Source organism: Vipera berus, assembly GCF_964194415.1.
Source record: "Vipera berus genome assembly, chromosome: 1".
Taxonomy (NCBI): Eukaryota; Metazoa; Chordata; class Lepidosauria; order Squamata; family Viperidae; genus Vipera; species Vipera berus.
The window spans coordinates 350,762,513-351,025,295 of NC_138202.1; the positions used below are offsets into that span (position 1 = coordinate 350,762,513).

At 41.5% G+C, this 262,783-nt stretch overlaps 5 protein-coding genes across 9 annotated transcripts in view; 2 read left to right on the top strand and 3 right to left on the bottom strand.

Moving 5' to 3' along the window:
- Positions 1-138, bottom strand: part of TNFAIP1 (TNF alpha induced protein 1) — a 30,233-nt gene extending 30,095 nt beyond the window's left edge. Inside the window, exon 1 of the mRNA XM_081337701.1 lies at positions 53-138. The gene's annotated coding sequence lies outside the window, so the exon portion shown is untranslated. The remainder of the gene's footprint in view (positions 1-52) is intronic.
- Positions 139-1,746: 1,608 nt separating this feature from the next.
- On the top strand, positions 1,747-11,253 carry IFT20 (intraflagellar transport 20). 3 transcript variants are annotated; one of them, XM_081315279.1, is made up of 5 exons: positions 1,747-2,183; positions 3,294-3,507; positions 4,294-4,379; positions 8,477-8,661; positions 10,673-11,253. In XM_081315279.1, the coding sequence occupies exons 2-4, from the start codon at positions 3,381-3,383 to the stop codon at positions 8,615-8,617; spliced, it is 354 nt and encodes a 117-aa protein (XP_081171405.1). In that variant the 5' UTR covers positions 1,747-2,183; positions 3,294-3,380; the 3' UTR covers positions 8,618-8,661; positions 10,673-11,253. The 3 variants fall into 3 exon arrangements, with proteins under 3 accessions (XP_081171405.1, XP_081171404.1, XP_081171403.1); XM_081315278.1 differs by having other exon boundaries at positions 1,748-2,183; positions 8,477-8,580; positions 10,749-11,253; XM_081315277.1 differs by having other exon boundaries at positions 1,773-2,183; positions 8,477-8,580.
- A 7,564-nt stretch (positions 11,254-18,817) lies between these two features.
- On the bottom strand, positions 18,818-22,619 carry TMEM97 (transmembrane protein 97). The gene is made up of 3 exons (XM_081314895.1): positions 22,485-22,619; positions 20,091-20,235; positions 18,818-19,107 (listed from the first exon to the last, which is right to left on the bottom strand). Exons 1-3 carry the CDS (start codon positions 22,602-22,604, stop codon positions 18,857-18,859), a joined length of 516 nt encoding a protein of 171 aa, XP_081171021.1. The 5' UTR covers positions 22,605-22,619; the 3' UTR covers positions 18,818-18,856.
- Positions 22,620-25,561: 2,942 nt separating this feature from the next.
- On the bottom strand, positions 25,562-164,214 carry NLK (nemo like kinase). Of its 2 annotated transcripts, none has more exons than XM_081346589.1 (11): positions 161,569-164,214; positions 80,324-80,453; positions 70,664-70,719; positions 51,129-51,235; positions 47,703-47,788; positions 45,297-45,506; positions 40,430-40,531; positions 37,677-37,763; positions 31,023-31,221; positions 30,058-30,151; positions 25,562-27,440 (listed from the first exon to the last, which is right to left on the bottom strand). In XM_081346589.1, exons 1-11 carry the CDS (start codon positions 162,024-162,026, stop codon positions 27,386-27,388), a joined length of 1,584 nt encoding a protein of 527 aa, XP_081202715.1. In that variant the 5' UTR covers positions 162,027-164,214; the 3' UTR covers positions 25,562-27,385. The 2 variants fall into 2 exon arrangements, with proteins under 2 accessions (XP_081202715.1, XP_081202716.1); XM_081346590.1 differs by having other exon boundaries at positions 30,052-30,151.
- A 46,812-nt stretch (positions 164,215-211,026) lies between these two features.
- LYRM9 (LYR motif containing 9) lies at positions 211,027-226,374 on the top strand. Of its 2 annotated transcripts, XM_081325985.1 has the most exons (4): positions 211,027-211,050; positions 217,647-217,788; positions 220,309-220,401; positions 225,971-226,374. In XM_081325985.1, the coding sequence occupies exons 2-4, from the start codon at positions 217,660-217,662 to the stop codon at positions 225,986-225,988; spliced, it is 240 nt and encodes a 79-aa protein (XP_081182111.1). In that variant the 5' UTR covers positions 211,027-211,050; positions 217,647-217,659; the 3' UTR covers positions 225,989-226,374. The 2 variants fall into 2 exon arrangements, with proteins under 2 accessions (XP_081182111.1, XP_081182110.1); XM_081325984.1 differs by lacking the exon at positions 225,971-226,374 and having other exon boundaries at positions 220,309-220,753.
- The last annotated feature ends 36,409 nt before the right edge of the window (positions 226,375-262,783 follow it).

Here is a 262,783-nt window from a genome sequence, read left to right on the forward strand (position 1 = left end):
AATGGCTCCGCGGGACCCCCGAGCGACGGCTAGGCGAAGGAGCGGAACTGACCTCAACCGGCTCCGAGCCACACGCCTCGCCTTCAGCGTCTCAATCCCGGCCAAACAGAGAAGCTCCAAGTTGGGGCTGCGGCAACAGGCTTCCCAATCGCGAGAACTCAAGCCTACAACTCCCGGCAAGCCCCGCGCGCCTGCGTCCATTCCCGATATATACGCTGTCGAAGGCCACCAGGACTACATCTCCCGACAAGCCACGGCAACGTCTTTCGCTATCCAGACAGGCACGCGTGCTGAAGCCGGAGCTATCGAGCGCATTCTGGCAGGAAATCATGGCAAAGGTATTAAAAAGAAATCGGTAAAACCCGTATCGCTTGAATTGCGACTCCTGTCATTACCAATCAACACATCTGGATAATATATGGCAATTTTTTTTAGGCCAATCGAGATAATAATGTGTAAGATTTCAACTTCTTTAATCTGGGAAAAAACTTTTTTTTTACCCGTGACTCTGTTTATCTTATTCAAAATTGAGCTGATTGGGGCTTGTTCCTGGGTTAAGAAAATATTCAGTTAGGACTCCAGCCTTATATTCCTTGACTTGTTATCCAAAACTCTACTCGATAGGTTTAAACTACTGATTGAATGAAACCTTTTTTTGGATTAACCCGGTCAGGAAAGAAAGTGGGCTTACATGCTTTAACATGCTAAGCTACAAAAGCTACAAACCAGTTTTATCATGTTGTGCAATTACAGCTGCTAGGTTTTCAATTGACCAGGTTATTTGTGTTGTGTGAATTTTGTGATATGCATGTTTTCCTGTTGTGGCTTGAGAAAATGGCTCCATTGATGGGACTGGCACCCATGCTTACAGGGGCACCTGTATATGTTAAGAGCCCCATTTTTTGGCCTTACTGTTAGTTGGTACTCTATTTTGGCTGCTGTGTGGATTTATTTATTTATTTTTTTGAATGTTTCTGCTCAGTGGGTTAGGACGCTGAGCTTGTCGATCAGATGGTCGGCAGTTTGGCGGGTCGAATCCTGACTGCCGCGTAACAGAGTGAGCGCCTGTTACTTGTCCCAGCTTCTGCCAACCTAGCAGTTCAAAAGCATGTAAAAATGCAAGTAGAAAAATAGGGACCACTCCGGTGGGAAGGTAACAGCGTTCCGTGCGCCTTTGGCGTCTAGTCATGCTGGCCACATGACCACAGAGACATCCTCGGACAAGTGCTGGCTCTTCGGCTTTAAAACGGAGATGAGCACCAGCCCCTACAGTTGGAAACAACTAGCACGCATGTGGGGAACCTTTACCTTTATCTTATTGTTCTACTCTGTTTTAAATTGTTTTAACTGTTTTCTAGTTTTAGCTCCTGGCTGCCACAAGGAAGTGGGGGGGGGGCTAATTTATTTACCAAAGCACCTGTAGGCAGGACAAGAAACAATGGATGGATACTAATCAAGGAGAGAAGCAACCTGGAACTAAGGAGAAACTTCCTAACAGTGAGAACAATTAACCAGTGGAACGGCTAGCCTTCGGAAGTTGTGGGTGCCTCCATCACTGGAGGTTTTTAAAAAGAGACTGCACAGCCACTTGCCTAGGGGTAGGTAACCTTGGCTCTTTTATGACTTGTGGACTTCACTTCCCAGAATTCCTGAGCCAGCATGGCTGGCTCAGAAATTCTGGGAATTGAAGTCCACGAGTCATAAAAGAGCCAAGCTTGCCTATCCCTGGTATAGGGTTTCCTGCTTGAGCAGGGGGTTGGACTAGATGACTTCCAAGCTCCCTTGCAACTCTTGTTACTGTTATACCACTGCTAGCCACCCAGAGTCATTTGGCTGAGATGGGAGGCTGTAGAAATCGAATAGATAAACAAATGAGTTCTGCCTGGGATCTTTGCGGTCATAGATCGAAAGCCCTTCTCCGACATCATCTCTCTCGTGCCCTCTCCGCTTCCTTGCGACCCCTACCGTTTCCTACGCTTTGGATTCTTCCCACCGAACTACGGTTCCCAGAATGCCAAGCGAAGCCGGCCCTCTCCTTCCCCCTACTACGAGCGCATGGGATATGCCGTGTGGGCGGGGCAGAGGCGGCGGTAGCGGCGGCTGTTGCTGTTTCTTCTGTCGCCGTGGCAGCTGAAGGTGGCGGCGAGCTTGGGGCAGCGGGGAAACTTGTGGGGTCCCTGCAGGTAAGTAGGGAGGGCTTCAAGGGGGGGAGAAGGTGGGAAAGAAAAGGAGGAGGGGGTGGAGGAGGCTGCTTACTTGTATGTCCTAGTTATGGAACCTCCCGATGCAGGAGCAGCCATTAGATGCCAGCTGCAAGGGAGCGATAGTAGAGAATGACGTCGGGTGGCTCCTGGAAACAAAGAATTGTTTTGGGCCAGGTGTAATTGGCTAGGAATTGTGGGTCTCACATCTGGAGGGCGTCAGGTTGGTGGGGTGGGGAAGCTGGAAGCACTGGTGTTTCCGGAACGAGAGCCCCGTTTTTCCCCATCTCTCTGATGCAGAGGTCTTCAAACTTGGCCCTTTTATGACTTGTGGACTTCAACTCCCAGAATTCCTCAGCCAGCGTGCCTGGCTGAGGAATTGTGGGAATTGAAGTCCACAAGTCATAAAAGGGCCAAGTTTGAAGACCCCTGCGATGGAATGAAGGAAACTCCGTTTTTAAGAGTTTTCCATATTGTCTTCTCCAGTTTATGAAAAATTGCGGATATGAATAGTGAAACACTGTGGAACACCCACCCACCCCCAGGGAATAGCAATCCCCCTTCATCACAATAAATAAAGATTTAAAAATTTACCAGTTTGGGGTATCCCCTTGCCTCAATCCTCCCAACAAAAGGGGGTTTAAGCCCAGGGGGGAAAAAAAACCTGTCTCGCAATATATTCCTTAGTGGTCCAGCTTGTGGTTTTCTCAGCATTAAACATCTGTCGGACCTGCCACAATTTAGAGGCATAAGGTGATAGATCACAACATCACTTTGTTCGTTGCCGGTTGTGTAGGATCACAATCCTCACAAATCAAGCTGCAGTCTTGAGCACATTTACTCTAGAATAAGCTTTGTGGCCAGACTTATTGAGAAAACCCAGAAAAATGGCACTTGCTAGGTTGCAAAAGAAAAGTATTCTTATGAATAATCATCTACATTAGTAAATATTATGAACAGTTATTTCAAAAAAAAGGGGATTAAAAGGGAGTTGGGAGGTATTGCTTGTTTCTTTATTTCCAGGAAGGTTTCTTACTTATTCTTACAAAATATGGAAGAACTCCTAAAATATCCTCATGTCTTGATTTTCAGAGATCTGCTCTTTCCTTCTCTCTGGAGCCAGGCCTTGATGTTTCTCGAACCTGATTCTTTTCTCCAGCCACTCGCAAAGAGTTCGTAATGGCCAAAGACATCCTAGGGGAGGCGGGTCTCCACTTTGATGAGCTGAACAAACTGAGGGTTTTGGATCCAGAGGTGGCCCAACAAACCACAGAGCTGAAAGAGGAATGCAGACTATTTGTAGACAGTAAGTCGTCTTGGCTGATTGCAGGGAGAGCTGTCTCCCCATAGCAGGATGACGTTGGGAGGCCTGGTACACACAGATGTGGTTAGCAAGGGATAGATGTGGAGTGACTTGTAGCTTAGCCCATCTGGAAGATGCCGTAACTGGCCAAATGTTTTAGTTTTCTTCCTGCCTGATCCATGCAGAAATGACTCATTTAGACCAGGGCAGAGAAGAAGACTTCTGGGACCTGAGAATGTCATAGCCATTTGGATTTGGGACTAGGATCGAATATGTTCCCATTAACTGCTACCAGGCCCTTTCTGTCTTTCAGCTCTCACTTCTGCAGGTCCTAGCAGCCTGCCCATCAGACATTTGTTTCCCAATTTGAGAAGAGGATAATTCTTCTATGGGCAGGGATAGGGGTTCAGATTGTTGTGACCTGTGGGCCCTGCAAAAATGAGAGTTATTTTAATCTTGATCTCCAAAAGCAAGTTAAAGGGTTTCCTCTTAGGCAGAGCGACTGTTTTTGACAACTGTCTATGTTTCTGCTTGGATGTGTAGGCCTGTGTGCAGGAGAATATATTTGCGTCTGCACTGGTGGAGATTTATGTCTTTCTAAAAGTCCTTCTTTGATTGGATGAGCAAATTGTCAGAGGCACTTTTCTCTAAAGTGATTCCAAACAAGAGTGATTATTACTCAGCGCTCTAAAAATTATAATAGAAATTGCCATGTTAACTGTATGCTCCCTTGTCCTATGAGCTTGGATGTAAACATTTATTTATTTTTACTGATTTCTTCCTTTACAGAAATTGCAGAATTTAAAAAAATAGTGGGCAACCTCATTGAACTTGTAGATCAGCTAGCAAAAGCCACAGAAAATGAGAAGATTAAGGTAAAGGAACATTATAAAGGAATATTTCCCTACATCTGATTTGAAGGACATTCTCCCTCAATCTTCAGGAAAAAAGTCTGTCTTTGATTAGAAAGAGGTGAAAATGTTTTGAATGAAAGTGTTCTCATCCGTGGGCAGACATTCTAAATATCTTTGGACTCAACTGAGCCTCTGCCTTGGCCTAACTTTTAAAAATATTATGGGGGAATACAATTAAAAATGAGAACCTGCCGGATTGTAAATCAGAGGGACCAGCTTAGAGCCTGTCTGTCTGATACTTGTGGAATAATGGTAGGCAGTGGTGGCTGGCAGGATTCTATGGGAGGAGGTTGAAGAATACATTTTATGAGCGTGCTTTGAAACCTCCGGGCACCTATCATGGTTTTTCAGGACTTTTGAACAATTACAATTTTGAACAATAACGGTGAGAGGGATCTCGGAGTCCTAGTAGACAGTCACTGAAATATGAGCCAGCAATGTGCTGCAGCTGCCAAAAAAACCAACACAGTGCTAGGCTGCATTAACAGAGGGATAGAATCAAGATCACGTGAAGTGTTAATACCACTTTACAATGCCTTGGTAAGGCCAGACTTGGAATACTACATCCAGTTTTGGTCACCACAATGTAAAAAAAGATGTTTAGAAAGAGTGCAGAGAAGAGCAACAAAGATGATTAGGGGACTGGAGGCTAAAACATATAAGGAACGGTTGCTGGAATTGGGTATGTCTAGTTTAATGAAGAGAAGGACGAGGGGGGACATGATAGCAGTGTTCCAATATTTATCTATCTATCTATCTATTTATTTATTTATTTATTTATTTATTTATTTATTTATTTATTTATTTATTAAACTTATATACCGCCCTTCTCCCGCAGGACCCAGGGCAGTTCACAAGGCAATTAAAACAACATCACAATACAAAAATTAATAACAATTAAAATAGATTAAATTATCCTTAATTAAAATCTAAAACCCCTATAACTCTGATTAAAAACCCAATTACAATAAGTTAAAAAAAATATCTCGGATTGCCACAAAGAAGTGGGAGTCAAGCTATTCTCCAAAGCACCTGAAGGCAGGACAAGAAGCAATGGATGGAAACTAGTCAAGGAGAGAAGCAACCTAGAACTAAGGAGAAATTTCCTAACAGTGAGAACAATTAACCAGTGGAACAACCTGCCTCCAGAAGCGGTGAATGCTCCAACACTGGAAGTTTTTAAGCAGAGACTGGACAGCCATTTGTCTGAAATGGCATAGGGTTTCCTGCCTGAGAGGGGGTTGGACTAGAAGACCTCAAAAGTCCCTTCCAACTCTATTATTGTTACTTTTTCCCATTTTTTAAAATAAGCACTGCTAGCAAGATAGCTGCTTCCAGATGTGGTATAAGAGTTGTAGTTTGACTTAGGACAGGGGTGTCAAACTGCTGACCCACAGGCCGGTTGCATCATGCAGAGGCCGCGCCCACCCCAGCTCCAGCAATGTGAAAAAAGTCGCAATATGTTGTGACACGTCACGTGATGCGGCAAATTTGACACCCATGACTTAGGATAAGAAGGACCTGATTTTGGTCCCTCTCCCCCAGCTCCAGAAGGTCCTGTTGAGTCAGTCTCTCTCTGGCCAGCCTACCTCACAGGGATGCTAGTGTGAGAGATGAAAATTGAAGGAGTGTGTGCTTAGTACACTGTCTTGGGATCCTGGAGAAAAAGCAGATAGAGGTAGTCCTTGATTTACAACTATTTGGTTAGTGATTGTTTAAATTTATAATATAGCATTGGAAAAAGTAACCTTGCAACCCATCCTTACACTTAACAACTGTCACAGTATCCCCATGGTTATATGATCAAAATTCAGGAACATGTATTTACAATGGTTGCAATGATTATTAAGTGAATTGTGCCTAATTTTATGCCAAAGCATGCCGGGGTCATATACCAGTAATTGCCATTCACGACTTCCCAGCCAGCATCTGACAAGCAGTGTCAGTGGGGAGAGCTGGATTTGCTTAATGACTCTTGGATTCACAATTTGCTTAACAACCACATGATTCATTTAACAACTGTATTGATTAACAACTGCGGCAGTATGTAGGCAGGGATTGTTACTATATGACTACTGGTGTGTTGATGCTATAATGGAGATTGCCTAACTTCAGTTTCTCTCAATAAGGCTTGTGATCTGTTGCAGCTAATTTGCCTTAAAACCAGTGTTTACCAACCTTGGGAACTTTAAGATGTGTGGACTTCAATTCCCAGAATTCCCTAGACAGCAGCATGCAGAGTTCTGGGAGTTGAAGTCCAGAGATCTTAAAGTTCCCAAGATTGGACAGTCCTGGTGTAGCCTTCCTGCTTCAGATTTTTGAGTTTAAAAAGGTCTTTAGTTTTTTATTTCCCCTTTAGTCTTATAAGCTGCCTTGATGTCTTGCCTGCATAGAAACAGGAAACATAAATATATTTTAATTAATTACTTTAACACTCCTTTGATGAATTCTATGTTTTAAACTGGTGTATCAGATTTTTAAAAACAAGTTTGATCTCTCTGTTTGTGTAGCCCTCCTTTAGAAGAGCAACATTCTAAAACTAAAAACATTTTTTTTAAAAAAAGGAGCCTGTTTGCTTTAAAAAAATGGTAATTATGATTAAGGACTGGAATTATATGGGTTTTTTATAAGAATAACCCATATTAAAAGATATATTCCAAAGTACAATTATGTTCTCAAATTACAGCATTATCAAGAAGTAACCCCCTTTGTCCCTGCGAACTAAATGGGATTACTTCTCAAAAATAGCTCTGGGAGATTAACTGATGAACAAGGTGTCTGCCGTTTTTTTAAAAAGGGTTTTACTTTTTAATGTAATCAGTTGTAAAAATTAAAGAGGGCAAGAAGTATTCTGTGTCCTTTGCCATTGTGTATAGGTGATCCTCCCTTAATAATTGCCCTGTTTACAATGGTGCTAAAAAAGATAGAATTATCGCTTGTATGTACGAGCAGTATAGCATCTCTCAGTCACTTAATCACCATTACAGTTTGTCCACTGTGTCCTGTACCTAATCTATTGTTTTTCCTTTCTCCCACCCCCTTGCAGAGTGAGTAGATTGGAGAGAAATGGATTAAAAATAGTACATAATAGGGAATATTCTGGGCTGTTTGCATAGCATGCTCACAGTTTCTGGCACCACCATATTGCTTTCAATGTGTATTCCCTATTGTATGCCTGATTACTCTCTTGTAATCCCTTCCTCTTCAATGAATTAAGTACAAAACATTAATTCCCTTCTTTCTAATTACCCCAGTGCCAGAGTGAGCATTCTAAATTACCGGCAAGTGAGAAAAAGGAAAGCACAGTTGCAGTCACATGATTTCCCATTTAGTGGCCATTTCACTTAACGATGGAGTTGCCCATCCTAATTGTGTCACTAAAGGAGGACTACCTGTAATTACAAATTGTCAGTTAAAGGTGGTATTCAGTTGGACCACATCCATAGTACAGTGTCATTGCTTATCAGTGATTGGTAGACATTATTTGACCCATCAGGAGGAAGATGAAGCCCAATAAGGATAAAAACAGCACACTGCCTCCTGGTGGTCACATCATGTGTAACTACCACTCAAATATATGCTAAAATAGTGTCCACCACCTAGAAGGGAGAGAAGAAATCCCCAACATGAAGTTTTCCTTATTTTATTTCGCCTGCTGGCTGAGGAATTCTGGGAATTGAAGCCCACACATCTTAAAGTTGCTAAGATTGAGTAAAACTGGCCTAGACAGGTATTGTCATTGTGTCATGTGGGCATGGCATATCAACTCTTTCTGCTCAGTTCATTTAAAGGAGGTCTATACTGTACTATATATACTGTAGATCAGGGGTCTCAAACTCACAACGTGATGCGTCGCGATGTATCACTACTTTTTTTGTCATTGCCGGCAATGGGGTGGGCCCTGTTTTGCTATGATGCATCTGGCCCACCCCTGCTGTAGATGCTTACCAATGGATGATCCACAGATGTCTTTAGAGGTGAAGCAGCCTTAACTATTTAGCTCTATTTAAAACAAAAATACTTACTTTTTTAAAAAATAAAGACTTTTCCTTTTGCAGGCAATTGGGGCCCGTAACTTACTGAAATCCATAGCAAAGCAAAGAGAGGCCCAACAGCAACAACTCCAGGCATTAATCGCTGAGAAGAAGACGCAGCTGGAAAGGTTAGAATGGACAAAGGAATTTGCAAATAGGTGCTGAGCTGGCCCTCGTTTTTCTGGCCACAAAAGCTGAAGGTTCAAAAGGTCTGCTGTCCTTTAAAACTTCTGATCCTTATTGTCAGGGAGGGATATTTTCTTTCTGTTCCCAACCTTCCCCCCCCCACACACACACACCCAGTGCTCTGAAATCATAACAAGATTTTGGCAGTCTTGCTCCCCTGTTTGGTGCCGTATCACGAGATTTCTTATCCTATATTAGTGTTGATCAACCTTAGCTGAGGAATTCTGGGAGTTGACGTCCACTCTTTTAAAGTTGCTGAGGTTGAGAAAAGCTGTCCTACATTCTCCTCTACTTAATTTTTTTTCCTATTGGAGTGGAGCAGTCACAAAAGATACTTCTGCAAAGGATGGATGCTATGTGTTCCCCTTCTGCTGAGTGGTGTTTGCTTCCAAGTAAACCCCAGGAGGATCAAATGGGCCCTGATGGGAAAGGCTAATATAGAGAAGATGAGGTGACGTTTTAAATCCTTCCCTTGGGCTGACGTTCTCCATTTCAACCACAGCACTGGGAATTCTGGCAGAAGCTGTCCTAACCTGCTAGGGCTCCAAGTTAGAGAAAGTGGCTTGCTTAATTGCATTATTGTGATAGCATCGGTTCCCCTCTTTCACCTGCATTGCGGAAATGGGGGAGAAGAGTTGCTTACATGGATGTGCTCACTATCTGGACTCTTTTGATCTTCTCCCTGTGGACACTTTGCTTGCCAGGTAGGAGAAAGCAGGAGTGCATCATAGATTTGCATTTGGGGAGGAGCAGGTTATTTTAGCACTTGAGTGGGGAGACCACACTGAGGCTAGTTAATCACTATTACAGAATTCTTGGTGCTCTCTGAGCTTGGCTGTTTGCTTGCAGATGTTTCATGACCCAACTAGGTAACGCCAGTGTTAATGAGTGTGGGGTTTGCACCCTGTTCAGCCCTCAGTAGACACCTAGAGATAAGCTACATTTACACACCATTCAAAAGATACAATTAAAAAAAACCTAAAAAGGAAACTAAAAGACCAGAATGCATCCACCCCAGCTGCCAACCTCCAGATAAGCAGGGATTAACACCAGACAAATAAGCAGAAAACAATACTGTAATCAAAAAGCTAACAAGGAAGAAAAAAATCACACTCCCACTTATGCTGGCAGGACAAGCTACCGTAATATATATAAATAGAGTGCACCAAGGGTTCCATAGTTCAACCCTGAGCTACATATATTCGATTAGTATCCCAGTTATCTTTGGAGCTTTCTAAAGTGCTTGAATACAAATGTACACCAAATGCCAAATAGCACAGCCTCCTTTTTTCCCCAAAGGGACAATTAATTGCACGGCCGTCCAAATACTCCTAGTACACTTTTCTTCCTCCCTCCCTCCCTCATCTGCCCAGTGCAGCCTGATTGGCCATCCCCTGCATCCATCAGAGAGGGTTCTCCTCCATGTTCTTGGAGCCGGTTGTCACAAAACAGCTGCCAAAGAATTCAAAAGTATGCTGGAGGAGTTTTTACTCCCTAAAGCAGGGGTAGGCAACCTTGGCTCTTTTATGACTCGTGGACTTCAACTCCCAGAATTCCTGAGCCAGCGTGGCTCAGCTTGAAAACCTCTCCCTTTCCCCTCAGCAATGCTGGCTCAGGAATTCTGGGAGTTGAAGTCCACGAGTCATAAAAGAGCCAAGGTTGCCTACCCCTGCCTTAGAAATATGGACTTCAACTCCCAGAATTCCTGAGCCAGCATGGGGGAACTATGGCCCCTTCATGACTCGTGGCCTTCAACTCCCAGAATTCCTGAGCCAGCATGGCTCATCTTGGAAACCTCTGCCTTTCCCCTCAGCATGGCTGGCTCAGGAATTCTGGGAGTTGAAGTCCAAGAGTCATAAAAGAGCCAAGGTTGCCTACCCCTGCCCTAAAGTGTTCTGATACAAACACATAGAAGCCATCAGCTTTTCTTCCTGTCCTGACTCTTCCTCCCAGCCGAAAAATCTTCCCCAATTGTTCATTCTTCAAGTTGTCTTCAGCCCAGCCAGCTCACGCTTTGCTTTCCTTGATCCTCAGATACCGAGTTGAGTATCAAACACTGTGCAAAATAGAAGCGGACCAGAATGAATTCATTGATCAGTTTATCTTCCAGAAGTAGACCAAGAACTCATGGCAACCAACAGACCAAGAGAACATGACCCATTCCTGTTGTTCCAGAGCAGGCAACTTGAACAGGTTGTGGAAGCGTCAACTGAGGATACACCTTGCAAGATCCCCTGTCCAACCCGGAGAGTTTTCATTGTCCCCAAGCAGCCTGTCCTGTAGTTGGGGACGATGGGAACCGCGGTTTGCAGGGTTCCCAGGGAAGATGTTTTGTAATTGGATACGCTTCCAAAGGAGGAAAAGGAAGGAGCAATTCCTGTATCTGAGTCATTTTTTTAAGCAGCTGTTTTGTAATGAGAGTTTCAATCACTAAACTGTATTTCTCACTGGGCTTGTGCCCCTTCCCCACTTTTTAAGAAAATAAAAAAGAGCATGCTTTCCAGGAACAATTAACTACCCTTGGAAATTCTGCATAACCTATTGCCCTGTATACCGCCCTGAGTCCTTCGGGAGAAGGGCGGTATAGAAATTAAACATTATTATTATTATTATTATTATTATTATTATTATTATTATTATTATTATTATTATTATTATTATTATTATTGTTTCACTACTTCACTTACATCAGACATGCTGGATAGAGAGAAGAACGCACGTCAGAAATTGATGAAACAGAAGCAGTGAGAGAGGAGGAACAGGAGAGGGAGGAGAAAGAGGGAGGCATCTGAATCAACCTTTTAATCTTCCATCCGTGGGGGGTGTGGCCAAAAAGTCAAGATGGCATGTACAGGTGGTCCTCGACTTACAACAGTTCATTTAGCGACCATTCAAAGTTACAACGGCATTGAAAAAAGTGACCTATGACTGTTTTTCACACAGCTGCTGCGGCGTCCCCCTTGGTCACGGGATCAAAATCCGAATGCTTGGCCACTGACTCACATTTATGACACTTTGCACTGTCCAGGGGTCATGCAGTCAGCTTTTGTGACCTGACGAGCAAAGTTATTGGGGAAGGCCCATGTTACTAACTTGTAACTGCAACGATTCACTTAACAAGAAAGGTCATAAAATGGGGCGAAAACTCACTTTAACAAATATTTCAGCAACATAAATTTTGGGCTCAATTGTCATAAGCGAAGGACTACCTGTAACCGAAGCCCTGTTTTTTCTGCATGCACATCTGGGTGGGAGGCCGATTCAGAATTGGGAGGCTGGGACAGGATTGCATACCCTTCAAGTCCATCCTCCCTCCGAGTGTTGCCTGGAGACCCATTTTTTCCCCCCAGAAATGATTGTCCTTTCCTTTTTTGAGAGGGAAGGGCTGACCCAGAAGACCCAGCTGGTTTCATGCCTAAAGGCAGAACTAATTTATCGTCTCTTCTGCTACACTGCAGGGGTGTCAAACTCAATTTCATTGAGGGCCGCATCAGCATTGCGGTTGCCCTCAAGGGGCTGGGTGGGTATGGCCAGGGTGGGCGTGGCCTACTGGGTGGGCGTGGCTAGAGTGTATGGCCTACTGGGTAGGCATGGCCAGCCCTACATCGTTTGCATCAAGGGTGCCTATGGGGGCCTGGGCAGGAGTGGGACAGATCTGAGGGTCTCTGGCAGAAGGAGGGTCTCTGGGCCAGGGCCAAGGCAGTGGGGGCCGTTCCCCTCACTGTTTCCAGGATGGCTTCGCGGGCCACATGAAACCACTTCGCAGGCCGGATCCGGCCCCCGGGCCTTGTGTTTGACATGTCTGTGCTACAGGATTTCCTTAAAACACTATCAGATTCTCATATATTGCACTGAAGGGATTTGTAGGTCCTTTCTCATGCCATATTAAGCTACAGTACAGCTTTGACCTAGTACAGGGGTAGGCAACCTTGGCTCTTTTATGACTCGTGGACTTCAACTCCCAGAATTCCTGAGCCAGCATGGCTAAGCATGGAAACCTCTCCCTTTCCCCTCAGTATGGCTGGCTCAGGAATTCTGGGAGTTGAAGTCCACGAGTCATAAAAGAGCCAAGGTTGCCTACCCCTGACCTAGTAGTTACTGTTTGAAATTGGGCGGGATGGTGGTGGTGGTGGAATTTATATTAGCAAATATAATAACTAGGTTGCGGCATTCCAAATTAAATTGGTTGAAGTGCAAGTAATAAGCTTTTGCATTCAGGTGGGAAAAACTGATTTCCATATGAGTAGAATAGAGCTGTATACTATAGGTCCTCCCGCCTGAGCAGGGGGCTGGACTAGAAGACCTCCAAGGTCCCGTCCAGCTTCTATTCTATTCTATTCTATTCTATTCTATTCTATTCTATTCTATTCTATTCTATTCTATTCTATTCTATTCTATTCTATTCTATTCTATTCTATTCTACTCCTTTCTGCCTCATCCCATATTAAGCTACATTAAAGCTTTGATGAAGTTAAGGTTTGAAATTGGGGTGGGGGTTGTAGAGAAATTTACATTAGCGAATTCCCTTGGAGGAACCTCTAGCTGACCTCTTCTGATTTCCAAAAGCAAAGCTCTGTAGATCTTGATTAGTAATCGGATGTGAGACCACCAGGAGACCTACGAGCAGGAGAGTAGAGCAGGAGAAATATTTCAGGATCAGTAACAATATCACAGAGTTGGAAGGGATCTTGGAGGTCTTCTAGTCCAACCCCCTGCTCAAGCAGGAAAACCTATGCCATTCCAGACATATGGCTGTCCAAACTCTTCTGATGAAGCACCCACAACATCTGGAGATAAGCTGTTCCACTGATTAATTATTCTTCCTGTCAGGAAATTTCTTCTTAATTCTAGTTACTTCTTGTCCTGCCCTCCAGCACAGGACTTTAGATGAATAAGGTTGCACACGGTTTATTGTTGTTCAATACAGTAAAAGAATTCCAGCATTCCCCATTAAATTCTCAAACTAATTCAAAGCCAGCAAGCTAGCTTTGTTATACGTAACATCTTCCCGCTTCTGCTCTTGTTTTATGCTTATTTTAATGGATTTGTAAAATGTTTTAATTCTTGCTTTTATTGTTCATCACCCAGAGTCACTTGCTGGGAGATGGGGAGCCATAAGCATTTGATAACTAAGTAAAAAAATAAAGCCACAGGGTCTCTTCATGGGGTCACTGCCGGTGGATTAACCTTACAGGAGTTTCTTTCCTTTCATGTTGGTTTAAAGGAACCATCCTCAGTTTTAGAGTCCACGTGGCCGGGGAAGCACAAATCATACTCTCAAACCCGTCAGGAGGGAAGTTCCAAAAGTAATGTTGGAAAGTATGACTTCACAGAAAAGGGTCGTGGAAGCTTGGAACCCACCGAACAGAGATAGTCTTCAAGGACTTGGGTTTAAATATGCTTGGGATAAAAATATGTCTTATCATCTGATAAAAATTTAAATAAATAATAAAATATTTAGGAAGGAAGGAAGGAAAAACAGGAAGGCAGGAAAGAAAAAGTCAGAAAGGAAGGAAGAAAAAGAGGGAGAGAGGGATGGAAAGTGGGAGATAAAGAAAAAGAAAGTAAAGAAAAGAAAAAAGTCAAAGAACAGACTTGATGCACCGCTGGGTCTTTTGCGATGGTTCCTATGACTCGTCCCGAGGGCTGTGCTGGGTCCCGCAGCGGAGAGGGAAGTGACCCCGGCGTGAAAACCCTTTCCCCCCCACCCCCACCCCAAAGATCTCTGCTGGAAGAAGTTGGCGGGGGCAGTGGGCCACGGCCCCTCGGGGAAAGGCACCAGGGAAGGAACAAAGCGACCCTTCCTTCCCACGGACGCGACGGCTGTGGGGCACGTTCTCGAGTGGACCTTCGTCTACTACTTCCTCGCTCACATCCCGCTCCTTTTTCAATTCGTCGATCTGCACCCGTTGCTGCCTGGAGCTTATCCGCCCCCCGTAAGTAGAGAGGAAGTGCCAAGCTCCGGTGGCTTGTCCAGCCCAAAGCCTCGGGGATCCGCTTTGTGCCAGAATCCGGACCTGGGAGTCTCGGTCCTGCCTGAAGAGGCCGAAGAACCGGGATTCTTTGGGGAACGAGGAAAGCTGCAGGGGGTCACCGAGCTCTGGATGAGTCTGACTGGGGATGGGAGGATCTAGCACTCCCCTACCTGGGGCCTTCAGGTAGATTCCCGAAGGCAGCGATGGCGAACCTTTTAGAGACCGAGTGCCCAAACTGCAACCCATTGCAGTTGCCCATTGCGTGGCCCATTGGGTGGGCGTGGCTGCAGCGGTAACGGCAGACTGGGTGGACTAAAAAGTTCAATCAATTCCAGCTTTACGAGATCTTTTTATTCCGCGAGAAATTGAAATAGATTGATTGAACCTTTTTTTTATTGCACACGGTGGCAGAGGCCTAAAGTGAAAAGGTTTTATAAAACCCAGCTGAAGGCCTTGGACAGGGGTAGGCAACCTCGACTCTTTTATGACTCGTGGACTTCAACTCCCAGAATTCCTGAGCCAGCTGACTCAGGAATTCTGGGAGTTTATTTATTTATTTAATTAAATTTCTATACTGCCCTATTCCCGAAGGACTCAGGGCGGTTTACAGGGCAGCATAAAATACAATATAAAAATAATATAGAATTAAAATACATTAAATTAATTAAGCCCAATTAAAACAACATTTAAAAAGCTAAAACCCCTTCAGTCCTGGCCTGATAGATCGAAAAACCAGGTTTTCAGGTCCCGGCGAAACAAACGCAGATCGGGGGCGGTCCTAAGTTCCACGGGTAAATCATTCCAGAGGGCAGGCACGCCCACAGAGAACGCTCTTCCCCTAGGAATAACCCGCCGGCATTCCTTAAGCGGCGGTATCCTGAGAAAGCCCTCCCTGTGGGAGCGCACGGGACGAAGGGAGCTTGATGCCGACAGCAGGTGTTCCCTCAGATATCCCGGACCCAAGCTATTGAAGTCCACGAGTCATAAAAGAGCTGAGGTTGCCTACATCTGGCCTAGGCCATGGCACGCATGCCCACAGAGGGCTCTGTGTGCCACCTGTGGCATGCGTGCCATAGGTTCACCACCACAGCCCTACGGTCTCTGGGGAACATGGAGGCCGCTCTCAGAAGGGGCTTTCCCAGCCTCTGGGACTAGGAAGCAAGTGTACTGGAGGCAGCCCGGACTTACGACCACAACTGAATGTCTATGGAGATGCTCAGTCATCCAGATCTGCTTGTCCCACAGGTGCTTTTCCAAAGGCAATTAGACTTTCTTGATTTCTTTCCTTGAAAACGTTTCACTTCTCGTTCAAGAAGCTTCTTCAGTTTTGAACTGAAGAAACCTCTTGGACGAGAAGTGAAAGGTGTTCAAGGAAAAAAACCCAAAGAAAGTCCAGTTGCCTTTTGGAAAATAACTTTTGGGGTAACCAGGATTGAATTTCCGTTGCTAATTGAGTCTGTTAAGTGGGTTTTGCCCCATTTTATGCCCTTTCTTATGTTAATCTGGCTTCCCCATTGACTTTGCTTGTCAGAAGGTCGCAAATAATAATAATAATAAATAATAAAACCTTTATTGTCAAAGTACATGTGTACATTGAGATTAGCTGAGCCTCCCCCCCCGTGCTCTCTCCCCCCAACACACAGTGACAACAAACCCTCCATCCCACCACACTATGTGAACCAACCACACCACACACCGGCCTCCCAAGTCAATTCTGCATAAGATTATGTCCCATTTAAAAGCCTAACAGCCCACGGATAAAAGCTATTTTTCAGCCTGTTGGTACAGCTGGCTATATTCCTGTATCTCCTACCGGATGGTAGGAGAGTAAAGAGATACCGTCCAGGGTGTGAGTCATCCCTGAGAATCTCCCTCACTCTTCCCCCCGGGACGCTGCAACCGTCACAACATCCAGTTGCCATGTGTCTAGATTTTGATCACATGACTGTGGGGATGCTGCAATGGCAGCAAGTGTGAAAAATGGTCATAAGTCCCTTTTTTCAGTGTTTTTCTAACTTTGAACAGTCACTAAATGAATGGTTGTAAGACGAGGGCTACCTGTATACTAAAAGCCAAGTTTTGCAAGTAAGCTGTTGGGCAAAACCTGGGCTTAATTCCAGCAATCTTGAAGCAAGTTGGGTGTATTGCAACGAAACATCTGGATCAAATGCTATGTAAACACCTTCCCTGCATTTTGATCTTTGTTTATTAAGTTCAGGGGGATTAATAAATTTTAATCCTTCTTTTTATTGGATGCTACCCAGTGTCACTGCAAGTGAGATAGGTAGCCATATACATTTGACCCATAGATAAATACCATATGACCAAAGATAAAAATTTATATCCCACCTATCCCTGGAGCCTTAGATGCTAACTCTCTCATCCCTCAACTCGGCTTTTAGAAAAGATCTTTGCACCTTTTTGAATGAAAGTTAAAAGAAGCTGAATTTGATCCTTACATTAACTAGCATTTGAAGATGGATGGATGGATGGACAGACAGGTATAGATGATGATAGGTATTTTTTTTTAATAGAGCTGAAAGTGTGTTCTTCATTTCGCCCCTGGCAGCCTTCTGAAAAAACATGAAGATAGAGGCTGTAACTAAAATTTCATTTTTCAAGTTGTTCCACAGGGTTTTAAAAGTTGAAAAAGACTATGTAGTTCAAGAAGAGGTTGTGCATTACAGAGCGATCACAACTGTCCTCTTCTCACAACATAATGAACTTTGCTATTGAATCAACCCATTTTCAAGCTTCATACAATCCCCTGAATACGGATTGGGTTCAGGCAATCAAAAGCAGGAGTTAGTCCTGCTTATAGGCATGAAACTAGCTGGATCCTTAGGGCCAATCCCTCCCTTTCAACCCCTAGAACAGGGGTAGGCAACCTTGGCTCTTTTATGGCTCGTGGACTTCAGCTCCCAGAATTCCTGAGCCAGCCATGCTGAGGAGAAAGGGAGAGGTTTCCATGCTGAACCATGGTGGCTCAGGAATTCTGGGAGTTGAAGTCCACCAGTCATAAAAGAGCCAAGGTTGCCTACCCCAGCCCTAGAAGAATCACCCTCCATGACATCATCCTGTAGTTGCATGATTGTGTAGCTGCACCCCAGCCCTGACCGCAAGCTTCCAGGTGTTGGAGCTGGTTGTGGTGAGGGCCACTCAGATGAATAGATTCCCAACCCAATCTCCCATGATGTTTGGACATTGTGCAGGACGGTGTTTCTCAAGTTTGGTAACTTTAAGACGTGTGGATTTCAACTCCCAGAAGCCCCCAGGCAGCATGGCAACACATCTTAAAGTTGCCAAAGTTGAGAAACATTGGTATAGAACTTGGCCTTTTGGAAAGGGAATTTAAAGTGAAGGTCAAAATACTCAAGGTGACAGTTGCAACTATCCAGTCAAGTCCCACTCCCTTTTTAACTTGCATCCGGCATCTTTACCCTCTCCCTCCAGGATTATTGGCCAGAGATGCTGGAATACCAACTCTGTACCGCAGAGAAGAAATATTTCCTAACATAAAGGTAAAAGTAAAGGTTCCCCAGCACATGTGTGCTAGTCGTTTCCAACTCTAGGGGCCGGTGCTCATCTCCGTTTCAAAGCTGAAGAGCCAGCGTTTGTCCGAGGACGTCTCCGTGGTCATGTGGCCGGCATGACTAGATGCCAAAGGCGCACGGAACGCTGTTACCTTCCCACCGTAGTGGTCCCTATTTTTCTACTTGCATTTTTACATGCTTTCGAACTGCTAGGTTGGCAGAAGCTGGGACGAGTAACAGGCGCTCACTCTGTTACGCGGCAGTCGAGATTCGACCCGCCAAACTGCCGATCTTCTGATTGGCAAGCTCAGCGTCCTAACCCACTGAGTCCCTATTTCCTAACATAGAAATGGCTATTAAACTTCCCCATGGTCTCTTTTCTGAGAGAAGCATCAGCAAATTTTCATCTGGAATTTTTTCCTGCGGTTTAAGAAAGGTGGTGAGGGTAACCCATCAGCTTTCAATTATTCCCACACCGTCTGATGCTCTCTTCACCTCATATTGGTGAAATGACTCCTTTTACGAGAAAAGCAGGTTTTATGGCATAACGCTGGTTCAGAGGGGTTTTCTAAGATCCCTCCGGAGAATATTTTCCATCTGACAGGGACACTGAGGCCTAGTCCCTACTCTGCTCCCCTAGGAACACAAACACACACTGTCCTTGATCAAATTGGCACATTTCCCTTCCCAAAGGAGAAGGGCCAAAGGTTTTATTTCTTCTTCTTTTTTTCAACTGGCTTATAAGCAGAGCTGAACAGTACAAAAAACAGCATCACAAGGGAGATTGCTAAGAAAGGAGCGTAAAAAGCAGACAAGATCAGGCGTTCCTGCAGGGTCTGTGGACCCGGGACTTTGGCATTGGAGAAATCAGCAAACAGAATGTGAGTCAGGCAGGCAACCACCATTGTGATTACGTGCGTTGTGTAGATAATTACAGGAGTGCGGATCCACTTGCAGTTCCCTGCATTAAAAAAAAACAGGTTTTTTTTAATAACTGCAATCCTAGGTCAAAACTCAAGTGCTCATTTCCTAATTTGCATACATATGTAAATATTAGTAGTCCTCGACTTACAACAATTGGGATGAGAATTTCCCTTGCTAACAAGGTGGTTGTTAACCAAGTCAGGTCAGACGGCATCTCTTTACTCTCCTACCATCAGGTAGGAGATATAGGAGTATAGCCAGCCGTACCAACAGGCTGAAGAACAGCATTTATCCATGGGCTGTTAGGCTTTTGAACGGGAAATAATTTTATAAACTTTATGCATAATTGTCTTGCGAGGCCGGTGTGTTGTGCAATTAGCTCACGTGTTGTAATAAGATGGAGGGTTTGTGTCACTGTAAGTTGGGGGTGGAGGCACAAAGGGAGGCTCAGCCAATCTCAATGTATACATGGTTGTACTTTGACAATAAAGGTTCATTCATTCACAATTTTATGATAATTTTTTTTGCCACGGTTGCTAAGCAAAATCACTGCAGTTAAATAACTTACATGGCTGTTAAGTGAATTCAACTTTCCCTATTGACTTTGCTTGTTGGATGCCAATTGGGAAGGTGCAAATGGTAATCACATGACTGCGGGATGCTGTAACAGTTAATAAATACATATATGCAAAGACTGATTCTAAGTCGCTTTTTGCAATTCCATTGGAACTTAGAACAGTCACTAAACGAAAGGTTGTAAGTCAAGGACTACTTCAAATTGTGCCATAAAAAGTTTTTTGTTTTTTCATTATTTCAGAAAAAATAGATAAGCCTGTCCAGGCTGCCAACAGCCTGTCCAATCCAGCATGAAAGCTTTGGAGTCCGATGGGTCTCATGAATGCTTCTTGACCTCTAAACTCCATTGGGAAATACCTGCATTCTTCTCTCCAAGAACAATTTATCACGGTTCTGTGCCCACCCAATGCCACTCACCTGCTTCACACAAATTTACACACTTACCTTTCCAGAAGGCATAAGCAGCAACGGGAAAGAAAAACAGTTCTAGAAAAGCTTCGAAGTAAAGGAAACTCTTGAACCAGGGTTCTGGGCTTGCCATTAACGAATCCTTGAAAGTAGTTTTGTACCAGGTCAATAAATCGGACAGCTTTAGGAACAGAGAAGATGGATGGTTGGTGAGTAAGGAGGAGGAGGAGGGGGGGGCGGCACCTAAATCTTCCTTTTAATCTTCCATCTATGGTGGGGTGGAGCAATAACATTCAATTGGCATTGCAACTGTGTAATATAAACCGTGCCCGATGCAAAGCATGTAGGTAGAACTTGGCACCAGTTGGTGTGGCCAGTTTTGTTAGCATGGGGGGGGGGAATTTTTCTTATTTCTCAAACTATGTGATAGGTTCTGATTACAACTTTTGCAGGCCAATAGAAGAGGCCATCTGTTGGTGTTCTCTGAGCCTGAGTGCTTGCTTGCAGACATTTTATGACCAGACAAGGTAACAGCATCGTGGAGTTTACCCCGTTTATATACAGTAGCTTGCCCTGACGATGTTTGCTTTTCTCCTTGGTAGTTGTTTGTTTAGGGCAGGGGTAGGCAACCTTGGCTCTTTTATGACTTGTGGCCTTCAACTCCCAGAATTCCTGAGTCGGCATGGATGGCTCAGGAATTCTGGGTATTGAAGTCCACAAGTCATAAAAGAGCCAAGGTTGCCTACCCCTGGTTTAGGGTATCAAGTACCTATACTGAGTGACAAGCAGGGGGCTCCCTCACTAAGGGGCCTAGACACAACTTGGGCTTTTGCCCAGGTTCGCCTGGTGCGCCAGTTGCGGCCCTATCTGGACCGAGATGCCTTGCGCACAGTCACTCATGCGCTCATGACCTCCCGGTTAGACTACCGCAATGCTCTCTACATGGGGCTGCCCTTGAGGACCACTCGGAGGCTTCAACTGGTGCAGAATGCAGCCGCGCGAGTTGTGATGGGGGCTTCCCGATACTCCCATATAACACCTCTGCTCCGCGAGCTGCATTGGCTTCCGGTTGCCCTCCGGGTGAGATTCAAGGTGCTGGTGATGACCTATAAAGCCCTTAAATGGCTTGGGTCCGGGATATCTGAGGGAACACCTGCTGCCGGCATCAAGTTCCCTTCGTCCTGTGCGCTCCCACAGGGAGGGCCTTCTCAGGGTGCCGCCGGCAATGGATTGCCGGCGGGCAACACCCAGGGGGAGGGCCTTCTCTGTGGGCGCGCCTGCCCTCTGGAACTAGTTACCCGTAGAGCTTAGGACTGCCCCTGATTTTCGTTCGTTCCGCCGGGACCTGAAGACCTGGCTCTTTGAGCTTTCCGGCCAGGACTGAGAACTTTTAATTTTTAACCTATTGTAATTGGGTTTTTAATCAGAGTTATAGGGGTTTTAGATTTTAATTAAGGAAAATTTAATCTATTTTAATTGTTATTAATTTTTGTATTGTAATGTTGTTTTAATTGCCTTGTGAACCGCCCTGGGTCCTACGGGAGAAGGGCGGTATATAAGTTTAATAAATAAACTTGAAGGAAACCCTTTTCAGTCTCTATCTCCATTTCCATTTATGGCCCTCCTGGCCTCTCTCCTATTCCCTCCCCAGCTGTATTGTCAAAGCAGCCTTAAATAGGTCAGTTCTTGCCTTAACAACAGTACATATGGTTCACACTACATATGGTTAATCCTGCCTTCTAGTCTGCTGGTGGCTTTAGCAGTTGCCTGAACCCAACCCATACTGAGTGAATTATGTGAAGCTTGAAAATGGGTTGATTCAGCAGCAACGTTCAGTATGTTGGGAGAACGAGACACTTGTAATCTCTTCCTGTTGCACAGCCCCCTGCTTGGACCACATTACTTTTTGTGCCTCTTTCCATCAACTCATTATTTTCAAAATGAAGATAGAGGCTGTGACTACAGTTCAATTCTTCAAGGGGATCCACCACCTTTTAAGCGGGGAACCACTTGAAGAATTCAACTGCTGTCACAGCCTCTATCTTCAGTTTTTCAGCAGGCCTTACTTGCAAATTCTGACCTTTGGTACATTAGTACAACGTATTTCCCAATCCCAGAGTGTTGAAAGCCTGTCTCAGAATAGCCCCCAATGGTAATCCAGTCAAGCCACATGGATATTATCCCAGGTCGGAGACGCGCTGGATCCTCCCATCTCTTGTTAAGACTCATCCAGAGCTAGATGGTCCATGCAGCTCCCCCCACCGCACCCCACCCCGCCATTCCCCAAATAATCCCGGTTCTTCAGCGTCTTCGAGCAAGTTTTCCGCACTAGATACGCAAAGGACCCGGTCCCAGATTCTTAAGCGAAGCCTATCCCCGGCGCTTTAGGTTGGAACAGCCCCACAAGCTCGGCGGTTCCTCTCTACTTACGGCGGAAGGGTAAACTCCAGGCATCAACGCCTGCAAATCGATGAATAAAGTGAGCGGGATGTGAGTGAGGAAGTAGAAGACGAAGGTCCACTCCAGGACGCGCGCCACCGCCATCGCCATCGCCCCTCCGGTGTGAAGTCGAGCTGGCAAGCGCCGGGAACGAACGATCGCTTTCCTCTGCACCCATTGGCTCTCCTTGGAGGGGGTGTGGCCTCTGGCCCAGCTGGCTACGCCCACTTTTCCAGGTTGTCCTTCGGGCCGGTAGGAAAGTCTTCGCCACCTGATTTCGCCCCTGGATCCAACTGGACAATTTCCCACGTTCCGCCGAGTTTTGCTTTTAGAGATCAGCCAAGATTAGATGGGGCGGCTGCCGGAGCGGGGGGTGGGTGGGAGGAAAGCCTCGCGGTCTCTCTTAATCCAAGACTGAAATGGTATAAGGTTTCCTGCCTGAGCAGGGGGTTGGACTAGATGACCTCCAAGGTCCCTTCCAACTTATTATTATTATTATTGTTAAGACGGTTCCCAAGCAGAAATCAGGAAAATAGCGAAGCCTCGAGGGATGGAAGGACATCTAAGCAACATTGGGTGGGTCTGCAGTTATGCTTGGCCGAAATTTAATCGTGCCTTGCTTAATCAAAAGTACTCTTAAATAACCTGCATAGGTTGGGTCCATGCAATCGCGTAGATCCGGGTGGTCCAATCTTGGCAACTTTTAAGACCTTGTGGACTTCAACTGGCAGACTTGGGGCGCCACAGATCTTAAAATTGCCAAAGTTCTGACACTCCGGTGTAGGTTAAAAAAAATGTGGTTTGGCGAGTTTGGGATGTCAGAAATTGACTTGCTCCTCAAAGCTAGTTGTAGATTCCAGAAGGTTGGACAGTGTTTCTCAACCCTAGCAAATGTCTATTTGAGCCAAGGGTCAACCTTGGCAAGTTTAAGAGATATGGACTTCATCTCTTCAGCATGCTGGCTGCAGAATTCTGGGAGTTAAAGTCCACATTTCTTAAACTCGCCAAAACTGGGAAACACTGGGCTTAGATCAGGAGTCTTCAAACTTGGCCCTTTTGACTTGTGGACTTCAAGGCCCAGAATTCCTCAGCCAGGCACACCTGGCTGAGGAATTCTGGGAGTCAAAGTCCACAAGTCATAAAATGTTCAAGTTTGAAGACCCCTGGCTTAGATGATGATGTTTACATTCTAGCCATCAGTTGAATGAATCTTCCTGGTGCAAGAGGCTTAATTGGGTCTCAATACACTACTGTTTTGTTCTTTCGTAGAGGATGCTTTGGAAAAGTCTAGAACATTCTGGATTCTGGAATTCAAACCACATGGAATATAGTGTGCCAAGTGAGCTGTGGCCATGCTGTTGGAGGAGTATCAAATTGGCAAGATTCAGTCTATACGAAAGTGCAATCAGAAAAATAAGATTTTCATCCGCTTTTTAAAATGTGCAAAGTCAACAATTAAGCAGTTGGGACAGCCACATCAGGAAGGTTATGATCAGAGTTCTAGTGCTTCTGTTAAACTCTGAGGCTGCATTATTTTAGAATATTGTAGTTTTGTTTAAATTATGACGGTTGCAGTGTCCTGGGGTCACGTGATTCTGATCTTCTGACATGCAGTCAATGGGAAAGCCAGATTCTCTTAACAAGTATGTTACTAACTTAACAACTGCAGTGATTCACTTAACAACTGTGGCAAGGAAGATAGTAAAATGGGGTGTCTTGCTTAGTAACAGAAATTTTGGGTCCAATTGAGGTCTTTAGCCTTACAAGCCAGTATTAGCATTCTACATGTTGCTACGTTAATAGTTTATCAATTGATGAAAGGTTACTGGCTCTACATTTCATAATTGTCCTCATTATTTAACATGCCACTTGCCTCCAGTGTAGCAAAGGGAAATGCCAATGTACTACTGCAGTATTACCTCTAATATGGTACAAATATATCTCTGTAGCTTATCTCCAGCAAAGTGTTGACAATATGTTAGCAAGGAAATATCACATGCAGCTGAAAAAGTGTGAATATCACCCATCTCTGAGGTTCAGCCAAAATCTCAACAGTGCAGCAATGAGCTGCTGCAATGAAAAGATAAAATATAAGCCAACATAATCTTCTTTTCTCTTCATTTTGAGACTCAAGACCTTTATAGGAAAAATACTCTAAGCCAGGGGTGTCAAACTGCTGGCCCACGGGCCGGAGCGTCACGGAGAAACCGCGCCCATCCCATTTTCGGCAATGGGAAAAAGTTCCAATACGTCACGTGACGTTGCGAGTTTGACATGCCTGCTCTAAGCCATTAATTTTACAGGACTGTTATAAAAGTTTTAAGGAACTACTATTGTTTTGTATGATTATTGCACAAAAATTTTTGAAGACAGCAAAAGATTAGTTTGCTAAATAAATAAAGATGTAAACTGTTGCTCTATGGTAGCCAAAAATCAGAAGGATAAGCTTATGTATTTTAATAAAAATTACTTGGAAAAAGTTTTGAAACTATTATTTTGGGTACAGTGGCAAGAATTCAGCACTTCCTCTCTTAGTTAAAATAAGTATATTTATTGGCTAAACTTTTGCCTCTTTACAAATGAGAGGGCCATGAAGAGGAAAATTTATTCAGGGCTAAACACCCCAGTTCCTTTATTTTCTCTTTGAATTTAGCTTCCTGTTCCTTCATCATTCATGTTTATTTCTATGTCTTCTGCTTTGTCTGAATCCCTCTCAAAAGTGTGACGTCCGGCCCTTGAGGCAAGAACCTACTGCCCACGAGTGAAGAAAGTTCTAGAATTCTCACCCCAATTAATATGGAAAACCCAACCTTAGCCTCACTCCTGCAGTTACATTTAGTTGCCAACCCTGGAATGTCAGTCATAATGTAAGTAATCAGAAGTTCCAGTTTTTCAACCAGCTCTCTGTGACCCCTCAATGGCCTTCTTTAAATGCAGCTTTATGTAACAAATCTCTGGAAGTCCAAATCCCATTATTGAGTTGAATCAGCAAGAAAGTCACACATGCCCCAAATCAGTAGAAGGACAGAAAAACAACAACAAGAAGAACATAGTCATGGAAGTTTGTTTGCTTATTTGTTTCAAATGTCACATTTAATGTTTTCACCACTGTACTTCAAAATCTACATTGTACAAAGTGACCCGCAAGTGTGCCACATTTAACAGACCAACCTCTGAGATTTTACCTTTCATACCAGTGTCTTCATGGGCTCTTTTTACGTTAAAAACACAATTCTCATTCAAGTTCATTGACATGTTGCAGTTGGTTTTGTCTGCTTTAAATTCTCAGGAGCCACACAAAAAAACAAAGATATTTCAGCATCTTTGTTTGAGAAATTCAAAATTTGTCTTCTTTCCCCCAGCAAAATGACTACTTCATTGAAGTTAAAACTTCCAAAAACATAAACTAATAGAATCCAGTTCCAACTCAGATCACCCTTCCTGAAAATACTCTGCTAAATACAGATAACTTACAATAACTTTAACAGTTAATTGTCCATGACAAACACCAAGGTTTCTCTTAATTTTTTAATATCCCAGACCAACATTCAAAAATTCAAGACCATTTGTTATTTCTTTGTACAGTTGGAAAAACAGTCTTCAATTTTTCTTGCCTTTTTTAAATACAAAAGTTGGAAGGGACATTCAAGTTTCAAGTCTCCACACACTGGACTAAAAAAAAAAATCAGGTGGAGGTAAACAAGCCATGTTGTATACTTCCAGGAGGTAGAGGCCTTCAATTTGTGTTCATATATATATATACATATGCACAGAATAATTCAGTGTTTGAACAGAACACACACAAAGAGGAATTAGCCAAAAAGTAATAAAAGTTATTTACTACTGTGACATTTTAAGACTTCCACAGCTTTGCCTAATGACACAAATACAATTAACATAATTCCCTATGTGCTTTCCCCCACTATTTTTTTCATTTCTTTTTCATCCAACTGTCCAGTGCAGGATTTTTTAAAAAAGAAATCACCAAGTTTCACAGATCTAAAAATGTGTAAACTACTTTGTCATGCGCACTCTCTTTCTCTCTCTCTCTCTCTCTCTCTTTCTCTCCATGGCAATGGATATCAAGATTTATTTTTTTTAAATAGCCCCAAAATGGAATGCGTGCTGGGGCAGAGGGAAGGGAAGGGAAAGGGATGGTTCATGTAAGAAAAAGAGCAGAAAAAGCTTCTAATAAAAATAGATTAAATATATATATTTATATATATTTATTTATAACTCGGGAGGGGTTTAAAGGAAAAGACACTTTTCTCTTCTAGTCAAAACTCATTCTCTCTACTCACAAAATCAGACTGGAAAAACAGCACACAGGCATCACCACTTTGCTAGTGAGAAGCTATGGAGATGGATGCGACCACCAGGTGACGTTGCCCACTCACGCTTGGACACTGCCCTCTGATGAGGCTTTATGATTGGTCATGATTAAGCTTTGTATTCCCTGTTTTGTTTTTCAAGCAAAGGTCCCAATTCTTCAGGAATGGCTCAATATCAAAATAGCTTGTCCTTTTATACAATTTCACTTTTAAAACTGAAGAAAAAAAAACCTGGTTCAATCTTCTTCTTTTTGTTCCGAGCCAAGCAAGATTCACAGCTGCACTACAATTCATAAATTTTTTTTTTAAAAAAAGGTGCAACCCTGGATAAAATATATACTTTTTTTTCTAAAAGCACAACCCCACCTTTGACAGGATTTAAAAGCCTAGTTAACATTTTACTAACTCTTATTTGTATAACATACAAGGATAGTGGTTGTTAATTTAAAACTTCATTAGTAAAATTACAGTACAAGCATGATTAAATCTCCAGAATTGCAAATCCCAGAATCCAGTGGAAAGCTACATTATGTCTTCAGTAGTATACTGTATCTTCCACTTTCATTCCCAGACCAGTGGAGATGGTGGCATCTCAGATGGCTGAGCAACAGTGGAACTGAAAAGCAATAAACAGAGAAGATCAACTTTCCCTCTCAAGAGGCTGGTGGGGCACAGAGAATGCTAAGAACTCACAAACACACATTTAATCATAAATCCAATTTAAAAAAAATCACCATAAAACCGGAAGCTCTTCCAACCCAAGAGGATTAGAATTTCTAGCTTGCGAAAGAAAGATACTTTTCGGCTTTGACCACAGGGGAGTGAAAGCAGAAGCTTTGGGGAGAATAAGGCATCTTGGGGCAAAGTTAAGGCTCCTCCCACTTTTCCTCCTAAGATTACTGCAACGTGCAGCAATATTTTAGATTACTGCAATGCGTTCTACATGAGGCTTCCCTTGAACAGCATTTGGAAACCGTGCGGGCAGTAAATGATGCTGGATACATGGCACAAGTAACACCACTTCTATAGGAGCTGCATTGGCTACTAGTATGCTCCTGGGTGAAATTCAAAGTCCTGGTTTTCACCTTTAAAGCCCTAACTGGATTACCTGAAGGACTGTCTTTTTCAAAGTGTCTCTACCTGTCCAGTTGGATTCAACAGACTGGGCACACTGCTGATCCTGTTAGCCAAAGAGGGCTGACTGGCAAAAAAACCCTTCTCTGCTGTAGCCCCTGCTTTGTAGAATCCTCTCCCCTCTGAGATTAGAATAGCTCTAACCCTGTAGGCTTTTTTTGTAAAGCTTTAAAAACTTGGCTATGTATCTGAGCCTGGGGTTTTGGAACGTGTTAAGGTGCCCGTTTGTTGGTTGGTTAACTATCTTGGCTGCTGTATGGGGTTTTTTTTTGGTTGGATGTTTTATTCTTTTATTGTTTTTAATAGTTTTAATGGTTTTATACTTTTAGAATTATAAGTCGCCCAGAGTCACTTAGTTGAGATGCAACTATAGAAACTGAATAAATAGTAAATAATTTTTTAAAAAAAACAACACTAAATTCATGGCTTCGTCATCTCCTGCCAAGATCATGACTAGTTTCTCCCAGGTCTTTTTATTATTTATTTATTTATTATTTATTTTTGGGACTTATATGCCGCCCTATCTCCCGAAGGACTCTGGGCGGCTTACAACAATAAAAACAACAATACAAAAATTAAAAAAGAATTAAATAACAGCCCCAAAATAAATTAACTACAGTTAAAAATTAAAACATATTTAAAAACCCATCTTCAATCCAGGTCAGCCTGATGGAAGAGAAAAATTTTGAGGTCGCGGCGAAAGGACCGGAGGTCCGGGGCCATCCGAAGCTCAAGGGGAAGCTGGTTCCAAAGGGCTGGTGCTCCCACAGAGAAGGCCCTCCCCCTGGGGGTCGCCAGCCGACATTGTCTGGCCGACGGCACCCTGAGGAGGCCTTCTCCGTGTGAGCGCACTGGGCGATGGGAAGTCGTCCCCGGTAGCAGACGGTCCTGCAAGTATCCCGGGCCTAAGCCATGTAGGGCTTTAAAGGTAAGTACCAGCACCTTTTTAATCACAGTTCAGTCCTCTTGTCTCTAATCAAAACTCAGTTTGTCCTCAATTTTTGTGGTTTAGGGCACGTAACGTCATCCATTTTATGTTATTTTCTTCAGTATCTTTCCATATGTTCTATCTTAGGAAAACTCCCTCATGTCTCTGCCTACATTCTTTTGCTTCCCCCTCAGGAGAGAACTCTGATTTAAAGATTCTAAATTGAACCACTTTGGTTCTCGGTTATTTAAATAATTCTTCTCCCATTGGTTTTGTGAAGCTTTGCGCTTAGAGCTCAACAACAATTAATACTAAATATTATAATTAGGACTATGCCCAGTGTCCTCAGCTATTGTGAAAGGACCAACTGCTGACGGGATAGAGTACTTTAGAGTACACTTCTCTTACGTGTAATTTATTATAAGCCATCTAAATTAAACAAACTGTATTGTTACTTTACTTTCCTATGTTGATTTTTGCCTAAGTTTAAATTTCGACTCTAAACTTTAAGGGGATGAGTGTTTTCCCTTTGCTCACATCAAATTACCATATACATTGCACTATTCAACACCAATGCTGCAGAAGCTTGAATGCTCTTCCTCCCACAACTAGACAGGAGGATAATGGCTTGAATACCAGGTTGTGATCTGCTAAGTGATTGCTGGTTCCATGGGACGAAATAGCTACAATGGAGAATTCTTACTTCTTTATTCATCCAAAGGAGATTACAGACAGACAAAAAATTCCAAGGCAGCAACCTAACTGTTTTTAATTCTTTTCGTGCCGCATATTAACTGCTTTTGGTTAACTTAAAAACTAGCAGTACAAGAGAACATTTGCAACTCAGGATTGTGAGTCCTTAGCGCTCTCTGTGCTTGACTGGTAATGAAACATCTGCAAGAAAACAAACTAGGTAACATCATCAGAACCTGTGGTCTAACATTGATGATGTTATCTGGTTTGGTAATGAAACATCTGCAAGAGAACAATCAAGCTCAGAGAGCACCAAGGATCCCACAAAAATCTATCGTTCAAAATGTTAAAGCATTCTTAACAAATCAGGCATGCAGGTAATGTTACTGGAAGGGTCCTTAATTCAAAGAGGATTTTTAAAAAATATTTCACCATTAAGGAAATAAAATGAATATCAGAAGTGATTACATACAGTTACCTAATAAAGCTCTTAAAAGCAGCAGATTGTGGATTGATGCATAAAGGTACTCTATTTCCTTTCTGCTGTTCCAAAATGAACTGATGGATTATTTCTGGGAAAAAAAGGAGGAGAAAAACAAAACAAAATCCAAATTCATGCTTTCCAATGCAAATTGTACAAAACAGGATATTGTTTACTAGTGATTTGTGGCGAGGACACATTTTTATAGATTTATATTTAGCCTTTTGTAAATCACTGGGGATTCATTGTGGAGTACGGCATAAAAATGCTGTAAACAAATTAATACCAACATATATACTGTGCATTTAGGAAATACATCTGCTATAAATTTGCAATAAAATTGTTCACATTCTAACATGTACTAATTCCTCCAGTGGAACAATTTATTGTAATAAAATGCAAAAAGTTTAATTCACTTCAGGTTGAATTTTCCACAAGGATTGCACAAACTGGCTTCCTACTTTCTTTCCTCTCATACCACATGTGTACAAATGATAATTGTCCTATGTTTAACAAAAAACAAAAGTTTTGTTTTGCATATTTATTTATTAGATTCACAACCTGCTTTGTTTTGCAGAATTCATTGTGACATACCTAGTGCTGTGTCCTATTTTCTCCACAGCAACAACCTGGTATGGTTGGTTGGGCTGAAAGAGACTAATCTAAAATATAAACTATTCGCAATCTTCTGTGATTGAAGAATTATGGGGAAAAAATCATTTCATAACTATCTCAAATTTCCCATCTAAAATATTCTTTCCATGCAAATACTGAAGAATGGATGTGCTACCCTTTTCCTGACTTGATGAGATACAAGTGTATTAAGCAAAAAAATATGTATAAATATGTATAATGATAGAAATGTGTGTGTGTGTGTATATATAATATATATATATATCTCCCAAGTGTAAATTTTTGGTAAATAATGCAAAGGATGGTATTTCCTAGTTTAAAATACTGACCTTTAACCTGCCGGACAGAACTGAGGTTCTTTTCAAAAGTATCATCAAATTTAGGATTTGTGATGGGTTCAAAATCACTGGTGTAAACTCTTCCAGTAGAAGTTGAAAAACAACATTTGCACATACAGGTGTGATATCGTAAACGCCCTTCGTCGAGATATGGATGAGCTAAGGCATCCTTAGCGGATATTCTTTTGGACTGAATACAGAAAAATACAAAAAATACAAATGATTGTTGCATATAGATTTTAGTTTGTATGTATGTATATGTGTGTATATATATATATATATATATATGTGTGTGTACACACACACACACACACACACATATATATAGAGAGAGAGGGGGGGAGAATACAAACTCTGTGATAAATTTTTTCTAATTTTCACGTTTGACAAGTGAAACCATTAGGAGGCAGTGTTCACTTGAAAAAGTCAGCATTGTTGTAACTGCAGTATTTTTTACATGGCACGAGTGTATTTATTTATTTACATACCAGCAAACAGCACTAACCCTATTTACAGGATACGGCACTGATAATGTTTTATTTGCTGTCCCTCTCACCAGTACATGACTCCGAGCGTTGTTGCCATTTCCTTCCACCAAAGTCAATGAGAAAGCTGGCAAGGCTCTCTCCACCAACCTCTCTCTCCTTAACAAGGCTGGAGAAAGACAGTCGGGCTTAGCTATCTGTCAAAACTGGCTCGGCTTTGCTGCACGTGCTACACTCCCTCTGGCCTGCTTCACCAAACTACCCCCTTGCTTCCAGTTGTGGTCAACTGCTGTTCAGGCAAATCCAGATCAGCTGAGGTACCTGGCAGATACAGAGGGAGAAGCAGGTATGACAGAAATGGATTCTCCTGTTGCTATTCCAAAAGGGGACTGAACAGTGAGAGAAGAAATAAAGCAGCCTCTTTTTCTACCTGCAGGTGCTGGGCAATTGATATGGAAATGCGATTTGGTGACGCTGCTAGAATTTTTACAGTGTTTTTTCTAACGGAGAGAAAGCTTGAAAGGAAGACATGCATTTTAGGAACGGTGTGAACTGGGTTTCTCAGTCCTAGTTCCTCCCCCTCTCCCCCAATTTAAATCTGATAAACCCATCAGAATAGCAGCTGTATTTCAGAGCAGAACAAAATGTATTATTTTGCCATAGTCTAATGTATTTCAATAAGAAGCTATCCCTGCCTGCCCCAAACCTGTTTTAGATAGAACCAACTATTAAAAAAGAGGGACGCGGTGGCTCAGTGAGTTAGGACGCTGAGCTTGTCGATCAGAAGGTCAGCAGTTTGGCGGGTCGAATCCCGAGTGCCGCGTAACAGAGTGAGCGCCTGTTACTCGTCCCAGCTTCTGCCAACCTAGCAGTTCGAAAGCACGTAAAAATGCAAGTAGAAAAATAGGGACCGCTATGGTGGGAAGGTAACAGCGTTCCGTGCGCCTCTGGCATCTAGCCATGCCGGCCACATGACCACGGAGACGTCCTCGGACAAGCGCTGGCTCTTCGGCCCCTAGAGTTGGAAACGACTAGCACGCATGTGCAGGGGAACCTTTACCTTTAACTATTAAAAAGCCAAAACCTTTGTTGCCATTTTCAGAAATGAAGTTGACAACAGTATTCTTTCGGTCCCTGGCCCCTACAGCACAAATCACCAGCAAAACTACAGCACGCACGCGGGCATGCACGCACACACACACACACACACACACACGTGTCATTAAAGCAGTCTGCCTTTTCACAGGTTTCCATGCAAGCCTGGAAAAAAAAATTGGATCCGTTTTAAGAGTAACTGCATGAGTTGACATTAATGATTAGCAGAGAACTGCTGAATTCATGAGAAGGCCAAAGCGCTCTACTGAAATTATTTCTGAAGCACACATAGGCCTATCATCACTTAGAAAACCTTTTTATATTTAAATACTGCTAACTTAGAGGGTGTGATGGCTCAGTGTTTAAAGAGGATGAGCTTATGGACTGGAAAGCTGATAGCCTGGATTCAAGACCTGAATGCTGGGCAACGGAGTGAGCTCCCGTTACTTGCCCAGCTCTTGCCCACCTAGCAGTTTGAAAGCATGCCACTGCGAGTAGATAAATAGGTACCACTTCGGTGGGAAAAGAACAGCACTCTGTGCATGCTGATCGCATGGCCACAGGAATGACCTCGGGCGACACCGGCCACCCCTGGGCTAAGCAACAGAGATCAGCACCACCCTCTAGAGTCGGTCACAACTGGACAGGGGAAAACTTTCCCTTTAACTTAGTGGCAGTTGGATGGGAGTTGGGTCAGTGGCCTAGGGATCTTGATGGTGCTAAGAGCGAGAGCGAAAGCAAAGCAGCGGCTCAGTTGAACTGGTAGGAGGGTAGCTGAGATATATGAATGGATGGAGGGATCCCTAGCCAGGAGACCCCCAGAGGCTGGATTTGGTGGAAGGAAAGGAATGCACTGGAAGGCTTAGGGCAGGTCAGTACATTCAGATGGTAATAGGCATGGGATGTTTTGATGGGTGGGTGGGTTTTTTAGGGGAAGATGCCACCCCGGTGTCTGGTACCAGTGTTCTGTTCAGTCCCTCTGGGCAGCACAGTTGAGGACCACCTGTATATTGTTATGCCCTTCTCTTTTAAAAAGATGAGGATTGGCATAACAGGAATTAACTTTGCTGCCTCCTGCATACAAAATATATGCTCTACCTCTTAACTACGTTACTTCCTGCTCATTCTTGCAATCACGTATTCATGCTGTATTTGAGAAATCCCATCATGATTATCACTGGAGACACTATGTGGAGTCCAGGGAAAACTGGCTGTTAAGAGAACTTTATAATCGCCTGGCAGATCATCTACCATGAGGACCCAGATTGTTGGGGGCAATAAGCTGACTTTGTAAAAATGCCGCTTGGGGGGTGGGGTGGCGAAAGCCCTAATAAGCAGGCATATACATAGAATGAAGGCTATTGCTAAGCACATTGATTTGTGCTTCTTAGATTGTAAGCCGCCCTGAGTCTTCGGAGAAGGGCGGGATATAAATGGGATTTAAAAAAAACATGTTAGTTGTTGAAATGTAAGCAGCCACAGCTTAAAGATACTCATGGAAAAATCAAGTTGTAGGATCTGGTCTTTGGTGGTCTCCAAAAAAATGCTACTGGCAAAAGACTAAAGCTCTGAAAAGGGATGTTTGTGCAAGACTTCTACCAATATGTAACACTTTGTGCAAAGCCTACGGCTGATGTGAATGTAGAAATGTAGTACAGTCTGCCGCACAAATAAAGGCATGGAATTATTCATTATGCTGAATACTGGGGAAATAGATAAAAAAGTAGAATTCGGCTTTATAATAAGCCCTTTCTGCCCCAAAGATATAGTTCAGTTCTTCACTAGCTTTAAAACAGCCTTTATTCTGAAACATAAACCTAAGAGAGGCAGGAGAGACGAAGAAGATTCCCAATCTCTTTAAAGAGTTCACATCATCTCTTCCTTCCAGGGAAGGGAAACAGACATGACATTTTCTTTTCTAGATCTGCAGATGAAATGAGAGTTTTCAGAGAAGGAAAACAACTCCTCTCCTCTGAACTGCTCGTCCATGAGTATGGCAAAAGTGAAAGGATTCTCTCATGAGGGAAGATTGCTAGTGTAATGAATGTTGATGCTTTTCAGCACGGCTGTTCAGAGCAGAAGTCTAAGGCATCTGAGGACAGCATGTTGGAGAAAGCTTCGCCGACGGAGAAAAAGAGAAGTCCAGTGCAAAGGTTTCAACACCAATAAAGAAGGCCTGGCATTCCCGCAAGAATCACAGGATGGGAAGTGAACTTGCTGCAACTTGGCAAGTGGCCACACCAGCAAACCAATGTGACAACACTGTTACCCTGTCAAAGTGACAAGGCATTCATGAGATGGGAGTCATCAAACCTCTTCAGAAAATAGAAGCCTTCTTCCCTTTGAGGCCAGCTGGCTGGAAACGAGGACCAACCTGTCTTAAAAGAGATGCAGTTTTTGCTCAATCTTTGTGAGTATCTTAAAAGCGCATTCACTGGAGAAGTGCAGATAACATTGGGGAGCTCACGAACAAGACCGTAAGAGGACACTGAAAATACAACGTCTCCAAACTCCAATAATGTAGAAGAGCTGAGTCAATTAAAAATCTTCCTTTTGCTACTAAAATAATAGTTCAGGTGTGACACACGCAAAAAGAGGGCTTCCTGTCTTTACTACAGTAGTCTCTTTTTATTGCCAGAATAATAGGAGGCAAAGTATTGTGAGGCCCACTATATATTCTTACCTATAAACACTTCCTTGTCCCACAGGTCTGGACCTATCTATCATCTGCTGTTGTCTATGCTAGTAAAGGTAAAGGTAAAGGTTCTCCCGCACATGCATGCTAGTCATTTCTGACTCTAGGGGCCGGTGCTCATCTCCGTTTCAAAGCCGAAGAGCCAGCGCTTGTCCGAGGACGTCTCCGTGGTCACGTGGCCGGCATGACTAGACGCCAGAGGCGCACAGAACGCTGTTACCTTCCCACCGGAGTGGTCCCTATTTTTCTACTTGCATTTTTACGTGCTTTCGAACTGCTAGGTTGGCAGAAGCTGGGACGAGTAACAGGCGCTCACTCTGTTACGCGGCACTCGGGATTCGACCCGCCAAACTGCCGACCTTCTGATCGACAAGCTCAGCGTCCTAACCCACTGAGCCACTGGGTCCCTATGCTAGTACACAACTGTAATTTTATCTTTCCAGTTTTCATTCAGTAGAGCTAGATCTTAAATATTGCTGCAGGGAGACTTCTAATGAAGACAGGATCGGCTAGATTCCCTGAAAGAGTGGGGACAGTATTTATGGTGGAGATTGCAGGCTGGACGGACTGTGGCTAGCGAAATCGCTCCAGAGAAAGGTGAGATTGTCAGATTGCCACAAGTACTCCGCGTAGCTGCTCTTTGTGAGAAGGCTGCGGAAACCAAAGTTTTTTCCCCCCAGTCAGTTTATGAGTCGTGCAGCTGGACTCAAGGAATTCCATCTAAGCCCCCATTTGTAACATAGCCTATATGGACACAAAGCTTGACCAAGCCTCATTGCTTGATCATTTTTTAAAAATTGCTTTTCAACTACTAAGAACCTTCAGAATGTCATGCTTTTATCTCATTCAGTGCGTGAGCCTCCTTATTAGTGAAAGACGTTTCAAGTATAAGTTCAACAACTCAGATTTTTTTTAACTTTTTGGAACAGACAGCAGAAAGGTGTTTAGAGTGTTGATTCTGGAAAGTTAAAAACGGGCTAAGAGTCCAGATGGATCTGAAATAAGACTCTGAAATTAATCATAAGAATTAGAATTAATATATAATTGTAAGAATCTTTCCTGTGGGAATTTGCTGTTGGTTAAGATTCTTTAGGAAAAATAATGATTGGATCGTACACTAAAGCGAACTAGAAGAAATGAAAAGATCACAATTAAAGGAGAAGAATACTTAATGAGTCAACATAGAATGGAGCAAAATATTTCAGCGTTGGAATTTTTGAAGAATATTTGTGAACAATGGACACAGAAGTTAATTTTAAGAACGTCTGTCATCATAGATGATGTGTAAGTGATGTTATAGAAAAGGATAATACAGTCCTGAAACTGATTTGAATGTTGATTTAAAAATGACAAGCTACAAGAATGACATGAAAAAAGATAATACACTGCATATACAGATTAAACTGGTTGATAATTTAATAATTAAAGGGAACATAAAATTAACAAACAAGAAGAGTGATTTGGATAACTTTTCTATACTGACTCTACAAAAGAAATTTTTTTAAAGTTTTGAAGTATTTTCTGAGAAGGGGCAAAGAAAAAAATAAATTAAGTTCTAGGACAGGGGTGTCAAACTGCCAGAACACGGGCCGGACGTGTCCTCAGGAAACCGTGCCCACCCCTTTGCCGGCGATGGAGAAAAAGCTCTGATATGTCACATGTCTGTTCTAGGACATTATTTGACATACCTATCAATGAGTTCAATATTCCCTTTCAAATTGTATCAAAATACAACTTCTCTGCCAACATGTGTCACTTTGCACATTCACTCAACTGCATTTGCCATTCCGAAGCCTATCAATCATATGTGGACACAATTCCTTTTTTTAAATTTGTTCCCCTATCAGTTTGATAGTATCAGGAAATACCAAATAAGGCCAATTCCTTATTCACCCCTAACGTCTGATACTTAAAAAAACACTGGTCCTGATGTGAATTCTTAGGAACACCATTGCACATGTCATCATTTATTCCTCTTCTTTATTTCATATACAGTATGGAGCTCAGGGTTGAATCTAGAGTCTTTGATACTCTCTGAGCCTGGTTGTTTGCTTGCAGCCACAATGATCTTACCTAGTTGAGCAATGACACATACGCAAGCAAATAACCAAGCTCAGACAGCACCAAAGGCTCGACTAGTATTTGTCTTATACCCTCAGCATTGACGACAGAACCAAGAATTCATTAACTTATTCTGCTTTTCTTCTATTTTCTATCTTCCTCTGACACATCTTTGGATATTTTTTTTGCCGTTATTTGCCATGTTCTTAGCCACGTGCTTCTCAAGTCCGTGATATATATTTTGCTATATTTATCAGCAGGCCTCCCCTTTTTCTATTTTTAAATATATAACACAAAGCATCAACTCACTGGATCGAAGACCAACATCCTACAAAGGAGATGAACGGCTTCATGTGTAGCTTGGCTGGATAATGTATACAGGACAGGAAGGGATGGCTGTGAAAAGAAAAAAGCACTGAGCCTCATACGCATAACTGAGATGCCAAAATGCAACGCTGTCTTTTTCTGAACCACAGCTAAAACTGCTGAATACATTCTGTTCAGGGTGGGGTTTTTTGTTTGTTTTTTAAATGATTTTTTTTAAAAAACAACTGTTTTGGAAATAAATGAAGAGGACAAGTTAGTCTAGCAAGCTCTTCCAGCAAAACAGGTTAGCTTAAGTCCAGCAAGCATTTCCAGGCGAGCAGATGAAAAATAAAATTTAACTGTTCTAATTTTTGTAAATGTAATCCCATTTTATATTTATAACTGTTATATGTTGTTTTATCTTGATAAAAGCCAGTCAGAGTCACCTGAACCATGAAACGGGCAGCAAATAAATTTCATAAATAAAAATTAATATATATATATATATCCTAGAATTCTTAAGAGCCTTGGTGGAGCAGTGGGCTAATGCCTCCTTAAGTAACACCAGCTGCCTGCAATTAGTGCAGGTTCGCATCCCACCAGGCTCAAGGTTGACTCAGCCTTCCATCCTTCCGAGGTAGGTAAAATGAGGACCCAGATTGTTGGGGGCAATTAAGCTGACTTTGTAATAATGCTACTTGGGGGGCGGCCGAAAGCCCTAATAAGCAGGCATATACATAGAATGAAGGCTATTGCTAAGCACATTGATTTGTGCTTCTTAGATTGTAAGCCGCCCTGATTCTTCGGAGAAGGGCAGGATATAAATGGGATTAAAAAAAAAACATAGAGGAGGAACCTGAACCAAAGATAATGAATAGTGGACAGGGGGCCTCTCTCCTTTTCTAGCTGTTTGACCCCATGACACTCCTGGGGAGTAAGTGCATAGACAGATTAAGGCCTTACAGGGCTTGATGAACTTTACATTAGAACAAGAAGAGAGAAAAACATGACCTCCAAAATTCAAAAGGAATGTTCGTAACTAAAAACAGAGCTGACCTCCGTATGCAAATGTAAAATTTGTCTTGCTTCTTTTTGTTAGGAAAAAAAGTAAGCAAATTAAAATATATTGAGCTTAGAAGCTGGTTGTTCTCCATCACTTCCTACACTATTATTTTCTTAGTGTGTGGTGCTTCTAAAAAAACCCTGCTTTCCTATGCAAATTCGAAAAAAAAGGAAAGCCTTATAGATCTAACATGTGCACGGATTGGGGAAAAACCATTAGGAGCAAGAAAGAAACGATTACATAATTTTTCTCCTGTTATTGGCAGATGATTAATTGTTATTGGTACGTGGGAGGAATATGTTATACCTAACCCAGAACTGGCACATATTCCGTTTCAAATAAGCAATCAAACTTTTGCCTTATCAATTTATGGAACAATATTAAGAGAAAAGGTTAGATGCTAATCAGCATTACAGGACAGAGTCGAGATTTATAATAGAGTTTCTCGGGATGCTTTCCACGTATGTAAGGACACCATGGCTAATTTCTTAGTCAGAATGAATATTACGGAATGATGATAGCAGGACCCCACTGTGTGTCACACAAACACTACAGTTGTTCTATACCAGTTCTATGTCATATGAAGCTGTGTTAGGCCAAGGCTGTTGATTGTGACTAAGATTACAATAAATCTTTATTCGTACTACTTTTTAAATTGGAAAATCCCATCAGCTGATCTTGGGACACTCTGCATGCAGTGATTTAAGGCTACATTTCCAGGAATTGCAAATCTGACCAGCTTATACAAGGTGATTATAACAAGACCTCAGAACAACTCTGAAATAGCATGGAATTTTGAAGGAAAAAAAAGGACTTTCTTTCCATCTCTCATTTCTTGCCCCTCCACTGTATTTCCATATACAAAGTACTCCATTCTGTTAAGAATAACTGAGCAAACCTTGAGTAAAGTTCCACATTTTACCTGTGGCTGTGCTGCACGCACCCAACTCTAAATAGAATTCAAGCTGCAGCAGGAGTTCATAGGCCTCTTCCAACACACCAAAAATCACTTTATTCCTTATATTTTTTTAAAGTTAGGTATACATATATACAGTGAAATTATTTTTATATAATGAAAACAGTATTTTTGCGCTGCAAATATTTTCAATTATTACACATCTGTTGAGAAGAAGTTGTATCAGAACAATGGTTACTCAAACAAAATAGGTGACATCCTAAAATAGATATTACACATCTATTTTATTATCTCCAGCCATTATATTTGATTTCATACTTTTTGGCTGAAACACCCAAAACAGAGATGATAAAAGAAATTGAGGTTATAGGCTAAAATTAGGTCCCTGGTAGCAGCTTTCCAAACTAAGATAAGTAGGTCATTTAAGTCTAATTTAGCCTCATTGTAATTGGTTCATAGGCTGTACTTAATGCCCAGGAATGCAAAAGGTCTCTTTTGCTTAGATTGTTTTTTTAGTATTACCTACAGCAGTTCCACTCTCCTCGGGCCAAAGAGCCACACCTACTCTCTGCATCAAAAATTTAACTTCCATAAAAAGCAGAGAGCACGACGTATTAATTTTCAGTTCTGCATAGCTGAGATAAATTGCTTTGTGATTATCCCAGTATGAATCCCAATCTTTTATTGCTCTTACGACTGAAAATTAAAAGTCGTCATCACATAACTAAAAGGCTCTGGCATTACCAAATTCTCCAAATTAGAAAGTAATCACTTTACCTGTTTATGAGGACCCCTGAGTATGTGAGCCTTGGCGCCTTCACAAGCTGTCCTCATTGCTTCCAGTGACGGTGTCCCCAAAAGATCGGTGATCAAATCCAACTGTAGAAATGAAAAAATAAACCAGAACTCCAATTTTATTTTATACTGCGATAACCTCTGCCAATACAAAAGTATGACTACCCTGTCTTGTTTCCTCACTACTTGTAGGTATTCTTTGAAACTGGGCATGTGTGTGTGTGTGTGTGTGTGCGTGTGCGTGCATGCGTGTATAGGTTTTATATACAGGCAGCCCAAAATTTCTGTTGCTAAGCAAGACAGTTGTTAAGTAGGTTTTGCCCCATTTTACAACCTTTCTTATCACAGTTGTTAAGTGAACCACTGCAGTTGTTAAATGAATCTGGCTTCCCCATTGACTCTGCTTGTCAGAAAGTGGCAAAAAGGGATCACAAGACCCCATAACACTGCAACCATCATGAATGCATGCCAAACATCTGAATTTTGATTACGTGACCATGGGGATGCTGCAATGGTCGTTAAGTGTGAAAAACGGTCGCAAGTCACTTTTTTCAGTGCCGCTGTAATTTCAAACAGTCATTAAACAAATAGTTGAAAGTCAAAGACTACCTGTGGTAGCCTCTGACCTAAGTAATACCACAAGAAGCTTTACCATCTCTTTATACAGCAGCAACAAATGCAATAATACCACAAAGATAATAGTAAAAGCAGTAGACAAACAAATAATTTTAGATATTATAAAAAACTCAAAAGACCACAACAAACTTCATACTTTATTATGCTTGAAGACAATTTGAAAGCTATAGCTAGTCCAGAATGCAGCCGCAAGACTGGTACACTGACGCACTAGTGACCAACTGACTTCCAAGTGCTAAGGGTCCACCTTCAAAGCCCTTCATGGCCCAGGTCAAAATATTTGTAGGCCCATCTCTGCCTATCCAGCAAAACCATGATTGGCGTGCTTCAGATCCTAAGGGGCTGCTCCTCTGTCCTAGTCCTGTTAGATCTCTCAGCGGTTTTTGATACCATCGACCATGGTATCCTACTGCGGTGTCTCAGGGGGTTGGGAGTGGGGGGCACTGTTTTACAGTGGTTCTCCTCGTACCTCCTGGGCCACTCGCAGTCGGTGTTGATGTGAGGGCAGAGGTCCGCCCCGAGGTCTCTCGTTTGTGGAGTTCCTCAGGGGTCGGTTCTCTCTCCCCTCTTGTTCAACATCTACATGAAGACGCTGGGCGAGCTCATTCGTGGTTTCGGGGTGAGGTATCATCAGTATGCTGATGATACCCAGTTTTTTCTTTCCATCCCGAACCAACCCAGTGATGCCCTCGACGTGATGTCCCGTTGCCTAGAGGCGGTCCGGGTTTGGATGGGGAGAAACAGGCATCGACTCAATCCCGCCAAGACTGAGTGGCTGTGCATGCCGGCATCTCGGATGAACCAGTTTTGTCCATCTTTAACTATGGGGGTGAGGTGTTACCCCCCGTTGATAGGGCTCGCAACTTGGGCGTCCTCCTGGACTCACGGCTCACCTTGGAAGATCATATAGGAGCCGTGACCAGGGGGGCTTTTGCCCAGGTCCGCCTGGTGCGCCAGTTGCGGCCCTATCTGGACCGAGATGCCCTACGCACAGTCACTCATGCGCTCGTGACCTCCCGGTTAGACTACTGCAATGCTCTCTACATGGGGCTGCCCTTGAGGACCACTCGGAGGCTTCAGCTGGTGGAGAATGCGGCCGCGCGAGTTGTGATGGGAGTCTCCCGATACTCCCATGTAACACCTCTCCTCCGCGAGCTGCATTGGCTTCCGGTTGCTCTCCGGGTGAGATTCAAGGTGCTGGTGATGACCTATAAAGCCCTAAATGGCATGGGTCCGGATTATCTTAGGGAGCACCTGCTGCCAGCTTCAATTTCCCATCGTCCTGTGCACTCCCACAGGGAGGGCCTCCTTAGGGTACCGCCGGTCAGTGAGTGGCGGCGGGTGATCCCCAGGGGAAGGGCGTTCTCTGTGGGCGCACCTGCCCTGTGAAACAATCTGCCTGTGGAACTCCGGACCGCCCCCGACCTTCTTTCGTTTTGCCGGGACCTAAAAACTTGGTTATTTGATTTATCTGGCCTGGACTGAGGGGTTTTAATTTTTAAACTTTTAAATTTTTAAACTTTGGGCTACTAATTGTTATTTAATCTTATTTTAATTCTATTTTAACTTTTATTTTGTCTTTTAACTTTGCCCTGTAAACCGCCCTGAGTCCTTTGGGAATAGGGCGGTATATAAAACTAAATAAATAAATAAATAAATAAATAAGCAGTGTCATCTGATGGAACCTAAAAGTTTGTCTTTGGTGTCACTGTGACTGCCTTATGGAACAGCATCTCCCCTCAGGTTCAGATGTGCCCAATTCTGCTGGTCCTCAAAAAGGCATTGAAGATCCATTTCTCCCCAGGCTCTGAGTCAGAACAGCACATAAAACTTTACAAGTGAGTTGTTTCTGGTGTGTGGTGTGTTTTTTATGGATTTCTATTGGTATTTACTTTTTACGTTTTCCTAAACACTAACTGTTAGCTGCTTAAAACTGCATTCCTAGTGGGCAGCTATATAAACCCTATATAAATAATAAATACATAAAGGCATACAAATGTGTCTACTGAGAAAACTCTGTAGTTTGGCCATTAGCACAGAATAATACAAGTCGCCCTTGACTTACAAGTGTAACTGAACCCAAATGATGGTCAAAAATCAGGCTGCTCGTTAAGCAGGTCATTATGTGACTGATCCGATTTTATGACATTATTAAGTGAATGCTGCAGTCATTAAGTGAATGCTGCAATCATGAAGCGAACCCATCATTTTTTTTGCCAAAACCCAGAGGTAAACACTGGTTTCCAGCAAAAAACAAAACAAAACAAACAAACCACAACCCATCATCAATTGCAGTCATGTGACCCTGGGATGCTGCCAATGGCTGTAAATGTAGGCTAGTTGCCAAGTGGCCCAAATGAGATGGGGTGAGGGTGGACATCAGAACTTCAACTTTGGGGTCTGTTGTGACTTCAAATGGTCACTAAGTGAGGACTGTCTACATCTTTTCTATAATGGCCACTTGCCTCTCTCTTAGAAGACAGGATTAATAGAGGAAAGCCGCTGGAGACTACTTAATTGGCAGGCAACCTCCTCTTGTTTATTCTAAATGCCTGCAGAATCCTGACAATTGTAAATTCGAATCCCTGGTCCTTTCAACAAACTGTATTTTCCGAGAAATTTAACGTGACGAGGCCGCAATAGAACGTACGTAGATCAATTTAGGATCGCTAGGATAAACAAAGCTTACGTGGGCATGCGATTCCTATCAAAATATAACAGAAAACTGGAGACAAAAGATCAGTAGTCAGGCACTGAGCTTTGAATCAATGGCTATAAGTTGTTAATTGGAATATCCTTTACAAAATCTCTCGGCCTGAGTTTTTGATACGCAGAACGGAAACTGCCTCCCTCACAAAGGGGTTTTTCTTTTTGGGCAAAGATGAAACATAGAACATGAAACAACATACACATGAGAAATAGTCAAGAAGCATGCAACTAAACCTAGAAAGGTTCTTCAAAACATAAACATCAAATGCTGTAACTGAAGCTTATTTATGTAGAGCCCTGGTGTGCTGCTGTCTGATTGTCAGAATCCCCAGACAGAATAGTTGGAGATCCTGACAAATATAAAAAGAGTTGTGCTGAGGAAGTTTTTTTTAGGGCAACCTAATCAACTGACGCATAGTTACAAAGCCTTCACATCCATGCCCAGCTATAGCCATTTTCCACTCTTAAATCTGACAAAACAAAACAAAACAGAACAAAACAAAAGCAGTCTCATTCTCAATTAGACTAAATTACAATTTGTTTTGTTACAATGCAAAACGGTTTGCAACTTCACCCTCAATTTAGAGATCACTGATTATTGTAGGTGTGTCACCGGTGTGTGAGTTGAGCAGCTATATAAACTTGTTTAATCAATAATAATAAATAAATTACTGGGGGTGGGGAGGAAAAGAATAGCTACCAAAGCTGTACAACTCTTATTATCCACCCTATTTAAATATTTTGCAAACAGATTTCAAAATAGCATCTCACTTTTCTAGCTAATTCAAATTTTTAAGAAGCATTTTCAGCATGCTAAAGATAAACCACCCACGTTTGTCCTCGCAATTCCTGGACGAGATGGGCGTTCTTGAGTGGGCTTTTAACTCAACCTCCATTCCCCATCTGTCACCCGAGAACGATGACAATCTACCTCAAAAGGTTGCAGGGGAATTGATCAGATAAGCAAATGCAACTTTGTTCTTCCTGGATAAGAAGTGGGGGGCCCAGAAAGTGTAACAGAAAAAAAGTAAGAGAAACATCTCATGGTTACATGGCTAAAATAATAATTAAACAAACTCATTTAAAATCATTAGGTCTCTCATGGTTAACCACAATTTCTTGGTATAAAAAGTAAAGATTATGTGTGTGCACGTGCGCACACACACACACACACACACACACACACACACACACACACAAACAGCCACCCTTAAAACCACCAAATATAAAACATACTTTTCCTTATTCTAGTTCCCCCCGTATGCTGAATGATGACCGGGCACAGGGCTTTTTTTCTCATAGAACGCTCAGAACGGAGTTCCGGCACCTTTTTTGGATGGAACCTTGTAGGGTAGGCAAGGTGGGTTGTATGACATGTGTGAGTTCCGGCACCTTTTTCTTTTACAAAAAAAGCACTGACCGGGCATGTTGGCAGTTGCAATCCAACCCTTTAGGAGGGAGTAGTTGCCAGATCTATTGCATTAAAAGCAAAGCACCTTTATACCTGCTGAATGGGGCTTTGAGCTTGAAACAATATTCTTCGCCCCAGCAGTTCGGCAAATATACAGCCTATGGACCAGATGTCAATAGCGTTGCTGTAGTGACGGCTTCCCATCAGGATTTCTGGAGCCCGATAATACTGAGTAACAACTTCCTGAGTCATATGACGAGATTCATCTAATTCTTCCACCCTGGCTAGGCCAAAATCACAGATCTGAAAAAGTAAAGGTTTGCCAAGTGTTATAAACAGTAAGGGTAGGGAGAAGAATTCTAATATAACATCCTGGTCATCTCTCTCTCTCTCTCTCTCTCTCTCTCTCTCCCTCCCTCTCTCTCTCTCTCTCCCCCCTCTCTCTCCCTCCCTCCCTCCCTCCCATCCTAACCCTAACCCTAACAATAACCACTTGGAGGAACAGGTGGGGCTCATGTGAGATTATGTTCTTCTATACAAAAGAGCCGTCAATCTCTCCAGAGAGAAAATTAGTACCGTGCATCATGAAAATGAATTCTAATCTAGTTCTCGTTGTTTTTAAGATGCAGATTTATTTTCTATGTAATGAGATTCAATCATAAGTGCTCCTAAAGTACAATCCAGTTTGCTGTTTTTAACAGCCAGTCCTTAGCCACATGTAGCAGCAAGCTATTGTATAGTTAATGTTCTCAGAAGTAGCAGTACGAAGAGATTAAAATAATTGTATCATGCTTTAAGCTGGAGTAAACACTCATTTTTCCCCCCTAGAATAGCAAAGAGACCAAACTATGCCAACACCACAATTCTAAGCTACTCAGTTAACAAGAAAGAAAAGTCATTGGCTTCAGTCGGAGAGTATTTATTTACAATGAGGGAACATCTCTGGCATTTAAGCACAGTGTCTTTTGTTTACATTAATTATGGGGAGGAGATGAGGAGAAATATAATTCCCCTTCTGCTACTACGGAGCCCAAGTGAAAATGTTTATGCCAGCAGAACACAATCATAGCTGTGAAATATGGCATGTGAGTGGTTAACAACACTTCTCAGTGTTGTAATCATACTGCCAATAATGCATTTGATGAAATCCTGTTTTTAAAACAGGGACAGCTCTTCACCAGTACAAACTCATTAATATTTATGGTTGTTTCATGAGTTATGGTTTTAATGATTAGAATAGATTATAGAAAGAAGAGAGCTATGTTGTAAACATACAATAAGAGGTCAATTTATATTTAAAACTGCTGTGAAGCTACTTGTTTGCATCTTTTTTCTTTCTGTTCTATTTTTCTGCCGGCATCAAGCTCCCTGCGCCCTGTGCGTTCCCACAGAGAGGGCCTCCTCAGGGTGCCACCGATCAGAGAATGTCGATTGGTGGCCCCCAGGGGGAGATCCTTCTCTGTGGGCGCTCCGGAGCTGTGGAATCAGCTACCGGTAGAGCTCCGGATGGCGCCCGATCTTCGCTCCTTTCGTCGCGATCTCAAGACGTTTTTGTTTGTACAAGCTGGCCTAGCCTGATGGGGATCGGTGGGGTTGTTTTATCTTTAGTCTCTTAATTTTATCTTGGGGTTTTTAGAATTGTACTCCTATTGTTTTAACTAGGGCAACTGTTTAATCTCTTTTTAATGTTTGTATTTGGTATTTTATTCTGCCCTGTGAACCGCCCTGAGTCCTCAGGGAGAAGGGCGGTATATAAATGTTATTAAATTAAATTAAATTAAATTAAATTAAATTTTACTTCTTTTCCATCTATCTTTCTGTTTTTTTTCTTTTTCTCACTCTAAATTAGTTTGTATACATTTTTAATCTTAAAAATATTTAATAAAATTGTACAAAAATATATGTGATTATTTCAGAGAAATGCGAAGTACACAGATTTTGTAGATGAGGGGGGACATGATAGCAGTGTTCCAATATCTCAGGGGCTGCCCCAAAGAAGAGGCAGTCAAGCTATTCTCCAAAGCACCTGAAAGCAGGAGAAGAAGCAATGGATGGAAACTAATCAAGGAGAGAAGCAACCTAGAACTAAGGAGAAACTTCCTGACAGTTAGAACAATTAGCCAGTGGAACAACCTGCCTCCAGAAGCGGTGAATGCTCCAACAGTGGAAGTTTTTAAGAAGAGACTGGATAGCCATTTGTCTGAAATGGTATGGGGTTTCCTGCCTGAACAGGGGGGTTGGACTAGATGACCTCCAAGGTCCCTTCCAACTTCTTCATCATCATCATCATCATCATCATCATCATCATCATTATTATTATTATTATTATTATTATTATTATTATTATTATTATTATTATTATTATTATTATTTTGCAAAAGCAAGTCTTCACACAAATGGCTCAGGAATTCTGGGAGTTGAAGTCCACAAGTCATAAAAGAGCCAAGGTTGCCTATCCCTGGGCTATCTATCTATTTTATACAGGCATTACTAAAATACCTTAAGAACACAGTTGCTGTTCACAAGAAGGTTCCCTGGTTTAATGTCTCGATGCAAAATACCAGCTGAATGTAAGTATTTCAGGCCTAGAAAAAAGCAAAGCAGAACAAAAGTTCAAAATCAGAACAAGCTGCGGCATCAAGTCTATGCCTGCAAACACTGACATATTGGAAGCCAAAATATTACCGGTATTTGTTTACACCCTCTCTGGTTCAGAAGGATCCTGGAGAAATTTTATCTTTAGGATTGCGAAGAGTCAACACTGATTTGATGGCACGTAATCAATCAGACCCAGAAGGCAGCCAATATTATTTAGTAGTTAAGGCTTTATTTCTCAACCTTGGCAACTTCAAGACATGCAGACTTCCAATTCCCAGAATTCTCTAGATACCATGCTGCCTGGGGAATTCTGGGAGTAGAAGTCGCCATGATTGAGAAACACTGAGCTAAGGTATTGTAGTAGGAGTGGGGAGACAAAGGTTTCAGTCCTTTAGGCCAGGGCTTTTCAACCAGTGGCACGGGTACCACCTGTGGTACATTGGCACCTAGCAGGTGGTATGCGACCATCCTAGAAAAGTGGTAGCGGGGGAGGGGAATGAGCTGAACCGGTGGCAGCACTGCACAAGCCTGAGCGAGAGACGGCTGGAGCTGCAGGGCTGTCAGGGCTCAGTGGAAGCACCAGGATCAGCGCCAGGCTCCAGCTGGAGCTCGGCGCTGATCCTGGTGCTTCTGAGCCCAGAAGAAGCGCCGATCAGCTGGAATGTTGCAGCATCTCCAGGGTCTTGTGATTTACATTCAGATGCTTGGCAACTGATTCATATTTATGACGGTCACAGTGTCCCAGAGTCATGTGAGGTGACCAAAACCTGCTGCAACCACCCAGCACACGGAGGGAATAAAAACCAAACTCCCACCCCACCCCACCGCCAATCCTCAACAGAAATGCTCACAACTATGAAAACCTCAGACAGGAGGAAGAGTGCCGCCGGGCGGGCAGGCAGGTAGGTGTCTTGCTCGGCTGTGGCTTGGGGGGGGGGTACTTTTTTCAGTGCCATTGTAACTTCGAACAGTCACTAAACAAACTGTTGTAAGTCGAGGACTACCTGTACTTCATCACTTTTTTCCTTTTTTTTTTGGTCATCAGGTTTTTGACACCTTGCTAGGCGACTGGTGGTACTTGGATGTTGCCATATCCTAAAAGTGGTACAATGGGTGCAAAGGTTGAAAAGACCTGCTTTAGGCACAAAAGCCAGCAGGGTGACCTTCGCCCGGTCCCTCCCACTCAGCCCAAATCAGCATCAGGCTTTGCAACAAGCTGGGCAATGAACAAAGGAAAAAAAATCTTTTTGATAAGCTTCACTGTAAGAACTTGGCAAATGGAATCCATACAGAACAACAGTGGGAAGAGGCATAGTTATAGGTTCACTCAAGGAACTTTGGCAGATGAAGGTGGACTTAATCAGTCCAATAGTTTAACCACTGCATGACATCAGACTATTTAAGAAGTATAGTGAATATGCTAAGATTAAGACAAGGGAGACTCAGGTTCAAGTTCAACTTTATTTTTTAAAAATTGGATTAAAAAAACCTTTCCAAACTAAAGAAGCATATATATTATTGCTAATCATGGAGAGAAGCAACCTAGAACTAAGGAGAACTTTCCTGACAGTGAGAACAATCAACCAGTAGAATGGCTTGCCTTCAGAAGTTGTGGGTCCTCCATCACTGGAGGATTTTAAAAAGTGACTGGACGACCATTTATCTAAAATGGTATAGGGTTTTCTGCCTAAGCAGGGGGTTGGACTAGAAGACCTCCAAGGTCCCTTCCTATTATTATTATTATTATTATTATTATTATTATTATTATTATTATTATTATTATTGTTGTTGTTGTTGTTGTTGTTGTTATTATTGTTATATTATTATTATTATTATTATTATTATATTATTATTATTATTATTATTATTAATCATCATCATCATCATCGATCATCGCACAGTCAGCCAGATGTTCAGACTGGATTTGGCATTTTTGTCTACCTACTGAGTCCTTACCAAGGACCTGGGATAGGTAGATGTGGATGTTTGATGGTATTACAGAGATCGCCGCAGGATGGAAGCAGTTCCTGGTAAGGCTGCCTTTTGTAATTTACTAATGGCAAATTTGTCAATGCCAACGGTGTTCAAGTGGTGCTCCAGTTGTTTTGGGATTGCACCCACGGCGCCTATTACTATTGGTACCACCCTTGCTTGCCTTTGCCACAGTCTTTCTATTTCTATTTGTAGGTCTTTGTATTTTGTTATCTTCTCCAATTCTTTCTCATCTATTCTGCTGTCTCCAGGCACTGCCACATCCACTATCCAGACTTTTTTGTCTTTCTTATTATATAAAACTTTTATTCATAAAACATGAAACTCAGTCAACTGAACACTCAAATTGACTGGCACTAATGGTTGACACGGGTTGCTGCCAGCATCCTAGGTATCAACCAGGTATCTCCTTAAAATGTAAGATGTTCCGAGTAGCGCAGTTTTTTGTAGCTTTGCTGGAGTTATTGCAGGAAGCTGCAATTTCTTGATGTATTTTGCAAAATACATTATTATTATTATTATTATTATTATTATTATTATTATTATTATTATTATTATTATTATTATTATTATTATTATTATTTATTATTATTATTATTATTATTATTATTATTATTATTATTATTATTATTATTATTATTATTATTATTATTATTATTCCTCCAAGGTCCCTTCCAATTCTGTTATTCTGTTATGTATATAATTTTTCCATTGTAAATAGCATTCATATTATTCATATTGTTATTATTATTCACTATACTCTTAACATTAGAGAAGCAATACAGTATGAGTAATCCAGAAATTACTTTGCAGTTGAAAAGGTTTTTAAAAGAGTGCTTACTTGCAGGGAAACCTTTACTTTATTTTAATTTATGCGGCTCCCCTCCTCCTGCTGTTTCAATGCAGGTAGCTGTCAACTTACAACCATTCCTTTAGCGACCTTTCAAAGTTGCAACGGCACTGAAAAAAATGACACACAACTGCTTCTTGCACTTAGGACTGTCACAGCATCCCCTCACTCATGTGATCAAAATTCAAGCACTTAGCAAATGGCACGAATTTACAATGGCTGCAGCATCCTGGGGTCATGTGATCACCATTTCCAACCTTTCCTGTTGACTTCTGACAAGCAAAGTCAACAGGGAAGTTGGATTTGTTTAAAGATCACATGATTCTCCTGTGCCAATTCCCCTCCCCCAATTTTATCGGAAGGCCCACAAATTGGCTTCTAGTAAAATGTTCATATTACATGATCAGCAGTGGGGAAATGCATTTTACATATTGCAGTGGGGTTCCAATATATTTATTCCACGTTAAAAATCTAAAGTAAATTACCTCTTAAAATCTGGTAAAGAAAAACTTTGACGTGATCTGAGCTGAGTGGCTGAGGAGAGACGATAATCTTATGGAGATCACTCTGCATCAGTTCTGTAACAACATATCTTTAATTGTATTCATTAAGGAAAATACAAGACAGAAAGTGGATCAGATAATTTCAGTTCCTGCAACACACAAGAGACATCACAATAACCGCTCCTTTTCATTTCACTTAATCTGTAGGTATTTGAATGTTACAGAACCAGAAATGATTTGGACAGTTGCTAAGAATTATTTTAATCATAAGGCCCTGCTCTTTACCTCTAAGCCATTCTTTATATTAGAGGACCATAAAAAAAAACTCTTTGCGCCTGAGGCAGTAAATCTCTTTTTCTTGTCAGTTTACACATCACCCATTTTTTCAAAAGTTGCACTTTTTTCTTTCAGATTGGCAATTTTACATGAGAAACAAGACCAAGTCCCAGTGATAGACCTGGACTGACAGGAAATCGAAATCATACCAGAGAACCCGCCCACTTCTCACATGCAACATTAAGACAGGAATGCAAGTTAAAGAGGCACCTTGGGAAAGCGCAATTGCTCTCCTGTCTGCTCACTTGAGTTATAACTGCTTAGATGATTACATGATTTTCTGCTGTCTCCAATAAAGACTTTCAATATAACTGAAAGGGGAGATCAAGATGTTGAGCTGGGCTCCACCTCCTGCATCAAGGCAATTGCCAAGCAAGATATCTGATGTATGATCTTGGTTGTTGACAACAGTCTGGGAGGACACGGAGCCTGAAGCAAAACCAGTGTATCTTGATTTTCAAGTATCAAGCTGTGCTTTCAGCACTGGAAGATTCTAGGAACAAGCAGTAGTGAAGAAAATAATTCTAAGCTTAAGGAAGAAAAGACAAGAGTTAAGAGTTGCAAGGACAACATAAACGGAGCTGGATCAGGGGATGGGACCCTGACATACAAAGATGGTGAAGGTGATGACAGCATCTTTTTAATATTGGCTCCTCTGAGATGGAATGGAATAGAATGCAGGGGAGGAGAGGCTAAAAAAACATTCCTTTTTGCCATCTTTTAGGAACTGCGATTTTGCCCTTTCAAAACAGGCAACGTACAGCCACACTGATTTTATTTAGGAAACAGAGATTTTACATTTTAAAAAGAAAATATGGATTGGAAGAATAAATTTAACACAAGACACGTAGATACACACAAGAACCTGTGACCTGTTGGGCCATCATTTCAAAGCTCGTTCCTTACCTAAATAGAGAAACCGAATGAGCACAGGTGAGCAAAACAAAAAATCAGTGGGAGCGGAGATGACTTCTGACTTCTGGTTGGCTTCTCCACTGAGTTTTTTTGTGGGATGTGGGCAGTGAGCATCAGAAAGCGAGCTTCCTTCCTTCCTTCCTTCCCCTTTCCTTTTCTTTCTCCATTCTCTACCTCCCTTACTTCTTTCCTCCTCCTTCCTCCTTTCCCTTCCTTCCTCCCTCCCTACTTCCTCCCTTCCTCACCCACCCACCCTTCCTCTTCCCAGCAGGCAGGTAAGTGGCTGCTGCCAGGTGGGAGAGAGAGCAAGGGAGTATGGTGGGAGGACAGAAGGGCTGACACTCCCAGAAGCTGTCAGGGAACATTGAAAATGAGGATCATGGCTGACTGAAGCAGTCACAACTTCCCACATTTCATTCCCTTGGGAGTAATGGGGTCCCAGCATTCTATAAGTTAGCCCATTTGATATACTTAGTTGAAACAGTCTTGCCCTGTGATGCACCGTTTCACCCAGTTATAGATTACAGATAAAAGAGGGTGTGTGTGTGTGTGTGTGTGTGTGTGAGAGAGAGAGAGAGAGAGAGAGAGAGAGAGAGAGAGAGAGAGAGAGAGAGAGAGAGGAGGGAGGGAGGGAGAGAGACAGAGAGAGACAGAGAGAGAGAGAGAGAGAGAGAGAGAGAGAGAGAGAGAGAGAGAGAGAGAGAGAGAGAGAGAGAGAGAGAGAGAGAGAGAGGAAGGGAGAGAAGCTGCTGCTGCTGTCTTTTTTTTTTAAAGTCCACTTATACACTTGCCCATTTCACAACTGTGACTCTGGGTGGCTAACTATTTGTTGTTATACTAGCTGTATATTTTATTTATTCCTTTCTGTTTCTCAAATCTTTTCGTAAGTGGGTTGTAAAGATATATTTACAGTGAGGGGTAAACTGAGAAGTATATTCCAATGTTTTAATTGTATTTGTTCTAGAAATAGCAGAGAGAAACAATAATCACAACCAAGATTTAAGGCAGAGGGAGTAACATGCTGTCTTCTGCCATGAAGAAAGTGGTAACTTCAATCCTTGATTGTGGGTTCAGAAGTATATGCACGTATGAGCCTAATGGGTCCGCAGCTTTGACACAGATATGCCATGCGGGTGGCTAATTATTCCTTGTGTATATCTGCATCTGAGTGGAAGACATTAATCTGAGCAAGTAATCCAAACAATATATATATATATATATATGCCAAAGAAAAGGCAAATTTAGAGGAAAAAAATAAACTTTGACACTTTACTGTCCAAAGCCCATTTTTGTTTGCCTGACCTCGGCCAAATATGCCTGTATTTCAAAAGCTGCAAAAGAGCATTTCAAAAGTATTTGCATCATGTCCATATAATAATCGAGCTGTTGCTTTTATAGCTAATTCCAGTTCTGTAGGTCATCTGTTTTATGCCATGTTATGGGATGGTAAAAACATGATCCCAGCTGGGGGGTCAGAGACCCTTAAAAAGTAGCAGCTCCCACCTCCCATTTATCAGCCATACAAAGAACAGCTTCTGGGAGCTTCCTTTTTTTTTTTTTACCCTGCAGGAAATAACACACAACCCTAAGAATTGATTCCCCTGGGACTGCAAAAGGGAAGACAAGCATAGAAATGTTTCGCCTTAGCCAGGGCACGGTGTGATCTTGCAATACAAGTGCGCAAAAGTATTTTTTTTATATATATATTTTGAGGATCATTTGGCCAAAAACAGGGAAGAGATCAGAGTGAATGGCCTGGAGGATGAGTGGCTACCAAAGCAACGGTCACATAAGTGGGGCTTGAGTCTAAGGCAAGAAATAACTTAAGAGAGTCGGTGGAGACTCTCAGTCATCCAGGTCATCGTTGTCCCAAGGATGCTTTTCAAACAGCAACTGGACTGTTGTTGTTTTTTTTGGAGGAAGAAGAAGAAGATGTTTCGCTTCTTATCAAAGACATTTCATCAGTTGTGATTGGATGGGGGTGGGGTACCTATCCTTCCATCCCCCCTCCATCCAGTCACAACTGATGAAGGATGAGAAGCAAAATGTCGTCTTCTTCTTCTTCCTCAAAAAACAGTCCAGTTGCCTTTTGAAAAACCGCCTTTGAAACTTAAGAAACTGTTTCAGGCAAGCCCCTCTCTAGTTTACCTGAAAGTAAAAGAGAAGGAAGGAAGGATTTGTAAGATAAAAGTAATACTGGCTTAGGTGGCATTGCTTTTTTTAGCCTGGTCTGCCTTCAAGGTCATTCACTCTCCCCTTTACAATACAGGTCTAAATCAGTTAAAAATCACTTTTTTCCTAGGCCATTGTAACTTTGAATGGTCACTAAATGGAACGGTTGTAAGCCAAGGACTACCCGTAATTTGTTCTTTCAAACCAAGAGCCATCAATCACACGACCCCTGACTTTCCTTCTACCCATAGCTCTTAAAACTGGGCTGCTGCTTAGAGCAGGGCTTTTCAACCTTTTCACCCATTGTACCACTTTTAGGATATGGCAACATCCGAGTACCACCAGTCGCCCAGCAAGGTGTCAAAAACTTGATGACCCCCCCCCCCAAAAAAGGAAAAAAGTGATGAAGTATGAAGTCATCAAGTTTTTGACACCTTGCTAGGTGATTGGTGGTACTCAGATATTTTAGGATATTGCTATATCCTAAAAGTAGTATAACTTACAACAGTTCGCTTAGTGACTGTTATAAGCGCCAAGATCAGCACCAGGCTTCAGCTGATCAGCGCTTCTTCGGGGCTCAGCAGAAACGCAAGGATCAGCGCCGGGCTCCAAATGATCAGAAGCGCCAGGATCAGCTGGAGCCCAGCGGTGATCCTGGTGCTTCTGCTGAGCCCCGACAGCCCCGAAGAAGCACTGATCCTGGCGCTTCCGCCGAGCCCTGACAGCCCTGCAGCTCCAGCCATCTCTCGCTCAGGCTTGTGCGGTGCTGACGCTGCTTCAGCTCATTCCCCTCCCCAGCTACCGCTTCTCTAGGATGGTCGTGTACCACCTGCCAGGTGCCAATGTACCACCGGTGGTTCCTGTACCACTGGTTGAAAAGCCCTGGCTTAGAGCATAATCTGCCCTCCAAAAAGTTTCCTGAAACATTTAGAGATTCTGTACAGAGCATTCTAGTCCCTTATAGAGGTTGTGTTAAGCTCTGAGGGAAAGGAATCAATTACACCCAAATGTGCACAAACAACTTTTGCTACAGCTTGAAATCAGTTTTAAATGCAATCTGGGCAAACTCCATTAAAATAAGATCACTACAAATACCTCGACTTGTGACTGTTTAACGACTGATCAGAGTTATAATGGCCTCTAAAAAAAAGGGACTTACGGCCTGTCTTCACAACTCACGACCATCGTGCCACCCGTGGTTATGTGACTGCAATATGAATGCTTGGCAACCGGCTCGCAGTTATGACCCATTGCAGCATCCTGCAGTCACATGATTGCAATTAGGACCTAACAAAGAAAAAAACCTCAATAGGGAAAATGGATTCACTTAACGATCACATGATTAATTTAATGACCGTGGTGATTTGCTTAACAATCACCATGAAACTGGTTATAAAATCAGGTCCAACTCCACTTATGACCGCAACATTTTTATGATGGAAATTCAGGTTTCACTTGTTGATTGTTAAGGGCTAACTGTAAAGAGACACACTTTCCATTTCAAACTGCAACTTTCTGCTCCTCCCCGCCCACACAGGAGCAGTATTTCATCCTTTCTACACTCAACTGGCTGAAAAAACTCCGAAGCATTATTATTTGGGGATTTTTCTCATTATGGCCCAAAGAGTTGGACTCGACAGATTATTGTACAAAGCTAGCAATGCCCTACCTACCAATAGTGGTGACCAAGTTGTGATAGCAATATGCAAACCGGCCCCCACCCCAGGATTACAGGCAAAAACTATTAATGACGTTGTTGGAAACAAGAGTGGAGGACAGCTCTTCTTTCTATGTCCTTCTTATGAGTTTGGTAGAGACCTTCATATGTTTTTGTAAGACCTCCTTATTTTCTCCAGTGTTTTAGCAAAGCCTGATGGAGGGAAAAAATTCATAAATTTGTAGAAAGCTTATTTTTACAGTATAACTAGATTTCACATTTAGAATTGCAGCTTAAAGCAGCAATTCAGGCCCAGGTCCAATTCCCTATTTAGTGTAGGAATCCAAATAATCCAGTTCCCCAAATGGTTATCTAATCCTGGGGTCCCCAACCCCCGGTCCGTGGACTGATACCAGGCCGTGGCATGCCAGGAACTGGGCCGCACGAACAAGCGAAGCCCCATCTGCGGAATTGCAGGCAGCACACAAAACCACGCCCCCTCCGTTCTACGGCTCTCTCCGTGTAAACGGTCCCTGGTGCCCAAAAGGTTGGGGACCTCTGATCTAATCCCTGCTTCCAGTGATAGAAAAATCGGCACCTTCTTGCTAATTGCTTCCACTGATGAACTGTTCTTACCCATTAGCAAGCTTTTCCTAACAACTCAGACTGAAACCTGCCTTCCTGTGACCTATATTCTAGAACACTACAGCATAGGTTTTGACTTCCTTCTATCTGATATTCTGTCGGATACTTGAAATGTTTAACCATCACATCTCTGTTTTTCAAGGTTCTTCAGTCTTTCCTAGCTTTTGTCATATGATCCACACTAGTTTCTTGGAACAAGGATGCCTGCTTCTCCTAACAGTCTATTTTTTATTTGTAATATTAGTGTTTGATGGTTGTTAGTATGTTTCTTCTTCTTTTCTTTATTTTGTATTTTAACTTTGGAAATAAAATTAAAAATGTTTGCAAAAAAAAAAAGGCTTCTCTACTGCAATTGGTATAGATTTTTCATCCCACCTAAACAAGGTGAGGAAAACATGCAGAGAATAGTGGCTAAAATTATTTTCAACCCCTTTCCAATGGCCATAGGTGTATAGGTGTATAACAGACATGTCAAACTGGCGACATGATGTGACGTCGCGCAACGTTTTTGGGACATTTTTGCCATTGGCTTCCACATGACGCATTTGGCCCGCGGGTCTGACACCCTTGGTATATAGTATCTTCAGTAAAATTGATGTCTGTATATATGTCTGTGTCAACACTTCAGAAGATAGGCTGAAGATCCAGATGGATCTCGACAGACTTGAACACTGGGCCCTATCTAACAAAATACATTTAGGCAAGTGTTTTACACTTACTTGGCTCAATAACAGTAACTATGAGAGGGATCTTGGAGTCCTAGTGCCATGCCTCCTCAGAACCGGTCCCTGGTGTGGTTTCGTGTACTGCCTGCATCTAGTGGGTGGGGCTTCACTTGTCTCCGTAGCCTGGTTGTTGGTATGCCGCAGCCCAGTGCCAGTCCATGGACTGGGGGTTGGGGACCCTTATCCTAGTGGACAATCACTTAAATATGAGCCAGCAGTGTGAGGCAGCAGTCAAAAAAGCCAATGCAATACTAGGCTGCATTAACAGAGGGATCACACAAAGTATTAATAACACTTTATAAAGCCTTAGTAAGACCACTGCATCGTTTTGATTGCCACATTATAAAAAAAAATGTTGAGAGCCTGGAAAGAGTGTAGAAAAGAGCAACAAAGATGATTAGGGGCCTGGAGGCTAAAGCATATGAAGAACGGTTGCAGGAATTGGGTATGTCTAGTCCAGACATGTCAAACACAAGGTCCACGGGCCGGATCCGGCCCGCGAAGTGGTTTCATGTGGCCCGCGAAGCCATCCTGGAAACAGTGAGGGAACGGCCCCCACTGCCTTGGCCCTGGCCCAGAGACCCTCCTTCTGCCAGAGACCCTCAGATCTGTCCCACTCCTGCCCAGGCCCCTATAGGCACCCTTTATGCGAACGATGTAGAGTTGGCCACGCCCACCCAGTAGGCCATACGCACTCTAGCCACACCCACCCAGTAGGCCATGCCCACCCTGGCCATACCCACCCGGCCCCCTGAGGGCAACCGCAATGCTGATGCAGCCCTCAATGAAATTGAGTTTGACACCCTTGGTCTAGTCTAGTAAAAATAATGACATGACTGCAGTGTTCCAATGTCTATGGGGCTGCCACAAAGAAGAGGGGGTCAATCTATTCTCCAAAGCACCTGAAAGCAGGACAAGAAGCAATGGATGGAAACTAATCAAAGAGAGAAGCAACCTAAAACTAAGGAGAAATTTCCTAACCGTGAAAACTATTAACCAGTGGAACAGCTTGCCTTCAGAAATTGTGGATGCTCTATCACTGCAGATTTTTAAGAAGAAACTGGACAGCTACTTGTCTATAATGGTATAGGGTCTGGACTGAATGAGGGTTGGACTAGAAGAGCACCAAGGTCCCTTCCAACTCTTTATTCTGTTATTATTTGCCCCTTGTGTTGCATCTGTGTGTTTGCATATGCTTTGTATCATGAGACAAGGATGGTATGTGGCTTAGAATGAATGAGTCAGCAACATCCCAAGTCTTTGACCAAATGCTTCTACCATAGGGATGCATTGGAGGATTTTTTTTAATGTAGTTTTTCTTTGCAGCCCCCAGCTGCAGAGAAACATATTTTTTTAAACTTGATATTTCTTTCGTCAACTTCTCCCCAATGCCAATTTTGGCCTGATCATATTCTTTTTCATAGAGTTATACTGCTGCCTGCCTGGAGTCCCAAGCCTCTTTGTTCCATTTCACTTAGAACATAGAACAGTGATGGCGAACCTTTTAGAGACCGAGTGCCCAAACCGCAACCCAAAATCCACCTATTTATCACAAAGTGCCAGGGCCACATCAGCATTGTGGTACCCTCGGGGGGGGGGCAGGGAGAAGCTTCTGAGTGCCACCTCTGGCCGGCTCCTGCTCCAGGCGGTGGTGGTGGCCTAATGGACCTGCTGTTGGCGGCAGTGGCGTGCATGCCAACAGAGAGGGCTCTGAGTGCCACCTCTGGCACGCGTGCTATAGGTTCGCCACCAATGACATAGAATAACAGAGTTGGAAGGAAACTTGGAGGTCGTCTACTCCAGCCCCCTGCTCCAGCAGAAGACCCTATACCATTTCAGAAAAACTTGTCCCGTCTCTTTTTGAAACCCTCCAGTGATGGAGCACCCGTAACTTTTGAAGGCAAGCTATTCCATTGGTTGATTGCTCTCACCGTTAGTTTTAGGTTGCTTCTCTCCTTGTTATAAGTCGTAACAACTTATAACAAGGTTATAAGTTTATAACCTTATTATATAAAGTTTATAGGGACGCGGTGGCTCAGTGGGTTAGGACGCTGAGCTTGTCGATCAGAAGGTCGGCAGTTTGGCGGGTCGAATCCCGAGTGCTGCGTAACAGAGTGAGCGCCTGTTACTCATCCCAGCTTCTGCCAACCTAGCAGTTCAAAAGCACGTTAAAATGCAAGTAGAAAAATAGGGACCACTACAGTGGGAAGGTAACAGCGTTCCGTGCGCCTTTGGCGTCTAGTCATGCTGGCCACATGACCACGGAGACGTCCTCGGACAAGCGCTGGCTCTTCGGCTTTGAAACGGAGATGAGCACCGGCCCCTAGAGTCAGAAACTAGCACGCATGTGCGGGGGAACCTTTACCTTTACCTTTTAAAGAATGAAAGTTTCCATGTATTCCATGCATTTACTTCTGGAACAGGGATTGCAATGCAGTAGTCTGTACTTCACTGGGCGCATGAAACTTCCTTGTTTGGCTCTCCCACCTAAATCCTCCCCATCTTCAGTCCCAAACAAGATACCTCCCAGATGTCTCAACTAGTTGCCATGCCAACTAAAGCATCTTAAATGAAATAAGGTCCTGGAATGGCCTCTGCATTGCTCTGGGTCTGCTGTGCTTTACAAAAAAGTGTTTCAGAAGGACTCAGAGGTGCTATTAGCTTGAAGAGCGAATATCTTTTGATTGTCTCTGGACAATTTAACAAGGGCCTAGAAACAAGAGCGAAAGCAGACTTTCCTTGGAGCTTCACCACTCTAGCAGAATTTTAAATCAGCTGGCATCTGGGTAGGTCAAACGTGGTGATGAGTTCTCTCCTCATCTTACTCGCAATAAAGGTATAATTAAACAATATAATAAAAAGCAGGTTTCAGTGGATGCCCTGCCTTTCGACACTTAACTCCAATTCTTATTACGGCAAGAGAGCACGTGAGGTTGCTCTGGTTACAACACCTTCAAACCAAACAGCACCTCCTCGGCAGAAAATACTGACAGTAATAATTAGCAAATCGCTGCATAAAATTAGAGCCACGAAATAGCAATTTACTTCAGAACAACAGTTACAGGGGACAATAGCAGACCTTTAATTTGTGCTGACTCAGAAGCCAAAGAAGTCAACGGGCTGTGCCACACTGACAAAGCAACCAAAAGTGCAAGTCTAAGTATTGTTTCACAATTCCCTTTGCTGCAAATGAAGAATTCAGAAATATCTGCTACAGTTTCTCCCCTGGAGGAAAAAAAAAAGCATTTTTTATTTTTTTTTACAAGTAAGCAGCTGGATTTACAACATTCTGTTTTGCTCCCTGCAACTTCCTTTGTTTGTTTATGTAGTTTCACAGCAATGTCTATTCCAAAATATTCCCCAAATCCCAAAAATCAGGTTGGGTTTCAGTTGAGTTTGGTGACTGGGTTTCAGTTGAGATGTAATATGGTCGACATTATTCCTTACTGATTAAAATTTGGTACATAATGAATTATCTATCAGGAAAATAGAGGCAAAATAAAACATGGTCATGAAGATAAAAGATTCCTCTGCATATTTTTTTTAGCCAACCCTGGCATTACAAAGTCCTTCAGCTGTGGTTTGTTGCACTTTTGATCAAATTTGTATAAGTGGCCCGTGCTTAATTACTACTTGTTCAGCGATTATTTGAACATACTCTTGAGTGAAATTTACTGTAGGACTGGTCCTCAAAGGTGGGCTGTTGCAATGTTTCCACGGTCGCCATTTGCAATGTTTGCTTCTGGCTTTTGACAAGCAGTCAGTGGGGAAACTCATACAAGATCCCCAATAGCAACCAAGTGATGTCGTGCATAATGATTGCGTGAGATTCACTTAATAACAGCAACTAGAAGTGCTGTTGCCAAACAGTGTGGTCATGAGACATCACACTTAACAATTGTCTTGTTTAGCAACAGAATTTCTGGTCCCAGTTGCAGTCCTAAGTCAAGAACTACCTATATGTTGTTTTGTTGCTGGTGCTGGTTTCAGTGGCGTTATATTTTACTCCTTTGCATGTTCTGCACTTAGAAGTAAGTACACACTACATAAGGTAAAGGTAAAGGTTCCCCCGCACATGTGTGCTAGTCGTTTCCGACTCTAGGGGCCGGTGCTCATCTCCGTTTCAAAGCCGAAGAGCCAGTGCTTGTCCGAGGACGTCTCTGTGGTCATGTGGCCGGCACGACTAGATGCCAAGGCGCACGGAACGCTGTTACCTTCCCACCGTAGTGGTCCCTATTTTTCTACTTGCATTTTGACGTGCTTTCGAACTGCTAGGTTGGCAGAAGACACACTACATAAGAATTACTAATTGGGCTTGGACCTTTGATTACTTACTTCAGGATGAGCTTGTGCTCTCCAGCTCAATTCCTTAACATTCCAGTCTTTAAAAAAACAGAAATAATTCCAGAAAGGCCATATGAGCATAAACAACGTGCATAAACATCAGAGCATAAAGGCACTGCTCAGTAGGCAAAAAGCTGAGGATTATGGTATTATCCTGGTGATTGGGTCAGTGCTGAACTGTGTGCTATTTATGTGAAACTCAGAAATGATATGATTCAGGCAATTTTAAGAGTATCTATGTTGCTTGACTTGAGGAATCAGACAAACTAGATGGAATTCTCGGAGGGACAATATCTCTGCTCATCATTAGAACATGTGTCATCCATTTGATTTCTGTTTGTAAAAAAGAATTATCAAAGCACAAAATATCACTTCATATCATAGCATTTTCCCAAAGAACTGCTCAGATCTTTAAATGAGTTCTGTAACAGGTGCACAATTTTGCTTGGCCAAGGATCATACCAGTTTTTCAACAGTAGGTTGGAGGCTGTACTGAGACATCACACAGTCTTAAGACTTTGTGGGAGTATGTCAAAGTACTATTAATATTGCTACTTTTAATTATTTAACACACTTCTCCATGGACACACACGAAATTACAATGACACCCACTTCTGAGTTGATTCTCACTTCTGAGTTGATTCTAAAGAAACTCACAAATATATGAGCAAAGTTTATCCCCGACTTTTTTTCCCCAAGTGTAAGAATGCAACCAATAAAAATAGTATTATGTATAAACTGATTTCAATTTAAGAGGTTACAAATCTCCAACTTAAATCAAAATAGTCTGAAGCCACAACGATATTCAGGCCCTGAAAGCCTTGCGAGTGGCCCTTAAGAGATTTCTAAAAGTTGCTATCAAATTGCTGTTTCTGAATGACAGCAGCGGAACATACATACAACTAAAGAGTAATCATATCAAATGTATTTAAGATTACTTTGATGAACATGTAAACAACATGAAATAAAATTTAGGTTTTATTAGGACCTCAATTAGCTACTTGGGGGCCTTGTATGGGCCTTGCCACGTCCTCTTAAATGTAAAAGAAGAAAATAATTGAACATATCTGGGGATTGACAGCCAATGTGATGCAGAGTTTAAGGTTGGGCCTAGGTAACCAGGTTGAAGACCCAGTCTTCAGTACCTTAAGTCACAAACATTCACTGCTTAAGTTTGGATGGGTTCTTTCTCTACCTTGATCATTGAGCAGGATTATTTATTTATTTATTTATTTAATTAGTTTTATATACTGCCCTATTCCCGAAGAACTCAGGGCGGTTTACAGGGCAAAATTTAAAAGACAATATAAAAGCTAAAATAGAAATAGAATTAAAATGAATTAAATTAATTAATAGCCCAACAAATTAAAACAAAGTTCTTAAAACCCCTCAGTCCAGGCCAGAAAGATCAAAGAACCAGGTTTATCCTTGCTTGGCCAACAAAGAATTCTATTCCTATTCCTATTCCTATTCTGTTCTGTTCTGTCCTATTCTAGGGAAGAAAACAGAGAAGAATTTGAGTTCCTGGAGAAAAGGTAGGACAGAAATCTAAGATAAACAGATGATGATTGTAGAAGTGGATTAACTCAAGGGCAATAAAAGAAATGAAAATAAAATACAGAACTAGCTTCCACAACCATGGAAGATAAATTGCTAGAGCCTTTGTGGTGGAATTAAGGGGTTTCCTGAGCCAGGAGAAATGTGTAAAAAAAAAGGTGATATAATTGGAGTTGTGCTTTAATTCAAAGCTTTGCATCAAAGTTTCAAAACCAAAAATGTATCATAATAAATGTAGTTCAGACATTAATTACTGCACATATAGCACAGCTGTAAAAGCTGGCTGTTTTTTTATATAAACCATACATCTTCCTTTTTTTTTCTAGAAGCTGTAGGGCTGGCTGATTAAGATTCACTTTCTAACCAGGCAATGTTATTTCAGCCACGCTAATTTTTCAAGCATGTTTATTCATCCCCATTTGTATCTTGCTGTATAGTCAACTAGGTGAGCTCAAAAATTCACTACTTAGAGCACTTTACATTTAAAAAAAAATACTGCAATGGCGTCATTCTCCAGTCTTGATCAGATATGGCAAGCTAAATTTTTAGATGCATTTTCCTATCTACATCTCTTCTATCTACATTTATGCATTAATTTAAATTTGCAACAACCATTTACTTTTTGGAATAGAATACATTGGTTCCAGATCACTGGGCTCCAGGTGCTGTAAAATCCCTGTTCAATCTCCTGGAAGTCAAGCTCTACCCGCCCACCACCTTCTACCTAAAATCAGATAGGGAGGCAGAATAGACTAAAAGTGTACTACAACAGTACCTCAGTTACTATGCTAGCTACCAACAGAACAACTGAGCTCAACTTCTACCGTTCAGAGAATTTCCCTACAATAAGTCTGTGACATAATAATAATAATAATAATAATAATAATAATAATAATAATAATAATAATAATAATAATAATAATATATAAAGTTGGAAGGGACCTTGGAGGTCATCTAGTCCAACCCCCTGCTCAGGCAGAAAACCCTATACCAGGGGTCGGCAACCTCGGCTCTTTTATGACTCGTGGACTTCAACTCCCAGAATTCCTGAGCCAGCATAGCTGGCTCAGGAATTCTGGGAGTTGAAGTCCACGAGTCATAAAAGAGCCGAGGTTGCCGACCCCTGCCCTATACCATTTCAGTCAAATGGCTGTCCAGTCTCTTCTTAAAAACCTCCAGTGTTGGAGCATTCACCACCTCTGGAGGCAGGTTGTTCCACTGGTTAATTGTTCTAACTGTCAGGAAGTTTCTCCTTAGTTCTAGGTTGCTTCTCTCCTTGGCTAGTTTCCATCCGTTGCTTCTTGTCCTGCTTTCAGGTGCTTTGGAGAATAGCTTGATTCCCTCTTCTTTGGGGCAGCCCCTGAGATATTGGAACACTGCTATCATGTCACCCCTCACCCTTCTCTTCATTAAACTACACATACCCAATTCCAGCAACCGTTCCCTATATGTTTTAGCCTCCAGCCCCCTAATCATCTTGGTTGCTCTTCTCTGTACCCTTTCTTGACCTAGTCTCTGGTAAGCTGTCTCCTTCTGATTACGGACTGAAGGACTCAGCTTATAACTCCTCTTTAGCCTCCAGGAAGCTGTCGTGTACATGCATACAATTCCTACTCCACTCATGTTGTCTCTCCCATCTACACTTGTACTTGCTGTTTCTCCAGCCGCATTTTCCTGACACCTTCTCAAGCCTCATTGCAAATGTACCACTTCAGCTGCCTGTATCAATACTTTCCGTCACCTTGCTTCCCCATTGCTGCATTTACTACAAAGCCCCCGTGCCATCTCCTAGCACCTTTGCAAGTCCCCATTTAACAACTGCCACATTTAGTGACGGTTTGTAGTTACAGTGGTGATAAAAAAAAATAACTTTTGCAGGTCTGTAATGCAAAGGAAAGCCGAAATAAAATAATAAGCACAGCCAGTTTCACGTAGCTATCGCTTCACTTAACGACCAAGTAGTTGGTCCCAATTATGGTCACGAAATTTGTGTTTGCAAAGACTCAAACTCAAATGATTAATACATGTTAATAACGGTGTGGGGGGGGGAAACAGTTTTACATCAATGGCAGGGACTTTTTCTGACTTGTCAGTTTAGTTCAATGATATGAATAGCAAAAAGTCATAAATATGCGAGTGTCTCTATGAAATTATTTTCATCTGGCTGCCCCTTTCCTTCCATTAAAAAAATAGTACTTATACAGTACAATACTCTACAGGTAAACATTTGTGACAACATCAGCTTTATTTGTTTGCCTCAGGCAGAAATTTATTTTAAGTGGGAATAGCCATTTTGTGGAGCTTGTACACAGTTTTATAAAGCCCCTGAGAAGCAAATCAACGATTATGAGAAAAGTATCAGCATAAAAAAGCAACTGGATCCAACAAATAAGACATTGCATACTCCTTTTAATAGGAAATTCCGGCCTCTGCCTTTGTTTTTTTTCCTTTCAGTATGACATTTCTACCATTCTTTGGACAAGATAGGATCACAAGAAGCTACATTACAGTGACAGAGATCAAAATAGCTCAGTAATTGTATGTACTAGAGGTTTTCAGGCTCTATGGATGGCTACATTTTAATTAAACTATACATATGGACATCATATTTAGTCGTGGGAGTAAATACTTCAGTGCAGAAAGGGCAATAAGCAAAAGGAAAGGAAAGTGGATTTTACGCTGCTCGTCACTGCTGACTATAAGGGGTGGTGGTGCTTTATCTCCATTTCGAGGCCATGAGCCAGGCTGTCTGAAGACACATTTGCACGATCACGTGCCTAGCATGACACTGTGGAGTGCTGTTGCCTCTCCGTTGAAGTGCTACCTATTTATCTATTCGCATTTGCATGCTTTTGAACTGCTAGGTGGACAGGAGCTAGGCCAGGGGTAGGCAACCTTGGTTCTTTTATGATTCGTGGACTTCAACTCCCAGAATTCCTGACCCAGCATGGCTCTGTATGGAGCTGGCTCAGGAATTCTGGGAGTTGAAGTCCACGAGTCATAAAAGAGCCAAGGTTGCCTACCCCTGAGCTAGGCGAAGAGGGGAGTTCACCTCGCTGCACAATGCTCAGGTCATGAACCCGGGCTGTCAGCTTTCTAGCTGACAGTGTTTTAACTCTAGAGCTATTGTACCACCCACTTGTACAACTTTCTTCAGAAAGAACAGAGGTCTCCAAATGTCTATCAAATACAAAAGTTGCTTTTTTCCAATAAAAAATAACACTTTCACATGTTAAAACAAACTATGCTCATGCAGTACATTCAGTACATGGGAGGGGGCAAAATTCACTCTTAACTTTGGTTCCTTTCATTTCTTCACTTCTAATTGTTTTTTTTATACTTCGTATAAACCTTGGACTGTGTTTTTTGTACCTTTCTCTAAATATTTCTATATGTATGTCCCTTTTGTTTTTAGAAAGCAATTTTCCTTTTGAGCATTATTTCCCCGATCTATTTTTCCATGTGTCTTTTTCCAGTGCAGATATGTATTACATAAATAGAAGTGAGATTGCAGAGTTCATACTGCTTTAACAGTAAATAAAGTTCAGATTAAAATGAGAATAAGTCTCTTTCTCTCATCCGTCTTTTTAAATTTCCCTCCAGAATCTAGAAAGACAGAGAGCACAAGTAGCAATGTATTTAGCCATTACAGTATAAAGGTCTCCAAACACGCTTTTTCAATATAACTATGAGGCATTTTGTCACTGAGTGTTCTTAGTGTTCAAATTTTTCTAAAAACTTTTGTTTTGCTATAAAATGAATCTTAGCAAAACGTTTCTGAAAAAAGAAAGGAGCACACATTAAAAAATTCTTTTGTCTACTCTTAGTTTTTTTCCTGAAATAAAATATAAAGACTTTCCAAACATTTTTTTAGCAATATCTATTTTAACTTTTTAAATTAGCTCTAAATATAGCAACAGATACTAGATGAATATAAGATGGCTGTTGTCATTTAGATTTTTAAGCTGATAAACTTCCTAAGATAGGGGTGTCAAACTCAATTTCATTGAGGGCCGCATCAGCATTGCGGTTGCCCTCAGGGGGCCGGGTGGGTATGGCCAGGGTGGGTGTGGCCTACTGGGTGGGCGTGGCTAGAGTGCGTATGGCCTACTGGGTGGGCGTGGCCAGCTCTACATGGTTCGCATCAAGGGTACCTATGGGGGCCTGGGCAGGAGTGGGACAGATCTGAGGGTCTCTGGCAGAAGGAGGGTCTCTGGGCCAGGGCCAAGGCAGTGGGGGCCGTTCCCTCACTGTTTCCAGGATGGCTTCGTGGGCCACATGAAACCACTTCGCGGGCCGGATCCGGCCCCCGGGCCTTGTGTTTGACATGTCTGTCCTAAGAGGAACAAACAAATCTTATTTAAATCACTGTCCTTGGTTGGGTGGTGTACCCCTAGATCTGAAACACATAAAAAGAAATAATAGCAAGTTCAGATTTACTGAGATGCTAGGGTTTTTAAAAAAGAAGAAAAGGTAAAGAATTAGTATTACTCAGTTCTGCATTAAAATGTTTTGAATGAACACCAACAAAGAAAAGGTTATTTAAGTATAATGATAACACCTGATAATTCATTAATTGCGTACCTGCTATATGACTATGTTCTTAGACACACTTTAACTAGAGGAAGACTGAATCAAAGTGCAGAGTCTTCAACACTAGATATCCATGAGTCTTTTATGTTATATAATATTTACATTATGCCAGATGTCAAACTCGTGACGTCACGTGACGTCGTACAATGTATCGGAGCTTTTTCTCCATTGCCGGCAATGGGGTGGGTGCAGTTTCCTGATGACATGTCCGGCCCGTGGGCCGGCAGTTTAACACCCCTGTATTATGCCAACAGCTCTTTAAAACTTCAATTTTAAGACTTAAGAATCAAATAGCTGCAATTTAGCAAACTATGGCTGATTGTGAATTACCTGGGGCCAGTTTAAAAAGAATTAATATTTATTATGAGCCGGGGTGGCGCAGTGGTTAGAATGCAGATTTGCAGGCTGACTCTGCCCACTGCCAGGAGTTTGATCCTAACCGGCTCAAGGTTGACTCAGCCTTCCCATCCTTCCAAGGTTGGTAAAATGAGGACCCAGATTGTTCGGGGCAATATGCTGACTCTGTAAACCACTTAGAGAGGACTGTAAAGTACTATGAAGTGGGGTATATAAATCTAAGTGCTATTGCTACTGCTATTATTTCGTTTGTCTGGTTGACTTAACATTTCCCCCCAAAAGCAGAATACAATTTACCTAATATTTTGTCCTCCATTTTTTCTATCATCCTTGAGATACAAGGTACTAAAACAGAATGCGTGTTCCAAAGTCTCTCAGGGGGCTTCCATGGCTGAGGATGGACATGGTTCTCCTTGGTCCAGGTCCACTAACTCAGTTATTAAGCCATGCTGGTGTAATAATATTTATGAAAAATAAATCAGATCAATATTTTGACGTTATTCTGGCAACAGAGCCTCTATTTTTCCTCAATCCTCTCAACTCAAAAGCGGAAAGGAGTATAAATTGGGAAAAGCCACAAAAGGGGAAACCCTTTCTTGAAAGTTTAGAACCCAACTGAATTGATATAATCCTGGCCATAATCTAAAGCAGAAGCATTCTGAAGCACTGAAATGAGTTACTAGTGAAATCCCTAAAGCTAATCTGTGTACCCGCATTTCTAGATCAAAGTTGTACATTGATTGAGAGGAGAGAAATAACATTTCTGGCAATGTAGAAGCTATGGGCATGAGGAAATAAATTTCATATTGTTTATACCATATGAACAATGTTATAGATAGTCCTCGACTTACAACCACAATTGATCCCAAAATTTTTGTTGCTAAGTGAGACAGTTAAGGCAACTTTGCCCCATTTTACAATCTTTCTTGCCACAGTTCTTAAGTGAATCACTGCAGCTGATAAATTAGTAACACAGTTTAAGTGAACCAATCTTCCCTACTGACTTTGCTTGTCTTAAGGTCACAAAAGGTGACCACATGACCCCAGGACACGGCAACTGTCATAAATATGAGCCAGTTGCCAAGCATTCGAATTTTGATCATGTGACGATAGGGATGCTGCAACAAATGTAAGTGTGAAACCTGGTCCTAAGTCACTTTTTTGTAACTTTTGTAACAGTTCACTAAATGAACTGTTGTAAATCGAGGACTACCTGTATAAAATTGTTATATATAGAAATATATACTATACATTTCTTATGCTTTAACATAAAATGCAGCGCTGAACTAAAAAGACATTCAAACTGTTCTGACATATTTATGACTTTTGAGGGACAATCCTCACAGCCCTCATAATTCTCCCTGCCTTCCTGCAGAATTTTACCTGCATTTTTTTGAGTGCAATGAGATTTAAACTATAAGACAGCTGTTTTTGTTTTATATAAGCAAAGGGCAGGTGCAAAACGTTTGTTTCTCATATCTCTAATCTAGATCAAAGGTTATCCTAAGCAAGAGCGCAGCAATTTACAAGGAAGCAAGGGCACACGATCTTTCTGCAATGAGGATGGGAATACATAAGGATACCTGGGAATATATTTCAGAATTTAATATTATATAAATGAAAATTGAATCCTAATCTTAAAAACATTCCAGTTTTTTTATATATTTTACAGGATTTTTTTAGGGTCCTTCAAAATTTCCATGGGACAAAAGTCCAGGGTTAGGGCTGTAGCAGCTTCATACTCTGTGTTATTTAATAAAATAAATAAATACTATATTCTGGCATTGAAAGAAACTTACAAATAACCTGTATGTGCATTTCAAGACATGCCTGTAACAATTCTCTCCAACATCTATGTGTACACATCAAATTGCTATATGAGCATTTGCACATTGGAAGGCATTAATTTGCAGTCATTTTCCAAATACTTTTCACCACGATTGAAAGATAAATCTGGGAGAAAATCTTGAAGCTGTTTGACATATTCAATTCTTGTAATAATAATCATAAATTTCTATACATGCCCTCCAATTCCTTCTTTCAGCAGCTGATTCTTATAACAATGTTTTTATAGATGGTCCATAACAGCTGGCCTCCATATCACCTTTCCAGATGCTAAGGATCAAGACGAAAAGTCCAAAATCTGCAGGTAATTTTACAAACTAGAATTAATTACACCTACCTCAATGAAATTATTTATTTAACATTTAGGATACATTTCTTCAAAGTAGTCGATGTGTGGTGGCTGGAGTATGTCGAGAGCGGAGAGTACCTAGGAAATAAGATGGAAGGTGATTTATTACCAAAGCCTCATTTTACAGAAGGAAAAGAATGAACAAAGGATAAATATCTTCAGTTTTCAACTATATCTTTGATGGTGGGAAGGGTGATATTAACTGGAAACCTGAGACAGAAATTCACCAATGGAAAGAGCAATGCTGATTTTTTATCATAGCAGATTCAAGGATTTAATAAAGTCAATGTTTAGAGTCCAAAAAAATAATAATCATCATACAACCAGCTACGTTTATTTAGTTATTTATTATAGTATCTAATACATTATTTATTATAGGATATTAAATGTATTATCATGTATTATCAAATATATTATCTAATATAATAAATAATTAAATTTTTTCAAATGAAATGCTCAGTTGAATGCACAAGATCGAAGACTGCTGAAGCAAATTAGTTAACTTTCAGATAAACCCTCAGAACAATTCAGGTAAAACTCCACATTTGTTTGTCTGTCTGTCTGTTTGTTTGTTCATTCATTCATAAAATTTATTGGCTTCCCTAATTTATTTATTCATTTAACTATCCAGGACAACAAATTAAACATTTCAGTGTTCAAAATGTATAGGTTACAAGTAATAATGGTCCTTAAAGTAATCTGAAATAAAATGCTTTAAGGCTTTAAAAATTAGAACCACCCTTTTGAATTGGTCTCAGAGACACACTAGGAAACACAGCTGGTATTAATATTTATATCTTATGAGTCAACAAAATAAGCTCCAGAACTGACAGTCTGATCAATGAGTAGGCAATCCAATATTTTGCATCCCTACATGGTAGCATTGACAATACAATACAATAGTACAATACAATAGTACAGTACAATAGTATACTGGGACATTTTTTTTATTTCTGGTATGATACGAGAGTACCACATAAAACATTAGATACATCCACTCCATACTGAAAAACCTGAACAGGCGGAATTCATTTCTGAACTTTTTGAATTTCAACTGCTTCACGTTCTTTTTATATTATAGCACTAGCGAAAATTAATTAAAATTCGTCATTAGGCAATCGTGATAAGATAGAGTCAGCTGCTAAAGAAATCTCTGATTGCTGGCTAGACTATGTACAGTATATGAGAGATGGAACATTTTGCTTGATTGGGAGGATAGTGCTCAAAAAGAGGGCCTAACTATGATGTCATTCCAACTGTCTTTCTCACAATAATCTCTGAATATTGCTGATATCCTGTATTCAAGTAAATAATAAGTAACTAATTCAGATGGACTTTTGAACTGATTGTATTTGGAATTGATTATATTTGGAATTCTGAATTCACAATTGGTGCTTACCCTTGTTTTGCAGACATTCCTGTTCCCTAATAACAACTTGCTGAATTTCAAGATCTGACATCATTACTTTAAAAAAGAAATGTTGTGTTTCGGCATTGGTATACCTTTTTTTAAATTAACTATTTCTAGATTTGGGGCAGAAAGATCCAAAATCTTTTTTCTTTCTTATGGCTGGGCTTGGTAGAAGGAATAAGAAGTTTCCTAATCAGGAGATTCAGACTGACTGATTGTAACCTACTGTAATCATTTTTTTGCTAGGGAATTCACAGAAGGAGTTTTCTGTCGAGTTACAAGCTGGAAGAACAGTTAAGGAAACAGTAGTCTGAAACATATGTAGACTACCAGATTGCCTTTTCAGCACTCCTTCCAAAATGTACATTAAAATATCCCACTTATTACAAAGTAATAAATAATAAGAACAGTTGCTCTGGCTTAACCTCTCTCTGCAAAGTGGAGGAAATCCTTACAAGGAAAGCATATGCAACGAAGAAAAACCTTTTTTTTGATTTAGCAGAAATGTGTTTTGATTCCAGTGTCTGCAGTACGTTTAATTTCTCAGGACATTGTGTCTTAGTTCTTTAATCACTGCAGCTTTTATATTTCAATTTGTATAATCTGTTTTACTGGGTTGCTTCACCTGTAACTACCTGGTTTTCCACCAGCTGGAGTTTATAGTTGGTTTTGACAGTGTTGCTATCTCTACAAACTATGTCTATTTATGGTAGACTTTCTTATTGATAGTGCCAGAAAATAGCATAGATTCCATACTTGGAGTGGCTGTGTTAGGTGACAGCTGTCATGAAAGAGATGACCACCACATGACTGATTAGTTTTAAAAAGAAATGAAATATCCCCTGGCATGAGGTCCAGATGAAATTCCCAAAGAAAGGAGAGAAAATGTGAAAAAGCATAACAATACACTAGAGTAGGAATAATGAATTCTGTACACACATACATATATTGGTGGTAAAATTGGGCCCTGTCGCGTAGTGACCTGTATTATGACTGCCACGACTTACCACGGTAATTACCAGGTTCATGGAGATTCTCAGTCATCCAAGTCATGGTTGTCCCAAAGGTGATTTTTCAGGAGGCAAAGGGGATAGGACAACTTTACCGCATTAAAGGGACGATGGACAGGGTCATGTACCGTCAAATCTTGGGTGAGAACCTCCTTCCCTCAGCCAGGGCATTGAAAATGGGTCGTGGATGGGTATTCAAGCATGACAATGACCGAAAACACACAGGAAGGCAACAAAGGAGTGGCTGAAGAAGAAGCACATTAAGGTCCTGGAGTGGCCTAGCCATACCTTAATCCCATAGAAAATCTGTGGACGGAGCTGAAGGTTCGAGCTGCCAAACATCAGCCTTGAAACCTTAATGACTTGGAGAGGATCTACAAAGAGAAGTGGGACAAAATCCCTCCTGAGATGTGTGCAAACCTGGTGGCCAACTACAAGAAATCTCTGACTTCTGTGATTGCCAACAAGGGTTTTGCCATTAAGTACTAAGTCATGTTTTGCAAAGGGGGTCAAATACTTATTTCACTCATTAAAATGCAAATCAATTTATAACTTTTTTGAAATGCATTTTTCTGGACTTTTTTGTTGTTGTTATTCTGTCTCTCACTGTTAAAATAAACCTACCATTAAAATTATAGCCTGATCATTTCTTTGTCATTGGGCAAACGTACAAAATCAGCAGGGGATCAAATATTTTATTCCCTCACTGTATGCACTTTGGGATGAATACCTTCATATGGTGCAGGAGTATAAATGGATTTCCAGAAAACATTGCAGACTACAGGAATCATTTGCGCTTTAGTTTGAGATGCAGATAACACAGACTCATCCCCAACAGCCTGCGCCTGTCTTCAACAATGAAGGCACACAGGGTAGAAAACATTCTGCAGTCAAGAAGGCTTCACACACATCTGCACTACCCAGGTGACCCTGAGGACACAGGTAAACCTCCAAATGGCCTGAACAACTCTCTGAAAGAGTGCAAATGACCAGCTGTCTGCAAGGAATATAAGTCCTCCCATTCCCCACCATCTAGTCAGAGCTGAAGAAGCTTCTTGGATGAGAAGTGAAACATCTTCAAAGAAAAACAAGAAAGTCCAGTGGCCTCCCGAAAAAGCACCTTTGGGACAATTGCCAGGTTCAATTACAGTAGGGTTACCTATATTAATATTTTATTAATATTATTTTATTTCGGGAGTGGCATGTTGGACAGAACTACTTATTCCATGGTGGCACAGCGATTAGAATACAGTATTGCAGGCTAACTCTGCCCACAGCCTGGAGTTCGATCCTGACCAGCTCAAGGTTGACTCATCCTCCATCTTTCCAAGGTTGGTAAAATGAGGACCCAGATTGTTGGGGGCAATATGCTGACTCTATAAACTGCCCAGAGAATTCTGTAAAGCACTATGGGGCAGTATATAATTCTAAGTGCTCCTGCTCTTGCTAGTTACTGTAAGATTAGCCACTTGACAACCATTCACAAATGAAACTTATAAGTACTTTCCCAATATCTAAAGTGGGCCAAGCCAGAACTGTAAGTACTGCACTTAAAAATATTCAATAACCTTGTCAAAATCCAACTGAGTAAAATCACTAACTATATTTTAGTTATATTTTACAAAGAAAGGTTTTTCCTTATTTAGAATATATCATAGTTGGTTTCTTAAAACGATATTAGGATACTTTGTGATTTTTACCACAAAATAGCTATATAACATATTATTGAATTATTTAAGTCTTTCTAATATAAAAAAAGCCTTTATCTTCCTAGTTTAGAAGAACATAGTAATTTTTTAATTTGCCAAAAATGCACATGATACAAGCATCATCATCCTATCATGTTTCTCAGTCTGCTTGTTTTATAAATTTCTGCGTGAACTTATCAGAACTGATAAGAGAGGCAGGCAACATTCCAGATTTCTCAAATCCTGTTCTTGAAAAATTAACAGACAAGTACAGAGACTGAAAGATAACTGAGTGTTGAACAGAACTTCACCAGAAGTAATTATACTTGTTTCTTTTAAAAAACCAGCGTCTTTGGAACTACTGTAATGTAAAACATTTATTTAACAAAACAGAAAAAAATATATTCATTGCCAAGTTAAAACCACACAAGCCAAGTTCTGTAAATTTGTACAAGATATAAACCAAGACTGGAACAAATGCCTTCTTCTAATCACCATGTTATTCACTGGAGCATCTGTCCTCTTCTTACTAGGGTTGTTATTTATGACTTTTATATTCTCTTTCCTTTAACATGTTAAAGGAATATAATATTAATATGATTAATATTAATTATTCATTATTTAATAGTACTTATATTAAATAATGTTTACTTCATTAAGTATTCAATATTATTAAATTATTTAATATTAATTAATGACTAATTAATATTAAAGGGATATAATATTGATATAATTAATATCTTCCTTAAATATATGAAGAACGGTTGCAGGAATTGGATATGTCCAGTTTAGGAAAAAGAAGGACTAAGAATGATATGATAACAGTGTTCCGATAGTTGAAAAGCTGCCACAAAGATGATGGAGGCAAGCTATTTTCCAAAGCACTGAAGGCAAGACAAGAATCAGTGGATGGAAAGTAATCAAGGAGAGAAGCAACCTGGAACTAACGAGAAATTTCCTAAGAGTGAGAACAATCAACTAGTGGAATGGTTTGCCTACAAAAGTTGTAGGTGCTCCATCAGTGGAGGCTTTCAAGAAGAGACTGGACAGCTTTTTGAGCAGGGGGTTGGACTAGACGACCTCTAAGATCCCTTCCAACTCTGTTATTCTATGTTCTAAGATCTAATGTTTAGGATAGCATATATGGGTCATGTCACATTAACTTTTACAATATTCTTATGAGATAGGTTGGATTGAGAACAATCATCCAATGAGTTCCATGCTAAAGTGGTGACACAGAAGGAGGTCACAACGCAGCACTATAAGTGCAGTTACATCACTCCAATTTATAATTTATAAACTGTACTTGTTTGCTGATTTTTCAAGAACAGGACTTGAGTAATCTAGAACGTTGCCTGCCTCTCTATCAGTTCTGATAAATTGATGCAGAAATCACAAATGATACTGTGACAACAGTGCTGGTTAAAGGAGGAAACAATATGATTCCGGAATTGTCAAATGTTCTTTAGGAAGCCTGAGTAGTAGCTACATTAGCATTTAGATCTATATTGTCCTGTTGTCACAAAGAGAAAAAAACTGGATTTTTATGCAAACAAGTTCTATATAAAAGAGAAAAGAAGTGTAATCCATATATAGCCCTCATTTTTTTAAAAAAAAAGAAAAACTTTTCTGCTGCTAAAAGAGTTCATTTAATATACAACTTCACTGATTTTGAAACCTCAGTAAGCCAAAGCTTATAGTAATAACTTTAGAACTGTAATAAAAAAATGTATCTCTGTTAAACGTTAAGGCCAGATAACCTCTAGCATCCTGTTGTCTTTTCATGGTTTTACTCTGAGACCAACTTCAAAGAATAATCCTCCGGCAAATGTCAAAACTGACATGCATCTGCAATGTTTAGAATCTGATCATTTCAAACCATCACTAATCAGAGACAGAGATGGGAGGTCGTGAATACAAATACACATTTAAGCTATCTCTTTCATTCTTCATTACAATGCTTGCATAGTAAGTATTCAAAGTTGTTTTCATCAATTGTTTATACATTCCCCAGAGCCATTAACATACCAGCACATCAGGTTTCTGGAGTCCAAATATGACTATAAATTAACAGCCCTGAAGAAAATGAGTTATGCCGGGGGGGGGGGGAATAGCACACATGGCATGACTGCCTTAATTCTGCTCCAAATTTCAGTGAACAACAATCTGAATCAGCTTTAAAGAAACAAAGAAAGTACAACACATTGTATTTGGAATTATTTCTTTCTTGGATTTGTTGCAGAAAATATTGCCATTAATAAGAATTAAAAGTTCACATACATTCTTAGTCCTTATAAAATTAATGGAATTAATTAATGGAATTAGTCAGTCTGTAATGCTAAAGCTGCAGGATAAGGCTTCCTTTAGGCCTCTTTTGAATTTATAGCTTAAGTCAGACCTGAACTAGCCTTCCTGTCTCAGTTCTCACAATCGGAAAAGCTGTACTAGAGGTATATCAACTCTTTACTGTTCACCTCAAAAAGACTTAATCCTGGCTTTCAAATGAAATACTTGCACAGGATCATATTTTTAGATTCTTGCAAATATTTTGCCAAAAAGGGAAAAAAAGGGGAAGGGATTAGGTTATATCACAATTTTATGCTGGGGTAATTCTGGAATGAATAACTTGAATCTCATCTTTGGGATGAAATCTGCTTGATTCTTAACCTACTCTGATTTAGATGCCTGAAGGATGTCTGCATTACATCACATCAGCCCCCTTCCTTTTTTAGCTTTTCTTAGGTACATTGTTTTTAAAAGGGACGCGGTGGCTCAGTAGGTTAGGACGCTGAGCTTGTCGATCAGAAGGTCGGCAGTTTGGCAGGTCGAATCCCGAGTGCCACGTAACAGAGTGAGCGCCTGTTACTCGTCCCAGCTTCTGCCAACCTAGCAGTTCGAAAGCACGTAAAAATGCAAGTAGAAAAATTAGGGACCACTACGGTGGGAAGGTAACAGCGTTCTGTGTGCCTTTGGCGTCTAGTCATGCCGGCCACATGACCATGGAGACGTCCTCAGACAAACGGAGATGAACACCGGCCCCTAGAGTTGGAAATGACTAGCACGCATGTGCGGGGGAACCTATACTTTTTTAGGTATATTGTTTACCCTTCCATAACACTATTTATGTTTTGTCATTAAACTAAATTATAATCTGGCATTATGAATAGCCACACTATTGCTCTACCTGGCATGAGGTGTATTAGGAGATAAAGACTGATGTCTTCTTTCATTAATTCATTCTGCCAAAGCCTCTTGATCTAGAATTGCATCTTAACTATAATTAGTTTAAGCAAAAACAAATTCAGTATTTATGTGTACAGTGGCTTTGGGTGGTGAACAATCATAAAAACAATTAAAACAGTTAAAACATGATACAAAAAAGAAATTAAATACAAATGGCTGCCAAGCGCTATTATAATCCAACAGTATCAATATAACCAGGAAATGGAGCCCTTCACATAATCAGGACCCTAGGCCCAAGCACACAGCCAGGTTTTCAATGCCTTCCAAAAGATTAGCAGAATTGGGTCCATCCTAATCTCTGGAGGGAGAATGTCTCAGAAGGTGGGGTTATGGCAGAGAATGCACTCCTCCAGGTCCCCACCAGCCAACATTCTTTGACTGATGGGATCTACAACATGCCCAGCCCGCTGGACCAGGTTGGATATGTAGAAAGAGCTTGGAGAAGATGGTCCTTCAAGTAATCCAGTCCCAACCCATGAGGTGTTTTAAAGCTTCAGCAGCTTGAATTGCACCCGAAAACAGACTGGCAACCAATGTAGCCCCGAAGCAGTGGTATCACATGTGATGAATAGCTAACACCATTTATAATCCATACAGCTGAAGCTTCTGAATGCTCCTCAAGACCAGCCCCATGTAGACCATGTAGCAGTAGTCCAAGTGGGAGGTCATGAAGGCATGAGTGACAGTGAGAAGAACCTCTCAGTTCAGAAATGGGTACAACTGGCACACAAACTGAAGGTGTGCAAAGGGCCTCTTAGCCACCTGCTTTTCCAGCAGGAGACCTCAATCCAAGAGGACACCCAGATTTTGCATCAGATCCATCTGAGGCAGTGCTTCCCCCATCCAGGAACAGAAGCAGAAAAATTTTAGTATTGGAAGGCCCAAGCACTCAAAGTCATCAGTCTTACTTGGGTTGAGCCTAAGCTCATTGTGCCCTATTCAGACCCCTGGTCTCCAGGGCTGGTCACAAGGATACCCACAGTATCATTCAGGCAACCCAGGGTGGAAATGTAAAGCTGGGTTTTTCATCGGCATATTAATGATGCCTCATCCCAAACTGTCAGGTCACCTTACTCAGTGGCCATATGTAGATGTTAAATTAACAGGAGGAGAGAACTGAGCCTTGTAGTAGCCTACAAACTAGGGGCCATGGGCTGGATCTCTGTCTTCTTTGTCAGCACCGACTGGAACTGATGCCAGAGGAAGGAAGAAAAACCAGCATGATATTGTGCCTCCTATCCCCAACTCCTGAAGCTGGTCCTGAAGAATCAATGGTATTGAGGGCTGCTGAGAGGGTCAAAATGAGCAAGGACAGATGCACTACTCCCATCCCATTCCCAACAGAGATCATCCAAGAATGTGAACAATGCTGTTTCAGTCCCAAATCTTGGCCTGAACCCAGACCGAAAAGCTCCAGCTAATTCAGTTCATCCAAGGCCCTTTGAAGCTGCCATGTGTCCACTTTCTCTACAACCCTTCCCTTAAAAAGAGAAGGTTGGAGACTTGGATGAAATCTGTTGAGGCTAGTGGAACTGAGTAATGGCCCCTTGAGGAGGGGGCACATCGCCACCTTCCTAAGAGCTAGCAGGATCACCCTTTCTTAAAGAGGAATTAAATTAAACCCAATCACATGTACATCTATAATCAAGCTATATAGTCTCAGCTTGAAGCTTGTTTGAAACTAACTTCACTTAATATTTTTAGTCTCTCCAGACACATGACAAACTGTGGTTAATTTGAAGCAGAAAGGAAAGCTTTCAAAATTCTTTGGGATGCTTGGGAAGAGGAAGGGAAGAGGAGCACATGAGGTTCACTGCAGTTCATTCCTTTCAGGCACAAAGAATAAGCTATGGCTTAGCCTTAGGGCAGGGGTAGGCAACCTCGGCTCTTTTATGACTCATGGACTTCAACTTCCAGAATTCCTGAGCTATGCTGACTCAGGAATTCTGGGAGTTGAGGTCCATGAGTCATAAAAGAGCCAAGGTTGCCTACCCCTGCCTTAGGGCAACATGCAAACACACAATTGATTCTCTACTGTCCTAAAAAGAAAAAGAATCAGCTCAGATATAATGTGTCATTTTTATACATTTCCTTGGGGAATTGGCTGTTTATCTTAAGGGAACGGGTGTATTGCAACATACAAAGCTGATTCAACTGGTTTTAGATTTAGATTTTAGATGTCTCCATAGTTCTAAAAAAGCTTTGTTTCCACTGATAACAGATGTAATTTATTCAGAAATTGTCTCTCTTTCTACGAATATTCGTAACATTTTAGACTAACCTCTGGTTAGAATGCCAAAAAAAATGATGAAAATATATGAGCCACTCACATTGTCATGCTTAAAAAAACACAACATCTTCAATTCACGGAAGACCCTTTTGCAAGAGACCAGATTTTGGAAGACGTTGGGCATCTTTTTGAGTGCAACCCTCTTTCCATCTCGTGGATCTGTTACTGACCTACAGGGAAATAAGAATAAATATAAATTTTATTTTAAGCAACTTACGTCCTTACAAAGAGAAAAGACAGATGAAAGCATTTCCTAAATAAATCCATACATTAAGAGGCAGACAGGACTCCTGAATGAGTCTCACTGCTTTTTATTGCTTCCATTAAAAGAATTCCAATTGTGCTTCGGATATATCACTAACCTATATGTTATTCAGCTACATAATTTCTGTATACTCAGACCCTTCAGTCATGTGTTAATAAAACACTTTGCCTCCAGTGTCCAATGTTCTTTTTTCTCCCATGAATAAATCTGATACATATTGTATTGGTCCTGGGATGCTTCCCCAGTGAATCCGTTTTCCTCAATGAATATTTTTTTTGCTGGAAACAGGAAGTAAACACCAGTTTCTGGCAAACAACGCTGTAAACTGCAGTCATGTGACCTCTGGGATGTTGCAAAGAGCGGTAAATACAGGCTGGTTTCCAAGTGCCCGAAGTGCGATCACCTGGCTGTGGGAGGACAGAATTTCGAATATGGGTCATAGGTAGCCTGGGAAGGTCTGTGGTAGTGGTCGCTAAGCGACTTGTTGTTAAGTTGGACTATCTGTACATAGTTTTGGATTACTGGGGTACAGGATAGGAAGACACATATGAAGAAGGATTTGAATTTGGCTAGTCTAGAGAAAAGAAGGACTAGGGGGGACATGAGAGCAGTATTCCAGCATTTGAGAGGCTGCCACAAAGATGAGGGGGTCAACTTATTTTCCAAAGCACCAGAAGGCAGGACAAGAAACAATGGATGGAAACTAATCAAGGAGAGAAGCAACCTGGAATTAAGAAAAAACTTCCTAACAGTGAGGACAATTAACTAGTGGAACGGCTTGCCATCGGAAGTTGTGGGTGCTCCATCACATAAGAGACTGGACATTCACTTGTCCCGAAATAGTACGGGGTCTCCTACTTGAGCAGGGTGTTGGGACTAGAAGACCTCCAAGGACCCTTCCAGCATTATTCTGATTGAACATTTCATGTATCGTGGTATTTCCTGATACTTAGCCTCCTCTGCTGTAAAAATTGTTGAATTTTACTATCTAAGAATGTCAACATTGTCAAATGATAACAGATGTTGCTGCTTAATCTGATGACATAGACATCTCTCACTGGTTATCCAAGACTCATATAAAATAGCCATGGAACATTGAAACAGACTATCTTTGCTAGAACATAAGAAACTACTTTATACTAAAGCTAAATTTGTTGGTCTACCAGGTCTCAATACTTTTAAAAATATTGTTTTAAAGTAAACAAATAATTAAAAATTATAAAAATACAGGTCTGTATTAAATAATGATTATACAGTGAAGAAAAAACCCCAATTATATACATAAATTAGCTGAGCACAAAACACCCTAACATAAAAATCTATACAATAAAATGACAGATAATAGCATATGAAAGACCGTATATAAAATTAAGCGTATCAATTGTTAAGCTTAGCATTAAATCTAGACTATACAGCAACATGCTATGCCACATTCTTAATTCATCCAGAATATTATATTTTTTTTAAAAAAAATCTGTGTTCTAAAAAAAAAGATAAAATTCATATTCTAGATCCATTTCTTTAAATCAGAAGGGTGGTTTTCTTTGCATAATATAGGATTATCCTCTTTGCCAAACCAAGGTAGAGTCAAAGTCCTTCATGAGATGACAAAGGATATCAGGTTTCAATACCATTTATGCTGCCAGTAATTAGCTGTTCCAACTTTCAAACAGAAATTGTTCTTAACCCTACCTTAACTGAATCCCTCTCTGAATTGAACCCAGACCTAATGCATAATGCATGTTCTAGCACAGACATGTCAAACTCATGACGTCCCGTGATGTTGCGCGACGTATTGGAGCTTTTTTTCCCATTGCCGGCAATGGGGTGGGCACAGTTTCTTGGTGACGCATCCGGCCTGTGGGCCGGCAGTTTGACACCCCTGTTCTAGCAGGAGCCAAGAAGGAAAAAAATTAATAGTACTTCAAAAATATCATTTCCAAAACAAGGATAAGGTTAAGCTTTTATCAGCAAGCATACTTATCAGCAAGCATACTAACTAAAAGTCTTCATGTACAAGTTGTACTCAGGATTACTTCAAAAATACAGGTAGGCCTCACTTACATCCTTTCATTTAGTGACCAGTTGAAGTTACAATGGCACTGAAAAAATGACTTATGATAATTTTTCACACTTATGACTTTTGCAATGTCCCAGGGTCATGTGATCACCTTTTGCCACCTTCTGACAAAGAAAGTCGGTGGGGAAGCCAGATTCACTTAAGAACCATGTGACTAGCTAACAACTGCAGTGATTCACTTAGCAACTGTGGCAAGAAAGATCATAAAATGAGGCATAACTCATTTAACAACAGTCTTGCTTAACAATGGAATTTTTGGGCTCAGTTGTGGTCATAAGTTGAGGACTACCTGTATGACTGCAAACACTACTGTGGCATATAAACATTTATTTTATTCTAAAAACTGAGCAACAGCCTCCCTGAAACTATCAGAACTATTTCTTCATTAATTTAAATTGTGGTACAGAATGTAATAGTGCCACATAATAGTTTCTGAAAATTTCAAAAATTCCACCATAAATGATATCTCAGTCATTGAAGGACAAATATATGTAGTTTCCCAGTGTGGAGTAATTTTTCCTTGTGTAAATAAACTTATCATGATCTGTAAAGTCTGTTAGAATAACTCAGTATATCCCAGTCACTGAGTATTGCTTAACATTAAACGTTTTTTTTAAAAGTTATTCTTTTAAGTTCTATCTTGTCTTGGAAAAGCATAAAAGCAAAAACAAATATGGTTCAACCTATGGATGAAACACATCAAAATATTGGCCTGCAATTTGTCTATTAAACACCACTCAGAAAGCAAAATTTCACTTAATTATTCATACAAAGGCTAGCCTTGCTAGCTACCTAGTGATTCAACCCTACTGAAAGTGAATGGCAGTGTGGTAATTTCACAGCATGTTGAGTTTGTTCTCTCTTAACTGGGGGTAACAGCTGCTTTAGTTCAGCCCAAATAGTACCAGAAATCAGAGATAAGTGCTGAAGACTGTTACACAGGAATGCTTTCCTTTCCTTTGTTGATGAAAAGGCTGGCTGTGCTGAACTCTTCAGCTTGTTGTCCCCCCACCCCTCAATCTGTATGAGCTAATGAGTTACAGCTGGTAAAGATAACAGCTAGTTTTGACTGTAGGTGCCAATGCCTTATTTTTAAAAGAGATAATTCTAACGTATTTGAACAAAACCAGTTTTTAGAGAGAGTTAAAATCTACTTTATGAAGCAAACCATATTGTAGTACCAAGATCCTTGTTACAGGCTTTTGGGAGGGATGTGGATTAACAGGACAATTATTTTTGACTTTGCTTAGTACATATGTGCATGAAAAATTAATTTGTGCAGAGCCCAAGGGACAAAAAAGCAACATGATACTTGAAATGCTAATTGGTTTACTCTGGTACGAGCTTTTGTAGGCAACTGGCTGCATCATCAGATGTTTCCTAAATGTGACCAAACACACAATGCCCTGTGGAAGTTCAGGTTACATGACTATTTATATATCTTCAATTAGCATTTTATAGATTGAGATCAAAGAGTCTAAGCCCATTCCTAGCAGAGTTTGTACTGACAGTGAAAACAATTAAAGGGAAAAAGGGAAATTATATGTGCCATATTTATTTACACTGAGAAGCCACCCCAAATGTGAAAAAGTATTTGTCAAAATGGAATCTTGATTTATTTACTAAATTTGAATTAAGATTAAGCTCAAATTCAAAGATTGTGAGAGGGCGAAAATTCACTGTATATTATCTTTACTCTCTATGCATCCTTTTATATCCCTCTTTCATGTCTCCACTTAATCACTGTCAAAACAATGAAGACCCAACTGTCATAGCCTTTCTTCATCAGAGATTGTTGTTGTTGTTAGTTGCAAAGTAGTGTTCGACCCATCGCAACCCCATGGACAACGTTCCTCCAGGCCTTCCTGTCCTCTACCATCTTCTGGAGTCCATTTAAGCTCACACCTACTGCTTCAGTGACTCCATCCAGTCACCTCGTTCTCTGTCGTCCCATTCTTCTATTGCCCTCGATCTTTCCCAGCATTAGGCTCTTCTCCAGTGAGTCCTTCCTTCTCATTAGGTGGCCAAAGTGTTTGAGTTTCAACTTCAGGATCTGGCCTTCTAAAGAGCAGTCAGAGTTGATCTCCTCTAGGACTGACTGGTTTGATTGCCTTGCAGTCCAAGGGACTCGCAGGAGTCTTCTCCAGCACCATAGTTCAAAGGCTTCAATTCTTTGGCGCTCAGCCTTTCTTATGGTCCAACTTTCACAGCCATACATTGCAACTGGGAAGACCATAGCCTTGACTGTACGCACTTTTGTTGGCAGGGTGACGTCTCTGCTTTTTAGTGTGGTGTCTACAATTGCCGGGGCTTTCCTCCTGAGGAGCAAGCGTCTTTTAATTTCTTGGCTGCAGTCGCCGTCTGCGGTGATCTTGGAGCCCAGGAAAATAAAATCTGTCACTACCTCCATTTCTTCCCCATCTATTTGCCAGGAATTGAGAGGGCCGGATGCCATGATCTTGGTTTTCTTAATGTTTAGTTTCAACCCAACTTTTGCACTCTCCTTCTTTACTCGCAACAAGAAGCTCTTTATTATCATCAGAGATACGGGTCCCTTAACATTTTGGTTGCTCTATTTTGCATCTTTTCTATGACTGTAACATAGTACTTTAAGGGTGAAGGTTTGTTCTCTGAGCTTGTGGGTTGCTTTCCGAATGTTTCATTACCAGGCTAGGTAACATCTTCAGAGTTTAGGGAATGTTGAACTCCGCTGAAGATGTTACCTAGCCTGGTAATGAAATGTTTGGAAACCAACCCATAAACTCGGAGAACGAACCTTCACCCTCATCCTACACCTGAGCTACAGATATTCCCCACTGTTGCATAGTACTTTAAAATGTGGCCAGAATTATACACAATGATAGAATTGTGCCATAGATTTGTATAATGTTATTATCACTGTCTCTGTTAGTATTATATTAGCAGTTCTATTTTCAAATCCCTCCATAAAGATTTTCCTTTCTTACAGCAGCTGCATAATTCACTAAGACTTCAAAGACCCCTTTACTAGTCAATCACTGCCAAATCCAGATCCTATATACCACTTTGGTAGGGGAATGCATGCGGAGCAGAGGGGGGAAGGGGGTACCCAACTAGCAAGCAGTTTAGCAGAATATCCCTGGCAATCAGTGACACTGTGGATGTCATAGTAGATTGGCCTTCGCATCCAATTCAGATCCTATTTAAATATGTAGCCTGCATTTATTGTGAATATGATTCAGTTTGCTCTTATTTGAATTGTTATAGGTTCATTTCTGGATAGTATATACAGAAACAGGAGAGCAAGCATGTTTGTTTTACTTGCAAATATTTATAGAATATTTATTTATAGAATACTTATTCCTATACCTGTATAGGAGTAAGTCAAAATCAAGCTTAGCTCTTAAAAAAAGTAATTGTCCTAATTTTATCAGACTCCAGTCCATCTTATTCCCACTTCTTAATTTCTAGACATTTTTCCTATTATCCTATTTATTCAGAGTGTGTTTAAATATATTTCTTTGTATACAATAATCTTCCTCCCTGTCCCAGCTATATCAATCTGTTTTTCTCCCTGTAGATTTCTTTTGTAGATATTCCAGCAGCTCTTACCTGTGTTTCATTGTCTTCTTCCCTCGGCTTTCTACTCATAACCAAAATTGTAGTGTCCAAACACGATGCCCCTCCCCCCAGATGTTCCCACAATAAGCTTCTGTCTGAGCTCTGTTTATCACTTAAATGGCTAGCAGGGAGGCACAGAAAGATCAGAGATTTAAGTAGACTGGTTGCTTTATCCAAAGGAGAGGTCAAGATAATTTTGCATAATTTACTCTTGATAAATCCATGCCGATTCCTTCCATGTAAATGTTATTATTTTCTAAATCAGCAGCCCCCAAACTCTTGGGCACCAGGGACCAGTTTTGTGGAAAGAGATTATGCCACGGACCGGAGGGAGCGTGGTTTTGTGTGCTGCCTGCATCCTGTGGATGGGGCTTTGCTTCTCTGTGTGGCCCAGTTTCTGGTATGCCATGAACTGGTGCCAGTCCATGGACTGGGGGTTGGGGACCCCTGTTCTAAATATTCCCAGGTTGCTTAATAATGGTTCAGAGTTATGCCCAGCACTGAGATCAAGCTAAATGTAGTTAGCCTGGACCTCTTCTTTCTCCCATTTTTGAAGATAGTTGTTATTCAATCTTATGTATACCATGCTCGTTCTCCATAACTCCTCCAAGTTCACAAAAAGAGACCCCCAAGATGTCCCAAAGATGCTTCTTCAAAAGGCAACTGGACTTTATTTTTCCTTGAAGATATTTTGCTTCTCATCCAAGAAGCTTCTTCAGTTCTTTCAAGCAAAGTCAATGAAGTAAGCCAGAGTTGCTTAACGACTGCATGATTCACTAAACAACTGCAGTGATTCACTTAAGTGTAGCAAAAAGTCATAAAATGGGGGCACAACTCATTTAACTGCCTTGCTTAGCAACAGAAATTTTGGGCTTAGTTGTGGCTGTAAGCTGAGGACTACCTGTAGTCTTCAGACAACACAATGGTCAGATTCTTGAGCAGTTTTGGTTTTGTGTGTCTACCGTTAGTTCTGACCATGTGCAACTCAGACAATCTTGGCAGACTGCCACCCCTGGTATATGGTTCTTAGCAAGTTTCTACATCTGTTTTACTAAGCTGAACAGAAACCACCTGACCTTGCCTGAACTTGTAATTAAAAATTCAATGACTTGACCTTGTGACTCCACAGATCATAGAATTGCAGGATTGGAAGAGGCCATTTAGGACACAAAGTGCAGGATGCAAATTAAAGCATCCATGACAGATGGCTGTTTAATCCTTGCTTGAATATATACAGTGAACTGGAGCCCATTGCGTCTGTTTGATGGGTTACAATGTCAAAATTATTTTTTTCCAACATTCAGTTGGAATCTTCTTTTCTTGTAACTTAAATCTTGCATTTTGTGACACACACACCCCAGCCCCCATTAAACAACAGAGAAAAGGTCCTGACCTTTTTCACTGTTAACATTCTTTCAAGCATTTGAAGGATACTATCATAGACTTCTAAGTTCCCCGCCCCCCCGGAGCTAAACATACCCAGTTCCTTCATCTTTCAGTCCCCAGATCATATGCACTCCTATTTCAGTTCAAATCTTTTCTAAAATGAGGTGCCCCAAAATGAACACAGAGGGTCTTAACAAAATAGAATGGAACTATTATGTAAAAATAACCTCTATTCACTTGAATGTCTAAATAAGCAATCCAAGATTAATCTCCATTGTGCAAAAGCCCGCACATGAAAATGAATGGAATGGAATGGAATAGAATAAAGGTAAAGGTTCCCCCACACATGCGTGCTAGTCGTTTCCGACTCTAGGGGCCACTGCTCATCTCCGTTTCAAAGCCAAAGAGCCAGCGCTTGTCCGAGGACGTCTCCGTGGTCATGTGGCCGGCATGACTAGACGCCAAAGGCGCACAGAACGCTGTTACCTTCCCACTGTAGTGGTCCCTATTTTTCTACTTGCATTTTTATGTGCTTTCGAACTGCTAGGTTGGCAGAAGCTGGGACAAGTAACAGGCACTCACTCTGCTACGCGGCACTCAGGATTTGACCCGCCAAACTCAGCATCCTAACCCACTGAGCCACCGCGTCCCTTTTTAGAATAGAATAGAATAGAATAGAATAGAATAGAATAGGAATAGAATAGAATAGAATAGAATAGAATAGAATAGAACAGAACAGAACAGAACAGAACAGAACAGAATAGAATAGGAATAGAATCGAAGCTGGAAGGGACCTTGGAGGTCTTCTAGTCTAGCCCCCTGCTCAAGCAGGAGAACTTATACCATCTCAGACAAGTGTCTGTCTACTTAAAAACCTCCAGTGATGGAGTCCCCATGATTTCTGGAGGCAAGCTGTTCTACTGGTTAATTGTCCTCAATGTCAGGAAGTTTCTCCTTAATTCCAGGTTGCTTCTCTCTTTGATCAGTTTCCAACCATTGTCTCTCTCCTTTTTTTAAAAAAAGTTTTTATTGATTTTTTCCCATACATTCATTAGTATTTATTCAACAAACGTGCTGTCTGAGTTTACATTCGCTAATACATATTTAGTTCCTAATCCTTTATTCTTTCCTCTAGCCATTGATAAAATAAGTCCCAAGTTTGATAATATTCCGTTTCTTCTTTTTCTTTCAGTCTCAGAATGTCTATCCATCTCTGTGCATTCTAATATTTTTTTAATTATTTCTTCATCTGATGGTATTCCTTCATTTTTCCAATATTGGGCAATTATAATTCTTGCCACTGTTGTAACATGCAAAGTCAAATATATGCTTTGTTTACCACTCTTTTCTGGCATTGTACCTAATAAAAAAAAAGTTCAGGTTTAAAATCTACGTGTTCTCCCAACATCTTTTCTAGCCAGGCATGTATCTTTTTCCAGTAACTCTTCCAACCATTGTTTCTCATCCTTCCCTCTGGTCCTTTGGCGAATAACGTGACCCCCTTTTCTTTGTGGCAGCCCCTTAAGTACTGGAATACTGCTATCATGTTCCCCTATCTTTTCTTTAGACCAGCCAAACCCAAGTCCCGCAGCTGTTCTTCATATGTTTTAGTCTCCAGGCCTTTGATTATCTTAGTTGCTCTTCTCTGAATTTTTCCCAAACTCTTAACATCTTTTTTTGTGATATGGTGACCAACATTGGCTGCAGTATTCCAGGTGTGGTCTTACTAGGGTTTTATAAAGCAGTACTAATACTTCACATGATCTTGACTTTATGCCTCTATTTATACAACCCAGGATTGTATTAGCTTTTTTGGCTGCTGCTGCACACTGCTGGCTCATAGTCAAGTGATCGTCCACTAGGACACCAAGGTCCCTCTCACAGTTACTGTTTTTGAGCCAGGTCTCGCCCAGTCTGTACTTAGACCTTCGATTTTTCCTACCTAAATGTAAAACTTTGCTTTTCTCCACACTGAAACTCATTTTGTTGGATAGGGCCTATTGTTCAAGTTTGTCAGGATCTTTTTGGATCCTGAGTTTGTCTTCTGGGGTGCTGGCTACTCCTGCCAGTTTGGTGTCATCTGCAAATTTGATGAGTTTTCCCTTCAATTCCCTCATCTAAGTCATTGATGAAGATACTGAAGAGTACTGGGCCTAAGACGGAACCTAGTGATACCACTGCTTACTTCTCTCCATGTGGATGTGGTACTATTGAGGACTACTCGTTTAGTTCAGTTTGCCAGCCAGCTACAGATCCATCTGGTGGTGATGTTGTCTATTCCACCTTTTTCTAGCTTACCAAAGAGTAGGTTGTGGTCTACTTTATCAAATGCCTTACTGAAGTCTAAGTATACTATGTACACAGCATTTCACTGGTCTACTAGTTTAGTCACTTTATTGAAGAATGGAATAAGATTGGTTTGCCATGATCTGTTTTTAACGAACCCATGCTGGCTACTAGTTATAAATTTGTTTGCTTCTAGTTGTTCACAGATTTTTTTTATTATCTTTTCTAGGATCTTCCCAGGTATTGAGTTTAAACTGATTGGTCTACAGTTTCCTGGGTCTGTTTTTTCCCTTTCTTGAAGATGGGAACCACATCAGCCCTTTTCCAATCCTAGGTACTTCCACATTGCTCCAGGATTTATGAAAGATGTGGTGTAATAGTTGTGAGATAACAGCTCACAACAGCTCCTTCAGAACTCTGGGATGTAATCTGTTGGGTCCCTGTGATTTATACTCATCAAGGTCGGATAGGTGTTCTCTTACCATCTTCTTATTTTAATTTTTGCTTCTAGTCTGTCCTTTGCAGTAGTTTTTTTTTGGTATGTTGGGCTATAGTTTCTTTTTGTGTGAAGACTGATGCAAAGTATGAGTTAAGCAGTTCTGCTTTCTCCCTGTTGCCTGTTATTTCCTTGCCATCTTCTCTCTTTAGTGGACCTACAGTTTCTTTGACTTTTTTTCTTGTTAATGTGTTGGAAGAAACTTTTTTTATTACTCTTGATTTCTGTTGCAAGTCTTTGTTTGTTCTGAGCCTTTGCTTTCCTGACTTCATCTTTGCATGTTAATTGGCCTTAGTTATGTGCTCCTCTTTCCATTTTTTGTATTTGTCCTTTTTGTTTTTCAGTTTGCCAGAGAGATCTTTGTGCAGCCATGCTGGTTTCTTCTTGAATTTCTTGTTTTTCTTTTTCAGTGGTATTGTGTTGGTCTGGGCTTTTATGATCACATTTTTCAGGGTTTCCCATGCTTCTTGGGTTGTTTTCCCCTTTAGAATTTTCATCAATGGGATCTTTCCTAGATTCTCTCTGAGTTTGTTAAAGTCATTTCTTTTGAAGTTTAAGATATTGGTTGGATTGTTTTCTTTTTTTATGAATTTTTATTTCTTTTTTTAATATATATTCAATTTTATTTTCCCATTTCTTCCACAAACAAGTCAACAAATATATCGCCATACATAAATACATACACGTAAGTTTGGGTGCTGCTCGTCCATTTCCCCTTTCACTGTATCCACCCTCCTTCTCTCTCTTCCCTCTTCTCTACTTTCTTTCCCCCCTTTCCTACTTCCCCCTTTTTCCTCTCCCCCTCCCGTTTCTCCACACTTCTACTCCTCTTTCCCTCCAACCTTCCTACTTCCTTCCCCCTCCTCTACTCTCTTCCCTCCCATTCCTCTTCTGATACAATTCAGGGGTGATGTCCGAGCAGCTCCTCTCCTTGGATTTTCAATGTCTATATTAGGTATGATAATATCCTTATCTCATTTTCTTCCATCTAAATTAGTGTTAGCTGTCTTTTAAGCATATTCTCTTTTTCACCCACTCATAAAATTTTCCCCAAATTTCATAATACTGTGACTCTGTCTTATCTTTAATTATCATTGTTAATCTATTCATTTCCGCACATTCCATTATTTTCCTGATCACCTCTTCTTCTGGAGGAGCTTTCAGTGCCTTCCAGTTTTGCGCAAACACAATCCTAGCTGCAGTGGTTATATGAATAATCAAATATGTGTTCTCTTTGCTATATTTCTCTGGTAAAATACCCAACAGAAATATTTCTGGTCTTAATTCTATACGTTGTTGTATCATGTTTTCTATCCATGATTTGATTATGTTCCAATAGGTTTTACCTTCTGCACACGTCCACCACATATGATAGAAAGAGCCTGGTATTTGATGGCATTTCCAACATTTCATAGATCTGTCCTTAAACATTTTAGCTAGTCTTTCTGGAGACATATACCATCTGTAGAACATCTTGTATATATTTTCTTTATACAACGTCGCCATTGTCAGTTTATAGTTTCTTTCCCACAATTGCTGCCATCTATCTAATTCAATCGTATATCCAAAATTTCTTGACCATTTTATCATTGACTCTTTAATTTGCTCCTCCTCTAATTCCCTATATAATAAGTAGCTATACATTTTTTAATCCATTTTTCTTCAGTTCCCATATTTTATCTAACTCTGTTCTCCCCAAATTAAAACCATCTATTTTAGCATCTTTTTCATATCTAGATTGTATTTTTTTTAATCCCATTTATATCCCGCCCTTCGCCGAAGACTCAGGGCGACTTACAATTTAAAGCACAAATCAATGTGCTTAGCACATTTGCATTCTCATGTACCAATCCATCTTTATTCCTTGTTCCTCTAATTGTTGTTTGGTTTTGAGCTTCCCCATATCTGTTAGTAGATCTTTATATCTTATAATGTTTCCCTTATTAAACATATTGGGCTGTATTAATGCTTCCATCGTTGAGAGCCAATCTGGAATCCTGAAGTAATGCTTCCTCTTTATTTTCTCCCAAACCATCAATAAAGAATTCCTGATATGATGTCTCTGGAAATAGCTGTGTATTCTATTTTTCCCATACCATATGAATGCATGCCATTAAATCATGTCCCTCTAATGTCAATAATCTAGTATTCCTCAGTAAAATCCATTCTCTCATCCATGACATTACTGCAGCCTGGTAATATAATTCCCAATTAGGTAAGCTAAACCCACCTCTGAGTCTTGCATCCTGTAACATTTTTATATTAATCCTTGCCCTTTTTCCCCTGCCAAATATATTTCAAAATTATTTTATTTAGCCCCTCAAAATATTTCTTTTCCAATCTTATTGGTATTGTTGAAAACAAAAACAACAATCGTGGTAATATATTCATTTTGATTATTGCAATCCTGCCCATTAATGATAGTTGTACCTTTTTCCATTTATCCAAATCTACTTCGCTTTGTCTTTTCAATTTCTAATAGTTGTCTTCATTAATTGTTGTACATCTTGCTGTCAGGTGAATCCCCAGATATTTTACCTTCTTTACAATCTGTATCTCTAACTTTCCCATCAATTCTTTTTTTTTGTTTTTCAGTAATATTTTTCACTAACATTTTTGTTTTAACTTTATTAATCTTGAAACCTGCTACCTCACCATATTTTTCTATTTGTTCTATTAATACAGGTCCTGTCTCTAGTGGCTCCTCCAAGATAAATATTAAATCATCTGTGAAAGCTCGTAGCTTATATTCTTCTCTCTTAACTTTCATACCTTTTATATACTTATTCTGTCTTATAGTTCAATTTAGTATCTCTAGTGTCAGTGCAAACAATAATGGGGATAAAGGGCATCCCTGCCTTGTTCCCTTCATAATGTTAATCTTTTCAGTCATATCTCCATTAATCATTATTTTGGCTATTTGCTTATTGTAAATTGCTTTAATTACATTTATAAATTTCTCCCCAAAATCCATAATCGGTAGTTGTCTTATCATGAATTGCCAATTCACATTGTCGAATGCTTTCTGCGCATCCAAAAACATCAATGCCGTCTGTTTTTCGGGATGTGTTTCATAATATTCTAATGCAGGGGTCTTCAAACTTGGCCCTTTTATGATTTGTGGACTTCAACTCCCAGAATTCCTCAGCCAGGCACGCTGGTTGAGGAATTCTGGGAGTTGAAGTCCACAAGTCATAAAAGGGCCAAGTTTGAAGATCCCTGTTCTAATGTGTTTAATATAATTCGCATATTGTCTCTAATCTGTATTTTGGGCAGGAACCCGTTTTGATCCATATGTATAAATTCCTTTAGGGACTTTTTAAGCCTTTCAGCCATGATTGATGCAAATATTTTATAGTCCACATTCAGCAAGGAAATCGGTCTATAGTTCTTTATTTTCTGTATTTCCATTTCTTCCTTTGGTATCAGGGTAATAAGTGCTTCCAACCACGAATCTGGTATCTTAGCTTCAGAGAGGAGTTCATTATAGAGTTCCAGCATTACATTGCCTAACAGTGCAATGTTCTATATAGTTCCGCTGGTAGTCCATCTGGTCCTAGTGTTTTGCCATTCTTTTGTTTTTTAATTGCTTCTGTTAATTCCATCATTGTTATTTTCTCTTCTAGTAGCTTTTTAAATTTGTCTGGTACTTTAGGTATCTCTGTTTTTTCCAAGAATTGTTCTATCCTCTCATCTGAAACTACTTGTTGCTTATATAAATTCTCATAATATTCCCAAACTATTTTTTCTTTTCTTCATTCCGGTGTTGTAAAGTCCCCTCGGCATCTTCCAGTTGTTTAATCCATCTCTTCTCTTTCTCCTTTTTAATTTTATATGTCAACCATCTCCCTGGTTTGTTTGCATGTTCAAAAAAGATTTGTTTAGCTGCCCTTATTTTCCTTGCCACCTCTTCATTTTCTATTAAGTTCATTTTATGCTTGTTCAACTCCATTAAATTTTTTCTTTTTGTTTTGTATATCTTTCTGTAATTCTTTCTCAAGAGTCTTATATTCTTCCTCCAGTTTTTCCCTAATTTGTCTTTTCTGTTTACGGTATTCTTTTTCCCCATATAAGATATAGCAAGTCCTCTCATGTACGCTTTCGCCGTATCCCAGACATTTTGAAGTGAGGTATCTTCTGTTTTGTTTTCCTTGAAGAAGAAAGTCATTTCTTTTTCCATATATTGCTGGAAGTCTTTTTCATTCAATACAGTTTTATTTAATATCCATCTTTTTTTTTGTCCCTTCCATGCAATTGTGACTGGGTTGTGGTCCGGCCATGTGCTTGTTTCTATGTTTATATTTTGTGTACTTGTAAATAAGTCTATTGATGTCCATATCATATCTATTCTCGACCAGGACAGGTGTCTGTTAGAAAAGAATGTATATTGCTTCTTTTCCGGATATTTTTCTCTACAAACATCTAGTATATTTAATTCGTCCACCATATTATGAAAAGATTTTGGAAGTGTTTTCCTTAGGGTCTTTTTTTTTGTCGTATTATAATCCAACCCGGCCTTTACAATAGCATTGAAATCTCCAATCATACATATCCTTTTGAATTCCAATTCTATTATTTTCTGGTGTAATTTTGAATAGAAATTTTCTTGGTTTTCATTTGGGGCGTAAATTGCTACCAATAAAGTTTTTTTTACAATTCATAATTACTTCCACCATTAAAATTCGCCCTTCTTCATCTGAATATAACAATGTAGTTTGTATTGCTTTTTGAATATATAATACCACACCTCTTTTACTCTGATCTGCAAGTGAGGTATATAATTCTTTTGTTTTCTATTGCTAGTGTTTGCATTATGTTAAATTCCAGTGTGACGTGGTCACTTTCACCCAAGGTTCTGGCAATTTCAATTCCCTCTATTGCTTCTTCTCTTATTAGTAAGCATTAAGTCCAGTATAGCTTTATGTCTAGTTCCCACCTCCACTTTGGGGTGACAAAGTTGTCGGCTAGGTTGGTTAGGAATCTGTTTGATCTCCCGCTCCCTGCAGAGTTTGTCTCCCAGTTGATACCTGGATAGTTGAAGTCTCCTATTACTACTGTGGTATGCTTCCTACATAATCAAAATCGGGCATTTGATCATTCTTACATTTCCAACATTTGACCTTTTAAAGATAACACAGAGTTGAAACTATATCCTTTTTTAAAAGGACACACATAGACTTCCGGTGGCGGCGCGGCGCCGAAGATAGCCGTTTCGGGCTGTACGCTTCACAGCTGAGTTTTTCCACCTAAAACAGCACCGATCAGCTGTTTAGGTGGATTTGAAGCCCCCTCCTCGGGAGAAGAGGAGGGGGTGAGGCCCCAGGTAGGGGTTGAGTTCTCCGGGGCCGCCTGAGCTGAAAGCTTGGGCGGCTGAAGGATTGAACTCCCCCGTAGCCTGGGTTGCTCCCAGCTGTTTAGCGTCTCTGCTCCGGGATTTTTGAAGCGGAGCCAGGCGTTTGCGACCACCCCTGCCAGAAGGAAAGACTTTGGAGTAAAAGGAGCAGGCAGAGCGGTACAGGAGGTTAAGGTGAAGAGGACTTTTATTCTTACTCTCTAGCTTAATGGACTTTATAAACTTAAAGTGAAAGTGCGCAACAAGTGAAAGTGAAGAAAGATGGCGGCTAAATCTTCCTCTAAAGTTCTTCGGAGTGCGGGAACTTCCCCGGTGCAACAGACATCGTTGCAAGCTCTGCTTCCTCCTGCACCTCCTGTGGCATTGACGCTTAAGGACTTACAAGATGCCTTTGCAAAGCAATCCCAGGTAATGTCAGAAATGCTGGATGATAAGATGGTAAAGTTGGAGGAGAAAATGGAGAAATTGGAGGAGAGGATGGAAGAGAAGCTTAACGAGAAGTTTAGTGCAATGAGGGTAGACATCTTGTCTACAGTGGAAAGCGTGGCTGAATGTGTGCAATGTTTGGAAGAAAAAATGGAGGATCTTAGTCAAAAGAACACTATATTAGAAGTAAAGGTACTGGAGAATGAAAATTTAAGGGATAAAATGGACGGAGAATTGAGCCTTGTCCAGTATCATCAGATGCAGTATGCTATTAGAATCAGGGGCTTAAAAGAGAATCCTAAAGAAGACCTAAAGCAGCTGATTTCTGAGGCTTTGGAAGCAGTATTGGGCCAGCCAGCATCTGAAATAGAGGGATGTATGGATAAAGTTTTTCGTGTAAATTCATGGATTGCAAGGCAGAGGAAGTTACCTAGAGATGTGGTGGTCTATTTTACAAAGAGAGCAACTAGAGATGAAGTTATTCAAGCTGCTTATGATACTAAAGTTGTGGTTGCTGAGCAAGAAGTGCTGGTTCTAAAAGAAATTCCTCCAAAGATTTTAAGGAGAAGGAAGGATTTTGCATTTCTCGTACAGGAACTTAAGCAACGTGATATTAAGTTTAGATGGGAGATTCCAGTTGGATTGGTGGTGATGCACGAAGGTAAAAGATATCGTCTGGTTACTGTGATTCAGGCGCGTGATTTCTACAACAATGTTTTAAAAGCAACCCCTCTATCACTCCTGGAAGCTGCAAAGGGATCTGGAGAGGGAAAACCTCAAGAGGCTGAAGGTGGACAGACAGAGGAGAATGGTGCTGGAGGGGATCAAATTACAGCTTCATTGGCGGCTGCTGGAGAGCAGAGGTTGACGCGCGCCGCTGTAAAACGAGCAAGACAAGTACAAGAGCAAGACCAGCAGAAGTTTATGGAACTCTCAAAGCGTACTTATAGTGAAGCTGTGGGAGGAGCGCGGCCCAAAGAAAATATAGGGGCTATTAAAGATGTGCTCCAAAAGCTTCGGGATGCCACGCATGGCGACTAAATTCCTAACCTGGAATGTCAATGGATTAAACTCACCACAGAAGAGAAAGAAAGTTTTTCAATATTTAAAACAATTTAAGATTGATGTTATATGTTTGCAAGAAACGCATATTAGGGTTATGGACCAAAAGTATTTATCGAACTCAAGGTTGGGCACGCAATTTGTTGCTTCTGCGATGAATAAGAAAAATGGAGTGGTTGTCTACGTTAAAAGTACTCTAACAGCGGAATTAATTGAAGTAGATAAGCAAGGAAGATATGTCATGATAGATTTGTTGTTAGAAGGTAAAAAAACGCTTTTAGTTGGACTATATGCTCCTAATCAACAACAAGCTGATTTTTTTAGTTCACTTCATACAAAGCTTACTCAATTGGATTACAAATCATTTATTTTTATGGGGGACTGGAATGGTGTATTGGATGTACAGATGGACAAGGCTGGTTCTTTTAAGCGTGCTCCGAGTCATGCCAGATTGCCTAAATCTTTTTTTGAAATGAAGGACGACTTGGAATTGAGAGATATTTGGCGTGACATACACCTACATGAAAAGGATTATACTTTTTTTTCTGACAGACATCAATCTTTTTCTAGGATTGATTTTATTTTGCTGACTAATGATTTTTTTTCTAGGATTAAGAAGGTAAAGATTTGTGCAAGGACTATTTCGGACCATAGTCCAGTTTGGTTAGAGATCAATAAGGACAATAGGGATAGGCGCTCGTGGCGCGTAAATGAGAATTTGTTTAGGAATCAGAGAAATGTGGAAGAATGTAAACAGCGGATGAAGGATTTTTTTGAAATTAATATGAATAAGGATACTTCTATGGACATGGTTTGGGATGCTAGCAAGGCCTACATGAGAGGGGTGTTGATATATATGAATAATAAATACAGACGTACTTTGGAAGCCAGAAGGCAAGAACTGGAGAATGAAATTAGGGAAAAAGAAAAGGTCTTAATTTTGAACCCATCGGATGTGAAGACTAAGGAGGTTATTAAGCTATTAAGAGGACAATTCGATAAATTGATGGCTGATCAAGTGGCAACCAACTTGCGGTTTGCTAGGCATAATACTTTTTGCAATGCTAATAAGCCAGGTAGATGGCTAGCTTATAGACTAAGGAAAAAGCAAAGGGCTTCTAATATAGATAAAATTGAACATAAGGGAAAGGTTGTGTTTCAACAGGATCTTATTAAGGAAGCCTTTGTGGATTTTTATTCTAAATTATATGCTAAGGAAAAGATTAATGAAAAAGACATTGATGTATATTTGGAGAATGCTAGCATCCCGGTTCTTACGCAAGCACAAAAAGAGGAGATTAACCAGTTGATAACAGAAGAAGAAATTCTTATAGCAATTAAGGAATTGAAGTTGGATAAAGCGCCAGGTACGGATGGTTTGACTGCGGTTTACTATAAAAATTTACAAATGGAGTTGATAAAGCCGTTAAAGGAACTGTTTCAGACAATTCAGAGAGGGGGAAAGGTGCCTCTGTCTTGGAGAACTGCTTTTATCTCTTTGATTCCGAAGGAAGATCAAGATGCTACTCAAGTTAAAAACTATAGACCGATATCACTTTTAAATACAGATTATAAAATATTTGCTAAGGTGTTGGCTAACAGATTGATGAGGGTTCTGCAACAGGTGATTCATGGGGATCAAACTGGGTTTATTAGTGGTAGGCAAATGAAAAATAATGTGAGGCATATAGTTGATGTGTTAGAGTTTTTGGAAAGGAACAACCAGATCCCTGCGGCGCTAATTTTTTTAGATGCTGAAAAAGCTTTTGATCAATTGAATTGGCAATTTTTGATGAAAGTTTTAGATAAAATGAATTTTGGGGATAAATTTTTGCAACCAATTAGGGCATTATATCAAAAACAAACTGCCCGAATAATAGTTAACAATAGTTTGACTGAAGCATGTAATATTGAGAAGGGCACAAGGCAAGGGTGTCCGTTATCGCCTTTACTATTTGTGTTAACATTGGAGATATTATTAGTAAAAATACGGAGTTCGGAAAGAATTAAGGGTATACAAATTAGAGATCAGGATTATGGATTGAGGGCGTTCGCAGACGATCTGGTTGTTACAGTGACCCAGCCAGAAAATTCTGTTGTGGACCTGATGGAGATAATAATGCAATATGGGAGGGTTTCTGGATTTAAAGTTAATGCACAAAAAACTAAAATTCTGGCCAAAAATATGACAGTATCGCAAAAGGCTCTTTTAGAAGGATTAACTGGATTTGAGATTGCTAAAAGGGTCAAATATTTGGGGGTGTTTTTGTCACCCTCTAATACAAAGTTATATAAAAATAACTATGAAAAACTATGGGGTAAAATTCAAAAAGAAATGGAGAGTTGGGAAAAATTGCAATTGTCTTTGTTGGGAAGAATCGCAGCAGTGAAAATGAATGTCCTGCCTAAATTTTTATTCTTATTTCAAATGATACCGGTTCTTAAGAAAGATTCTAATTTGGAAGAATGGCAACGGGGTATCAATAAATTTGTTTGGGCAGGGAAAAGGCCACGAGTTAAACTTAAGATTATGCAGGATACTCGTGAAAGAGGTGGTCTTAAAATGCCCAATCTTAAATTATATTATGAAGCTGCTGCATTAGCAGGGATAAGTGATTGGATTAATTTGACACAAGAGAGATTATTAAATCTTGAGGGCCACGACTTGTTATTTGGCTGGCATGCATATTTGTTGTATGATAAGAAGGTAGATAATGTGTTTAAAGTGCATATTTTAAGACAGACTTGTTCAGTAATTGTCCCATGTTGTTCCAAAGGTCAAGGCTTTTTGGATAAAAATTTGGTGGAATATGCAGAAGATCTTCAAGCAAAAGATAAAGTTTTGTCCGCAATTCTTTTTGTTGGGTATAATTACAGATGCTACTGTTGTGGACACTAAGTTGATGTTAAATTTAGTTACAGCAGCAAGACTTTTAATAGGTCAGTATTGGAAGAAGGAGGAACTGCCGACTATAGGAGAATGGACTTTAAAGGTTTCTGACCTGGCAGAAATGGCAAAGATTTCGGCTTATTTGAAAGATCATTCGCAAGAACGTTATATTATGGAGTGGAAAAAATGGATTGAATATATCCAGAAGAAATACGGGACTAAAAAGTTTCACTTAGCATTTGAATAAGTCTTCCTTTCTATTTTCTTTTTTTTTCTCTCTATATGAAATATTAGTATTGTTTGTAGTTATCTTATATGAGCTAGAGAATGATAGATTTAAGAATTTATTGTTGGTAGCATATGGATGTTTATGATTGTTCTTTGTTTTTATACCCTGTACTTAGCTCTGGGAAGTCGGGGGGGGGGGGAGGGGGGAAAGGGGGGGAGGGGTAGGGAGGGATAGGTAGGGGAGGGGGAGGGGGGGATTGTTAAAGATAAAATGTATTTTAAAACTTTTCAATAAAAAAAAAGACACACATAATCTGTTGTCTATTTGGCGAATATACTATTATACAAGTGAGTACCTGTATAATGATGTGTTTCAAGCAAGCATGTCTTAGAAAACAAGGAAATATTCGTGCTGTTACCTCTAACAAACTTGATTGCCAGATTTTAAAAAAGAAAAAAAAAGATTAATCAACTGATGTTAAAAGCCATGTTAAGTAACACTGAATCAAAACTGGCAATTTAGTATAATTCATGAGAAATTGCTAACTCTAATTGAACCATTAGCCAGAAACTATTAATATACTTCAATACAAATGAAATAACACTTTGGAACAACATGGGACAATTACTAAACAAAGTCCATGTCACTTCCAAGAAACAAGCACATATTTGAGAACAGCAATTTCCCTTTCTCTTTCAATATAAGTAGTGCTCTCACAGGTGGCTAGGACAATTTTTATTGCTATTTTTCCCTCTATTATAAGGCTGGAAAACAAACTCTATTCATATCTGCCCATTAGTAACAAAGAATGCTATAACCCACTGATGGCAAACCTTTTAGAGACCGAGTGCCCAAACTGCAACCCAAAACCCACTTATGTATTATCAGGTGCCGGGTGGGCGTGGCCCATTGCGTGGGCGTGGCTGCGGTGGTAACGGCACACTGGGTGGGACTAAAAAGTTCAATCAATCAATTCCAACTGTGCAAGATCTTTTTTTTTCCCGCAAGAAGTTGAAATTGATTGATTGGTTGAACCTTTTTTTTTTTTTGCACATGGCGGCAGAGGCATAAGTGAAAAGGCTCTATAAAACCCAGCTGAAGGCCTAGGACTGGGGTGACGGCACGCGTGCCCACAGAGAGGGCTCTGCATGCCACCTGTGGCACGCGTGCCATAGGTTCACCACCACGGCTATAACCAAATAAAACTAAGCAAAGCTACTACAATAGCTAGACAAGGGAGACCATGGTTTCGTGGAATATCTGACAGTTCTTGATCTAGGACCAGTCTCTTAGTGACCGTTCAGTGTTACAATGGATCTTCCCAGGGCTACAACCCGATTCACACTTCTGCATTTTGAGCAATCAGCAACCAGTCCACATTTGCACCCTTCTGCAGCATTTGCAATCTCATGACCATGATTAATGATGTTTTATGCTGGAAACCAGCATTTACTTCCAGGATCATGTGATCTCAATTTGTGATCTATCGAGAGGGCTCCTGAAAAGTGAAGCCAATGGTGGAAGCAGGTTTGGCTTAATGACTGCAGTGTCTCACTTGATGACCACATGATTTGCTTTTCATCTCCCTCAGCTACTCTGTCAATGGGGGGAGGGGACAGGATCCAGAAGAGGCAGAGGTCGCATCCAAAGCCTTGGCCACCTTTCTATTCCAAGCAGCATTTAAGGCTTCAGTTGGACCACGCAGCCAAATAGCAGGAACAATCCCCAGCTCCCTCTGAAACCCCTCTGGGTCCATCAGTCGCCAGGATGGACCGATCTAGTTTACCAAGTCTCTCTTCAGTGGCAGAGGTGCTAGAGAAATCCATGGAAATCCGGATCTCATCTGAGCATGACAAGAGAATCACTGAGAGTTCCCCCAATTGCAAATTACCTAGCTCATTGCCAGGAATTCAATCCTGACTGGCTCAAGGCTGACTCAGCCTTCCATACTTTCAAGGTCGGTAAAATGAGGACCCAGATTGTTGGGGGAAATAGGCTGACTCTGTAAACAGCTTAGAGAATGTTGTAAAGCACTGTGAAGTGGTATTAAGTCTATATGTCCTATTGCTATTGCTACTGCTAATAGTTAACAATTTATCCTTGGGACCCAATAGGGTTATGTTTGGAGGGTTTTTTTATCTTGTAAGCTACCCAGAGTCACTTGTATGAAATGGGCACTATATAAATGATATAAATACATACATAGGGGAAAAGACATAGCTTATTACTACGTTGCTTACAGACAATTACTAAGCTAGATTGTGCAACAGTGTATGAGTGTATGGAAGCTTCCTAGCTGTATATCTATAATATAAACTTGGGGGGGGGGAGATCTGAGCATGATCCAAAATGCACAGATAAAACAATTGGCAGAAGGAAAAAGATCAGTATTTGAGTCCACGCGCATAGAGTTGTTGTATCTGAAAACTAAACTGGGATCTTTAAAATACCTTCAGGATTTCGAGTATTTTTCAAATTTTAAAAGTAAAATTCTAATATTTAGATATAAAACATCTCACGAATCAAAAATGTCATAGACTATCATACCAAAAATGAAAGCAGATTTTAATTCTTTTTTTTAGTATATAGTATGCTCATAAGGAGAAATATTGGATTTGCAAGCAAAAAAGATCTGCTTATCCACTGCCATGGCCAGTTTAGATTCTACTTTAGCAGCAGTTAATCTGCCCGTTTCAATCAAATGCTTTAAAATTCCATAAAGTTTGACATATATTTAATTTCAAAGGGCAAAGTAACAAAAAGGCTAAATATCACTTTCCCCCTGCCATAAAGCACTCTTATGTAGACAGTTGACAAGGAAAGAGAAGCTATCTGTTATCCCTATATATAGCTGAACTACTCTTCTGCTTCTTAATAATGAATGTATGGAGACTTTGAAAAGTATCTCTCAGCTATTAAACACATACAAGGAGTTACTCAGTCACAAACAGATGAAAGTGACCATCCTCCAAGAGAATATATACTGTATATACACATACACACATACATATACAGTGTTCATGTGATGGTAACAGTTTCCATATTTTCAGCATATTTTCATGTATCAGAGAGGAAAGTGTAAGTACAGTTGACAGTATGGATACCTTATTTTGTGTTTCCCTGAAAGTCTCTCTCTCTCTCTCTCTCTCTCTCTCTCTCTCTCTCTCTCTCTCTCTCTCTCTCTCTGTGTGTGTGTGTGTGTGTGTGTGTGTGTGTGTGTGTGCGCGCGCGTGCGCGCTTACAGGGAAACTCAAAATAAGGTTCCCATCCTGTCAACTGTATTTACACTTTCCTCTCTGATATATGAAATGAAGTGTGCTGAAAATATGGAAACTGTTATCATCACATGAACACTAATAACCAGCTTGTCCACCAGATGATTTTCATGACAGAATAATGTAGGAAGGGTACCAGTCCAACACTTGATATCATTTGGTGTCCTTATTCCCCTATCTAGACCTCTGCAACTTCCTTATGGTTCTCTAATAGCCTACAGCATATGCAACATTAAATCAAGGGTGGAAAATGAAAAAGTAAGGTGGCTGAACCAAAAGTGCTTTTTCAAAAGGCAACTGGACTTTGTTTTTGTTTTTCCCCCAAAGACATTTAGTTTCTCATCCAAGAAGCTTCTTCAGCTTTAGTCTGGATGACTGAGAATATCCATAGACATAAGGTAGCTGAAGCTATTGGAGATAAAACCAGTTCATATGCATAATCAAAAACTTGACAGACTGGGTCCAACATTACACATTACTCTGTTCACAGTGAATCCGTGACATGCTGTATACTATTAAATTTAAAGTAAGACCCAAGGTCTGTTTAACAGATTTAGAAACAATTAAAACAGTACCGCTTGTACTAAGACTGAATGGGGAAAAAAAATCAATACTGGTTCTATATTAGGCAGCAGATGTAAGAAGAAGTGGTCCTATTGAAGGTTAAATAACAAAATGGTCAAAATATTATTAGCTGGGTAGGTGGTGGAGCTTCTCAGTCTTCTGGAGGGTTTTACTCTGCCTTCTCGGGAAGGATTCTGAAGTGGTTCAGAAGTTTTTGGGCATCATGGGCTTGATCCAACTTGTTTTGGGAACAACTCATAGCTGTGGTCACATTTTTCCCCCCCTCTCAGGATAATAGCAATATGATCTGGATATTTATTTATATCCTGCATCGATTATTTTTATAAATAACTCAAGATGGCAAACATATTAATGCTTCTTCCTCCTATTTTTCTCACAACAATAACCTTGTGAGGTGAGTTGGGCTGAGAGAGAATGATTGTCCCACTTAGCTAGTTTTCGTCTCTAAGATATGACTAGGACTCAATTTCCTGGTTTCCAGCTTGTGCCTTGACCACTAGACCAAACTGGATCTCAACATCATTATGAATCCCCTGCCACAGTCAGATCATTGTTAACGCCTGGATTCTTTCAGCTCCTATTCATTGCAGGGTAAAATAACATTCGTTGCAGGATAAAATGACCTATTGAGAGACAGGTTTTGTTCAGTCTTCAACCTTCCCTTTTTGATTTGATTTACAACTCCAGATAACCCTAAAGCAGGGGTAGGCAAACTTGGCTCTTTTATGACTCGTGGACTTCCAGCTGGCTCAGGAATTCTGGGAGTTGAAGTCTACGAGTCATAAAAGAGCCAAGGTTGCCTACCCCTGCCCTAAAAGGAAGCAGATTGACTGGGTCACTTCTAATTGGATTTTAGACCAGGCTATAGGAGTGAGACAAAATCAATAGCATTTGTAAATGACCTCTGGCAAGACTGAGATGAGGGCACTGCATCACTCCTATCCCTTGATATCTCACCAGCTTTCGCTACTATCAATTATAATGGAAACCCAAATAGTCCACCATTGAAAAACAGCCAGCATTTGCCTTTTATGTTCTTTGATGAAGAAAAAAAATGTAATTTGTCTTTATAATCCTGCATATGTTTAGATTATCCAAAAATTAACATAAAAGAGTAAGCTATCCAGCCACGAATATCCCAAATAAATTTATGAAAGCGTAGAAGTGTCCCAGGTCCTAAATGAAAGAGAATAAGTGATTTTACTTAAGATTATTGCTATTCTCCGAAGAGCACTTTCCAATCCCTATTCAGCTTTGTTAGGATGCTGCATCCTGGGTGACTATGGCAGCAAAGTGAGCCACAGGATGAAGATCTATCCATCACTCAGCTCAGAATCAGCAGGGGTGCTTTTTGAAGCCACTGCAGAAGCCTGAAAAAAGGTTTTCATTTATTATGCATCTATTGTGGCTGTGGATAAGAGATAAGAGACTAAGAGGATTTAACCTAAAAATAACTTTTGAAAATAGACATAGATATGAGATAAAAACTAAACACGTATCTGTAAACATAAAAGAACGAATGTGGAAACACTATAAACCACAAGAGTTGAAATGACAAATTCATACAAGCCACAGCATACATATATTGTGTTCTTTTCAGGAGTTCCTATGCCAGACTAGATTTTAAAAATAGCCACTGTATTGTTCTCTAGGGCCTGTTTTTCCTTTTCTTTTGCAAATATCCAGCGGTTTTCTGGTTTCCGTGATCTTTGTCTAATATATTATTCCATTTCATTTTTGTGTATTTTTTCCATTACAAAATGGTGCTCTAAGGGGTTAACAGTAAAACACTAGATGAAATTAAAAATTATAAGTAAAAACTTAAGAACAATTTACTGAAATACATTGATATGGTTATAAACTGTAATATAATCTATAATTTAGGATCTCTTTCAGCAATTATCTCATTAGAACCTAGACACTGGAGTAGTCAAACATAGTGTTATATTATTATAATATAATTAACAGGGTGCAAAATTCTGAACTATACACAATAAATGATCATAGACTTTCTCCAGAGCTTCTTATACAACCTGCAAAGACCAAAAAAAAAAAGAACATCTGCAGGATTATAAAATGATTTCACTTTGGCAGTGAGGTGAGAGATAATCAGCTTGCCATGTAAATAACAATTTGCCTAGAATTTTGTGGTAAGCAAGAATTTCACCCAGGAAATCACTTATGTTATTTCAGGAATACAGTTACTTCAGGCTTTGGAAATGGTATTCAGGAAGGCATGAAATCACAAGAAGGAAATAAATTGCTTAAATGTGAAGCAGCTGGTCAATTGCAGATTTTAATCTTCTATTTTGTTTTTCCACTGCACTGTATCTGGTATTTTGGTCTTTAACCATAAATAAATAAAAACTCTCCAAAATCAGTGCTTCCACAGGTTCTTCCATTAATTGTTAGACACAAACAGTACATCTTGAATCTCCAGACACACAATGCTACATTCAGAAACTTGCTTTAAAGACGTAACATGACTACAGGAAGTCCTTGAATTATGACCACTCGTTAAGTGATGGAAACAATTTTGCTTTAGAGCAGTGGTCCCCAATCTTTCCAGCTTGGCTACCCAGTGGGGGGTGGACAGGGAATGGTTCTGTGTGAATGACGGGAGTAAACGAGAGTAAACAGCTCCATTTGAACAAGCGGGTGTGCGCACCCATTGCTCATGCAAATGGAGCTGCGTGCACATGCATGCTCGCCAACCACTTGCATGGCCTATTCTGCAGCCCAGTTCCAAATGGGCTGCAGCCCGATAGTGGGTCATGGACCAGGGGTTGGGGACCCCTGCCTTAGGGTGCAAAGTGTTCCAGAGGAGGGGATTCCCAACTCAGAATGTGTATTTCTAAGCATTTTCCTGCTAACCCTTCATTATGATTGGTGAGGCTCTTAATATAGACTCTGCTCACATGTATCAGAAGGCAAATTCTACTTGGGAGTAGACAGTCTCAGAGATATCTAGGCCCTAATCCATACAGATTTCATAGGTGCTATCTAGCACCTTGCAAATAAAACAGATACAACTCCTGCAGTAGATGTGTTATCTAAGAATAATAGTCCCCCACTTCTTTTATCAGAAGGATAGCCACATTTTGCACTAGCTGAAATTTACGCATGGTCTCTAAAGGCAGCTGCATGTAAAACAAATTAGAGTAACAGAGATGTGAGGTGACAAGTGTATGAGTGACTATTGTTACATTTGGTATTGTCCTGGAATCAGCTGGTTTCTGAATAAGCGACTACTCTGTTTTGCCTGGGCTGACAATAAGCCTGCAGTCCTAGGCAGATAAAACAGCTTCCAAACACTGGATCAATACTTCCACCATACTTTCTGTTTGGCCTTGGTAGTAGATATATATAACTGAATATTATCTGCATAAAATTCTGTCTCTCTATATGGATATTTTCCAATGCTCCATGTAGATATTAATAAATGGGATAAAGCAGCGGTCCACAACCCCTGGTCCGTGGACCAGTACCGGGCCATGGCATGCCAGCAACTGGTCTGCCCAAACAAGGAAAGCCCCATCCACAAGATGCAGGCAGCACACAAAACCACGCCCCCTCTGGTCTGCAGAAAAACCTGTCTCAATGTAACCGGTCCCTGGTGCCCAAAAGGTTGGGGACCTCTGGGATAAAGGACTGAGACGCAGAACATCCCATATTAAGAGTATTTTTAGGTTCAAGCTTACTCACAATTATTGACTATAATTATCCACTACTAAATGTATCCTCCAATCTCCAACCCTTGCAGGTAATCCAGAAGGAAGCAACAATCAGTTATATCAAATGACACCGAATGTCCAGTTTCAGGACAGATTTGCCCCCTCTCTCCCACCCCATCATACAGAAGTTTGATTGCAAAAGGTTTGGGTTTCGTTTGTGCAATTACAAGCATCAGGCAAGGCATATTTGCAATCACACATAGTTATGAGTAGGCCCAAATCCTTGGAAACTTGCTTGTAAAAGATTTCCGGTAATGGCAACCAACAGGCAAAAATGTTATTGAGGCTGCAGCATTGAAGAGAAATGATGAGCCAGTCCAGGTTCAAAGAATTTTCTAATGGGAATCCTTGCCTCACAAGGAGCTGCAGGAAATCTTCTCAGCTCTGCCTTTCACTCAGCCCTTAAGACTGGGAAAAGATCCTTGATCAGACCTTTCATGTCTATGGCCTCCAGCTATTCCATATGCTTTGCAGACAAATACGCTTCGGGTGTCTTCATGTTGCTTTCTGAGACAGGCTGCTGCTCTACAGGATCATCTGAAGCTGGCCCTGACACTGAGAAATCCAGCAGCTCAAAGAGCATTGCACTTTCCATGCAAACCCTAGCTCATCCATGACAGCATTCAATGTGTCTTCTGTATCAAGCCCAGATTTAATCTTGACAGAGAAGCTTCCTGGTAATCCACTTCTTATAGAGCTATTTGGAGCTGCTATCCTACCACCTTCTCAGTAATCTTTCCCAAGATAGGGAGGTTGGAGAAAGCGTTAAGAAAGGTAATCCTTGACATACATTTAACAACCGTTCACAGTCAAAACAGCCTCCTTGGAACGGGTGCCCATAAAGCACTACCAGCATTGTAAAACGCCATGCTGGTTCAAGCCACATGATCACATTTTGAGCATTTGCAACCTGTTCACATATACGATCGGTTACCAAAATGTCCTGTAATCGTGAGCCGTGGTGGCATGGTGGTTAGAAGGCAATATTGCAGGCAAATTCTGCCAACTGCCAACAGTTCGATTTGGCTCAAGATTGACTCAGCCTTCCATCCTTCCGCTAAAATGAGGACCCAGATTATTGGGGGGCAATATGCTGATTCTGTAAACTGCTTAGAGCGGGCTGTATAGCACTGTGAAGTGATGTAGAAATCTAAGTGCTATTGCTCTAATGTGATTGTCAATTGCAATCTTCTCTGCTGGCTTCCTCTGGAATTCAATGGGAAAGGTTGAAAGTGAAAGGGACACTGGATTTGAGGTCAGTTCCTCCTGCATGAAGGGAGGAGAAATCACTTGAGGTCCTGAAGAAACAGACTTGGTGAAAATGCTAGTGAACACCAGCATTCTGAGCCTTTCAGAAATATTTTACATTTCCACTCCCCCGCCCCCAGAGGTAAATGCTAGTGAATTGTCAGCGCTTCAGCTCCTATGAAGGAGAAAACACTAGGCAAATGGCAGCATTCTGAGCCTCCCAGGACTATCGCATTTACTAGTATTTTTGCCAGATTTGAGATCTGTGCCTCCAGTGCCCCAAGGGATTTACCCTCCAGAGGGGAAGGCTTGTACTAGCTAGAGGAGCAAAGATCAAGTTTACAGCTGGTGGTACTCGTTTCACAAATAGCCTCCAAGTCACTGACATCCAGAGATTCAAATACACTCCAAATTTGGTCTAGTGGTTAAGGCACTAGACTAGAAACCAGGAGACTGTGAAAGCCAGCTGAGTGACCTTAGACCAGTCAGTCTCTCTCAGCCCGATTCACCTCAGGGTTGTTATTGTAGGGAAAATAGGAGGAAAGGTATGTTTGCTGTCTCGAGTTATTTACAAAAATAATGAAATGGCATATAAGGTTGACTCAGCCTTCCATCCTTCCGAGGTAGGTAAAATGAGGACCCAGATTGTTGGGGGCAATTAAGCTGACTTTGTAATAATGCCGCTTGGGGGGGGGCGAAAGCCCTAATAAGCAGGCATATACATAGAATGAAGGCTACTGCTAAGCTTGTAAGCCGCCCTGAGTCTTCGGAGAAATAAATGGAATTAAAATAAATAAATAAATAAAATAAATGTATTAATGAACGAATCCCATTGCAAGATATCACACCAGATTCTCTCTATGTCTTTTAATTCCACAAAACTTCCAAACATCGCAGCAGTCAATTAATAGTTCTTTCAGGCTATCCCTCTTTAACAGGAGATGGGTCACTTTAAAAAGTGTTGCTAGCCTTAAATGTTGCCCTTTTGCAATCAATTCCCTCTTGGAAAAGGTACTTGAGGAAGTAGTGGCTAGTCAGAATTACAAATTCTTGGGAGGAGTATCTGAACCATTCCAGTTGGGTTCAAGACTGTTTTGGCATCAAAACTGCGGTAGTCAGCTTGTCAGATGATCTGCATTAGGGGAAAACACAACTACTGTATGCTGATCTTCCTAGTTCATCTTACTCTTTTTTGTTCTCTATGGGATGTCCTTGTCAGCGTGACTTGTTACTATATGTTCTAAGGCAGGGGTCCCCAACCCCAGGGCCACGGACCGGTACTGGAATGGTTCCTCTATGCAGTATCTGACTACAGATAATCCTCAACTTGCAACAGTTCATTTAGTGACTGTTCAATTCCTGAAAAGGTGACTTATGACCGTTTTTCACACTTACGTCCACTGCAGCATCACCATGGTAACATGATCAAAATTCAGATGCTTGGCAACTGATTCATATTTACGACAGTTGCAGCGTCCTGCGACCTTCTTATAAGCAAAGTCAACGGGGAAACCAGATTCGCTTAACCAACTGTGTTACTAACTAACCAACTGCAGTGATTCACTTAACAACTATGGCAAGAAAAGAAGTCAAATAGGACAAAACCTCACTTAAATGTTTCACTTAGCGACAGAAATTTTGGGCTCAATTATGGTCATATGTTGAGGACTACCTCTATGAAATATTCAAAAGCTTAAAAATAGTGAAATAAGCTATTCAATTTGTAACAGATCAATTGGCATGATGATTCTATTTATTCACTACATCTGATAGCTACCAAGAAAAGTGATGGAGAAGTGGAGGAGGACAAGTTACATGTTAAACAGAACATGGGACAATATTCTGTTGTTTATATCCTTTTTAAAAAATTATTAAAGCAATCGTGTTCATACCATTCATGTATTCAATGTACCTTACAATGAAAAAGTGAAAGTAACTATAATATAGAAAACACACAAAAAATGAAAATTTTGTCAGTCCGGGAAACCTTTGTTTTCAAAGAATTTCAAGAGAAGTGACAAAATAACAATTATTCTGTTCCAAAAGGTAAGCCTTTCCATAGTCTCATGATCTCAACTGTTTTTCTAACTTAACAACTACAGTGATTCAATCAATCAGAACAGAGCTGGAAGGGACCTTGGAGATCTTCTAGTTCAACCCACTGCTCAGGCGGGAGACTCTATACCAGGGGTATCAAACTCAATTTCACTGAGGGCCGCATCAGCATTGTGGTTGCCCTCAGGGGGCCGGGTGGGTATGGCCAGGGTGGGCGTGGCCTACTGGGTGGGCATGGCTAGAGTGCATATGGCCTACTGGGTGGGCATGGTCAGCTCTACATCGTTCGCATCAAGGGTGCCTATGGGGGCCTGGGCAGGAGTGGGACAGATCTGAGGGTCTCTGGCAGAAGGAGGGTCTCTGGGCCAGGGCCAAGGCAGTGGGGGCCGTTCCCTCACTGTTTCCAGGATGGCTTCGCGGGCCACATGAAACCACTTCGCAGGCCGGATCCAGCCCCCGGGCCTTGTGTTTGACATGTCTGCTCTATACCATTTCAGACAAGTGGCTGTCCAATCTTTTCTTAAAAATCTACAGAGATTCTCAGTCATCCAAGTCAAGGGGCTACCTGTACACTCCAAAGTTAAAGCTAGAGACTAAACCAAGGTGAGTCCTGTCAGTTTCAAGAGATAAAAGTCAGAGAACTAAAATCAGGTCCAAATAACAAAAAGGCCTGTCAAACCTTTAGGCACAACTGTAACAAGTCTCACAAACAATATACACAGTTGTTTTCAAACAAAAAAAAAACAAAACTCTGTACTCTACTACAAACAGTAGCTCTTTGCTGTGATTCAGTTACTACTCATTAAGTCTGAGCTGGATGTCTATGGAGGTTCTCAGTCATCCAGATCATGGTTGTCCCAAAGGTGCTTTTTCAAGAGGCAAAGGACTTTCTTGTTTTTCTTTGAAGACGTTTCGCTTCTCATCCAAGAAGCTTCTTCAGCTCTGACTGGATGGTGGGGAATGGAAGGATGTATATTCCTTGCAGACAGCTGGTCATTTTCATTCTTGTGCTTGCTGCAGAATGTTTTCTGCCCTGTGTCCCTTCATTGTTGAACACAGGAGCAGGCTGTTGGGGATGAGTCTGTGTTGTCTGCATCGCAAACTGAAGAGCAAATGGTTCTTGTAGTATCTGTGGAGTTTCTCAATCATCCAGGTCCCCCTGAAGGGACAAAGGGCAGAAAATATGCTGCAGAAAGCAGAATTTTCAAACTGTGATATAATTGCCATTACTGAAACATGGTGGGAGGAAACTCATGACTGGAATGTACTGATGGAAGGATACAAACTATTCAAAAATAAACAAATCTAACAAAAGAGGAGATGGAGTTGCATTACATATGAAAGATCACTACATCTCTACAGAAAAACACAAAACCAAGGATGAAAACCTCCTAAAGTCCATATGGGTCAATATATAAAAGGAAAAAAGAATGACATTGCTACGGGCGTATACTACAAGCCCCCCAACCAAGCAGAAGAAATAGATGAACTTTTTTGCTACACAACTAACAAACGTATGTAGGAAATATACCATAGTAGTAATGGGAGACTAATTACCCTGATATCAACTGGCAGACAAACTCTGGAGCAAGTGGGAGATCAAACTAACTTTTTAGGAATAACTTTTTTATCCAAAAGGTAGAGGAGAGAATTGGAGGGAAAGCTATACTGGACCTAATTCTTACTAATACAGAAGAAGTGATAGAGGGAGTTGAAATTGCTGGAACCTTGGGCGAGAGTGACCACGTCGTACTGGAATTCAATATAATGCAAACACAAGCAATAGAACATTATCCAGCCAGTGTCTTAAACTTTAAAAGAGCTGATTTTAACAAACTCAGAGAGAACCTAAGAAAAATTCCATGCATGAAAACCCTAAAGGGGAAAACAACTCAAGAATCATGGGAAACTCTGAAAAATATGATCACAAAAGCCCAGTCTGAAAAAGAAAAACAAGAAATCCAAGAAGAAACCAGCATGGTTGCACAAATTTCTCTCTGATAAACTGAAAGACAAAAAGGACAAGTACAAAAAATGGAAAGACGGACACATAACTAAGGCAGAGTACCAGCAGATAGCCCGAATCTGCAAAGATGAAGTCAGGAAACCAAAGGCTCAGAATGAACAAAGCCTTGCAACAAGAGTCAAAGATAATTTTAAAAAAAGTTTCTTTCAACATATAAATAACAAGAAAAAAAGTGAAGGAAACAGGAGGTCCACTTAAGAGACAAGATGGCAAGGAAGTAACAGGTAGTAGAGAGAGAGCAGAGCTGCTTAACTCATTCTTTGCATCAGTTTTCACAGAAAAAGACACTATAGCCAGTGGTGGGATTCAGCCAGTTCGCACCACTTCGGCGGAACCAGTAGCTAATTTTTTGTTGTCTAGGCCCAGAATGGACTTCCAGAAGCAGCATCCACACAGAGAACCGGTTGTTCACATATTTGAATCCCACCACTGACTATAGCCTGGGGTAGGCAACCTTGGCTCTTTTATGACTCGTGGACTACAGCTCAGGAATTCTGGGAGTTGAAATCCACGAGTCATAAAAGAGCCAAAGTTGCCTACCCCTGCTATAGCCCAACCTACCAAAAACCTAACTGTAAAAGACAGACTAGAAATAAAAATTAAAATAAGTAAGAAAATAGTTAAAGGTAAAGGTTCCCCCGCACATGCGTGCTAGTCATCTCCGTTTCAAAGCCAAAGAGCCAGCGCTTGTCCGAGGACGTCTCCGTGGTCATGTGGCCGGCATGATTAGACGCCAAAGGCGCACGGAATGCCTATTCTCTACATAGTTAGAGAACACCTATTTGATCTAAGAGCCTAAGAGCCTAATGCTGGGAAAGATTGAGGGCAAGAGAAGAAGGGGATGACAGAGAATGAGGTGGCTAGATGGAGTCACTGAAGCAGTAGGCGTGAGCTTAAATGGACTCCAGAAGATGGTAGAGGACAGGAAGGCCTCGAGGAACATTGTCCATGGGGTCGCGATGGATCGCACCGGACTTCACAACTAACAACAACAACAACTTGATCTTGATGAATATAAATCATGGGGACCTGACAGATTACATTTTAAGAGTTCTGAAGGAGCTGGCAGATGTTATCTCAGAACCATCGTATCATATCTTTCAAAAAACTTGGAACAGAGGAAAATTACCTGAGGATTGGAAAAGAGCTGATGTGGTTCCCATCTTCAAGAAAGGGGGGAAAACCAGACTCAGGAAACTAAAGACCAATCAGCCTAACGTCAATAACTGGGAAGATACTGGAAAAGATACTCAAAAAACAAATCTGCAAACATCTAGAAACAAATAGTTATAACTAGTAGCCGGCACGGGTTTGTTAAAAACAGATCATGCCAAAACAATCTCATATCATTCTTTGACAAAGTGACTAAATTAGCAGACCAGCGAAATGCTGTGGACATAGTATATTTAGACTTCAGCAGGTATCTGACAAAGTAGACCACAACCTACTTCTTGGTAAGCCAAAAAAAAAATGTGCCTCTGTTTATACAACCAAAGATTGTATTAGTTTTTTTCAGCTGCTGTCATAGACTGCTGGCTCATGTTTAAGTGATCATCCACTAGGACTCCAAGATCCCTCTCACAGTTACTGTTTTTGAGCTAGGTTTTGCCTAATCTGAACTTGTACCTTTGGCTTTTCCTCCCTAAGTGTAAATCCTTGGTTGTATAAACAGAGGCACAAAATCAAAATCACTTGATGTATTAGTACCGCTTTATAAAGACTTAGTAAGACCACACCTCAAATACTTCATTCAGTTTTGCTCACCACGTTACAAAAAAGATGTTCAGACTTTGTGCAAAGAAGAGCAACTAAGATGATTAAAGGCCTGGAGCAGGGGTAGGCAACCTCGGCTCTTTTATGACTCATGGACTTCAACTCCCAGAATTCCTGAGTCACCTGACTCAGGAATTCTGGGAGTTGAAGTCCATGAGTCATAAAAGAGCCGAGGTTGCCTACCCCTGGCCTGGAGACTAAAACATATGAAGAACAGTTGCAGGATTTGGGTTGGCTAATTTAAAGAAAAGGACTAGGGGACATGATAGCAGTGTTCCAGTATTTGAGGGATTGCCACAAAAAGGTGGTGGTCAACTTATTTTCCAAAGCACCAGAAGGCAAGGCAAGAAACAATGGATGGAAACTTATCAAGGAGAGAAGCAACATGGAATTAAGGAGAAAATTCCTAACAGTGAGAACTATTAACCAGTGGAATAGCTTGCCTTCAGAAGTTGTGGGTGCTTCATCACTGGAGGTTTATTCATTTATTTATTTATTTAATTTAATTTATATACCGCCCTTCTCCCGAAGGACTCAGGGCGGTGTACAGGGCAATGCAATAAAATACAATATACAAAAATTAAAAAATATTAAATACTACAGCCCTATTCAATAAATTAATACAAAACTATAAAATACCCCTAAACCCATCAGACCAGGCCGGCTTGTTCAAATAAATGTGTTTTTAGGTCACGGCGGAAGGAGCGAAGGTCGGGAGCCATCCGGAGATCAACCGGTAGACGGTTCCAAAGGTCTGGCGTGCCCACAGAGAACACCCTCCCCCTGGGGGCCGCCAGTCGACACTCTCTGACCGACGGCACCCTGAGGAGGCCCTCTCTGTGGGAGCGCACTGGACGAAGGGAAGTTGATGCCGGCAGCAGGTGCTCCCGTAAGTAACCCGGACCCATGCCATTTAGGGCTTTATAGGTCATCAACAGCACCTTGAATCTTACCCGGAGGGCAACTGGAAGCCAATGCAGCTCACGGAGCAGAGGTGTTACATGGGAGTATCGGGAAACCCCCACCACCACTCGCGCGGCTGCATTCTGCACCAGCTGGAGCCTCCGAGTAGTCCTCAAGGGCAGCCCCATGTAGAGAGCATTGCAGTAGTCCAAACAGGAGGTCACGAGTGCATGAGTGACTGTGCGCAAGGCATCCCGGTCTAGATAGGGCCGCAACTGACGCACCAGGCGAACCTGGGCGAAGGCCCCCCTAGTCACAGCTCCTATATGATCTTCCAAGGAGAGCTGTGAATCTAGGAGGACACCCAAGTTGCGAGCCCTATCTACGGGGGGTAATATCTCACCCCCCATAATTAACGATGGAATATTCTGAATTTCCCGAGACGCCGGCACACACAGCAACTCAGTCTTGTCAGGGTTGAGCCGAAGCCTGTTCCTCCCCATCCAGACCCGGACCGCCTCCAGGCAACGGAATATCACATTGAGGGCATCACTGGGGTGGTTTGGGGTAGAAATAAAAAGCTGGGTATCATCAGCATATTGATGATACCCAACCCCAAAACCACGAATGATCTCACCCAGCAGCTTCATATAGATGTTGAACAGGAGAGGCGAGAGGACCGACCCCTGAGGAACTCCACAAACGAGAGGCCTCGAGGCTGACCTCTGCCCTCCTGCCAACACCGACTGCGAACGTCCCAGGAGGTAGGAGAACCACCGTAAGACGGTGCCTCCCACTCCCAACGCCCAAAGACGCCGCAGTAAGATACCATGGTCGATGGTATCAAAAGCCGCTGAGAGGTCTAATAGGACTGGGACAGAGGAGCAACCCCTGTCCCAAGCCCGCCAGAGATCATTCACCAGCGCGACCAATGCCATCTCTGTGCTGTACCTGGGCCTGAAGCCCGATTGGTACAGGTCTAGATAATCAGCTTCCTCCAGGAACAGAGGGAGCTGCTGCGCCACCACGCTCTCAACAACCTTCGCAAGAAAGCGAAGGTTGGAGACCGGACGAAAGTTGTTTAAAACAGCTGGGTCCAGGGCAGGCTTCTTGAGGAGGGGTCTCACCACCGCCTCCTTCAAGGTGGCGGGAAAACTACCCTCATTCAGAGAAGCAGTTATGACTGCCTGGAGCCAGCCTCGTGTCCCCTCCCGAGCCGAATAAACCAGCCAGGAGGGGCACGGGTCCAATAAACACGTGGTGGAGCTCAGCCTCCCCATAATCCTGTCCACCTCTTCCGGAGTCACAGGATCGAACTCCTCCCAGATGACATTGACAAGACCACCCATGTTCTCACCGTCAGACTCTGCCCAGTCGGAGTCCAAACCAGTCCGGATCCGAGCGATTTTGTCTGACAGATGCTGGCTAAACTCCTCGGCACGACCCTGCAAGGGCTCCTCCCTCACCTCCTGATTCAGGAGGGAGCGAGTCACCCTAAACAGGGCGGCCGGGCGATTATCTGCGGACGCGATGAGGGCAGCAAAGTAGTTTGACCTCGCTGTCCTCATCGCCGCGAGATAAGACCTAGTGAAGGACCTTAGTCGCAATTAAGGTTATTAAGAAGAGACTGGACAGTCACCTGTTTGAAATGGTAGGGTCTCCTGCTTGAGCAGGGAGTTGGACTAGAAGACCCCCAAGGTCCCTTCCAGCTCTATTCTGATTGATCTTGTAAGCACATGAATTCACCAAATGTTCCTATGAACAGCTTCTATTACTCGTACTACAAAGGAGATGCAGTTTTCTTTGCATAGCTTTCCCAAACATCATGTAAGTTAACTTTATGAAAAGTTACCATTCCTAAATTGTCATCCTATGGCCCCCAACTCAATCCAGGCTAAAGTGTATTATCTTATGGGCAGGGATAAAAATCTCAGATCATGGATTGCTTTTATTCTGGATCTAGAGCAGTGATGGCAAACCTTTTATAGACCAAGTGCCTGAGCTGCAACCCAAACCCCACTTGTGTATTATTGGGTGCTGGGTGGGCGTGGCCCATTGGGTGAGTGTGGCCCAATGGTTTGCCCAGGTTCGCCTGGTGCGCCAGTTGCGACCCTATCTGGACTGGGATGCCTTGCGTACAGTCACTCATGCACTCATGACCTCTCATTTAGACTACTGCAATGCTTTGTACATGGGGCTGCCCTTGAGGCTGCCCTTCAACTGGTGCAGAATGCGGCCATGCGAGTTGTGTTGGGGGTCTCCCGATACTCCCATGTAACACCTCTACTCCACGAGCTGCATTGGCTTCCAGTTGCCCTCTGGGTGAGATTCAAGGTGCTGGTGATGACCTATAAAGCCCTAAATGGCACGGGTCCGGATTACTTACGGGAGCACCTGCTGCCGGCGTCAACTTCCCTTCGTCCAGTGCGCTCCCACAGAGAGGGCCTCCTCAGGGTGCCGTCGGTCAGAGAGTGTCGGCTGGCGGCCCCCAGGGGGAGGGCATTCTCTGTGGGTGCGCCAGACCTTTGGAATCATTTACCGGTTGAGCTCCGGATGGCTCCTGACCTTCGCTCCTTCCGCCGTGACCTGAAAACTCACCTATTTGAACAAGCCGGCCTGGTCTGATGGGTTTGGGGTATTTTAATTGTATTTTTAATTAACTTTTACTGTAATTGGGCTATTCTATTTAATTTTTATCTTAACTTTTGTATATTGTATTTTTATTGCTTTTTATTGCCCTGTACACCGCCCTGAGTCTTTCGGGAGAAGGGCGGTATAGAAATATAATAATAATAATAATAATAATAATAATAATAATAATAATAATAATAATAATAATAATAATAATAATTGGGTGGGCATGGCTGCGGTGGTAACGGCAGACTGGGTGGGACTAAAAAGTTCAATGCATCAATTCCAACTTTGCAAGATCTTTCCCCCCCCCCCCCCGCAAGAAGTTGAAATTGATTGATTGAACCTTTTTTTTTGCACACGACAGCAGAGGCCTAAAGCGAAAAGGTTTTCTAAAACCCAGCTGAAGGCCTAGGACTGGGGTGATGGCCTGCGTGCCCACAGAGAGGGCTCTGCGTGCCACCTGTGGCACGCATGCCATAAGTTCGCCACCACGAATCTAGAGCATCATGGGTCATAACACTGCTTATTCAAGAAATAGCAATTTATTATCTATAGGCTGATCTTTGAAAGAGTACTGCATATATACTATGTCAACCTTTATCCAGTTCACAAACTGGAGTGCTCTCCAGTGACAGATTCTGAATTCCAAAACACCTTTGTATTTGGCAAGTGTAAAACTCTTTAGTGTTGTTTTAATTTCCTCTAATCATTCTCACAAAAGGTTGAAGACTTTTTGTGCTTCACACTTTCTAGTGAGCAACAAAGACAAAGATCTCTCACAGTGAGCATAAATGCACAATTTTCTCCCAGCCAGTGTTCCCAAGTTTTAAGCTGATCACATTGCCTCAAACACTAAATTATTTCCTACCAGAGTAAAAAGTATTATCTGCTAGAAGGGAAATGTCCAGGAGAATGGTGCTTTCTTATCAAACTCATTTCAGTAAGGGTATGATTGTATCCGCTCCGATTCCAGCAACAGTTTACATAATAGGATCAAGAGAAGGAAAATGAGACAAGGGTAAGTGAGATTGTAACAATGGCCCACCAACTTAAAGAGATAAAGATTGCCTTCAGATGACAGAGTTCTGAAGGAGCTGGCAGATGTTATTTCAGAACCATTGTACTATATCTTTAAAAAAAAATCTTGGGGAACTACCAGAGGATTGGAAAAGAGCTGATGTGGTTCCCATCTTTAAAAAAAAATGGGGGGGAGGAAACAAACCGTCACTTATCTGAAATGGTATAGGATCTCCTGCTTGAGCAGGGGGCGGGACTAGAAGACCTCCAAGGTCCCTTCCAGCTCTACTCTATTCCGCTTCTGACTTTGGGCAGCAGGTTCGTGACATTTTCTAGGCAAACATTTTCAAAAGTGATTTACTATTGCGGCCTTCCTAGAGAGCTCAGAGAAAGCGACTAGCCCAAAATTATTCAGTTGGCTTCCAAGTTTAAAGCAGGACTAGAACTCAGGTCTCTAGATCACTCCACTTTTCTGGCCAGTGCCTTAGCTACTGGACCAAACCAATAACTTTACATGATTAAATAGCACATAGGGCTAGTTTCAGTAGACTAGGTAAGATTACTAAAAGTGGAGATTGAGTAACTTTGAAAAGGATTCAGGAACTTCTATATGCGATTTAAATAGGCATTTAGAATAACTGAAAATATCTGCATCACTTGTAAACTTAATGGTTCAGACCAGGCATCTTGAAGACTGCCTTTTCCAACCTGACAGCTGTTGAGTTAGAGTATTCATGGAAACACCTCCACCTTCTGAGATAAAATGTATGACATCCAGGACAAGAACTTTTCTGGATAACGCCTTGAGTTGGGGACTATCCTTTCAAAATACTTCTGTCTTCCATTCTGTTTTTATCTGTTTATTTTTGTAGATTCTACCTACTAAAATTGCATTGGTAACAGTTTTGATGACATTGTTAAAGTTCATTGGAAAATTCTCATTTTCACTGTATACTTTTTCATTTCTTGGCCACTACCTTATATTATATTTGTAATATAGATAATTACCTCTACCAATAATATTTTGAAATCCAACTGTTGGAAATCTGAGGCTGATTAAATACAAAGTGTCTAGTCTAGACTCCTTAGTGTTTATTTGGGGTGACAAATGAGGATATGGCTCCCAGGAGGTTCGGCTGACTGCCATGCTAAGAACAAAATATCTAACTGGTAATTATATAAGGCAGTCCTGTGCTACAATTGTTCTCCATCCCTCTCATATCTAAAACACCATTTAATATTTTAAAATGTTGTCCTGTTAGTGGAAATAATTTTGCACTTATTTAAACTGTGGGAATAATATTCAAGGATAGTGGACTCTGCCTTCCTGCTTATCATAGTTTTTTATGCAATTATTCTGTATCAAGATTCCAAGATTGAGAAAAACATAATTAGAAAAGCCTAACAATCAAAAAAGATACTAAAGTAACTGGTTATTGAGTCTAGCTCCTCCAACAATGTTAATTTTGTTAACTCAGCCTTCCATCCTTCCGAGGTAGGTAAAATGAGGACCCAGATTGTTGGGGGCAATAAGCTGACTTTGTAATAATGCCGCTGGGGGGGGGGCGAAAGCCCTAATAAGCAGGCATATATACATAGAATGAAGGCTATTGCTAAGCACATTGGTTTGTGCTTAAATTGTAAGCCGCCCTGAATCTTCGGAGAAGGGCGGGATATAAATGGGATTAAAATGAAAAAAATAATAATTATTATTTACTTTGCCTTTTTCAGAATAACAGAATAACAGAGTTGGAAGGGACCTTGGAGGTCTTCTAGTCCAACCCCTTGCTCAGGTAGGAAGCCCTATACCATTTCAGACAAATCTTCTCCAATCTTATTCCATTTCTTAAATCTGGAATACTCAAGCTGTACAATTCAAAGTCATCTGATATTTTATTCCAAATTTTCCATACTGAGATTCAACAATCATTCCACGGAGCAGTTTTGTATGTAGAGATCAACAGATTTGGTATCATTAATGCTGTTTTCTGGACTTTCAGAATTTTACTTTTGTTATCACTACTTTATCATAGAATCAGAGTTGGAAAGGACATAAGAGGCTATCAAATCCAATCCCCCGCACACTGCAGGCTTCATAACACCATCCCCGCCATAATCATCCAGCCTTCATTTGAAAACTTCCAGTGAACAGGAACAGTAATCTGTTCCACTGACTGACAGCTCTTACTGTCAAGAGGTTCGTCCTCATGTCTAATCGGTTTCTATATCCTTGAAATTTTATCTCATTAATTCTAATCTTACCCTCTGGAGCAAGCGAGAATATGTCCAATGTGAATATCCTTCAAGATAAGTTATCATGCCCCCCCCGCCCCTCAATTACCATCCTGGTAGTCCTTCTCTGGATTTGTTCCAGTTTATCAGTGTCTTCTTTAAACTGGAGTGCACAGAATTGAAGCTGGTACAGGTAATCCTGCAGTAGATGACCAGCTGAACCTGAGGGTGGGGTCAAATGCACCATCAGTTTGGAATCGCTATGCTCCCACAAGAGGCCTAAGTCCAGGCCCCACTGAATTCCATTAACTCTTATCTAGCACCAATTTGCCTTGACCAATAGTAGATCAGATTCTTGTGTATAGGTAGCATGTAATAAACTTGAAGTGCCTGACAGTCCTCAAGTGACAATGGTAATGGAATCTGTCCACCATGGTTTTTAACTTATAACTGTTGTAAAGCTGGTCAGTCACGTAACTAATCTGATTTTATGACTTTTGCAGTAGTCATTAAGTGAATCTGTAGTTATTAAGTGAGCACCGTAGTCATTACGGAAACCAATAATTTTGGTTAAAAACTGGTTTGCCAAAAACTGCCAGTTTCAGCAAGAATGTTGCAAAACATGGTCATGTGACTGTAGAACACTACAAACTACTGTAAATGCAGCCCAGCTGCTAAACACCCCAGGGTGGTCAAGTGGCCACAGGGGGTCACAGAACAGTAAAACCTGAAAATTCATGCCAAATGTACCCCCCGAGGTAGGTCTGTTGGGTCTTCAAACAGTTGTTAGCAACTGGCCATTAAGTCAAGACCACTCCGTTTAACATCAATACCTGGGAAGATCCTAGAAAAGATAATCAAAAAACAGATCTGTGAACAATTAGAAGCAAACAAAGTTACAAGTCGTAGCCAGCAGAGGTTTGTTTAAAAACAGATCATGCCAAACCAATATTAATTCATTCTTTGATAAAGTGACTAAACCAGTAGACCAGCGAAATACTGTGGATGTAGTATACTTAAGACTTCAGTAAGGCATTTGATAAAGTAGACCACAACCTACTCCTTGGTAAGCTAGAAAAAGGTGGAATAGACAACATCACCACCAGATGGATCTGTAGCTGGCTGGCAAACTGTGCTTAATGAGTAGTCCTCAATGGCACTACATCCACATGGAGAGAAGTAATCAGTGGAGTACCACAAGTTCTCGTCTTAGGCCCAGTACTCTTCAATATCTTCATAATGACTTAGATGAAGGAACTAAAGGGGAACTCATCAAATTTGCAGATGACACCAAACTGGCAGGAGTAGCCAACAAACATCCCAGAAGACAAACTCAGGATCCAAAAAGATCTTGACAAACTTCAACAATGGGCCCTATCCAACAAAATGAGTTTCAATGTAGAAAAAAGCAAAGTTTTACATTTAGGCAGGAAAAAATCAAAGGTACAAGTACAGATTGGGCAAGACCTGTTCTGTTCTACTCTACTCTTATTCCATTCCATTCCATACATCTTGTCAGGTCTGCTGGCACCTCACTGGTATCGTGCCATCAAAGACTGGGGGGGGAGCATGGGCGGGATGAACACATGAGCAATAAATCTGTGTTGGTACGTGATGGGGAATTGGCAGGGGGAAAATGACAGCTTGACAAAGAACAGAGAAGCTCAGAACCAGTAGGTGCCAGCACTCAAGGCCATGCACCCTGAGCAGGAATGTGGATTACCCCAAACATCTCATCTTTGTCAAAACACCTAGGCGAATCTTCATTGGCTGAAGATGAACTGCCCATGGGGGAAGGGCTGGGATGAGGGGAGACATTCTGTATCTTCTTAGCATGGGTAATTTAGTTCTAGCCTGACTTTACTGCAGCCAGCACCTTTTAAAAAGAACCTTTCACTTCAGCCAAATGGAGTCAAGGGTGTTTCTTTCCTAAAGGCTGAGCAAGTCAGAGAACAGCAAGCTATGAGGACAATTCGGAAATAAACCTCCATTTGGTTATCAGTGACAGACACTCACAGATACAGAACTTTTATTATACACATTAGAAAACTACAACGTTACATTACCTTTCAACATAATCGCCATTCAAATTGAGGCACTTATCATAACGTCTTACAAGGTTTGAAATTTCTTAGTAGTAGTCTCTTGGCGCCAAATCTGGGCTATGGGTGGGGTGATCAAAAACATCCCAACGGAACTGCTTTGAAACTTCTTGGGTGCATCTAGCGGTATGCGGGCGAGCATTATCGTGAACCAATACCACACTGGAAGTCAGCATGCCCCAACACTTATTATGGATGGCTGGTCTGAGTTTTCGTAACGTTTCACACTAGACTTCTGAGCTGACGGTTGAACCACGCTCCATTAACTTCACTAGCAGTACTCCTTTGGCATCTTCACATATGGTGGGATTTTCTGTGGCACCACTTCCAGTGTGGTGTTGGTTCCCACAATTACTTCCCACAACTACACTACTCTTGAGGCTCTTCAAGATTTCACTGGTCGTTTTTTTACAGTTGCATTGCACCATTTGGACCTGCTGAGCTTGTGATCCACCCAAGTCTTTCTCATATGGGTTGTTTCTGAGCCAGATTTCCTCATAATTATAATATGATCGGTTACAAACAGTGAGGGTCGGCTCTGCTTTGTCCACCCCCCTGAAGCTTTGCACCGGCACGCCACAGGGCTGTGTGCTTAGCCCCTACCTGTACTCTTTATACACTTATGATTGTGTATCATCTGACCCATCCACTGCAATAATCAAGTTTGCAGATGATACAACTGTGGTGGGTCTTATTACAGGTGGGGATGAGACAGCATACAGGGCGGAGGTACAAAAACTATCCATATGGTGTAGTAACAACAACTTGCACCTAAACATCGGCAAGACGAAAGAGATGGTGTTAGACCTCCGGAGAAAAAAGGAGGAACCTGCCCCACTTTACATCGGAGAGAACTGTGTAGAGAGAGTTTCCTCCTTTAAATTTCTGGGAGTCTACCTCTGTGAAGATCTGACCTGGAAAGTTAACACAACTCAGGTGGCTAGAAAGGCCCAACAGAGGCTTCACTTTCTTAGGGTCTTGTGGAAGAACAGGGTAGAACAACGGCTAATGACCCTCTTTTACCGGTCTACTATAGAGAGCGTCCTCTCGTATGGTATTGTGGTTTGGTATGCTGGTCTGACAGCCGCGGATAGGAAAGTATTACAGAGGGTAGTGAGCACAGCACAAGACATTGTGGGCTGTTCCCTGACACCACTGGATGACATCGCCAGGGCTCGCTGCCTTGGAAGAGTGAGGAAGATTCTCAGGGATGACTCACACCCTGGACGGTATCTCTTTACTCTCCTACCATCCGGTAGGAGATATAGGAATATAGCCAGCCGTACCAACAGGCTGAAAAATAGCTTTTATCCGTGGGCTGTTAGGCTTTTAAATGGGACATAATCTTATGCAGAATTGACTTGGGAGGCCGGTGTGTGGTGTAGTTGGTTCACATAGTGTGGTGGGATGGAGGGTTTGTTGTCACTGTGTGTTGGGGGGAGAGAGTACGGGGGGAGGCTCAGCTAATCTCAATGTACACATGTTGTACTTTGACAATAAAGGTTTATTATATAAACTGAATAAACTGAACAATAAATATATGCCTATGGAACATATGGCAAAAAAGAATAACCGAATAGCCATTTATAAAAATAACCCTATTATCTTAGCCATTAATTGCAATAATAATAGTATATTATTACTCAAATGTGCACATGCTCACAAAAGCCTTTCTAAAAAAGGAATAAACTTTATTTAATGGATGCTATTATTTCTTTTGAAAAAAAAATACCTATTTCTTCTTTCAAGCATGATATTATTTGTTTAAAAAATAATTTAATAAACACACACACACACATACACACAAATGAAAGAAAATCCTGAAATGATTTGCCCACGAAGATTACTATCCTTTCTGAGAAGTTGTCTACTGGTAGCGTTTCTTCAGCTTTGTAAACTGTTAAAGCATCAATACTTACTTCTTAAGAAGAATAGTTTCTGATGCAGTTTATAAAATGAAGTCCCCTGGATCTAGCCTTATACAGACAACACTGAAACAAGTAGTGGAAAAGAAAGAAAAAAACCTAGATAACTAATTGTTAATAATCTACAAATCCATAATTACCAGTAATGACACTGATGTAGTGCTTTAAGGCAGACAGAAATTGTTGATATTGTTACTATGAGTACCTTTGATGGAAAATGCTCAAAGAGAAAATGACTACTGCTCTGCTGACTTAGTCTATCAGCCTTAAGACCTAGCTCTCCATAATTTATGTGTTAAGAAAGGATTGACAGATTATCAGCAGATAAAACTAGCAATGAAACTAGAACTTCATCAAAATGAATAGAAATTCTGGTTTTACTTTTCCTGCATTCGTTCATTTACAAAATGTTGTGCTAGCTACAATGAATATAGAGGCTAGAATAGAGTCAACTAGCCTTGTAGGCATCAGGGACCGGTTCAATGGAGTTTTTTCCACAGAGGGGACGTGGTTTCATGTGCTGCCTGCATCCTGTGAATGGGGGCTTCGCTTGTTTGCACAGACCAGTTTCTGGCATGCTGTGGACCGGTGCTGGTCCACGGACCGGGGGTTGGGGACCCCTAAACTAGCCTATTCAAGAAATCTTCATGAGTATAGCACACTATAATGGATTTCTTCAACCCCCAATTTTATTTTTATTTTCTGTCCAAAGCTTACTGATCCTTGACTCTTTTTTTGCGTCTCTTGACATTTCCAATATTGTGGAGCCACCGTCTTTCATTGTTCTATCTGGCTCAGCCACAGTGTTGTCTACTCCTATCTATCTCATAAGGGCATTGTTTTCAAACTACCGTTATTTATTATCTGCTAGGTCTCAACATTTCACTTCTACTTTAATTGTTGATCATTGAGCAAGACACTTGAGCAGAGTGTCTGTTTCAATTTTGTGAAATGCAAGGAAGAAAGAATTTTCTATTAAAAAAAGGAAAAAGTCTCATAGCATGTAACTAAAATGAACAAAGTGATAGAAATATACTGGCAGATAGATGACTTAAACGGTCAATTCCTTGTTAAGGAACATGTACACATTTTTACAAAAGAAACATGAGACACAATAGCCATCAGTCTGTTCTTGCTATAAAATGTAAAAGGATAATCCTAAAATAATTGCAAGAAGATGCTTAAAAAGATTAAGCAACCACTCACTCATATTCACTCCACTTAAGACACTATTGTGAAAAAAAATTAAGAAAGAAGTTACAACAGCTAAAAACTAAATTAATATGATATCATCAAAGGTAAATAAAATAAGAACTTTCTGTTCTACTAGTTTAAGACACTAGTCACATTTGAGTATCATGTTAAAACATGATGTACTAACTGTTCTAAGGCTTAGGAACATTTCAGTAGCATTCACTTCTGCATTTAGTTTATCAAGTTTTTGTCATCCCATCCAGACTAAGAATCACAGTTAATCTAAACTACCTTTTAAAAAACAAAATATTTTGATCTCTCATGATTTTAAAACATTACATACTACACCCCCCACACACCCCCACACACAAACTTATTTATTTGCTTACACATATAATTACTTAATATCAACAACCTAAGATATGCAGATGATACCACTCTAATGGCAGAAAGTGAAGAGAAACTAAAGAGCCTCCTGTTACTAGTGAAGAAGGAGAGTGCAAAAGTTGGGTTGAAACTAAACATTAGGAAAACCAAGATCATGGCATCTGGCCCTCTTAATTCCTAGCAAATAGATGGGGAAGAAATGGAGGTAGTGACAGATTTTATTTTCCTGGGCTCCAAAATCACTGCAGATGGGAACTGCAGCCAAAAATTTAAAGACGCTTGCTTCTGGGGAGGAAAGCCATGACAAATCTAGACAGCACACTAAAAAGCAGAGACATCACCCTGCCAACAAAAGTGCGTATAGTCAAGGCTATGGTCTTCCCAGTTGCAATGTATGGCAGTGAAAGTTGGACCATAAGAAAGGCTGAGCACCAAAGAATTGAAGCCTTTGAACTATGGTGCTAGAGAAGACTCCTGCCAGTCCCTTGGACTGCAAGGCGATCAAACCGGTCAGTCCTAGAGGAGATCAACCCTGACTGCTCCTTAGAAGGTCAGATCCTGAAGTTGAAACTCAAATACTTTGGCCACCTAATGAGAAGGAAGGACTCACTGGAGAAGAGCCTCATGCTGGGAAAGGTTGAGGGCAAGAAGGGGACGACAGAGAATGAGGTGGCTGGATGGAGTCACTGAAGCAGTAGGCGTGAGCTTAAATGGACTCCAGAAGATGGTAGAAGACAGGAAGGCCTGGAGGAATGTTGTCCATAGGGTCGCGATGGGTCGGACACGACTTCGCAGCTAACAACAACAACAACAACAATTATTATTATTATTATTATTATTATTATTATTATTATTATTATTATTATTATTATTATTATTATTATTATTATTATTATTATTATTATTATTATTATTATTATTCACACGTCAGTCAGTTGTTTAGACTGGATTTGGCATGTTTATCCACCTTTCGAGTCCTTCCCAAAGACCTAGGAGAGGCAGATGTTAAAAGTATTGTCATAAGTGTTATAATGCCTTTATATTACTTATATAAGTAAAACTGCCTTTTATTATTGTGATTTTTCTCACAGAATCATAGGGCTGAAAGGGACCATGGAGGACCACCTAATGAGAAGGAAGGACTCACTGGAGAAGAGCCTAATGCTGGGAAAGATTGAGGGCAAGAGAAGAAGAGGACGACAGAGAATGAGGTGGCTGGATGGAGTCATTGAAGCAGTAGGCGTGAGCCTAAATGGACTCCAGAAGATAGTAGAGGATAGGAAGGCCTGGAGGAACGTTGTCCATGGGATTGCGATGGGTCAGACATGACTTTGCAACTAACAACTACAATAGATTACATGAAAGCAGCAGACTCCAATGGTATAAAAAATACTAATATACATACACCTGTCGTATAAAGCAATAAACAATACAGTATAATAATGCAGTATAAAATAATATAATACTCTTTTCACATATATACGTATATACAAAGAAAGATGTTTTAAAGTATTGTTTCTAAGGGCACATGGAGGGTTTTTTAAATTAAAATCTGAAAACTGGTCTACAATGTTAGCTAATAATGAAATGAAAAGACAATCCAAATGAAAGTGGCATTCTTTTTAAGTTTGTCTAAACCTAAAATTTCATTACAAGTAGCTCTTGCTTAACTAACTTAACTGGGACAGGGACTTCACCACTAGATGAAGAAATCATTAATGAGAAATTATGTGACTGCCACATAACTGTTTTCCATCTGGAAAGAGACAAGACTACTCCATTTCAAACTTTCAGCTTTTGTTTGCCTCCTAAACACCCCCCCCCCAATCCTTTGGTGCCTGCTTACTTCTTGTACATAATGAAAGCAATGCACTCACACTGCAGCCTGAGACTGGCAGCTGTGAGCATGGTACACAAACAGGTTACTCTCTTGAAATTCTTTATCTCCAATCTCTCTGCTCTGAAGGGGGGGGGGAGAAGCAAGCAATTTCTGTAGGCAATCTCTCTTTTACTTAGTCCTTTCCTGCAGCTGGTATGATCAGATTGCTTTTTATATGTAGAACACAGTAATACCACTTATACTTTGCAGTGTAGTGAACATTTTAAATAGCATTAAACTTTTTTCATTCATTCAGAGATACCCATAATAGTATCAAGTTACACAAGTGCTTTTATTTCACCTTATTTATTTTTATGATGTACATTGCCCAGAGTCACTTGAGATGGGCAGCAACAGAAATCAAATAAATGAATAATATCTTTTTCCCATGACTCACCAAGTATAGATTCTTTAAATCATCATCTTAGTTAGCTATTATATGCAAACCTTCAGTTTCAGAAAAAAAACCATAAAATAATCCCCAAATTCTGCTTAAAGGAAATACATAAGGAAAAAAAAAATATAACCACAAAAAAAATCATATATGTTGTGTAAAAGACATAATGTACTACCGCAGAGAAGCTATTCTATTTAAGCAATACTTTAAGGAAACATGCTAGGTTATTAGTTATAGTGTAATAATTTCTACAACGTTACAGTTGAGCAGAACTCTGGGTAAAATAGCACCCTGGAAAAGAAGCAAAAAGGATTGTTAAAATATAGTTTCAGAAACCACAGGGTGCTTCATTTAGAGAAGTGCTCTAATAATGTTACTGAAGACAATTAGGGAGATAGTAAACTCTAGGCAGTACCTTCAACCATCACACAACACTATTGTAGATCTTTGAAGAACTATGGCCAAGCTGCAGTGGGATTACTTTTAATAAATGACAGTTGAAATTTATACATGAATTAGGAAGGAAGTAGGAAGAGTGTAGGCCTACTGCCATTTTATTTATTTATTTATTTATTTATTTATTTATTTATTTATTTATTTATTGAATTTGTATACCGCCCTATTCCCGTAGGACTCAGGGCGGTTTACAGGGCAGTTAAAACCATGAAATACAAAATTTAAAATCAATTAAAACCATTAATTAAATTCAAGCCCCAAAAGTAAATCTAAAACCCAATTAAAATTAAAAACCCCTCAGTCCAGGCCAAACAGCTCGAAGAGCCAAGTTTTCAGGTCCCGACGAAATGAGCGAAGGTCGGGGGCAGTCCTAAGTTCCGTAGGTAGTTGGTTCCATAGGACAGGCGCACCCACAGAGAACGCCCTTCCCCTGGGAATAACCCGTTGGCATTCATTAACCGGCGGTACCCTGAGAAGGCCCTCCCTGTGGAAGCGCACAGGACGATGGGAAGATGATGCTGGCAGCAGGTGTTCCCTTAGATAGTCCGGACCCAAGCCATTTAGGGCTTTATAGGTCATTACCAGCACCTTGAATCTCACCCAGAGGGCAACCGGAAGCCAATGCAGCTCGCGGAGAAGAGGTGTTACATGGGAGTATCGGGAAGCCCCCATCACAACTCGCGCGGCTGCATTCTGCACCAGTTGAAGCCTCCGAGTGGTCCTCAAGGTCAGCCCCATGTAGAGGGCATTGCAGTAGTCTAACCGGGAGGTCACGAGCGCATGAGTGACTGTGCGTAGGGCATCTCGGTCCAGATAGGGCTGCAACTGGCGCACTTTGGCAGTTTTTATAAAATGCATTCAACATACTTTTCTTCAAATTTCTACTTCTGGTTACTGGCAAAGAATAGCTTATCTGAAATTTAAATTAAAATATTGAAAGTGGACACAACACAGAGAACATTAAGCAATTTAAGTTAATTTTAAAGATGGTAAACACATACACTCCTCTGTGTTAAGTTAAATACACCCAGCATAACCTGTCTGCATGCTGAACTCATGTATCTCCATAATTTCTGAATATTAACTAAATTGGTCCCTGCTCCAACTGTCAGTTGTTTGCAACAAAAATGTTCTCACACATTCTTTATATATCCTGTTGTACTTTGAAAACTGGAAGAATAACTTAACAGTCAAAGGCAAAAACAGGTCTGAGTTATAATTAGACATCTGGGACCTAGAAGCTACTATTTCCCCAGCTATTTTTTTTTCGTCTGAACTGTTCTAGAGGCAAATAAATGTTACAATCCAGGGATTTCTGTTTGATCTCTAGCAGTGTAGCCATATAAGCAACTAGAAATAAACTTCTCCAAACACCAAAAAGAGCTGTACATAAAAGGAAAGAGTTCTAATTAATATGCCACACCACAAACATTACATTGCAATTTACAATTATTGACTCTAAACCATAATTTAAACTTAACTATAAATAACCAGCCGAACAATACCCATCCAGAAGTTCTCCCACCTCCAAAACTTAGAATTACTTTCAATATACGTCTTATAAAACAGAATTTACTGGAACTGTCAAAACTGAAAAATGTCTCAGGAACATTAATATTTTAAAAATATGTCCCATATTAAGCTGATATTAACAGAAATGCACATTTTCATATAAATGAGTTAAGCAACTTGCAATGCACACCACACTTCAAAGGTAACCTTCACTCACATCTCACTCAGCTGCCAACTGGAGTCTTCCAGGGTTTCTTTTCAACTGCAGATAGCATTAAAAAAAACCTTTTAGGCTGTTCTAATCATTCCCTGGGAGCATGGGAATCATTACCATTGAATTTAAAAAAATCAGAACTAAAACCAAAGAAGATTGTTACAAGAAATCCAGGTCAAACCAGACTTTTGGGAAGAAAGGCGAGAAAATTAAAGCGAATTCTCATCAATAACGTGTTTTTTGAAAAACGGTTCTTTCAGGAAGCTTCAAATCGGAAGCCATTTTTTGTTTATTTCTCCTTCTAGGAAACGCTTCCCATTAATTTTTTCCCCATTTGCTTTATAAACCAAAGAATGTAATTACTCTATCTTTTATATGACGGGATTTATTTACCTCTCATTTTTACAAGAAAAAAAAAAGAGAACAAGGGAAAGAATAAAGGAAAAATTGACACAGAAATACAATATCTGTAAGTGGAAAAAGGAGTTACTGAAACTTCTTAGTGTTCAGTATGTTGTTGATTAAAAAACTAACCATTAAAATAAAGTACACTGAATTATTTTAATAAGAGGATTTGAATAAAGAATTCTTAATGCAGTATTGTTATCCATGACATTATCATGCCTAAGAAGGTCTGATCTGAACTTATGATAAACCAGTTCAAATCAAAAGACTGATTTATGACAAAGAAAGTATACTGTTTACATAGTCCAATTAATGCTCTGTTTGCTGCTTTCCTGTAAGTAGCGCAGCTAAATAAAAATGGAAATTCTATCCACTGTTTATTCAGTATTATATTACAATCAGAATCTATATCTTGCTGTTCCTTGATTCTTCATTCTATTTCCTTATAAGAGCTAGAAATTACAAATCCTGCTTCAGTCTTAAAACAAACATCAATGGAAGTTCCCTAGTTTATCTACTTTTTGGCAGAAATGAACCAAAGTTAATAAACTTGCACACACCAGCATGTCTGCCAATTTTAACTCTCCTCTTTCAGAGGTTTTCATACATTCTGGCATGCCTTCCTGCCTTGATATAGCTGCTTGGTGGTTATCACTGTTACTATTTCTTAGGAAATGCTTTTACCTAGTGTCCTCCTCTTAAAACTGGTGTGTGAGAATGATAGAACACCCTCAGCCTTTGACTTTATTTATGAATAAAAAGGGAAAAATGAAAAAAAAAGTTTCTTCAAATTCCATAGCCACCTCCTAGAGACTATAACTTTAGAGAGTTAGTTCAGTAGGACAAGATATAATTTAAAACTGAACTTATTCAAAATAAGAAAAATGACATTTCAAAATTCCTTTTAAGTAGATACATATCACAAGCAAACAATGATGGAAGTAAAAAATACTGATTGCTACTTAAAATTCAGATAAACAGAAGCCTTGGTCAAGTTAGAATGTACTGTTCAAGTAGCATCTAACTAATCAGCTTTCTTTGCAGAAATGTTTTTAACATGTGTCTGTAGTAGACTACTACATACTTTTACTTGCTTAAAAGGAACAATAAATATTTTTGGCCTTCCACTACAATAAGATTTGGGAACAGCCCATGATGGAATGTTAGAATGGAAATTACAAAAATCAAAAAGTCATTCGTTTCTGTTCTTTTATTTGCTAAAATGCAAAATATCATATCATTGGTATAGACTTGACTTTTTTCTTAAATCCAAACTAAGTATTGAGAAATGTATGGCATCCCTCCAAAAAGAATGTTCCAGATTTATTCTTGTTCCAGATTTGTTCTTGTCATACACAATATAAAGAACATTAGCCACTTTGGCCAATAAGAGCAGAGGATATTGCTGAGTTAAATATTTCCGTCATACAAATATTAAGACTACACATTTACATTCTAGTATTTGATGTAAGTCCATGAGTTTGCATGATGATGCTGTTAACCAAAATGTGTCATGTCTCTCGCCTGTTGAGGTCCATTCTCTCAGTATACAGGTAGCCCTGAGTTAGTTACAAATTCAAGGCAATTGCCTAACTCAATTCAACAGTAAAAAAAAAAGACAGTCTCAATCATTTTATTTTCCACTTTAATCAGTAAGTCTAAATCTAGCCCATTCTTTAGATTAGACATAAAGGCAAAAAGAAAAAGTTATGCTACTGACCAATTGCTCTATTTTTCGTTATAGCAAAAGTTTTCTGAGGCTATTTGAGCCTGGCAGTTATAGTTAAAGAATACTCTGGCGTGACTATTTTTGAAACAAATATTAATTTTAAGACATCTTCTGAGCAGTTCTTGTAGAAAATAAAGCTTTCTCAATGACCACAGATAGCAGTTATTTAGTACAGTTGCTAGAATAAAAAAGCATGAGCTCCAGTCAACCATATAATAGGTAGGAGCTAACTGCTCAGCAGATGCGTTAATCTTTAGCAAATAGATTTCATTCCTTATTCATCTCATTAGAGGCTACAGGAAAATTCCAGATGTTACTGTGTTCAGAATAAAAATTCCAGATATGTAGTACATTAAGAATTTTCATTCTGCTTAGTATTAATAGATGAAGACAGCATCATGCAATTCAGCCTCTAAATTATATGAAATGCTGATAATATTTAGAATTAGAATTCAATGTTATTATTTTTCATTTAGAGAGCATGTAATTTGCTACTATGCACATATGGGTAATCTAACATTTGCAACTGTATCAGTTTTAGTATTTAAATTAATAATAATAATAATAATAATAATAATAATAATAATAATAATAATAATAATAATAATAATAATAATAATAATAATAATAATTAATTTGTATACCGCCCTCCCGAAGGACTCAGGGCGGTGAACAGGGCAATACATAATAAAAACCAGGATACAAAAATTAAAAAGTAATTAAACTACAATGCCCGTAATAAATTAATACATATTAAAAGTTAAAACCGATTATAAAACCCAGCCCCAACCCATCAGACCAGGCCAGCTTGTTCAAAAAGAAAGGTTTTGAGATCACGCCGAAAGGAGCGAAGGTCGGGGGCCGTTCGGAGCTCAACCGGCAAGCGGTTCCAAAGGTCTGGCGCACCCACAGAGAACGCTCTCCCCCTGGGGGCCACCAATCAACATTCCTTGATCGGAGGCACCCTGAGGAGGCCCTCTCTGTGGGAGCGCACTGGACGGAGGGAAGTTGACGCCGGCCGAAGGTGTTGCCGTAGGTAATCCGGACCCATGCCATGTAGGGCTTTAACACTGGTTTTTACAAATCTTCCAGGTAGGCAAGGAGCCTATCTGTCATGTTCCCTTGGAGAAGGCCTGACCATTTCAGTCCTCTAAGGCTAAATTGGTCTAGCAACCATACATGGTGATTTTCTAGACGCTTGACAACTTTCTTTTTTCATTTCCAATTAGTCAGTACAAATGAGATTTTTTATCAAGCCCACTTATTGAGTAAACCTGCATTTTAGATATTCTTTCCCACAAGATTAAAATCAATTAATTTCTTAAAAAAATGCAACCTAATCTCTATCTCTACATTCATGTTACTGAATTTTAGACCAAATGTTATTTGGGCATGGATGCTGAGACATGCAGATCCAGAATTTTAGGGCACTTTCTGAAATAAAACACCTAGTTCAGTTATAAACCCACAAACAATAGTAAAAAGAATAAGGAACTATATCATGAAAATATGCACTTTACTGTAAGGCCAAAATGAGAAATGCATATATAAATAGATTCCAGAACACCTTTCAGGAACCAGCGAATCAGAAGTTAGCATTTAAAAACATTCGAATTCAGTAGTCAAACCTGACATTCTAGCTGTAGGAACTGTAACTCCCCTTTTTCAAAGAAATGGACTTTTACCATTAGATTAGAATTCCATCAATCAATATTGAAATTCTCAGAGATTCTAAAGTTCTACAAGATTGAGGATGTTGTAACCTGCTGTTTCACATTTCAGAACTTTTAATACTTTTACCAAAAGGAGGTCCTTTTTCCACAGGGGAAAAATAACCTTTGAAATACTTTGTATTAAAAAAATCAATTTCCATAATTTAACCTGAGATGTGCTGATTGATCAACTCCTTTTCAGCCTCCTGCATTTTCTCCCTGCCCTCCAGAATAAACAAAATTATTTAAAATATTTATATTTTTCATTCTACCAGGATCTTAGGGCATAGAAAATGAATAGATTGCATCCTTATCAAAACCATTAAAGCCCTTGAAAAATAATTCTGAACCATTTAACCATTTAAAAACTCACAAAAAATTAACTGCTAAGCAATTTTTGTGGGATTTTATGCCAAAGAGCAATGAAACAAATAACACATCAGCCTCTATAAAAAGATAAAGGTTCCCCCGCACATGCGTGCTAGTCGTTTCTGACTCTAGGGGCCGGTGCTCATCTCCGTTTCAAAGCCGAAGAGCCAGCGCTTGTCCGAGGACGTCTCCGTGGTCATGTGGCCGGCATGACTAGACGCCAAAGGCGCACGGAACGCTGTTACCTTCCCACCGTAGTGGTCCCTATTTTTCTACTTGCATTTTTACGTGCTTTCGAACTGCTAGGTTGGCAGAAGCTGGGACGAGTAACAGGCGCTCACTCTGTTACGCAGCACTCGGGATTTGACCTGCCAAACTGCCAACCTTCTGATCGACAAGCTCAGCATCCTAAAATACCAATGCTAAAAAAATATCTTTTTTGTCACCGTTGTAATTTGGATTTACCGTTCCTCCAGGAAGCACAGCGTTTATATTGGGAATCAACTTTCATTTTATCCCCTCAATAACCCTCTTAAGGTAGGATGGACTAAGAGAGGATGAGACTGGCCCAAACTCACTGTGTTTCCTTGACTCAAGTAAACTTGAATCTGGGTCCAAAACCATAACTGCTTATTAAAGAATAATAGAAAACAAGTGCCTTTCACTTTGTAATTACACTAGAAGCTTGGAATTTAGAATAAATGTATTCTTCTAATATTCTTATTTTAATAAATTGCATTCTTCTAAATTTATACCTAAATAATGTGAAACAAAGTTCCTAGACTTACAGACAGGTAAGTTTTCCCTCCGCAAAAGCCTAATACCAAATAAAATGCCACCAATCATAATGGCAGACCAAATATTTTGTCCTGCAATGTAAGATGTGAATTCAGAGCCTTCCCTAGAATCTTCTTCATACCTATGATCGATGTAGGCAAGAACTATTCAAAAATAAGCATGTGTATTACGAACACAGTTCCTTTACTGCAGAGCATGTACACTAACAGTACATATAGACATCTGTTCCAAGAGGCCTTTGAAATGGCAATTCAATTCATCCTGTTAATTTTTTTACTCACTAGTTAACTCCTGTAAGTAATTCCCAACATATTAACATGACCTCCTTCCCTAGAAGTCACATATTAGGGCTGTGCAATAATCTGGACTTGTATGGGAAAAAAAGAGATTTAAAACCTGAGGGTACCAGGTAGTTATAGCATCCTGTCAGCACTCCTTAATGAAACTGTTTTTCCCCCTCAGATCATCTGAGAAATAACATGTGTGATTTAAGGAGGTACTGATATTGTGAGATGCATGCCCACAAAACCTCTGGATTATTCTCTCCCTCCCCTTAACCCTTGTTCACCGAATAGCCGGATCACATTATTGTTATGAATAGTGAAAACCTTTTGTAATTTAATTCTTTCAAAGTGAAAATTTCATTTGAAAGTTGTATAGGTATATGTTTCCAATTCTTAAAGCAGCAAAGGTGTCGGTTTTTTTTCTTAGAAACAAACTACCTCAATTGTAGTTTGAGGCCATCACCTGTCCACATTAGAAGCACAAAGGCATTAGCACAACACAAGAGTGTTACCATAACAAGACAGAAGATATGTAAATAGACTTGAGAAAATAACTGATTATGTTTTTCCAATCAACAAAGCAGAGATAGTAGATCCCATTAATCTCTAGTGTTTCAATTACTATCAGCTCCAAAATAAAATTTGGGTAACTTCCTAAAACAAGGTCCACAATTAAAATTTCCTAGACAGGAAGTTTAGCCAATATAGTTAAATGCTTGCCATCACAGTGAATCAAGATTAAAAGCTCAAATGAATGGAAAAAGCTCAGCTGAAATATCCCCGTGATATATTTGTGTTTAGCCTACATTGTGATGATATGATACCATGAGTCAAATTCAATTATGTCAAATTAAGATGTTTTGTCATCTTCTATGTAATTTTAGCTGCAAGGAGAGGGGGGCTAGGTAACAGTTGCCATTATATTTTAAGACAAAAATGTACAGCAGGACTACTCCGTATTTTTAGGCAAAACAAAAGTCCAGGTTGCATGGACAATGAACAAAAATCTTAGAAGAAAAAGGAAGCCTTTCAAATCATATTAGTAGAACTGACATCTACACTGGTTATTTGGACATAACATGCTGCAGCAACCAGTTAGGCTCAGTCCCAATTAAAGTTCTTTTTTATTCAATTTCTTACAGCTAACACAAATTTATTTCTAACATTTACTTTTTAAAACATATTTATGCTTTCTCAGCTTTAGGTTCCATGCTATGTATTTATTGCAATGTGCGGATCCATGATAGCAGAGAGAATTAAAGACGTATGGAAAAGAGGAGGAAGTAACAAAATCATGGAAGCTTGGAAGACCTAGTTTGGTTAAACGATTAAGGCACTGGGCTAAAAATCAGGAGACAGCATGTTCTAGTCCCACCTTAGCCATAAAAGCCAGATGGGTGACATTGGGCCAGTCATTCTCTCGGCCCAACCCATCTCACATAGTTGTTGTTAGAAAGGAAAACAGGAGGAAGGTGTACTGGATATAAGTTATTTGTAAAAAAATAAAAATAAAGGCAGGATATAAACAAACAAGAGAAGGGAGAAGATGAAAAACAGGGAGAATGGGAAGCCATTGGGATGATCATGACTAGAATGACCACCGTAAAACCACAAGCATTCAAACAGTTCTGAATAGGATGGGGTTGATGGGTGCGATGGGAGATTCCAGCAAGAGATTAGTGAATCTGGGAGGAATACAGAACTGATACTCGAAAGTATCCCCTTGGATGTTTGGGAGGGCCCTGGTTGTACAGCAACTGGGGAGGCACATGTGAGGCTGGAAGTTGAAGTAAGATGGAAATATAATAGGAGGCAGTTTACAAGTTACAGTTACAGCTAAAATATAATCACTGAGCGCTTTGGCCTCAGGCTACTGCTTCTAAATGTCAAGGCTTTCCATAATAAATCTATCTCATCTCCAAGTTTGGAATGAGAGGGCAGAAGTGGTACTGCATGAACTGTTTTTCCTATCCTCACCTGGTTTTGGGTGCTACATTAGCTATCACTCTGCAGATAGTCCTCAAGTTACCATCATTCATTTAACTATCAAACAACCATAATAATTAATCATTAGCCCGCCAACCTTTACAAGATACTAGCAATGTATTAGAAAAAAAACCTGGTTTAGAGGGTTACACAAAATTTAAAAGTTCAGAAAAGTGCCTGTGGCAGGGAGATTAAAGGCCATGATAGTTGGTAATATAATCCGGTCAAAAGGAGTAAGAAGGAGCTGCAGATGGTCTTTTGACTGGTTTATCATAAAGAGGTCATTACAGAGAAGTTATTTTTGCAGCATATCTACGGAGCTCTAAAAATTACAGTACTTATCATGCAGCATTTATGCTGTTCAAAATCACATTGACACTATGTCAGAATAGTAATTCAAAAACAGATGTATGTGGAAATCTTTTTAAATTGCATGTTACTAAGATATGTAGGGATGAGGGGATGGTAACACAACCTTAGAACATGTTTTGTTAGTAAAAGAGTAATAATTCAAATTTAAATTTGACATAGCTAAACCTGTTTTATATTTTACTCAGCATCATAGGGTAAGCACATATAAACTGGGTGTACGAGTCAGGGAAAAGAAAGAAAATCAGTAGCTACTATTCAGTCTCAATGCTCACTGGATTAATCTTGTCTATTCCTTCAGTCTAAACTAAAACTATCTCAAATATTTCAAAGGAAAAAAATCACACAGAGGAAGAGCAGGATAGCAATGCAAACACTATTGTAGTATACAGATAATCAGTTACCTTCACTTTAAAAATTATACTAACTTCTCTCTTATGAAATACATCCAATCATGATTAGCTATTGCTTTGAACTGTATGTGCAGATATCAAATCAACTCCTACGATCAAAGCAGAGTTAAGCCAGTCTTCCAAAAGTAAAACATTTATTTAGATTTTCAGATTATAAAAAATAACAATGTCTCATCAGGTTAGGTTAAAAACCATCTTTCAAGATGGCGGATGTGCAGGCGGACGTGTTAGGCTGAGCTCTGCAAGTCCCAGAAATTAGGCGTCCTAGGAGCCCCCCAGGGGTGTTTTATACCCTCTGTGTTGGGGTGATAGTGATGGCAATAAGTCAGGCAGTTGGACAATGCTGTCTCCTGCCTGCTAACCTTGTTGGCGTTCCGCTGGTCGCTGCTGGTCTGCTGCTTTGCCGGGCTGGATGTTCGCGGCGTCTTCCCGCTGTTTTGGGCGTCCTTCGGGCCGTTTCTGGCGGCGTCTGGCGTTTTCGGCGGCCGGCGTCGTCGTTTTTGGCGGTGACGGAGCCGGCATTCTCGGATGGTTCCCGGCTGTTGACGGTCTCGGCGGAGGCGTTTGCGGACCGCTTCGGGCCGTTTTTGTGGTCGGCTCGGTCTGCCTTCGGCTGTGTCAGCGACGGCGCTTTCGGCCCATTTCGATGGCGACGGTGACGGCGGCGGCGCTGCTCCCGGGCCGTTTTAGGCTGCTTCGGTTATTGACTGCTGCTTTTCGGCCCGTTCTTCTTAGACCGTTTGCCCGCTCGACCGTTTGCCTGACCGTTTGTCCGCTCCCGCCTGGGCCTTTTTGGCCCGTTTTCCATCGGCGGCGGCGATGGCGTTTGCTGGATCGTTCTCGGCTCTGGCGGCGTTCCGGTGGCAACGGCGATGGCGGCGGCGTCCGCAGCGGCGTTCTGGCAGTGGTAGCGGCCTTGGTGGCTCAGTGGTGGTGTTGCGGTCGTCCTGTCTTCTCCTCTGTTTGCTCTGCTTGCTCCAGATGGCCTGGCACCCTCACTGTTGCTGGTGGCCCCGAAGGTTCCTGGGTTAGCTGGTTAACCCCGGTGGAGCCCAGTGGAGCCCAGCGGACCCTGGTTATACTGGAGGAGCCTGAAAGACCTATGCTCTCCGCGGCACCTGTTGTGATCCGGTCGGTGCCGTTGGATTCTGACGGGGCCTGGGGGAAATCAGTGGACCTGGGGGAGTTGGACTCCGTGGATCACACTCCGGAAGGCCCCAATGACTGCAGAACTGAGGGCCTATGGAGTTGTGGCCATGAACAATCCCTTGGAATGGCGGAGCAGCGGAGGACTTGGCTGTTAGCAGTGCAGATTATGATGGCTTACTACGATGGCTTACTACACTATTATACTCCTGCCTTACGAACTATCGCTTATTGTCTTTCACACATCATCCCCAAAGGACTCAGAGGACCCTGGGTATTAACCACCGTGAGAGGGTGGCTTGAACTTACATCTGCTGCCCCTAGAGGTGAGAGCTCTATGGGGCATGCTATACCCAGAGTGGGTGTTTCAGACCACCCCCCGGAAATAGGCTCGCGACCGTTGTGAGAGGACGGTGGTCGGCCTGCCCTGGGGGTTCACCCAGCTGAGTGGCAGTAGCTGGGTGGAGGGTCGGGACACCCATTTATCCTCTGTCTAGACCCTCCTTATCGACTATGGACTGCCTTTTATCTGGACTGCTCCTTATGCCTTATTTTAGGTATTCTTCCACGGACCTGTTCGCCCTCAGGGGTGCTCCCCCTTCCTGGGTGCGACCCGCCTTTCTAGCCGCTTATAATCTCGATGAAGGGCCCACTTATTGGGACCCTGAGAGATGGCTGGGCACGGGTAGGGGCCTCCGACGCAAACCCAATAATAGGCCCCTGGTTAGTTTTTTGTCTAAATTTTTTTGGGGGTTAGGGAGGGGGGAGGGTACTTCTTTTGGTTGTCTGGACAAGGGGGGCAGTCCAGCAACCTCTGTTCAGGCCAGTTCCGAGGTAGATCGCGGGGGGGAGGAGCGGGGGTCGGTTGCCTCTGGGGCTCCAGGGCTCGTCGTGGGATTACCCATTCCCACGACGTTAAGGAATGGCAGCAGGTGTAGGAACAGAGGGCCGTATCGATCTCAGGGAAGGCCTCTCCGCTGCTTGCAAGCGGTGAGGCACTCCGACCCTCTGGTTCCGCCCCGAGGTCCCGGGAGTGAGGATGTGCAGCCTCCTGAGCTCCGGCTGGTGTACTTGAATGCCAGGTCTGTTGCTAACAAAGCTCCTCTCGTCCGTGACTTGGTCGAGGGTGAGCAGGCGGACCTGGCCTGCATCACGGAGACTTGGTTGGGCCCAGAGGGTGGTATCCCTCTGGTTGATCTTTGCCCACCAGGTTTCCGGGTGCTACACCGGCCTCGGACTCAGGGTAGGGGTGGGGGAGTGGCTGTTGTTATGAGGGAGACCTTGTGTCCGTGGGAGGCCACCGTTCCCTAGATAGTCGGGTGTGAGTCTCTCTTCCTGAGATGCGGCCCTGGGGCGCAGTTGGGCTTGCTGCTGGTGTACCTTTCGCCTAGTCACGCAGCAGCAGCCCTGCCTGAGCTTCTCGATGTCCTCTCTGGGTTGGTGATTGAGTTCCCGAAACTTATAGTTTTGGGGGACTTCAATCTACCATCTCTGGGAGGATCATCTGAGTTAGCTCGGGAGTTCATGGCTTCCATGACGGCCATGGACCTGACGCAAGTAATTTCGGGACCGACTCATGAGGGAGGCCACACCCTTGACCTGGTTTTTTTATCTGGACGGTGGCTAGATGATCTTGGTGGGGGCTCCCCAATTGTTATGCCCCTGTCATGGACCGATCATCATCTCCTGCGGCTGGTCTTCCGTTTTGCCACACCCCGCCGTGGGTGCGTGGAACCAATTAGATGGTACCGCCCCAGACGCTTAATGGATCCCGAGAGGTTCCAGGCAGCGCTGGGGTCCCCACCTGCCTCCTTCGCTCACAGCTCGGCAGATGCCTTAGTGGAAGCCTGGGAAAGGGCAGCCACTGAGGCTCTTGACCGAGTTGTACCCTTGCGGCCCCTGACCCGGTGCAGATCCCGTCGAGCTCCATGGTTTTCCGCGGAGCTCCGGGAGATGAAGCGTCGGAGACGGGGCCTAGAGAGCGGTTGGAGATCCAGCCGATCCGAATCCGACCGATTGCGACTAAGAGCCTATGTTAGGTCTTATCTCGCTGCGATAAGGGTGGCGAGGTCTAATCACTTTGCTACCCTTATCGCGTCCGCAGATAATCGCCCGGCCGCCCTGTTTAGGGTGACTCGCTCCCTCCTTAACCAGGAGGTGAGGGAGGAACCCTTGCAGGGTCGTGCCGAGGAGTTTAACCAACATCTGTCGGATAAAATCGCTCGGATTCGGACCGGTCTGGACTCTGACTGGGCAGAGTCTGACGATCAGGACGCGAGCGGTCTTGTCGACATTACCTGGGAGGAGTTTGATTCTGTGACTCTGGAGGAAGTGGACAGGATTATGGGGAGGCTGAGCTCCACATGTTTATTGGACCCGTGCCCTTCCTGGCTGGTCTATGCAGCCCGGGAGAGGACACTAAGCTGGTTCCAGGCAGTTATATCGGCTTCTTTGAGTGAGGGTAGCTTCCCCGCCGTCTTGAAAGAGGCGGTGGTGAGGCCTCTCCTCAAGAAGCCTGCCTTGGACCCAGCTGTATTGAACAACTTTCATCCGGTCTCCAACCTTCGCTTTCTTGCGAAGGTTGTTGAGAGTGTGGTGGCGCATCAGCTCCCTCTGGTCCTGGATGAAGCGGATTATCTAGACCCGTACCAATCGGGTTTCAGGCCCGGGTACAGCACGGAGACGGCATTGGTCGCGCTGGTGAATGATCTCTGGAGGGCTCGGGACAGGGGACATTCCTCTGTTCTAGTCCTATTAGACCTCTCAGCGGCTTTCGATACCATCGACCATGGTATCTTGCTGCGGCGTCTCAGGGGATTGGGAGTGGGAGGCACGGTTTTACAGTGGTTCTCCTCCTATCTCCAGGGACGTTCGCAGTCGGTGTTGACAGGAGGGCAGAGGTCGACCGCGAGGTCTCTCGTTTGTGGAGTTCCTCAGGGGTCGGTCCTCTCGCCTCTCCTGTTCAACATCTATATGAAACCGCTGGGTGAGATCATTCGTGGTTTTGGAGTTGGGTATCATCAGTATGCTGATGATACCCAGCTTTTTCTTTCGACCCCAAACCACCCCAGTGATGCCCTCAACGTGATGTCCCGTTGCCTGGAGGCGGTTCGGGTCTGGATGGGGAGGAACAGACTTCAACTCAACCCCGACAAGACTGAGTGGCTTTGCATACCTTCATCCCGGATCAATTCGGATATTCCATCTCTCTCTATGGGGGGTGAACTACTACCCCCCGTAGATAGGGCTCGCAACTTGGGAGTCCTCCTAGATTCACGGCTCACCTTGGAAGATCACATAGTGGCTGTGACTAGGGGGGCTTTCGCCCAGGTTCACCTGGTGCGCCAGTTGCGGCCCTATCTAGGCCGGGATGATTTATGCACGGTCACTCACGCGCTCGTGACCTCTCGTCTAGACTACTGCAACGCTCTCTACATGGGGCTGCCCTTGAGGACCACCCGGAGGCTCCAACTGGTACAGAATGCAGCCGCGAGAGTTGTGTTGGGAGTCTCCCGATACTCCCATGTTACACCTCTGCTCCGTGAGCTGCATTGGTTGCCAGTTGTCTTCCGGGTGAGATTCAAGGTACTAGTAATGGTGTTTAAAGCCCTACATGGCAGGGGTCCGGAGTACCTTAGGGAACACCTGCTGCCGGCATCAACCTCCCTTCGCCCTGTGCGTTCCCACAGAGAGGGCCTCCTCAGGGTGCCACCGATCAGAGAATGTCGATTGGTGGCCCCCAGGGGGAGATCCTTCTCTGTGGGCGCCCCGGAGCTATGGAATCAGTTACCGGTTGAGCTCCGGACGGCGCCCGATCTTCGCTCCTTTCGCCGCGATCTAAAAACATACTTGTTCGAACAAGCCGGCCTGGCCTGATGGGGGATTGGTGGGGTTTTTTGCTGTCATTTTATTGGGGTTTAATATGTATTGATTGTTTTAGTGGGCATGTATTTAATCATTTTTTAACTTTTGTAATTCTGTATTTTTTATTCTTGCCCTGTTCACCGCCCTGAGTCCTTCGGGAGAAGGGCGGTATAGAAATATTATTAAATTAAAATTAAATTAAAATCTTCAAATGTTAAATCCAAACGTGTTGTGAAATTTATAAATCAAAATATCTGGGAAAAATCAGCAAAATATTAGGCAATGTATTAGTTCACTAATGATTAATTATGGGACATTAATTCATAAACCTAAATGGGACAAAATCAAATTATTACTAGCTGGCAGTAAAAATATAACAAATAAACAAATCCCCCAACAGTTTACTCTGAAGCAATATACCATATTCAAGTCTCTAAGGTACAAATAGCAGAATATCTCTTTCTATAATACAGATCTAGAAAATCACTGGTTCCTTCTTCCGTCCTACCAACATTATTGAATCCTTCTTTTTCACTTGGGGATAGCAAAATCCTAGCCCCCTACCAAATTTCCATTTGACCACAATCATCCCAAAATGGCAACATAATATTCTGCCATTGTGAAGTATTGTATTTATGAAGTATTCATGATTATTACTATAAATACTGAATTACTGTAAGTTTTAACATAATGTTCTAGGACAGAGTTCTCCAAAGTGATCAATATCAATCCTCAAGGGTCAATGGAACAATGGAAGTAGTCAATAAATGGTTGGGGTCAAAAGGGGGCCAGTAAATGGCTGGGAGTCAGTGGGGTGGGGGGTTAGATAAATGAGGAAAGGTCAGTTGGGCTCATTAATATTTTGGGGTCTCCACATCAGTCCCTATTCCTGAAGGTCAGATGCCTAGCCATGGCAGTGTTATCCAGGATTGGATGGTCAGCCACCACTGAGGCGCCTTAGTTGTTTCTATCAGCTGTGTGTTGTTATTGGCCTCATTTACCAGCATACCTTACATTGTGTGTCTGACCTTCTACCCTCTCTCACAACTCCCCTGTTCCAGGAAGGATATATGTACATGTAGTGTTCCTAATCATCTCCCCCACCTCACCAATCTCCAACCAAATATCAATGCCCTTGTTGATTCTTATCACATGCATCATTCCCATTAATGATATCAACAGTTTTATTAAAAAATATGCTAAATCTTATATTTTTCATATTTTAAATATCTATTTTTCTGAAGTCAATTATTACCGTATATTTTATAGTTTATCTGTAATATACTGGTTAAACAATATTTATTAAAATATTTTCATATAATAAATGCTTGAGGGTTAATGAACAATCTGAAACTTCATGAAGGCGTCAATAAGCTGAAGAGTCTGAGGACCCCTGTGGTAGATTAATGTTCTTTACATTCTACAACGCTATGTAGTATCGTGCCAATCAAGGGAAAATACAAAATCCTGGCCATCTAGGTATATGACATACTGTGGTTCCACGTACTCCAGAAAACCATCTGCTTGCTGTGGTCCTTCAAAAAGTAAAAATGTTTGGTGTGGCCTATCTTACTGAACTCATTTTATTTTTATTTTTTTACTTTATTTCCTTTGACTTCCTCTCTCCACTGCTCATTAGTTGCTGAATAATTATTTGCCCTACGGGTTGCTTTGTTTTACTTCCTCTAGCTAACACATCTAGTTTACTCTCTAATGCCCCTCCAATTTATTTTTATGATCCTTTGCCCCCCCAATAAATCTCTGCTTTACCAATAATTTTTCCTTAATTGATAATATCTAGCAAGCAGAATCATTCCAAAATATCACACCAGCCAGTTATAAGAAGTTCAATTAATTGTTTTTATTTTTTTGTTTAAAGAATTGTGAGTGGCAAAAATAGTCCCCACCACCATGTAACTTTTCTCTATGTTGAAGTCTGATTTCTTCCCCTCTGTTACCTATTTCTCCTCTTTTAACAGCAGTGGTGTCAGTTTTCACTGATAATAAAACCAATGCCACTACCAACTGAAACACAATACCAATACTTTTAATATGTTCTCCTGTTTGTCAGAGCTGGAGTTATATATTTCTATGAATGTCAGCCAGATATCCACAGATATCTCTGTGCATTCACCTTTCTTGACATAAACAGCTTTGTTTTTAGAAAAAATGTTTCAGCTCAGGGGACTTTGCAAAATTGATTCTAATTGCTACTTCGGCACACACAAAAGACTTATGGTCCCTTCCAAAGCAGTGAACAACAGTTTTACAAGGGACTTCAAAGAGATAAAGATTACACACAAAAGACAAGTTGCACTAGAAGGCATGATTAAGCAATGAATGGCTTGCCTAATGTGTTTGGTGATTCTACAAGTACCGGTATTCCCCCTTATATGTTTAGGTACTTTTATATGGCAGGTCCCAATATATATTGCCATTATTATTCAGTAGCCCAGCAGATGAAAACTGTATTCAGCATTATTTCTCAGTCAGACCGAGAGAGAAAAAATTCTCTATTCAATCTACATTAGTGCTAATATTACTCTAAACACTTTAAAATGTTACAAGAAGTATCAAGACCTAATCTACAACTTTTTTTTATCCTCACAATTTGTTTACCTATCCCATTTCTACCAATGCAATAGTGCTTATATTTCTCAAAGAACCTCTGTGCAACATTGTACATCAAATTAAAAGCACAGCAGTCACATACAATTGTTCAGCAGAAGCTCAACAAAAATCCTAGTGGAGCTTACAAAACTCATTCACCGCATAGGCACACAATAAACTGCTTATATTCTAAAATACTTTGGGGAAAAACATGAGGGAAAGTCAGCTCCCCAGAGAAGGAAATATTAAAAGGGCAGAAAAATATATTTCCTAAAAAGAAATTGAAGAACCAGGAAAGCATGCCTAGTTTCCTTAATAGTCTCAAGGTCTCCTTCCCCACAAGCAGAAAACCAGTTCTATAGGCATGCAAATGTGAACCATCAAGAAGGTTGGAGCTAGAAGCTTAGGAAGACAAAGGCCTAACATCTACATACTCCAGCCCCAGGAAAGCAGGGGCTGGGACATACCCACAACCATCAAGAATCCTAGAAGGGCACACCTGGACTCAGGTCAGGATACGTGACACAGGAAATAGCCTCAAACAGGAACAGGAAATAACTCCAAACAATAAGAGTCCAGGGGGTATAAAAACCCACTACCCAAATGTGCTCAGTCCTTTTTTTCCTGGATCCATCTTGCTGTCTGACTTTCCTCTGCAATAAACTGTAACCCTCTTCCCAAAGCAGTCTCCATGTTGTTTCTCCCCGGCTTGGATGGAACCACGATGAAGACTTTTCTTCCGACAAACACATACTTGAGGAACCATCGCATCCCTATGGGACTGGCCCACCCAGCCCATGCCAGCAGAGGAGGCATGCTGTGGACTCTGTCGGTCAGGGAATTCCTGCCGACAGGGTCCAGGAGAGGAGCCTTGTCTGCCATGCCTCCTGCCCTCTGGAACATGAGGTCTGCTCCCACCCGCCTGACCTTCTGTAAGGGCCTGAAGACGTGGCTCTGCCAATTGGCTTGGGGGCCTCAATGGGGGAGTTTCACCTTGGAGATGGTTGATGGACCAACAGCAGATCCCTCTTCCCCCTCTGCATGTCCTGATTCCTCCCTCACCATCTTTCTGCCATCATTTGTATTTTTATTATTATATTATTATATTATAGTCCTCGACGTATTATTATTACAGTCCTCGACGTACAACCACAACTGAGCCCAAAATTTCTGTTGTTAAGTGAGATATTTGTTAAGTGAGTTTTGCCCCATTTTATGATCTTTCTGGCTTCATTTGTTAAGGGAGTCACTGCACTTGATAAGTTAGTAACCTGGGTTGTTAAGTGAATCTGGCTTCTCCCTTAACTTTGCTTGTCAGAAGGTCGCAAAAGGGGATCACAGCAACCTTGGGATACAGCAACAACGGCTATAAATATGAACCAGTGGCCAAGCATTTGAAGTTCGATCACATGATCATGGCGATGCTGCAAATGTCGTAACTGGGAAAAACGGTCATAACTCACTTTTTCAGTGCCGTTGTAACTTTGAACAGTCACTAAATGAACTATTGTAAGTCAAAGGACTACCTGTATATGTGTTTGTATGGTTTAGTTGCTTTTAATGTTGTTAAGTCACCCATTGCAGTGAGATGGATGGTAAAGAAATTTAATAAATAAAAAAATATTGCTGATCTCCACTGTATTGCACAACTAGACATTTGTCATCTCAGAAGAAATATCAATGATGCCAAGCCTGCCTAAATCATTCTTAAGTACTGCAATTCAATTTTCAAATAATGTGGCATTCAGATCCTTAGATGAGATATTGCTGTGGGCAAAAAATGTATAAGTGATTATGTTTAAAACAATAGGTTATTTATGGGGGGAAAAATCACAATGGAAACATGAAGTACGAGATCTAGTTGACACGTCCTTTCATCCCATTAGTTTAAAATTATTAGAGTGTCACAGTCTGATGCTTACTATATATGCTCTTCAATATACTATGGCATGTTTAAATAAAAGTGTTCTTTTTAACTTGCTTATTTTATCCTGAGAACAAGCTCTTTCTCACTATTTGTCTTTGAGGAGAAAAAGAAAATTTATTGCAAAACTAAATCCCATAGACATATATATATATATATATATATATATATATATATATATATATATATATATATATATATATATATATATATATATATATATATATATATATATATATATATATATATATATATATATATATATATATATATATATATATATATATATATATATAGTACCATTTATATTATTTTGCCCTTTTTGTTTTGTAATCTCATTTTCTATTAATAATCCCAAAATAAAGTAGTATTATCAGTTTAAATCATCTTGCCCAAAGAATTAATTCAGAACAGCATGCAGCACGATTGAAACAAGTTAAGTCACATTTAATAGGTGAATAATCTACTATGGAAAATTTAGTACATTATTGAATTGTGAATTGCACAAATATTGTTCCTGTTTTGAACCAAGATGGGAAAACAATTTCCCACCGCTCTTTGAAAATAAGAGAAGGTACTATGTAACGACATTTGTGCTATTCAATAATTCTTAAGCTCAGTAGAAAATGCAGAGACAACCTTTAATAACCACTATATTAACATCATGTTGAAGCTTCTTCTACTTCCTATGGCCCTCTTATATTCCTTACACTAGATTATATTTCAGTAGTAATATCTGGACTGATCTTATTTGTACAAGGTCAGCACAATTCTAAATCTCAAAACAAAACACTGAAAATTGTCTAGAGTCCAGCAACAGCTCTTACACTACAGCACGTGGACTGAAACACGTTAAGTCAATAGCTCATAAGGCAGCATTGTTAACATAAACTATCTCCAACCAATTGCTACCAAGGTCATAGTAGAAATAGTAGCTGTAGCAATGAGATATCCTAACAAACTTTCTTAAATTTATTGGGAGAAGATCAGTGCACTGCATTTCATCCCCCAAAAGGTTCTTTTTAAAACCAGCTGTTGATCAGAATTCCACATTTGTGGGAGTAGGGGACGGGGTAATCCAAATGATTCAATCAAGTATATTAACAAGGAGACCAATTTAAACAATTTCATCTTAGTGTATATTCAGTGCAAATGGCAGAGAAGGAAAAAAGTATAAGAATCAACCTAAAATAAAATAATCCATATTTGAAATATAAATAACTCATGGAGAGCTAATTTTGGTTCTCAATACAGTTACAATCTGTTCAGCTATAACATTTGCAGAGAAGAGTTGAAACAAATATTGGATCACTTCTGTGTGTAATGCCAACATGCAATTACACAGACACAAACAATATTAAGACCTGCAAATGCTATGCTAGAACAAAACAACCAGGTTAGTCATGAGGCTGACCTGTACAAATATTTTCCAAACGCTGACTCATTCATAAAGATTTGTCTGTAACCCCTGGAATGAAACGTGGAGGTGGGGGAATTAGAAGAATTAAATATAATTTCCTCAGTTTTTAAACATTTGAACTAAAAATACATTTACATGAGTATTAACAAATCAACTTATCATCTGTGAGTACAACCAATACAGTTTATACAAATGTGACTGGGATTAAACACTGCATTAAGCCATAATGAGATTTGATTTTGATTTAACTAAACATGTAAACCCAGCCAACTGCAATTTATGACAAATCATAGTTAAGTAAAATTTGCAAAAAGAGAAAAATTCCTTCACATTATTTAGATTAATTTAATGTTCTTTATTCATAAACAAAAATGTTTAAGCAGTTTACAATTAATCCAAATATTCAAATTAATTCAAATGTTTAAAAGAATTAATGATTGGGGTTTGAAAGTTCCTAGAAATGTCATGGTATTTTGAACTGGGTCCTCGTTGAATCATTTTAATAGTTAAGAAGTAGCAATTCCCTTAGGCCAGGGGTGTCAAACTGCCGGTCTGCGGGCCAATTGCATCATATGGAGGCCACGCCCACCCCAGCTCTGGCAATGCAAAAAAAGTCATGATACGTCAAGAGCCTTGGTGGAGCAGTGGGCTAATGCCTCCTTAAGTAACACCAGCTGCCTGCAATTATTGCAGGTTCGCATCCCACCAGGCTCAAGGTTGACTCAGCCTTCCATCCTTCCGAGGTAGGTAAAATGAGGACCCAGATTGTTGGGGGCAATTAAGCTGACTTTGTAATAATGCCGCTTGGGGGGGTGTATGAAAGCCCTAATAAGCAGGCATATACATAGAATGAAGGCTACTGCTAAGCTTGTAAGCCGCCCTGAGTCTTCGGAGAAGGGCGGGATATAAATGGAATTAAAATAAATAAAATAAAATAAATAAATGTGACGTGGCGAGTTTGACACCCGTGCCTTAGGCTATCAATTGATTCCTTCTAAGATGACATGAAATGAAGACTTTTCCAATGACTTTATCAATATAGGGAAATAATTTACCTACATGAGGCAAGAAGGGAAAATTCACACCAAATTTCTGTATTATTTAAGCAAAAATCCACAAATGGGCAAGCAATTTCAGTTAGGTGACATTTATAGGAAATAGTAAGTTTCTGGTTTCTCTGTACTGCAAACTGAAGAAAGTCAAAACCTGTAAGGAATATAAGTAGGACATTTATTTTGGAACACCAGAATAGACTCAAAGCAATGTGATAAAAATAATGAGTAATTTTTGAAAATTTAGGTTCACTGTATTCACTAGTTTATCATGTGCTCACTAAGGAACTGGGTTGCTTGCCCCAGGCATTCCCACAATTTCCCTCCAAGCAACAAACAGATCAAGCTGACACAGTCATTCATGAAATCACACTGCTTTGGCATTAAATGCTCCAGACAACAAAAGGACTTGCTACATTATCATACAAACATAAGAATCTTCTACATACAGACATTTGGCGTAGTTATTTCATTTTGAAATAGTATTTTATAAAATTAAAAGTGTGCACTTAGTAATCAAACACAGGATTACATGCGGCCATGATCTGTGAAAACATCACTGTCATTCTCTGAAGAGATCTGAAAGGTTTTGCTATAACTGTCAGATAATATATTTTCTTCAAAGAATGTCTGCTTTGTTTTCTGTGTGAAAATATAATTACACATGTAATAATTACATTTCTCCAAAACCATAGTTGCTAGTATTATATTCTTTACTCAATTGATTAACAGAATAACAGAACTGGAAGGGACCTTGGAGGTCTTCTAGTCCAACCCCCTGCTCAGGCAGGAAACACTATACCAGGGGTGTCAAACTTGCAACGTCACCTGACTTTGGCTTTTTGATTCATACTGCTAAGCTTGTAAGCCGCCCTGAGTCTTCGGAGAAGGGTGGGATATAAATGGAATTAAAATAAAATAAAATAAAATAAATACAATACAATCACTCAGCTCCTCTTTCCTATTCCTGTTTGTTTTTCATTTTTTTTATTACATTCCTTATCTTCCTGATTGAAAATAGAAGACTGTATTTTTCAGTTATTCCAGAGAGGCCCAAGACTATCAGGTACTTAATAAAACAGGAGGGAATATTAAAAATATTATATTTTTCTTAGGTATCACAGTTGATTATCATAGCTAATATTTTGTCTCAAAATACTGGTTACATAAATCAAAGATTCTGTATTTGAAACACTAAATTCTAACCTTTTTTGTTTGTGTCTTTGAGTCAATGTTAATTCCTGGCGACTACCCTGATTAATTCTTTCAGTTCTCCTGGCAAAATTTTCAGAAGTGCTCTGCTATTGCCCTCTTTCTAGAATTGACAAAAAGTGACTGGCCTAGTTCACCCAGCTAGGTTCATGCCTAAGACTGGACTAAATTCATAATCTCAGTTTCCAGGCTAGTCCGTTAACCACTACTGTACATCAAACTGGCTCTCTTAGTTTTGGCTCCAGGTGACTGCTCCCTGCAGTTGTTTTGCGGCAGTATTGGTTAACCCTTGCCTTCTTTCTAAGGGTGAGAAAAGTGATTTGGCCCACGATCACTCAACTTTGTGACCAACAAAGAACCAGAACTCACCATCTGGTAGTTTCTAGTCTTGATGTTTTAATCACTACACCAAATTGGCACTTTGCTACTGAAAACCTGGGCATATATATTTCTTTCAAACCCTAAACTGTAAAAAATTTAGAAATGATTCTGAAGGGAAATAATCTCAAGCAGTGGGTTTTTTAAATCAAGTGGTTCTGGTGTTTTAAAAAAAAAAAGTTTACCCAAAAGATGTTTTCATATACAGCATTCCCATAGTGTTTTTGTGCTTAAATAACTGAAATGTGGTGTTACATCCTCCACAAGAATCTTAACTAGGCCAGTGAATAATGGAATCTGCTGTAGAATCAAGTATCTATAGATAATATTAATTAGAAACAGACAACGTATATAACTCTAAATATTGGTAACTGAAAACCTCAGCCACCATATTAAATAGTGAGGGATAATGAAAGTTTTATTTTATCAACATGTGAAGGGGTCTTGGTAAGATAAGATTTGAAAAATTTTTATTTTCACTTTATTTAGAAAGTGGGTATCTAGTTCTTTTCAGATAAGCCAATCAACTTTTGTAACTTTTCCAGCACTTTTTTTTGTTTCTTTTAACACTTTTTAGAATTATTGCCTTTTAAATTATTCATGTAGTACGGAATATCTACAGTTAGTTGCAATTTATGGCACCCAATATAAAATAGCATGAAGCATCAACTGTCCTTTCCAGTGCAAAAACAAGAGGTAGTAAATTTGAGCCAATGTACTGTATTTCTGACATCTTAAACAGAGCAGAGACACAAACTAAACCCAGTCAAAACTACTTGTTTTTCCCCCCCAATTCAGTATAGTAGGGTGTTCAACCCTTGAAAAGCCCATTGATTGCATTACAATGTGAACTCTGCCTATGCTAGAATACCACTCAAGGACCCATTATTTTACCAGCACTAATGGAGAAAAAGGACAAGCTGGCCTAATTTGATAGCAGTGAACATTCTGCTCTGGAGTCAGCTTCAACTGCAACTACATATTATTTCTCACACACAGCTGATTTTCTAGCACAGAGAGTATTAAAATCTTAGGCATCCTTTATCTTACTAAGTTTCAAAATTGAAATCCAGTCTTAAAAGTGTTGGGTCCCTAAAAAATTTAAAGAATGACAAGTTTAAAATTAGAAATTTATTTTTAAACTTGTAGAATAATATGAAAAGGAAAAGATAAGGAATGTAGATACTGACACACTCACTTCACTGAAATAAGACTCCTTTTGTAGGACTTAAGCAAGAACTTTTGTGCATAAAGTCTATGCCCCTGAAACAGTAATATATACATATTAAATACTCATTTGCTCTTGGCTCTGCTGGTATAAGGACACGTAAAGAGGGTCAACTGTAATATATTAATGTTTTACTAAGGATTAAATTTTAGCAGCAAAAATTCCAGAAGCGTTAGGTATACTTGTTCTGCATTGTTTTAAACTATGGTTTAGAAAGATAGGTTATGCAAATATCTGCTTTACATTGTTTGAGTATTTTTAATAGAAAAGTAGGATAAAACATTCTAAATCACTTTTAAAGTAAATTGAACTGGAAATGTATTAAAGATATTAAATGTCTAATGTTAAACTTCTTCTATTTTATGTTATTTTCCTAAATGTATTTTTATTTTTTTAACTATTTTTTTTTTACTAAATTTACTAAATTCATGACTGCCCAATTAAACAATGCGAGATAGTATACAAAAAAATAACTCAAAAAAGAACCACATAATGTTAAAACATATACAATATATAAACCTATATGCGAGATGCAAAATATAAAATGGTGATCAGCACCATAATTTTTAAAAAGAACAATCATAAGGGAACTCCACTCAACTAGCCCCAAACAATTGGGGAAAGTCTTATCCGTAGAGTTGTGGACTATCATACAGAGATCATTCCAGAGAAGAGGGGCAGCCATTCAAAAGGCACCCTTTTTAGATCCCATAAGTGGCAAGATCTAAAAAAAAGAGGAGACCAGGAACATTCCTTTCTTGTGAGAACTAGTGAGGCAGATAGATGTTCTTGGGTTAAGATAGACCCAAGCAACCGAGTCCTATTTTCTGTAGGGTTTTAAAGGTGATAATCAGTACCTTGAATTGCAACCAAAGCCTACGTTGCACAAGTATAATATAATTACCCACGCTGCTGCATTCTGGACCAATTGATGCTTCTAGATGGTCTTCAGGGGCAGCCACACATATTGCATGTTGCAGAGTTCAAATGAGAAGTGATTAAGGCATGAGTCTTGACCATGAGCAGGGCTTCACATCCCAGGAATCAGCACAACTGGGGAACAAGATGCAGCTATGGAAAGCCCCCCTCCCCTGGCCACTGCTGCCACCTGCTCTTTGAGTCCAAGAAAAAAACCACAGACTGTGTACTTCAGGTCTGAATGGCACGGGTCCATTCATCAGGGACCAAATATAAAAATAACATTTGCAACTTTCTTTGCCAGCTTCCGACAAAGTCAATGGGGAAACTGGCAGGAAATTGCAAATGGAGATCATGTGAGGTCTTTGCTTAATGAGCTATGGTGCTTTGCTTAATAATGGTAACTGGGAGTGCCAGAATTGTCATTGTTAAGTGGCACGGTCACAGGATGTTCCCCTTTACGACCACATTGCTTAGCAACAATAATTCCAGTCCTAATTGCCATTGTCAACTAAGGACTATCCTTATTGGGCTAGATGACTGAAAAGTGTAGGTTCTGAGGTTTCTAGAAGTAAATCAAAGCATGGGTAGACTCTAAATGTTTTATCTACCAAAGAATTAGCCTTTAAAGTGCTATTCTCAAAGTGCATCTTAGGAATAAGAAATCTGCTTAAACTTCTGCCTGTTGTGACATGGCCACAAACTGTAATAGTCAATTCTTTTAAATTTTTGCTTGCTCCATCAGAAGGCAATTCACTAGTATTATCAGGAGCATCATACTCTCCAGAAAACACAAATCTTCCAAGGTTTCTTAGTGCTGAGCACTATGAAGCAGTACTGTACCCAGCGCACAATACTTTAACTGTTTTGCCATTCCCAAGAAAAAAGTGTATTTATCACAGCAGAATCCAAAGAAAACTGGCTCTTCAGCAACCAAGATAATACCATACTGAAAACAATTTCACTTCAATGGCTTCTTGGAAGGATTTCACAAATGCTACAAGTATTTCACCCATTCCAAATTCCTGAGGATTCTTCTTTTTAATAAACATAATTAAACATAGTGAATATCAGCCTGCTTCATTTAAAAAAAAGATTCTACGGTAGAATTTCCAACCAACGAAGCCTCAAGTAAATTGGTGTAGACTTTAGTAAAAATATTGTTAATATTCCTATTTTTATACCAAAAAAGATCTCCATTTTTTAACATGGAGTCCCTGCGGATTTTATTCTGCTAGTCATTGGTGATTATACGGGATGGTGCTCATCTCTGTTTCAAGGTCATTGAGCCAGCGCTGTCTGAAGACATTTCCACGGTCATGTGACATCACGAAGTGCTGTTACCTTCCCACCAAAGTGGTACCTATTAATCTACTCGCATTTGCATGTATTTGAACTGCTAGGTGGTGAAGAATTGGGATGAGGACGGGAGCTCACCCCATCGCATGGCACTCAGGTCTCAAACCTGAGCTGCCGGCTTTCCAGCCAACAAGCCCAGCATCTTAACTGCTGAGCCACCGTGCAACCTATTTTTTTTTAAATGACTGTTATAAATTGAAAAGTGGCAAACTGCACTTGCTTGTTTTTTGTTTTAGCTTATTCTGAAATACACAAAATGAAACTGATTTATGCTTCTGTAAACAACTGTGCATTTTTCATACTGTATACAACTACAATAATCAGTTTCTCATTATTTCCCCAACAATCAGATTCAGCCAGAAGGGAAGCAACATTGCCTATAATAGCAAAACCAAGACAATACTCTGGAAACACACTCAGTTGACCAGCAAGAGTCAACTATATGTGAAAAACTGCCAAAACATTAACACAACATCAGTGAACTGGAAAAACAGTGTGTGCAACAAAAGATCCAATATTAACACCAGCCACTCAACTACAGCACAGAAGACTACAACAGAAGTACCAACACTAATCCTACCCAGGGAGTCTTCAAAATGGAACCTTCCTTATTGCTTTTGAGAATGTAAAAAAAATGGCAGCAATCTTTTTTTCAAATTTTTACCTTAACCTTTTTCAAAGTTCATTAAAACAAACTAAGCATCAGTAATTGAAAATTTTAGCCTCCTTAATATAGGATGGATTTAAACAAAACCACACCACAGCAGTGTATAATTCTGTAATTATCTAAAATCATTCAATAATATCATACAAATATAAATATTACACGGCTGTTGGATTCAAAACAAATGCTCAATAATTCAGATTTATTTTCCTCGGGAGAAGGGCGGTATATAAATAAATTATTATTATTATTATTATTATTATTATTATTATTATTATTATTATTATTATTATTATTATTATTATTATTATTATTATTATTATTATTATACTCCATCAAAGGATAATGGAAAGTCCACAGGCATCATTATGAGAACTTTCCAATGGGTCCTAACAAGCAACTCTTATATACAGGCATATGATTTCAAATGTTGAAAACAATATATAACAATCACAACTAGTAATCACTGATAACTCTACATTCGTGGAAGATAATATTATGGTCAACAACAGCAGGATTGTTGGTGTTGAGTATGGTGTCTTGAAAATCAAGTTGTAAGTCTAATCAATAAATAATACATTTTAAAACTATGACTCTGAACAATCTAATTTAATTTGAAATTCAATTTAACTAACAATAGATAAAATCTCAACAGAGTTCAGGATATCCCATATACATGAGATATACATTATCCCAGTGAAATTATATTCAACTCCACAGAAACATAACATTTTCTGAAGTAGATTTAGCCTGTATTTATGCCACAGTGCAAATATTCCAATACTGAAAAAGTAGCTCTTATAAGTGGCTTAATAAAGTGAAAAATAAAACTATTATATTTGCCATGCTTAAATTTTAACAAACTTGTGGCACTTTAAAAAACGAAAACCTCAGACCCATTTTACAAGCTTTCAGTCCCCTATAGATTACTTCAAAGATACACCACACATCTTTGTTAGAGATATAAAACCAATCCTGAACACAAAGTCCAATTCTCATGAAGGTGGTAAAATGTGCACCAGGGTTTTACCATCTCAGACTGCAGTTGAGGACTCACATGACTGAATGGTAAATGTCACAAAGAACAATCCTGAACCTACCGTACTTGCAAATATGTCATTTCTCTAAATGTAGAACTAATCCTTTCAGCATACAACCTCTGAGTTCATATTTTAAAGCTGAGACACAGTATTCTTTAAACTAAAAAGAGCAGTGTTTGTTTATATATGACTATGTTGGCAAAATTAATATAATAAATCTGGATTATATGGAGAAAAAGAAAACTTTCTATATTTATCTATTTTAAACCTGATGACCAAAGATCAAGCAAACAAAGTAGGTAGAAAGAGATTTAAATAGATCCATCTGATAAAGTGGACATGATGCATGAAAGCACATGTGAAAATAAATGTGTTAGTCTCTAAAAAGCTACAAGGCTCTTTATGTTGACTTTGCTACAATGGGGTTTGCACAGATACCTCTCTAGTAACTTTTCAAAATGTTTTTAATTAAACATTTTATATTTTCTGAGCAGTAATTTTTAAAATCATACTTTAAATTAACAGATTTTATATGTTATTGCCTTTAAGTTTTTTTAAAACTATTGAATTTGTATCCTAATAAATTTGTTTTGCTAAAATATTCTCAATGTGAATATATAACATACCAATCATTTTAAACTGCCCTCTAGCAAGCCAAAGCATCTGGATTAAAAATAATGTAAGCATTTTTTTCAACAGACAGGAACCAAAAACAGCAAAGACCTAGAAAACTAAAATATATAAAATTTACCAAAGTTCACTTTCACAGCATTTAATAAACATGTATAGATCTGAGGGTAGCATAAAATAAACCAAGTAAGATAAATTTTGGAAGAGAGTGACAATCTATTTTAATTTTAAAATTCTCTCTTAATTTCAGGATATAAGCAGCAAATACATTGGACAAAATTTTCATTTGTGATGTGGGAAAATTCACAAATTGAAAAGCAATGCATTTATTTAAGTTTTTAAATGATGAAACCTGTTTAAGCAATACATTTGCATATTTTCAGTCACCAATCTAATTTAAAACCAACTATGCTTTAGCTGTCAAAACCACTCTGTTCCAAAGCACTCAATTACAATACATATTAATCCAGTGAATCATAGCATTAATATATGCAATGGTTTTAGTTCAGCGCTGTCATAGCATGACAACTAAAGCAAGCAAAGCATTTCTTAAAGGACAAAAGGCATTTTTTGCTGAATCAAGAATTGTTATTTTGGTAGTATCAGAATACAAAATAAAAAAGGAAAGCTTTTTGGAATCACTACTGGGCCACTGAAAAGCTCGTCAGCTGTCTAATTTCTGACTGTTTTAAATAAAAATGAACATTTATTCATGCACATATGGCTTCATGTCTCAATATAGGAAAACAAGTTAAAATATGTATTCCTATAAAAGATAAAAAGGAAACATTTTATAAAAAAAATCTAAATGCCTTTTTGGTTAATACTTGGTATAATAAACAAAATGTGAGGGAAGTGACATAAATAACTTTTTTTTCTTTAAAACATATATCTATTATGAGGGGTAGGCCAAGCAAGCAAGGAACTATTAAATCCTGAAATTCGTACAAATGTGATATAAATACATTCCTTTTACAGAGTACATGCAGGTTGTGCCATGGTGACAGGATCATATCCAACCAAAACAGGATGGAATAATCCATTGGGTGAGGCATAAAGTACTGAGATCACAAATTAAGAGTATACATTATGTGCTATTACAGTGGAAATGCAGGCTCCAATCACCTGCCAAGACCAAAGTCTAAAATATATTGTTTCCTATACCTCAGCTAGTCACTAAATAAAATAAAAAAAATAAGTTCAGCTGTTTTTATTTGTAATTAAAAACAGATGTATGAAATGCTAATTTTTCTATGATAAAAGCTGCAGGAATAGTATATACCATAGCTTGATTTTATAAACATAAGACTTTTCTAAAATAAAATGTTTTTTTTAAAAAATGTAACCATGCAGCATTCAACTTGAAGTAATGTTGCAAGGTAGGCAGTAATCTTATATAGATAAGATAAGATAAGATAAGATAAGATAAGATAAGATAAGATATCCATAACGAACCATGATGACTTCAAAATGACAAGTGTTACATGACACATAATTAGACAAGTCACTAAGTTATGAACTATTCTGATGTGATAAGTACAGTATTATAATCATATTATTTGTATAAAGACATCATCACAGTATACACTTGTCATCATCCCCTCCCCCACATAAATATATTATTTTGCTTCAATAAGCTACATGCCACCGAATTCAGTGGGACTTCTATATAAACTGAGACTCAAAGGATGACACTATTAAGCTAAAGTTACAGTACTGAAAAAGTTTTGGCAAGTCAACTTCCAAGCATACAGACATGGGTAACATGCTGCTGGAAGACAAAAATTACCAGCTTCCAACCTTCAAACTGGAAAAATGTTTAGGGACCTCCTTCAAAAATATTGGTCAATCAAAAACAGTTAAATCCTTATGGGGTGCCAATGTTGGTGTCACTGGAAAATATCATAAAATTAGTCATTTTGATGTATGCTATATTAATAGAAAGATTTAATTTGCCTTCATTATATTGCTTTAAAAATATTAAAGATACATTCAAACTGAAGTTTTCTATATCACGTCCCTTAGCTAGCCTTATAATACAACAGGTCTGCAGGGGAACCTGTTGAAAAATCAAGCACTCCAGTCTGAATTACAATATATTTTGCTGTGGCTTAGAAACAACTAGACTACAAGAGCTTTGCTCCCTTTACTCACCAGACAACACCAAAGGCTCCATATCCAATAGGCCTGTCTGGTTCAATATCCAGTTGTTGTTGTGAATGATGAGTATGCTGATGATGGTGCGCTTTAACTGCAGCTGCTGCTGCAGCTTGTACCTGAGCTGGGGCTGCTGCTGCTGGTCCAGGTGCTTGACCTGGTGCCGGGGATGGAAAATATGGCTGCTGCTGCCCCGGATTTAACATGGCGGCAGCAGCTGCTGCTGCTGCTGCAGCTGCCGCCGCTGAAGAGCTATGTTGCTGTACAGGATGTACTGCGGCTGCAGAACCGGAGTGCAAATGGTGTTGAGAATGGTGATGGTGATGGAGATGAGGAGGGGGAAGGTGAGGAAGGTGATGGTGGTGATGGTGGTGGTGACCTGCTGCTGCTGCAGATGTACCGCCATTGTAAGCCGCCATCATTTTTGCGCTGACTGTAGCACTACAAAGAGACATTCAAGATGATGCCCTCTGATTGGATAACAACTGGGTCAAGCTGTCATTTGGCCACAAAAATGAAGTTTACTACACTTTCATAAACAAGTTGCCCACCTTCAAAAACATGGAGCTCAACAGGCCTTTATGTCTTCATCAATTGAGAAAATGGAGGCTTGTATATGTGCGTATGAGCATGCAATAAACCCCCTTCCCCCAAGATGGCTGGTGCAGTTGGTACTAAAATGCCATACCTCCTCCACTTCTTCTGGGCCAGTCTTGAAATTTCAACTCAATCCCCCTCCCCTCCAAAAAAAGGATGCAAGTTCACCCCCCTAAAAAATGTTAGGAGTACTGACAAACCCACCCCTTCCATTCCCACATCCTTTTCATTTATCTTGTCAAAACATGTAGGATGCTGAAGGCCTTCTACAGCTTTCCTCCTTTCTGCTCTCGATATACATCCATCTACCTTTTATATTAAATTTGAAAATACATGAACAACTTCCACAGGATTGAACAGGTCAAGGGACATCAAGTAAGCGGAAATGAAAGTTTTCAAGAGTAATAAGGGGAAGAAAATTAGGAAAGAATGGAAGACTGAGACTGACAAATATGAAGGGGGGGAAACAGAACAAAGGAAGTAAACTGAAGATTTAAAATTTGGAAGTGAAATAAGGCTATTTAAATTATCAGTAAAGAACAATGTTACAAAAAATTGATAGAGAAGATTAAGGGAGGAGCTAGTGGCAGAAAATAGAACAATGAAAGAACAAGAGAGAAAACAAGACTGCAAAAAGGAATGTGAAGCAATCAGGTAAAAGTATGACTTTTAAAAAAAGTTATTGTAAAGAATAAAGAACATATAGGAAAAAGAAGGAAACTACAGAAAAACAAGGAAAATGGATTTGAAATGAATGGATTTTAAATATTTAAAAGTAATAGAATGAAGTGGCAAAAACGAGGCCAAATTCTACAAGACAACCTTGCAAAAGTGAGAGGAAAGAAATATAAGTAAAAACTGTTAAGCAATTGAAAAAAATATGGGAAATATCAAAGAAAAAACGGGGAAACAGAACACTTTAAAAAGGAGAGAACATTAAAGGGTGCAAAAATATAAGAGGAAATAATTTCTTGCTTTAAGAAAAAAAAGTATGGGACGCAAAAGCATAGATACAGACAGTGTACTAAACATAGATGAACAGCATACTTAATGGTTGAAAAGAGAAACTTTTTTTAAAGCAAATGGAAAAGCCTGCTGTCCGGGTATGTGTAAAAATAGGCAATAAATATCAAAATGGGAAACAGAAGCGGAGGAAAAGGAAAACGCGGTCTTGAATTAAAGGTGAAGAAGACCCGATAAGGGGGAAAAAAAGGCAAGGGGGAGTTGAAATTTTCTGAAAAAATCTAGAGGAGGATTTGAAGTGCAGGAGATACTCTTGTATGTTAAAAGGGTCGGGAGAGTAGCATGAAAACTGGAAGAGAGAATGAATGGAAAGCCAAGAAGGTAGCAATGAGAGAAGAAAAGAAACTGACAGTGCTAGGGGGAAAAAAAACAGGTGACAGAAAGGAAGGAATGGGATGGACGAGACACGAGAAAGGGGTGACAAGAAAAGCCAGCAGAAAGAGGAAGCACCCAGGGACGCTCCTGAGACTCCTCAGCCCAGTCACCCAGTCCCTCCCCCGAGCCTTTTTCCTAGACCCGTCTCCTTTGCTAGGTGGGCGCTCTTGCCTGACAGCCTGACCCAGTGCTTGTAGAGAGAAGAAAAAAGGCGAGGCGAGCGCGGGGGAGATGGAGGGGAGGGAAAGGGGGGGGGACGGGCGGGCGCGGGAAAGGCGGTCGGTGAAAGTAGCAGCGCGTTGCCTTCGTCACCGGTGGCGTCTACAGACCCCCCCACGGCGGAGAAGCCACAGGCGGGATGAGGATGGAGATGGAGGAGGGAAGAAAAGGGCGGGGGGATGCGGGCGGGGGGAGCGCCTCAGCTGGGTCCCTCCTGAGGGGGGGGCGCGGGAGGGATGAGGAGAGAGGCGGGCGGGCGGGGGGTCACTCAGGGCCCACAGCGCCGCCCCACGTAGTCGCAGACGGCGCCCCCCCCACGCCTCCTCCACTGGCAGCCGTGGCCGCCTCCTCGTCTTCCTCCGTCGTCCCCTCGGGCCGCCCGACCGGCCGCCGCGACTCCTCGTCGCCGCCGCCACCTCCTTCTCCTCACGGGAGCCCCAGAGCGGAGCGTAGAGCGAAAGAGCGGCGGGGACGCGCATGCGCGCGCCCCGCCGCCCTTCGCTTAACTCCCCCCCCCCACACACACCTCGCCTTTCCCATCACACGGACGGCGCGCGCGGCATTCGCGCTTGGGGCGCGCGCGCGCATCCTCCTCCTCCTCCCCCCCACCTCTGTCCTTCCAACCAATCAGAACCATCGCTTGGAAGGCTGCGCCGGAGCCGTCTCGTCCAATCCCAAAGAAGCGGTTCAACCCACACAGCGGGACTCGCCTTCGACGGCTGTCAGTGCTCGAAAAGGATCAAAGGCGAGGGGTGGGGAAAGAGCCTCCGCCTTCCAGCCAATGAAACACGTCCTTCTCCGTTCTCGGTCCCACCCTCCACGTTCTTTTTGCCAACGAGACCCCGCGAGACTCTCTCACCTCACGCAACCCTCACCTAGATTTTTAGTTCGCGGAATGCAAAAGGAGGAAGTGGGCGGGCCGCTGAAGACTGATTGGTTGGTCCCGCCTCGATTTGAAGGTTGATAACCAATCGGAAAATGGAGACTCTGTGACCGAGACCAATAGGGGCTCGGAAATGTTTTATTTTATTTTAATATCTCGGGCACGAAGAGTCGAGCCCCTGCCACGGGCTTCGTTTTAAAGGGACCCAGAATTAAATTAAATAAATAAGGGAGCGCCTCTACATGACTCTGAGTCTAGCCAATCGCAGAAATAAGAGGCGGGGTCAGCCGAGGACATTGCCGCCACGGTGGGAAAAGCGGAGCCGGGATTCCTTGGCCGGTTTCGCTTGCGCATTGGCGGTTGACGAGGAGGGGCGTGGCTGAGCGGGAGCTGTGAAGACAGGCTCGGCAAGGAGGAGGATCTCAATGAGGAAGAAACTTAGAGCAGTGTTTTTTAAACTTTTTCTCTCAGGACCCTTCCCACTCTTAAAAATTGTGGAGGACCCGAAAAGAGCTTTTATTTATATGTGTTATGCTTATTGATAAACTGGGAACTACTCGTGAACTGGAAAAGAGCTATTGTAGTTCACATCTTCGAAAAGGGGGGGGGGGAAACAGACCCAGGAAACTACAAAGCAATTAGTTTAACAATACCTGGGAAGATCCTAGAAAAGATAATCAAAAAACAGATCTGTGAACAACTAGAAGCAAACAAAATCATAACCAGAAGTCAACACAGGTTTGTTAAAAACAGATCATGCCAAACCAATCTGATTTAATAATAATAAAAAACCTTTTTATTGTCAAAGTACAACATGTGTACATTGAGATTAGCTGAGCCTCCCCCCCTGCTCTCTCCCCCCAACACAAAGTGACAACAAACCCTCCATCCCACCACACTATGTGAACCAACTACATCACACACTGGCCTCCCAAGTCAATTCTGCATAAGATTATGTCCCATTTAAAAACCTAACAGCCCACGGATAAAAGCTATTTTTCAGCCTGTTGGTACGGCTGGCTATATTCCTATATCTCCTACCGGATGGTAGGAGAGTAAAGAGATACCGTCCAGGGTTTGAGTCATCCCTGAGAATCTTCCTCACTCTTCCAAGGCAACGAGCCCTGGCGATGTCATCCAGTGGTGTCAGGGAACAGCCCACAATGTCTTGTGCTGTGCTCACTACCCTCTGTAATACTTTCCTATCCGCGGCTGTCAGACCAGCATACCAAACCACAATACCATACGAGAGGACGCTCTCTATAGTAGACCGGTAAAAGAGGGTCATTAGCTGTTGTTCTACCCTGTTCTTCTGCAAGACCCTAAGAAAGTGAAGCCTCTGTTGGGCCTTTCTAGCCACCTGAGTTGTGTTAACTTTCCAGGTCAGATCTTCACAGAGGTAGACTCCCAGAAATTTCATTCTTTGTCAAAGTGGCTAAATTAGTAGACCAGTGAAATTCTGCGGACATAGTATATATTTAGACTTCAGCAAGGCATTTGACAAAGTAGACCACAATCTACTTGGTAAGCTAGAAAAATGTGGGATAGACAATATCACCACCAGATGGATTTGTAATTGGCTGAAAAACCATACTCAACAAGTAGTCCTTACTGGTGCTACATCCACGTGGAGAGAAGTAAGCAGTGGGATACCACAAGGCATCCGTCTTAGACCCCGTAGTCTTCGATATCTTCAAAAATGAGTTAGATGAGGGAATAGAAGGGGAACTCATGAAATGTGCACACAACACTAAACTGACAGGAATATTTAATACCCTAGAAAATAGGCTCAAGATCCAGATGGATCTCAACAGACTTGAACACGCAGCCCTATCTAACAAAATTGGATTGTATCTGCCCTCAGTGTGAAAGGGATTGCCACTCTCGAATTGGCCTTTTTAGCCACATCAGATGCTGCTTTAGGACCTCTTTCCAGAGCACGATACCATAGTGTCTCGAGACTGAAGGATGCCAATGATCTAACAAAATTAAATTCAATGTAGAAAAAACCACTTAGGCAGGAAAAACCAAATGTATAGGTATAGATTAGGTGAAACCTGGCTCAGAAACAGTGACTGTGAGAGGGCCTTAGAGTCCTAGTAGCCAATCACTTAAACATGAGCCAGCAGTCTATGGCAGCAGCAAAAAAAAAAACCAATGAAATCCTAGGTTGCATTAACAGGGATAGAATCAAGGTCACACGAATTAGTACTGCTTTGTAAAGCCTTGGTAAGGTCACGCTTCACTGCACCCAGTTTTGATCACCATATTACAAAAAAGATGTTGAGAGGCTGGAAACAGTGCAGAAAAGAGCAACAAAGATGATTAAGGGCTCGGAGCCTACAGGAATCGGGTATGTCTAGTGAAAAAGACTAGGGGAGACATGATAGCAATGTTCCAATATTTGACGGGCTGCCACAAAAGAAGAGGGGGTCAACCTATTTTCCAAAGCACTAGAAGACAAGATGAGAAACAATGGATGGAAACTGATGAAGGAGAAAGCAGTCTAGAACTAAGGAGAAATTTCCTAACAATGAGAGCATTTAACCAATAGAATGACTTGCCTTCAGATGTTGTGGGTGCTTCATCAGTGGAGGCTTTTAAGAAGAGACTGGACAGCCACTTGTCTGAAATGGTTTAGGATCTCTTGCTGATGTCAGGCTGATTGGTCTGTAGTTTTCTGGACTGGGGTTTTTGTTTTTTTTTTTTGTTTTTTGAAGATGGGAACCACATCAGCTCTTTTCTAGTATTCTGGTAGTTCCCTGGTGTTTGAGGATCTTTGAAAGGTATGGTTCAGTGGTTCCTGAGATCACATCTGGCAGCTCCTTCAGAACTCTGGGATATAATCCGTTAGGTCCCAGTGATTTGAACTTGTCTAGAGGGGATAGGTGTTCCCTTACTGTTTTCTTGCTTATTTTAATTTATATTCCTAGCAGGGCTTTTTTTGTCATAGAACGCTCAGAATGGAGTTCCGGCACCTTTTTTGGATGGAACCTTGTAGGGTAGGCAAGGCGGGTTGTATGACATGTGTGAGTTCTGGCACCTTTTTCTTTTACAAAAAAAGCACTGATTCCTAGTCTGTTTTTTACAGTTAGGTTTTCGGTAGATTGGGCTGTATTTATTTTTTGTGTGAAGACGGATGCCAAGAATGAATTAAGCAGCTCTGCTTTCTCTTTATTGCCCGTTATTTCCTTGCCGCCTTTCCCATTTGTGAACCAATTGTTTCCTTGATGTTTCCATGTTTTTTATATGTTGGAAAGAAACTTTTTTTTTCTTATTTTTGATATTAGTTGCAGGTCTTACCTCAATCTGAATCTTAGCTTTCCTGACTTAATCTTTGCAAGTTCAGGCTATTTGTAAAGGTGTGTACAGTATGCACTTTGATTTTAAAAGGGGAAAAAATGCAGTTTATATTGAAAAGTTAAAAGAGTACAGTTGTGCCTCATTGGCATAACAAAGGATAGGGCTGCTTCCCAACAGGAAATGCTGAACAGGAACCTGAGATTCACTGAAAGGGGGATTCCACTTCTTCTTGCAGGAAATCTCAACCTGCTTTTTAGGAGATGCTAGATGTTTTGTGTTTAGCTCCTTCTGCCTTAAAAATTCACCCCTGTCCTTCCTGTAGATTGTAATATTGTAATATTTCTGAATTCAGTAAATTACCTATGATGGTATCTTAACTGAAACAAAAGGACAGCAAGGCTGCAGATGTTCTTGTTTTTGGGCACTGGGGCTGTCATTTCCCCACTCTGCATCAGCTAAAACAAAGCAGCAATCGCACTGAGGCCCTCACTACTATCTGGTATATATCCCAAGAAAATAATATATATATTCATTCCTGTTGAGTCGAGGGTAGGCAAAGGGGAAGAATAGTGAGGAGAGATCAAAATGAAATGCAAGAATTGGAATTAATTTCATAACGAACGATCTATAATATTGCATAGCATCAGCCAGCCATTGTTGTGGTGATGAGAAGCCCGTCTGTCCTCATTATTGTTGTATCACCATTGTAATATTTGAAAGGGCATTTGCTACGGATGCTTCAAATCCCTGGTGAGGATTGATTGATTATGTGCCATCAAGTTGTTTTCGACTCCTAGCGACAGCATAGATTTTTCTCCATTCCCTTGTGAGGGAATGCCCATAAAAATTGGCTGGATTTACACTTGGTTCACTGCCCTAATGCAATTTGCATGGCTTTAGTTTCCTCTCTTAAACCTAAGAAGGATACTGTATCAGATCAAGTTCTAACCAGCACCTTCTTCCCTGAAGTGTTTTGCAAAGGCATATAAGTAGCAAGGCAAAAAAATTAAGAGACAAGAGAAAGAAACACAACTGCAACTACTTTCCATCCAATCCACGCCATATCTCTACGTGCAAGAGTGGCGAATATCTGTAGCTCGAGTGTAGGATGAGGCCAAAGGTTTGTTCTCCCAGCTTATGGGTTGGTTTCTGAACATTTTGTTACCAGGCTAGGTAACATCTTCAGCGGAGTTTGTGATGTCCCCATCACAAGCCTCTCATTGATGACTCATACCTGACCCATCGCAGGACCCTCACTCGACACACCCACACCTGAAGCCCTTACAAACAGAACACTGACAATGACATCCCTTAAACCAGGGGTAGGCAACCTCGGCTCTTTTATGACTCATGGACTTCAACTCCCAGAATTCAGCTGACTCAGGAATTCTGGGAGTTGAAGTCCATGAGTCATAAAAGAGCCGAGGTTGCCTACCCCTGCCCTGAACTCTGCTGAAGATGTTATCTAGCCTGGTAATGAAACATTCGGAAGCCCACCCACAAGCTCGAAGAATGAACCTTCACCCTCGTATCTCTACATACAGGTAGTCCTCGACATACGACCACAATTGTGCCCAAAATTTCCATTGTCAAGCAAGGCAGTCGTTAAGTAAATTTTGCCCCATTTTATGACCTTTTTTGCCATAGTTGTTAAGGGAATTACTGCAGTTGTTAAGGGAATCATGCGGTTATGAGGTAAATCTGGCTCCCCTCCCCCTTGACTTTGCTTGTCAGAAGCTGGCTGCCAAGGTTACAGATGGCGATCACATGACCCTGGGATAGTGCAACTGTCAGAAATACATGTCAGTTGTCAAGCACCTCAGTTTTGATCACGTGACCATGGGGATGCTGCTATGGTCGAAGTGTGAAAAACAGTCTTAAGTCACTTTTTTCAGTCCCATTGTAACTTCAAACGGTCACTAAATCTATGATTGTAAGTTGAGGATTGTCTGTATACTTGCTTCCAGCCTATTCATGACTGCTTCATACATTGCCTTTTTTCCTGAAATTTCTCTGTTGTCAAGATTTTATCTACCACAATTTGCATGATCTCCTTTTTCCTCCCTAATCCTTCCTCTTTATCTGTTTAATTTTCCTTCAGTTCAGATCTCATTTATTGTCTTGATATAGTCCAAGCCCCTCATTCTTCATCCTATTATTCTTGGCTCCCTGTTTTGTTCAACAAGCACTCATTTTCCTCATTACTTTTCTACCACCATTTTGCATGTCGAAAACTATCTCCATCCATTCCTCATATTTTAATGAAATTTCTACTGAGGTTCCCTGCTCTCATTTTTTGCTATTTTTGCATAGCTTGAGCATGTTCTGTCCATTTTCCCTGACAAACAGAACATTTGATTTTGGAGGCATTATTTTTTTCAGAGTTATATTCCTTGTTGCACATTCAGATTCTCATCAAGAACATATAGCATCTGCATAAAAAGTACATTTATTTTCACCTCTGCAGCCAATATTTCTCTACTGTTCATCCATCATAAGCATTCCTTATAGATTTAGCCATAAAGCACTAAGCAACAACTCTCAATTGACAGAAAACTTTCTATAATGCCAGCCTCTTCATTTTATGTCTTCTTTGATTCAATAGTCATACCAAAATTTTTCTCATATTCACACATTTCTCAGTGACATGCTGTACTAAAGAGCAAAAATTGGGACTGTGTGTCCTTTGCCTTAGCAAAACATCACACTGATGATAGTCCCAAATTTTGCACATAGTTACCTCTTATGCCCTCTCAATCAGCGTTCTGCCAGTCATATCTAGCAAACAGATCCTTCTATAGATTTTATTCCTGCTGTCTTCCCAAATGACTGAAAGGAAATAATAGTATTCTTCCAATTGCATCCAGGTTTTAACGTTTTCATGTACACTGCAGCCTTACAACTTTTGAACATTCATACAGGATTTATGACTTTTCTTTTCACCCCGGAGCTACACCTGACCAAAAAGGCATTGGGGGGGGGGAAGAGGGGAGTTGGGAGAATCCAACCAGCTGAATTTTGATCACATGACTGGATAGCACTGTGATGATCATAACTTTGTTAAATCCACTTTTTTTCAGCACAGTCATAACTTTGAATAGTCGTTGAACAAATGGTCCTAAATTGAGGACTACCTGCACAACTTAGATATAAATTCATATATCACCTCTGGAGGACTTTCATTTGCAGAAAGTGATATATTCAGTGAATGTTCTTTTTAAATAAATAGAGTTTAAAAATGAGCTTTATGCATTCATTTTGCTTACTTTGATATTGGCAATTGATAATATAAATTGTGAACTGAATTTATAATAGCATTTCATCAGACTGTGTTTGAGGATTTGGGTCATCTGACTTTTCAGCTGATGTTCTATTTGCCCTGGATTCTAAGTCGGTTGGTTGAACAGAACCATCCAGTCAGAGCTGAAGAAGCTTCTTGGATGAGAAGCAAAACATCTTCAAAGAAAAACAAGAAAGTTCAGTTGCCCTGTGAAAAAAAGCACCTTTGGGACAACCATGACCTGAATGACTGAGAATCTTCATTGTTTTATTAGGGAGCTGAAGAAAAAGAGGAAAGCAAAGTTGTTCGGAAGACATCTAGATTCCTAGGCTGTTGCCATTTTTCAAATCCAGCCATTTAGAACCTTAACCGAACATAGCATGGAAGAAGAAACAGTGTTTGCTTAGTGTTTTGAAGTATTAAAAAGGCTTTAACAGCATTATAATTCTTATCCTGAGTGGATTTCCTGTTTTTAAAGCCCCAAATATTAGATTACAGCACTCATCATACCTATTCACCATGTCCCATGGCCTGTGATGATGGGGGGTTGACATGCAACATTGTTGGAAAAAAAAGATGTTTTAGGAGAGTAGAGGCCATAAAGATGAGATCAGAGAGAGCCAGCTGGTGAGGAATTTTGGGAGTTGCAATCCACATATTTTAAGTTGCCAAGGTTGAGAAACATTGATCTATATATGACTAAGTCATATTTATGTAAGCTCCAACAAAGGACACAATCTTCCATTGCTAAATAGCCTTGGTGGAGCAGTGGGCTAATGCCTCCTTAAGTAACACCAGCTGCCTGCAATTAGTGCAGGTTCGCATCCCACCAGGCTCAAGGTTGACTCAGCCTTCTATCCTTCCGAGGTAGGTAAAATGAGGACTCAGATTGTTGGGGGCAATTAAGCTGACTGTAATAATGCCGCTGGGGGGGGGGGCGAAAGCCCCAATAAGCAGGCATATACATAGAATGAAGGCTATTGCTAAGCACATTGTGCTTTAGATTCTAAGCCGCCCTGAGTCTTCGGAGAAGGGCGGGATATAAATGGGATTAAAATAAAAATAAATAAATAAATAGCTTCCACAATTAAGACATTTCTCCTGGTGTTTAGTTGTTGAGGGTGATGAATTAGATTTCACTGAGGGGCTAAAGCTATTCCTCTTCCCCCATCAATTGAGCAGCCTGAACGTCATGGGGCAGAGAACAAGGTGTAGCTGACATCTCTCTGTAACATCATTTTAAGACCTACCTTCTAATGTTAGAGGAGACTATAAAGAACCATTGCTCTCAGTGGATTTTCCTCCCCTTTCACAGAGAGATTTGCTTTGTCTACCCGAAATCAGGAAATTCAGGTAACTGTTGACTTAACTACCAGAATTGAGTCCAGAATTACAGTCGTACGTTTTGCTGGTTGTTAAACAGGTCACTTTGTACTTTAAAACTTGCAAGAATCTGTTAATGTAGCCTTAACTGTAGCTTTGGCTGAGAAACTGGGCACCCTAGACCTAGACCAGGGGTGTCAAACTCAATTTCATTGAGGGCCGCATCAGCATTGCGGTTGCCCTCAGGGGGCCAGGTGGGCATGGCCTACTGGGTGGGCATGGCTAGAGTGTGTATGGCCTACTGGGTGGGCGTGGCCAGCTCTACATCGTTTGCATCAAGGGTGCCTATGGGGGCCTGGGCAGGAGTGGGACAGATCTGAGGGTCTCTGGCAGAAGGAGGGTCTCTGGGCCAGGGCCAAGGCAGTGGGGGCCGTTCCCTCACTGTTTCCAGGATGGCTTTGTGGGCCACATGAAACCACTTCGCAGGCCGGATCCAGCCCCCGGGCCTTGTGTTTGACATGTCTGACCTAGACCAAGCCAAGCCCAGGCATTAGCGGGCACATAGACATCAGCAACATCTACATACTGTTCAAAAGAGACAATCAACAAGCCAAAAAGGAGACCAAGACCAGAATACCTCCTCGCCAGCAATCAACACCCAGATGAGCAGAGATTAACACCAAGAATTAACATTAGACCAACAGTCAAGCAGTAAACAATACTCAAATCAAGGAACTGCCAAAGTAGTAAACAGCAGCCTAATCAAGAAACTGTCAAAAGAGTTCCCACCAACACTGATAGGGCAAGCTACTAGAATATAAATTGAGAGCAAACCCTGCTCACTACTAACACTGATAATGTTATCCAGTTTGGGTATGAAACGTGTACAAGAAAACAACCAAGCTCAGGGAGGACCTCTCATTTCAGCTCTGAGCTACAAATATTCTTCTCTAATGTAGCCTTATAATAAAGTTGAATTAGTTCATCTAGTCCTGTTTTCCTGTATGGTTTATCGGGGAGGGCCGACATCAATCTTGCAAGGACAAGCTTCCCGCTGGCCACTTTTAATGGGTCTGTGACAATTTGCCAGGGCCAACTCATTGCTGCAGGACACGTCATTGCAGGACAAGAGTTTATACTAGTATCAGAGTAACAGTGGAATAGAATCATTAAAGAAAGCATGCAAAAGGAGGGACAGAATGAAATGTGAATGGCAAAAATTTATATATATATATATATTCGTAGATTTTCACGGGTACAGGTATGTAGGTCTTGGCGTATTCAGGTCTTTTCCTGTGTAAGATTGAGAGTGTCTTGGCGACGTTTCGACGAGGTCCCACTTGTCATCTTCAGGCTGGTGTCTTCGGCTTTGCTCGCACAAGCACGAAGCTTAAGACACCAGCCTGAAGATGACAAGTGGGACCTCATCAAAATGTCGCCAAGTTGGACCTGGAAACAAACTGATAACCAATGTAACTTGCCCAGCAGAGGAATAACGTGTACCAGAAACACACATAACTGCACCACTGCATGTTGCACCAGCTGATGTTTCCAGATAGTCTGCAAGGGCAGTCCCATGTAGAGTGTATTGCAATAGTCCAACTGGGAGGTAATCATGACATGAGTGATCCTGGTAGGACTCTTGTGAATACAAGTTTTAAAGAAAGAAGTGGAGGTCATAAGGATCTGCGAAGTTTAAGTCACTTCTTTTCACCTCTTAAAATTCCCCTTCTCCCAAGCTTTAAAAACACTAAAAAAATGAAGGACATTTTAGACTCATACAATTTGAGGGATCCTGGACCACAGAATAGGCAGCTGCAAGCTACTGTGGCACTTTCCCTACCCCCCAGCTTATTGTGATTTAATTTATCATTTGCTAATGCTCCAGTGTAGAGGACAGGAAAGCCTGGAGGAACGTTGTCCATAGGGTCGCGATGGGTCGGACACGACTTCGCAACTAACAACAACACAATGCTCCAGTCTCTTCTTCTGGTTCCAATTCGAATTGATATTTATCAAATTTAAAGTCATAAACGGCTCAGCTCTAAGGCCTTTGCTGCAAGTTTCATTCTACCCTGGGGGTTCTTTTAGGATGGGCGGCAACTATCGCCCCTTTACGACCTGTGGACTTCAACTCCCAGAATTCCTGAGCCAGCTTATTGTGTTGCATGAACCAGGCCCTCCCTCCCTTAGTTTCCCTATCCTTGAACAATCCTTTGTCACAATATAATTTTTACTGAGTTAAACAATATCTACGTTTTTCCTCCACTTCTCTTCTCAGTCCTCATCCTGGTTCCCCCCAGTTCATCAGTGTCATTCCTAGAATGGGGATATCTGGAAGCGGACCTCTTTGAGATAATAGGACAATTTTGTCACCAGGCATCTGATGATCTGACTATGGAGACTACGGAAGGAAATGGCTTTATTTTCCTAACTGAACCCCTGATTTACTGCCTGGCCTTTAACAAGCAGCCCCATCTGCTCAGCTGTGGGATGAAGATAAGGCTGTTTGAGTTGATACACCTACAGCATGAGGGATGTTGGATAAAAAGTACAGCCAAAAAAAAGAGAGACTGTAACTGCAGGGAACGCAGTTTTCTTCCCTCTCCACTCCCATCGTTTGAGCTTGTGCTGTGACAGCCTCTATTTTAATACATGCCTCAGCTGAATGGATTGAAAACCAGGTTTGTGTAGTGGTTAAGGCATCAGGCTAGGAACCAGGAGACTCTTGAGTTCTAATCCCATTTTACGCACAAAGGCAGCTGGATGATTTGGACCAATCACGAGGAGATGGTGAGTTCTAGTTCCAGTTTAGGCATGAAGGCAAGTGGGTGACTTTGGGCCAATCACCAGGAGATGGTGAGTTATAGTTCCACCTTAGGCATGAAGGCAAGTGGGTGACTTTGGGCCTATCACCAGGAGATGGTGAGTTATAGTTCCACCTTAGGCATAAAAGCTGGCTGGGTGACTTTGGGTCAAGCACCAGGGGATGGTGAGTTCTAGTTCCACCTTAGGCACGAAGGCAGCTGGGTGACTTTGGGCCAATCACCAGGAGTTCCTCCTTAGGCATGAAAGCTAGCTGGGCAATAGCTGTAAGTGCGAAAATGATCATAAATCACTTTCCACAGTGTTGTAACTTTGAATGGTCACAAAACGAATGGTTGTAAATCAAGGACTAACTAAACAAGGAGTCAGCAAAATGTTTATAATGTTCTTTGGATATTTGAACTTATGAGTGCTGGCTATCATAGTGCTAAGGAAAAAGATTGGAAAGGCATATCTAGCAGTGGAATTCAGATATTTGAAGACATGGCAATAACAGGCCCAAATACAGAAGCTAAATTATTACCTCCTTTCCTAATGTTGAAATCAAGCTACCCAAATAAATCTCAGCCTGTAAATACTGTCTCTTTTTATGCTTTTAAAAATATGCGTTATTACTCCCCGTACAAATGCATAAGCAATCAGTGGTGGAAAAATAATAGCCTCGCAGAAATGAAAAAGGGGAAAGAGATGGGTGCAGATGCTGGGAGAATGCGAAAGGAATCTAAAAGCAAATGATTTTGTTACAGCAAATAACAGATGTGAGGTTGGGGAAGAGGTAGTCGGTAGCAGATGTGTTGCTTTTCATGCAAAAAAAAGATTTTAAAAAAAGGACGTGCCTTAAAAAACATTGACAAATTACTCTGCTTTTCAGTTCTCTCTCAGAATGATGCCAGTGTATCATTTTGCTTTTATAAGTTTTCTTCATTCCATAATCATTTCTTGTCCACCTTTTTTTTAAAAAAAAAAAAAGCAGGAAGAATCAGGATTTCCCCCCCAAAAAAATACAAGTCCTATTATATGATGCATGTTTAAGGGCTTGATCCCCTGCCACCTCTGAGAATAAAATGCTTCTCAATCTTCCACGGTTTTCCACTAGAAGGAAATACACAGTCATTAGGATCGCAGGTCACAGGTGAGATGCAAGTAATGAACATTACAGGAAATTCTTGACTAACAACTCCAAGTGGGACCAGAAAGTCCATTGCTAAACCAGATGCTTGTTAACAGAGTTGTGCCTGATGTTACAAACTCTTTTGATATTAAGCCAATCTGGCTTCCCTCATTGACTTTGCTTGTCAGAAGCTGGCTGGCAAGGATGCAAATGGCCATCATGTGACCCCAGGACCCTGCAATGGTTCTAAATCAGGGGTCCCCAACCCCCAGTCCATGGACCGGCACCGGGCCACAGCATGCCAGCAACTCGTCCTCACAAACAAGCAAAGAGCCTTGGTGGAGCAGTGGGCTAATGCCTCCTTAAGTAACACCAGCTGCCTGCAATTATTGCAGGTTCGCATCCCACCAGGCTCAAGGTTGACTCAGCCTTCCATCCTTCCGAGGTAGGTAAAATGAGGACCCAGATTGTTGGGGGCAATTAAGCTGACTTTGTAATAATGCCACTTGGGGTGTGTGTGTGAAAGCCCTAATAAGCAGGTATATACATAGAATGAAGGCTACTGCTAAGCTTGTAAGCCGCCCTGAGTCTTCGGAGAAGGGCGGGACATAAATGGAATTAAAATAAATAAATAAATAAAATAAAGCCCCATCTGTGGGATGCAGGCAGCACACAAAACCACGCCCCCTCCGGTCCAGTCCGGTTCTCCACAGAACCGGTCCCTGGTGCCCAAAAGTTTGGGGACCCCTGTTCTGAATATATGCCAGTTGCCCAAATAAAAGATAAATACTATATTATGTCAAGTAGACTTTGACATAATCCATTAAGGTAAGTTATTACTGTCCCATTAAAGATGAATAGATCTAATCTAGTCACCAATATAATTAAGCACAAATCAGCAGATTTACTTATCACAACCTTTGACTGGTATAGGAATAGCAATAGCACTTGGACTTATATGGCGCTTCATAGTGCTTTACAGCCCTCTCTAAGCAGTTTACAGAGTCAGCACATTGTCCCCAGCAATCTGGCGCCTCATTTTACCGACCTCAGAAGGATGGAAGGCTGAGAGTCGGTGAGAATCGAACTGCTGACTGGGGGCTGAGTCAGCCTGCAATGCTGCATTCTAACCACTGCACCACCATGGCTCTTAATGCAGTATAGTAAACTACAGGTTTACAGCAGTTCATTTCCAACATTCAAAGTTACAACAGCACTGAAAATTTGGTCAGAAACAATTGTAAGTCACTTTTTTCATTGCCATTGTAACTTCCCTTAACAACTGCCTGATTTGCTTAACCCCAGTGGCAAAAAAGTTAGTAAAATCAGGCACAATTCACTTAGCCTCCACGTTGCTCAGCAAGGGAAATTCTGCTCCCAATTCCAGCCGTAAGTCAAGGACTAGCTGTATTTACTAGTCATAATTACTCATCTTAAACATGCAGATTCTGCTGCAGCTATTTATGGTTCAGGTCACTGTTTGACTAGCCAATTCTTCCAGAAATTAGCAAACCTTTCTCCACCCAGTGATGGGATTGAGTCAGATTTCCAGATGAGCCTTTAATACTGAATGATGCTACTAAGATTGCAAACTGATCTGGCATGTTACACTGGGCACAACTATTCCCAGCCTGATTTCCTTCAGATCAACTGGACTAAACTTCCTGACATATTCTAGGTTTCTGCAAAAGCAGAGAAGAGAGTAGCAAACTTTCCCAGGCACACTTAACCTTAGCGAATGAAAAACAGCAGTGATAAAATGGCAGGAGAAGAAAATCTTTATTTTTCAATCAGGGATTCTGAGTGGGGGTCAGTCTCTCCCTGAAGGAGGAAGTCTGATTTGGGGGGTAGGGGTGGCTTCCTGTTGGACTTAAAGCTTCCGCTACCACAGGAGGAGGTCTGTAATGACAGTGATTCACACCCCTAATCACCTCACAGTTAGATTATTAACACTCTACATGTGGCTGCCTTTGAAGAGAACTCAGGAGCTACAGTCTGGCCAGAATCTGATAGCTCATTTGATTAGGCAGCAGGAGCAAATTTAGCAGTGTGGCCTCAATGCTACAGGATCTGCACTGGTTATTGGTCTTCCTTCGGGTCCAATTCCAAAAGTGGTAGTTATCAACTTTAAAGTCATAAATGGCTCAGTTCCCAATTGCTCACAGGTCTGTCTCTCCCCCCCCCAAGTTTCAATCTGCCCTGGGGGTTCTTCTATAATGGGTGGGCAGCTATGGCCCCTTTATGACCAATGGACTTGAATACCATGGATGGCTTAGGAATTCTGGGAGTTGAAGTCCACAGGTTGTAAAGAGCCCTTAGTTGCCCAACCTTGTTCTAGGAAGAAGAGGCCCACTAGGCAGGCCAAACTAGGAAACCAACTCAACAGGAACATTAAACCTACTTTTGTTGACATTGGCTATAACAGGGGTCTGGGAGTTGAAGAATTCTGGGAGTTGAAGTCCACACGTCTTAAAGTTGCCAAGTTTGAAGACCACTGGGCTATAACAACAGAATCTTGCAACACTAATTGTGCTGGATCTCTTTCTCTTTCTTATACAGGTAGTCCTCGACTTACAAACATTTGTTTAATGACCAAAGATACAATTGCACTCCAAAAAGTGACTTATGACTACTTTTCACACTTATGACTGTTGTAGCATCCCTGTGGTCATCTGATCAAAATTCAAACACTTGGCAACTGGTTCACATTTATGATGGTTGGACGGTCCCGGGATCACGTGATCCCCTTTTGTGACCTGTGGCAGGAAAGGTTGTAAAATGGAGCAAAACCGGTTTAACAACTGTCTTGCTTAGCAATGGAAATTTGGAGCTGAGTTGTGGTTGTAAGTCAAGGACTACCTGTAATTCAGCGGATCAGGGGAGAGTCACTTTGAATCTTACCTGAATTTCTGGACTTAAAAATGCTTCAGTCCCTTTTGCTTAGGTAGCGGTTCCTGCAGGCAGGTAGTCCTCAACTTATGACCACAATTGGGACCAGAATTTTGATTTCTAAGTAAAACTATTGTTAAATGAATCATGCCTAATTTTAGGACCTTATTTGCCCTGGTTGTTAAGCGAATCACTGCAGTTAAGGAAATCTCATAGCTGTTAAGTGAATTCAGCTTCCCCCATGGACTCTGCTTGTTAGAAGCCATCTGGGAATGTGGCAGGTGGCAATCATGTGATCCTGGGAAGTCGCAACCATCATAAATACATGCCGGTTGCCAAGCGCCCAAATTTTGATCATGTGACCATGCAGATGCTGTGGTGGTTATAAGTGCGAGGACCTGTCGTGAGTCGATTTTTTTCAGTGCCATTGTGATTTTGAACAGTTGCTAAATAAATGATTCTAAGCTGAAGACTCCCTGTATATCCATCAGGGTCATCTTCCTTACTCCATACAAATGCTGAGAGACCCCGCCCTACACACAGCATCCTTACTCCACGGGAAGAAAGATCGGGGGCTTAGTGAGGCTCCTCTGTGGCTGCCACCCCTACTCTGGAATTCCTTGCCTCCTGGAATAGGGGGTGCCCTAAATTATGAATAAAAAAAAGAACTAGGGGTGTCATGATAGCAGTGTTCCAATATCTCAAAGAGGTTGCCACAAAGAAGAGGGAGTCAAGCTATTCTCCAAAGCCCCTGAAGACAGGACAAGAAGCAACGGAGGGAAACTCACCAAAGAGAGAAGCATCCTGGAACTAAGGAGAAACTTCCTGACAGTTAGAACAATTAACCAGTGGAACTACCTGCCTCCAGAAGCTGTGAATGTTCCAACACTGGAAGTTTTTAAGAAGAGATTGGACAGCCCTTTGTTTGAAATGGTGTAAGGTTTCCTGCCTGAGCAGGGGGTTGGACTAGATGACCTCCAAGATCTCTTCCAACTCTGTTATTCTGTTATTCTTGACCTTCCAGAAAATACATGCTTTTTTGTTGAACAAGATATTTGGATGTGAATTGTTTCTGGACTTTTAGATTTTTTTTAATGTTATCCAATTCAAAGGAATGTAAAACCATGCCAAACTCTGTCAGCAGAGTAATTCTCTTTGAAATATAATGATAATGAATCCATACTTGCTATGTGGGGGGGAGAAGTCAACAAAATAAAGTGCAGGTCTAAAATGGGGCAGATCTGGAGGCTGCAGAGAAGATCTGGATGATTGTGGAGAAAAAAAATCCAGAAGGAAACAGAAGGTACCAAACTACCACCTATATGAGCCCTGATGACACAGTGCTTTGAAAGCAGTATGGCAGGCTGCTGACTGCCAGCAGTTCGATCCTGACCGGCTCAAGGTTAACTCAGCTTTCCATCCTTCTAAGGTTGTTAAAATGAGGACCCAGATTGTTGGGGGCAATAGGCTGACTCTGTAAACCGCTTAGAGAAGGCTGTAAAGCACTGTGAAGCTGTATATAAGTCTAAGACTAGTGCTATTGCTATTATGATGATGATGATAACTTTATTGTCACTTTGAATGTACACCAATCGGCATACATCAAAATGAAATTTCGTTGCATACAGCTCTCAAAGGGTCACCACCTCCGATATATACTCCTTGTTCGGGGCCAGCTCAAGTTTCAGAACGCCCATTTTAGTCTCTAGGGAGTGAATGATGGCAAACAGGGCAGATGGAAATGGGGCTTCATGTGGATTAGCCCTCAAATTCGCTTGTATTCTGACAACCTCACCTTCTTTCCTTTTTCTGATCTTGACTCTTCCACCTTTTCCTTAAAGAGGCCTTGCTTCTTTTCGCCCCTGGAGCACGCTGCCACCGCCACCAACTCCTCCAAAAGCCTCTCTCTCTTCCTCTGGGCCTGCCGACAGCCTCATCCAGTTCCTTCGCTCCATAAGCTCCAGGTCCTCTCCTCCTCTGCCTCCTCTGGAAACAGCCCTGATTTGCAGTAGAATCCATCACTGGGCCAGCAGTCAGATCTTGCTGCTAGTAGAACAAATTCAAACAGCGCCAACGACTTTTAACGGTCTCACCAACAGTTCCAAAACAACTAGAAACTCGCCATGCCAGCAAAGATTGTCGGTCGTATGTCGTATGTTACCTTAGTTCCACCATGTTGCTCAAACACATTAAAATCTTCCTGATCATGTGGCCTATAGCCCTTACTATCCCTCCCAAAACTATTCGCCTTCAAGAGCCAATGCAGCCACAGCCATTCCAGGCGCCGCCATCTTAGAACTTATCCCCTTCACTTCATGCCACCCTGCATCCAGAAAAAGCATCCTTGCCTCTCCTTCCCAGGGCAAACTGACAGCTTGAAGGCGAGGCAGAAACACACATACAGAAGCAATACACATTTGTACTTACCCTGATTATGCCCTCCAACAAATACCCACAGGCACACCCACAGAGAAACCTTGTGGACACTCTGATTAGTCCCAGGGGAGATACACCCAGAGTTGTGACGTGCTACTTCAAAATTTACCAGTCTCCTGCAGTCTCTACTGGCAAAGGGCTGGAACAATTCAAGTAGCTCTGTGTTAGGAGAACTCCCCAACGTTTTTGGCAGTTGAGATGTTGCCGTATATTTAACTTTAGGTAAAGGTAAATTTATTTATGAATTTATTAAGAAAATTTATATGGCCACCCAATGCTGGCTCCAGGCAGCTTACAGCAATAAAATTTAAATGTTTGCTCTACATTTTGAGGTGTACTTGTAAGTTGGCTCGCTTTGTATGAAGAAGGCAAGGTGCATGCAGACAGTCCTCGACCACAATTGAGCCCAAAATTTATGTTGCTAAGTGAAACATTTGTTAAGTGAATTTTGCCCCATTTTACGACCTTTCTTGCCCCGGTTGTTAAGTGAATCACTGCAGCTATTAGTAACACAGTTAAGTGAATCTGGCTTCCCCATTGAGTTTGCTTGTCAGAAGGTTGCAAAAGTTGATCACATGACCCCAGGACATTGCAACCGTCATAAATGTGAGTTAGTTGCCAGGCGTCTGAATTTTGATCAATTGAGTGTAGAGATGCTGTAATGGTCGTAAGTGTGGGAAAATGGTTATAAGTCACTTTTTTCAGTGCTATTGTAACTTTGAACAATCACTAAATGAACTGTTGTAAGTTGAGGACTACCTGTATAGCCACCTAGGAAGCTTATAGAAATAAAATTTAGATTTTTGCTCTACATTCTGTGGTGTTCTTGTAAGCTGCCTTGTTTTGTATGAAGAAGCCAAGGTGCATATTTGCCTAAAATTAGAATACAGGTAGTCCTTGACTTAGGACCACAAATGGGAGCAGAATTTCCATTGCTAAGCAAGACAGTTGTTAAGTGATTCATGCCTGATTTTACAGCCTTTTTTGTCATGGATTTTAAGCAGGTCACTGCTGCTATTGAATCACTAGGATGATGGTTAAGAAAACCCACCTTCCCCCATTCACTTTGCTTCTCTGGGTAGGTCACAAATGGCGATCACAAGACCCCCAAGACACTTCAAACATCATATGCAGGTACTAGGTGGCAAGCGCCAAAATGCCATTTAATTATGTGACTGTGGAAATGCTGCAACAGTGGTAAGTGTGAGGGTCAGTCGTAAGTCTGGGCTATTGTAACTTCAAACGGTCGCTAAAGAAATGGTTGTAAGTCAACGATTACTTGTAAAAGATAACTAAATGCAAATTCAGCTGGGCTTCGAATTTATGTTCCATTTCACGCTTTGTTCTTCAAAACACAAGATTTTAGCACTGAGCATTAGAGAAAATTCAGCATAGCAATAGCAAAACCACTTAGATTTATATACCACTTTGCAACCCTCTCTAAGCAGTTTACAGAGTCAGCATCTTGCCCCCAACAATCTGGGTCCTTATTTTACTGATCTCGGAAGGATGGAAGGCTGAGTCAACCTTGAGCTGGTCAGGATCGAACTGCAGAACTTCTGGCAGCCAGCAATCAGCAGAAGAAGCCTGCAGTACTGCATTGTTACCACTGCGCCATGACGGCTCATAACTTGCAGGGAAATGGCTGTCAGGAAGTTAGCCTTGGCTCAGGGGGCTGCACAAGGCAGAGTCATCAAAGTCAAGATGGCAGCTGGAATGGGTGATTTCCCAACAAAAGCAGGCAGAGCTTCAATTATATCATCCTGACTGCCGTATTGATGTTTTGGACCTGACTCTGTGGCTGCTCTCCTTAGGCCTCATATCAGCCTATTGCTCAAGATTTCACTTTACTTATGTGTAGGCAATCTGGCTGTGACATCTGTCTCTTTATCTGCTTGTTATATTTATACCCTAATTTTTCCCAGGAGTCCAGAACAGCAGATGTTTCTTCTTCCCAGACACGAGAGACTGACTTGCTTCACACATTGCACTAAATCATGATTCATTTTGCCACTGAGTTACCAAAAGATACAAAACTACAGTTTGCAAGGGAAGACTTTTGCAGGAGGAAATCGCTTTTGGACTTTATGCTTGAAAAAAAACAACACCAGAAACTTTAATTTTTAGGTTTTGATAATTAGAATACTCTGTTGTTACAGAAATGGTTTGTACTTACTAAATACTTAAAGCAAAAAAATTAAGGTTGCAACAGTACTTTTTCATTCTACTGCACTGAAAATAGTCGGAAGTCACTGCTTTTTTTTCTTTTCTCCTTATCTTGCATCCCCTTCCCTTCTCCCACATTTCCCTAGTTCTTGATCATCTTGATTTTCATTTCTATTTTATATTATAATTTTTTAAACAAAACTGTAAAAAACGACTTTTGCAGAGAAGCATGATTTCCATTTAGCCTTCTTCCACTAATACTTGTTAAAAATAGTATTATTGATATTTTCATTGGGTTAATTTATTTAGAACAATAAGGTTGAAAAGTGAGTCATCAAACGTAATGATTGAGTTCATACAACCTGTTAAATCACACTCAAATAAACCTCCCTGTGGCAAATAGAAGGGTTCCACAGAGGAGATGCGAAATGTAAGGTAGAATTGAAACTGTGTTGCTTTTTACATGTGCTGTGACATGCATGAAAAAGGATGCAACTTCAGTCATGCTGCTACAGCTGCTATCTTTTTACACACACACACACTCCCCCACCACCCTGCAGACACCTGTGGAAGTGGCCCTGTGTGTTTGTGTCAACTTCATCAGTAAATTGCATGTCTCACTGAATATCTGACCATTTAGCCTTCAGTCAGAATGGCACAATGTTGTAACTATGCACATTTTTCTTTTTCTGTTTACAGTGTGAACATATCAAAAGTACATTGCTGCTATGATCAAAAAAGTGAAAGATTCAGGTTAGCTGAGGTTCTTTTTGCTTCTGTCTATCCGTCTATGTATCTGAACAGTCACTAAGCACCTGATCCAAAGAAGTAAAGATAATAATAACAATAATAATAATAAGTTGGAAGGGACCTTGGAGGTCATCTAGTCCAACCCCCTGCTCAAGCAGGAAACCCTACACCATTTCAGACAAGTGGCTGGCCAGTCTCTTCTTAAAAACTTCCAGTGTTGGAGCATTCACCGCTTCTGGAGGCAGGTTGTTCCACTGGTTAGTTGTTCTAACTGTCAGGAAGTTTCTCCTTAGTTCTAGGTTGCTTCTCTCCTTGATTAGTTTCCATCCGTTGCTTCTTGTCCTGCTTTCAGGTGCTTTGGAGAATAGCTTGACTCCCTCTTCTTTGTGGCAGCCCTGAGATATTGGAACACTGCTATCATGTCATCTACCACAATAGATGGGATCCAATGTGCAGACTATACAGAGAGGCTTCAGAAACAGGCTGACACATAGTGGCATAGTGTAAAATGCAGGCAGTAACAGCATGCACTGAATAGCACAACCAAGTAGCTAGCATTGTGTACAGGAGCATTTACAAAGAATATGGGCTAGTCCAGGGCTTTTCAACCAGTGGTACAGGTACCACTTGTGGTACATTGGCACCTGGCAGGTGGTATGCGACCATCCTAGAAAAGTGGTAGTGGGGGAGGGGAATGAGCTGAACCGGTGGTAGCACCGCACAAGCCTGAGCGAGAGATGGCTGCAGCTGCAGGGCTGTCAGGGCTCAGTGGAAGCACCAGGCTCCAGCTGGAGCTCAGCGCTGATCCTGGCGTTTCTGCTGAGCCCAGAAGAAGCGCCGATCAGCTGGAATGTTGGAGCATCTCCAGGGTCTTGTGATTTACATTCAGATGCTTGGCAACTGATTCATATTTATGACGGTCACAGTGTCCCAGGGTCATGTGAAGTGACCAAAACCTGCTGCAACCACCCACCAGAGGGGGGGAAATAAAAACCAAACACACACACCCCGCTGCCAATCCTCAGTAGAAATGCTCACAACAGTGAAAACCTCATACAGGAGGAAGAGCACCGCCGGGCGGGCAGGCAGGTGTCTTGCTCGGCTGTGGCTTGGGGGGCACTTTTTTCAGTGCCATTGTAACTTCGAACAGTCACTAAGCAAACTGTTGTAAGTCGAGGACTATCTGTACTTTTTTCCTTTTTTTTTTGGTCATCAAGTTTTTGACACCTTGCTAGGCAACTGGTGGTACTCGGATGTTGCCATATCCTAAAAGTGGCACAGTGGGTGCAAAGGTTGAAAAGCCCTGGGCTAGACCCTCCTAAGTTCAGATGAGAGATTCCATAGGAGGTCATGGAGAATAAGAAAGCTAAGTTCCTGTGGGATTTCCAGATCCAGACAGACAGGTAGGAACTAACTAGTTAATCAGAAATTGTGGTGGAAGACAAGAATGAGAAGATAGTGATGGTGGTAGAAGTAGTAGAGCCAAGTGACAGCAACATCAGAAAGGAGGAGGAGAAGCTGGAGAAGGACCAGGACCCAAGGAGGAATTAGGAAAAATGTGGAAAGTAAAGGCCAACATGATCCCAGTGGTGGTAGTCCCAGTGAACAGTCACTTAAATATGAGCCAGCATTGTGTGGCAGCAGCCAAAAAGGCCAATGCAATCCTAGGTTGCATTAATAGAGGGACAGAATCAAGATCATGTGATGTTTTAGTACCACTTTATAAAGCCTTAGTAAGACCACACTTTAGAATACTGCATCCAGTTTTGGTCACCATATTATAAAAAAGATATTGAGATTCTGGAAAGAGGGCAGAAAAGAGCAACAAAAATGATTAGGGGGCTGGAGGCTAAAACATATGAAGAATGGTTGCAGGAATTGGGTTTGTCTAGTGAAAAGAAGGATTGTTGTTGTTGTTAGCTGCGAAGTCATGTCCGACCCATCGCGACCCTATGGACAACGTTCCTCCAGGCCTTCCTGTCCTCTACCATCTTCTGGAGTCCATTTAAGCTCACACCTACTGCTTCAGTGACTCCATCCAGCCACCTCATTCTCTGTCGTCCCCTTCTTCTCTTCCCCTCAACCTTTCCCAGCGTGAGGCTCTTCTCCAGTGAGTCCTTCCTTCTCATTAGGTGGCCAAAGCATTTGAGTTTTAGCTTCAGGATCTGGCCTTCTAAAGAGCAGTCAGGGTTGATCTCCTCTAGGACTGACCGGTTGGATCGCCTCGCAGTCCAAGGGACTCGCAGGAGTCTTCTCCAGCACCATAGTTCAAAGGCCTCAATTCTTTGGCGCTCAGCCTTTCTTATGGTCCAACTTTCACTGCCATACATTGCAACCGGGAAGACTATACGCACTTTTGTTGACAGGGTGATATCTCTGCTTTTTAGTGTGCTGTCTAGATTTGCCATGGCTTTCCTCCCGAGGAGCAAGCGTCTTTTAACTTCTTGGCTACAGTCCCCATCTGCAGTGATCTTGGAGCCCAGGAAAATAAAATCTGTCACTACCTCCATTTCTTCCCCATCTATTTGCCAGGAATTGAGAGGGCCAGATGCCATGATCTTGGTTTTCTTAATGTTTAGTTTCAAGCCAACTTTTGCACTCTCCTTCTTCACTCGCAACAAGAGACTCTTCAGTTCCTCTTCACTTTCTGCCATTAGAGTGGTATCATCTGCATATCTTAGGTGGTTGATATTTCTTCCGGCAATCTTAATTCCAACTTTTGATTCATCTAGCCCTGCCTTTCTCATGATGTGCTCTGCATATAAGTTAAATAGGCAGGGCGACAGTATACAGCCTTGCCGGACTCTTTTCCCAATTTTGAACCAATCAGTGGTTCCGTGTCCAGTTCTCACTGTTGCTTCTTGGCCCACATATAGGTTTCTCAAGAGACAAATAAGATGGTCTGGTACTCCCATCTCTTTAAGAACTTGCCACAGTTTGTTATGATCCACACAATCAAAGGCTTTAGCATAGTCAATGAAAAGAAGGATTAGGGAGTGACATGAGTGTTCCAATATTTGAGGCGTTGTCACAAAGAAGAGGGTTTCAGCTTAATTTCCAAAGCACCAGAAGGCAAAATAAGAAACAATGGATAGAAACTAATTAAGGAGAGAAGCAACCTGGAACTTAAAGAGAAATTTCCTAGCAGTGAGAACAATTAACCAGAAGAACGACCTGCCTCCAGAAGTTATGAGTGCTCCATCACTGGAGGTCTTTAAGAAGAGATTAGACAACAATTTGTCTGAAAAGGGTCTCCTGTTTGAGCAGGGAGTGGACTAGGAGACCTCCAAGGTCCCTTCCAATCCTGTTATTCTGCTGCTGTTTAGGAAAGCAAGAAACTTGCAGGAGAATGTTGCATTGGCTCACTATAATACATTTGAACTTTTCCCATTATTTATTTATTTATTTGTGTGAGTGAAGTGTGCAAAGCCACAAACCAGTTGGCATCTGCACTTTTTTTATTCTCATGCTTTTATTTATTGCCTCCAAAGAACTGTACCTCGCAGAAGAGTGGAACAGCCTTTGGTGATAACGGCAATCTAGCTGCCGCCACCCTTAGTATGTGGCAGATGGTTTTAGAGACAATCCTCAAGAGCCAGGATTATAAATCGAGCAACTGTAAAACAGGCCTCCATAATTGCTGTTTGAAGCAAAGGCCAGGGGGAATGAGAACAAAACTGGACTTGGAAGCCTTGTCCTTCTTCTGCTACTGTGGTATCTTTCAATCATTTTAATAAAGGGGGAATATTTCATCACTGTTTTGAAATATTTCTGGCCAAGGAGGGAACCTGCCCTATCAGTCCTGATAAATGATTGACATGAAGGAAGAGAGGGAGGGAGGGAGGGAGGGAGGGAGCAAGGAAGGAAGGAAGGAAGGAAGGAAGGAAGGAAGGAAGGAAGGAAGGAAGGAAGGAAGGAAGGAAGGAAGGAAGGATGATGACTATGGAGGGAGGGAGGAATTGTATTTACATGCTATTTTCATCGTTCTGAGGCATGTAGCCCATCATTCAAGAAGAACAGAAAATTCACAGCAGTGCTATCAGGTCAGATAATAAATCAAGGAAGACTTTTGGCCATGGTTATACAGTCATAATAGGAAATACAGTCTTTGAAAGTTCTGGTTTCCTTTCAGCACATATTGTAGCCTGGAACAACGAGTTATCTTGTGCTATAACAGATACCATTCAGTGCTTGAGGTTGAGGAAATCAGCATGATCTGGCTTTGCAAATATGTGATAACATCTGCCTTTTGATCTGATATAAAGCCTGCTTACCTGCATATTCAGGAGAAAAATTGCAGTGCTGTTGGCACAGGCGGTGAAACCGCCTGCAAATTCTTGGATTTCTATCAGCAACTTAATTTTCGTTAGGCCCAAGCCACTTTGGAAGTGAAGTGAATCAGACATGTCAGGATATCTTCAACTGCACGTAGACCTTGAACAAAAGCCTAGTTCAGGCCATACATTAAGGCTTCATTAATGCAATTCAATACTGGTTACTGATACCAACAGCAATAGCAATAGCACTTAGACTTACATCCTGCTCCATAGTGCTTTCCTGCACTCTCTGAGTGGTTTACAGAGTCAGCATTATTGCCCCCAACAATCTGGGTCCTCCTTTTACTGACCTCTGAAGGATGGAAGGCAGAGTCAACATTGAGCTGGTCAGGAGCGAGCTCTTAGCTGTGGGCAGAATTAGCCTGTAATACTGCATTCTGATCACTATGCCACTACAGCTCTTATAACAGAACAAAATATTTGTAACTCAGGGTGAAACTGTGAGTTCCTTGGTACTCTTTGAGTTGGTTATTTTCTTGCAGATGTTTCATTACCCAACTAGGTAACATCTTCAGTGCTAGAAGGAAGCACGGTTCGCTCTCCATTTATATACTGTGGTTTGTCCTACGCGTGTTGGTGAGAGTGTTGGTTTCTTCTTGATAGTTATCTGGAGTCACCCTAACTCTTCCTAGAATTAAAGGCTCAATTGAGTGATTAAAGAAAAACCAACATCTTCTCAGACATTAATTGCAACCCACTTCTGTATTACTGCCAGAAAGAAAACATAGGTGCATCCATGAAGACAACAGGAAATAAGCTTAACTCAAGGAAGATTTTAGTTGTTGTTTTTTAATTAGGAGATATTTTGCTTGAAAGAACAACATAGGGATAAATTGTCATGGAGAAGATCTATCTATGTGGTCACTGGGAGTCAAAAATGATTTGATGGCACATCAATCAATCAATTTTGCTTGATAAAGGGAAAAAAACTGTAGAACAGTATAGGATGATAAACTGAAAATGAGTCTACAGCATAATATGGCTGCAGGAATTGAAATATACTGCAGTTTGCAAATCATGTCACATAATATTTTATTTATTTATTTATTTATAATTAGATTTCTATACCGCCCTATTCCCGAAGGACTCAGGGCGGTTTACAGGGCAAGGTTAAAACAGTTAAAGCAGTACAAAAATTAAGATAAAATTAAGATTAAAATAGGATTAAATAACAATAGCCCAAATATAAAATTTAAATTTAAAAATTTTAAACCCCTCAGTCCAGGCCAGATAAATCAAATAACCAGGTTTTTAGGTCCCGGCGAAACAAACGAAGGTTGGGGGTGGTCCGGAGTTCCACAGGCAGGTCATTCCACAGGGCAGGTGCACCCACAGAGAACACCCTACCCCTAGGGATCACCCACCAGCACTCAGTGACCGGCAGCACCCTAAGGAGGCCCTCCCTGTGGTAGCGCACAGGACGATGGGAGATTGATGCTGGCAGGAGGTGCTCCCTAAGATAACCCGGACCCATGCCATTTAGGGCTTTATAGGTCATCACCAGAGAGTTGATTTGGTTTAGTGGTTAAGGCATCAGGCTAAAAACCAGGAGATGAGGAGTTCTAGTTCCTCCTTAGGCATGAAAAGCTGGTTGGGTGACTTTGGGCCAATCACCAGGAAACTGTGAGTTCTAGTTTTGGCTTAGTCATGAAAACCAGCTGTGTGGCTTTGAGCCAGTCACCAGGAGTTTGTGAATTCTAGTTCTGCCTATGAGATGAGATTGGTTTGGCATGTCAAAAACAGATCATGCCAAACCAATCTCATCTCATTCTTCGATAAAGTGACTAAACTAGTAGACCAGCGAAACTCAGTAGACATAGTATACTTGGACTTCAGTAAGGCATTTGATAAAGTAGACCAGAACCTACTCCTTGGTAAACTAAGAAAAGGTGGGATAGACAACATCACTACCAGATGGATCTGTAACTGGCTAACAAACTGTACTCAATGAGTAGTCCTCAATGGCACTACATTCACATGGAGAGAAGTATGCAGTGGGGTATCACAAGGTTCTGTCTTAGGCCCAGTACTCTTCAATATCTTCCTCAATGACTTAGATGAGAGAATAGAAGGGGAACTCATCAAATTCACAGATGAAAACTAGCAGGAATAGCCAACACCCCAGAAGACAAACACAGGATCCAAAAAGATCTTGACCAACTTGAACAATGGGCCCTATCCAACAAAATGAGTTTCAATGTGGAGAAAAGCAAAGTTTTACATTTAGGCAAAGGTACAAATACAGATTGGGCAAGACCTAGCTCAAAAACAGTAACTGTGAGAGGGACCTTGGAGTCCTAGTGGATGATCATTTGACTATGAGCCAGCAGTGTGCAGCAGCAACCAAAAAAGCTAACAAATTCCTGGGTTGTAAAAAAGAGGCCTAGAATCAAGATCACGAGAAGTACTAATACCTCTTTATAAAACCCTAGTCAGACCACACCTGGAATACTGCAGGCAATTTTGGTCACCATGCTACAAAAAAGATGTTGAGACCTTGGAAAAAATTCAGAGAAGAGCAGCTAAGATGATCAAAGGCCTGGAGACTAAAACATACGAAGAATGACTGTGGGACTTGGATTTGGCTACTCTAAAGAAAAGAAGAAATAAGGGAAACATGATAGCAGTGTTCCAGTATTTGAGGGGCTGCCACAAGATAGAGGGGGTCACGTTATTCACCAAAGCACCAGATGGAAGGACGAGAAACTGAGGGAAGTCAGCTCCCCAGAGAAGGAAATATTAAAAGGGCAGAAAAATATATTTCCTAAAAAGAAATTGAAGAACCAGGAAAGCATGTCCAGTTTTCTTAATAGTCTCCGGTCTCCTGTCCCCCAAGCAGAAAACCAGTTCTATAGACATGCAAATGTGAGCCATGAAGAAGGTTGGAACTAGACGCTTAGGAAAGACAAAGACATACCCCAGCCACAGGGAAGCAGGGGCTGGGACATACCCACAACCAGCAAGATTCCTAGAGGGGCCCACCTGGACTAAGAACACACAGGAAATAGCCCCAAACAGGAACCAGAAATAACTCCAAACAATAGAGTCCAGGGGGTATAAAAACCCACTACCCACATGTGGTCAGTCCTTTTTTCTGGATCCATCTTCCTGTCTGGCTTTCCGTAACCCTCTTCCTAAAGCAGTCGTCATGTTGTTTATTCCCGGCTTGGATGGAACCATGATGAAGACTTTTCTTCCAACAAAACAATGATTGGAAACTGATCAAAGAGAGAAGCAACCTGGAATTAAGGAGAAACTTCCTGACAGTGAGGACAATTAATCAGTGGAACAGCTTGCTTCCGGAAATCGTGGGTACTCCATCACTGGAGATTTTTAAGAGGAGACTGGACATCCACCTATCTGAGACGATATAGGTTCTCCTGCTTGAGCAGGGGGCTGGACTAGAAGTCCTCCAAGGTCCCTTCCAGTTCTATTCTATTCTATTCTATTCTATTCTATTCTATTCTATTCTATTCTATTCTATTCTATTCTATTCTATTCTATTCTATTCTATTCTATTCTATTCTATTCTATTCTATTCTATTCTATTCTATTCTATTCTATGAAAGCCGCTTGGGTGATTTTGGGCCAGTCACTTTCAGCCCAGCCCACCCCACAAAGTTGCTCTGGGGAAAATAGGAGGAGGACGGTGTACTAGTTCAGTTTTGCCACCTTGAGTTGTTTAGAAAAATAATAAAGGTGGTATAAAAAGTAAACAAAATAATTGTTCAACTTTATTCTACTTTGGTCAGATTCCACCAAGCCAAACTGGAACAGACTGAGAGAAAGATAATGAAGACGGTTAAGGGACTAGAAATTAAATCGTATGAAAAGTTGAAGGCCTTTTTTTTTCCTCTTCAAACTTGGCAAACTTTAAAATCAGTGGAGGTCAGTCCCTAGAATACTCCAGCCAGAAGCTGAAAGGCATGGAATTTCAAGAATTGGGGGGGGGGGGCGCGAATGAGAATTGTTCTCTAACCCCGCTGGCAAGCCTGAAGTCAAATTATGGATAGGCATATTCAAGTTGGACCTTTGGCCCAAAGCAAGAAAAATGAATCTTTTTTCAGTCCTAGCTGGTAAAGGATGTGTTTTATAACCCCAACATCACACCTTTAAGTTCCTCAAAACCCAATTCATTCAAAAGAAGGTTGTGTTTTCCCAGGCAATCTGATGTGCAAGTTAAGTGCCTCTAAAATCTTCTATTGCCAAGCTCCATAAACTTTGCAAACTGCAGAATTCCCATTGATCTTTCACTGCCTTCCAATTTCATTGCTCCCCGCCCCTCCGCTCTCCCCCTACCCCAGTGGGATTTGCCACTGAGGTAAGAACTCCAGTTAATTGAATGGTACCGCAGTGTCGGGTTTTTATAGTATTTCCTTAAAATAGTTTCTCTCTCCCTTGAGGGCCATCAGTAGTTATACCAAGAACCATCTTCTTCAATGTGTCTTTTCTGCCAAAAACAAAAAAAACACCCTTTATGGTGTGGAAAGATGATAGATCTATCTATAAACATGTTTGAATATCATCATTTGCAGAGGTGAAATATAACGTGGCTTTGCAAAAACTGAGTTCATACCAAACAGGGTTCCTGAACTGAAACCTCTGGAGTAATAACTTTGTCATTCTTATCAACTCAAAGTTAGGTATCATATTTGCAGATCCATGTGAGAATGTAAAATACTTTCCCTTTTCTAATCTCTCCAGCTGAATTTATGTTGACTCATTCAACCCAAACAAAAACTCCATGGATTAATTCAACTCAAATAAATATCCAGATATTATGCTAAGCCATGCTTTGAATGGTTTGCAGAAGAAATCATAATTGAATTTCTTAACATATAACAGAGTTGGAAGGGACCTTGCAGGTCTTCTACTGCAACCCCCTGCTCAGCCAAGAAACTCTATACCATTTCAGATAAATGATTGTCCAGTCTCTTTAAAACTTCCTGTTTTGGACCATGCACAACTTTTAAAGGCAAGCCATTCCCACTGGTTAATTGTTCTCACTATTAGGAAATTTCTCCTTAGTTCTAGGTTGGTTCCCTGCTTGATTAGCTTCCATCCATTGTTTCTTGTCTTGCCTTCTGGTGCTTTGGAGAAAAGGTTGACCCCCCCCTCTTCTTTGTGGCAATCCCTCATCCTTCTTTTCATTAAACTAGACATACCAAAATAATTAATAATAATAATAATAATAATAATAATAATAATAATAATAATAATAATAATGATGATGATGATGATGATGATGATGATGATGATGATGATGATGGAAGGGACCTTGGAGGTCATCTAGTCCAACCCCCTGCTCAAGCAGGAAACCCTATACCATTTCAGACAAATGACTGTCCAGTCTCTTCTTAAAAACTTCCAGTGTTGGAGCATTCATATTAAATTATATTAAATTAATTTTAAAAATTTAATTTTTATTGTTATTATTAATTGTGGGCTTGTACTAATTTAATTCCATTTTATTCTCTTTTTTGTACTGTTTTAACTGCCCTGTGAACCTCCCTGAGTCCTTCAGGAATAGGGCGGTATATAAATTCAACTAATAAATAAATAATAAATAAATAAATTCACAGTTTCTGGAGGCAGGTTGTCCCACTAATTAATTGTTCTGACTATCACAAAATTTCTCCTTAGTTCTAGGTTGTTTCTCTCCTTGATTAGTTTCCATACGTTGCTTCTTGTCCTGCCTTCAGGCGCTTTGGAGAATAGCTTGACTCCCTCTTCTTTGTGGCAGCCCCTGAGATATTGGAAGACTGCTATCATGTCACCCTTGGTCCTTCTCTTCATTAAACTAGGCCAGGGGTGTCAAACTCAATTTCATTGAGGGCCACATCAGCGTTGCGGTTGCCCTCAAGGGGCCGGGTGGATATGGCCTGGGTGGGCGTGGCCTACTGGGTGGGCGTGGCTAGAATGCGTATGGCCTACTGGGTGGGCATGGCCAGCTCTACATCGTTCACATCAAGGGTGCCTATGGGGGCCTGTTGTGACTCAGGGCCAGCCTGTGGTTTCGGCAGCCGGCTCAGATGTGTCGGATGACTCAGATGAGGGGGAGGAGGACCGTGTGGGAGACGAACCGGTTGATGATGGCGTGGAGGCTTGGCAGAGTTCCCAGCCGGGGCCCTCTTCTCAGCTGCGTGAGCCCGATAGTGCGGAAGATGATGACCCACAGCTGGCCCTGTTCAAGGACGCCCGACGCAGGAGGCAGTCGAGCAGGAACAAACAAAGAAAGAATGTGGGACTCCTCGGGAGGAGGCACAGGGAGACCACGCCCTGAGCTCTCTATAAAAGGAGTGTTTGGGGAGGGGCTGGTTGCTGAAAGCAACTTTTCCGCTTGAGAAGACAAGCTCTAGTGTTTTTGTTACCTGCGTAATAAATCTTGGCGGATGCCTTTTAGCCTTGGACGCTCTCCAGTCTCTTCTTTCTAAATAGGGGTTTGCCTTTACAAGGCCAGAAGAGGGCTGGTTCAGAACAGGGCCTGGGCAGGAGTGCGACAGATCTGAGGGTCTCTGGCAGAAGGAGGGTCTCTGGGCCAGGGCCAAGGCAGTGGGGGCTGTTCCCTCACTGTTTCCAGGGTGGCTTCGTGGGCCGCATGAAACCACTTTGTGGGCCGGATCCGGCCCCCGAGCCTTGTGTTTGACATGTCTGAACTAGACATACCCAATTCTAGCAACCATTCTTTATATGTTTCAGCCTCCAGTCCCTGATCATCTTTGTTGCTCTTCTCTGCACTCTTTCTAGTGCAGAGTCTCAACATCTTTTTTACATCGTCGCGACCAAAACGATGTTCTGCAGAGAAGCACTGATTCCCCACAAAACCTCTTCCATGAATACCTTCCAAGAAACAAAAATAATTTTTCCTGTGGTCATGGAAACCATATAGTTCACTGTCCAAATAGGAATGCACAAATGGAGACAGAAGTGTACCCATCACTCTCCAGACATCACAATGAATTTTTTAAAAAAAACTCGTTTGAAAATTTTGAAGAAAAAAAAAGTCTGCACAAAAGGTCAGCTTTTACCCCTGAAGAGGCACTAAAAGGCCAGTTCTCTTTGCCTTCCACCTATTTTTGTGAACCTACATTTTCAGTGATCACTTCAATAGGGGCCAAATATCAAAAAGGCTGAATATTACATTAACTTGTTTTTAACACATCTCACTGAGGAAATGTGCCATGCAAGCTTAAGGTAAAGGTAAAGGTTCCCCCGCACGTGCGTGCTAGTCGTTTCCAACTCTAGGGGCCGGTGCTCATCTCCGTTTCAAAGCCGAAGAGCCAGCGCTTGTCCGAGGACGTCTCCGTGATCATGTGGCCGGCATGACTAGACACCAAAGGCGCACGGAACGCTGTTACCTTCCCACCGGAGTGGTCCCTATTTTTCTACTTGCGTTTTTACGTGCTTTCGAACGGCTAGTTTGGCAGAAGCTGGGACGAGTAACAGGCGCTCACACTGTTACGTGGCACTCGGGATTTGACCCGCCAAGCTGCCGATCTTCTGATCGACAAGCTCAGCGTCCTAACCCACTGAGCCACCGCGTCCCTCATGCAAGCTTATACATCCCATTAATATTTCTAAGTGACACACAACATGCTCCGGTTATGATTAAAATATGTGATGTGTCAATATTTATCTTTTCTTTTAAAAACAGTGACCCGGGTCATATACAGTGAGCTCACCAAAAGCCAGAGACTGAATGACTGAAAAGTTGCACTCGCTGAAAAAAAAAAGGAGATCTGGAACGTATGAATAATGATTGTGCAATACTGTATATCCAAACACAAGATGTTCCAAGCCAAAATGTGAATGTATTTTGGAACATACCATTCTTGTACTCCTAGTATCGTGGCACAGTCATAATCCAAGAAACCGTAACAACTAACCAGATTACAAGGAGTCCTCGACGTACGAGCACAACTGAGCCCCAAATTTTTGTTGCTAAGTGAGACATTTGTTAAGTGAGTTTTGCCCCACTTTAGCACCTTTCTTGCCCTAGCTGTTAAGTGAATCACTGCAGCTGTTAAATTAGTAACACAATTGTTAAGTGAATCTGGCTTCCCCCATTGACTCTGCTTGTCGGAAGGTTGCAAAAGGGGATCACATGACCACATAAATGAGTGAGTCAGTTGCCTAGCATCTGAATTTTGATCACGTGACCATAGGGATGATGCAATGGTCAAAATGTGAAAAATGGTCAAATCGCTTTTTTTCAGTGTTGTAGTAACCTCGAATGGTCGCTAAATGAACTGTTGTAAGTCGAGGACCAACTGTAGCAGATGAGTGACCACTTAAAGACCGATGAATGGTGTTAAGAGCACCAACAATTCATTTGAGGTATAGAATATAGGGTTCTTTATTGGCCAGGTGTGGTTGGACAGATGAGGAATTTGTCTCTGGTGCGCAAGCTCTCAGTGTACATATTGTACAAGTAATAGTAATGAATCATGATCATATACAACATGAAAATACATTCCTCATAAATCGTGAAATACATCACTTCATCATAAATCATAGGATGCAACACTTAGTGATAGTCATAGGATATTAGCTAAGCAACAACAGAAATCATACTAAGAAGATAAGGATAGGTAATAGGAGAGATGAGAATAATAGTAATACAGCTTTACTAAGTAGTGCGAAGGTAATGTAGGAGTTAGTTGTTAAGCAGAGTGCTGCTAAAAAAAAAAGAACTGGAGAGAAGAGAAGTTTGAAGTTCCATCTTCCATTCCATGAAAGGTCATCTCAGATATCTCTCTAAACACATCCACACACCCTTTTGCTGCTTCGCTACCCACAAGAAGGTTTCATTGACAGGTATGGACTTAATAAGTGATTGAGTGGATGTGAGATGCTTCTGTTGTTCAAATAAAGCTTTGAAAAAACTACTGGTAGTTGGAAATTCAGGCTTAAAGAGGAAAAATAAATAGAGTGTAATCAGATTGGGATATGGTATCTCAACTCAAATCTTTCCCAACAAAGATCAGCACCCTGGCCAGCTCCTTGCCACTAAGGGAGATCGTATCTCGATGCAGAACTGAGGGTATCTGAAGCTTTATATAAACTACCCAACACTACATTGTGGTTTACTTCTTATCAATATATGGAAAAGGTTGAAAGACCATAGAGTCAAGCCCGGAAGACCTGACCAGGAAAAGTCCTGGTTCATATATAAGGCCGCTCAAGGAAGGGACTTGCAAGGAGCATAGAAAGAGAGCTGTTGCTTCAGTGGTGGTTAGCTTCTGAGCAACTTTACACGTAGGAAAACTAGTCCAATCAGGAACCAGAATAACAACAGAGTGACCTTGGAGGTCTCTTAGTCCAACTTCCTGCTCAAGCAGGAAACCCTACACCATTTCAGACAAATGGTTGTCCAATCTCTTCTTAAAAATCTCCAGTGTTGGAGAATCCCTAACTTCTGGAGGTAAGTTGTTCCACTGATTAATTGTTCTCACTGTCAGGAAAATTCTCCTTAGTTCTAGGTTGTTTCTCGCTGGTCTGTAACCAGCTTGGCTAAAGACCAATCAGAAATCAGGACACTTGGTGATAAAGACAGGAGAATCCCTGCTCAGTTGCCTGTGATTTGCATAGCAGTTTGATCTAATGATCAAGGCACCAGGTTAGAAACCAGGAGATTGTAAAGTCTAGTTCCACTTTAGGCAGGAAAGCCAGCTAGGTGACTGTGGGCTAATCACTCTTTCTCAGCCCCACCCATATCACAGGGTTTTTGTTGTCGGGAAAATAGGAGGAGGAAGAAGCATTGGGTATGTTTGCCAGTTTCAGTTACTAATAAAAATAATAAAGGCAGGATAAAAATAAATGACTAATAAAGAGCAGGCCACTTTGCCTCTGTAGATGCCAACCACAGTTGGTGAAAGGTCAGGGAAGCTATTGTTTAGACCAGAGGTCTCCAACCTTGGCAACTTTAAGACTTGTGGACTTCAACTCCTCAGCAAGCCATGCTGAGGAGAAAGGGAAAGGTTTCCATGCTGAGCCATGCTGGCTGAGGAATTCTGGGAGTTGAAGTCCACAAGTCTTAAAGTTGCCAAGGTTGGAGACCCCTGGTTTAGACCATTGTCACTAAACCCTGAAGCTCAACACTGCCCGATTTCTAAATTAGCATTAGGCCCATAATCCATAGCCTTTTCTTCTCATAAGCATGCTGCACCGATGGCAGATGGACATTGCAATTTGAATTTTGGATTTACTTTGACTTGAAGTTTTAAGGGATAAGGGATAAAGAGCCATGGTGGGCAGTGGTTAGAATGCAGTATTGCAGACTAACTCTGCCCACTGCCAGGAGATCAATCCTGACTGGCTCAAGGTTGACTTAGCCTTCCATCCTTCCGAGGGCAGTAAAATGAGGACCCAGATTGTTGCGGGCAAGAGGCTGACTCTGTAAACTGCTTAGAGAGGTCCATAAAGTAGTATATGTCTAAGTGCTATTGTCAGGGCTATCTAGAGCAGCACAGTGAGATAATTGCGGAACGGTGGTTCATCCAATGTTGTCGCCATCTTGAAAGAGCTACTCCTCAAAGGCTGATCTTAGGAGGGCTGTCAGTGCTCTCCAATGTCATTCGATCCCTCCCTCTGCACGGATGCACACAAAAGACAGTGTGTGAATCTTGCAGACTCAGGATGGATATGTCCCCTAGCAGGAAGCAGGAAGGTCAAGACAACAACTGCACTTTGTAGGACATTGTTTCATAGCAAAAATGCATGTGTGTACAGAAAGGGAAAGGTAATTTAATCTGGCTCCCAAAGGATATTAAAAAAAAGAAAAATCTAAGTGAAGAGTCTCATGTTTCAGCTTCCTCCTTGGATATAGTGAAAGCGCCTTCTCTCCCCCCACCAATTAGAATAGGAGAGAGAGAGGGAGAGAGAGGGAGGGAGGGAGAAGGAGGGAGGGAGAGGGAAAGAGAGAGAGATCAAAAGCTTGAATTTGGAACAGTCGGTTTTTCAGGATGACATCTAAAATAGAATGAGATCTGTAGAAAACCGTCAATGCTCTTTCAGAATCAGTTTTGTATTGTTTTGATTTTTCTGCATATATGGCCCTCTCTCCCTGTTACAACCAGTTAGGAAAACATCATTCATTGCAGGCAGTCAAGCACTCTGGAGTATCTAGCAAGGTTCTGGCTAACATTTCTTTCCCTTGAGATTAAACAAAACCGTCCCAAAAGTTTAAAACTTCCCTGCATCTCTTGAGAATAGTATGACAGATGCATGCTTAAATAGCAAACTACTAACAAGAATTCTGCAACAGCTTTGTTCCTTATGCCACCCGTCTTGTAAATTTGCAGGATTCTTTTTTTTTTGCCATGTATTATGTACACATTTGAACTAGACTGTGATGTTTCTTGGTGTCATATCTGTGTGTGTATGTGGGTATATGCACAATTGGGTGGGGGTTGAGAGAGAGAGAGAGAGAGAGCTGAATGCAACACAATTTCATTTTAATGTATGCTGATTAGTGTACATTTAAAGTGGCAATAAAGTTTTCATTCCACTATTCTAAAATGAGAGGCAAATTTAGTTCCTTCTTTCACATGGCAATTGGTCATCCTCTAAACCCAAGCTGCAAATGTACAGATGGCCCACTAGAAAGACAAATTCTTCCTATATTTTAATTTTGTACATCAAAAATAATTTTTTATAGGTAAAGGTAAAGGTTCCCCTGCACATGCGTGCTAGTCGTTTACAACTCTAGGGGCCGGTGCTCATCTCCGTTTCAAAGCCGAAGAGCCAGCGCTTGTCCGAGGACGTCTCCGTGGTCATGTGGCCAGCATGACTAGACGCCAAAGGCACACGGAACGCTGTTACCTTCCCACCGTAGTGGTCCCTATTTTTCTACTTGCATTTTTACGTGCTTTCGAACTGCTAGGTTGGCAGAAGCTGGGACGAGTAACAGGCGCTCACTCTGTTACGCGGCACTCGGGATTCGACCCGCCAAACTGCCGACCTTCTCATTGACAAGCTCAGCATCCTAACCCACTGAGCCACTGCGTCCCTGATAATTTTTTATACCTGTGTCCAATTTCCTTGGACTTAATTTCATTGGAGGCAAATGCATCTACTCCAGGTGACTCCTAAGCTTGGTGCCAGAGCACCCCCTTGCCCCTAGTTTATATATTTAATTATTTATTTAGAGGATTTATATGATCGCCCACCCACTCTCAATGACACTGCACAGTTACTGCTGTACACACAAATAAAAAAATGCAGCTAATATATTTTCCTTCCTTCCTTCCTTCCTTCCTTCCTTCCTTCCTTCCTTCCTTCCTTCCTTCCTTCCTTCCTTCCTTCCTCCCTTCCCTTCCCTTCCCTTCCCTTCCCTTTCATGTTCACTTATCCCGCAGGAGAGCTGAGAAATAACCCACTTCTTTTTCATTTTGTTTTTTTTAAAACATATGAAATTTACTAGAGTTCTGCCAGTTTCTCTTCTAAATGAAGAACTGACAAACACTTAAAAAAAATCCAATCCTTAACGGATGCCCAAGCGATTGAGACTTATTTTCCTAACACAGGAAGGAGGGGTAAAGAAGCAGAGGAAACCAGTAATCAGGTGACTTGTCAAACATGGTCTGAACAGACGATCAGATCATCATCGTGGAGAATGAAGTACATGAAGGGGTTGAAATCCGGGAAGGCGGTTTTACACAGGCAGGCGGCTAAGCCTGCCATGCAGAAGAGCACAACTGCAAAGGTGTGAGTTGAATCTGACAATGCCCTGCACCTTTCTTGCTTCTGGTTGAAATGTTCAGTTTATAATCTCAACCTTCCATTTAGCAATTGCCAGACTGCCCAAATCAAGTTAAAAAAGAAAAAGGAAAGGTTACTGTTTCTGGACAGCAAAAACCTAGATGACCATTAGAGGGCAATAAAAATCCTTTCTCTTTTCCCTGCCCTCTAGTGGTTATATGGGGGGGTTGCAGCAGAGAATATAGAAAACATTTCTCATTCCTCCTCTTGAATACTGTAATTGCAGGAAAGCAGAACCCACCACCCATTGAGAAGAGGCCAACAAGGACTGTTAAGGAACTCGTGCTGTGGGAAAGCTTTTCTGAAAATTTCTCTGCAACGTTTGGCTTCCCTACTGTTTGCATCCTGTAATTCTACAAGCGAGGAGGTTTGAAGGCGATTCAGAAGCGCATAATGGAAGGAAGGAGAGGGGGTGCCTGGGAGAAATTGGACTAACAAAAAAGCAGCTCCAGCGGCAAGAAACAAGAGCATCTTACCACAAGGGGTGTTACGCCGTGATGTCCCTTACAGCGTTAATTCAGCCTGGGACTGAATTAGCCAATTGACAGACTTGAGTGTGTGTGGATTAATTGGATAGGTCTGTCCTAAGCATCCCTGCCTGAATATCCTTATCAAGATCCTGCTTGATTGTAGACAGCAGGAGACGCAGTTTGGGTCTCTTTGATGCCTGCCTCTTTCAAGGAAGAATCACATGTTCTTTATCTATATGCAAATGCAGTCCCAGCTTTCTGATGAGAGCATCATTATACAGCCATTTATTCCAGAAGCAGCACAATTAGCAGATTACACACACACACACACACACACACACACACACACACACACACACACAGCCTGCCCAATTTCTTGTCTATTGAGTTTTGCTTGGGAAGTTATTTGGTGCTCAGTGAAAAGCTGGTTAAGTCAGGGAGGAGGGAAGTCCTCTCACGAGGACGTGGCATGAAGACAGATTATTATGCATTTGGCATAGAAGTCAGAATAACAGAGTTGCAAGGGACCTTGGAGGTCTTCTAGGACAGGGCTTTTTAACTTTTTCACCCATTGTACCACTTTTAGGGTATGGCAACATCCGAGTACCACCTAGCAAGGTGTCAAAAACTTGATGACCAAAAAAAACAAAAAAGGGGGGAAAAGTGATGAAGTACAGGTAGTCCTCGACTTACAACAATTTGTTTAGTGACTGTTCGAAGTTACAATGGCACTGAAAAAGTGCCCCCCAAGCCACAGCCGAGCAAGACACTTGCCTGCCCGCCTGGCGGCGCTCTTCCTTCTGTCTGAGGTTTTCATTGGATTGGTAGCAGGGGTGGGGTGAGAAATTTGGTTTTTATTCCTCCCATCTGCCTGGTGGTTGTAGCACGTTTTGGTCACTTCACATGACCCTGGGACACTGTGACCGCCATAAATATGAATCAGTTGCCAAGCATCAGAATGTAATTCACAAGACTCTGGAGATGCTGCAACATTCCAGCTGATTGGCGCTTCTTTTGGGCTCAGCAGACGTGCCGGGATCAGCGCTGAGCTCCAGCTGGAGCCTGACACTGATCCTGGTGCTTCTGCTGAGCCCTGACAGCCCTACAGCTCCAGCCATCTCTCGCTCAGGCTTGTGCGGTGCTACCACTGGTTCAGCTCATTCCCCTCCCCCGCTACTTTTCTAGGATGGCCACGTACCACCTGCTAGGTGCTAATGTGCCACAGGTGGTACTTGTACCACTGGTTGAAAAGCCCTGTTCTACAGTAGTATCTAGTACTCCAACCCCCTGCTCAAGCAGGAGACCCTATATCATTGCAACCAAGTGGCTGTCCAGTCTCTTCTTGGAAATCTCCAATGATGGAGGCACCCACAACGTCTGAAGGGAAAGCCATTCCAATAATTAATTGCTCCATCAGGAAATTTCTCCTTCGCTCTCTGTTGGTTCTCTCCTTGATTAGTTTCCATCCATTGTTTCTTGTCCTGCCTTCAGATGCTTTGGAGAATAGGTTGACTCCCTCTTCTTTGTGGCAGCCCCTCAAGTATTGGAAGACTGCTGTCAGGTCACCCTTTAAGTTCTTCTCACTAAATTAGACAAACCCAATTCCTGCCACCCTTCTTCATATGTTTTATGTCAACGCTGCTAACATCGGATGTTCTTGCTTTGGCAACCGATGGTAATGTAGCCATCTTTTATCTTTCGCTTTTAGAGTTAGATGATGCTGGGAGGGGGGATGTGGATGAGAGTCCAGTTAGTCATAACAACAATAACTCAGCCGTGGGAATCAAGGTTATTGCGCCCAGAGCTGATAAAAGATTTGGCGGGCTGGAGAGCTAGGGAGAAAGCCCGTGCTTCACGCTAATTGAATGAATGAATGAACCTTTATTGTCAAAGTACAACCATGTATACATTGAGATTAGCTGAGCCTCCCTTCGTGCTCCCACCCCCCAACTCACAGTGACAACAAACCTCCATCTTATTACACCATGTGAACTAATTGCACCACACACCGGCCTCGCAAATCAATTCTGCATAAAGTTTATAAAAATTATTTCCCGTTCAAAAGCCTAAAGCCCACAATTGGGGAATGTGATTTATGACTGTTAAATTGGAGAAGGGAATTGTGCTTTGATACTTTGTGCGGGGGTGGGGGTGGGATTCAGTTCTTGGCTTTAATATGTAGTGCCGATGCTTTGTTTCTCCAATAAAAGATTCTTTAAGGTAAACAATGCCTTGAAGTTCTTTCAAAGAGTTTCATCTGTCAGAACCACGACATTTTAACCTCCAGCCCCCTAATCATCTTTGTTGATGTTTTTCAAGGCTTTGTTGCCCAATTGTCAAGGCTAATGTTAGAAATGACAGATTTAGGAAAAGATCCCTCCTCCCAATTATGTTCCCTATCGCCTATATTCCTCTCATGGGGCATTTGGGGGAATGTGTGTGATAATTCATCCCAGTCCAATAAAAATACAGGAGACGGTTATATGCCCAACCACTCTAAGCAATTTTTTTAAAGCGTTGAAAAGTCATACTAGTTCTCCATGCAGAGAAGGGCTATAAGGTTCTACTCTGATGTTTCTCAACCTTGCAATGTTTAGATATGTGGACTTCAACTCCCAGAATTGCATGGCTCTATTGCATGGCTGCGAGGAATTTTCATGTTTTTGCTTGTTTAGGAAGTAACCACATACCGGTAATTAATCATAACTAAGCTTGATAAATCAATTCTGCTTCAAGGCATGTTGCAATACACCATCTATCTGTTTCAAGAAATCATTTTTAAGCTGAACTCTAAGATGTCATGTTCCTAATTCCTTCAACATCAAAAAAGTCTGTCAAGATGGATCATAGTTGGCCAGCATCCCATTCATAGGGCTGCCTATCTGTCCAAAAAACTCTAGGGTTTTGGTGTTGTTTTTTTTGACAGACAAACAAATAAAATGAAGACATTTTATTAAGTCAGGTAAAACCACTTTGAGACTCAGTAAAATCAGGAAACTATCCATCCCATACCTGAATCCCCATAACTAGAGCCAGTTTGGTCTAGCAGGGAAGGCACCAGGCTAGAAAGCAGGAGACTGTGAATTCAAGTGCTGCCAGTAGACACGAAATGCAGCTAAGTGACTTTGGCCCAATCACCCTCTCTAAGTCTAACTCACCTCACAGGGTTGTTGTGAGGAAAACAAGAGGTGGAAAATGTGTTGGATATATTTTCCGCCTTGGGTTGACTGTAAAACTAATACAGGTGGAATGTAAACAAACAAACAACAACTCCCCCCCAGCCTTGGTGCCTGGGGGGAAGACACAAGTCTTCATCGCCTTCTGGAATGTCAACAGGGGTGGAGGTGTCCATATTTTGCAGAGAGGCTGTTCCACAAGACAGGGACCGTGGTAGAAAAAGCATAAAGTCTGGGACCCACCAGGTGGCATTCCTCACTAAACATTCCCACTTGGCTAGATCTGGTGGGATGGGCGGAAATACCAGAAAAAAGCAGCTTTGCAAGTAAGCTGGTCCAATGCTCCTTAAAGCTTAAAGGGCTCTTGAACCTCAGCATTCCTCTCATATACATACATACATACATACATACATACATACATACATACATACATCCTTCCTGCTTCTGAATTCCAACCTCAGATTCCGCTCCTATTTGGCCAGGCAAGCACAAAACTCCAAAAGAGAGTCTGGGATTTCCACTCAGTTTTCCTTATACATTAAAGGGACAATTACTTCTCTTTATTCACCAAAACCAGTGTGTTTCAGGTTTGTTGCTCATTAACCCACCAGGTTTGTATTAACTGCAGCAGCAGGTTCTCCATTAACTGCACAGCGGCTATTAGCTGTACCAAAATAGCTTTTGCTAGAGGATAAACTGGGTGTGGCAACGCACAAAAAAACCACTGCCAAAGCATATAGGGAGAAAGGAGGGCTGTTCAGCAATAAAGGACAAGTGTTTCTTTGGCATGGCATTCAGTCACTGGCATTCAGAAGCAAAAGGATCACCAAGCAGCAGGGCATGGAAGGAAGCAACTAAAGGTGGTTAAAAGTAAAAGTTAAAAGTGCAAGGAAGAGCAACTAAGATGATTAAGGGCCTGGAAACAAAAACATATGAAGAACAGTTGCAGGAATTGGGTATGGCTAGACTAGTGAAAAGGGACGCGGTGGCTCAGTGGGTTAGGACACTGAGCTTGTCGATCAGAAGGTCAGCAGTTTGGCGGGTCGAATCCCGAGTGCCGCGTAACAGAGTGAGCGCCTGTTACTCGTCCCAGCTTCTGCCAACCTAGCAGTTCGAAAGCACGTAAAAATGCAAGTAGAAAAATAGGGACCACTACGGTGGGAAGGTAACAGCGTTCCATGCGCCTTTGGCGTCTAGTCATGCCGGCCACATGACCACGGAGACGTCCTCGGACAAGCGCTGGCTCTTCGGCTTTGAAACGGAGATGAGCACCGGCCCCTAGAGTCGGAAACGACTAGCACGCATGTGCGGGGGAACCTTTACCTTTACCTTAGACTAGTGAAAAGAAGGACTAGGGGTGATATGCTAGCACTATTCCAGTATTTGAGGGGTTGCCACAAAGAGGAGGGGGTCAACTTATTTACCAAAGCACCTGTAGGCAGGACAAGAAACAATGGGTGGAAAATAATCAACGAGAGAAGCAACCTGGAATTAAGGAGAATCTTCCTAACAGTGAAGACAGTTAAGCAGTGGAATGGCTTGCCTTCAGAAGTTGTGGGTGCTTCATCACTGGAGGTTTTTAAGAAAAGAGTGGACAACCACCTATCTAAAATGGTATAGGGTCTCCTGCTTGAGCAGGGGGTTCGACTAGAAGACCTCCAAGGTCCCTTCCAGCTCTGTTCTGTTGTGATTCTCATATCTTTTTCTTACAAGCAGTCCTCAACTTACAACTGGCCTGTTAGCGACTGTTTGAAGTTATGCCAGACCCCAGATTTGAAGGTACTTAAGACCCAGATTTGATGTTCTGATGCCCCCAGTCAGGTGATTGCATTTTTGGGAGTCTGCAATTACAGCCATTTGCAGCATCCTACGATCACATGACCATGGTTTATGACATTTTTGCCAGAAACCACTGTCTACTTCTGGTTTCCTGCAAAAAAAATTGCCTTTGTGGACAATGAGTTCAGTTAACAACCACAGTGTTTGTTTAGTGACCACCGAAAAAGGCACAAAATCAAGTACAGCCATGTGATGACCTGCTGAATGACCAGCATGTCTTTCAACTGTAATCCTGTAGTCAGGTATGGTTTTTTTTTTAATTGAAAAGTTTTAACATACATTTTGTCTTTAACAATCCCCCCTCCCCCTCCCATACCCATCCCTCCCTACCCCTCCCCCCTTCCCCCCCCCCCCCCCCCCGACTTCCCAGAGCTAAGTACAGGGTATAAAAACAAGAAAAAAACAATCATAAACATCCAAATGCTAACAACCACAAACTCTAAAATCTATCACTCTCTAGCTCATATAGGATAACTACAAACACTATTACTATTAAATATTAAAAAAAGAAAAAAGAAAAGAAAGGAAGACTTATTCAAATGCTACATGAAACTTTTTAGTCCCGTATTTGTTCTGGATATACTCAATCCATTTTCTCCACTCCATAATGTAACGTTCTTGCGAGTGATCTTTCAAATAAGCCGATATCTTTGCCATCTCTGCCAGGTCTGAAACCTTTAAAGTCCATTCTTCTATAGTCGGCAGTTCCTCCTTCTTCCAATACTGACCTATTAAGAGTCTTGCTGCCGTAATTAAATTCAACATCAACTTAGTGTCCACAACAGTAGCTTCTGTAATTATACCCAACAGAAAGAATTGCGGACAAAACTTTATCTTTTGCTTGAAGATCTTCTGCATATTCCACCAAATTTTTATCCAAAAGGCCTTAACCTTTTTGCAAGTCCACCATATGTGAAAATATGTTGCATCTTCGTCACCACACCTCCAGCATTTGGGCTGATAGTTCGGATACATACTTGCAAGCTTTTTAGGATCTAAATGCCATCTATAAAACATTTTATAAAAGTTCTCTCTTAAATTTTGAGCTTGTGTAAATTTTACGTTCCTCACCCAGATCTTTTCCCACGTGTCCATTGTAATAACTTCTTGGATATTTTGGGCCCATTTTATCATGCAATCTTTAACAAGTTCTGTTTCTGAATCAATTTCTATCAATGCAAGATATATCCGTTTGATATGTGCAGGACCCTGATTTCTAATTTGCTTTATCAGATTTTCATCAGTCATTGTTAAACCAATTTTCAGATCTTCTTTCCACCTGGCCCGTAGCTGAATATATTGAAACCAAGTTTGAATAATCTTCTCATCTCGCAAGAGACCGTACGGTTTCAGACACCAGACATTTCTTTCCAGACTTAAAATCTCCTTATACGTAGTCACATCATGTTTAAAACCAACATTTATATTTTCTATTGCGTGTTTTGGAATTGCCCACAATGGTATCTTACAATCTAACTTACAATCTAAGCCGAGGACTACCTGTAGTTATATAATAAATAAATATGAGGAGGAGGATGACGATGATGATGGAAAATGAGGAAAACAAAGTGTAGCGGCAAGCAATCAGCAGCTGCATTTTTTTAAGGCTGATGGATAGGACAGGCACGATTGGTCTTTCCTAGTGCTGTCCAATTGTAAGGAGATTAAGACCTGACTTTAGTGAAGGTGTGACCAAGCCATGAAGGGCAGTCATAGACAGGATGCTGAAGACTGTGCAGTGTCTCCAGACATTGAAGGAAAAGGTGAGAAAGAAACTTAAAATAGCCCTGCCTTGATTTTGTTCAGTATAAGATGGTCAAAGAAAAACTAGGATAGGTTTCAAGATTCTCTGATTGTATCCTTCATCAATCAAGTAGCATTCCTAGAATGAAGTCCATATAATGTTTCTTGACCTGGCTAACCTCAGAGGGATGATAATAGCATAATCTCCCAGCAGCCCTTGACTTCATGGCAGATTAAACTTTCCTGATCTCATCTGATCTGAATTCCTTTGCAGATGGATAGGACTGGCAGAGTTCCTGGGAACTGGAGTCCACCCATCATCTTAGAGTTGCTAAGATTGAGAAACACTGCTCTATGCTATTTCTTGAACCTTTCTTCTACCAAAAGTACTACTACAAAAGACAAAATAGAAACAAAAAATAAGAAAATGGTAAGAGAACACCTATCCGACATTGACAAATATAAATCACCGGGACCCAACAGATTACATCCCAGAGTTCTGAAGGATCTGGCAGATGTTATCTCGGAATCATTGCACTATATCTTTCCAAAATCCTGGAGACACCAAGGAAGTACCTGGGGATTGAAAAAGGGCTGATGTGGTTCCCATCTTCAAGAAAGGGGGGAAAAATGGACCCAGGAAACTACAGACCAATCAGTTTAACATCAGTTTGGGGAAAAATTCAGAGAAGAGCAACTAAGATGATCAAAGGCCTGGAGACTAAAACATACAAAGAATGGCTACGGGACTTGTATTTGGCTACTCTAAAGTAAAGAAGTAATAGGGGAGGCATGATAGCAGTATTCCAATATTTGAGGGGCTGCCACAAAGAAGAGAGGGTCACGTTATTCTCCAAAGCACCAGAGGGCAGGACAAGAACCAATGGTTGGAAACTGACCAAAGAGAGAAGCAACCTGGAATTAAGGAGAAACTTCCTGACAGTGAGGACAATTAACCAGTGGAACAGCTTGCCTCCAGATATTGTGGGTGCTCCATCACTGGAGATTTTTAAAGAAGAGATGAAGATAGGTTAACCTGCTTGAGCAGGTGGCTGGACTAGAAGACCTCCAAGGACCCTTACAACTCTATTCTATTCTATTCTATTCTATTCTATTCTATTCTATTCTATTCTATTCTATTCTATTCTATTCTATTCTATTCTATTCTATTCTATTCTATTCTATTCAGATGAACTTCAATTTACCCACCAGAGGGCGCACTTTCGCTGCCTTACGTCTCTCTTCGCTGGTTGCTCACAATGTAGAGATAGGAAAGAACTTTGTGATATAATTACTTTATTTGAAGTTTTTTTCGAAATTACAAAGGTCCGCAGCAGATAAAGTGGAATGTGAGAATTTTGTTTTTAATCTGACTGAGCAGGAGGTGTAATATTGTTAACTATTCCTCATCTCCCTTTTTATCCCGTTGACAGCAATGTTTCCCAACCTTAGCCATGTAAAGATTTGTGGACTTCAATAGGGTACCCTGGGAGTTGAAATCCACATATCTTAAAATGGCTAAAATTGGGAAACACTGGCTTAGAATCTGAGGTTTGGACTGGATAAAACAAAAAAAAATAACAACAGTGACACTTCTTGCTCTTTTACTTTTAAAATTATAATCTGACCCTCTAATTCTGAGTAATCTTATTCAACCCTGGCAACTTGAAGACGTGTGGACTTCAGTTCCTGGCATTGCCCAGATAGCATGAGGAATGATGGGGAGAAGGGTTGCTCTAGTTCAGGGGTAGGCAACCTCGGCTCTTTTATGACTCATGGACTTCAACTCCCAGAATTCCTGAGCCAGCCATGCTGGCTCAGGAATTCTGGGAGTTGAAGTCCATGAGTCATAAAAGAGCCGAGGTTGCCTACCCCTGCTCTATGTTAATTCTTATCTCTATGTTAATTCTTATCTCTATGTTATCCAAAGAGCACTTGCGAAGGTCTGCGCATGCGTCCTGAGGAAGCTGGGTAAGAGGATTTGCAAAGGTTGCATCTGTAGACAAGGAGCTGCAGTGTGCGGGGGTCGTTTGAGGAGTGGGCGTAGGGCATAAATTGGGAGGAATGCATGCTGGAGAAAGGCAGAGAATTAAATTGCGATCTCAAATGCCCTGGAGTCTGCTATGCGGTCGGGCCCTGTAAAAAGTGGCATTTTCCTAAGCTGAGTGGGGAATTCTTATTCAGTAATTCTCTGTTGCTCAATTTAGGTGTTTTTTTTAAGAAAGATATTTAGTTTTAAACTGCTTAAAATGTTGTGGCCTTGTCGCTTCACATTACATGGTGGTATTTCCACCTGAAATCCTTCCAAGAGCTCATGAAGATTCGGGGGGGGGGAGGAGGGGGGAAGAAATGGCCAAAGTCATAGGATTGGGGCCAAGAAGGTTTGTTTTTTTTTTTAGAAAAGGGGGGGTGCCTGCAAACCGACCATATTTATCTTCACCATAAAGACTAGGATTGAAGGGTGGAACAGCAGATTTCCAAGAGGCCGAAAAGTTGCTACTTGGTTTAAAATTCGGAACTCCATTTGAAGTAAAAATGTTAAATGTCAGAAGAATACTTTGATATAAAACTTCCCACATTAGTATGAGAAGACAAGCATAGGCAAGAAAGTACCCGTGTGGAAATGCATGGGTGCAAAACTGGTCCTCCCTCCGATACAGTCCTTGACTTGCAATCGTTCGTTGAGTGAAGTTACAAAGGTGCTGAAAAAAAGTGACTTACGACTGTTTTTCACACAACAATTGCAGCATCCCCAAGGTCGCGTGATCAAAATTAAGATGCTTGGCAACTGGCTCATATTTACGACAGTGTCCTGGGGTCGTGTGATCACCTTTGGCGACCCTCTGACAGCAGAGTTAATGGGGAAGCTAGCTTCGCTTAATAACCATGTTACTAATGTTGAAAGAAAAATCTTCATCGGGGTCCAGTCCAAACCGGGAATAAATAAAATGGAGACTGCTTTAGAAAGAAGGTTGTCATTTATTAAAGAGCAGAACCAGACAAAAATGTGGCTCTGGGAAAGCTGACCCCATGTTATTGGGAGTGGTGGGTTTTTATACCTTCTTGGGCTTTTGTGTTTGGAGTTGTTCCTGTGGCATGAACTTTGACCTGAGTCCGAGTGTGCCTTTCTAGTATTCTAATGGTGCTGGGTTAATCCTATTATGTCCTAAAGGTCATGTCTTGCTTCCTTGGGACTGTGGCTGATGACTATGTCCTGTGTTGGGTTTTTTGGGTGAGCGGGTTGTTGATTCTAGGGATCTTCATCTTTCTAATCCCATTAGCTCTAAGCTTCCTGGCTCCAGTCTTTCTGAAAGGATTATCACATCTGCATTTCTACAGACCTGGCCTCTTCTTCTGGCAGAGACTGGGTGGGTGGGTGGGGTTTCCTGCCTAAGATTTTCCATTGCTTCTTTGGTGAAATATATTCTGTCCTTTTTAATATCCCCCCGAAATATTTCTTTCTCTGGGCAGGCTGACTTCCCACACTTACTTAAGAACAGCAGTGATCCACTTAACATCTATGGCCAGTGGTTATAAAATGGGGCAAAACTCACTTAACAGTTACCTTGTTTAGCAGCAGAAATTTGGGGCTCAATTGTTGTAAGTCGAGGAGTACCTATAAAGCTAACAGGAGCAAACAGGCTATTTTGGGAACTGAAATTCAGTCCTTGGTCTTTCTTCTCAAAACCTTTTTTTAAAAAACTTCACTCTACTTTAGATAATTCCCCCAGGTACAGTAATTGTCCTCGTCTTTACATAAGGTTGCTTCCTACTCCTCTTTAACTCAGCACAGTGAGTCACTTAGAAAGAAAAGGGAGGCAGCCCACAGATTTGAGCTGTGATTCCAAAGTGAGAAAAAGTGTCATCTGCATGGTAGAATCAAGTTTTGTGTGTAGGACACATAAATTAGGTAGTTAAACTGGCAGAACTGGGACTTGCAGCCAATCAGATGAAGAGCAGGGACAAAAAAAATGTTCCAGTTCAGAGTTCCTTTAGAAAAATAGATTTATAAATTTGCTTAATAAATAATCAGTTAAGGAGATATCACCCATCCACAAAACACACCCACACCCTTACCTTTGCGCTCTAGGTGTATTTGCTGCATGACTTTTAATACAATTAAAATTTAGAGATGTAACAGGCTGGAACAAATGAGTAGTAAATCAGAGCTGTTTTTAGATAATTGTCCCTCCAAATTGTGCCTGGCCTTGTCTTACTAATTCATTTATTAATATATTTTTACTGCCATATTTCCCAAGAACATGTGGATCAACCTTGTTAAAGTATTACAATAACATCAATCAGTGCATTAAAAAAGAGCTCGGCAGTATAATTAAAACTGATACGAATTGGTGTCCAGCAGCAGGATGCTGAGACCCAGATGCCTTCTAAATGGCCCCATTTTCAGATCTCCCTGAAGCTCAGAGAGCAAAGGTGCCATTCATATCTCCAGCTAGAGGTTATTCCAAAGCAGGAGTCTTCAAACTTGACCCTTTTATGACTTGTGGACTTCAACTCCCAGAATTCCTCAGCCAGCTTGCCTGGCTGAGGAATTCTGGGAGTTGAAGTCCACAAGTCATAAAAGGGCTGAGTTTGAAGACCCCTGTTCCAAAGGATGGCTGGGAGTTGAAGTCCACCAGTCATAAAAGGGCTGAGTTTGAAGACCCCTGTTCCAAAGGATGGCTGGGAGTTGAAGTCCACCAGTCATAAAAGGGCTGAGTTTGAAGACCCCTGTTCCAAAGGATGGCTGGGAGTTGAAGTCCACCAGTCATAAAAGGGCTGGGCTTGAAGACCCCTATTCCAAAGGATGGGTTTTGGTCTTGAAAATCCCCAAATCTGGGAGGGAGGAAAACTGTGGCATGTCCACATAGATAGTTTATTCCTTCGTGCCCTCACTCTGTTAAACACCTAATTCCCACAGCACTGTCTTATGCTTAAAGATATTTACCCATGTAGTAGGGCTGTATTGCTAGTATCCTTCTCATCTTCTCACCTTCTCCTATTAAAATGATTTATCATTTGTTGTTTGTATCTTATGATTTATATCTCACGATTTATCGTCTATGACTTATCACTCTGGCTTTTGCATGTACACTGGGAGCTTATGCACTGGAGACAAATTCCTTGTGTGCCCAATCACACCTGGCCAATAAAGAATATTCCAATATGAGTGGAATCTCTTTCAAGTCAACAGACCTGCAGGTACTCTACCTGAGTGCCAAGCCTTGTGGGGTTTCAGAGGTCAATACCACTGTGACTTTGCAGGAGCTCAGGACTGGTTATCAATCCATCAATTGCCAATCTGCCCCCCACCCATAAAGGGTGGGGTAGACTTTACTAAAGGAAGAAAGCTGCGAGAAAATAGAGAATGCTTGGCCAGTCACCCTTAAATTGGATCTTTTTGTTGTATTCTGTTTACCAGAATGACAAGGGGAAGGTGAGAGAGTCCAGGAGAGACTGGTATGAATGCCTTAGGACAGGAGTCCCCAACCCCTGGTCCGTGGACCAGTACCGGTTTGCAGCATGCCAGCAACCGGTCCGCACAAATAAGCAAAGCCCCATCCGCGGGATGCAGGCAACACACAAAACCACGCCCCCTCCAGTCCACGGAAAAACCTCTCTCCACGTAACCGGTCCCTGGTGCCCAAAAGGCTGGGGGCCTCTGCCTTAGGAAATTGCTCTTTGACTTAAACAGAATCTGAACTGCAGAAAGAAATGCTTCTTGTTTATAGGCTAATTAAAGAGAAAATCCGCAAGGAGGATTGTGAGTGTGCTGGTTGTTGAGTCATTTCCTGAAAACCGCACAGCTCTCCTGACTAACCAGACTTGGGAGCTTTTTGGCAGCTGACGCAAGGACCCACAACACGGGGGTTGCTTGCGAGCAGCAGTTTGTACCAGTGAATGTGTGGGCTGCTTCATTGGGTTTCAAGTGCAGTTTCTGAGGTCCTCCACTTACAACCTTTCATTTACTGACCGTTTGATGTTACAACGGCACGGAAAAAAGTGACATGACCGGTTTTCACATGCCTGTTGCAGCAGCCCCATGGTCACGTGATCATAATAGGAATGCTTGGCAACTGACCCATATTTATGACGGATGCAGTGTCCCGGAGTCATGTGATCCCCCTTTGCGATCTTCTGACAAACCAAGTCAATGGGGAAGCCAGTTTCATTTAACAACCGTGTTACTAATTTAACAGGTGCAGTGCTTCACTTAACAAGTGTGGCTTGTTAAGATAGAAGGGTTGTAAAATGGGGCAAAACTCATTAACAACTGTCTCACTTAGCAACAGAAACTTGGAGCTCAATTGTCGTAATTTGAGTACTACCTGTATTGTGCATTTGTGTGTCATGGGCTAATTTGGCCTATTGCCCTTGCTACAGAATCCGCTAAAATGGGATTCTGGCTCGGTTTAAAAATTCTCATTAACAAAATGCTTGTCACCTTTCCAATGTCATCTGCACCACTGTTGAAAAGCCCTTGGAATAACATCCTGTTGTTTAAACATAATCCCATTTCTTCAGCTGTGAGCCCCTGGTTCAACATCTCTCTTCTTGGAACTTTCCAGACTAGAAAACCAAAGTCATGCAAGCTGCTGTAACTTTTATTACAACTATAGGTAAAGGTAAAGGTTCCCCCGCACATGCGTGCTAGTCGTTTCCGACTAGCACGCATGTCCGTTTCAAAGCCGAAGAGCCAGCGCTTGTCCGAGGATGTCTCCGTGGTCATGTGGCCGGCATGACTAGACGCCAAAGGTGCACGGAACGCTGTTACCTTCCCACCGTAGTGGTCCCTATTTTTCTACTTACATTTTTACGTGCTTTCGAACTGCTAGGTTGGCAGAAGCTGGGACGAGTAACAGGCGCTGACTCTGTTACGCGGCACTCGGGATTCGACCCATCAAACTGCCGACCTTCTCATCGACAAGCTCAGCGTCCTAACCCACTGAGCCCTTATACAACTTGATTTATGACCACAATTGAGCCCAACATTTCTATTGCTAAGCAAGACGGTTGTTAAATGAGTTTTTGCCCCTTTCTATGACTTTTCTTGCTGCGGTTGTTTGGTGAATCGCTGCAGTTGTTAAAGTTAGTAACACGGTTGTTGGAATCTGGCTTCCCCATTGACTTTGCTTGTCAAAAAGTTGCATAAGGTGATCACACGACCCCGGGATGCTGCAACCGTCATAAATATGAACCCGTTGCCAAGCATTTGAATTTTAATCACGGGACCCCAGGGATGCTGCCACAGTTGTAAGTGTAAAAAACAGTTATGTCATTTTTTTCAATGCTGTTGTAACTTTGAACTGTCACTAGACAAAGGGTAGTAAGTCAAGGACTACCTGTGTGAGGTTATAGAAATCAAATCTTGCAAATATGAATGTGCTTCCCCCTTCCTCCCTTTATCTTCATGAGAACTATGGAGGTGTTGGCTGAGATGTTTGCTCAGGTTACAGTTTGGTTCTGGACTTGGGTCTCTTTTATCTGACTGTTGTCTTGGTAATGGCTCTTCCTCCTGTTCCTCAAGGTCATTCCTTCTACCTATTAAAGGAACATTTTGACTCCCATCACCTTCTGCTCTGTGGCTTATGGTGTGGCCCTGGAGGTTCTGCCCATTGCAAGAGACTGGCCATGTTCCCAAAGAATTCCAAAATGTAAACAATGGGTGTGTCAACGCTGCTAACATTGAATGTTCTTGCTTTGACAACATATGGAGATGCAGCCTTTTTCTTTAACTTGTGTGTTACGCTTAGAGTTAGAATTAGATGATAATGGGGGGGCGGGAGGAAGAATGTGTATGGGAATTAGTTAGACGTAACAGTATCGTAGTGCATGATTCAAGGCTGTTTGAAATAAGAGATGTTAAGGAATGGCGGGTTGGGGAACTGGAGGGAAAGTCTGCATTTCAAACTAATTGGAGAATGTGATTTATGACTGTTAATTAGAGGAGGGGATTGTGCTTTGATACTATGTGTTCAGGGGAAGGGAATTCAGATTTTGGCTTCGACCATGCACGTGCTGATGCTATGCTCCTCGAATAAAGATTCTTTTAAGGTGTTTTTTTTTTTAAAAAAAGCTGCATCTCCATATGTTGTCAAAGCAAGAACATTCAATGTTAGCAGCGTTGACAGGGTGGCCACAAATGAAGTCCCCCCTCCTACTAAAGTGCATTTTCTCATCTGGTGCCCAAAGATGCACCATACTGCAACTTCAGGAATAGCCAATCACTATGCAGGTTAAGCACTCTGGGAATTGTAGTTCAAGGAGTTCAGGAGGCCCAAGGCAAGGGAGGCTCTTTCAAACCCTGAGCTACCAGGTACATCATCTACACCAGGGGTAGGCAACCTTGGGTCTTTTATGACTCGTGGACTTCAACTCCCAGAATTCCTGAGCCAGCTTGGCTGGCTCAGGAATTCTGGGAGTTGAAGTCCACGAGTCATAAAAGACCCAAGGTTGCCTACCTCTGATCTACACCTTCTCTGTTGCAGGCATTGGGGTTCCTCGTGCAAACTGGGCAGTCTAGAAAGTGGCTCAGCTTCATCGTGCTGTCTTCTCTCTTTCCACAGTTGATGGTGGAGGATGATGGCTCCTCTCCCAGGGGTAGAATTGGTGAAGACCCCTTTACAGCTGTACCGCTACCTGCTCCGTTGCTGCAGGGTCCTTCCTGAAAAAAACCTCCAGGATCATTACAAGCACACAATCCGACAGGTATGCTGGGTGCCATCCTGCGGTTTTTCCTTAGTGCCTTTTCTGAAGTGTTTCTTGTTCTCAGCAACTTTAAGATTTTTGGACTTCAACCCCTTAGAATTACCCAGCTAGCATTCTCCAACTAGCAGATTTTAAAGTTACTGAGATTGAGAAACAGAATAACAGAACAACAGTGTTGGAAGGGACCTTGAAAGTGTTCTAGTCCAACCCCCTGCACAGGCAGGAAACCCTATGTTAGTCCACACTTTCCGGTCATAGAGAAATGGATCTGGAGAACATGCAGTGTATTTCTTGGCTGCGTAGAGCTTACCCAGATTCTGAGGTGGTCCACTTTACTGTTGGTGGAGGTCATGTCCTTGCAATTTGCAACCTGTTGTTGAGCAAGGCCAAAGTGAGATCGAAGTGTTCTATCATGAAAGTGGGGTGTTCCTTCAAAAACCCCAGAAGAGATCGAGTCATTTCATCCTGACATTACGTTGCATGAGGAAGCCATCTTTGGAGGGTCCACACTCAGCTGGTCTCCAGTTGAACCTCTGTGGGACCACCTGTTCCCATCCAGCCACCTGTTCCTCAGTGGGCATCTCTCTTTTGATTGTTGGAGAGGACAGAATTTCACCCTTCACTTTTCTTTTTTGTTTGATTAGAACATTCCCTCAATTGTCTACTCATGGAGGAGAGAAATAAAAACCAGACAAATAAATTAACTTCAAAAGAAGGCTAAAACTATTTTCATTGAGATTGCTTTTAATAATCGTACCTTGCAAACCTGACTGTGCTGTGCCTCCCTTCCTTCTTATATGTCTAGTAAATCAGGAAGGTGTTTATGTGAGCCATTTCCAAATAGCACCTTGTTTCCGGGGTTTAAACAAAGTTTCACTCTTTCTTTATTCTTTACATAAGGTTAGGGTTAGGGTTAGGCAAGGGAAAAAAACCTCCCAGTTGTTGTTTTGGCCATCACAAACAACTTCTGTTGTCAGTTGTCTTTCTTCTTTTCACTTGGGCCTGATTGGCTATGGTGTGGTCCCTCCTGGCTTTGTGTGGTTATGTAGATTTGCACATGGCTGGATGGAAGGCAGCAACAGCTGCTCTCTCTCTCTCTCTCTCTCTCTCTCTCTCTCTCTCTCTCTCTCTCTCTCTCTCTCTCTCTCTCTCTCTCTCTCTCTCTCTCTCTCTCTCTCTCTCTCTCTCTCTCTCTCACACACACACACACACACACACACACACTCAGAAGGATCTGTACTTGGCTCTGTCATCTTAACCTCTTTGCTTCTCTGATAGCATCTAACAGCCATCTGTTGCTTCCCAGGGTGACTCTTGTCCCTGATGCTCAGAAAAGCAATGCAGTAGGACCAATGGTTTTTCAAAATTGATTATTTGATGACATGGGTAGGCTCTGCCTGGCTTACAGAATGAGAAATGCAATATGGATACCTTAAAAACGGGGGCGGGGGAGTCTAGAAAAAGCACCACACAGTCGAACAGACCAAACATCCCTTGAGAGGGTCATCACTGCTTTTGCCAAGGCCTAGAACATGGGTATCCATCCTTGGCAACTTTTTAGACTTGTGGACATGCTGGCTGGGGAATTCTGGGAGTTGAAGGGGACTGGAAGCTGAAACATACAAGGAACGGTTGCTGGTATTGTGTATGTCTAGTCTAATGAAGGGACGCGGTGGCTCAAAGGGACGCGGTGGCTCAGTGGGTTAGGACGCTGAGCTTGTCGATCAGAAGGTCGGCAGTTTGGCGGGTCAAATCCCGAGTGCCGCATAACAGAGTGAGCGCCTGTTACTCGTCCCAGCTTCTGCCAACCTAGCAGTTCGAAAGCACGTAAAAATGCAAGTAGAAGAATAGGGACCACTCCGGTGGGAAGGTAACAGCGTTCCGTGCGCCTTTGGCGTGTAGTCATGCCGGCCACATGACCACGGAGACATCCTCGGACAAGCGCTGGCTCTTCGGCTTTGAAACGGAGATGAGCACCGGCCCCTAGAGTCGGAAACGACTAGCACGCATGTGCAGGGGAACCTTTACCTTTACCTTTTTAGTCTAATGAAAAGAAGGACTAGGGGTGACATGATAGCAGTGTTCCAATATTTCAAGGGTTTCCACAAAGAAGAGGGGGTCAACCTGAAGGCATTACAAGAAGCAATGGATGGAAACTAATCAAAGAGAGAAGCAACTGAGAATTAAGGAGAAATTTCCTGACAGTTAGAACAACCAACCAGTGGAACAACTTGCCTCCAGAAGTTGTGAATGCTCCAACACTGGAAGTTTTTAAGAAGAGACTGTCCATCTCACCAATAAGGTTTCTGTCTGAATTGTCTAAGTCAGGGGTAGGGAACCTTGGCTCTTTTATGACTCATGGACTTCAACTCCCAGAATTCCTGAGTCAGCTGAGGTTGCCTACCTCTGGTCTAAGTAAATATCCTTCACTTCTCCCATCACCAATTGTACAAGCCATTGCTTTACTACTTTACTAACCCATGGCAGCGATGATTTATTTATATAATTGTTTATTTACAGAGTTTCAAAGTTCATGCTGACGAAGACAGTCCTGAGAGGATCCAGCAAATTATCAAAAGGGCCATCCAAGATGCTGACTGGGTGATGGACAAAGTAAGCGGTCTGCATCCCATCATTTTTGCCAGATGTTCAAAGGAGTTGTTCTCCAGCAAGTTATATGGATTCAGCTGGCTGGACAACAGCAGTTGAATATCTGACTCCTAACACTTAAAATCTGGGTTATTTCCAAGGAGGGTGACAGCTGCATTTAGGTAAATGAGAAACACTGCTGTGAATGCTCAGCCATAAGGATCAGGGATTCAAGTATTTTTTATTAGTTTATCAAACTATCAAATGCAGAAACACAAAGAAAAATGAAAGTAATGGAAGAATAGGTAAGGAAAACGGGGAGAGAAAAAAGTGTAAAGGGGAAAAGAAAAAGAAAAACAGTTGACTTCCAACTCCTTTTGGCACAGTAGGATAAGGTAATACCATAAAACCTTAACTTTTTACTTTTACATAATAATATACACTAGCCGCTTCTATAACAGCAATCCTATCTAATCAGCAAAACCCAAAATCAAAGTTTGTTTGTTTTTCCCCACCTCAAGCACAAAGTCCAAAAAGCAGTTTCCAAGTAGAACCCATATTAATTGTATTATTTTCTTTAATCAAAGCAGGCAATTTAGCCATCTCCGCTAATTCCATCAACTTTTGCAGCCGTCTAATCCATTGTGGGAACCAAAGTATCCTTCTGTTTTTGTGCATAAAGTATTCTTGCTGCTGTCAGCACCGATCATATCAAAGTTCCATTTCCCCCCCCCCAAGTTCTTTATCCATTAAGCTCGGCCATAAGGATAAAGCTGTTGCATCAGGACGGAGGCTATCTATGGAGATTCTCAGTCATCCAGGTCATGGTTGTCCCAAATGTGCTTTTTCAAAAGGCAACTGGACTTCGGAAGAACTTAAGAAGTTTCTGGGATAAGAAGCGAAACGTCTTCAAGGAAAAACGAAGAAAGTCCAGCTGCCTTTTGAAAAAAAGTTACCTTTGGGACAGGATGGAGGGTGTTTACCGCTTCCCCTCTTGAATTGAATGGAATCTCTCATCTCCCCAAAAAAGATTTGAAACTTGGAACATTGGAATTTCCATCCAAGGAGTCCTTTCCTGACAATTCTCAGCAAAGGCAAAAAAAAAACAACACAAAAAACACCACACCACACACCTGCCCCGATATAAAGACCTTTGCTGACTCACCTTTTTATTAAAAGACCTCAGCTTTTGTGAGGAAAAAGTGCTACGCGACTGAGTGTGGGCTACTGTAAAGTAACATGACTTTCCTCCTCCGAAACCCATCCCTAAACGGGGTATGGGGAGCAAGGGTCTTCCCTAGCATTTCTGCAACAGGCTGGATGGGGTTGAAAGCCTGTGTTTAGGCCTCCTGCTGGCCTGAGCTGGAAGCTCCTGGAGATGTGGGCTCCACGACTTCCATTTTGCCTCCAAAGAGGAAAGCTGATCGGGAAAAACATTAGACAGCTGCTGTCCCAAAGGTGCTTTTCTCAAAAGGTGACTGGACTTTCTTTGCTTTTCCTTGAAGACATTTTGCTTCTCATCCAAGAAGCTTCTTCTATTCTGACTCATTTCCCCCCCCCACACGCACACACCACACACCTTTCTGTCAGAACTGAAGAAGCTTCTCAGATGAGAAACAAAACATCTTCAAGTAAAAAAAAATGAAGCCCAGTTGTCTTTTGAAAAAGCATCTTTGGGACAACCATGAGCTGGATGGCTGAGGATCTCCGTAGACATCAGAAAGCTGCTATTGGGTGATCCACCGTTGCTTCTAAGGGAAATGCCACTTCAGGGACAGGATAGCGGCCTCGTGGACAAGAGATCCCTGATCTCTGCCCTAACCGATCCTCTTCCAAACTGGGTCATGATGTCAGCAATCTAGTGTTACCACCAGACCGTGGGAGTGCGTTCTGCAAACCAGTGTCACCAATCAGTATTCTCAAGTTGAGAAACTTTCCACCATCTGTCCGGTGATTATGATTATATTAAGATTTTAAGCAACATCTTAAACCACTTCTGCCCTATGTTCTACTTCCTCATAAGAGGTGTTCTCCTGATTTTATCTCGGGGCCCACATCTGCAGCCCTGTCTTGAAGTCACTGAGAAGTTATATATATAAATGTATATTTCTTCATTTCAGTATAAGCTGTCTAGCACACACCTCAAACCTCATAACACTTTGTTTCCAAAGAAGAATCAAAGAGAAGGGGTTTTCAGATCATCTAGCCCAGACATGTCAAACACAAGGCCCGGGGGCCGGATTCGGCCTGCGAAGTGGTTTCATGCAGCCCGCGAAGCCATCCTGGAAACAGTGAGGGAACGGCCCCCACTGCCTTGGCCCTGGCCCAGAGACCCTCAGATCTGTTTCACTCCTGCCCAGGCCCCCATAGGCACCCTTGATGCGAACGATGTAGAGCTGGCCACGCCCACCCAGTAGGCCACGCCCACCCAGGCCACACCCACCCGGCCCCTTGAGGACAACCGCAGTGCTGATGCAGCCCTCAATGAAATTGAGTTTGACACCCCTGATCTAGCCCAAGTGCCTACTCAGTGCAGGATCTGCTCCAGAATATATAGATTTATTCTTCCGTTGATAGATGTGACCACCCAATTGCAAGATTGACTGGGCAACCTGCAATTTGAAGAAACACGAAAACAAGGAATTCAAAATAAAATATCGTCTAGAATAATATAACAAACCTTTGGAACATACAAAACAATAGGTTGATGGGGTAACAGAAGTAACCATAACTGAACCAACCCAGAACAAAGAAACACATATTTCATTCAAGGCTCTTACGTTCTGTATAGCAGTGTTTCGCAATCTTAGGATGTGTGTCCCAAAGATGCTTTTTCACGAGGCAAATGGACTTCCTTGTTTTTCTTTGAAGAGGTTTTGCTTCTCATCCAAGAAGCTTCTTGGTGTGAAGCTGAAGAAGCTTCTTGGATGAGAAGAGAAACGTCTTCAAAGAAAAACAAGGAAGTCCAATTGCCTTGTGAAAAAGCATCTTTGGGATAACTATGACCTGGATGACTGAGAATCTCCATAGACCAGGGGTCTTCAACCTTGGCCCTTATATGACTTGTGGACTTCAACTCCCAGAATTCATCAGCCTGGGAGTTGAAGTCCACAAGTCATAAAAGGGCCAAGTTTGAAGACCTCTGCCATAGACACTTAGGATGTGTGGACTTGAAATCCCAGAATTCCTCAGCCAGCTGGCTGGGGAATTTTGAGAGCTGAAGCCCATTCATCTTAAAGTTGTTGAGGTGGAGAAACACTGCTATATAGACTCATCTCACGATCTGGCCCAATGTTTGGGGGAAGAGCCAGGTTTTAGAACCTTGTGAAAGGACAGAAAGATCAGGCCCATCAGAACCTCAGGGGAATGATATTCCATAGGGCAGATCCTGCAACAGGGAAGGATCTTAAGGCAGAATCTGCCAGAGCAGTGTTTCTCAACCTTGGCAGCTTTAAGACGTGTGGACTTCAACTCCCAGAATTACCCAGCCAATTGTGCTGGCTGAGGAATTCTGGAAGTTGAAGTCCACACGTCTTAAAGCTGCCAAGGTTGAGAAACACTGTGCCAGAGCATTCGTGCAGATGATGTTTCACCCTCTGCTTGAAGCTTTCAACAAAGCAGCAACAAAACATGTACCAAGAGAAGACAATATGTGTAGCTCAGGGTAAACAGTGGAGTCCTCAATGCTCTCTGAGCTTGTTTGTTTGCTTGCAGACATTTCATTACCCAACTGGGAAATGATGATGTTACCTAGTTGGGTAATGAAATGTGTACAAGAAAACAACCAAGCTCAGAGAGCACCCAGGACCCCCACAATAAAGCATGTGCTTGTTATCCAACATGCTGTGCTTCACATGGGCTGTATTGGGATCACAATTCCAGCTGAGTTGGCTTTCTTTTGATCAGTTGTCATGGGGGGTAAAATGGCACATGGATGACAGAAGGACCAACGGGTGCCAGAGTTCTCACACAATGAAAACTAACGTAATAGTAAATAGGAAGATTGCCAAAACAGGACAGATGAAAACAAGCTGAGTTCAAGTGATGTTGCTAAGCAGCTGTTATGTTGGGTTGTGAACTGGGAGAAGACAGGACTTCTTTAAGGAGTTGCTAACAGATCCTTCAGATATTCCTCTTTGAATGTACAGGTGGTTCTCAACTTACAGTCATTCGTTTCGTGACTGTTCGAAGATTCAACAGCACTTAAAAAAGTGCTATGACCATTTTTCCTACAACTCTGACAGCATTCCCATGGTCACATGATCAGAATTCAGAACGCTTGGCCACAGGCATGTAGTTATGACGGTTGCAGTGTCCTGGGGTCAGGTGATCATCTTTTGTGACCCCTTCTGACAAGCAAAGTTAATGGAGGAAGCTACATTCACTTCGCAACCCTGTTACTAACTTAACAACGATGGTGATTCACTTAACAACTCTGGCAAGAAAAGTCACAAAATGAGACAAAGCTCACTTAATAACTGTCTTACTTAGCAGCAGAAATGTTGGGCTCAGTTGTGCCTAAGTCGACGATTACCTGTATAGTCCACTCCATCTTTTCCCCTTCAAATCCAAATTGTTGCATTGTACTGTTGAGCAGTTTATGAATATAACAAGCTTTATAACTGAGCAGTGGGATTGGTCTGGTTAGCTTTGTTTTAGTAACAAGCTGGTGCAATCTGTCAGTTTGGCATTAACTTTGTTTTCAGGGGGGGGGGGGGGTTGTGCCTAGCTTGTTCTGTGAATGTAACCAAACCATCCAGGTTTCATGACTAACTGCAGTACTTGGTCTAAAGTCCACATGCTAGTCTGTCAGGTCTCATAGGACAGGGGTCCCCAACCTGTGGGCCACGGCAGTGGTGGGATTCAAATATGTGAACAACCGATTCTCTGTGTGGATGCCGCTTCCGGAAGTCCATTCTGGGCCTGGGCAACAAAAAATTAGCCACCAGTTCTGCTGAACTGGTGCAAACCGGCTGAATCCCACCACTGGTCACGGCCCACTAGTGGCCCATGAGGGGGTTGCAACTGGGCCGCGAAAATGGCTGGCGAGCGCATGTAAGTGCATCCTCACTTGTGCAAACAGCAGGCGAGTGGGCAAATGCACGCTTCATTGAGAGGCAGGCGTGCGTGCAAAGGGAGTTGTGCACGTGCTTGCCTGCCACTCACGCAGAACCACCCCCTCTCGCCCCCGGTCTGCAAAGCAAGAAAGGTTGGGAAATTCTGTCATTGGAAACTGCTTTGTACATAAACGATGTTTATATAAACTTAATAAAATATTACACAGATAGATGATAGATAACGTAGTTAGCTAGCTAGTTAGATAATATAGGTAAGCTGATTAGATGTGTGTGTCTGTGTGTGTGTGTGTGAGAGAGAGAGAGAAGCTTTTGGGGTCAGTCTGTTTATGAATATTTTATTGATTATAAAGTCCAAAAGGTTGGGACAACCATGGCCTGGATGACTGAGAATCTCCTTAGGCATTGATTGTAAAGATAAACTACTAGTATTATTAATACACAATACTAATTTTCTTTATTAATATCCATCTTTGAATTTTTCTTCCCTCTCTTCCTTTCACCCTTTCCCTTTTCAGTATAAGAAACCAAAGTAAAGGAGAAACAGTTGGTGGAGAAACCAAGATTTTTTTCTTAAAGCAATTAGACCGAAGAAACCAGTTTATAACAGTAGCCAGTTCACTGGAAGAGAAGAAACTCAAATTCAGCCAACTTCTTTGCTATTGAAGGTCAACCTTTAATAAATAAGGGACAAGGTGTCTAAAGCAACTGATCTTTAGTAATTGAATTTTCTGAGCTGAAATAACATGGCCTGTACAGGGCTTGGAGCAGGAGTCATCATCATGAGGTTGCATTTCCACAAGACATATTCCACGTTCCCACAGGATTGCTCTGTTATATGTTGCTAGCATGCAGGAAAATGGATTCATTTTGGACCAAGGGCTGCTCTTTGCCTGGAAGCTATAATAAAATCAAGTTTTGATTTGCCTCAACTGCTGTTGATTTCATCGCCTGGATACTTGGTGGCATACGTTCATCCTTCCCATGCACTTCTGTAGAATACCCAGTTTGTTTGGGGTTTTTTTAAAAAAAGGCAGAAATAAATTCTCATTCTTCTTATTTTTTGAATAAATGCTGTTGATGCTGAGAAAGGAAATGAATCCAGGAGAACATGAGTTCTGGTCCCACCTTAGACATGAAAGCTGGCTGAGTGATTTGGGCCAATAATCAGGAGTTGATGAGTTCTAATGCCGCCTTAGGCGTGGAAGCCGACTTTGGACCAATCATCAGGACACCGTGAGTTCTAGTTCTGCCTTAGGTATGAAAACAGGATGGGTGGCTTTGGGCCAATCCCTCTCTCTCAGCCCAACTCACCTCACAGGGCTACTGTTGTGGGGAAAATAGGAGAAGGAAGGAGTATTAGGTATGTTTGCCACCTTGAATTATTTAGAAAAAATAATGAAGGTGGGATAAAGAAAGGAAAGGAAAGGAAAAAGGAAAAGGGAAGGGAAAGGGGAAAAAATGGAAAAGAAAAAGAAAAAAGTGGATGCTCCCTGGGTGACCTTCAGCTCCTTATAATAAAAATAATAAGTTGGAAGGGACCTTGGAGGTCATCTAGTCCAACCCCCTGCTCAGGCAGGAAACCCTATACCATTGCGGACAAATGGCTGGCCAGTGTCTTCTTAAAAACTTCCAGTGTTGAAGCATCTACACAGCTTCTGGAGGCAGGTTGTTCCACTGGTTAATTGTTCTCACTATCAGGAAGTTTCTCCTTAGTTCCAGGTTGCTTCTCTCCTTGACTAGTTTCCATCCGTTGCTTCTTGTCCTGCCTTCAGGTGCTTTGGAGAACAGCTTGACTCCCTCTTCTTTGTGGCAGCCCCTGAGATATTGGAACAGTGCTATCATGTCCCCCCCCTCGTCCTTCTCTTCATTAAACTAGACATACCCAATTCCAGCAACCGTTCCCTATATGTTTTAGCCTCCAGTCGCCCAATCATCTTTGTTGCTCTTCTTATCTCTTTCAGTCCAACATACCTCTGGGTGGGCATAGATCACCCAAATTCCTTGCCACCAAGAAGAGGGGATCAACCTATTCTCCAAACAACCTGAAGGCAGGACAAGAAACAATGGATGGAAATTAATCAAGGAGACAAGTAACTAGAACTAAAGAGAAATTTCCTGACAGTTAGAACAATTAATCAGTGGGACAACTTATCCCAAAGATGCTTTTTCAGGAGGCAACTGGACTTTCTTGTTTTTTTCTTCTTTGAAGACGTTTCGCTTCTCATCCAAGAAGCTTCTTCAGCTCTGACTGGATGGTGGGGAATGGAAGGATTTATATTCCTGGCAGACAGCTTTCATTCCCCACCATCCAGTCAGAGCTGAAGAAGCTTCTTGGATGAGAAGCAAAATGTCTTCAAAGAAAAACAAGAAGGTCCAGTTGCCTCAGGTCTCCACACAAATTTGCACTACTTGGGTGGCCCTGAGGACACAGGTAAACCTCCAAATGGCCACAATGACTCTCTAAAAGAATGCAAAAGACCAGCTGTCTGCAAGGAATATAAATCTTTCTATTTCCCACCATTAAGTCAGAGCTGAACAAGCTTCTTAAATGAGAAGCAAAATGTCTTCAGAGAAAAACAAGAAAGTCCAGTTGCTTCCTGAAAAAGCACTTTTGGGACAACCATGACCTGGATGACTGAGAATCTCCATAGACAGTGGAATAATTTGTCTTCAGAAATTGTGGGTGCTCCAACACTGGAAGTTTTTAAGAAAAGATGGAACACCCATTTGTCTGAAATGGTATAGGGCAGGGGTAGGCAACCTTGGCTCTTTTATGACTAATGGACTTCAACTTCCAGAATTCCTGAGCCAGCATGGCTCAGCATGGAAACCTCTCCTGTTCTCCTCAGCATGGCTGGCTCAGGAATTCTGGGAGTTGAAGTCCACGAGTCATAAAAGAGCCAAGGTTTGCCTACCCCTGGATGGGGTCTCCTGCCTGAGCAGGGGGCTGGACTAGAAGACCACCAAGGTCCCTTCCAATCTATTATTCTGTTATCAAGGGGATCCCTATTTAAGCCACCTTGGCTTCCTGGAGAAAAGGTGGGATATAAATCTAAAAATAAAAATAAAACAAATACCTGAGGGGCTGAGTATCTTTTGCAGAAGTAGCAGGAAACCTTTCACAACCCAGCTCCAGAGCAAAAACAATAAAAGCAAGAGCCTGAGAAAAATGCAACTTCATTGTTGCACCACATTGAATTTAGGACTGTAGAGGTAGGAGGCACTCCTTTCTCTCTGCTCTGGCGAAGATGTTTTGTTTCCAGCAGATGTTGCCGTCTAATTATATTTTGCAAGTCAACGACACACAAAATTACAGGAAGCTGGAAAGGCTGAGCATATCTCGGATTTTCTGGAAGGGGAAAAAAGTGAATGTTGTCGATGAGAGAAGACCATAGATAAGATAAGGCTCCAAATTGGCCCATCTAGTGTGGCATTCTTTGTATGACAAGCAGCTAAATTCTTTTTTTTCTGATGTCCACTAAGTTCTCCCCTTCTCCTCCCTTTGTTTTCTCTCCACATTCCTTTAAAAAACCTGAAGCCTGTTTCTTTTTCATGTTGTCTGTTTCTCAAACAACACTACGGGTCTCTGGCATAGGACAAAGATCAGGTACAGGTAGTCCTCGACTTAGGACTAAAATTGAGCCCAAAAATGTCTGTTGTTAAGTGAGATGTTTGTTAAGTGAACCTTGCCCCATTTTACGACCCTACTTCCAACAGTTGTTAAAGGAATCTCTGTAGTTGTTCAGTTAGTAATATGGCTGTGAGGTGAATTTGGCTTCCCCATTGACTTTGCTTGCCAGAAGGTCGCAAAAGGGGATCGATCACATGATCCTCGGACACAACAACAGTCATAAATATGAACCAGTTGCCAAGCATCTGAAATTTGATCACATCATGAGGATGCTGCAAAGGTAACTGAAAAACGGTCATAAGTCACTTTTTTTCGGTGCTGTTGTAACTTTGAAGGGTCACTAAATGAACTATTGTAAGTGAAGGACTACTTGTAGAGCCGGGGCCTTCAAACCTGGCCCTTTTATGACTTGTGGACTTCAACTCCCAGAATTCCTCAGCCAGCGTGCCTGGCTGAGGAATTCTGGGATTTGAAGTCCACAAGTCATAAAAGGGCCAGGTTTGAAGGCCCCTGCTGTAGAGGAAGAGAGATCACTACATTTCTAAAGAGCTTTTGTGGCTGGGTGAGATTTTGACCACTAAACTTCATAGTCCAAATCTTGTTCATCCTGCATCACACTAACTCTCAGGAAAAGATAAGGGTGGTGTGAAGATGATGTCATGTGTTCCTGTCTTCCAGAAAATTGTGGTGGTGGGGGGGAATAGAACCTCATTCCGGGGCAAGGATGTGTGGATAAAGCCCTGCGTGTCTAAATATATCTGACTCATGCACTTCCTTCTTGACCTTATGCTGTTACATCTGGCTATAAATATAAATTATAAGGTTATCAGCAAATGATGTAATTGTGGTGGGCAGCCGTGATGGGGATCTTTGTTGTGTTTATACTGGTGCCTAAGATATTATGCTTTCCCCATTTTTTATACCAAGTGACAAAGTATTGCCAACTTTGACAACATAGAAAATCCTCGATGTCTTTCTCACCATAACTGGGTGAGAAATTTTTATAATAATGTCTTTTCCCTCCAACTGGAGACGTCAGGAGTGAATGAATTTAGGAAATAAGAGGAACAACAATAACAAAAACCTTCCTGCTTCTCCTTATTTCCTTTTGGCAGGTGATTTTGTTCTGGGCGTAGAACAGGGGCCTTCAAACCTGGCCCTTTTATGACTTGTGGACTTCAACTCCCAGAATTCCTCAACCAGGCATGCTAAGGAAGGGCCCTGTTTGAAGACCTCTGGTGTAGAAGCTAAGCAGGAATAGGCCTGTTTACAACTTGGATGGGAGACTACAAAGAAATAGGGCTATAATGGAAAGACAAAATAAATAAACTATATGTGAATAAACTATAGGGCACAAATGGTGATCACATGACTGGGATGCTGCAACCATCATAAATAAATGACAGCTGTCAAGTCGTGAATTTTGATCACGTAATCCTGGGAATGCTGCAACAGTCATAAGTGTGAGGACTGGGCATGAGTTACTTTTTTTCAATACTGTCATAACTTCAAACAGGTCCATTGAATAGACCTGTATGTCCTCCACTGTATTATGGCTTTCATTATTCTTATTGAGAAATAGAGATACAGAAAATAACAATTACGTAAAGGGGGGAGATGTAGATAAGCTCCAGAATTTAAATTATGATTAAACAATAGTTTACCATTTATAAGATTGCAAAATCACAGGATGATCCTATGAAAGGAGTGGAAGACAAGAACCATGTGTGAACTGAAGAAATACACAAAAGGGAAGGAGTTTCATAAAGGGGGGTACCAGTTAGGGGTGTCATGATAGCTAACTTTTAATAAATTAATAAAATAATAATAATAATACCACCACCAACAGTAATAGGCGCCTTGAGTGCAATCCCAAAACAACTGGAGCACCACTTGAACACCATTGGCATTGAGAAATTTGCCATTAAGTCAATTGCAAAAGGCAGCCTGACTAGGAATTGCTTCCATCCTGCAACGATAGTTGTAATACCATCAAACATCCACATCTGCCTATCCCAGGTCCTTGGTAAGGACTCGATAGGTAGACAAAAATACCAAATCCAGGCTGAATATCTGGCTGACTGTGCGAATTATTATTATTATTATTATTATTATTATTATTATTATTATTATTATTATTATTATTATTATTATTCCAGTCATTAGATACACAGCTGGAATAGTGGACTGGACTCAAGCAGAACTAAAAGCAATGGATAGGAAGTCCAGAAAAATAACGACAATGAATCATGCCCTTCATCCACACAGTGACATTGACAGACTCTATCTACCAAGGCGAATAGGTGGACGTGGAATGCTGCAAGTATATCAGATGGTTGAAGAAGAAGAAATGGCTTTGGAAGAATATTTAAAAGACAATGATGAAGATGCACTGAAATTAGTATATCAGGAAGGCTTACTGACTACTGGAGAGACCAAACTGGCCTACAAGAAAGGCCAAATGAAGAACAGAATAGAGGCATGGGAAGACAAAGCACTACATGGCCAGTACATTAAAAAAAATAGCTGGGAAAGCAGATAATAACAAGACCTAGCAATGGCTGAGAGCAGGAAAGTTGAAGAAAGAGACTGAGGGACTAATTCTGGCTGCACAAGACCAAGCCTTAAGGACAAATGCGTACAAAGTCAACATTGAGAAGACAGCAACAGACAGTAAGTGTCACCTATGCAAAGAAGCTGAAGAAACAGTGGACCACCTGGTGAGCTGCTGCAAGAAGATCGCACAGACTGACTACAAGCAGCGGCATGACAAAGTAGCAACAATGCTGCATTGGAAGATCTGCAAGAATTATCATTTGCCTGTAAGCAAGAACTGGTGGGATCATAAAATAGAGAAAGTCATAGAAAATGATAAAGTTAAACTGCTCTGGGACTTCAGAATTCAGAATTCAAACAGACAAGCACCTGCAACAGAACACCCTGGACTTAACAATTGTCGATAAGAAAGACAAAAAAAAAAGTCTGGATAGTGGACGTGGCAGTGCCTGGAGACAGCAGAACAGATGAGAAAGAACTGGAGAAGATAAAAATATACAAAGACCTACAATTAGAAATAGACTGTAGCAAAGGCAAGCAAGGGTAGTAGCAATAGTAATAGGCGCCTTGGGTGCAATCCCAAAACAACTGGAGCACCACTTGAACACCATTGGCATTAACAAATTCGCCATTAATCCAGTCTGAACATCCAGCTGAATGTGCGATTAATAATAATAATAATAATAATAATAATAATAATAATAATAATAATAATAATAATAATAATAATAATAATAATAATAATAATAATAATAATAGAGTAGGAAGGGACCTTGGAGGTCTTCTAGTCCAACCCCCTGCTCAGGCAGGAAAGCCTATACCATTTCAGACAAATGGCTGTCCAGTCTCTTCTTAAAAACTTCCAGTGTTGGAGCATTCACCGCTTCTGGAGGCAGGTTGTTCTGTCAGTAAATTCTTCCTTAGTTCTAGGTTGCTTCGCTCCTTGATTAGTTTCCCTCCGTTGCTTCTTGTACTGCCTTCAGGTGCTTTGGAGAATAGCTTGACTGCCTCTTCTTTGGGGCAACCCCTGAGTTGTTGGAACACTGCTATCATGTCACCCCTCATCCTTCTCTTCATTAAACCAGATATCCCTAATTCCAGCAACCGTTCTTTATATGTTTTAGCCTCCAAGGGACCTTGGAGGAAGGAATTGGGAGTATTTCTGCTCTACAGCAAGACATGGGCTTTGTAGTTCAGGGAATCTTTAGACCCTACCCAGTTCTATCACTCCTATTCTTCTGACCCTCCCAGGCTTCAGAGGGTGTACTTCTGAAATTAAGGATCAAAGAACCAATTTGGGAGTTAAACCTACACTATGTCTGTGGGCTGTGTGTATGTGTGTTGTGTTGTGAGGAAATGAATATCTCAAGAGAAAACTGAGGGTAACCTTGGGGTGTTCATAAGACTGAAGCCCATAATAAAGAAAACAAAGAAAACCTGGGTTGGCTTACAGTGCGAAGAAGAATGAATGCGTCAGTAGCAGACGACGGAGGGAGATATTTTTGTTCTTGCGTATGGGTTTCTAATTCCTGAGAGCTTTTGATGGTGCAGGTGCCTCATCTTTTCACAGCATCTCATTAAAAACCTGGGCGATAGACAGGAAAGAGGAAAGCTGAAAGGCTGACTGATAAAACCAAGGCAGGCTACGTGAGGGCTTTGGGATGGTGGTGTTTGTTAAAAATGAGAAATTCCAGCTGCCCACCTCCAGCCCTGGCCCAGGTGTAGCGTCCTTTCGAAGGTCTGTGACTAAATTTTTTATTTTTTTATGTTTGGTCTCCAGGGAGCTTCCTGTGAAACCTCTTTGCAATGGTGCCCTTGTGCATTGCTTAAGCCTTTCTGCCAAAAGTAGATGAGCAGGTTGCTGGCTGGGTGGGGGGAGCTAATAAAAAAGGCATCAAAACAATTCAAGATTGTGGCTGAGACAACACAATCAAAACCCCTGCTCCCTTTCCATTTTGATTGTGTAGGCCAGACACATACCTCTCCCCTGGGTTCCTTCATCTGGGCTCAGAAGACAAGCAAGACCATTTTTCAGTGCTGCCGCAACTTTGAATGGTCACTAAATGAATTTTTTTTTAAATCCCATTTATATCCCGCCCTTCTCCGAAGACTCAGGGAGGCTTACAATCTAAGCACAAATCAATGTGCTTAGCAATAGCCTTCATTCTATGTATATTTTATTTTTATTTTTATTCCATTTATATCCCGCCCTTCTCTGAAGACTCAGGGCGGCTTACAAGCTTAGCAGTAGCCTTCATTCTATGTATATGCCTGCTTATTAGGGCTTTCACACACACCCCAAGCGGCATTATTACAAAGTCAGCTTAATTGCCCCCAACAATCTGGGTCCTCATTTTACCTACCTCGGAAGGATGGAAGGCTGAGTCAACCTTGAGCCTGGTGGGATGCGAACCTGCACTAATTGCAGGCAGCTGGTGTTACTTAAGGAGGCATTAGCCCACTGCTCCACCAAGGCTCTTGTTGTAGGTCAAGGACTACCTGTACATCTTTTCCTCTGACTATATCTGTTAGCCTGATTTCAATTTCAACTGCCTAGGAAGGAACTTCTGAAGTCGCACCATGTTTTCTTTCTTAAAAAACAACAACTCCAAACTCTCTGGAGCCAGGAAGCAACTGGTTAGGCATGTCCACAGACACAGGTGCACATGTGTGTATCTCAAAAATATGTGTGTGATGAAAATTCTTTGTTATGATTAAGTGGCGCTTACTCCCAAGTAGATAGATTGCTCTCAAATGGTATGTACAAACACGCAAAAGACAGGGGTGTAAAGTTAAGTGTAAAACCATCTGGTTGTGACCATGTACATTTCTGCGGTGTCTTGGCTGTGCTTCTGAGTTACAGACTCTCCCTGTTTGGAAAGTGGAGACAAACCTCCAGTGGGTTTTCCAAGCTGACTCAGAAGAGCCATGAATATCCTTGCCAAAGAAACCGTCTTAACCATGAATTTTAGAAATCCATCTTGACATCACCAAAGCTGTTACGAGAAGGTGTATTCCTCTCAGTGGCTACCCGTTCATGTTGACATGGAAGTGATCAGGGTAAATGAATGAATTCTTGCTGTCACATACTTGGAAACCCCCATTTTTAATTCTGAAAAGAAGCCCAGCCTTGGAAAATCTGAGACAGATCATCTGGAATTAGCAAGCTGATGCAATGGATTTGGGGTTTTTTTGACAAATAATGTTATATGACAAATCTTTGCACAGTTAGTCTCTTGTTTACATTCATTTAAAAAGTATTATGATAGTATGACCCATGATTTACCTAAACAAATAAAGATTACCCAATATTTTTTTTTCTTAGTGACCAGGTAATGAACACATAGCAAAATAAATACATAATGAAGATATTCAGAGTCCGCCCCCATAACATGGCTTTCTCATACACCTTTCCCAGAAACATTGGGACACAAGACTGATATACATGATGGTGCTAACCTGGCCTATTGTAAAAAAAAAACAAGGAACAACCACAATTGCATCCAAGTTTCCACTCCTAGGAATGCAAATATATACTTGAAGCAGAATTGAATGATCTTCCTTTCATATAAGTCCTTCCACCTCTGTTCACTGAGGACCATCACCATAATTGATTATAACTATGTTCTATGTAACAAAAATTCTCATAGCCTTTGGCATTCAGCATGTAGTGCAGCTGACATCCAGAAGGAATGCTTCACATTACACTATATGTTATCTTAGAAAAAGAATTAAAGAAAGGGACAGAGAAAACCTGGATCATAGCCATATCCAAATGCAGCTGCTGAAAGTGAGATGATGTTCTTGATCGTTTTTGATGTTCCGGTAGATCGCCCAAGTATAGGAAGTGTTGTGATTCAGGGTCAGCCTGTGGGTTCGGCAGTTGGGTCGGACGACTCAGAGGAGGAGGGGGGTGTTGAAGAGCTTGCTGAGGGGGTTGGAGAGCTTGCTGATGAGAGCCCTCAGCCAGGCCCCTCCCACCTGGTCACGACGCAGACCCAGCTGTGTGAGCCTGACAGCGTGGATGAAGATGACCCACAGCTGGCCCTGTTCAAGGACGCCCGATGCAGGAGGCAGTCAATCAGGAGTAAACAGAGGAAGGCAATGGGGCACCTCGGAAGGAGGCAGAGAGAAGCCACGCCCTCAACTGTATAAAAGGGGAATGCGTGGGAGGGCTGGTTTGCTGAAGGCAACCGCTTAAATAGCTCCTGTTTCATGGTTCGTGTCTTGTTCTGTTTGCTTTTGTATCCATAAATTTGGCAGGCTTAGTTCCAGCCTCTTGCCTTCTTGTAAAAGGGGTTGTCCCTGCCTTTTCTGCAGGGCCGGTAGCAGGCTGGTACAGAACAGTAAGTTTCAGAGCCATCCATGGTACAGCTACTTATTGCCAGGAGCCCATTGCCAGGAGTTCGATCCTGACCGGCTCAAGGTTGACTCAGCCTTCCATCCTTCTGAAATTGGTAAAACGAGGACCCAGATTGTTAGGGGCAAAACGATGACTCTGTAAAACTGCTTAGGGCTGTAAAGCACTATGAAGCAGTATAAAAGTCTAAGTGTTACTGCTATTGCTAAATCCTAAATCTTTGAATGCTTAGAAAAATCCAGAAGCAACCTGACCCCAATCTCTCTTCTTGTATAAGACATCCATTTTCAAGATGTGATCCCAGGATCAACAGTTCTATTACCATTTAATCCCCAATTATTTTTACCTCAGTCTGTATCTTTCTCTGCAATCTGTCCATCGTTCCATTTTTTCATATTATCTCTCCGACAAACATATTTATTTATTTATTTATTTAATACTATTTCTATACCGCCCTTCTCCCGAAGGACTCAGGGCGGTGAACAGGGCAAGAATAAAAATACAAATTACAAAAGTTAAAACAAGATTAAATAAATGCCCACATACTAAAATACATCATTAAAACCTAATAAAAAACAGTAGCAACCCCCCCCCAATCCCCTCATCAGGCCAGGCCAGCTTGTTCAAAAAAGTATGTTTTTAGCTCGCGGCGAAAGGAGCGAAGGTCGGGCGCCGTCCGGAGCTCAACCGGTAGCTGGTTCCATAGCTCCGGGGCGCCCACAGAGAAGGATCTCCCCCTGGGGGCCACCAATCGACATTCTCGGACCGGTGGCACCCTGAGGAGGCCCTCTCTGTGGGAACGCACAGGGCGGAGGGAAGTCGATGCCGGCAGCAGGTGTTCCCTCAGGTACTCCGGACCCCTGCCATGTAGGGCTTTGAATACCATTACTAGTACCTTGAATCTCACCCGGAAGGCAACTGGTAACCAATGCAGCTCACGGAGCAGAGGTGTAACGTGGGAGTATCGGGAGACTCCCAACACAACTCTCGCGGCTGCATTCTGTACCAGTTGGAGCTTCCGGGTGGTCCTCAAGGGCAGCCCCATGTAGAGAGCGTTGCAGTAGTCTAGTCAAGAGGTCACGAGCGCATGAGTGACCGTGCATAGATCATCCCGGCTTAGATATATAGGATCTTCACCTTCATTCCCAGGTTATCTGTCGACTGGGTGCCTTCAAACTGAAGTAGTCATAAAAAACAAATTTAATTTGGACTATCAGAAAACCAAAGAAAGATAGGAGATGTCTGAATATAGGTAATTCTCATCTTACGACCATTGATTTAACAACTGTTTGAAGTTATGATGCTACACTGAAAAAAATGATTTATGACTGGCCCTTGAACTTATGACTGTCACTGCATCCCCATGGTCACGTGATTTTCATTTGAATGGTTGGCAGCCAGTATGTACTTACAACAATTGCAGGAAAGTCATGTGATTGCTCTTTGTGACCTGCCCAGGCAGCTTCTGAAAAGCAAAGTCAATGAGAAAAGTTAGATTTGCTAAATGACTGTGTGATCCATTTAATGACCATGCCAAAAAAGGTTGTAAAATCAGGCACAACTCATTTAATGCTCACATTGCTTAGCGATAGAAGTTCTGTTCCCTATTGAGTTCATAAGATAGGCCCGGGATACTTGCAGGACCATCTGCTGCCGGGAACGACTTCCCATCGCCCAGTGCGCTCACACAGAGAAGGCCTCCTCGGGGTACCGTTGGCTAGACAATGTCGGCTGGCGACCCCCAGGGGGAGGGCCTTCTCTGTGGGAGCGCCAGCCCTATGGAACCAGATCCCCCCTGAGCTTCGGATGGCCCCAGATCTCCAGTCCTTTCACCGCGGCCTCAAAACACTCCTTTTCCACCTGGCTGACCTGTACTGACAGGGATTTTAACTATGTTTTTAATTTTTAACTTTAATTTTTAACTTAACTTATTTTAATTTTAATTTTAATTTATTCTACAGGGCCATTAATTTAATTTTCTTTCAACTTCTGTATTATTGTATGTTATTGTTGTTAGCCGCCCTGAGTCCTTCGGGAGATAGGGCGGCATATAAATCCTAATAATAATAATAATAATAATAATAATAATAATAATAATAATAATAATAATAATAATAATAACCCCTGTACTAGGAGCAACTGATCTCAAGAGATCTCTCTTCTTATACATACCAAATGCCAGCAACCGTTCTTCATATGTTTTAGCCTCCAGTCCCCTAATCATCTTTGTAGCTTTTCTCTGCATTCTTTCTAGTGTCTCAATATCCTTTTTTATATCGTAGCAACCAAAACTTGATGCAATATTCCAAGTGTGGTCTTACCAAGGCTTTATGAAATGGCCCTAACACCCCACTTGATCTTGAAGTGTTACACATTTTGACTCTTTTCACCCTCCTCTGCAAACATTTTTGTCAGGAAAGCTAAAACCTTGATTGGGATCAGTGAAGGATGCTGAGAACCAGAGAGATCTTCTTTAGATGTCTTCAAAAGAAATGGAAAAGAAAAGAATGTGTATCCCAGAACTGGAAGAAAATGGCAAAATATAACAAGTACAGAAATTAAGAGAAGACCGAGCTACTCAACTCCTTTGGAGTTCAGCCTTCACGACAAAGTACAGCGAGACCTTGGTTCAGAGGGACCTTGATGCGAGGGACTCTGCAGCTATTCAACACAATTTCAGTAGCAATTTCTCTCATTTGCGTCATGATTTGCATAATATGCATGCCATTATGCAAATGGCATCCTCTTGCATCGATTCATGATATGTGTCTCACGTCGCATAAATCACCTACTTTGACGCTAATGCTGTAATTTGGGATGATGTGGTCTCTACAAAGGGTGTGATTGCCACAATAATGTATTTTATATTTCACGGACATTTGTGAATAAAGACATTTCCTCCCTCAGTGAGTCTGTTAAAATAAGGTTGTTCTCTGTGTGTTCCACCAGGAAACTGTGAAGAAGCGAGATTGAACGCTGAGACTGACAGAAATATCACCAGGAAATATCTATTTACTTTACTTTAAATGCTTGTGGCCAAATAAATAACATTATGGTGTAGTCAGAAAGCTTGGTAGTGGCCTAGCTGAATCTTTATCTTTAATAACATCCTGGAAAAGGTGTAAAGTTTCCAGTCATTGCAGAACTATAGAGCAATTCAACTGTCAGGCACTGATGCCGACATATATATTAAAAAGAGATGAATGGGCAAGGCCTTTGAAACCAGTGTGGTAATAATTTCATATTACCTGAAATTAGGTAATTTAATAATCTATAGTACACCATTAAAACTTTCCTGTCTGTTTGACTGTTTGTAACTTTCAATTAGCTGAAGCAGTGCATCATAAGGCAACAATTTTTGAATCAAGGCACCTCAGCTTAAAGAATGTGTACAAAATCCAGGGCCCGTGACTCCTGTGGAATTTAAATTTCAAAGATTTTCAGACCAATTGTGATTGCAAGGTTGTGGCTGCTGCAGCCTCACCACAGTCAGCCACAGTCATATGATTGTGATTTCCAACACACCCTGCTAACTTCCCACAAGCAACGTCAATGGGGGAGCTGGCAGGAAATCGGAAGTCACTCCTGCTCCCATTGATGTTTTGCCCACCCATGGTCATTCCTTTCACTGTTTAGATAAGGAAATATCTCTGAAAGGATGATCCAGTGTGTGATAGAAGCGGATATCTGTAGCTCGGGTGTAGGATGAGGGTGGAGGTACATTCTCAAAGATTGTGGGTTGGTTTCCAAATATTTCATTACCAGGCTAGGTAACATCTCCAGTGGAATTTAGGGGATGTCAGTGTCGGTGTTCTTCTGTTTTGTGTGGTCAGTAGGTCTTGAGATGGTGAGGTCATATCAGGTCAGGGTCACATCAGGTCAGGGTCTTGTGATGGGTCTTGTGATGTGATAGGTCGTGATGGGTCAGGTGTGGCTTGTGTCAAATGAGGGTCTTGTGTTGGGTCTTGTGATGGGTCACAAGTGAGAGTCTTCTGATGGATCTTGTAATGGGGAGGTCACGTTAAGAAAGGGTCATTGGGAGGTGAAGTGCTGGTGGGAGGGGTTGTGTGGGTCAGTTGCGGGTCAGGGCTGTTGTCAACGCTGCTAACATTGGATGTTCTTGCTTTGACAACAGATGGAAATGCAGCCATTTTCCTCTATTCCTTTTAGAGTTAGTTGACGCTGGGAGGGGGAATGTGGATGAGAGTCCAGCTAGTCATAACAATAATAACTCAGCCGTGGGAGCCCAAGGTCATTGGGCCCAGAGTTGATAGAGTTTTGGCAGGCTGGAGAGCTGGGGAGAAAGCCCACACTTCAAGCTAATTGGGGAATGTGATTTATGACTGTTTATTGGAGGAGGGAATTGTGCTTTGATACTTTGTATCCAGGGGAGGGGAATTTAGTAGTGCCGATACTTTGTTTCTTGAAAAAAAGATTCTTTAAGGTAAACAATGCCTCAAAGTTCTTTTGAAGAGTTTCATCGGTCGGAACCATGACAGCTGTTTCTGGTTGGCTGTGCAGTTGATTTGAATTCTGAGGGGTTTGTAGGCTGGTTGAAGGTCGATGTGTCTGTTGAAGGAATTCCTTGTGTGTCATGGCCCATCTCGTAGTACATAGTATTATATGTTATGTGTTAGGTGGGGAATCCTGGGAGTTGAAGTCCACACATCTTAAAGTTGCTCAAATTGAGAAACATTAGTCTAAATAATCAAGACCCATGCCTCACTCATGAATGTGGATTTAATTCTGCAGTGTATTCTGAGTTACTAGCTGTACAAGCTAGTAAGACCCACTGTGATTCATCTCTGTAATCTTTGGTGGTCTTTGAGGTAGGTTGGTTGCTTGCAGACATCTCATGACCTAACTCGATAACATCATCAATGCTATTGGAGAAGTGGTCTTCTCCAGATAAGACTGGGATATTTTTCCTAGTATATACCAGTCCTTTAAAATCCCCAAGGATGGTGGAGGAATTCTGGAGGGCTCATTTAACTTTTCATCTATGTTGTGTGATGGGCAGCCATTCTGTGATTATCAGACCTTCCATGGCAGCCAACTTGTGAGCAAATCATCACAAACTCTCAACACTTACATTCTTACCACTATAGTGAGTTTTTTTTAAAAAAATATATTATTTATTAAACACATTTATATAGCTGCCCAACTCAAACATAGGTGACCATGATGGCTTACAACATTTAAAAATCATCACATTAAAAAAAACCATACCCTCTTCTCCATGGTAGCAGCAGCACAATCAAACCAATCACTTGATCAGCTCCATGTCTACTCATGGTGTCCAGGCCCACTGACAAAATCATGGTTTAAGGCCCCTCAGAAAAGCAACAGGGTCTGGGACAACTGCACCTTTTTAATATTACAGCCATTATTTTTAAATTTGTGACTAGACATAATTTCTTATTTTTAATGACAGGAAAGAGACAGGCATATTGGGGAGGGGGCACCTATTCCTTCATTGGGGATTTTTTTAAAAGCAGGTTGTGGGACTTTCCCAGAAGGCAGGTGGGTCTGTATTTCCAGCTTCTTCTTCATGCAAATTCATGTCCCAATTTTTTTCCTGATTTGTTCTCTTTATTTGTGGGTGAGGAATTTCCACATTTTAGTGCCCTCCAGTGTCTAGGCACCACCCTAATGAACTGCCAAGATTTTTTTTTCTGTTTTCTGCTCAAATATTTCTTTCTTTTTTTTATTTAAAAAGTTTTACAATACATTTTGACTTTAATCCCCCCCCTCCCCCACCCCTATCCAACCCTCCCTATCCCTCTCCCCCATTCCCTCCTCCCCCCCCCGACTTCCCAGAGCTAAATACAGGGTATAAAATCGAAAAACAAACGTAAACACCCCTATGTTATCAACAATAAACTATAAATTCTATCTCCCTCTAGCTCATATAAAATGAATACAAACAATATTAATATTACAAATAAAGTAAAAAATTAAAAGAGGAAAACAGAAAAAGAACTTTACTCAAAATAAATTTTCTTAATCCCAGTCCTTATTCATATAAATTTAAAAAAAAAGAAAAAAAAACTTTCACCTGCTATTTGCATTCTCCCACCTTTCTCTAATTTCCAAACAAATTCTCAGTTACGCGCCAAAAGTGCCTATCTCTGTTAACCTTAATAATCTCCAACCAAACTAAACTATGATCAAAAATAGTTCTTGCATGTATCACGCCAAATGTCTCGCCGTTCCAAATCATCCTTGAGTTCAAATAAAAAGAATATAAAAAAAAGGTTTAGGCAGTCTCTAAGACAACTTGTTGTTAATTAGGAGCTTGCATACCCATTCTTAGTTCAACACATACTTTAAGTCCATAACCCTAATATACTTTTCTAGCAAGCAAATAACATCAATCTTAAATTGTGTAAAATATTAAAAAAAACTTTCTTTCTCCTCTATAATAATTTTACTCCATTGACATTCTAATTTAAAAATTTAATCAGCAATCTTAACACCCCAAAACTTTTGGAGCACATCTGTCATGACCCCCAAAACTTCTTTAGACCGCTCCCCTCCCAGATCTTCACTGTAAGCACGCTTTGGAGATTCCATAACTTTCTGCTGGTCTTGCTCTTGCTCTCGTCTCACTCTTCTTAGGGCGGCACGCATCATCTTCTGGCCTCCTGCAGCAACCGATGAGACTGTGACTTGATCCCCTCCAACACCATTGTCCTCTGTCTGTCTATCTGCAACATCTTGAAACTTTCCCACACCGTATCCTTTTGCAGCTTCCAAAAAAAATAAGGGGGTTGCTTTTAACACATTACTATAAAAATCATGTGCCTGAGCCACAGTAACCAAACGATGTCTTTTACCTTCATGCGTCGCCACCAATCCAACTGGAATCTCCCATCTAAACTTAATATCACGTTTCTTAAGTTCCTGTACTAGAAATGCAAAATCTTTCCTTCTCCTTAGGATCTTCGGAGGGATCTCTTTTAAAACCAAAACTTCTTGCTCAGCCACTACCAATTTAGTATCATAAGCAGCTTGAATAACTTCATCTCTCTTTGTAAAATAGACCACCACATCTCTGGGTAACTTCCTCTGTCTTGCAATCCATGAATTTACACGAAAAACTTTGTCCATATTTCCCTCAATTTCAGATGCTGGCTGGCCCAGTACCCCTTCCAGAGCCTCAGAAATCAGCTGCTTTAAATCTTCTTTACCATTCTCCTTTAAACCCCTGATTCTAATAGCATACTGCATCTGATGATACTGAACAAGGCTCAATTCTCCGTCCATTTTATCCCTTATATTTTCATTTTCTAATACCTTTGCTTCTAATATAGAGTTCTTTTGACTGAGATCCTCCACTTTTACATCCAGCTGTTGCACACATTCAGCTACGGATTCAACCATAGACAAGATGTCCACCCTCATTGCTCTCAACTTCTCTTCCATCTTCTTCTCCAATTTCTCCATTTTCTCCTCCATTTTCTCCTCCAGCTTTTTCAACTTTTCATCCATCATATCAGACATCAATTGTGCATGCTTTCCAAGAGCATCTTGTAGATCCTTAAGCGTCAATACCGGGGGAGATGCAGGAGGAAGCAAAGCTTGCAATGAGGTCTCCTGCACCAGGGAAGACCCCGCATTCCGAAGAGCTTTAGAAGTTTTAGCCGCCATCTTCCCCCACTTTCACTTATTACGCACTTTCACTTTAAAGCTATAAAATCCATTGAGCTAGAGAGTAAAAATAAAGAGTCCACTTCACCTTGACCTCCTGTACCGCTCTGCCTGCATCTTGATAATCAAAAGTATTTCCTTTTGGCAGGGGTGGTTGCTAACGCCTGGCTCTGCTCCAAAAATCCCGGAGCAGAGGCGCTGCGCAGCTCGGAGCAACCCAGGCTTCGGGGGGGCTCATCCTTCAGCCGCCCAAGCTCTCAGCTCCAGCGGCCCCTGAGAGCTCAACCCCTACCTGGGGCCTCACCCCCTCCTCTTCTCCCGAGGAGGGGGCTTCAAATCCATCTAAACAGCTGATCGGCGCTGTTTACGATGGAAAAACACAGCTGCGGAGCGGGCAGCCCGAAAACGGCTGTCTTCGGCGTCGCGTCGCCACTGGAAGCTCTGCTCAAATATTTCATGACTCCTCCTCAGTTCGCAGGATGAGTCAAGTGGCCAAACCAAGAGTGAAATTATACCATTTTTTTGTTTCCATTTTAAAAAATGAACATATTTTATAGCCATACCCTTCTGTGATTGGAACCTGGGCAGCTTGCATGTTAGGAAAAAATCCACATTTATAGTTTATCGCAGTAGCAACTTGAGCCTGCCAAACGCCCCTAGATTGGGGCTAGAAGGCAACAGTAACCATAACAGTAGACCAAGAAGTCTACAGTAAACCAAGGAGCTTCGTTAGACCATTTAAAAAAAATAAAATCTTGTTTGTAATATAACTTATGTTTAAATGTAAAAGTGGAGCAGCCTTTCCAACCAGTATCCTGTATATTGGTTGGACATCTCTTCCCATAATCCTTAGCTAACTTGGCTGTTGCCATTATCATTGAATTATCCATCATGAATCCATGATTCTTTTTGCAATCAGTCACTAATTATTGTAATCATTAATAGATATGTGGATTTGGAGAGCTTGCCCCACTGGGCGTTATATTCTGCTTGCTTCCTGATCTACAGGTAGTCCTCAACAATTGGGCCCATAATTTAAGTTGCTAAACGAGACGATTGTTCAGTGAGTTTGGCCCCATTTTACGAACTTTCTTGCCTTGGTTGTTAAGTGAATCACTGCATTTGTTAAGTAAATAGCATGTAGTTAAGTGAATTTGGCTTCCCCACTGACTTTGTTTGTTAGAAGTCACAAAAGGAGATTGCATGATTCTGGGACATTGCAACCATCATAAATATGAGTCAGTTGCCAAGTGTCTGAATTTTGATCACATAATCACAGGGATGCTGCAATTGTCATAAGTGTGAAAAATGGTCATGTCACTTTTTTCAGTGCTGTTGTAACTTCAAATGGTCACTAAACTAATTCTCGTCAGTCAGGGAGTTTAAAAAATATTCCCAAAGAACTCAGTGCGGAGCAGACAGAAGCAAGGCTCCTGTCCGCACAATAACTCTGCAAAATGGGAAGTTTTTTGCCACTGCCATACATCTTGCAGTGCAGGCAGTCCTCCATTTACAACCATTCATTTAGTGACTGTTCGAAGTTACAACAGCACTGAAAAAAAGGGAGTAAAATCAGGTGCAACTCAGTGAGCCACCACCTTGCTTAGCATCAGAAATTCTGGCCCCAGTTGTGGTTCTAGGTCAAAGACTGTCTGTAAACTGTTATTCTACTTTGAAATTCAAATAATATTGCACACACCAGCCAAGAGCATAAGAAATAGTTAGGATCGCTTGGAAGATGAGGGACAAATCTTTGATCACTGAAGATTTCCATTTTGGTTTAATAGCCAGAGTCAGGTTGTGATTTAAGCTGCTGAAACGAAGCAAGCAGCTAGTCAAAAGTGGAATAGATTTATGTGTGCAAAGTGCCAATTTCTCAATGTTACTTCATTCCTCATGAGTACTGTTTTGCCTCTCGCCCCAGCCTATAAATCTTGGGGTGGAGTGGGGGAAAAAATACTATTAAGCCTAAAGTCTGCCCAGACTAGGCATTAGACAGGCTGAATGGATTTTACTTCTTGAGGCTGCGTGGGATTGAAACCAAAATCTTCTGCCTCAAAAGCCCTTCTTGTCTCCTTGTCTATGGATATTCTCAGTCATCCAGGTCATGGGTGTCCTAAAGCTGCTTCTCCCCCCCCCAAAAAAAAGGCAACTGGATTTTGTTTCTCCTCGAAGATGTTTTACTTCTCATCCAAGAAGCTTCTTCAGTTCTCCTTGCAGACACGGCTGGCACCCCAGGAGCAGCCTTTAAAAACAGAGCAGAGTCCTTAGCAGGATGTAATTGTTGTCGTGGATTCGTTTCTCTTGCAGGACGTTGTCTCTGTTTCCTCAGCTCCTTTTATCTAACCAAAAAAAAATCCCCCTTCTTGCTCTTGCTAAATGCTTATTTTTATCTTTAAAAAAAATGTAACATAAAGAGGAAGATTATTCCACATGACTGAGTCGCAAGCTCCGTCTGGGTCAAAGTTAAGTGTGCTTCAGGAGCAGAGGATTTGCAATTGTTGGTCTCAGACTGGGTCTTTCAGGCTGGCTCTCTCTACTGTTAATGGTACAAGCAGCTTTTTCGACCCATCCCCATCATCACTACTTCCTCTTATCATATTTTTATCCGACGTAGAATTTCTCTTTATGAATGAGTCTAACAAGTTGAGGTAGTCCTCAACTTACAACCACAACTGAGCCCAAAGTTTCGGTTGAGAAGGAAAGACAGTTGTTAAGTGCCTTATTTTCCAACCTTTTTTTGCCATAGTTGTTAAGCGAATCACTGCAGTTGTTAAAAGAATCGTGCGGTCGTTAAGTGAATCTGGCTCCCCCATTGACTTTGCTTGTCAGATGCCAGTTGAGAAGATTACAAATGGTAGTCACATGACCCTGGGAGGCTAAAACTACCGGAATTTTGATCATGTGACCATGGCGATGCTGCAATTGCTGTAAGTGAGAAAAGCAGTCATAAGCCAGGATATTTTTTTGCTAAGTTGTTAAGCAGATCACTGAAGTTGTTAAAGGAATTATGAGCTTGTTAAGTGAATCCGGCTTCCCCCTTTGACTTCGTTGAAAGCTGGCTGTAAGGTCACAAATGGCAATCATGTGAACCCAGGGGCACTGCAACCATAGTGAATACATGTCAGTTACCAAGTGCCCAAATTTTGATCATGTGATCATGGGGATGCTGTGACAGTTGTAAGTGTTATTGTTTATATTGTTGTATAATTGGGTTTTTATTTTTTTGAAAGCCTCCCAGCGTCGCTAAGAGTGAGTGGGCAGCCATATAAATTTTCTAAATAAATAAGCTCCCAGAATTCATGGCTGGCTGGGTAATTCAGGGATTTGAGGTCCACACATCTTCAAGTTATCAACTTTGAAAAAACATCGGAGAAGGTCTTATAGTTTGATTCTCTTCCCTTATTATTCACTGGTGCCTAATGGCAGAATTATCTAATGCCTATCAAATGGCCACATCCTGCTTTTCAAAGGAAACAGGATATTTTTGTTGTTGTTGTTCAGTCGCTAAGTCATGCCTGACTTCTGTGACCCCTAGACTGAGACCCTAGACCACAGTATGCCAGGCTTCCCTATCCTCCCGTGTTCCGCAGTTCGCCCAAACTCATGCCCACTGCACTGATGGCACTTTCTATCTATCTCAACACTGGAAGTTTTTAAGAAGAGACTGGCCAGCCACTTGTCTGAAATGGTATAGGGTTTCCTGCCTGAGCAGTGGGTTGGACTAGATGACCTCCAAAGTCCCTTCCAACTTCTTCTTCTTCTTCTTCTTCTTCTTCTTCTTCTTCTTCTTCTTCTTCTTCTTCTTCTTCTTCTTCTTCTTCTTCTTCTTCTTCTTCTTCTTCTTCTTCTTCTTCTTCTTCTTCTTCTTCTTCTTCTTCTTCTTCTTATTATTATTATTATTATTATTATTATTATTATTATTATTATTATTATTATTATTATTATTATTATTATTATTATTATTATTATTATCCTCTGCTGTCCTTTTGCTTTCCATCTTTCCCAACATCAGGGTCTTTTCCAAGGAGCCCTCTCTTCTTATTTGGTGACCGAAGTATTGGAGTTTCAGCTTCAGGATCTGTCCTTCCAAAGGACGGTCAGAGCTGTTTTCCTTTAGGATTGAGTGATTGGATCACCGTGCAGTCCAAGGGACTCTGAAGAGTCTTCTCCATGACCCCAATTTACAAGCATCAATTCTTCAGCCTTCCTTACAGTCCAACTCTCACAGCCATACATTACTACTGGGAAAACCATAGCTTTTGATTATATGGACCAAACAGGATATAATTAGATTAAAATGGACATCGAACGCCCAGGCACCTTGCCATGAAAATGCTGCTCTGGTGCAAAAGCAGCTCCATATTTTCTCTTGATTCTACTACTACATTATCTCTGCATGAATGACGAGACAAATTATTTCTGATTTGACTGTGGGAAATTTGAAAGCCCGGCCAAGCAAGCTTTTTCTATTGCAATGTTTTGAAGTGCTGAGTTTGTGGGTAGTTTTGTTTCCCCTTTGTCAGGAACTCTTACCTCACCTTACCTCCTGAACTCAAGACAACCATGACTCATTCACACACCCATCCTTACCTCAACTATACAGCTAACTTCAGTTCTGAGAAAACCTCCACATTAACGTGCTCACTCCAAAAATTGGAATTGGCCTCTCCCTGCATAGGAGAAGGGATAGTAATAGCTTCACAAATACAGGTAGTCCTTGATTTACGACCACAATTGAGCCCTAAATTTTAATTGCTATGCAAGACAGTTGTTAAGGGGGGTTTGCCCCATTTTATGACCTTTCTTGCCACATTTGTTAAGTGAATTACTGCAGTTGTTAATTTGGTAACATGGTTAAGTGAATCTGGCTTCCCCATTGACTTCGCTTGTCAGACGGTTGCAAAAGCGGATCACATGACCCCCCCCCAGGACACCGCAACCATCATAAATACATCTAAGCATTTAAATTTTGACCAGGTGACAATGGGAATACCGCAATGGTCATGTGATAAATGGCCATGTCACTTTTTCAGTACCGTTGTACCTTTGAATGGTCACTAAACAGATGGTTGTAAGTCAAGGACAACCTGTACACATAGTCCTTGACTTATGATTGGTTGCTCAGCAGCTATTTGAAGTTATAGCAGACTCCCGCAGTGGACCTTGTGTTAGGGAACCAAAGCAAGCTGCTTACTTGCTGGATTGCGCACTGCCAACCCAGAAGCAGCCGCCATTTTCCAAGTGGCCACAATTCAATGCGGCCACTCGGAAAATGGTGGCTGCTTCCAGGACCGTGCCACGTGGCCAAGCAGCAACACAGCTTGCTTTGCTTTCCTAATGAATTCCAGAGCTCCTGAGTCTGCGATGGGTGAGGAAGCATGAGGAGGAAGGTGAGGGCCTTAAAAGATGGGAAGCAGAGCATAGGATGGCTCAGGAAGGCCCAGGACAGGCCCTTTGCTAGGCCTCTCAGGCCTCCCCTGGCACCTCTGATGCACCCTGTGTTCCGCTTAGTGGCTGGAGATCTTCAAAAGGGAAGTGCCCAATGGGTAATGCAGGGTGAGGAGGAGGGTGTGGGGCCTAGTGCAGTGGAAAGCAGCCCAAGACCTGCAGGTACCCCAAGAGGCAGGAAGCAGAGCACAGGGTGCCTCATGGGGTGGGTAAGGTCTTTTGAGGCCCAGGGCACGTCTTGCTCTATGCCTCGCAGGTCTCCCCGGTGCCCCCGTTCTCCATTTAATAGATCTTTGAAAGGTAACTGTGCAATGATGGGACGCTGAGTGAGGAGGAGAGTGTGGGGGCCTGGTGGGGTGGAAAGCAGGTACCTGGTGGGGTGGGAAATACACCTCAGGGTACCTCAGGGTGGGGGAAGCCTTGAGAGACCCACAGCAACACCTGTGCTAGGCCTCCCCCATTCTCCGCTTAATGACCCACAAGTATGTTTAAAAATTGCATCGGAAACAGCAGGGATAGAGTGTCACAAGTGGGGGTGGTGGTGGATGTTGTCACATGGATGCTTCACTTAACAGCTGACACAACATTTGACTGTAATGGGAAGGCTCCAGTGGTGGGATTCAAATATGTGAACAACTGGTTCTCTGTGTGGATGCCGCTTCCGGAAGTCCATTCTGGACCTGGGCAACAAAACATTAGCTACCGGTTCTGCCAAACTGGTGCGAACTGGCTGAATGCCACCACTGGAAGGCTCCATTATAGTTGTTGGGTGTCCAGGACTACCTGTGTTTGTTAGTTGCACCTTTGCTTGCTGTATGTAGATTCTTTGCACTCTAGAAAAATTGCCAGAATCTGCAAGAAGTCAAAATGGCCTGGACTGATCCCAGCTTTCCTCTGTTTTTGCTCTGTTTTGTAGTCACCATATCTATGGATTGAGGTATGGAAAAAAGAGCTGGGCTGAGAGCATGTCAATGTGTTACTTTTCAATTTTACAGCTCATGGTGACATTTAGACAGCATCTGAGGGCGAGTTTGCAGAAGGATAGCTTCCTCTCATACCACTGGATTGCTTTGCAAATATCCCACAAAAGCACACAGTATATAGTGAGAAAAAACAGAAGGGAAGCGACTATATTTCTGTTCCTTTTCTTTTGGTTGTCATCACTGAGGTCAGCTAGATCTGCCACCTCCACCAAACTCCCAAGCAGAAGTGGCTGGAGTGGATGAGGGTGGGACACAATGAAGATGCAGTATTAAACACTATAAAGTTCCAGAGTTTTCTGCAAATTGATACTGTAGATCTTTAGTTTGGGGTGGAATTCGATAATGCAGAATCTTGATAAGTAAAGGATTAGAAATGAATTTCTGAATAAATCAGTGCAATTGGTACAGAGAGTCCTCAACTTCTGACCATCCCTTTAGCAAAATTTGTCAGTTGCCTATGATGGCTGGGGGAATTCAAGCAATTGACTTGAGGTTGTCTATTTCTTGTTTTGAAAGTAGACTCAATTCCCATTTTCCCTTTTCTGGCATCTATATGAAGCCGCTGGGTGAGATCATTCGTGGTTTTGGAGTTGGGTATCACCAATATGCTGATGATACCCAGCTTTTTTATTTCGACCCCAAACCACCCCAGCGATGCCCTCGACGTGATGTCCCGTTGCCTGGAGGCGGTCCGGGTCTGGATGGGGAGGAACAGGCTTCGACTCAACCCTGACAAGACTGAGTGGCTGTTCGTGCCGGCATCCCGGGAAATTCCGATTATTCCATCATTGGCCATGGGGGGTGAGCTATTACCCCCCGTAGATAGGGCCCGCAACTTGGGGGTCCTTCTAGACTCACAGCTCTCTTTGGAAGAGCATATTGGAGCTGTGACTAGGGGGGCCTTTGCCCAGGTTCGCCTGGTGCGCCAGTTGCGGCCCTATCTAGACCGGGATGCCTTGCGCACAGTCACTCATGCGCTCGTGACCTCTCGTCTAGACTACTGTAATGCTCCCTACATGGGGCTGCCCTTGAGGTCCACCCGGAGACTCCAACTGGTGCAGAATGCAGCCGCGCGAGTTGTCTTGGGAGTTTCCCAATACTCCCATGTTACACCTTTGCTCCGCGAGCTGCATTGGCTACCGGTTGCTCTCCGGGTGAGGTTCAAGGTGTTAGTTATGACTTACAAAGCCCTTCATGGCATGGGTCCGGATTACCTACGGCAACACCTGCAGCCGGTGTCAACTTCCCTCCGTCCAGTGCGCTCCCACAGAGAGGGCCTCCTCAGGGTGCCGCCAATCAAAGAATGCCGATTGGTGACCCCCAGGGGGAGAGCGTTCTCTGTGGGCGCGCCAGACCTTTGGAACCGCTTACTGGTTGAGCTCTGGATGGCCCCCGACCTTCGCTCCTTCCGGCGCGATCTCAAAACATTCTTTTTCGAACAAGCTGGCCTGGTCTGACGGGATGGGGTTGGGTTTTTAAAACTAGTTTTAACTTTAATATGTATTGATTTTATGGGCATGATGTTTAATGGCTTTTTAATTTTTGTATTCGATTTTTATTGTGTATTGCTCTGTTCACCGCCCTGAGTCCTTCGGGAGAAGGGCGGTATAGAAATCAAATTATTAAATTAAATTAAATTAAATGTGTTCTCATTTACTTATTTTTACTTATTTTCCCCACCCTGGCGTTTGTGGGGTCAGGTTTTCACTCATTTGTTCATTCATTTTGGGATGGGCAGAAGATGGACTGATTCACTTTTCTCCCCAACCTGATTTCCCAGCAAATTACATAGGTCAGCTGAAAATTTCTGGGCAAGCGTCTTAATTCTGAAATTAATGGAAATCTTTCCTAGCAGGATCTGGTTTGGGATATCCCCCTGAATGTGACAGATGAGGAAGCCTGTGCCTTCAGTAGCTCTTCTTCTCTAGGAATTGTTAATTCCAATATGTTTGTTGCAGTGCAAATATTTACTTTAAAAACCCTCAGCAGGCCCTCATCTCAAGGCTGTCCATTTAGCTGGGTGCTCCAATACCGTTTCTTTTTAAACATTTTAGAGCTGCCTTTGTTTTGCCATCTCAGGGTACCCAGAAAATGTGCAGATTCTTTGCAGGCAGCCTGTGGAAAGCCACCAACATTTTTATTTGAAGACAGAAAAGGAAAATGCTGCCAAATAAAATCACTCTTATTGGGTGAAGTATGGAAAATGATCAAACAATGAAACCATAAAAAGAAGATTTTCCTCTCCAGAAGCGCTGCGGGGGGGGGGAAGAGAAGGGGTGGCTCCTAAGCCATTTTGCTCCCTCAAATCCTCACTCAATTTCACTTGTAGAATTGTGAAAATCAGAAGCATCTTTTCTCAGCCAGAAATGTAAAGATATGTAAGCCTCAAAATAAGTGTTAATACAATTTCTTTAAAAAAGCAAAAATCACAAAAGTATCAGCTAACACCTTTTCAGACTTCTAATAAAATTTGCTAGTCTGAAAAGGTGCTGGCAGATTCCTTCTACCGTAATTGTTGGCTACCAAAACCAAACACCAACACCATTCTCCTCTTATTAAATTCAAGTTTAGTAGATATTTGGATTGAATGGACAATTCTCATTAATGGTCTGTTGAATTGAGATGTTATGGCGTTATCATCACCATGAGATTTAATGGGGACCATTGTCAGGTGAGGGTGTAATGACACCAGTTTGGTAACACCCTCTGGTATTGTCCTAAAGGTGATTTTCAAAAGGCAACTGGACTTCCTTGAAAACATTTCGCTTCTCATCCAAGAGGCTTCTTCAGAACTTGGATGAAAAGCGAAATATTTTCAAGGGGAAAAAACCCAAGAAAGTCCAGTTTATTTATTTATTTATTTATTTATTATTGGGACTTATATGCCGCCCTATCTCCCGAAGGACTCAGGGTGGCTAACAACAATAAAATACAATAATACAAAAGTTAAAAAGAAATTAAATTAATGGCCCCAGTAGAATAAATTAAAATTAAAATTAAGTTAAAAATTAAAAACATAATTAAAATCCCTGTCAGTCCAGGTCAGCCTGATGGAAAAGGAGTGTTTTGAGGCCGCAGCGAAAGGACCGGAGATCTGGGGCCATCCGAAGCTCAAGGGGGAGTTGGTTCCATAGGGCTGGCGCTCCCACAGAGAAGGCCCTCCCCCTGGGGGTCGCCAGCTGACATTGTCTAGCCGATGGCACCCTGAGGAGGCCCTCTCTGTGTGAGCGCACTGGGCAATGGGAAGTCGTTCCCGGCAGCAGATGGTCCTGCAAGTATCCCGGGCCTAAGCCATGTAGGGCTTTAAAGGTAAGTACCAGCACCTTAAATCTCACCCGGAGGGCAACCGGTAACCAATGCAGCTCACGCAGGAGGGGTGTAATATGGGAGTATCGGGATGCTCCCATCACTACCCGCGCGGCCGCATTCTGCACCAGTTGAAGCCTCCGGGTGGTCTTCAATGGCAGCCCCATGTAGAGAGCATTGCAGTAATCTATACGGGAGGTAACGAGTGCGTGAGTGACTGTACGTAGGGCATCTCGGTCCAGATAGGGGCGCAACTGGCGCACCAGGCGAACCTGGGAAAATGCCCCCCTGGCCACGACTCCAATATGATCTTCCTAACTGAGTCGTGAATCCAGGAGGACGCCTAAATTGCGTGCCCTATCAACGGGAGGTAACACCTCTCCTCCCATAACCAAAGATGGAACCTCTTGGACTAAACGAGATGCCGGTACGTAAAGCCACTCAGTCTTGGCCGGGTTGAGCCCGAGCCTGTTCTTCCCCATCCAAATCTGTACCGCTTCCAGGCAACGGGACATCACATCGAGGGCATCACTGGGTTGGTTTGGGGTGGAGATGAAAAGCTGGGTATCATCAGCATATTGATGATACCTCACCCCGAAACCACGGATGATCTCACCCAGCGGCTTCATATAGATGTTGAACAGGAGGGGCGAGAGGACCGACCCCTGAGGCACCCCACAACTAAGGGGCCTAGGGGCTGACCTCTGCCCCCCTGCCAACACCGTCTGCGAACGGCCCGAGAGGTAGGAGGAGAACCACCATAAAACGGTGCCTCCCACTTCCAACCCCTCAAGACGTCGCAGCAAGATACCATGGTCGATGGTATCAAAAGCCGCTGAGAGATCTAATAGGACCAGGACAGAGGAATAACCCCTATCTCAGGCCCGCCAGAGATCATCCACCAGCGCGACCAATGCCGTCTCCGTGCTGTACCCGGGCCTGAAACCCGATTGGTACGGATCCAGATACTCAGTTTCCTCCAGGACCAAAGGGAGCTGCCGTGCCACCACGCTCTCAACAACCTTCGCAAGAAAGCGAAGGTTGGAGACAGGACGAAAGTTATTTAAAATAGCTGGATCCAAGGCAGGTTTCTTGAGGAGGGGCCTTACCACCGCCTCTTTCAAGGCGGCAGGGAAGCACCCCTCACTCAAGGAAGCATTGATAACTGCTAGGAGCCAGCCTCGTGTAACCTCCCGAGCCGCATAAACCAGCCAGGAGGGACACGGGTCCAACAGACACGTGGCGGCACTTAATTTCCCCATGATCCTGTCCACTTCATCCAGTTGCCTTTTGAAAAGCACATTTGGGACAACCATGAATTGGTTGATTGAGAATCCCCATAGACACCCTCTGGTCTTATTTGTTGAACTCTAGAAAGATGCCAATCTACACCATCACCACCCCATTTTTCTTATTACTCTCCAGCTTTGCTTTATCTGAACAGTGTCATTGGCTAGTCATAAAATCACGTTCATAAAACCCACTCAGAACGACACTCTTCCAGCTTTCTAGAACCAGGCCAGTACAAAAACAAGTAAAAAATTCACTTAAAACACCAAATGATTAGACAGAAAAAGAAGACAAGGCACAGCCACTTTAAAAATCATCCCTGACTGTTCTCTGGGAGATTTTCCTCCATATCTGAGATGATCAGTGATAAATAATTGCATGAAGATGCAATCCACTTGTCTAGCAGTCTCTGAAGTTGGACTTCCAAGCAGACAGTTGTGATTCTAACATTAGTAACTTTTTTCCCCCCTTCCTTCTTGCTTTTATAGCCTGCTAATTCATGACCTGCCAGAATCTGTATTGCAGCATCTTCATCAGACAGCTTGGATCCTTCCCCAAAAAGAGCCTCTGTGCCAATCAGCCTTGCTCCTCTTAGGATAAGGAATTGCAACAGAGGGTGGCCCCAAAGCGAAAGGGAAAAGATTGGATATGTTCAACACGCTTGAGCAGGTTGGTTCAAGATCAAATTATTTTATTTTGTTTTGGTCCTTTGAGAAACTGTGGGTTTCTTGGTAAGATTTCAGACGTGCTTTGTCATTGTCTGCTTCCCAAGGCTGAAAGGAAGTGACTGGCCCAAGGTCCCCTACCTGGCTTCATGTTTGAAGTGGGACTAGAACTTTCTGACCTGGTGGTTTAATCACTTTACTAAGCTCTCTCACTGCCCTTACTCTTCACTCCTAGTGACTACCAGGACAAGTCCCTGCAGTTTTCTTGGCAAGGTTTTTCAGAACTAGTTTGCCATTGACTTTGCCCCAAGGCAGGACTAGAATTCATGATCGCCTAGTTTCTAGACTGATGCCTTCGCAACTACAAGTTGGCTCTCGTGAAGTTAGATGTCCATGTGGAATTCTCTGTATGCCAGAATGGCTCTCTATTACTTCACACAGTATACAAGCATATGAACTATATATAATATATATATGAAGTATACAGTATATAAAATTGAAAACTTCCAACATTCAGTAGTAAGTGAAAGGGTTTGTGTGGCTAAGCCAATAGATTAAGCAAAGATTAGTAAATTAGAGTTAAACCAGAGATGGGATATCATTGCCCCCTCTATAATAATAATAATAATAATAATAATAATAATAATAATAATAATAATAATAATAATAATAATAATAATAATAATAATAATAATAATAATAATAATAATAATGATGATGGTAATAGTAATCTTACATTTTAAGGAGATACCTGGTTGATACCTAGGATGCTGGCAGCAACCCGTGTCAACCATTAGTGCCAATTTCAGTGTTCAGTTGACTGAGATTCATGTTTTATGAATAAAAGCTTATATATAATAATAATAATAATAATAATAATAATAATAATAATAATAATAATAATAATAATAATAATAATAATAATAATAATAATGGCTTCCGGTGGCTCCGAGGCGCCGGAGACAGCCTTCCCGGGCTGCCCGCCGCCCAGCTGTGTGATTTTTCGCCCGAAACAGCGCCGATCAGCTGTTCGGGCGAATTTGAAGCCCCCTCCTCGGGAGAAGAGGAGGGGGTGAGGCCCCAGGTAGGGGTAGAGTTCTCCGAGGCCGCCTGAGCTTGGAGCTTGGGCGGCTGAAGGATTGAACTCCCCCGTAGCCTGGGCTGCTCCCAGCTGGCTAGCGTCTCTGCTTCGGAATGGAGCAGAGCCAGGCGTCTGCGACCATCCCTGCTTGAAGGAGAGACTATGAAAGGAAAAGAGCAGGCAGAGCAGTACAAGAGGGAAAGATGAAGAGATGAAGAGGATTATTTTATTTTACTCTCGAGCTTGATGGACTTTGCTTAAAACTTAAAGTGAAAGTGCGACACAATTGTAAGTAAAAGATGGCGTCTAAACCTCCCCCTAGAACTTTTCGGAGTGCTGGAAATTCTCCAGTGCAACAACAATCACTACTGCAGGCGTTGCATTCTCCAGATGTAGTGACATCGAAGGATCTTGAAAAACATACCCAGTTAATTTTGGAGTCAATGGGTGTTAAATTTGCACAGATGGAGGAGAAATTGGAGAAATTGGAGCAGAGAATGGAAGAAAGGATGGAACAGAAACTTAGAGAGATAAAGGTAGACATTTTGTCCTCAGTGCATAAAGTAGCTAAATGTGTGGAGGTGCTGGATGACAAAGTGGAAGAACTGACTCAAAAGAATGCTATATTAGAAGCAAAAGTATTGGAAATTGAAGATTTAAAAGACAAAATGGATAGCGAACTGAGTCTGGCTCAATTTTATCAGATGCAGTTTGCTGTTAGAATTAGAGGCCTAAAAGAGAATATTAAGGAAGATTTAAAGCAGCTGGTTTCTGAGGCTTTTGAGGTGGTATTGAACCATCCAGCATCTGAAATAAAACAAGGCATGGACAAAGTGTTTCGTGTGAACTCGTGGATTGCTAAACAGAGAAAGTTGCCTAGAGATGTGGTGGTTTATTTTGTAAAAAGGGAAATTAGAGATGAAGTTATACAAACTGCCTATGATACTAAAGTTGTGATTGCTGGTCAAGAAGTTTTGGTTCTAAAAGAAATTCCTCCAAAGATTTTAAAGAGAAGGAAGGACTTTATATTTCTTGTGCAAGAGCTCAAGCAAAGGGATATAAGGTTCAGATGGGAGATCCCAGCTGGGTTGAGCTTCTTGTATGAAGGCAAAAGGTACTGTTTGGGTACTGTGAAGCAAGCGCATGATTTTTACAACAATGTCTTAAAAGTAACCCCATCAACACTTTTGGAAGCTGCAGAGGGATCTGGAGAAGGAGAACATCAAGAGGATGAAGATGGACAGATAGACGAGAATGGTACAGGAGGAGATCAAGATGCAACTCTTTTGGATGATCCTAGAGAACAGAGGGTGACGCGTGCTGCCTTAAAACGCTCAAAAAAGAAAAGAAAATAGGTCTAGTAGAAATCTATGGAACTTCCACAACATACTGATAGTCAAGTGGTAGTTGTGTTTTTAAGAGTTTTGGGATGATATGTATGGTAACAGAATCTTTAATTTGGAATTAATGGACAATTTATTACAGAGGAAGAGGAAGAAAGTTTTGTGGGTTAATGTGGGTTAATTTGTGTAAGAACTATCTATTATAGCCTATTTTGGCTAGAGAGGTTAATAGGGATAGGTGTTTGTGATGTGTAAATGAGAATATGTTTAGGAAATAGTGAATTGTGGAAGAACATAGATGGGAATGACGCTAGTTTTCTTTTATTTTAGTTCTTTATACACATTTAGTATTATTAAGGATTGGTTTACTCTATATAAGCTAGAGAGTGATGGATTTTAGAGTTTATAATTGTTAGTATATGATTGTTCATGATTGCTTTTTAGATATATACCTTGTATTTTGCTCTGGGAAGTCGGGGGGGGGAGGGGGGGAGGAGGGGAAGTAGGGGGGGGGAGGCAGGGGAGGGAGGAGGGAGAGGGGGAGGGGGGGGATAGGGGGGAGGTAGGGAGGGGAGGAGGGAGGGGGAAGGGGGGGGTTTAAAGGAAAACTGTATTTTAAAACTTTTCAATAAAAATAATAATAATAATAATAATAATAATAATAATAATAATAATAATAATAATAATAATAATAATAATAATAATAATAATAATAATAATAATAATAATAATGTTGGAAGGGACCTTGGAGGTCATCCAGTCCAATCCCCTGCTCAGGCAGGAAACCCTATACCATTTTGGACAAATGGTTGTCCAGTCTCTTAAAAACTTCCAGTGTTGGAACTTTCACAGCTTCTGGAGGCAGGTTGTTCCACTGGTTAATTGTTCTAACTGTCAGGAAGTTTCTCCTTAATTCCAAGTTGCTTCTCTCCTTGACCAGTTTCCATCCGTTGCTTCTTGTCCTGCCTTCGGGCACTTTGGAGAATAGCTTAACTCCCTCTTCTTTGGGGCAGCCCCTGAGATATTGGAACAGTGCTATCATGTCCCCCCTCGTCCTTCTCTTCATTAAACTAGACATACCCAATTCCAGCAACCGTTCCTTATATGTTTTAGCCTCCAGACCTCTAATCATCTTTGTTGCTCTTCTCTGCACTCTTTCCAGAGTTTCCACTTTTTTACATTGTGGTGACCAAAACTGGATGCAGTATTCCAAGTGTGGCCTTACCAAGGCATTGTAAAGTGGTATTAATACCTCACGTGGTCTTGATTCTATCCCTCTGTTAATGCAGCCTAGCACTGTGTTGGCTTTTTTGGCAGCTGCAGCACACTGCTAGCTCATATTTAAGTGATTGTCCACTAGGACTCCGAGATCCCTCTCACAGTTACTACTATCGAGCAAGGTACCCCCTATACTATACCTGTGCATTTGATTTTTCCTGCCTAAATGCAGAACCTTACTTTTTTCACAATTGAATTTCATTTTGTTAGATAGCGCCCAGTGTTCGAGTCTGTCCAGATCCTCCTGTATCTTAAGCCTATCTTCTGGAGTATTGGCTATTCCTGCCAGCTTGGTGTCGTCTGCAAATTTGATGAGTTCCCCATCTATCCCCTCATCCAAGTCGTTAATGAAGATGTTGAAGAGCACTGGGCCCAGAACAGACCCCTGGGGCACCCCACTACACACTTCCTTCCAAATATTATTAGACCCAACAGCTCTTGACTGTTGGCTGGTCCAGGATAATTGGAAGCAGAATCCAATAACTTCTAGTTAGTCACAAATTCTCTAGTCACATATCACCATAGGATAACTAGACATACCATGGTTTGAGGGGCAGCAATTTTGAGGATAGTGGAAGCTGCTCGGTCTTTCAGCACAAGTGAGGCCAGGAGAAAAAGTAAGCAGATTTTTTTTTAAAAAAAAAATGCTTTAAACTGAAGTAAAAATGTCACTGCAATACAATTACAGTACTGCAATTATATTGAAAGATTTATCTTCTTATTTATTTATTTATTTATTCATTCATTCATTCATTTATTTATTTATTTATTTATTTATTTATTTATTTATTTATTTATTTATTTATTTATTTATTTATTTATTTATTTATTTATTTATTTAGATTTATATACCGCCCTTTCCCGAAGGACTTTATATTATTTTATGTTAAAAATTATTTTTTCCTAGTTACACCGTCACTCCTGTCTACAGGATCTGATTTGGAGAAAGAAAAAGAACTCAGCAGAGTCTTGGAAATTCCCTAGTTAGTATGTCCCACCAAGAGGCCGGTGAGTTTTAGAAGAAAAATAAATAAACAAACAAACCTAAATACTCCTCCTGGCTAGCTGGTGATAACGGCAATAATACTACGTTGCTAAACATCCTGCTCATTTGTGAGGAAAGCCAAAAATGACTCATCTGTCACTCTTAAAAGTAAGGGACTCCCCACCTATCTTTGCTTGCATTTAAAGAGGGTATAAAATGCAATCGAGTTTGTTTTATGGTCCAATGAGTGGGTGAATATTCCGAGAGGGAAACCTTCTGGCTGCATCTTGCAAGAGACAGTTTACAAAAAGAAAGAAAGCTCAAGGTAAGATCATTTTTTCTCCTGCCAGCTGTGCCAAAAGGAATGTTTAAAATCTTTGCCTCTGTGGGGCAGCAGAGCCTTCTCAAGTTGGGTCAGTGTTAGATATTTTGGCTGAGAGAAGAAATTGGCCAATATTGTCTCAGGCTAAAATGCAGGAGAAAGAAGCCTGATGCTTGCTTAAGAAACATGCAAAATCCTGGCACGAGGTTTGTCTGTTAGGGTTCGTACGGCACAGGTAAAGTCCAGAAAGTTCTAGGAACTCAGCCAGGTAGATGGTTCAGCAGACTCCAAAGTGATTTTTAAAAATCTGATCCAGGCAGAAGCAGAGCTCTGGGTCTGAAATCTGCAACAGGGGAATTATGCTGAAGTCTGTGTCCTGCTGAGTTTCTTGGTCTGGTAAGTTCATGGGAAATTGCAACTTTCCTAGGACTTCCCTGCTCTTGGCACCGTCTTCAAGTTGACTGGAATTTTGTACAAGTTGAGACTGTGGGCAATTTCAATGCATGGGAGTGGGGTGGGGGGTGTCTTACATGTTGATCATGATTTTGTGATTCATAAATATATAGTATAGTATGGCGTTTAATGTTATCTTTCAAGGGATTTTTTTTTAAAACAAAAATTTTTTGATTGACTGCTGCCCAAATGCATTTAATTCTCGACTAAATTAAAAATGAATGTTTGTAGATTTTATGTATTTATTTTATTTATTAAATTTATATACTGCCCATCTTGTTACTTGGGATGACGCTGGGAGGCTATAGGTTTGTGTTATAACTGCACTGGCTGCATTAAAGAAAAGATTGTTCAATATGTTACACTCATCACTATAAAGCATGACAATTGGTGGCATTTAGGATGAGTATTTAATGCATGATTTGAAAAGGAGACTAATCTCTTCTGGCAAACTGCAATATCAAAATGCATTAAGTTGGCTAGTCTCTGTTTAGATCTGTAGCCCTCTCTATTTAGGGAGATTTATTTCCTTGTAAATATGCAACTCGAATTTTATCCATTGGTAGCAACATGGCTTAAATATTGCTAAATAAAAATGTTTCATTTTGCTTTGGTTGGGAGTATGTACATATACATACATGCAAACATGCATCTTCTAGAGATAATTGTAATATTTGGTTTAGAAAGATGGCTGGGCAACTTTGTGTCTCTCTCTTAGCCCAACCAACTTCACGGGCTTGTTATGGGGAAAATAGGAGGAGAAAGGAATATCAGTTACATTTGTTACCTTGAGTTATTTTTAAAAAATAAAGGTGGGATAAAAATAAAATTAATATAGATACATAAAGACAGATAGATAACTTTGCCCATTTAAAATTTGATTAAATATTACCTGATTATCACTCATGTCCATGCTATATGTTCCCCAGTTTTTTCATGACATTGCAAAATGGCGTTTCTACATTTTTTTAATGGAAGGAAGCCAATAATGAAAATTTCATCCCATTTTGCAAGGAATGAGAGCCAACTACTTAAAGGTTAAAAGTACAGTAATGCCCCTTTGAGTTTATTTATCAAACTTACATGAGTTTAGTTAGTGCCCTAGATATGCCCGTCTGCTTTTTTTTTTTTTGCACCTGTAAAGAAATGATTTGGCATTGTCTTCTTTAGGGATAGTTTTATGTCAGCCTATTGCCTTGAGGGTTTTGTTTTTTTGGTCTCCCAACCCAGCTTAGCGTTTTGAGATCAACCAACGTTGGTGAGGTTTTGTCACCTCTCATTACCTGTGTTGACCAGGATGTAATAAGAAGGGCAGAATTAACAGAAGGATGCTTCTAATAAAAAAACAGGAAGGGACTTTTTCTTAATGGGACCTGACTGTGAAAAATATAGGAAGAGCTTGTTGGCTATGTTAAGCACAGTGTAGAATCTTTATTTAACCCCGTTTCCTTCCTGGAAATCATCACCAAAGAGACTCATGTCAAAATAGCCCTGGAGAAGAGCAGGAGCGCTTCCTTGTTGGATATCTGTTTTCTACATACAGATAGTCCTCGACTTATGAGCAGTCGCTTAGTGACCAAAGTTATGAGCTACCTGAAAAAAGGGTGCTACAGCCTGGTTCTGAAGTTCCAGTGGTGGCCGGTCTTCCCTGAGGTCACACGATCACACAATTGGACACTTGGCAACACGGCTGCGTTTATGATTGCTGCAGCATTCCGCGATCATATGACCACATATCAGGACAGCTTTGCCAAACAGTAGAAACCATGAATCGAGAACAGAGGGGTTTGCTTAATGACTGTGCCATTCATTTAATGACTGCTGCATTCATTTTATGACTGCGGCGTTTGCTTAATGAGCAGGCTGCATTATGGTCGTAAGTTGAGGACCACCTGTATTAATCTGAAAAACCTGGAAACATTATATGGTTATTTGGAAGCAACTGCCAAGGGACTTGTATACCGCCTGTGG

Excerpts from the sequence above, each read along its gene's own strand:
- IFT20 (XM_081315277.1), top strand. The coding sequence starts at position 3,381 with ATGGCCAAAGACATCCTAGGGGAGGCGGGTCTCCACTTTGATGAGCTG. Across the intron at positions 3,508-4,293 it reads ATGCAGACTATTTGTAGACA|AAATTGCAGAATTTAAAAAA; the intron begins GTAAGTCGTCTT and ends CTTCCTTTACAG. Across the intron at positions 4,380-8,476 it reads CAGAAAATGAGAAGATTAAG|GCAATTGGGGCCCGTAACTT; the intron begins GTAAAGGAACAT and ends TTCCTTTTGCAG.
- TMEM97 (XM_081314895.1), bottom strand. The coding sequence starts at position 22,604 with ATGGCGATGGCGGTGGCGCGCGTCCTGGAGTGGACCTTCGTCTTCTAC. Across the intron at positions 20,236-22,484 it reads CTGGAGTTTACCCTTCCGCC|CTGTCCGATTTATTGACCTG; the intron begins GTAAGTAGAGAG and ends CTGTTCCTAAAG. Across the intron at positions 19,108-20,090 it reads TGCTTATGCCTTCTGGAAAG|GGAACTGCAAGTGGATCCGC; the intron begins GTAAGTGTGTAA and ends TTTTTAATGCAG.
- NLK (XM_081346589.1), bottom strand. The coding sequence starts at position 162,026 with ATGTCTCTTTGTAGTGCTACAGTCAGCGCAAAAATGATGGCGGCTTAC. Across the intron at positions 80,454-161,568 it reads GGAGCCTTTGGTGTTGTCTG|GTCAGTAACAGATCCACGAG; the intron begins GTGAGTAAAGGG and ends ATTTCCCTGTAG. Across the intron at positions 40,532-45,296 it reads CTCAAAGCCCCATTCAGCAG|TTGGATTTGATCACCGATCT; the intron begins GTATAAAGGTGC and ends TCATTTCTACAG.
- LYRM9 (XM_081325984.1), top strand. The coding sequence starts at position 217,660 with ATGATGGCTCCTCTCCCAGGGGTAGAATTGGTGAAGACCCCTTTACAG. Across the intron at positions 217,789-220,308 it reads ACAAGCACACAATCCGACAG|AGTTTCAAAGTTCATGCTGA; the intron begins GTATGCTGGGTG and ends GTTTATTTACAG.